This window comes from Gobius niger (genome assembly GCF_951799975.1).
Source record: "Gobius niger genome assembly, chromosome: 13".
NCBI lineage: Eukaryota > Metazoa > Chordata > Actinopteri > Gobiiformes > Gobiidae > Gobius > Gobius niger.
In genome coordinates this window covers 6,022,368-6,253,212 of record NC_136864.1, presented here as the reverse complement: position 1 = coordinate 6,253,212, position 230,845 = coordinate 6,022,368, and the positions used below count along the sequence as shown (strand labels likewise).

Genomic DNA, 230,845 nt, shown 5'->3' with positions numbered 1-230,845 from the left:
AATTTTCTACATGGTTTTATATTGCTTTTTACAAAGCCAAAAGTAGCCAAAAAGCATTGCCTTTATATTGTATAACTTGGGTCAAACGTTTTGGATTTCCTTCCACAAGCTTCTCACAATAGTTGGCAGAAATTCTAGTCCATTCCTCCATGGAGAACTGGTGTAATAGAGACACATTTGTTGGCCACCTTAGTGCACATGCCTTTTCAGCTCTGCCCATTCATTTTCAACTGGATTCACATCAGGACTTTGCGACGGCCACTTCAAAGCATCGACTTTGTTTTCCTTCAGCCACTTTGTAACCAGTACTGACCATATGCTTTGGGTCATTGTCCATTTGGAAGACCCATCCCCGCCCAAGCTTTAACTTCCTGGCTGATGTCTTAAGTTGTTGCTCCTATATTTCCACATTGTCTTCTTTCTTCATGATCTCATCTATTTTGTGAAGTTCACCAGTCCCTCCCGCAGCAAAACAACCCCACAGCATGATGCTGCCACCCCGTAGTTCATTAAGATGGTGTTCTCAGGCTGCCAGATTCCCTTTTTTCCTCCAAACGTGACCATGGTCATTATGGCCAAACAATTCATTTTTTTTCCATCAGGCCACAGGATGTGTCTCAAAAAAAGTATTTATCCCTGTGTGCATTTACAAACGTCAAACTGTCTTTTTGAAGTAAAGACTTCTTCCTGGCATAGTACAGTCTTAATTTTGACAACATATTTTAATTTAGTTTTAGTTTTAGTCTTTTGACGAAAATGGAATTCGATTTTAGTCTAGTTTTAGTAAAAAAAAATCTTAAATTTTAGTCTAGTTTTAGTCGACTAAAATTGCAAGTAAATTTAGTCGACTTTGCATTAATAATATTCATTATAATCATATTTAATCTTGTTCCTCTGCTTCATGGAGCTGCTCCTCATGAACAAAGCTCAGAGCTGATCCTTTGGCAGTGAATTTACATGATCTGAGGCTCTTTCAGACGGTCAATAGAAGTTTTTATTTAGTCTTATTTTAGTCGACTAAAATATCTGGACATTTTAGTCATAGTTTTAGTCTCATGAAAAACGTTTAATTTAGTTTTAGTCCAATTTTAGTCATCAAAAATATCACTTTGACTAAAATTAAGACTAAATATTTTAGTCGACGAAATTAACACTGCATAGTACAGTCTCAGCCTATGTCGGTACAGGACTTGTTTCACTGTGGATAATGACAAACTCTAACCAGTTTCAGCATCTTCACCGGGTCTTTTGCATTGTTTCTCTTGATATTCACATTTCAGACACAGCTCGTTCATCTCTGGGACACAGAACCCGCCTTCTTTCTGATCTCTATGATGACTGGATATTTCCGTCTTTTTTTGAACCAATGAACCTGGAACCTTCAGGCATCTTGAAATTACACCCAAGGATGAGCCAGATATGCTTCCAAGAACATGACATCGTCACCTGGGCTTTCCCAAATTGTTTAAATGTATAGTAATGTTAGCGTATGTAAACTTCTGACTTTGTAGAAAGTAACAAAAAAATCTCTCATTCTTCTGGCATTTCACAAATATAAAAAAATGTCCTACAAAAAGTTAATTCTGGTTTCATGACACATGCATATGTGTCTTTTTATATAGTGTATGTAAACATCTGGTTCCCACAGTAGAAGGTGGTGTTTTCAGTGCATTTTGACACAAACAGTTGATATTTACACCACAGTTATATTACACCCGGCATTTTTAGTGAAAGCTTGAAAAACGGAAAGAATTACTAGTACCTGTGTGTGTTTTGCATGTATGGTGTTTGTAAGTAAATATAACTGATCAAACAACTAAAGATTCATTTTCTGTTAATTAAGGATAATGGTAACAAAGTCCAAGGATGTGCTACAGCCACATCTAAAAGTTGCCTAGTTTACGTCGTCTCGGCTGTAGCTTTATTTCAGGTTGTTTATCACAGTTCTCTTTATTATCAAGAATATGATATTGTCTCTTTGGTTCATAAAGATTGCAGACTTACTAACTGCGATGATGCACAGAGACAACACGAAGCTCTGCAGTAATTTGAAACTGAAATCCAAGGTGAAAACGATCGTGTAGTGAACAGAGAGGACGTTGCTGTGACCTGGTAATGCCGATATTTAATCAGCACATCTCTAATACTCCTGTGAGGATTACATCGGCTAATGTTCTTTTAATTACATTATGATAGCACATCTAAAAGGACAGGGACATGAAGATAATTTATTAGATGATTTTAGCTTGATTGGGTGTTTCAAAGGCAAAGGGATGAGTTGTCATTCATTGGATAGGGAGACTGTTAGGGAAATACTAAAGAAGTCTGGGGAGATGGTGGAGAGATGGGGCACAGTCTGGATGTCTTAAGTGGAAGAGGTTTAGTTACTGTTAATACAGGCCTGGAGACATTTGAACAGTCCATACAGTATATGTGAAGGCCGAATTAACAGTGAACTCTCCATCAAATAGTAGTGACAGTGGTCATGTGATGCGGTTTGCATTAGTCATGGATTTACGGCATAAATTCCTTTATGGATTCAGAAAACTGGCAAACACTGGTGGGTAATTCATCATTCTCTATAACTTTATCGAAGAAGTGACACGTTATCTAAGTAGGGCGAGGGTCAAAGGTCTAAATGGCTGTGCAGTGTGTGACCAAAAGAGGGACAGGTGGTATTCCTACTCTTAGATACTGACCACTGCAGACCGGGAACACGCCGCAAGAGCTTTCTCAAAAAAACTCAACACAAAACTGTAGGCCTAAAGCCAGGAATAAGGTCAGGTTAGTCTCTCAGTCAGGGGTTCTTAAGTATTGCAGAACCTGTGCTTCATTTGAGTAGTTATTACTTTTACTCCACTATAATTGAAAGACAAATGCAATACTTTCTATTCCACTACATGCCTTTAAAGACAGATGTAATGCGAATGCAATTGACAAGGAACAAGGTTTGTCCCATTGTGTTGCCGTACAGGTAGTGAAATCAAGCCGCAGAGTTATTCCTCATTTCACTTTCACAAACAGATTTCTACTTGCTGCTTTAAACTGCTTGACCAAAGAAAAAGTCGCCTCAAAAAAGGCCAAAGAAACATTAGAGCGGCTTAAGCGTGGATTTTCAGCTGTGACATTGTTTCAATAAGCTTCTGCAATGTCAAAAGATCCAGTGTTGCATTCAGTTTTCACCAAAATCTTGTTTTGATGATGGGAGAGTGTGACCACTGCTTACACCATTCTCCTGCACATCCCAAAGAGTCTGAATGGGGTTCAGATCTGGACTCTGTGGCATCTCAAGTCATGAAATTGACCACTGCTGCTCTCAGTCAGCCAGGTATCGCTGACTGAAGTTTTTTTTTTATTAAGTTCAGGACGTTTCACTTCCATCTTCAGCTCCTCTTGCTCATGTTGTCAAAATGTGAGGTCTGTTTGAACCATAGACTGTAAAAAATAATGGACGTCTTCTGCTCACTCCTCCCCGTTTACCATAATGACCACGGTCGAGGAGGAATTCATGGAGGATTCACAGACTCCCCTTCCCCAGCTCTGACGAAGCATGTTCCTAAAAAGGGCATAAGGGCGGGATCTTCACCATAGACTCGGCCCTTGCGTGACGTGTAGCTCGCGCTGCTCCAATGCTAACAGTCCGAGCCTCGTTAAGTACGAGATTTCAAAAATTCTTCTTATGAAAACCAGCCTGGTTTCTTAAATTGTGACTAACCCAGCGTTATTTCAGGAGGAATATCTGGCCTAGTCTAGCGTTTAAAAAATTGAAACTTGAAAGAAAATTGAAAGTTGTTTTTAAAGTGTCTAAACTCCAATGCTTTTCAATGGGGCACTAGCGGCGATATGGAGGTACTACAGCAATGGCGGCCCCCAGTGTCGTGGTCATAAAGCAGGGCAGCCAGCGCCCATTGGTTTGAACTCTGGTTGCTCCTGAGGGGTGGGACCAGGGCTCCTATGTCTGCCCCTATTGTCCCTCTTGTTTACAGTTTCACTAAGAACAATAGTCGCAAGGTTCCATTTGCAAGACGATGGGACAAAATCATTTTGTTCTAAAACACTCTCCAAGAGAAAAAACAAATATTCCTCCACTTTAACAAATGCTGAATTATGAATGTATTTTTCTCTTATATAACAATCCAAAGACATGGAGAGAAGCAAAGTGATTCAACAGCACTAAATACTTAAAAAACGGACAATACTAATCAGGAAGCTAACATTAGCTTCATGCTGCATATGCCAATGTTAGCAACAAGTGCGTTTTTTTTTTTTGCTTCTACTGAACAATTTGCTGTGAAAAAACATCCATATGGACCCGATTTGGGCTTGACATTATTAGTGTGTGATAAATATCTTCATAGTCCACCATAAGACGGCTAAAAAGAGGGAAAAATCTTGATTCCCATGAGAGGTTTTCTGTTTGACGCGTTGCCGCCTCTGTCGATCACCTCGGTTGCTGGTGAACGTTGCCTTTTCAGCTTATTCCCAAAGTTTGAGTGGGAGCCACCATTATATTTGCCCACCCCTTCACCCGTGTTAGTTTACATAGGACTGCAGACTTGTTGGTGCAAATTAAAGGAATAGTTCACCGTTTTTTCCATACTGAGATATGTTCTTACCTGAGCTTAGACGAGTTGATGCGTACCTGTCTCGTCTTTGTGGGTTAACGTGGAAGAGCGTGGGCAGCTTTCAACTTCACCCCGTTTGGAGCTATAGGAATATACTGGGAGAGGCATCTTTGGTCGTTTTGCATGACTGAGGGCACACACAAAGACCAGACAGGTACGCATCAACTCGTCTAAGCTCAGGTAAGAACATATCTCAGTATGGAAAAAACGGTGAACTATTCCTTTAACATTGGACATTTTACACAAATCAGTCCATCATATTTTAGCGACAAACATTTTCCCTCATTCTTCGCTCAGTGAACGCTCTAGAGGAAGTGTCAAAAAAAGTGGGTGGGGCGAAATCAGGTGAATACCTTCAAAAGATATGTGTTATTGAAGACGTCATTGCACAGCCCCACCCCGAGTCTCCTTGGCACAAAACAGCTCTCATTCACCGCAACAAATTCCTGCTCTCTGCCATTTTTGTTATGTAAAAGTAGCTTGTGCAGCTAAAAAGTTTGGAAAGCCTACTTTGCCAACTGTGAAAGGTATCGAGCAATGTGAAAAGACTCCCATAAGAAGTAAAGCATCTCTGATATAAACCAAAAGCTGCACTGAACTAAAAATACACCAGGAATAAATCAGGTCACCTCTGATATTGATCAACCCAAATCCTCTGCATTTTCCCCGCTTCGAACATTTATTACAATTATTTATGGCACAGTGTGTTCCTGACTTCCAACAATGGACTGAATAGAAATTACTATGATGAAACGAGATTAAAAATATGCACCAAAACTGGGTCAAAACACTCTATTCTCTAAAAGCAGCCAGTTCAAATCCCCATTTCCTCAAATGTGTGTTTTTGTGTGTTAGTGTAGGGTGATCCGAGTGTCTTTGTGTCAATAGAAAGGAATCGTGTATAGTTTGATTTGAAACCACTGCATAATAAAGAAAAGGAGGTCTGAAAACTTTCTGCATCATTGTTAGTTGCGTGTTTACTGAAATGGAGGGAGTCTGCTACTCTATAATTGAGTTCACTTGCTCAAAGCCTTCTCCCAACATCTCCACTTCTCCGGTAAACAGGCTCTTCCATCCCGTGTGTGCGAAGCCAAGAGCCAAAGCAATCGCGGGGATATACTTTTGGAGAATTTAAATGTTTCCTGTAGGTGCAGCCTTGTTTTTTCAACGAAAGGAAAACAAAAAAGGGAAGCAGGTGGAAAACCAAATGTAAATCAGTCAAATGAAGGTTTATCCAACGTGGCCAAAGGGTTTATGGAAATGAAACGATCGTGCCGAGGTTCAGCAACTCTATGCGCCCAAAGAATGTGATCAGCTGACGACCTGAACTTCCTGAACGACCAGATTAATGGAGCTTTTCTTCCTTGATGACAAGAGCGTATGACAAGATGACAATGCCAGGATTCATCGGGCTCACATTGTGGTGCCGCCACCTTAACATGGTGGAGGGGTTTGAGCACCTGAATGATCCTGGGAGCTCTGCTGTCGGGGGCTTTGTGCCCCTGGTAGGGTCTCCCATGGCAAACAGGTCCTACGTGACGGGTCAGACAAAGAGCGGTTCAGAGGCCCCTTATGAGAGACCAACAGGCCCGGTTAATCGTGAGGCCGTCCTTCTGTGGGCCCACCACCTGCAGGAGGAGCCATAAGGGGCTGGTGCAATGTGATTTGGGCAACTCCAACAGCCACCACGACCCGGCAACGGACAAGTGGAAGTGGAAGTGGAAGTGGAAGTGGAAGTGGAAGAAGAAGAAGAAGAAGAAGAAGAAGAAGAAGAAGAAGAAGAAGAAGAAGAAGAAGAAGAAGAAGAAGAAGAAGAAGAAGAAGAAGTGGAAGAGGAAGAAGTGGAAGAGGAAGAAGTGGAAGAGGAAGAAGTGGAAGAGGAAGAAGTGGAAGAGGAAGAAGAAGAAGAAGATGGATGGATGGATGGATGGATGGATGGATGGATGGATGGATGGATGGATGGATGGATGGATGGATGGATGGATGGATGGATGGATGGATGGATGGATGGATGGATGGATGTATACAGTATACATATTCCTACATATTCCTACAGCCTTTTGCTGACACTAATCAGAATCCACGGTGCCATCACTTTTGACCAATGAGATGAGCTTTCCTGTAAACCGGCCTTTCAGGGCCAATCAGGAGGGGAGGGGGAGGAGCTTGATCGTTCAATTTTGAAAAAACTGTTCCTCTCTCCTAGGAGTGGCTTTCAGGTTTTTATTGCAAACTTTTCAAATCAATCTGTCTCTGTCATTCTGCAATCTTACAGATGATCACTTTAAAGGGAAACGTACCCCCCCTTCCAGAGCCTCAGCCTGAGAGCTTGAGATTTGCTCGTACAGTATTAATAAGGATTGTGAATCTTCTTTAAGGTTAAGGTTAGAATTGAAGTATTCATGGACAATTAGCATGGTAGTTGATAATAGTTTAATGAGCACCTTTTAATACAAAACCAACTCCTGACGACCAGCTCGACACAGATAATTATATATTTGCAGTGGATAAACAAAGACTGTATTCTATTCTTTGGTTGAAATGTTACACAGTGTGGCTTTAACATTTTACATGAAAGATTTAAAGCTCAGTGGCCCGTTTTTTGTCAACATTTCAGAAGCATGACCTATATGTGCCCTGATATGAGGTCAACGTGTTCAAATCAAATATTGGTTTTACTGATAATAATCATAATGTTGATTTACACATGACTACAATAAAAGCAACAGTGGTTTATGTTTTCAGTTGTGTTCCTTATTTATATCAATGACTTTTCTTACACTACTGTAGATTTTTCTGGTTTGAAAAGAATATTGTTAGCTCTCTGTTTCATCTGTCACAAACCCAGGAAAAAGAAAGCGCGTCTTCTACATCAGTGCAAAAATAAAAGCTGTGTGCACCTTTTATGCAGGTTAAGAATTGTGATGAGATAGAAATAAGTCGATGGGGTCGAACAGTTTAAACCCTATTACATATTATCTCATACTTTAATGTTTCCAACACAAGAGCCGCTTATTTTCTCAGACTCGGATTACTCTGATCATAGTGGATGAATAAGTACCACATAATGGCTCGGGTCTGGTCCAGTTCCCAGGTCTTGCCTCTTTTGAAGAGACCAGAATGAGAGACCGAACAATAGTGACCTCTGTGCTCTGAAACTATAGTGAGGACAGACGGTCAAAAGGAACGAGAGAGACACAGAGAGAGAGAGAAAGCCATCACACCGATTCAAGAGTGGCACTGTAACTCATACAACCTGTAAAGCATGCACAAAAAGCAGTTTAGGAAAGAAATATCCAAACAGAAAATCTCCTAATGCCACATTCATCTGACCATCATCAAGCACAGAATTTAGAATATTGTCTCCGCTTTTGGACGCCTTTTTGTGTCTATGAAAACATAGTTAGTTTTCACAGGTGAATCTCAGGTGAAGAATGGCGTCAGAGCCAGGGGAGAAGGAGGAGAGCAAAGATGAAGATGAGAAGGAGCGAGAGAGGAGGTGAAGGGAGCTGCGCAGGAGAAAGAGGAAGGAGCTCACCAGTGCAGGACACCACGCTCTGAAACGGGGACAAACCCAGGAGACGCTGCACCGTTTCAGAGGAGCACTGAAGGCAGCCAGCCAGGGCATCCGGTTTCCCTAAATACGGAACTTACTTATGTACTTACTTAATAGTCTTGAAATACAAGAATTTATTACTGCATAACCTCTTTGCTTGGTCTTCACCTATTTTGAGAGGCACCTGCCTGCAGGCCTCCACTGTGAGGTCACTTCCGGCGCAGGCTCCACTGTCAGGACGCGAAGTGCAGACTTCTTTTGGGTGGGGGGCGGGGGGGCGAAATGTTTTTTCCTAGGATGGGAACGGCCAGCTGCTCCCTGATTGGCCAGCTGCCGACATCGGCAGCCATGATGTCACCACAACAAAACAACGCTAGTTTAAACTAATCCAAACTAACCGTATACCTAATCCTAACCTTAAGGATGGTGGAGTTTACAAAAGATGTCTTTCAGGCGTTAGTACGAATCTGACCAATCAGGGAGTTGATAGTCCCGTGCATTTCCCGTCCTGACAGTGGAGGCTGAGGCGGTAGGGACCTCACAGTGGAGGCCTGCAGGCAGGACCTCTTGCCTATTTTTTAATTGAGGGATAGAAGTAAAATCTAAATTAGTGAAATGAAACGGGCATGTAAACAATTTGCTTGAACAATTTGGACATGCATGAGAGCTACAAACGAGTTTGGGTCAAATTTAAAAAATGGTGCAGTTTGTGCAGGAAAAATCAGGAACCCCAGCTTTAAAGGGACTATAAAATTTAAAAATTTAAAATTAAACATTTTCCTCCCCCTACATGTTCCAGCAATGTCCCAATGTGTAGAATGAGCCCAGACCTGTTAATATAGAACCTGCAGTTACATGTAAGACCTGAGGTGTCAGTAGTGAGCATAAAAATGCCCAACTTGCATCTAGTCTCTAAGTATGTTGTGACATCAAGTGAACTGATCAAAGCTAAAAGAACATACAGAGCATATTACAGAGAACATATTTGATTCTCTTTACTGGATGAAATGCATCCATCTTCAGCCATGATACAATCACAGCATGACTTAAGCTCAAAGCGCTTAATTGGACGGTGTGAGTTCAGGAGGTGCAAAAAGCTAAACAGCTGCAGCACAGACTCATCTACATATAAGATTTGCAGCAGTAACAGCATACCCGGTAAATACTTTCTGATTGGTCTTCCATCAGCCTCCCCTTGAGTGTGTCCCTCTGTGGCTTTGATGAAGCGTTTGTGAAGTGATGGAGGCCGGTCTCTGTTTGACAAACGCCTGTGGCTCGCTCTAATCCTCCGCGTTCTGTGCAAAGAGATAACGACAACAACAGCACTGCAGGCCTGAGAAGAAACAGCCAACTCCTGCAAACAACAGAGCAACGAGGCAAACGGGAAACGGCTCAGACTCGGAGAGGTGAGGGGAAAGTGAAGCGCTTCAAGACTCAGAGGCAGTTCACTTACTTCGAAACGCCTAAACGCGCTGCCAGTAAGTAGCCTATACTGGTTTATCTATATGAATGAAATGCTTGGAGAGACAACTTTGCTGCTCCACAGGTTGTGTTCCTTTGACATCATAAGAGTTGGACACTTGGGAACATTGCGGCATTGAAATTGTCCTCCAACTTCTGCAGCAAAAAAAAGGTTTTCCTGGCAGCACAAATGAACCAAGGAGAAAGCTAAATATCACAAAAAGAATCAAAAAGCGGTGGCATTTCAATCGCACAGACCTCACAAAGGACTTTGAGCCACAAGAATTAACATGGCAGGTACGTGGAGCCATGAACAAAAGCTAAAAGTTCAACATTTCTGGGTTTTCTATTTGGAAATTTCATTCCAGAACAATGAATCTCCCGTAGAGTTAAAAAGACTAATATGTAAATTTTCTCCTCCAGACTTAGGCAAAGAATCTCAGTTGGAGGATTGTAAGAGCTGCAGTTTCTTATAGTGTCTTTTGTAATAATTTCTAAAACTTCCAAAGCTTTTAAGCAATTGTTTATCATTCATAAATAGTAATGACCTTTAATGCTCAGACTTTGCTACTATTTGGGTGCTTATGAATGGCAAACTGTGGGGGGAGACTGGGGCTGGTTGTCACATTGCTTTTCATAACCACACTAGGGGCGCGCTGTGACTTGATAGTGTTACTGAACATCAAGTTTAGCATCCTGATTGCTCTAATATGTTTTTATTTACCCCAAAAAACACAGAAATGAGGAGAGGATTTGTCATTTTTGTGTTTGGCCAATTTTTCTACTGTCTGATGAAACCGAAAACTCTTACATTGAGAAAATGACTCTGGATCACAGCTTCTATTTTAGGCTGTTTATCAGATAGTCACATGGGGATGGTTGTCTTAAGTGGCTCAGGGGTTGGTTGGTCACATGGAGTTCAAATGGTGGAGAACATTTCAACCTGGATGGATTCAAACAGACAAAAGCAGCGATTAGGAAGATATACTGATATGTATATTAGTTTTGGCGATCAGACCCCGGCGGTAGACATTGATGCATGAAAGTCAGTATGGATGAACAGCTTGGAGTTAGGGTGTGAGTTAGGGATGTCTTCCCCCGGAGCCTGGACTACTTCAAGCCAAGGGTTTAAGCTTTAATTTAATGACAGTGTGGCTCTTGTGGGACGTTGGGGTGAGTTATGGACTCTACAAAAACAAAATTGTGACAACCAGCCCTGGTCCCCTCTACAGTATTCACCAATGCATGCTTAATGATGCAAAGTTACCAAATTTAGTTCAAAATGTAATGAGAGTTTATTACATAATGAGGTTTTATTGCGCAATTACGTGAACTTTTATTGTATTTTGAGGCGTTACTTCATAATGTGGCATTATTAAAGGGATATTTCAAGATTTTTGACATAGGGCCTCATTTCCTAGTTATCCAGAGTGTTAGATAGAGATTTTTTTTGTAATTTACGCAGTTCTTATGTTTGAAGAGTTTCGTGGCGCTAGGCTAGTGCAAGGCTAGCGCATTTCTACGGTATCAGCTAATAGTATCAGAAAATAGTCCCTCAAAATGTGATCATTCATGTGATGCAAGGTCAGTTATATTCCAAAAATTATTCTATCCACACAAACATATATATATTGTTAGTCTGGTGTTATAAGTGATTTGCCTCAGGTGCACTGTGGAGCGGGTCACACTGTTTTTAATGCAGGCTAGCTTATACCATAGAAATGCGGTAGCCTTGCACTAGCCTAGCACCACAGAACTCTTCAAACAGAAGAACTGCATGAATTACAAAAAAAATCTCCAGAAATCAGCAAAACTCTGGATAACAAGGAAATGAGGACCTATGCCAAAAATCCTGAAATATCCCTTTAACAAACACGGCTTCAGGATTTGTCTATGGAGCATGTTTATTTTTGTTCATGGAGCAAATTGGAGCCACTGGAGGAAATAGAACAGAAATATTGCACACAATCCTTTCTACTGCGAGTCGACTCTGCTTCTGTATCTGTAAAACAAACCACCGCATATTCAACCTTTAATCATGCGCGGTCGTTGTGGATCCGTAAACTTATTACTGCTCTATCTATTTATTGTGATAAAAGCCTCAGAGTAGATGTTACGTTGTCCCTTCGCTGTGGACATTAGTTTTGGCGGATATTAAACTCTGAAATGTCAGCCAGGAAAAGCGGTTTATTTCAAAGGTCAAGCACCCACTCACTTAAATAAATTAGACTCAGGGTAAGTTCTGGCAAATTACTTTTCTAAATTGAGGCTTTCTATTTTTATATATATGGAAAAAAGACACTGTCTTTCAGGGCTGAGTGGAATGATTCTGGTGCCATCTAGAGGCGGCTTTCAGTGCGGAGTTTACATGAGTGTCCTGTATTTGACCATTTCACAGGCACTTTAGAAAAGGTGGTGCAGAACAACCATAAAGCAGAATGTTTCTTTTTATTGAAACCAGTGATATTTTATTAAGCTTTTTTTTTTTCAGATTAATTATCTTTTCAATGTTTTCTCTTTATTAATATAAGCAGAGGTGGGTGGTACTCCGTTACATTTACACAAGTACATGAAACATTTCTACATTTAACCTAACCTTAACTACTGAAGTACCTTTCTGAAGTACCTGTACTTTTGTAAGTAGTTTGTAATAATCTGTACTCTTTACTTGGGTAAAATAATTAATTAATTTGTTACATTCCTTAGTTACTGAAAAAAGTAATACAGTTTTGTACCTCGTACACTTTTTTTAAAAAACATTACCCCAACACTGCTCATAATGTATGTCACTACTGAAACAATAAAGCAACATTTTTACTTTTACTCGAGTAATATTTTGGCTCCTCACCTCTGAATATGTTCTCGTGTGAAGCGCCTTGTGAACTGATCTTTTTGGAAAGCGCTGTGTTGTTGTCTGTTTGGAAGAGTGGGTGGTTGGGCGGGAACTGCTTTTGATCTGTAACCACCTTGTTGTATGAAAAGCGCTTTCTAAATAAAGTCTTGGTTGATTGATTGATTGATTGATTGATTGATTGAACAAACTATGGACTGAGTTCTAATCCTGACACCCAGATCAAAGCTGGGTCACATCCAGAGCAAAAATGTCCTTTTTGACAGTAATGTTTATATAGCCCCTCCTGGAACCGCCACCTTAACGTGGTGGAGGGGTTTGAGCACCCGAATGATCCTGGGAGCTCTGTTGTCTGGGGCTTCATGCCCCTGGTAGGGTCTCCCATGGCAACCAGGTCCTAGGTGACGGGTCAGACAAAGAGCGGTTCAGAAGCCCCTTATGAGAGACCAACAGGCCCAGTTAAAATAATGAGGCCGTCCTTCTGTGGACCCACCACCTGCAGGAGGAAGTGGAAGAAAATGGATGGATGTTTATATAGAGCTTAAAATGGCCCAAACCTGATTTCATTTTCATTACAAACAATGAAAGAGGAAAAGACTTAATTAAAATGTTCGTTGTGTCCAAACTCATTCCTTACTTGTCTAATTTATAGCATCACAATTCCTCACAGAGACCAGTTTAAAGGGATGTTTCACAACTTCAAGGGTCACTTTGCAAGACATGTTAGAAAACTCGCCTGCAAGTTTATAAAATTGATAAAATTACAAATGCTGCTTTATAATGTGATGAACAGTGTTTTCCCACAAATGTCCAAATTTACAATATACTAAATGAGGACATTATAGGGGGGGGGGGAAATCAGGGATAGTGCCTTTAAAGGCTTATGTAGGGAGTGTGTACATTTTAAATTGTCAGCTGTGGTATGAACTCAAAGCAAATTTTACATTCAAATTCTTCACGTTCTTCATGAGTTTATAGGTGTGTTTTTAACTTTCAGGGATCAAAACTGTCACAAATGTGTAAAAAAAAAAACATTTCTGCCTTTTATAGTGAAGGTATTTGTTTTCACTACAAGAAAAAAAGCAAAAATCTGGTCTTTCATCTCTATATAGCAATAGTTTTTTTCTGTCTTTTTCCCCTTTTTAGACATCACCGGTTAAAGAATACACAGCATTTACCTCATTAGACTTTATTTGTATGTACATTTATTGTAAACTACAATGCATTGATGTGGGAACAGTTTACAACCAGCAGGATTCAGACGCTTTATAGTGTTTGTAATGTTTCCTTCACGTTGAAAGGCTTCATCTCTCTGCAGTAACAACGACCTCACAGCTAAACGAACGTAACTGTAATAAATTATGTGAACGGTTCAGAAAGATTATGATCTTTAATGAGGCCTCAGAGTGGACATAATTGTGGCTTATAAACCTGTTTTTATATTTTACAACTTAAAAAAACAAAACAAAATGAAAAGGACACTTAAGCAACCCAGACTGTGTTAGTTTGCATCGAGATGTTCCAATGAAGCGCCCTCTGCAGGTAGGCGTGGGAATTGTCTGCCTTAAATAGAAACACAAGCAGCATTACAGAACATAATCTGGGAAATACTAGGACTGGGCAATTAATCAAATTTTAATCTAATCGCAATTTTAATAAATGTCGATCTCGATAATCACGTGATGCATTTTAATCGACAGAAGAATTGCCATTGTCACATTCTGGAAAAAAAATCTGGGCACCGTGATGCTGCAGCGCCTTCAGGTCAGGCCCAGGGAATACTCTTGCTCACAAACAGGAAGTCGCCATAGACTCTAAAGCCACACACGACAGTGCGGCAGCGAGGATCTGACGAATTTAAATCTGTAAGATCAGCTACAAACTGAGCGCCAACTCGTCTTATGGGAAAAACAGAAACACACGAGAAGCCGTCAGAGCGCGAGGATGAAAAGTTTAGCTTCGAAGAGGAAAACTATCGATCACTGCATTTGGACCATGTGGATTATTTTTTGAGCAGCAGCCGTGGATTAGCTGGACTTTATGCTTACAAATGCACTGTTTACTAGTATTAAGTATTATGTACAAATGAAGTTGTTAGTGCTAAACTCATGGCTTCGTGATGCTCTGCATAAACACAAACCAGGCCATAACTCTCGCCGTCGGCTTCTGACACTTTTTTTGCGTCTCCTTTGCAGATGTTTGTGTGTTACATGGTGTGTGGACAGGTCAAGTAACATGCGGATGTTTCACTGTGAGGCTATAACTGTGGATCTTGTTTTTGCTGCTGAGTTAGCAGCAGTTTTCAGTTTGGCTGCAGTATCTGTTTACTTGCTAGTCCAGGAAAGAATATATATTAAAAAAACGAATGGAAAATCGAGATTGAACATATGGGGAAACAATCGTAGTTATTTTAGGAAAAATAGATTAGAACACATCAGCAAAGTAACAGGAACACTCGGAGTGAACGGGATTATTCAAAACTATGTGAATCAAGCAAATTATTGAAGGTTTTTGATGAAGGAACATTATAACTAGGGCTGGGTACTTGGTACCGACCAAAAGCTCCAGTAGGGGCGGTATTGAAAAACCTTTTTTTCCTGTGCTAATTTTCAGTACTTTTTCTCTCCAAACGTCAATAAATGATCCACAGAGAGTCTAAAAAGCCTGAACTCATGAGCAGCTTCAGCACAAATGCAGATGTTTTCTTAAAGCGAAGCAAAGCTATAACTTACTAGCACTTCAGTCATTATTAGAAATGGCAGAGCCGCGGTCTGAGCCAGGACTAAACCAGGACATAGACTAAACTGGTTGAAAACCAGGATTAAACCAGGACTGAATAAGAAACTAGAGTTCTTAGACAAAGAGAAAAGCAGTGACAACAAGAAACACATGGGCTTCACCTTTAGCTTTAGCCTCGCAGAGCCTGAAGTTACTGCTGTTGTTGCTAAAGTCCAGCTGCTCCGGAGCCATTTGGGATCAAAGATTGTTTGTGGAAAAAGTGAGCGCTCACTCTGACATAGCCATTTCTGGAACAGTTTTGGTAAATTATAAGTGACAGAGCGAGCGCTCTCACTATATAACAGATCTCTGACGGGTGGAGAGCTTTCACTTTGTCGAACAGCGCAGTTTAGAAAAGTTTAGCTGATGTGGATCTGGTCTGTTCCTTCAGCTCAGAAGGCAATAATGTCCTGTCTTTCTTTTTATTACTGCTTAAAGGGGCTAGATGAAAGTTTGCCATGTTATACTCACACATGCGTGTAACTGCAGCTTCTGTATTAAACTCCTGCATGACAGCAACAACTTTTTGAGTGACAGTGCAGGACTTTAGAGGCAGTTGTGGTGAACAGGTCTGGGCTCATTCTACACATTAGGACATTGTTGAAACATGAAGGGGGAGGAAAACACTTAATTTGAACATATTTAAACTCTGTATAGTCCCTTTAAGAGGGAATTCTGCTCAAAAAATGAAGTTACAGGTGACGCTGCTGCGGCCTGTTTTCTTTCTCTTGTGCCATTTTTGGACTTTCTCCTGAACTTTTTATACACATAATTTCAGTTCAGTTAAAACAACATAAGTATCGAAAAAAGTACCGGTACCCAGCCCTAATTATAACAAGGTAATAGCTCAAGGCAATTTGGAGCATTATGTTTCTATTTATCTTTAAAATCATTTATGTTGGCCTCATTATAATTGCTAGAAATAGATAATTGTCTACTATGAGCCGTGTTTACAAGTACATTGTGGTCGACCAATAAATGCAACAGTTTTTGAAAGAAGTGGCGACAGTGAAATGCAGTTTGCAGCACTTTCCACCTTTAGTTCCTCCGTGACGATCCCTGCGCCCGTGTCCCGCCGCGGTGGTGATCCTGGAACAGCTTCAGTCCACGTGTTTAAAGAGTTCACTGAGTTCAGAGGTCGTGGCGTTAGCTGAGCAGGTCCGGCTGCAGCCCCCTCCTCTGCAGCACGTCCTCGGGCATACACAGCACCGGGTTCACCGCCTTCACCTGCTCATCGCCCAAGAGAGACAGCCCCGCCACGCCGAACAGGGTGTGGAACGGGTCCACCTGCAGGACACAGGGGGAGGTGCAAACGTATGTACATAACACTCTGGAAGACATTTGACACAGCAGCACTTAAGCTTTAGCAGCACGGTGGATTTTAGCAACATGACACTCAAGGATATTTAATCAGAAGGCAAACACTGAAGGCGTAGAGTATGAGGTTATGAGCTTTAAAACATGCAGGAAACTTGAAGATGTAGAGCTTGGAAATCCTTACAAGATTTCTGCTCAGTAAAAGACCCCTCAGTCCACATCAGCAGTCAAACTTGCATCACATGGCAAATAGATTATTTAAAGGGCTAGATGCAAGTTTGTCATTTTATACTCACTACTGCCACCTCAGATTTTATGTGTAACTGCAGGTTCTATATTAAGCTCGTGCATGACGGCACTTCTGACCCAAATTAACACCCTTTTGAGTGACAGTGCAGGATTTTAGAGGCAGTTGTGGTGAACAGGTCTGAGCTCTTTCTACACATTAGGACATGGCTGGAACATGTAGGGGGAGGAAATACTTCATTTTAACATTTTAAACTCTGTATAGTCCCTTTAACATAGCTAAGTCAATCAGTCTGTCAACCTCTTAACCTCCACCTGAACTGAACACATTTTCTCTAGTTTGACTTCTAAAATCTAAAAGCTTCTTCAAAAAAGGTGTCAACAAAATCAGACGGAAACAAGGATAAAAATGTCACAAAAAAGTGACAAGAAAGCATTGAAAATGGAACAACAACAAAAAGCCATGAAAGAGCAAAAGAAAAGCAAAAGAAAAGCAATGAAAATGTGATGGAAAAAGTGGTGAAAAAGTGACAAATATGTCTGACGAAAACACAACAAAAATGTGGCAGAAAATGTGTCAAAACCCCAACAAAAAAGCAATGAAACAGAATGTCAAAAAAGTGACGACAACGCAGCAACAATGCGAGGAAAAAGATCCTTCTAGATCCGTTTTTAGGTCTTTCAAATGAGCCATTACACAGGCCTATAGGCTGTAACCTTTTAGATTTGGGTAAAGCTGAACTGGAGAAATTGAACTTGGTTAAGGCGGGGGTTAAGAGGTGAAAAACAAACTAAAAAACTAAGAATTATCTTGGTCAGAAGTACAAGCAGGATTAGGATATTGTACCTGTTTTAAACATACTGCAAACAAAATTGGTTTGAGGCATGAGGTGGATGCACGGAGAAGAGGTCGACCGATCTATGGGGATTTTACTACCATAAACGGGCGATATCTCCAGGACCGAAAGTGAAGAGACTTGAAAAGAGCTCAGTCAGAGCCTTAAAAAGAGCCCTGCCACAACAGCCTAGGCCTCAGGGGAGCTGAGAATCATCGTAGTGACAAGTTTGTACACCTTGGATTGTATTTCATATACTTTATGTTGCAGACATGGAAGTCCTGAATAAATCAGCCCTATGCCTCTAATAAAGCGCTCCCTCCTGTCACAGATCAACACTGACACATTTTAGAGTCTACACTAGACAAAACATATCTGCATCCTCACAAATTAGCATCGGCCTTAAAAAAACCCATATCAGTCGACATCTAGCATGAAATATAATAATAATACTACTAATAATAATCACCAATTTAGTGTAAAACTAAAGCGTTTTCTGACATTTAGTGCAGAATGTGTTTCATTGTGACCTTTTAAGACTGAGGTAATGCTTATTAGAGGAACATGTGGTGCTGAAGCTGCTGCTCACCATGTCCCCGGGTCGATCAGCGAACCCTCCCGTCTCCTCGTCCTGACAGGCCAAAATAAAGGCTCTCAGTTTGGTCTTATCGATCCAGTGGATTTTACCGATGATTTTCAGAGACGCCAAAACCCACCACGAGTAGCAGACGTCTGGGAGCTGCACAGAGGGTTATAGGAGGTGATAACTCCACATTATTGCACACCAACAAACATAATTTACATGCCATTAAACAAGAACATAAGCAGAAATAAAAATCGCAGCTAACGTACCTTCTCTGGGCGCCCGTTGAGACCCCCTGAGGGCAGCTGTCTCTCACAGAGCCACCAGCCGAGCAGGTCTGCGTTCACCTGGTGCAGCTGCCCAGTGAGGGACAGGAACCCGGTGCAGCAGTAGATCTGCAAACAAACAGCAGACAGCTTTATAAAGAGCATTATCATCTCATTGCTTTTGTGTGGGAAAGGAATGGGTTAATTGGAGTGGAGCTCATCGATCAGGCCTCTGGGAAAGCCTGTCAGGAGCCGGGGAGACTCAACTTTACATCTTGATGCAGGATTTTGGTCAGAAGTAGCAGGATTAGCCTAGAGTAGTAATTTAGCAAGTTTTTATAGGTTCAAGTTTTGAGTTATTATAGAGACATGCTTATACAATGAAGACAATATAAGACCAGTGGAACAGTTACCAGTATTACATAGTAGTTACTTACTACATTAGACTCACCTGACCAGCGTGAGACTCTGAACCGGGTCGACATCCAAAACCCCCATCAAAGTTCATACAGGACAGAACAAACTCTATGGCTTTGTCTATGTTTATGGCATCCATCTTCCCCTGGAAAATGTTACAAAACACATTGTTACTTGTTAGTTTATATATAATCTGTAATTCGAACTAACTGATATATTACATTACCAGTAATGCCAGAGTAGCCACAGCACAGAAGGAAAACCGTGTGTCAATTTCTCCTAGAAATTACAAAAACAGTCATATATCATGTATAAATCTTGCACGAGGAAGTGTTACATAAATGTATTTTTCAGCTAGTTTTGTTTTTAGATGTGTCAAACAAACATAGGACGATCTTGTCATAATAGTTCAATGCTCACTACAAAAAGTAAATATCAATATATTTAAATTAGTTAAATTGAAAATATTAATCTTGTTTTGAGCAGTTTTGACTAATTTCTGATTAGCTGATCGAACCAACTTTAATTTGCTTGTTTCATGACTTTTCAGACAGGCTTTAAGGTCTCGCTTGAAATCAAAAGTATAAGTAAAACTGCCAATGGGACAAGTGCAATTTTCTTGCCCCATTGGCAATTAATTAACCTGAAATAAAGACAAAATGTATTGGAATGAGTCAGAAACATCTCATAACAAGTGAAATAATCTCAGTCAATCCCCAAACTATATCTTAACCAGTCAAAACAACTTACATTTTGGACCGTGCATTAGTATTATCCATTATTCAGTCAATTATTAACACAAAGCTGTAAATACACAATACCAGTACACAGTGGAAAAACTGTTTGATTTGTAAATGTCTCACCCCACTTGTCTCCAGCGAAAGAGCCGTCCTCCTGCTGCAGCCCCCTGACGTACTCCACCACTCGGTCCACATCGATGCAGTCCATGCTGTCGTACAAACACAGGATCTGAGGAGCACAAGCACACGACAGAATCCACCATCACGTGTTACTAACATGTTGTACATACAATCACTGTTTGCCTACACTGGTTGTCCATACAGATATAGTTGGCTCTATAGTATGACACTTATGTGACACTTATGACCTCTCACCTGTACAGCGCTGAGCGTGTAGAGCAGGTGCGGGTCGTGGCCGATGCTGGCGCTGAGGCCTCCGCTCTCGTGTTGACAGGACTTTATAAAGTCTAGGATCTCGGCGCGGCTCATTCTGTGCAGCTGCCCCATCAGGTCCATCACCGTCAGGCCCCAGTAGATCCCGCTCATCCGCAGGTACTCGGACAACGTGTACTCCTGCGTCACAGGGGCAGGGGACGAGTATTACAACAGGAAATTCAACGTAACCCATGTCAAAGTGCAGTAGGAAGTTTAAAGGAGAAAGAGATTATAACACTCCACAGTTACCATGGAGATCCGCCATCTTTGCAGCTGTTAGCAAACATTTCCATTGACTAACATTACCTAAAAACAGTATAAACCGCTGCTAAGTCACTGCTGATAAATACATCTAGCACACTGTGGTGTCCAAGTGTTTTAATGTGAACAATAACTCCAGTATTTTAACTTTTAAAATCTCTATTAGTTTTCAATCGCTGCTAATCCCATAATGCTTAGCGATATGACATTACATTCATAAATCTGGACCAACACAAGACTACAAGGCTAAAGTTGAACTCATACTGAACTTTTCCCACATTTTTTAAGTTGCCATGCACTTTTGTTTCAGACTTGAAGTAAAATGTTCAAGAGCATCACGAGTTTCAATGACCCACACCCAGCAGCAACAGCAAAACAGTGTAAACTGTAGCTCATCACTTACATAGTCATCTTTTTTAGAGCCATAGGTCGCGATGTAATCCGCGTGTTTGTCCAGCAGCAGGGTCGCCGGGGCATCCGGTTTAATAATGACATCTTTTATTTGTGTCCCCTGAAATCACACGGCAAAATGTTCAGGTAAAGTGACAGGCAAAGAGCTAAAGCTACACATTGGCAAACACATAGCGCTGATGCTAGCTGCAATTTCAACACGTTTTTACAGATTTATAGGCAATTTAAATTTAAATTAATGTAATTAATAGACCATACACGCACACGACTTTGTTTTATAATGGTTATTCAGAATATCTTTCAAAAACAAGCGTTAATTGTTAATATAAGGCTCATATTACCATTGTGTGGATCCTTTAGCATGACCAGCTAGCACGCTTCTTCTTCTACGGTCCAAATGTGTCACAATAGAATGGCCTTAGGTTAGCGCCACCTTACTGTAGTGTTATGAAGTTCTTAAATATTTTCCATTTGATTTTAAAGGCATAAAAAAAATGAAAAGCTTGACAGAAATCATGAAGTAGGCAGAAGCAATTCCATTATAATGCCCAAATGCTACATTTTAATGCCACAAATGTAAAAAAAAAAAAAAAAATGAATAAAACGGAAATGGAGCATGTATGATCATTTTGGAACTTGTAGAGCAATGTAATAATTTTCTAATAAATTTAGATTTAATGCCAATTTAATGCTTTTTAATGGCATGTAAGACCTCGATGCATTTGCCTCTTAATACTTTTTATAGCTCAGCGGTAACCCTGTACAGGCAACATAATGGGATCAGATGATAGATGATACTCCTAATTAAATGGCAATGTGTCTTTTCCACACGACATTCTATAATGCAAGTTTATTTTAAACAATTAATCTCCAGCATTATTATAACAAAAGTTATGTAAATTCCAAAATAAAATGATGCTACACAAGTTTACAATGTTTATTTCTCTCACATGCTAATAAGTACATGGATACATCCAACTATGTTACTTTACAGTCTCGTTCCATTGAATTTCATTCTTTTTACATTAATCCATTACTCAAGATACGCCAGGCTTTTCCTTTCATAGCTGAACGTTAGTGGTACGTTTTATTATTAGCATGTCTCCATCAAACTTTAAAATCCTCCCTATCCTTTAGCTGTTGTACAAATAAACATACAAAACAAACTCTCTACATCCATGTACTGTACAACACCGTTTTTTAAAAGTCATTGGCGTTTGCAAGCAGTAAATCTAGGAGTGTGGTTTTATTCCCCTACAGCTCCAGTATACGATTTAAACATTACAAAAGGTCTGTTAAGGCAATCGTCTTGTTCTTGCATTGTGATTTCACACACGGTATAACAATGTACATATAAATGAGGCAACCATTTCTATTTGTTAGAATCGTGGGAAGTTATTTCTTGTATCTCCCGAGATGTTCACGGGCCACGATGAGTCTTTGGATCTGAGCGGTGCCTTCATAAATCTGCAACAGAAACAGAAACAAAGTGTCAATGTGCCATCAAAGCACAGGTTTCTGAAAGGTGTTCTATTTATCTGAGCAAAGACTTAATTCTAAACAGTTTTTTCCCATTTGTCTGAAAATGTCATTGTTGTACCAGTGCTGCTCTAAAAACATACTGACCTTTGAAATTTGAACTTTTAGGGTTAGATATTGCACTTTTAACTCATAAGTTTGTGAAATGTCATCAGTTGAGACTTTTAAGCATTAATAGATGAAACACTCCGGACTACCCCCGACTTTGAAATTGTAATGTAAATAGGGCTGTCAAAGTTAAAGCTTTAACTCACAATTAATCCAAAAAATTAGTGCATTTATTGCATCAAATGTTTTAATCAAAGCTGAGCACACACACGATCGGAAAGACAAAGCTCTTGTATTAACTACATATTGTAAGCCAACCTTTCTCTATGATAAGGTACTTTTTATGGAACAAAAGCGACAGAGCGACTGATCAAAGAGGCTTGTCTGATTGTGCTTTTAACAAAAATGCAGTTTCTGTTAAAATTGTTCAGCACCAGAGAAAATGTGACTTGTGTGTACACATGTGGAAAGCCTTGGGCAAGAATTATGAAACTGAATATTGGCTTAATCAAATGTGAGCAAATGCTTTAAAATTTTAGAGTTTTGTGTCAAACATATGTGAATGCAAATTTTCAAATGTATTTATAGACTATACCTTACACCAGTAAAAATGAACACAATTTCAGAAGACATTTCTGTAAAATGTCCCCAATGCAAAACGGAGGATGGAACATTTTTGCATAATTGGGAATGTGTCAATTCATTCCTGGAAGGATGAATCTCCTCCAAATTTCAAAACAGTTTTGTCTCAGTTATCAGAATTTTTACCAATGGAAAAGCTGACTTGAAAAATATAACCAGGCCCAAACCTTTCATGAACTATGGGACCCATTACTTTCAAGCAGGGACGATTTCTTTAGAAAAGTGACAATCGCCTAAGACCCTTATCCTTTGTAATTTGAGTGTTTTCTGTCGGCCAAGTGTTGATAATGATTATAATTAGAGAAAAATGAACCACGATTAATCGAATGACAAGTGTGATTAATCCGATTGAAAAGGTAAAATCGATTGACATCCCTAAATGTAAATAATTGTTACCTGGTAGATCTTGGCGTCCCGCATGAGTTTCTCCACGGGATAGTCGCTGTTGAAGCCGTTTCCGCCAAAGACCTGCACGGCGTCGGAGGCCACCTGGTTGGCGATGTCTCCCGCGAAGGCTTTAGCGATGGAGGCGTAGTAGGTGTTCCTTCTGCCCTGGTCCACCTCCCAGGCCGAGCGCTGGTACGCCATGCGAGCCAGCTCCACCTTCATGGCCATCTCTGCCAGCATGAAGGACACGGCCTGGTGCTGTGGGGGAGAGGGGGAAGGCTTGTTTTTAGGTCCAAAGTTGGAAAGTTGAGAATACTAGTAGTACTTTTAAAATAAACACAAAGAGAACAGACCTCAGCGATGACTTTCCCAAAGGTCTTTCTCTCCAGAGCGTAGTTCGTGGCCTCCTCCAGAGCTCTCTGCGCCAAACCAGTCGCTCCTGCTGCCACCTGAAATGTATTCACAGAAATAAACATCTCATCTGCGAGGAAAGAAAACAGCCTGATGTGACATGAAGTCCGACAGCATCTCTTCTAAAGTGAACCGCTGTTAAATTGTGGTGGTTTTATGACTTACTGGAGGTCTGGTCTTGTCGAAAGCTCCCATAGCGATCTTGAATCCGGCTCCTTCTGTCAGCAGGACGTTCTCTTTGGGAATCCTCACGTCCTCGAACACGATGCCTCTGGTGTCGGAGCAGCGCTGGCCCATGTTCATCTCCTACAAACAACATACTACATAATACAAAAGCCATCACAGGATCTCAAACGCTCAAGTAACAGTGACTCCACCTTTCTGCCGACTTGGACTCCGGGAGTGTCGGCGTCCACGATGAAGCCGGTGAAGGCTTTGCCGGTGGGACATTTGGGGTCTGGGTTAGTGCGGGCCAAAAGGAAATACCTGAAAGAAGAAATACAAGCCCAGGTTACATTGAATTGCCCAATATGCAGCTCAAACAGTAAACAGACAGATATTTAACACCAAACCTCACCAGTTGGCTTTGCCTCCGTTGGTGATCCACATCTTCTGTCCGTTAACCACGTACTCGTCTCCCATTTTCACCGCTTTGGTCTTGAGCCCGGCCACATCAGAGCCGGCCCCGGGCTCGGTCACGCAGTAGGCCTGAACACAACAGCACAGTTACGTAAGAGCTTTAAAAAAAAACACCCTTTTAGGCATTTTAGAGAGCTGCAAGTGTAACCACAACCAAACTTCAAATTGCAGAAGTTGCCATCCTGTATAAAACCTGACAACTCTTGTGCACTGTGAACCAAATCTTGAATCTAAATGAAATATTTTCCACTCAAATAATTTGCATAAGATGGAATAGACTCGGAGAGATGCTTAAAAAGGAACAGGCCACCATTTTCCCACACTGAGATATGTTCTTATCTGAGCTTAGACGAGTTGATGCGTACCTGTCTGGTCTTTGTGCGTGCCCTCAGTCACGCAAAAAGACCAAAGATGTTGTTAGCATTTGGCCTCTCCCAATGTATTCTTTTAGCTCCAAACGGGGTGAAGTTAGAAGCGACTGCGCTCTTCCACGGGCACAAAGACCAGACAGGTACGTATCAACTCGTCTAAGCTCAGGTAAGAATATATCTCAGTATGTAAAAACGGCGGCCTGTTCCTTTAAGAAGCAGATAGCATTTCCATCCAGTGAGGAGGAAAAGAAAACTTGTTGTAAAGGTTACTTACACACATTAAAGGCTCGTCAACCATTCTGCCCAGGTATTTCCTCTTCTGCTCATCATTTCCAGCGATAATCACTGGCATTTGCTGCAAAAGAGAAAGGCGGCTACAGTAAATATTAAGTAACATAAAACATGGCCTAGTATCAGGACTTAAAGATTAAAGTTGTGGTAATCAAATTATTTTCTTAGAGTAGAGAGGAAACTTAATTTGGCATCATAGATCTACATTGTGCGCTGTCGTATGTCAAAATATTGCACATTATCCTGTGCAGGGAGAGTACAGATGTCAGACTAAAATTAGCTCAGTGTTAGCACTGGCGGTCTGCCCTGTTCAACTCTGTCGGGATGTGTGAAGGGGTCTGTCACAGCTGATTCCTGAGGTAAATATCTGGATCAAAAGGATCAAAAACAGAGACTTTCCCATTTTATTCATGGCTGACCGTTAAAGCAAAAAGCAAACTTCAATTATTGTGCTTATTGGTGATTTTGTCTCAATGAACAGTGGAAGTTCTTACCCCCAGAGAGTTTGCTTCGATGGCCGTCTGGATCCCTGTGCAGCCGTAAGCCAGTTCTTCTGTGATGAGGCACGTGTCGAAGATGGACAAACCCATGCCGCCTAAAATCAATAAGGAAATATAATACCACATCAAGCAGAAGTCGGTAAAGAGAGGACTTGTGCGGCTAAACAGGAAAACGTACCATACTCTTCTGGAATGTGACCGTTGACCAGACCAATCTCCCAGGCTTTCTTAATAACGGGGAAAGGATACTGGAAAACAAAGGGAATTTACTTACTTTCTGTACATTAATAAACTGTAGAAATAAAAGAACAAGCACCCACCTCTCCGGTTTTGTCGTACATCGGGGCAGTTGGGACGATCTCTTCTCTGGCAAATTTCCGGGCCAACATTTGGAACTCTTTCTGCTGCTCAGACAGTTCTGAGGAGACACAATAAAGAACATTCAGTGGCTAAACCTATTTTTGTACAATATATCAGAACAATACATGAAGTTGCCTGGTCCCCAAAAGAGGTCAGAGGGATTTTATTGGACCTCCTTTATCTTTGATTTGACACACATTCGCTGTTTCAATAAGCTTCTGATACAAAGTTAAAGTCTGGACTCTGTGGCAGCCGATCTGTGTGAAAATGATGCGCCCTGAACAATTTTTCCACAATTTAAGCCAAATTAATCCTGCCATTGCCATGTTGGAGTATAATCTAACAGTAGTATTTGCTGCCATCTAGTAGTTAGGGCCATTCAGTATATTCAGGCAGTGAGCTGACCACATGTTGCTGAACCTAAACCGGACCAACTGCAGTAACCCCAGATCCAGGTCCAACTTTATGAGCCAGGTAGTGCACATGGCATGTTTAGCTTTACATGAATAATCTAAAAAGTATTCAATCACACTGATACTTTACATTTTCTTTAAAGGAATAGGCCACCGTTTTTACATACTAAGATATGTTCTTACCTCACTTTAGCCGAGTTAATATATCCCCGTCTGGTCTTTGTCCGTGCGCTCTGTCACGCAAACGGAGCACATACGCAGCCTCTCCCACATGTCACATAGCTCCAAAAAAGCTCATGATAGAAGCAACCAAGCTCTTGCACGTGTTCCCGTTTTCATGCGAAGAATATTTACACAGAAATGTAACATGTCGATTTTATAAGCAGATAAAAAGGGGACTATATTGTGAGGCGTAATTATACGAGGAGCAAAACGTCCGCGCAGTAACTCCTAAAGACTTCCCCCGCTCACTTCCGTCAATAGAAGCTGCGTGACTTGTAGAGAGCTGGCAGAGAACAGTTGAAGCGTCGATAACTTGTGAACAATGCCTTTAACGTGCATCGTGCCGGGCTGTGATAACAAGCAGAAAGTATATAGGACCTCGACCATGAGGTAGGAATGCGAGAGCACTTTCCGAAAATACATTTTCTGCTTGTTGTAAAAGGCTCTGTACAAGTCACGCAGTAACTCCTAAAGGTTATTGACGGAAGTGAGCGGGGGAAGTCTTTAGGAGTTACTGCGCGGACGTTGTGCTCCTGTATCATTACGCCTCACAATATAGTACCCCTTTTTATTTGCTTATAAAATCGACATGCTACATTTCTGTGTAAATATACTTCGCATGAAAACACTTCACGTAACTTTTATTTAAATAGGGAACACGTGGAAGAGCTTGGTAGCTTCTATCATGAGCTTTTTTGGAGCTATATGACATGTGGGAGAGGCTGCGTATGTGCTCCGTGTGCGTGACAGAGCGCACGGACAAAGACCAGACGAGTATATATTAACACGACTAAGGTTAGGTAAGAACATATCTCAGTATCTAAAAACGGTGGACTATTCCTTTAAACCTCATAGTCGGCCTAATTAATAAGGTATTTTCTACTCACCAAAGGAGAATCCGCCGGCAGAGGCAGGGGAGGAGGCAGGGAAGGAGGCATTAGCGGCCGCTGCGCTGGTGCCCTGCAGGCGCACGCCCGAGCGCAACGAGGCTCTGATCACCTGAGGTCAAACAAGAAAACATGAGCAACAACCAGGCTTGGACACAGTGGAGAGAAGAGAATAAAGAACCAATGGAGCAAGTTCAAGCTCCACTTACAGTAGTATCACTTTTTAAGCTTTGAGAAGTAGCACATACTTAAAACGCAAGAACATGTCAACTCATAAATTTAAAACAAAATATTAACAATAAACATATTTCACTTTTCAGTGGATTAAGTTGAAAAATAGGTTTGTTGCACATTCAAATTCTCAAAGCAAATCATACCTGTAAAAAAAAAAAAAAAAAAAAAAAAAAACATACTGGCCAAAATTAATGAGTAATGCCATAACTTTGATAGATTTTTTATTCCAGAAACGATGACTCTTCAAACCAGGTTCCAAATGTGAAACAAAGTAAAATTCATATTCAAAACAATAAAACTTTGTGCCAGAGATACAGATCACAGCCCAATCTTGTTTTGAAAGAAGGACTTTGAGAAAATTGTTGCATAATACAAATTGTCACCGACATCAACTTTGCACTACTTAATAGGTGAACATTTAAGTAGTACATGTACACGCTGAAGTTGCTTATTTAACCAATTTGCTGTCAAGTACTTCAAGAGATATTATATACAATACAAAACGGCCTGATTATAAACAGGACGATCATAATAATGGAGAGCGTTTTAAGGTGAAACGAGGTCAAATGGTGCAGGTTGGATTCTGGTGTTGTCGTTTTTCCACGATATGAGGCTAAACGACTTTATAAAATCATGTCCAGGCGATATGTAAACGTTGAACAAACGTTAAGAGAGGAAAGCGTTATGTAAAAGAATGGTTAGCTTCTTGGCGAGGAATGTTAGCAAGAAACCAGTGTTGACAACAGCAACGCAGCGAAATATGGGCACAATTCGATCATCATCAAGTGTTTAACATAGAATGAAATTAATGAAGTTGTATTAGACTTACCTTGTTCAACAGCATGGTTTTAACGTGGACAAACAGCGAAAATGACCCGATAGTACTGACAACCGCCACCTTTGTCCCAGTTATGTAGTCTGCTCTCAACCAATCAAAGGCAGGCATTCAGTCACGTGCTACATATACTAGGAAGTGACGGCCACAGTGTTTGGTAACATTTTCCTTTTTTTTAAACATGTTTTTAATTTACTTGGACACTTGCTTTGATACTTAATATTTATGAACATTATATGGAATCCTTTAAAAAAACAAAAAACATTGGAATTTGGATAAAAGGATTAAATTTTGTCCAATTGACTTTTATTTGTTCATTCTGAACATTTGCTCAGCTCGCAGACCTTTTGGTCTTTATCTAGGCTGCGAGCTTAACAGAACTTCAGTTTTCGCTGACGAAGCCTTTTGGATGAGAGGCGAAACGTTCAAGACTCCAACCACTGAGTACAGAAGATGACTTGAATACTAATGTTACTGTTTATTGCGTTGGGCTCTCCGGACGAGCTGCCCAGCTACGCAGAAGCCTCAGGACCAGCACCACCAAACTTAAAATAATGACCATCTATTAACGACCAAACACTAACGAAAATCAGATCCAGTCGTTTCAAAGGAGTTCACCCCTCCCACCTGATAACGGAGCACCTTTAAAACAACTTGGTCCAAAGAGGAGTAGCTCTATTAAAACAACAATACACAACGCAGATAAAAAAAAAAGTTTATAAAGTTTATTTACTACAATAATAAAAAGGTTTAACAATGTAGTCCCAGGCCTAGGTTAAAATGATCTAAGAAGCATCTAAAAAGGGGCATTTGTTGGTGCGCCAGTCCATCCGGGGGGAAGCGCTCTGCTGGCGTGGAGTGCGCTGTCCACGTCTGCGCGTAACGGGGGCTGGAGGTAGGACACAGGCCGTCAGGACAGTTGTTAAACTTTCACCGAAAAGTGCTAAACAGGGCGTCTGTCACTTAATGCCCAAAAACGCGCAAGAAGGCCACTTAGCTGGGAGGAGGGGGGTTGCCGTACTCTCCCCCTCCACAGTTCCCACGACGCGTCCTGTCACCGGCCGCTCTTGTTGTCCCGTTGTGCCGCCGGCGTGTGCACTGAGTCCCGGCTGGTCCCCTCGCCCTCGTCTGACTGCTCCGCAAATCCGCGTCAGAGTCCGGTGCCGTGCGCTCCCCGACTGCTCCTGTTCGGCGTCTGAAAAGCTGTCGCCCCCTCCCCAAACACGCACACCTGTGCCCAATTATTCCCTGATGTCGTGGGCTGGGTCGCCGTTGTGCACGCACTCCCACTCGCTCTGGTCACGCCCAGCTCTCATACTCAGTCCCCAGTCACCCCGTGACATTATATTAGTGACATTTCCTCCTCTCTATTTTCAGGCCTAGTTATGTGAGTGAAAAAGTGCTGAATTTCTTTCCATTTCTTCTCAAGAAATTCCTTAATTTCTTCTGCTGTTGTCAGTTTAAAGATGCGTGAGTTGCAGTCATCTAGTCCACTGGCTCGGACCATGGCATCTATCATCTTAAACAGCTGCTTGATTTGGTGACTGGCTCTGCTTTTGTTGTTGAAGACCACGTAGCGCTGGTCACACTTTGCCACAAGTGCGCTCATGGTGGGGTTCTCTTTAATCAGGTTGTCAATCTGTGCGTCAAGCTGTCTCCGTGAGTGAACAGGACCACGGTGAACTTAGATGCAACTTGGTCGAACAGTCTGGGTATGAGCTCCAGGAGTTTGGCCTCTTTCCTCATTGCGACTCGGCCCACACGCACCACAATGATGAAAGCGTGAGGGCCAGGCGTCAGCTGGAGCACAGACCTCATGATACATTTGAAAAGCTTCTTTGGCTTCTGGCCCTCATCGCTAAAGCCTGGAGTGTCCACCACAGTGACCTGCCGACCCAGAACATCAGCGCTCTTACACTCTGCGTCAATGCTCACAGCGTTGAACCCACAACTGGTCTTGAATGGAGGATCTGAGCCCAGGATGGAGTTCCCAGAGGAGCTCTTTCCAGCACCAGTCAGCCCAAGCAGCACCAGGCGCATCTCCTGTAGATAAGGAGGAGGCGCAAGAGCCAAAGGCTCACGTGCTGTAGGAGACAGGAATGAAGAGTCAGACACACCTCAACCTTTTATAATCACGACCCACCAGTATAACTAAAGGTGTTTGTTACCCCACAGGGCACACTATCCATTCAAATTACACTGGTCATCAGCATTTGTGGTTGTGTTATGTTGTGACAGTTTTATTTAGTTAGTATCACCAAAACTAGTCGCAGCAAATACACAGACAAGCCTGTCGTCTGGGCCACGGTCTGCTGGAGAGCGCGAGCATCCTGCCTCCCTGACTTTTCACACTTAAGACAAAAGGCCAAAGACCTGTCCTGAAACAAAAGCCTTCTTTTCTTCGTCTAAAACCATGCCCTGATTGTATTGGCATCGCAGATGTCTGCTACTCATCTGCATAAACACACCAAACTGCCATGGTCTTTCCTGCTGTGCTGTTGTGACCTATGCTATATAGCTGGATCAGAGAGTTTGCTCCTCAGAACTCTGATGCACTGCTTTTGTGCGTTCTCCGTATATATGTATTAAACCTCACCTTTTGACTAAGACAACATATCTCTAAGCTTTAATAAGTAAGAAAACCCACAACAGTTATCCCAAATTATCATCAACACAAAACATCAGAGATGTTTGATGTTAGATGGTGAAAGGACACACTTGTAGAAGACGGCAGGAGTTGGTCAATCTTTTGGAGCAGCAACCGGACCTGCTTCTGTCCCCAGGCCATGTTGTCAAACACATGGTGTCTCTGTCCAAACATGCTGTAGATTTCAGGCAGTGGACTCTCATCATCTTCAGAGATGAAATCCTCCTAAGCCTGCCCCTGTAATAACTCCATATCATCAACACAATTGTTTGAAGCTTTGACGGCTTTTCTTTTCTTTTTCTTTTTGTTACTCAGTGGCCATAGTGGTGAGGCCTTTTTTCAAACATTTCCTGCCAATTTGTGTTTTGCTCTTCACAATTGAATTTTGTTTGCTTATTTGACTATCATTGACAAAAGTCGGCTGCAGCTTATGTTATATAGTTATATAGGAAACATTTATGTCATATCTGGGGTTGTCTAAAAGTACCTCTAGTGCGGCTCCATAGGTGAAGAGCAGCAGACTGCGGTTCATGCCATCGTCTCCCAGCACCTCCATGATCTTCTCCAGGCCTCTCATCTGAACAGAGACTCTGTCCACCTTCAACACCACCAGGAACACAGTGGGCCGACGGCTGTGGAGTAAATGCTCACAGTGCTGTTTGATTTTCTGCAGGGCATCCGGGTTAATCAGAATCCCCGGGGTGTCAAACACAGACAGCTGTCGCCCGTGGACTGTCTCAGTGGCCTCACAGATATTAGTGGTCACTGGTTTGAAGACAGATCGCCCCAAGATGGTGTTCCCTGAGGAGCTCTTCCCCACTGCTCAGTTCCCCAGAAGAACCACCGACAGGCTAGACATGTTGAAGCTAAAGACACACAGTTAGTGTTAGAGGTGAACAATATGACTGTTTAAAAATAAATATATTAAACAAACACGAGACTCAGCTTGTTCGGCTTGTCTAGATCACCAACTTTGATAACTGAACTCCGGGAACACAAGGCTTACACAACATGTGATGCACGAGACACGTCATCCACAACTTTGATAAATGTCATGATAAATGGTTTCCAATTGGAAATCCATGTCCTGAGAGGTGACCCAATATGTTGTGTTCATGTTACAGAATTCTATCTCATTTGGAGCAGGTGCCAATACAACTCTATGGGCACAGGGCAGAAACAATTTTTCACAGAATTTCTAAAAAGAAAATGTCCAAATGTTTTCCCTGATAATTATTTGATAGATTGGACTCACAAACCTGCCTCATTATTCTCATGGCTGACAGTTCTTTCTACTGATCAACATCACAACATTTGTCATGAACTTATACAGTAAAAAATGTTAATGCTAAACCCTGATACACATTCAAACACCAGGTACTATAATGAACTTTTGAAATGGTTTAAATAACAGTTAAACAATAGCGTTTCCTTGAAGCATTTTTCAACATTATTAAAGTCAAATCAGTCAGAAAAATCTGTTTTAATGTATGTTGTATGTATGTGTATTCCTTGCCTCCATCCACAAAGATGTATGTAACCTGGTAGAGCTGTATCTCCCCACCACCTCCTCTTTTTGTTTATGTTTGTGTGCGCTGTGGGCATGTCTTGGTGTGGCAGCACAGGTGTTGGGAATCAGCTCAGGGAACACTCTATTTAAGCAGCAGGCACACACCACTCTGTCTCTCTGGTTACACCTGTGCAGGTAACTCACAGCAGCCCTACCGTTCAAAACAACATACCTTAACCACTTGACAAATACCTACCGTAAAATGAGTGTATATGTGACTAAGCCTCTCTCTGTGCCTCTGGTTACACCTGTGCAGGTGTGCGGAAGGGGAAGCTACGGGCGTGGCCCTCTGGAGAAACAGCCCAGCAAAGCTTCGCATCACAGCTGCCCGGTTTTGCCAGTCGGACCACCAAGACCGACCCAACTCCTCCATTGGCTTTCCCCTTCCTGCCTGTTACGCACACCGCACTTTTGGACTAATCCCCCTTTTTTATCCGACCTTTTAAGCATTTTAACTTTTTGGAATAATAAAACTTTCTTTTAAAAACCAATACCTGGCTCTGCGAATTTCGTCCACCCACTGGTTGTCAGACAGAACTCTTGGCGTTACATGTATGTGAATGCAAACTGTAGGACAGCTAAAATGAGTGAATCAGGCCTTACCTTGGAATACAGGGTGCAAGGTCAGTATTGTCTCTTCAATTCAGAGCTGCTTGATCTTCACGTTCTAGATGATCGTCTCTCCCCTTTGTTGCTCGTGTTGTGTTTCTCACAGTAAAAGAAGTTGCTTTAGAATAACATTGACAAGATGCCCGTGTGACAAAGGCACAACTCGGCTTGATAGCCTTTGGTGCACTGTTGGCGCGTAGAAGAATTTTATTGAATTGGAAGGATGCACATCCACCTGTATATGGACACTGGGTTAGGGATGTCATGTTCTATATACAACTAGAAAAGATTAGATACACAACAAAGGGTTCTGTCCAAAAATTTTATGACATCTGGAGACCTTTCCTTGCTCGGTTTGGGGATTTGGATGCAGGGGATATCACTGTGTAATGTGCATGATCTATTACTGCATTGTTTATTATTGCACATTTTGTATTGGGTCTGGCTGGCTGTGGGTGGGGGGTAGGGTGTAAACATAAAACCTCAATAAACACACCTTGATCAAAAAAAAAAAGAATAACATTGACAAAACAGAAACAAAAAGGGTGGGATGGGCCTGGGTCATATGACACAGCTAGCCATAACAAAAGTACCAAATGGAATGTCAACAAGTTTGACATCAACCTGAAAAACATATCATTTGTATGATGATTTGAACATTTGTCAACACAAGTTGATAAACTTCAGGCCTTAGGTATTTGACAGGCTTTTTAGAATCCCTGATCACCCTCCAATGGTTCTTAAAGTTTTTTTTTTAGTCAAGACCCCATTATAAGAGCCACTTCGCTTCCTTCATCAGATTTCCATTCATACTACACAGAAAATATGCCTACCATATGACCTGGACCCTAAAATTATCTTGTGTGACCCCAAGTGAAGAACCACTGCTGTAGATTGCTTTAGTCGAAAAAAACATCTGATGCCCTGGCACAAACTAAGCGCAGCCAGTTAAGTAACCTACAATAGCATAAAACGAGACACTGCAGCTGAATTACTGTGTTCATATAAAGATATTTTAATTTTATACATGATTCAATCCTTCATTAAAATGGCCAAAATTGCCTATAATTTCAGTAACAATAATTTATGGCTAAACCTAGTTCAAATGTATTTGGCCCATGGCCATGTGTGTTAACTGTGAACCTCTGTCCACAGCACATCTGTGGGTGAATTATAAAAAGTCCAGCTTCCAGAGACTAGCTCGAAAACCTTCGACAGACCGGCGCAAGTGAATTTCATATCTGCTTCATGTAAACACTTGCTGCTGCTACGTGCTGTTTTGAGAACCCCGTTCATGGATTTAGCGCTAACCCACATCTTACCAAGATTTTTTCACAGGGGAATTTGGATATCTGGTTTTGTTTTCAAATGCTATTTAAAATGAAAGTGTAAAAATCTAAATCAAATTTTGCCTTGTTTTTGATTGATGGGAGAAACCCGACATCGGAAGCAGAGGTGTGGAGAAGCCCAAATATTTACTCAAGTCACATTAAGATAATTTTACTCAAGGAAAAAAAGACCAAAAAAAGGACCGAAAGATTGATTCATGTGAGAGACAAAATGTGAATTGTATTTACCAAGAAAATCAGATTAAAACAATCAAATACACTTTTTGGCATCAAAATTCAGATTGGTCACTTAAGATTCTCAGTGGCAAATATATTTTACCCAAGAGATACTTTAAAAGGTGTATCTTTAATGTGGCTTCCTGGTTTTTGATCCATGTCCTAAAAGCCATTAGGATGGTAGGTAATGGTGCTACGCTGCACACCCAAGCATCCGCTGGGTCACTTAAGGTGAAATATATAAACTTTAAGTTGCATAGTGCACCTTCAATAATACTCAGGTAGACAAAGTACTGTCTGAAGTAAAACTATTTGCAAAATTACTTACTCAAGTACATGTATTTGAGTAAATTATTGAGTACAACCTGCCTCTGATGGGGAGAGACGCGCAAACTTCATAGAATGGCCTGCTCAGTACGTCTTGCTAGTTCAATCTGCTAACTTTGTACAATACGCGTTATTGGAAATCATTTAACATTATAAATATTTGATAAATGACAGTGAGACAGTCGTGGGACGTTTGGATTTTATTAGCGTATCAAACTGCTGTACATTTATTTGCCTTTCTTGGCCTTGATCTTCCTCAGGTAGAACTCCAGCTCTTTGCCCTCGAGGACGTAGCCGTCAGCTCTGCCGCACTGGCCCGGTCTGGAGGCGATGCAAGCTGCAGAAGGAGGATATTAAAGTCAGTCGAGAAATTGTTACATGTAGAATAAAGCTCAATACTAAAGCCATCTTGAAAATCATTACTTTATTTCTTGCAGTAAACAGGAAATGTCTCGTCAAAGTAAGTCAAATAGTACAAAGTAAAATATTCAGCGTTTTATCTTTCTCAGAGTCTTATCTATCACCACTTGCATTCAGTAGCAGAACTGGACAAGTTATCCTCATTGAAAGACAGTACATTAATTACTGACAATGTTTTAAGTGAAGTCTTACCGAGAAGTTTTCCCTGCTGGAACTGCTCCTCCAAGAGTGTGCTGATCTTGGCCGTCTTTTTACGCTCGTCGTATTTCTTTTGGGTTTTCTTCGACCTTTTCTTGTTCAGAACCTCTTCCTCCTCAGGAGTCTGTAGTAAACAAGAAATGTCTCGTTAATGTGAAATTCAAACTATGCAAGCAAAATATTCAGCTTTAAGTTTAATCTTTCTCAGAGTCGTAGCTATCACCACTTGCATTCAGTAGCAGAACTGGACAAGTTATCCTCATTGAAAGACACATTCATTTTGAAGACTAGTATTAAGTGAGCTGAATCCCATCTACAATACTGTCACAACTTGGGTCAAGTGGGAAGCAGCCATTTTGCAGTCGACTTCTCCTAATTAAACTCTTCACTTGTGTGAGGTACAGCCACAAGCAAAAATATCTCTGAATTTGATTAGCCTTTTATTATTTATTATGGTAAAAGTAGAAGGGAAATTTGTAGTAGCTGCAGGTTTTTAAACAGTTTTATCAGAGTGCTCATTTACAAAAAAAAAAAAAAAGGACTGCCCTGGGAGTATCTCAATCACATGTTTTTGATCTCCTAGTGAATATTTATAAACCAATGCAAATACACTATTCATTCCCAATATAATGTAGGGCAGAAAGTTTCAAATGGAGTAAATGTTATCCTAAAAACCATAGCAGAAAACTAGACAGACAAGTTTTAAGTTATTCTATTTAGTTAAGCGTCTGTAAAACGAAGCACGCACCAGTTTGGCTCCCTTCTTGCGTCCCAGAGGAGTGGCGTAGTGGGCCTCGTACCACTGTCTGTAGGGCAGAGAGTCCACCAGGACGATGCAGTTCTTCACCAGAGTCTTGGTTCGGACCAGCTCGTTGTTGGAGGCGTTGTAGACCACATCAATGATCCTGGTTTTACGTGTGCAGCCTGAGAGGGAAGACGAGATGTCGGTAAGGCTTTCTTTCAACTTCAGGACAGTGAAAAGTCTGGAGTTATAGCATGGCTGGGCAACAATTTATTTAAAGGATTTAAGATTGCTTGATTTGCAATGCTTGAAAACAGCAATTGAGCATTCATTTGAAGATAAAATTTCCTCCTCTGTCATACATTACCTTTTTGAATCAGTGGATTGAGACAAACTAAATTTCACTGCAATGACATGAAGTAGAATTGTCAACAATCTACTGAATCAAGCAGAGATGTATGGCTTCATTGGCTTTAGTTTTTTTTCTTTTATGCTTTCAAAATGTAAGGAACATGCCTACACAATTTTGCATGAAAGTAGTGTAGCCCAGGCCATTGCCGATATGGTATTTCTCAGGGTCAAACTGTCGTCACTTGTACTCCGTAGCAGAACTGACAAGATTATCCTCATTGAAATGCACCCACAATAATACAGTAGACTTCTTTAGCTACTTACACTCAGAACCCCATGAAAAGTTTCCGACATCCAGCCTCAGAGCTCTGTACTTCTTGTTGCCGCCTCGTACCCTCACTGTGTGGATACGACGGGCTCCAATCTGAAATTACAGAGCTTATATCAGAACAGATCTTACCATTTTACAAACATCAGAAATCTCTCGCTTGATTGCGTGTCAGTGTAACTATGACGATCCAAACATCGGTAAAGCCTAGAGCTTTGAACCAAAACGGCTCAAAAAGACCAACCTAAGGCATTGTTTTCATCACTCACGCAGCAAGGCATTTGATCATGACACACGGCAGGTAAAGAGAAATAAAGGTGTTAACTGTAGATCACTGACTAGCATGCATTGTATGTTAGTCAATGTATTTAACATTTTCACATGGACATAGCAGATAAAGCCATTTGTCTGGAAAAAGAAACCTATAGGGAGAACTTTGCAGAATGAGATTAACCTGCTTTTACAATTGCCCAAATGCAACTATTAAGAAGCATTTGTTTCAACATTCATTGGATTTATATTACAGCTTATTGGGTCGATAGGACCATTCATTTGAATCCAGATAAACGTTTTAAATCTCAATTGAGGAAAAAACATTTGCCTGCCGTGTCTCATCTCCATCACTAAACTACTCAGTTCTTTACCTTTGTATTTGCAGGGGGCCGCCCGAGCTCATACTTTCTTTTCTTGTGGTAGGGCTTACGTTTGCCACCGGTCTTGCGGCGTTTATGCCAGTTATCCCTTGAGATACCTAGGATTAAAGACAAAACAGTCTCAGTATATCATACATTTCAACAGGATAAATACAAATGCCGTATTTGAGATGCTTGAGCGATCAGTTCTCCAAGGTAGGTTGTCCGCATTGGAAATCGGTTTCCGCAAAGTAAATTTCATCATTTCACTCAAGCAAAACAAAACCACGCAAGCATAATCGTGATATGGATAAGACAGCGTTTTTGTTTACTAAAAGGGGGCAATTTGGCCAGAGAAAACAAATACCATGCAGAATAACGAGGACAGCATGACAGCCTCACGTCGAGCTAACATGCTATGCTAAGGCTAGCATCACTTCAGTAAAGGCAGCTTTAATTAGCAAAAACAGCCTCGCAAATGTAGGCAGTAAAAAGAAAGCAAAATGGGAACAATGACCAAATAATAAGTCAAAATACACAACGCAAATTCGTAACATTCTCGAGCACGCTTATCCTTACTCGGCAGCTAACAACCTGGCTAACTAGCGCAGCCATCTTGGAACAGACAGGCATCACTGGGATATTTGCACATAAAAATACAAATCTACCATAATTCACACATTAAGAATGAGGTTGTATTATCTGAATAGTGTTTATCTATATAGTGGCAAACCATGATTAGCGTATTCCTTGGTTAAATCGTCAGATGGACATAGATTCTCCGCGGGATCCGAGCATGAAAACACGTACCCATTCTCAGGCGCCGGCTAGAAAGAGGAACCGTAGAGGCTCATGGGGAGGTTTGAAGGCGCACGATCCCGCGATATTTCCCCACAGCGAGACTTGGATTACAAACAAAATAATTTTTTTTTTTCTTATTTAGCACATTATGGACAACTATGATTACAATCTTCACAATATTGACGAAATATTTTTTTTTAAATATTTTAAAAATCGTATTAAATTATATTAACCTCTTAACCCCAGCCTGAAAAAGAGCACATTTTCTCATTTTTGGCTTTACCCAAATCTAAAAGTTCTTGAAAAACGAGTGTCTAAATAAAGTAAAGTAAGTAAGTGCTTTATATGTAGAAATAAATAGTGACAAAAACAAGACAATTGCAGCCAAAAAAAATTGACAAAATGCAACAAAAAATTGATGAAAATGCGCCTAAAAACAGACAGAAATGCAATTAAAAAGTGGCAAAAATGTGACCAAAATGCACCAAAAATACGACAAAAAAGTGGCAAAAAAGCAATGCTTTTAATTAGTGGTACAAAAATGTATCTAAAATAGCCCTAAATTGGGCTAAATCATGTGTAAACTGTGTTGTCTGGAAAACTATCATTTCTTTTCTATGTTGATGTTTTATGGATTTATTTTGTCAACCACTCCTTTGAGAACAGAGGTTAAAATCGTATCTAAAGAAAAACGTTGGTTTGAAAGAGGAGTCAAAGAAGCAATTTTTGTGAAGGAGAATTCAGGGAATGGCAGACTTCAATTTCACCTTTTCTCCACTGTACAACAATCTTTTCATGGAATTTATATAATTTCTGTGGTTTCTTTATCAGATGATAAGATGATGTTTAGAGGCCACTGGATGTGTATCTGACCCACACAAAGCAGAAACTTAACTGAATTTGAGTTAGCATTTAGCTCAGAGGACACTTTTATGTGCTAATTTGCATCCAAAGTAAAATCTCAAAAGGTCTGTACATTCATTTCTAACTAGGTTTGAGCTAAATCATAGTAGTAGTAGATGGGTCGATGGGTTGACAACAGCTGAAAATATCTGGATTGTTCATAAAATGTGATGTTTGATGGCTAATGCTAACGGCTATAGGAAAAATACAATGATCAGGCTAACAGACTCTGAAAAGTCTCCTGGACAAGCCGACTTATTGTCTGTCTGCATATGTTAGGATCAAACGCCGCTTCTCCTTTGTATTTCTATAGTCATAAAAGGCACTGTGATGGAAAGTAAAAGTGCCGCTGGGTCACTGAGAGGTCAAATACGCAGCAATATCAATAAAAAGTTGTAAAAGTAGAAATTGTATGCAGCGGTAGTGATGTCTCTTTGAATAATCACCTTGGTTTACAGTGTATCATGTGTTTCTCAGTCTGTTGAAGGAGTGAGAGGTGAATTGAGCGGAAACGTGACCAAATGCGTCTTTAAGCTCGGCGTGTCAGTCCTCAGCACCAGGAGCGGCTCAGACCTCGTGTTCCAGGTGATTCTGGGAACTGGAACCGTCAACGGAAGTAAGTCCCTCTCTGCTCCGGCGGGACGGGGGGAGAGCAGAGGGTTGTGGGTTAGATTCCAACACTGATCAATACAAATGTTACTTCTTTCTCCACAGCTGATCTCGGTTCCCTGAAGGAGGATTTGAAAACCAGCCCTTTGGATTTGTCAAACCCTAAGGCGCCCCCGACGGTCCCGGGACGAGCAGCGTGCCCCCACGGATGACTACTCACTGTCTCCCTCACAAAGACTGTAATCAAATTTACTAACTTTAAGTAAAAAATGAACAGAATAAAATCTAAATTCTCAAAAAGTCACTCTATTTCAGTCGTCTTTAATGGACAAATTAATTATAACATATGTATATATATAGGACCCTGAAACGTGTGCTGATTATGAAGGGCAATTATCATATCTTTTGTAATAAAACTTCAACTACTGTTTTGTGTGTGTTGAAGTTTGTTGTGTGTGTAACTTATGTGGGTGTGGTTAGTTAAACTTTCTTGAAAGTCAGCAAGGCCAGAGAGGCCTGGATGCTGGAGACGGACATGAGTCTGGGCGCTCACAGGGCCGGGTGGTTCCGCTGTTTGGGTCAGAGCGAGATTCAGCGGTCGCAATAATAATAATAATTTAATATTTATTTAGATTCCCATGGGACAAGGCCTCGTGGAAGACCCAGGACACGGTGGTGGGACTATGTCTCCGAGCTGGCCTGGTGTCGCCTCGGGGTCCCCCCAGAACAGCTGGAGGAGGTGTGTGTGGATCGGGAAGTTTGGGCATCTCTGCTGAGACTGCTGCCCCCGCGACCCGGCCCCGGATAAAGCGGAAGAAAATGGATGGATGGATGGATAGATTCCCATTAGCTACTCAATTAAGCAGCTATTATTCCTGGGGTTTCCATCTGCTCTTTAAACAATAATTTGAACCCTGAACATACTCGAAAACTCACAGAAACTGTTTCGCTCTTGAGACGAAACAGTATCTGTTTAAATGTTCTCCTAAACTTTAGAAACGCTAAAGTTGCAAACTGAAGCGCTTCGAACAAACATGAGCAACACAAGGAAGTACTTACAGACCATGTTTATTGATTTTTAATAACCTTAATAACACCTTCAAGACACGGCAGAGTCGTTTGTATTTGTATTTTGTATTTATTTATTTTAAAGGGACAATGCATTTACACAAATGTAGCGGACAGTCGGGGGCTCCCTCCCAATCATTGGGTGAGGCCTCTTTAAATCTCCCCCGCGCCTGGCACTCATTCTCGACTGCTGCTGGCTGGTGACAGGTGTGTTTTTAACTTCTCCCTCGGTTTTAGGATTTTAATGTTCATTTATCCTTCTGAAATATTTTGTTTACATTCATTGTATTTCGGTTTTAACGTTTGTTTCTGTTTTTAATTGCAGATTTTAGCCTGCTACTGTTTTGTTTAGAGTTCGTTTTAGGGTTTATTTTGGTTGAATTTGAGTTTATTTTTGCATCTCGTAGCTTTTTAAACCCTTTTAGCTCTGCACTAGTTTTGTATAGCAGTCCCTGGGTCTTTTAGTCTTTAGATTTCAGTTCCCTTGGATGTGCTTGGGTGGGGGATTCGGCCCGTTTTATGTTTTGCACTTGGGATTTTTGTTATTTAGTGAGTGTGTGCTTGTGAGTAGCACTTTCCGTTTTGTTTGGGGTGGGGCTCCCCCCTCTCAAACCATTCATGTTTGGTTATTTTCTAACGTTTATCTGTGTTTCAGATTTCCTTTGGTTCTGGCCCAGGGGCTGCAAGGTTTTATTTGTGATTGCACTTTTAATTTTGGCCATTTTAATATAAATTTTAATCATAGAAATAAATCCTTTTTTAATATTGAATTCCTGGTCCTAAAATAAACTTTTAACTACATATTTTAAAAGCACTGTCTGTGTCTCCATCTTTACAAATCCGTATCTGCGTGTCCTTTGGTTTTATCCTGATTTATGTTTTGGATTAATTATTTTTAAGTACCTCAGGTCACACAAAGTACAGTATACTTAAAATGGAGGCTACACACCACACGCCACTCACTCTGCAAAGCATCAGTCCTCACCATCTACTCTGCACATTCACCCATGCACTCACTCACACAGTCCTAAACCTTCTAAAACCCACACTTTCCACCCAATAAAGTTGTTGACGTTATGTTGTTTGCATTAAATCGTCCAGATTTTTATTGTTTATGCTCTGCCGGGCACCGCCTTTTTCTGTGAAAAAAGGCATTGCCTGTTCATACATAATGTCTTAGTTTGGTGAATCCTGTCTGTGTAGGCGCTCAGTCGTACAGGAGTTGTCCATTTGTCCAATCCTAAAGGCATGATGATCCATTCTTGGAATCATGACTTTATGATTCCAGATCATAAAGGCATGAGCTTGACAAACCATTGGTGCTTTTAAACGTCTAAATTGTCCTCAATGTAACAATATTCACCTTAGAACGTTCTTGAGTCATCTACTGTTCTCTGTAGGTGAGGTGTAGAACGTTTCACCTCTCATCCAAAGGGCTTCGTCAGCGAACTGAAGTTTCAGCTCAGCTCGTAGACCAGATATAGACCACTACATATAGGGACTGAGCCAAGCTAGACTCCTCCCAGTGATCTATATCTTGTCTACAGGCTGAGCTGAAACTTTAGTTTGCTGACGAAGCCTTTTGGATGAGAGGCAAAACACTCTACACTTCAACTACAGAGAACAGAAGATGACTCAAGAACCTCTTGAGTGAATATTGTTACAGTGAGGACAATTCAGATGTTTTAAAAGCACAAATTTGTTTTGTCCAGATCATGCCTTTATGATCTGGAGGTCATATGAAAGCATTAGTTTAAACGGGACGGCTCTTTGGACCTGGGGTTTTTGTCCTTGATCTTGAGCTGATCCATTTCGCTCTCCATTCCGATAGCTTTCTCCAAGCACAGTTCCGGCTCTTGTTTGTCACAGAGCTGCTTGAGTTCGCCCTGAACGGCCTCCTTTGCCTTACGAAGACCATCTCTCCTGTCTTCCAACTCGAGACAGTTCTGTTTCACGATGGCCTGCTGTTCCAGTTTGGCTTTACCTTGTTTAATTTCCTCCTCCAAAGCTTCTGTCTCCATTTTCAGACCTGCCATCTCGATATGAAGTTCTGACGCGTAGTCGACACTCCACTGTGGTTCAATTTTACTGTTAATCTCCTCCAGTACATCTTTTAGTGCCTTGTTTTTGCAGCAAATGCCATGTTTTTCTGCCTTGAGCTGGAAAGCCTCTTGTTGCCTTTTCCGTCTCGATTTGGCAAGTTCAAGCTTGTGCTCCAAAGCCTCTGTCTCGCTTTTCAATGCAGCAATCTCCATGTCGATGTCGCTAGCTTTTTCCAAACGCATCTCGTTGGAAGGCTCTATTTCCTCACAGAGCGGCGTGAATTTGTCCTGAACGGCCTCCTTTGCCTCACAAAGACCATTTCTCACATCATCCATCTCGCGAACCTGCAGTTTCATGATGGCTTCCTGTTCCACTCTGGATTTAGCTTGTGTTGTTTCCTCCTGCAACGCCTTGATCTCCTTCTCAATGTCCTTAGTTTTTTCCAAACACATCTCTTTGGAAGTCTCTGGCTCTTGTTTGTCACAGAGCTGCGTGAGTTCGCCCTGAACGGCCTCCTTTGCCTTACGAAGACCATCTCTCCTGTCTTCCAACTCGAGACAGTTCTGTTTCACGATGGCTTGCTGTTCCAGTTTGGCTTTACCTTGTTTAATTTCCTCCTCCAAAGCTTCTGTCTCCATTTTCAGACCTGCCATCTCGATATGAAGTTCTGCCGCGTAGTCGACACTCCACCGTTGTTCAATTTTACTGTTAATCTCCTCCAGCACATCTTTTAGCTCCTTGTTTTTGCAGCAAATGACGAGCTTTTCTGCTTCGAACTGGGCGCTGCGGACGATCAAAGCCTCTTGCCTTTCCAGTTTCGTTTTGGCAAGTTCAAGCTTGTCCTCCAAAGCTTCTGTCTCGCTTTTCAACGCAGCAATCTCCTTCTGGATGTCGCTAGCTTTTTCCAAACGTATCTCGTTGGAAGTCTCTATTTTGTCACAGAGCTGCTTGAGTTCGTCCTGAACTGCCTCCTTTGCTTTACGAAGACCATCTCTCATGTCTTCCAACTCGAGACAGTTCTGTTTCACGATGGCCTGCTGTTCCAGTTTGGCTTTACCTTGTTTAATTTCCTCCTCCAAAGCTTCTGTCTCCATTTTCAGACCTGCCATCTCGATATGAAGTTCTGAAGCGTAGTCGACACTCCACCGTGGTTCAATTTTATTGTTAATCTCCTCCAGTACATCTTTTAGCTCCTTTTTTTTGCAGCAAATGCCATGCTTTTCTGCCTTCAACTGGAAAGCCTCTTGTTGCCTTTTCCGTCTCGATTTGGCAAGTTCAAGCTTGTGCTCCAAAGCCTCTGTCTCGCTTTTCAATGCAGCAATCTCCATGTCGATGTCGCTAGCTTTTTCCAAACGCATCTCGTTGGAAGGCTCTATTTCCTCACAGAGCGGCGTGAATTTGTCCTGAACGGACTCCTTTGCCTCACAAAGACCATTTCTCACATCATCCATCTCGCGAACCTGCAGTTTCATGATGGCTTCCTGTTCCACTCTGGATTTAGCTTGTGTTGTTTCCTCCTGCAACGTCGCGATCTCCTTCTCAATGTCCTTAGTTTTTTCCGAACACATCTCTTTGGAAGTCTCTGGCTCTTGTTTGTCACAGAGCTGCTTGAGTTCGCCCTGAACGGCCTCCTTTGCCTTACGAAGACCATCTCTCATGTCTTCCAACTCGAGACAGTTCTGTTTCACGATGGCCTGCTGTTCCAGTTTGGCTTTACCTTGTTTAATTTCCTCCTCCAAAGCTTCTGTCTCCATTTTCAGACCTGCCATCTCGATATGAAGTTCTGACGCGTAGTCGACACTCCACCGTTGTTCAATTTTACTGTTAATCTCCTCCAGTACATCTTTTAGCTCCTTGTTTTTGCAGCAAATGACAAGCTTTTCTGCCTCGAACTGGGCGCTGCGGACCATCAAAGCCTCTTGCCTTTCCAGTTTCGTTTTGGCAAGTTCAAGCTTGTCCTCCAAAGCTTCTGTCTCGCTTTTCAACGCAGCAATCTCCTTCTGGATGTCGCTAGCTTTTTCCAAAAGCATCTCGTTGGAAGTCTCTATTTTGTCACAGAGCTGCTTGAGTTCGTCCTGAACGGCCTCCTTTGCCTCACAAAGACCATTTCTCACATCTTCCATCTCGCGAACCTGCAGTTTCATGTTGGCTTCCTGTTCCACTCTGGATTTAGCTTGTGTTGTTTCCTCCTGCAACATCGCGATCTCCTTCTCAATGTCCTTAGTTTTTTCCAAACACATCTCTTTGAAAGTCTCTGGCTCTTGTTTGTCACAGAGCTGCGTGAGTTCGTCCTGAATGGCCTCGTTTTCCTTACGAAGACCATTTCTTACACCCTCCAACGTGTGAAGCTGCTGTTTCAGGGCGGCCTGCTTTTCCAGTTTGGACTTGACGTGTTCAATTTTTTCCTGCATTGCGCATTTGTGATGTTTCAACTTTGCGATCTCACATTCGAGCGCTGCATATTGCTTCTTTGAGGTATCTTGCTTCGCTCTCTGGCAAAGCTCTGCATATTCCTTATCCTTATCCTTGTTCTCTTCAAGTAACTGACTCTTTTCATATTCTAAAGCAACACGGTGCTCTTCTGAAGCTGTTTGACACTTCATTGCCTTGGCCTTTTCCTGGTCCTTTTCTTCCCAAAGCCTGATGAAGGTCTGTTCAAACCCGGAAAAAGATGTTTGCTCGAGTTTGGATTGTTCCGTCTCCCTTTCTATGAAAATCGTCATGTTTTTGTCTTGGACGGAGTCTTTTTCTCCATTTGTCGACCTGGCAGACTGCCGCTCTCTTTCCCCATCATCTTTGGGCAGGTTTTCCAAAGTCTCGGGTGCAGGGACTTGGCAAATGTCGCCCAGGGCTGTATGTGGTCCGTTTCTTGTGACAAGCTGCATTTCTTGCGTCTTGCTCGTCATTTCCTCGTTCAGGGGCGGGATTTCATCGTGCAGGAGGCGGTTTTCCTCCTGAGGCTCACCCAGGCCATGTGTGAAGTTCTCAGGGTCCACCATTGCTCCCCAACACTCGATGATGGTGTTTCCAAGCCGGGAAGAAGGTGTTTGGTCCTGTTTGGATTGGTACTGCTCCGTTTCTAGCTCGTTCATCATATTTTGGTCTTGGACGGACTGTGTTTCTTCCAAACTGCCTTGTTCTCCATTTTGCGACCCAACAGACTGCTGCTCAGCCCTTTCCTCATCTTTGGGCAGGTTTTCCAAAGTCTCAGAGGCAGGGACTTCGCAAACGTCGCCCGGGGCTGTGCTTGGTCCGTTTCTCGTGAACCGCCGCAGGACACGCTGCGTTTCTTGCATCGCTGGTTCAAAGATGGCTCTTAGCTTGGCGATTCTGTCCTTTGAGCTTTCTTCCACCTCAACACTTTCCATTTCAGAGTCAGACATGTCTGACTTCCCACTGTCAGACCGAGACTCATCCAGGCCGTGTGTGAAGTTCTCAGGTTCCACCTTTTCCCCATTTTTGACAGACTGCTGCACCCTTTCTTCATCCTCTTTGGGCAGGACCTCCAAAGTTCCCTCGGGAGCAGGGCCTTGGCAAACCTCGTCCGGGGCTGCGTTTGGTACGTTTCTCGTGAACCGCCGCAGGACACACTGCGATTCTTGCATCGCTGGCTCAAAGATGGCTCTTAGCTTGGCGATTCTGTCCTTTGAACTTTCTCCCACCTCAACACTTTCCATTTCAGAGTCAGACATGTCTGAATTCCCACTGTCAGACATGGCGTCACTAAATTTATCCCAAATTAATCTAAAAACACACAGATACTCACAGTAATCTCTTCTCGCGCTGCAGAGAAAGTGTCGTACTGAACTGGATACAGCGCTGGGAGTGACTGTTCTGTGACTTCGACCAATCAGATGCAGCGGAATGCTTGGTCTGGTTACTAGGCGACAGGCGCGTGCACGTGATGTCATGGCGTTCTGAGCTGTTTGATCGTATGGAATGATGATGTAACCGCCCATATTTGGTCATGTTCGAAAGAGAAAAGACTGATTTTTCTCCCATTTCTTCCCCATTATTTCAACAAATGCTGAAACATGAAAGTCGCAGCGCCACCTACAAAAAGGAAAATACATTGTGCCTATGGGGGCGGGGCCAACGTCAACTTTGTCGTAGAGCGACGCTATTTGTTAGACATTTCTCATGAGACGAAACACTAAAATTCTTATCGTTGCCATGGTGACGGCCAGAGCATAACATGTTATTCTAATGGGACGGACACATAAATCTCCCTTTATACAAAATTACAGCGCATCCAATGCTGTTTGTGAAATAAAAAAAGGTTGGAGCTACTATTGTTTACATGGAGAGGCTTAAATGTTGTTTTGATGTTTACCGACAAAGATTAACGGCACATTAAAGAAATAAGATAGGAACACAACGTTGTGTAGGGTAACAGAGGAGCAGGTGCACGAGGGCCGTTTAATGCCGCTTGCGGTTTTAATTTATATTGTAGTTAATTTCTCTACTGGGTCACAAAGTTTGATCTTTTATTTATGTTTAGTAATGCACTTGCAGTAATTTGTACTGTGTGCTGTTGAATGAATGCCGGTTTGCTGCTCTGAGGCAGCTGTTCTATTATCTGTGTTTGTTCGGCAGAAACCGTCCTCATTGTGCTTTTATCTGCAACAACCCGTGTGTGCTCTGGATCAGCCACGAATCTCTAAACAGTACAATCCTTAGTCTTTCATGAAATATCGAAGGTTTTCATACCTAGTCCAAGGCATTCAACTATTCCATGCTTTTCATCAGCAGAGAGATCCTTTCTCTTTCCCATATGTCTTGAAAATGGACGTCTGCTTAATAATGTTTAACGCCCTTTTTCAGTAGTTTCTCAATTAACTGGGCTTACCTGACAAACTAATTATGTCAGGTGTCTGAGATTGATTTCACTGATTCAAAGAGCCCCATACCATCCATGAGTTTCATTGAAAAACGTTTTTTTTTTTACCTTTATGACACTGAAATGTCATTTACATACAGTAATAATTTGCAACACAATTTAACAAACATGTTTAGTAAGTGAGCAAACATCTTCACTCTACTGCACCATGTTTTCTAAAAAAAAAATCAACACAGAACGGCACATTCTCGTTTCCAGTATTATTTTATTATACACAGCTATGGTCGTCTGTCATTTGTGTGGATTTGAAGTTGTCGTCGTTCCAGTCGAACAGCGTTTAGTGCAGGTTAATAAAGATCATATAATAATTGGACGTAGAAGCAGGAAGCAGCTCACTCCTCCCACGGGCTCATGTCTGTGTCTATGGCCACACAGTTATACGCCGCGTAGCGAAGTTTCTCCTCGCAGACTTTAGCGCTGGACAAAGAGAAGATCAAAGAAATATTAGCGCAGGAGTCGCCAGTCTAGAAACATGCATAATGAAGAGTGTTTACTTTGGATAATTGGGTAAATAAAAAATGCTAGAACAGGTGGAGGACTGAGGGAGGGCATCTGATGTTTCTGACCTGCAAGAAAAACAGTAAAAATATATTACAATCAATGCATTTAGTTTATTTGTATTTCTATTTAAATAGGGGGTATTATGCTTTTTTCAATCACATAGCACCAGTCTATAGCACAATACAACGATGACAAAACCTTCTGTTGGTCTGTAACTGCAGTAAATTAGAATAACTGCCTTGTATAAAATTGCTCTCTCAAAATGGCTGTAGTGAATGTCTTGAAATAGGCCTCTGTCTCTTTAAGAACCTCTGAGCCTTTCCGACACGCCCCCTCCACACGCTGTCTGTGGGGAGGGGGTTCTGCTGAGGAGCAGTGGTTGGTTACTCGGCTGGTGACGAAAGCTCGGAGGCGTCTCCAGGAGGTGGAGGCGTTCCTAGGAGGACTCAGGCAAACCTATCCCTAAAATGGCTGCCATCAGAGTTTTTACAGATTACTCAAAAATACGTGAATGTGCCAAGGCAACACTTCAGGCATGTTTTTAATGAGGGAATGACATAATAACATGATGTAAAGCTTGAAAAAGTTGATTTTGCATAATACCCCCCCCTTTAAAGTGCGTATGACAGGTTAGACGCCCATGTCAACAGAGCAGTTATATTCATTGCTTATAATAAACCAAGGAAAGATGCAGCAGGTGATAGGGGAGAATCGAATTCAGTGGAATCAAATCGAAACTTGCGGTCATTTGTCTTGTTTTCATATAGAAAATAAGGCATTTTACGCCTTCAGGGAGGTGACTGCGGAATCCATGGGCCAGTTCCAGTCGACTGAAAAACAGCTTCATACACAAGGCCATCGCAGGCCCGGATCTCCAGGGGTGCAAGAGGATGCATTGCAACCTCATTTTGAAATGTTTGCATGGTGAGAAACTCAATTTGCACCCTTTTGAACCTCGTATGCACCCTCAATCAGATTGCTCTGGAGCCGGCGGGAAGCTGAACTCCCTGCCCTCCCTTCCACCCCTCTTCCCTCACCCCCCCGCTCCACAATCAAGGATGAGAGAAAGATAATTTCAAATCATTCACATGGTTTGACAAATAAAACATTTGAATTTGAAATTTGAATAAAATGGTCATAATTGTCGATATTTTCAGCAACAAAATCTAAATAATGGAGCCAGGTTTAAATGTATGGTTTCATTTTCTTTCTTTGTTGCAGAAATATTTTCAGATTGGATTTAAGTTTTTGAATAAGCGTTTTCTTATCAAAACTCAGGATTTGACTAAAAATTATGAAAACTGTCAAAAATGTAAAATAAAGGAATAAAAAAGGACTTGTGCATAATCAAATGGGGGGAAAAAATGTCAAAAAAATTAATTGCACCTTGCTTTTTGCAGAACAAAGCTCAATTAATCAGGCTAAGAATTAGACATTTGTTTCTTTGTTTGGGACAGTGCATGTTAATGAACAAGCCATCCCGGATTGTAGCCTTGGCCTAATTTCTATCCATTGTCCCCCCCCCCAAGGAAACCTACACTGACACGGGGAGAGAACATGCAAACTCCTCACTGAAAGCCCCCGTCCAGGTGGGAATCGAACCCGGACCATCGAGCTGTGAAGCACGAGCGCCAACTCTTGCAATCTCTAAGTATCTAGTATTAGTATATAGATATAATAAATACTTAGAGACTGCGAGTACAATGCAACAAACTTACACTAAAACAGACTAGATGCAAGTTGGTCATTTTATGCTCACTACTGCCACCTCAGGTCTAATGCGTAACTGCAGTCTCTATATTAAGCTCGTGCATGACGGCACTTGGGACCCGAAGCAACATCTTTTTGAGTGACAGTGCAGGATGTGGTGAACAGGTCTGGGCTCATTCTACACATTAGGACATTTTTAAACTCCGTATAGTCCCTTTAACTTAAAAAAACAACCTTTCCAAATACTGTTAAGTTCAAGACTGGACAGTTCGGAGTCTGTAGGAGTAAGAAAAGTGGAGATGATGTTGCAAGAGTGGAATGAAATGCACACGTTTATATTTCTCAAGTCTTTAGCCACTGCTGTCTCCCAAAGAAAAGTAATATTTGGAGCACAGATAGTACTAAATGTGTCAATACTTGTGAATTAATAAGCATTGGCGGAAAGTTGTTATTACTTCCTGGATATCTCTGGCTCCCTAGCAACAAAACATCGAAAAATACGCTTCTTAAAGGGCAGGTTTCGTCTTTTTTTTTAACTCTGACATTAAAAGTAAGATGTGAAGGGAGAAAACGAGGTAAAATCATCTGACCCTTGTTTGTCCGGATAAACGTAGATGGGCGCAGGAAGTCGGCTCCTCCCTGTGACGAACCGTAGAAACCTGCTACGATCCTCTGGAGAAATAAAAAAAGTAAAACATGACTTTATTTTTGCAATAGTTTGAACGTAATGTATGAACTGAAAATGAACTGACCGTTGGTGAAGTTTGATAGAGCCTCCCACAGATATTGCACTCGGAGATCACTCTGTCCCAGGTCTTCAAATCGGGCTGTGGAGACGAAAACATATTCAATAGATAATACATGGTTCCTAAAGTAGCAAATGTATTTATGTATTTATTTGATTGGGATAAGTGTGTACAATTTACAGCCAAGGCTTATCTGTAATGTTCTTCTTTGCTGTAATCCAATATTTTTAATGTAACAAAAGATTTATGTCGAGTTCATCTGTATAGATTTGTAACGAAACAGAGCAATGTGGGGAAATTTGGATGTTAAAAAGTCAAATATTTGAAATGAACTGAAAGAAAATTTACAGAAAACGTTTGTTAACCTCTTAACCTCTACCATAACCAAGCACACTTTCAGCTTTACCCAAATCTAAAAGCTTCTTGAGTGGAGCTCACAGCCTATACGTTTGTTAAAGGGGGGGTATTATGCAAAATCTACTTTTTCAAGCTTTACATCATGTTATTATGTCATTCCCTCATTAAAAACATGCCTGAAGTGTTGCCTTGGCACATTCACGTATTTTTGAGTAATCTGTAAAAACTCTGATGGCGGCCATTTTAGGGATAGGTTTGCCTGAGTCCTCCTAGGAACGCCCCCACCTCCCGGAGACGCCTCCGAGCTTTCAAGACATTCACTACAGCCATTTTGAAAGAGCAATTTTATACAAGGCAGTTATTCTAATTTACTGCATTAGAATAACTGCCAACAGAAGGTTTCGTCATCTTTGTAGTGTGCTATAGACTGGTGCCATGTGATTGAAAAAAGCAGAATACCCCCTCTTTAAGTGTGACGTCACGACTTCTGCTTCCGGGTACTAGCAGAACGGCAAATATGCGAGAAAAATACATAAAAAACTCTTAAAAACAACCATCAATATTTCTGAAACTCAGCAGAGTTACTGAACCTACTTATGTCTCAGTCTCATTAGCCAAAAATGCTGCACCTGCTGAAAAAAAAGTAATATTTACTAAAGTCACTACTTCCGGGGTTAGCGTAGCTGCTGCGCCGTTAGCATTTCTCTCCACTAACCCGGATGTAGCAATTTTGGTAAATATTACTCTTATAGCAGTTGGTTCAGCATTTTTGGCTAATGGGTCTGATACATAAGTATGTTCAGTAACTCTCTGTTGAGTTTCAGAAATATTGATTGTTGTATTAAAGAGTTTTTTGTAGTTTCTTACATCTATGAAGTAGAGCTGTGACGTCACCACTTAAGAAACGTATAGGCCAGTGTAGCTCCTCATTTGAAAGCTAAGACCTACAAAACTGGTCTAAGACTTTTACTCTCGTTGCTGCATTGTCGCTTTTGGTTGTATTTTTGTTTTGATACTTTTTATTTTTTATACACGTTTTTATTCTTTTTTGTCACTTTTTAGACCTTGTTTAATATCATTTCATTGTTTCTTTGACGTTTTTTGTTATCTTTGTGTCCCTTTTTTCATGTTTTTGTCGCTGTTTTGTGTTTTTAATTTAATTAAGTTAATTTTTTTGGTTGCGTTTTCCTCCTTGTTTTCGTCGCTATTTTTACGCTTTTTTCAAAAGCTTTTAGGTTTGGGTAAAGCCGAACTGGAGAAAATGTGCTCGGTTCAGGTGGGGGTTAAGAGGTTAACTTGCAGTGGATTTTGTTTTGAACCATATTTATTGTCATCTTGTAAAAGTTTAAGCTAATCAATGGGACTTGGTCATCTGCAATTTTAGACTTCATACATTTTATTTAGCTTTTAAAATTCTTAAAACCTTAAAAAAAATAAATGAAAAGTTAATTTTAGTTTCATGTCTTTTTATAAAGTGTATGTAAACATATGGTTCCCACTGTATATAAAAGGATCCCAAAAAAAAAGTACATTTGTTTTACTAATTTTTAAAGCCTTATAATGCACACTATATGAACAGTAGGTGGCGCCACAGACTAACAATAAGGAAGAAGTTTTATCCATGAGGGGGAATTCTGGCTCAATTTTTATGTTTTTGAAGCTGCAAACTTCTCTGATTACTTTGAGTACTCTACAGCAAATATAACGATACTTTATACTAAATTTTGACTGAGCAACGTTTACTTAAAGAGTTATGTTAAACCAGAGTTTATAAAGTACTGTGATCACCTGAAGAGGTATTTGGAAGGTTAGATACAGTGTTTCCTGAGGTGGTACTTGGTGGAAAAAGAGCAACTGTTTTAGAGTCTTCTGCCGTGGGACAATGCCGCTAATTTAAATTAAAAATGCCTGTAGTCCTGTAGATGCGTTTTGAATCATTCATTTCTTAAAACTCACTGAGTCGCTTGAGCGCCTCCACAGAGATCTCGGGGTCTCCGCACACTTTCTTCTCCACCTCCTGCCAGGTCAGAAGGTCCAGCACGGCCTGAGGGACCACCTTCAGCAGCCCTGCCTGCATGGCTGCCACCTGTCAGAGCAGACACACACACATTTAGGCATTTATATTAGGCATTATAAAGACTAAACAACTTTAAATGTAATTACATTCAGAGCTCATGCATCAAGTTTCAAAGGTCAAATTAAAAATCTTTGCAACTGCTGAAAAAAGTAATAAATAAACAAACTGTATGGAAATGAATGTAAGTCAAACAGCGATGAGCAAAATCTGAGAGATCCAGAGCTTGTATCTCTCTTCTTGAAGCAGATTGCGCATTTGTGACTAAAGCATCAAATGAAAAGTGCTTCAGTTTGTGGCCTTGGAGAGCTTTGAGCTGCGAGATGCTAAACTACAGAGGTTTTTTGGTCCATACCCTAAATCAGTGGTTCCAAACCTTATTTTCCTTAGCCTTGAAGTGTCACAAGGCTTCGCTGGCCCATCACTAAAGTCAAATATAACATCCTGTCTGAGCCGCATTTGGAAATGAAGGTGCATACACTTCTTCTAATATTGTAAAGTGTGTAAAAGTTGTCACTGTAGCTAAACTAAAGCAGTGCTGACCTGTTGTTTGCTCTCCTCAAGTCGTGTTTTCTGCACCAGTCGGATGAACTCACAGCGGTCCTCGTACCTGCGTGACAGGAGGAATCCTTTATAGCAGTTTATATAATAACAATGATGGCTTACACTTCTATTGCGCGTGTAAGCAAGTTTCTCAAAGCGCCATTATTCATTCACACCGTAAGCTACTGTCGTGGCCACAGCTAGCCACACGTGCTGATTGTTGTCACGTTTAACCTCTTACCACCCGCCTAAACCAAATGCATTCTGTCCTCTTTGGCCATTATATCGGTCTGTGTAGCATCTCATTTGAAAGCTAAGACCCACAAAACTGATCTTTCTCCTCGTGTTGTTGCTGTGTTGAGTCACCTTTTTTATGTTTTTTTAATTTTATTTTGGTCACTTTTTGTTGAGTTTTTGTAATTTTTTTGTTGAGTTTTTGTCAAATTTTTGCTGAATTTTTGTAATTTTTTAGTTGAGTTTTTTGTCACATCTTTGTTGAATTTTTGTCACATTTTTGCTGAATTTTTGTAATTTTTTAGTTGAGTTCTTGTCACATTTTTGTTGAATTTTTGTCACATCTTTGTTGAATTTTTGTCACATTTTTGTTGAATTTTTGTCACATTTTTGCTGAATTTTTGTAATTTTTTAGTTGCGTTCTTGTCACATTTTTGTTGAATTTTTGTCACATCTTTGTTGAATTTTTGTCACATTTTTGTTGAATTTTTGTCACATTTTTGTTGAATTTTTGTCACATTTTTGTTGAATTTTTGTAATTTTTTAGTTGAGTTTTTTGTCACATCTTTGTTGAATTTTTGTCACATTTTTGCTGAATTTTTGTAATTTTTTAGTTGAGTTCTTGTCACATTTTTGTTGAATTTTTGTCACATTTTTGTTGAATTTTTGTCACATCTTTGTTGAATTTTTGTCACATTTTTGTTGAATTTTTGTAATTTTTTAGTTGAGTTCTTGTCACATTTTTGTTGAATTTTTGTCACATTTTTGTTGAATTTTTGTCACATCTTTGTTGAATTTTTGTCACATTTTTGTTGAATTTTTGTCACATCTTTGTTGAATTTTTGTCACATTTTTGCTGAGTTTTTGTCACGTCTTTGTTGAGTTTTTGTCACTTTTTTGTTGTGTTTACATCCTTGTTTTCTTCTAATTTTTTGTGGCTGTTTTGGTGCTTTTTCCCCAAGAAGCTTTTTGATTAGGTTAAAGCAAAACTGGAGAAAATGGAATCCGTTCAGGTGGGAGTTAAGAGGTTAAGCAGTATGGCCGGGGCCAGGCACCTTTGACAGCGGTGCTACACAGAGAACGTCCCTATTCACCGACAGCGTTTCAATTACAGCAGATAAATAAGCAGTTTGGTTCCTGTTTGTGCGTAAAGTAGGCTTTTGTAAATGCAGCGCAATGTTTCTGAAAGATGAGGAGGAGAGAGAGACAGCAGGAGGGGACTGACAGCCTGCACCACTCACTCATTACATTCACCCCGGGCTTCCTGGTGTTTCCAAACAGTCTCCCATCCAAGTACCGACCAGGCCCTTTCCTGCTTAGCTTCCGAGCTCTGACGGGATCAGACGTGCTATGCGAGTGTTGAGATGTGACGCAGTGAAGGTGCTTCCGTACCTCACAGCCACGTTACTGCCGCCGGGGATCAGCTCCACCATCTGTCCATCGCTGAGCAGAGTGGTGTAAACCAGCTCCTCCCCAAACCTGAACTCAAACGTCTCCTGATCCATGTTCTCGATGCCCTCCAACAGGTTCACCTGAGCCACAGCAAAACAAGAGCTCAAACAAAAGGCCACGAAACTGGACTTTAAATCTGTGTCGAAACAGATTTATATAGAATTATGCCTCAGACGTTGTCAAAGTCGGTATTAGAGATACTGTGTAGTTTCTTCTTGTCGAATGTTGGGTTTTGTCCTGGGTCAGTCCATTTTTTTTTATACCTTAGTAAAGAGTTTGAGATCTTGACAGTTTTTGAAAAAGACAAATATTTTTCAGCATCTGTCGATTTATGAACAATAGAAAAGGAGTGTTGCACAGTGTTTCCCAACTTTATGTTTTTCATTTTTACTCCAAGAACCCCCTATCTCGAGGCAACTGATAATTGACATCTGATAATTATCTGAAAGTCTGTGATTAAATTTCATTGGAAAAAAAAAAAAAATCTTGACCGTAACTTTCCTTTGAAAATGATATTGAAATACTGCAGTTTGAACTTCTATTTTTAATCTGAAATAATTCCAAGTGGCCCCTGGTAAGTGCTCATATGGTCCCGGATACCCCTGTTTGGACACTGGCCAAACTGGCTGAGCAAAGTCATCTGAGTCCAGTCCAGTAATATGAGTCGAGTGTAGATTTGCATGTCTCACCAGAACAGAGTCCACAGCAGGAAAGTCCTTCGTCCAGCTGACCGTCTCTCCTGTGAGCTGTTTCCACACCAGACCAGGCAACGCCAGCACCTGGAGGAAGCAATAAGATATCAAATCCGATTTAATAAACTTTGTCCTGTAGTGAGTGATCGTTGTCTCCGTGTTTTAGAGACCAAACCGAACGCAGCGACTCACCAGGAAGTCCTTCCCTCTGAGAGCGGCGCCCATGAGCTGCCCGATCCACTCGTACTTCTGAAACTCTTTACACGACGGGTTTGGGACGTAATAATCTCTGGCTTCTAGATTTCCCTGTCGAAGCATGAACGGGTTTTAAATCATCTTTACATTTGATTCAACATAAACAAGAATACAGCCGACAGAAGTCATACAAGAAGTCATACACCCATTTTGAGTAAATCTTTGTGTAGTAAACTAGAGATTCCTTTTCATCTTGTGTCAGTTTATTTGTTCATGGTAGTTACGGACCTCATTGGACGTCCTGGTGAAGAAGGGCAGGGGCAGGGGGCACTCTGCGGAGCTGGGGCACAGCTCCTCGGACATATCGGCCAAACTGTCCCTGAAGCCCCCGCCCTGGTCGATGATGCCCTCAGCGATGAACTTACACTCCCACCACTGGTCGTACCGCGCCGGCCACCTGAGGGACCAACGGCAGGTTATTATACACGTGCATTCAGCTGACACATCTGGCCAGGGCTGGACTGGACTGGCAGAAAAAAATCAGCCCGGGACTTTTGGGTTAAGACCGGCCCTCTAAAAAAAAAAAAAAAAAAAAAGCAGTCATATTCAATAGTCGAGGTGATGAGCAAAACAATTAGCCCTTGGCTTGAACTAAAACAGTATAAGCTACGAATCAAGGACAATAGCTGCTGTTGTTTCTGCCGAATTCAAGCTAACACCTCAGAGCACTCAACTCTTTAATCTTGTCATTTACAATATGATGGAACTTTTGTAAAATTACTTAACAATCTTAAAATGTGTGTTCCGTTAATGAAGTTCCTCTCGCGACTGCAACACAAATAAACTTCTCAAAACCAACCAAATGATCCCACTGTAGATTGAAGATGAAATGGTAAAACTCACCACGGAGTTAGAGAAGTGTGGAGTGAGAATAGAAGTCCCAAAAAGGCCAAACCAAAAAGCTTTTGTCAACAGGTGGGGGTGAACAGATTAAAGAGCGGGTATTATAGCTTTCTGCATGTATTTGGTAATGATCTCAAACACATCCTTATCCCGCTTTATTCGCCGTATTGATCTAAAACCACTCTCTGCAGATGTTTGAACAAAAAGGGAAAAATTAAAGTGTCTCGTGCGGCTGTAGGGAAGCGATGGCGACTGTTGTCACCTCGCGATGAAAGGATTAAGTTCAGCAGAGAGATAATTTCCTGAATACGTAGAAACTTAACAGCTTTTTTGGGAGCTGGAGATCCAAAGATTACTCAAAGATGTGCTAGTAGTTGCTCGAAACACAACTCCAGGTGTGTTTTTTGGATAGAAAATTTTGTAATGTGATAAAAAGACACCCTCTCAATGAACCGTTTCAAAGGCAAGAATGGCACAGTTCAGACATTCATGGAATCAGTGTTAATTTCGTCGACTAAAATATTTAGTCTTAATTTTAGTCAAAGTGTTATTTTTGATGACTAAAATTGGACTAAAATGTCCAGATATTTTAGTCGACTAAAATGAGACTAAATAAAAATGAAAAGGAGAGACTAAAATCATCCAAACTTCTATTGACCGTCTGAAAGAGCCTCATATCATGTAAATTCTCTGCCAAAGGATCAGCTCTGAGCTTTGTTCATGTGGAGCAGTGCCATGAAGCAGAGGAGCAAGATTAAATATGATTATAATGAATATTATCAATGCAAAGTCGACTAAATTTACTTACAATTTTAGTCGACTAAAACTAGACTAAAATTTAATTACATTTTCGTCAAAAGACTGAGACTAAAACTAAATTAAAATATGTTGTCAAAATTAACACTGCATGAAATCTGTTCCAACATAATTTCTGCTGTTTCGGTTTGATAAACTTACCGATAATCCAAAGTCTTCTCAAATTTGTCTGACGGCTTTAAACCATCGAACACCTGAAAGAAAAGGATGAATCACAGATGATTCACAAAACCAGACAGGGACTCGGGATCAGATTAACATTTTCCTATAACTATACACTATGTCTCTAACTTGCTCTTTTCCCGCTCGCCTGTACCTGGTTGAAGACGGCGTTCTTGCAGCTGGGGTCGAGGGACGGGTTGTCGCGGTGCTCCATGGCGAGGCGTCGGTTGATGTAGAGACGGGGCATGAAGTTGGGTTTGCTCGTCTCCGAGTCTTTCAGACACTGAGTGATGAGAGGAGCGCGACGCTTCGACAGCAACAAGAACTGCTTTATGCTCTGCAGGAGACGCACAAGCAGAGTCTTAAACACGCACATTATTGTCCCGAGAAAGTGAGATATGAAGGAAAACTGAGCACACGAACATTTGAAGTAAAACATTCAGAAACAAACAGTACATTTTATCAAGTTATTTGCACCTTTTAGCACTGGAAATCCAACATTAAAGGGACACTGCGTAACATTTTGGACTATACTGTTGCCATCAGTGATAAACATGCTCCTAATGACCAGCTCAACACAGAAAAATGCAGTTACAGCAGTTAATAATCAAAGAATGGTTTTGGATGAGAATCTAACCTATTTTAGTCTCCAATTGTACTTATTTTAGTCACATCTCCATGGAGACGAGCTCCCGGTAAAGTTACAGTCATGTCTTGGGTGAGCTGATTTATGAGGTATTTTTCCAATGGTGAAATGATCTATCAAAAAATAAATGCTAGTATTTAAATTTTATTTATAAGTGAAAATCCTACATGGTGTGGCTTTAAGAGACAGGACTTGGAGTTGACAACTATTTTAGTGATTGATTCATCGCTTTCTAATAAACACAGACACAAATAGAGCAAAAATGATATGAACATTTCACATCAGAAGCAGAATTAGCACTAATTAATACTAATTACCACTTACAAACATTCACAGTAAGTTTACTCCATCAACATGTCTCAAGTGGTGCCACTTCAGCAAAGCAATTAATCAATTAATCGTAAAAATAATCGGTAGATTAATCGATTACCAAAGTAATGTTGCAGCCCTAATTCGGGGTCATGACCTTCACGAGGGTTGGCAGATCATAAGGGAGAGATATTTGATATCATGTAGTTTGAATGGAAAACGTGTTTTGTGGGGACTGCGATCATTCAACAGCAGTTTTTATATCAGAGATCGCAACAATAAGTTTGAAACGGACGGGGAGTTGTGGAGTTTGCATGTTCTCCCTGTGTCTGCGTAGGTTTCCTCCGGGTGCTCCGGTTTCCCCTACTACTAAAACATGTACAATAGGTTAGTATGAATGAGAGTGTGTTTGAGAGCGCACATGGGGGACGACGGATGCAATTAGCCTAAGGCTACAATGCGGCGTGGCGTGTTTACATGCATGAGTCCCATGTATGTTCATTAACATGCACTGTCCCGATCAAATAAACAAACAAAAGAATAAATAAAAATATATTATTTTAAATATTCTGATGTACAATTTTGGATGTTGGACAGTTTAAAGTGTGTGCATAAAGTTTCATTCAAACAGAAATGTTTGGAAAATGTAATATTCAAAAGCAAATCTTAATACAATGGGAAACTTTGGAGCAAAAATGTGTGTTCTTTCAGCCTGGACTGCAGCTGAATGTGACGTTTTTTTTGTCTTTTCGACAAAGTGGAGCAGCCATTTTTTCTAATTGAGACATGATGCCAGTTGTAATGTTTCTAATGTAATGTTTTTTTATCGATATTTAAGGCCTTCATTTTGACTTACTGCTTTTTAATTCCCTGCGGAAACCCTGAACATCGTCCAAACCTTTGTAATTCATTCAAAAGAATAAAAAGCTGCACAAACCTTTATGTGGTTGAAAGTTCCAAGGCTGTAATCCCAGGCTGGCACTAAATGCGGCAGCACATTGTCCAGCAGCACCATGAACCTGTGGAGGACAGCAGGCAGATGTAGCTTTATGCCCGAACACTAAAGCCGGCGTCATTCGTGCGTTCACCTCTGGATGACGAGCGCCCGCCTGTAGAGCACGTCGGACGCTGTGCCCTGCAGGCGCGGGTATCGGACCAGGTTATTGGACTGAAACACGTCTGCGCTCAGACCCAGGTCCCTTTCACAAGACGACTTTATCTTCAGCCCACGGATCCGGACGTCAATCCCTTCGTCTGGAGAGAAGAAAAGAGAAAAACTGAATTCGATCAGGATGAGTGTTTTCTGTCAGCCGCTGCCAGCTGCTTATGAGTCTCAGTCACTTCTGAATCTGATGCACTTCTCTGCACCGTTTCCACCTCAGCAGCAATACAATCAGCCTCCTCAGCCTTTTCAACTCCTGTTAACTAGAACGTCAAGAACCTATAAATATATTCCCCTACAAATTAACCATACAGTTAGTTATAGCTAGGGATGTCACAGTTACCGGTGTAGCGGTAAACCCCGGTAAAAATGTTGACAATAATAATTACCGTCTTGTTTTTGAAAAAATATTTTACCGCGGTGGATTACCGCGCCCGCGGTTTAGGCAAAGTGAGCCTTATGAGCCGCCGTCTCATCTGCTATAGTTGCCGCCCAGGCGCACTCTGTAGCTACAACCAAAACAAAACTTTCTCGAAGCTGGAATCATGTTCGAGACGACAGCGCGCAGGATCTATCAGCCTTCAGAGACCAAGCCTGAATTCTGGACATATTTTGGGTATTTTAAGAAAGCCGAAGGACAGTTGATGGAAGACAGTTTTCCTGTTTGCCGAACGTGCAGGAAAAAGTGTCTGCTAAAGGCATGGATCTATTAGGCTAAAGGCAGCAATACTTCGAACCTCTTGTCTCACCTGCGTGACCGTCTACCACAACTCTATAGCAAGTAAGTTAACGTTAGCGTTTTAGCTGAAATGCTGATGTGGGACTTTGGCCAGCAAAAGCCGTGTCTGATATAGACGGTTTATCTTATTCAAAAATATTCTTCTTCGTTTCTGGTGCTATAAATAGTACATGTAACACCCTCGAAACGATCAACAACACATCGTTATAGTTCCTTTACTTTGATGTGAAAAGTTGCACTTTTGATAAGGCTTTGTCTGTATTTTTTTTAAATGCAATAAAGACTGTTAAACTTTTTTGAAACTATTTCAGTTTGTTTAGGACTATCAATGACTTCTGAACATATTAACACACATTAAATAAAATACTGCGGTAATACCGAAAACCGTGATAATTTTGGTCACAATAACCGTGAGGTAAAATTTTCATACCGTGACAGCCCTAGCTGTAGCAAAAGATATACGTAGCTTCAGCAATATTCTAGTTTTCCCTACAATGACCTGTTTTGTGATTCTGGGCCCGATTCCAGTACATGTACAACTAATTAACTTTACAGGCATTATCTTATCAAACCTTTACAGCAGGGGTAGGCAAGTTGTCTTGACGGAGGGACGATTTTCTTTATTGTAAACAGACCGAGTGCCACTGATTATCAGCCCAAAGTAAACACAACACTGGAAAAAAGACCATCTTAAATGAGATAAATGACATAAAATTGCTTGAATTAAAGTTCTTCTATGCTGAATTTGAGTCGGTTTTAACTAATCCAAGATACAAATGCTAGCGTCAACGGAACAAGACCCACTTGAAATCGGACATAATTGATTTTCACATGAAATGACACAAAATTATCTGAATTAAGAGAATAACTACTACTAGAGGTTTTATCTCATCTAAGACCAGACCAAATCTACTCAAACCTTAGATTTAATCTGTTAACCCCTTAACTCCTGAACCGAGCACATTTTCTCCAGTTTGGCTTTACCCCAGTCCAAAAGCTTCTGGAAAAAAGCTGTGAAAATAGCAACAAAACTGAGACGAAAACAATGATGGAAATGTGACAAAAAAAAAGTGAGAAAACATTGACAAAAAAGTGACGAAAAATTGATGAAAAAGTGGCAAAAATGTCACAAAAATGTCACAAGAAATTGACAAAAAAATAACAAAAATTTGACAAAAAAATGACAAAAATGTAACAAAAAATGACCAAAACGTAAAAAAAAAAAGACAAAAATCTGATTTAAAAAAATGATTTTTTTTAAAAAATGTGACAAAAAATGACAAAAAAAATGTCAAAAATGTGACAAAATGTGACAAAAAAATTACAAAAATGTGATAAAAATGTGACAAAAGAATTACAAAAAATGGACAGAAAATTTGCCAAAATAATGACCAAAAATGTGACAAAAATGTGATAAAAATGTGACAAAAAATGACCAAAAAAAATGACAAAAGTTGATAAAATGAGTTGGAAAAAAATCTGATGACGTGAGGAAAAAGATCCTCTTGGTTCAGGTGGGAGCAAAGAGGTTAATTCAATAAAACGATTATTATTTTTCCAGTGCACTTCTTTCAAATTCCAGTGTGTATAACATATGACCTCATTGGATGTATTTCTACCTTTTTTTCTCTCCCATTTAACTAATAGTGTTAAAAGTCCTCTCTGATTTGTGTAACAATGTTTCTCAAAATCATCTTGAGGGCCGGATTTGGCCTGACGTTGCCTACCCCTGCTTTACAGTAATACTTTTGAAAAACATGATAACTTCCGTCTCTTAACTGAAATTCATCCACCAATAAGTAAATGAAATATTTTGTGATATGTAAATTGAAGGCTCCCAAAAAAAGCTGAAACCTTTACCTCTACATTCTTCAATCCTGACTTCGATGATGGAGTAGTGCGAGACCATATCCTCCAGAACGCACACCTCTCCTATTAAGTTACTGAAGTAAAGACAAACAGCATTTATTAAGACGGTTTCAATTCGATCCTCAGTCTAGAATTCTACACTGAAGCCTCGCTCACTCGTCTATTGTGACGTCGCTGAGTTTTTTGAGGTTGTCTCCTTCTCCTCCGTAAACAGTCACTCGTTTGGGCATGTAGTTGTCATCGGTGGCATCGACCGTCAATATCAACTTACTGCAACGAGAAAAGGAATGAAATGGTTAATTTACAAGCAACTGGAAGTCTGCGTTTCAGATTAGCGGAGCAATTTTGTCATGTAGTCCATTCATGCACATTTGAAAAAGGTTCAGTAAGGGAAGGGTGTTGTTCAAACAGGGAAATTCACCTGCAGCGTCAATTTTGTCAACTACAATATTTCGTCATAATTTTAGATTTTCTTTGTTACTAAAATTATGAGACAACAATTATGACTAAAGACAAATGTAAAGAAGAGACTAAAATCATCAACGTCCAATGTCAGTTTGAAAAGAGTCATATTCCTGCCAAAGGAACAGCTCTGAGCTTTGTTCATGTGGAAGAAGCTCCTTAAAGCAGAGGACCTTAATTAAATATAATTATATCAAATATTATAAATGCAAAGTTGACTAAATCAATCTTAGATTTAGTCGACTAGAATTGCATGTAAATTTAGTCAACTAAATCTAAGATTAAGTTAAAATTAAATCACATTTGTCAAAAGTCTAAGACCAAAACTAAAATAAATGGATAATACGGCTTACATTTAAAGGGACTATATGAAGTTTAAAAATGCTACAATTACATATTTTCCTCCCCCTACATGTTCCAGCCATGTCCTAATGTGTAGAATGAGCCTCTAAAATCCTGCACTGTCACACAAAAAGATGTTAATTCGGGTCGAAAGTGTCATGCATGAGCTTAATATATAGAAGCTGCAGTTACACGTAAGACCTGAGGTGGCAGTAGAGAGTATAAAATGGCCAACTTGCATCTAATGCATTTTAAGAAGCCTAGAAGCAGTCACTATCTATTCACTACACACTTCACTCCAAGTGTGGTAGCCACAGGCGCCTTGGGGCAGATTACCATGTGGCTATAATATGTTGTTTATATCTTGATCTCTTATTATATCAGTGTCCTCTGCTGGGCATGAATTTCCTTGTTTTAATTTAAGCTGCCCCCAGTGGCTGGAATGAGCATTCTGGCTATTTCTTTCATAACTTCTTTCAAAATTCATAACTCCGCATAGGAATGGGCTAGAGAGACTTACTTTTCCTTTAACATACACGTGAATTTGAGCTCCACAAGTCGTGGGCCGTATTGAATCATCTCCGCTGTTGGAGAACCCTGAACTCGGGTATTAGCCTACTATTTTAGGCAGAAGGAAGAATTTGAATCAGAAGCACTTGAATTTACTAATTCCCAAAGGACATGTTGTTTTCGTTGCAGTCAACACATTCCTGACTGAACTGAAAATTAACAATTTAGGAAAAATACTTTACCAGGAATCATTTCCAAATATCCAAAAGACGCTTATGGTCAAACAACAAATATGAAATTGTACCATTGCACCCTGTTGCCGTCCAGATACTGAACCTAGTTTCCCTAAGCGTAACAGATGTAAAGGTCTCGTCTTACTTGACCACGCTGCCTCGTCTCATGTGCAGGCGGATCCAGTGCTGTCCCTGTAAACCGTCGCTCTCCCAAAACGTCTCAGTCTCTCCATCTGTCAAACAGTTCATCCCACTGGGTTCCTCCTTACACAGAGGAATCTCATTAGTTCAACCCTAAACATGAGGAAACTAAAGACTTTATTTAAGGCTTTTCTTTCTTGGTATTGAACTGTGTGTGTGCAGGCCTGTCACGATGATCACTTCATGGTTTAGGAAATGAAAGAAACAATATATTTATCGTCAGTATATTTATTAGCAGCACTTTAAGTAAATTGAGTAAAAGACTTGTTTCTACTTTTGTGTTAGTTAAGTTTCATTGTTACAGTTTTGACGGCATAAAATGGTCCTCAATAATATCAATTATTGAGATATTTTAAATGTTGTCATGGTGACAGGCCTGTTTGTAGGTGGGACTTACTGAGCAGGAGGAGACCTCGATGCTGGTCACGCACTGCTTGACGCTGCCTAGGTTTTCGTCCTCTTTCCCGATATGTTCGTAGAAATAATGAATCAGGTCCTCGTCGCATTCGTACGTCCAGGTGGGAGGAGCAAACCTACAACATAAACATAATATACTTTTCATTTATGGAGGATTCACAGGGTTTACACGGACAGAAGCAAGTCCAGTTTAATGCTTTTTAATGCAATGTTTTAAAGTGGACATGTCATGCATATGCAGCCTAAAAACACACTTACTTTGAAAATATGTCTCTGTAAGAATTAACTAGTAACAATGAAATGCAGGCAAAAGAGCTGATGAAAATCTGCTTCAGCTAAAGGAATAATTTCCTTAAACGTCCAGGTTGGATAAGGTTTGCAGCCCCAGCAGAGCGAGATAAACCACTTCAAGCACAGAACAGCTCAGAATCAATCAATTATAGGATTTAAAAATGTGCAGGACAGTTTTTGGGTTTGAACAATGAGTCAATGGGGAAGTTCAGAACGAGGCGCTGACGCCATAGAAGAAGAAACAGCGAAATAAATTTAACAGCTTTGTCCGAGGACTAGCTCAAAACTGCGTGAATGTTGTGAAATACTACTCCAGGTCTGTCTTTGACGAAGGATCAATGTTAAAACATGGTTTAAAGTCGATTTTGCATACGTTTATTTCTTAGAATATGCAAACATTTCATCAGAGGAAAAATAATTGAACGCAACTTTGGCCAAAGAAGTGGTCAGCTTCAACCAAAACTGCAGCTGGATATGTTTCAAACCATCATTTTGATATTTTCAATTAACTTATACAGCAGGGGTGCCCAAACTTTTTGTCTCCAAGGGCCAAAATGAAAGAGTGCCAGTGTGTCGCAGGCCAAATATGGAGATTTCAAGCGTGAAACAAATATAACTGCAAATTATAATAGCTACTTCTTCTTTTTTTTTGGTATATATTTGCATTGGAGTCCATCTACGCACAAAACATGCTACATTAAAGCAAATGTTAACTATGGCAAAATCCTAGTTCAACAATTGTAGCCATATAGTGCAAAATGTTAACAATATAGTTTTAAATCTAAATCTGATACTGTATTAATCTCTGTAGAGAAATCTCTGTAGAGAAATTAGTTCTCTGCATTTGACCCATCCTCAGTATCGCATGGGGCGACCTGTAGGAGCAGTGAGCTGCCAGCAGTGGCCGGCACTCGGGGACCCATCTCGATGATGTGCAGCCAGGCTGGTGGTCAGAAACACCTGGCTGGAGGATTTAACCTATTGCACATGTTTTTTTTTTTATATAACCTACCACTAACCTACGCAGACACGGGAAGAACATGCAAACTCCACACAGAAAGGCCCCGTCCAGGTACAGTAGGTACAGTAGGAATACAGTAGCCTACGTACAGTGATTTCACCTCATTCATTTGTTAACTCAAAGAAAATGCTACATTTGATCATTTTGAAAGTGTCAGTTCTGCATAAATTCTTTTACATGTCAATTTTTACCTTTGTACCTTTGTTGATGTCAACCTATACAATAAAAGTTCGAAAACTGTGAAAGTTGATGCTACAACACTCTGTTATTGATAAACACCCAGATGCCACAGCAGTGTTTCCTTAACTTTGCTAAAAGAGTGAAACAGCGCCCCCAATTTGACGCTGGTGGCCAAAAAGTGTACTGCATCCATATTTACAATTGAGAATGAATGGGAGAGCGTTGGTATTAACCAGATGTGGCACGAAATAGGTCACTCTCTTGTGGGCCAACGACATTGTTCCGGCGGGTCAAAAATTGTTGAGCGATGTCATGAATTTCCAATAAATTTAGATTTCATCAAATTTAATGCTTTTGAATGATATTTAAGGCCTTGATTTTTGGCTAAATTCATTTAATGACTTTTAATGCTTTTAAATACCACAGAAACCCTGATTCATACAAGGCCTATGATGTTTATTCATCAAGGGTAAAACAAATATAAAAGGCTTGGCTCAATATTGTGCCAAAAGCTTTCAAAGCAACTGGCAACGTCATGAACACACTTTGAGCTTAAAACTACTCAGACTAGGACCTGGTAAAAAGGTATGAACTTTGAAAATGTGGAGGACGGTTTCGGTTTTCAATTATTTGGCAATACAATGCAACAAGTTCACATCAACATACTTTGAGCTGTGTAATAAGAAATGTGGGGAAATACTATTCCAGGGGACAATTTTGTAAAAGCTCATAAAAGCGTGTATAATTCAACTGACCTGAGTCTCTGCACGGCCACCTCGTCACATTCAGCCAGTTTGGGTTTGTTTCCGAGGAAGAGCGCGTTCTCCACGTCCACGGCCTGCTCCCAGCGGTGGCAGGGTTTGAAGTCCGAGCCGAAGAGCTGCTGCTGTCGGCTCAGCGTGTCCGCCGACTCCACGGGCACCAGCCGGTCTCCCCCCTCCGTGTGTTTACAGACCAGGATCCAGCCCTCCTCCAGCTCCTGCCCCGGCTTCTGCTCATCCAACTGCTCCTGAAGGGGACAATGCAGGCAATTCTGAGGCCAAGGCTGATTAGCATAGCACATAAAGCAGCAATAAGCAAAAAGTAATGTTTATCTCAAGGGTCTCCAAGCTCTTCTTGCTGAAACACAGTAAACACGACTATATTTAAGATTTTGCTTAAGCTTGTACCCATCTTTACTTAGTTTGGCCATTTTTGTGCTGTTTATAGTTTCACTTCCTTATTGGACAACGACAGGAAGTGACGTAGATGAAGGCAAACCATTTTAAACACTAGGAAATGAGTCAAACTGCAGTGAAACTTTACCTTTATCTATGTCACTTCCTGTCAGCAGCTTAAAAAATCAAATAAAAATCACTTTTCTGCCCATTTCTTCATTAAAATTACTGCTTCACTGAAAGAAAATGATAATTATGCAACAGATGTTATCCTTCTAAATAAGGCATATTTTCTTAAGCATTAAAGCCTGTCATATGCTCTTTAAGTGATATTTTACTTGTTGATGGGAACAACACTAACAACTTAACACATTTCTGACATAAGCAATTGAAAAAATAAATTTAGGCAACATAAATTTAGCTAGGCTAGGCTAACACAATTTCATTATTTTGAGTTCTATACTGAGCATTGTACTGCAGCCGCCAATCAGACACTTGTTTACCGTGTATGGCCAGACACGCCTTCTTTCGCGCAGAAAGAAGTGGCTGTGGTTTATCAGGCTACTCATGGGGGGCCCCTGGTTGCCTCGGGGGCCCCTGAGCAGTTGCTTAGTCTGTTTATAGACTGGGCCAGTCCTTCTTAGAACATAACTATTTACCACAATGTTTTGCAGATTGGGTTCACATGTGAATATGACCCAGCACAAATAAGTTTTCAAACAGAAAACAATAGAGCTCGATCACTTTAACTGGAGCTGCTGCAGATCCAGGACCACAGATTCACTTCCTTCATGCTATCGCTAAGCTAGAATACAGATTTAATTTATTTGATTTGATTTATTCTTATAATTGTGTCTTGCACCTAAGTCAGTGCACAATTCAAGACACAATGCAAAACAGAAATCAGATGCTGCCAAAATAAAATCACAGAAACTGTACAATCAATCATAACAGAACAACATCCACATCACACTGGAGGATATAAATTATTAATTATGCCGCTAACACCTGCTTCTGAAAAACTTACTAATTTAAAATTCAAAGCTAAAGCCAAAACCTCTTGCATGTTTATTAAAATAAACCCAACTAGCGAAACTACTGTAATATCCATAAGCTATAATATATAATGATATATATTATATAAAAATATAATAATACAAAAAGACTGTATCGGATCGGCATCGGCCAGATGAAGTGTCAAAATATCAGATCGGGAGCTCAAAAAAGCGGATCGGTGCATCCCTACTTAGAAGTGGTTCAAAGTTATTCACAACTTTCAAAACGTCTGTCTATAACCGCATTACAGAGCTTTCAGGAAGCTTTCAGGCTAATTGCTTTTAGCATCTTCCTCATTCGCTCATAATATACTGCAGACTCTAAAGCGGTCTTTTTTTCTTTAAAATGTCTGCAGACACAAGACACTATAAGAAAATACTATAAGAAAATTAAACAGATTTCACGCTACTACAGGGAAACAATTGAGACTGCTCCTTGAATGACTCATTCATTTTGTGCACCAGCCAAATGCTTCTACAAATGTGACCTGACACGCAGGAGCAGTTTGGCCAGTCGTCCAGCCTGACTCATCAGCCTCATGAGGAACTGAAGTGCAGTCGGTACCTTGTTCATTTTGACCCATAGTCCCTGGCTGTTGCAGTACTCCTCCCCCGTCGTCCGGATGCATGTCCCTTTCTTGGGTTCGATGTGGTACTTGGACAGTTTCTTGCTCTGGGGCGTTTGGTGCGGGCTGTCGAACACGGACACGATGGTTTTGCCCACACTGGAGGGTCCTGTGGACGGTCCGGACGAGGCGGAGGCGCTGGAGGAGTCCTTACAGATCTTATAGCACACCTCTTTGGGCACATAGCACAGGCACTCCGGGACGGGCTCGCTGTGGCGGAAACACTCAATGCTCCTGTGGAACCAGGAGGATTATATTACAAACTGCTTTCTGAATGGATGCAATTCCCAAATCAAAAATCAAGTGTTTAACTCGCCTTTGCAGAGAGTATAATGTTGTGTGTAAAACTTGTGCTCCTCGTGTTGGTTTAACTCACACTTACTGAAAAAACAGTGACTATATTTGGACAGTGTTTTGCACTTGCACTTCACTAGTTTTTTTTATTGCTGTTGTTCCCATTTATTTAAACAGAGGGCCGTGTTGTCATATAAGGTGTACATAAAGCGTAGTTGTTATATTATTTTTGTATGTAGGGGTAATGGCTTAAAAAGAATGAATCCCCATTTTTTTATTATTATTTTTGAATGACTTTTATTGTAAAAAAGAAAAAATAGGGCTTTTTTGAATAACTCCTATTAATGAATTACATAAGGCTTAGTGTGATGAAAAATAATCTGAATTAATCACATTTTACTTTAGCGGCACAGACACTTTGTCAGTTTCCTTTTCCTGCAGACATTGCTTAGGGTACGAATACACAGTTAAAGGGGCTAGATGCAAGTTGGCCCTTTTATGCTCACTACTGCCATCTCACGTCGTATGCGTAACTGCAGCTGCCATATTAAGCTTGTGCATGACGGCACATGACAGGAAGTCACTTCTTGGACGGCGTTGTTATGATTTGAAGTTATGCACAGAGTCAATTACAGGGCTGTCACGATAATCACGATATCGACTTAATCAATGACAGACGAATAATACATTTTTGGTTTAATATTTATCGTCAGTACTGTTGTGGCGTATGACTCCAAACTTATCCAAAACGCCACGGTAGGCTAAGGCAAGGGGGTTGGAACACTGATGACGCGCAGTCAGAACAATTGCACAGCTTACGAGGGTTTATTCGTGATCAAAGCAGTAAAACAGGCACTTACTTTGACGATGTTGAATTGAAATGCCAAACCTCAATAAGACAGTGCAAATCTTTCTTTTGATGTGAAAATACTACAATGCGATGCGATGCGATGCGGTCAACAGAAAGTTTCTCCCCAAGCTCACCCCACCGCCATGATGCAGGCCCAGCACAAACACACAGCCCAGGTGAGCGCGCGCACTATATAAACCACTCCCACGGTGCCACCAATCACCGTGGTGCAGAAGCACGTGACAAAGCGCGTGCACGTACTCACTCACGCGCCATTCATTCATAGGGAAACCACCAAAACCTCTGTATGGCTCCTACATTCCGGCCCCTAATTATTGTATGGTAATAATTACCCACCACCATTAACAGGAGTAGGAGTCAGAACCATAACCAAGGGCAAAAAGTGAAACATAACTGAGTCCTTCAGAGTCTATGTGTAGAAGTCATAGTCCATAGTCCATAGTTCAGCTATGTCCAAGTTCGTTCATGTAATCCATATCGAAAAAGTTCAGAGTTATAATCCACACGATCTTCACTGCTCATCCGCTTCCTGCAGAAGGCAGACTTTGGTAATCGGACGGTCCAAAGTGCTCAATTTCGTTTTAATCCTCACTGTACGCACTAGTCCATTTTTGTCCGAAACGGTATCCAAAACTCTTGCTGTAATCCATGAATTGCGCGGTGACATTTCATCCACGAGCATGACGACATCTCCAGGCACGAAGTTCCTTTGAGCACGATTCCATTTTTGGCGCTCTTGCAATCCTGGAAGATATTCCTTCAACCAACGCTTCCAAAACAGGTTGGACATGTACTGCACTTGCTTCCAGCGACGACGAGCATGAACAATCAGCCTTCTCGAATAATCCAGGTGGCTGTGATTTCATGTAGGTCCCCTGGTATGTGGTCCCACCATCAAAGACCACACGCAGTTTTTTCTTTGTAGGGGGATACACACCGTGATGGGGTATATACCACACTCTCCCATCACATTGAGTCAACTGCTCAGGTGGAACTCTCTCTGCGTAGCCTTTCTCCAGCATCTCTGCCATGAACTTGACATAATCAGAGCGAAAGGTCGGATCTTTAGATAAGCGCCTTTTGAGACTGAACGCTCGTTGAACTGCAACTGTCTTATTGTTTGGCAATTTGAGGTATCTTTGTTTTACTGGCAATCCAATGCTATAGTGTCCATTGATCAGCTTTACTGAATGCGAGACTGACTCCATGAAGCGTTCATCTTCCTTTGATAATCCATGTTGTTCATCTTGTTGAGTTTCCGGGAAATCAACTTTCAGCTGCTTCTCCCACAGCTCATCCAATCTTGCTACTGAGATAAGATTGACTGTGACGTCAGGCGGCTCATACTGCTTGTCCACTTGGCAATCTCCTCTGAGCGGACCATTCACCGTCCAACCCAGGATGGTCTTGATGGCATAAGGGCCCCCGTCCACTGCACGTACCACCTCCCAGGGCTCCAGCGCCTGAGGTACGTTAGTGCCAATAAGGAGATCCACATCTGCTTCAACCTCTGGTATTTTTATGTGCCTCAGATGCGGCCAACGTTGGAGGTCCTTTCTTTGTGGAATATTTCCTCGGTGGACAGGCATGCTCCTTTGCGTGAAGATCTCCGGCAAGTCGCAAAAGTTGTTTGAGTCCAGACCAGCCACTTCCAAATCTGTCAACATGTAGCTGTCCACAACTTTCTCTTGTCCCATCGTTCTGAGGAGGATCCCGAGCTTCCTTCCTGTGAGGTTGAGTCGATTCATCAGACGTTCGGTGCAAAATGAGGCCGTGCTCCCTGGATCCAAGAACGCATAAGTGATCAGAGTCTCTTGTCCCCTTTTGGACTTCACCTTCACGGGCAGTATTGACAGCGTACAGTCTTGCTTGCCGGCCCCAGTTACTCCACTGGACTGAACAGACACCACGGCACCTTCTCTGGCACTTTCTGAACCACCATTAGCCTGTGTAGAACTTATTTGCCTTGTTTTGGAGTGGATATGCAACAACGTAGGATGCTTCAGGTTGCATACTCTGCACGTGAGACGCCTTTTGCAATCTCTGCTTCTGTGCCCAATGCACAAACAACCGAAACACATCTTGTTTTCCTTCAAAAAAGACATTTTTTCATCTTGAGTCCTTTTATCCAACAGAAGGCAAACATCCAAAGAATGACCAGCTCCACAGAACAAGCACGACCTTTCAGGTAAGTTCTCTTCTCTTTTGTCTACAGGCTCCATTTTCATCTCAGCAGGTGCTACATTGGTGGCAAAACTACTGCCTCGAGGTTTTGTACTTGTCCGGAAAGATCCAGGTGTTGACTCTTTTCTTCCAGTTCCAGGTGAGTCTTGTATATCTCCAAAGATAGGGTCACTTGCAATCTTAACTTGCCTCTCGATAAACTCCACAATGTCGTTGAATGTTGCTCTGCGATTAAACCTTTCTTGCAGATCGCAGGCCACACATCTCCACCGATCACGCAGCTTGTAAGGAAGCTTTTTTACGATAGTTTGCATGTTGGTGGGCACGTTCAGGTCACCCGCAGAGTCTCCCATACAGTTGCAGCACTCACGCAGCAGTAGACTGTAGGCCTGCAAAACCTTAAGGTCTTCTCCCTTTATCAAAGGCCACAACAGTACCTTGTCCATATAGGCGGAGGCTACTTTGAATGGATCTCCAAAATGCTCTTGTAGCAAAGCCTTCGCCTTAATGTACCCATGAGCAGCTGGCAGGTGTTGACAGCTTCGGACTAAATCCTGAGACTGGCCTCTAGTATACTGCTCGAGGTAGTACAAACAGTCTTTGTGGCTGTGAGTTCGGTCTTCAATGTTGTGTTCAAAAGCTCTTATGAAGGCTCGATACAGAAGAGGATCACCGTCAAATACTTGCAGGTCTCGTTTGGGTAACAGGTAAAGCGACTGTTGTTCAACTAGTAGAGATGTAATGTCATTCTGCTTCTCCAGCACTGTAATCAAACGCTGATCGGAAGTGTGCTTGGTTGTAGGTGAGGTTTGGTCAAGCTGGATTGGAGGAATGGATTGATGGAGTGCAACTGATGTTAATGCTGGCAGGCCGGCCCCAGTCAGAGTAGAACGAAACTCAGTTTGGTAACTTGCTTTGGGCTTCACTGATACATTGCCCGCTGGAATCATGTTCTTCGTGACCTCTGTTTGCGATGGCTGTGTGCTGTATGCAGGCACAAATGTAGGAGCATCCACGTTTAAGTGTGTATTTTTACTCTTTTGTAAATAAGAGTTCATCCCATCAGATTTAGCTGACACACGAGAACCTTCAGAAGCCTTTAGCACATTCACTTTAGCCAAAGAAGCCGCGAGTTCCATGTCCAAGTCCATCGCCTCCATGTTTCTCCGTAGCTGTTCTTGCTGTTCCTCCATTTTCCTCCTTAATTGCTCCTGTTGCTCTTGCATAGCATGTTTTTCTTTCAACAGTTTTTGACGTGCCATAAGAGCAGCGGTTTCTGCTTCTGCTCTTATTCGGGCTGAAGAGGTACTTGAAACAGACTTGCTCACGACAGTACTGCGCTTGCTTGTTTTTCCATTAGATGCATTAGAAATACTGTCGATTGGTCCGATATCCACTGCAGTACTTTTCAGATCCATTACAGTTTTCAAAATGCTTGTTGTATCGTCATTGGAAACAGGATCTGCATGTGGGAGGCATTCTTGGTCGACAGCGCCCTCTGGTGGAATCTGTTGTGCATCAGTGACTGTAGGCAGTTCCAAGAGCCATTTATTTGCCTCTTCCACACACGTAGATTTATGCTCTTCAACGTGGTCAAACCATGCATTCTGTTTTTCTTGTTCATCAGATGGCACCATAGGAATGACCAAATCATGAAGTTGACTTGCTTCATTAAACAGACTGGACATATTTTCAATACATGAGCGGACTTGTTCAGCATTCTCAGCACTTTTCATCAGCTCTGTTATTTCTTTCATTGCTATTTTTATCTGTTTTACTTTTGCTTTCCTTTCACTTTGAAGCCTTTCCAGTTTCTGTTCAAAAGCTTTAAACGTAAGCTTTCTTTGTCTCTTCTGAATGGTTTCATTTTCATTTGACTCGTCTTGATCTGACATATTTCTTTCACAAAAAATCCAGAAATCACAAAAATCTGCAGTACACACAGAACACAGCGCTTTATTTCCTTTTCCTTATTTTTCTTCTTATTTATTTCTGCTTTATCAAGGTACAACGAGTTATTCTTCACCCCAACCATTCACGAGGCTTAAGCTCCACCCTCGTTTACTTTGCGTAGCGGTGGATGCTAAAGTCCCAATAACAAACAGCACTTCACCTTTTGTAAAAGCACCGCAGCGTTCAAAGGGGGAATAGCACATTGACAAACAATCCAAAATGTTTACGAAAACATAGCGCGGCTTTTAGCCGAAGCGACTGTGGCAAACAGCGTGTGCAGCGTAGCAGCAGATTTGTGAATGAATGGGCACTGCATAGGATCCATGCGCGTTCACGTCTATCGTTCACAACTTTGATAGCGATAGTAAACATCCAGAGTGGTCCGACACTACGTTGATACTGCGCTTCAACAATTGAGATTTCTGTTGACAAAATGTTGTGGCGTATGACTCCAAACTTATCCAAAACGCCACGGTAGGCTAAGGCAAGGGGGTTGGAACACTGATGACGCGCAGTCAGAACAATTGCACAGCTTACGAGGGTTTATTCGTGATCAAAGCAGTAAAACAGGCACTTACTTTGACGATGTTGAATTGAAATGCCAAACCTCAATAAGACAGTGCAAATCTTTCTTTTGATGTGAAAATACTACAATGCGATGCGATGCGATGCGGTCAACAGAAAGTTTCTCCCCAAGCTCACCCCACCGCCATGATGCAGGCCCAGCACAAACACACAGCCCAGGTGAGCGCGCGCACTATATAAACCACTCCCACGGTGCCACCAATCACCGTGGTGCAGAAGCACGTGACAAAGCGCGTGCACGTACTCACTCACGCGCCATTCATTCATAGGGAAACCACCAAAACCTCTGTATGGCTCCTACAAGTACATTTTATTTGCCATTTTTCTAACTTAATACTCAAGTTTTTACCCTAAATAGATGGTGTTTCATTGTATTTCATTTAAGTCTTATTTGAACAAAGCATTACTCTTTTAACCTCTTGCCACCCGCCTTAACCGAGTGCATTTCCTCCATTTCGGCTTTACCCAAATATGAAAGCTTACAGCCTTTAGGCCAGTCTAGCCTCATTTGAAAGCTAAGACCTAATAAACTGGTCTACATGGATCTTTTTCCTTTGCCACTTTTTTGTCACTCTTTTGTCATTTTTTCATTGCATTTTTGCCATTTTTTTGTTGTGTTTTTGTCACTTTATCGCATTTTTGTCACCTTTTCCATTGCTTTTTTGTCACTTTTTTGGTTGCTTTTTCATCCACAGTTTCCTTTTGTTTTTGTTGCCTTTTTGACGCTTTTTTAAAAGAAGCTTTAAGATTTGGGTGATACCAAACTGGAGAAAATGTGCTCGGTTCAGGTGGGGGTTAAGAGGTTAAGCTTTAGAGTCAGTTTCTGTGGCATTAATGCTATGTCTTCATGCAATATTTTCCTGCCTCAATATATCGATTTTAAATGGGGAATCCACAAACATATTCAGTGCTCTTTTTTTAATTCCCAGATTTGCCAAACCACACCTGAAGAAACGCAACAACAGACGTATTTCCTGTCTCCACTTCATTTTTCAGCCTCTTTCAGCTCCTACCTGTTGATGAAGCGGATCCTCCCGAGCAGCAGGTGAGGGCTCTCCCCCGAAGACATGACGCTGAAGGCGGACAGAGGCCAGAGTCAGCCCCCGCTCACATCACCACAAGCTCTGGTTCTGCCCGGGCTCCTGTCTAAACAATCCAGAAACAAAACAGAACATTCACGAGAGCGCGAGAGGGGGTTTCTTTGTCTTTGACAGTTTAGATCGGTCCAATATCGTCGTAAACCTGTTAGTAAGTGACAACTTTATGACAATCTGCGCTACGATAACAAGTCTAAAGTTCAGGAATGTTCTTATCACCTGTAAAGTGCAAACGAAACACTCCTGTCAATGTTAACGCGGAGCTAACCAACATTAGCATGCTAACAGTGGAATAAATGTCCCCTTTGGCTACGCCTAAAACTCAAACAAGCGCCACGACTTGAAAATGAGAAGAATAATGTATGAAATTACAAAATCTGAGACAAGAAACCACTCTCCACACACCGTGAGAGGCTGTAAAGTACAGGCTTTGGTCAGATTTGTCCAGCGCTGATGATCTGACTTTTGACAACGCGGAAATGATTACGACACTTTTGGTCCACCGCAACTTTCCGTCCACGGCGTTTCACAATAATACGTTTAAGATACGATTTTTTGTTTTTTTAAATGCTCGGTTTATATCACGAAGTATGATTTATTCCCATAATTACAGAGCTACAATAATAATTATATAAAAAAAGATGATAGTCTGTACATTTTAATTTTATTGTTTAGGAACGCAACGGTTAGCGTCGCTTACATTTTAACGTCTTACCCCCGCGTGAACCGGGGGAATTTTCTCGAGTTTGGCTTTACCCAAAACTAAAAGCTTGACCAAAAAAAAAAGCATCAAAATAGCGACGAAAATGAGGATGAAAATGCAACAAAAAAACGCGAAAACGTAGCGAAAACACGTCAAAAAGCGATGAAAAAGACCGATAAAAAAAAGCAGCAAAAAGCGACAAAAACATGACAACAGGTGACAAAAACGTTGAGAAAACATGAATAAAAAGCCACAAAAATATGACGAAAACACCAAAAGCCACAAAAAGTGACAAAATCATGGCGAAAACATGACAAAAAAGCCACAAAAATTATGAAAACATTACAAAAATGTAACAAAAAAGCAATGAATAAGCAACAAAAAAGCTTAAAAAAAACATGACAAAAACGTGGCAACAACGAGACAAAAAAGTTTCGATCAGTTTTGTGGGATCAGCTTTTAGATTTGGGTAAAGCCAAACTGGAGAAAATGTCCTTAGTTAAGGCTAAGAGATTAACAAGTCAGATAAAAGATGAAGTCAAATAACAAGATAATAATGATCAAGTGAGCAAATATTTTTATTTGAATGTGTTTTCGTATGTGACAGGCTGCTGTACTTGATCAAATGAGCTCTCATAGGAAATCTGGCCACGCGCACACACACACACATTCTACTGAGAACATACAAAGACAGTATTTTTAAACTTCTATAGGCTACTTTAATAGATTTACAAGTTTGATTGTTTTACTTTTTTATTACAGTTTTGTAATACAAACAATTAAAGGTCCATCTGACAGAGGCTGAGCAACCAAAATGTTCCAATGGGCAGGGTGGAAGATTAGAATTATTCTTAGCTTTCAAATGAGGCGCTAAGGGCTAGTAAGCTCCAGTTAAGAAGCTTTTAGATTTGAGTAAAACTGAACTGGAGAAAATGCGCTCGGTTAAGGTGGAGGGTAAGAGGTTGAATCATGAAAGTAAAAAATGTAGGGGGCCCAAAATCTTTCATTTCCATGGGCCCAGAATTTCTGGCAGCACCCCTGGGAGTAACTGTTTGAGCGAAAATGCCATAAGAACATACACAAAGAAATAGTTTTTAATAATAATGTACATTGAACACAAAATATGTCGACTGAACATGAATTGAATTGATTTTTTTTATTTTATTTGTTCAAGGACAATGTAATTATAATAAAGTGTGCCAGCTCATCACAAAAATGCTAATTTCCACCCAAAGTCCCTGGACAGGCTGATGTTATACTAAAATATCACATGAAAGAAGTAAAATGGACTGTACTGTAAAGAAGTAGAAGTAGTAAAGTACAATTATTTTAAAACTTACTCAAGTACATTTACTTGAGGCATGTTTTAATATGCTTTGATGTTTAAATGCTCTTGTTTAAAGGGACTAGATGCAAGTTGGCCATTGTATATTCACTTCTGCCACCTCAGGTCAAACGTGTAACTGCACCTTCTATATTAAGCTCGTGCATGACGGCACTTCAGACCCGAATGAACACAACTTTGAGTGACAGTGCAGGATTTTAGAGGCAGTTGTGGTGAACAGGTCTGAGCTCATTCTACACATTAGGACATGGCTGGAAAATACTTAGTTTAAACCTTTTTAAACTCTGTACAGTCCCTTTAAGTTGCCAAAGAAAAGTCACTCTTCCAGCTGTGAGTAATGATGCTCAGTATGTTCACCATCTTCTTTGTTACCTTTATCTGGGCCACAACATTTTCTTTTGTTATTTTGAAGTAATGAGTTTGTCTTAATGTTTCGGCTCCTCTGCCTCTCACATTACATTGCACTGACTCCCTTCAATCGCTGTGTGTTATTTCAATCGTAACCAGTTCCTCCTCTCTGTGATTGCTGATCAGACGACTATCCGTTTCTTCGTCTTCCTCTTCGTTCGGCAGAGTCTGAGCGTCCAGCAGCGACGGCAGACTGGCCCCGCGCAGAATCCCTTTGCTCTTCTGCAAAATATGGTTCAGTCCGTCTCCCAAAGAGCCTCTCGGGGCGAGGTAGTGCGTCCTGCCATCGGCATCCACGGGGTAAAGCTCCAGATCCTCAGCGCTCATCCTGGAAAACATGGAGCAAAGATTTATAACACAGGGCACCGATAACTACCTACAGGACGGTAGACTTATGGCTTGTTTTGTTTCTTTTATTCATCTTATTGTTTTAGTTGTGCCTATTTATATATTTCAACTGTTTTACCCATTCATAGCTTGTTATTCTATTCTACTCTGATTGGGTTTTATTGTTTCATTATCATGGATGTTTGTTATTTTAACTGGTCCTGCACTATACAAAGATTAGTTTGATCACTTTGGATCTGTCCTAAAGGAACTATACAGAGTTTTAAAATGTTAAAATTATGTATTTTCCTCCCCCTACATGTTCCAACAATGTCCTAATATGTAGAATGAGCCCAGACATATTTACCACAAGTCACTCAAAAAGGTGTTAATTCGGGTCCCTTTAAATTTAAAAATAGTGCTACAAAAATAAGGTGAGATGATAAACAGTAGGGCTGACCAATACACTCTGCACATGCTAGGCTAGTGGATTTCTATGGTATCAGCTAGCCTGCATTAAAAACAGTCTGACCCGCTCCACAGAGCACCTGAGGCAAATCACTTATAACGCCAGACTAACCATATAAATGTCTGTGTCGATAATTTTTGGAATATAACTGACCTTGCATCACATGAATGATCGCATTTTGAGGGACTATTTTCTAGCAGATCACTCCGCCGCCGTGTAATGCAAAATGGTTAAAATTATTCTACGGGTCGGACTGTTTTTAATGCAGGCTAGCTGATACCATAGAAATGTGCTAGCATTGCATTAGCCTAGCGCCACGAAATTCTTCAAACACAAGAACTGCATGAATTACAAAAAAAAAAACTCCAGGTACCAGCAACACTCTGGATAACTAGGAAATGAGGCCCTATGTCAAAAATCCTGAAATATCCCTTTAAAGGAATAGGCCACCGTTTTTACATACTGAGATATGTTCTTACCTTAGCTTTGACGAGTTCTTTAGGACCTGTCTGGTCTTCACCCGTGCCTTCAGTCACGTAAACACAGCGCAGACGGCGTTAGCATTTAGCCTCTCCTCCTCTCCTCTATAGCTCCAAAACAGGTCAAGATAGAAGCTACCAAGCTCTTCCACGTTTTCCCTATTTAAATATGGTTACGTGAAGTGTTACACTACAAAGTATAATTACACAAAATTAAACAATGTGGATTTTCTAAGCGGATAAAAGGGGGAACTATATTGTAAGGCGTAATAATACCAGGAGTAGTTCGAAATCCGCGCAGTAATCTTCACTTCACTGCGCAGTAATCTTCACTTTACTGTGCGGATGCCAAATTACTCCTGGTATTATTACGCCTTACAATATAGTTCCCCCTTTTATCCGCTTAGAAAATCCACATTGTTTAATTTTGTGTAATTATACTTTGTAGTGGAACACTTCACGTAACCATATTTAAATAGGGAAAACGTGGAAGAGCTTGGTAGCTTCTATCTTGACCTGTTTTGGAGCTATAGAGGAGAGAGGGAGATGCTAAATGCTAACGCCGTCTGTGCTGTTTAAGTGACTGAAGGCACGGGTGAAGATCAGACAGGTCCTAAAGAACTCGTCAAAGCTAAGGTAAGAACATATCTCAGTATGTAAAAACGGTGGCCTATTCCTTTAATGACATTAGTATGGATACTGTATTTTGATATTTGTCCTAATTTCACTATACATACATAAAATATCAAATTCAATGTCCGAAATGTGAAAATTTTTGTCTCAAAATCATCTCGCAACCCCTACTTCACTGTCCTGCACTATGGGAACCACTTAGACTTCAGTGCTGATCTTCTTGTAATCGAAGTTTTAATTTCTCAAGTCGTTCCCTCTATCTGATAAATGGTTGCAACTTATATAGCGCTTCTCTACCTTCATCAGGTCCAGAGCACTTTACCGCAAGGATCCAGTCACCCATTCACACTCTCATTCATACACCAGTGTACGCAGACACTTGAGGCAGAGGGGGGTGAAGTGTCTTGCCCAAGGACAGAACCACAGTGTATCCGTTGTGAGGTCGTATTTCTGACCTCATGTCGTAGGTGGATCCTTTGAAAGCCGGTCTGAGCATCTCCGCGGCCGTGGACAGAGTGTAGGGGACAGAGAAGTGTCTCTGAGCCCAGTGTTTGTCCTTCTCTATCGGAGCCAAGTTCTGATACATGTCGTCCACCGCCAGCATGGACACCTGCAGCACAGCGACAGCTCAGATCAGCTCGGTGAAGGGCCGGTTTTCTTCATCGTCAAAAGACCAAACAACGTAAAGCATCACTTTGTACATATGCCAGTGTTGTGCATCATATATACTAGGAAAATGTCCGTCGTAAATTAGATAAATGGCTTAAAATTGCTTGAATAAAGTTTTTTTTTATGTTAAATGTGTAAATTTAAGATCAGATAAAAACACTATTGACAATCAAACAAATAGAAATCCCACTGGAAATCCGACAGATTAACTTTTCCTGTAAAAAACATTTCTTTTTCACTTGAAATTATACAAAATAATCTGACTTAAGAAAAAACTTGGAAAAAAACATGCTCTTTCCATTGGCCAGAATAGGTTTTATCTTCTCTAAGGCCAGACCAAATCTACTCAAAATTTAGATTTAATCTCTTAATTCAAGTAGATTTAAGTAGTTTCTTCCTTTAGATGATTATTCTTTTAGGATTATGGCCTTAAAGCAGTACTAAGTAACTTATTTACCTTAATAAATCCTTTCCATTGTCCCTGTGGGAGTAATACAAGTGTTTATGGGATGATTGGAGGGTCTTTCCTCTCCCCCTGGTGTCTCTGGCCAGAAAACCATGTTTGCAACTTGACTGCCACCGGTGCGGAGAAAGCAATACACACTAATGGAATCACGAAGAAGAAGCTAACATGCTAACGGGCAAAGCTAACTGCGGGCTAACGTCACTTTAAACAGTATTTACAGCCAAGTTTGAGTGAAAAAAAAAAAGTGTCAGCGTAGTATTTACTCTCCAAGACAATTAATAAATTAAAAAATCGTAACTTGCTACTACACCTGCAGTTGCGCTTATGGCCTCTAGGGGGAAGAGTTACATAGTACTGCTTTAAAGGAATAGGCCACCGTTTTTACATACTAAAATATGTTCTTACCTCACTTTAGACGTGTTAATATATCCCCGTCTGGTCTTTGTCCGTGCGCTCTGTCACGCAAACGGAGCACATACGCAGCCTCTCCCACATGTCACATAGCTCCGAAAAAGCTCACGATAGAAGCTACCAAGCTCTTCCACGTGTTCCCTATTTAAATAAAGTTACGTGAAGTGTTTTCATGCGAAGTATATTTACACAGAAATGTAACATGTCGATTTTATAAGCAAATAAACAGGGGGACTATATTGTGAGGCGTAATGATACGAGGAGCACAGCGTCCGCGTAGTAACTCCTAAAGACTTCCCCCGCTCACTTCCGGCAATAACCTTTAGGAGTTACTGCGCGGACGTTTTACTCCTCGTATCATTACGCCTCACAATATAGTCCCCCTTTTTATCTGCTTATAAAATCGACATGCTACATTTCTGTGTAAATATACTTCGCATGAAAACACTTCACGTAACTTTATTTAAATAGGGAACACGTGGAAGAGCTTGGTAGCTTCTATCGTGAGCTTTTTCGGAGCTATGTGACATGTGGGAGAGGCTGCGTATGTGCTCCGTTTGCGTGACAGAGCGCACGGACAAAGACCAGACGGGGATATATTAACACGTCTAAAGTGAGGTAAGAACATATCTTAGTATGTAAAAACGGTGGCCTATTCCTTTAAAGGGTGCTCTGCTAAGACATTTTAAGGAATTTACAGTCTTTTTCACATTTGTAGAGTATTTTAACAGGCATTTAATCTCTGATTTGGGTCATAATATTTTTCAGAATCATCTCGAGGGCCAGAGTTTGATGATGGAGGGCCGGTTTAGGCCCCCGGGCCTGACGTTGCCTACCCCTGGTTTAGATCGTGGTTTACAGAAGATGATTCTCACCTGAATGTTGCGGTCGATGAGCTGGTTAGTTTCAAAATCATCATCATCTTCACCAAAGGGATTAATGATGAGCTCTCCAACCTGCACAGTCATGAAACAGTTACTGCACAAACCGAAGCTCCGTCTGTGTCACTGTGAGCGCAGGTTTATGAGTTGGACCTTGAGCCAGCCCGTGTAGAAGAAGAACTGCAGCAGAGTGAACACGGGGACGTACATGTCCACCTTGTGCTCCTTGTAGCCTTTGGCCGGGTTCAGGAACTGCCGTCCGACCACGCAGAAGGCGAAGAAGGAGTACACGGCGATGGTCACCACCTGCGGACGAGAAGACGAAAGAGGTTTGAGGCGGTTCACCATGAGAGGAAGTTTAAAGTGGTCTTTGTTTTACCTGCGTGTAAACCAGAGGGATGCTGATCCAGTCGTAGTGAAACAAGAGGCTGCATTTGGCTCTGTAGTTATTCAGCTCCTACAGACGCAGCAGATTAGAAATACAACAATTCAGGGATAGATTCAGAGAAAACAAGCAACACTCATTTGAACACAGTTAAAAGTAATCTAGAAATAAGTTAAACTTTCTTCAAATGAGTATATTTACCCTTGATTTGAGTAGGTAACTAAGGTTTGGCAGTGGAACAAGGATTTTTGCACTCCCGTTATAGAACTTTAAATGCAAAAGACAAACTCGGTATTTGCACGTAATGACTGTATGAGTGGTTAGCACGGCGCCTTTACTTTCCATCAGTGGCCTCTGCAATGCTCCAGGACCAATTGTTTTGTAGGTTTTCTAGTGGGAGGGTCCGTCAGCAGAGAAAACTTACCAGAAACTCTAAAAACTATTGATCCTGGATCATCACAGAGGCCACTGTGATGGAAAGTAAAGGCGCCGTGCTGACCTAATATGTAGATGTCCTAATATGTAGAATGAGCCCAGACCTGTTCACCACGACTGCCTCTATAATCCTGCACTGTCACTCAAAAACGTGTTAATTTGGGTCCAAAGTGCCGTCATGCACGAGCTTAATATAGAACCTGCAGTTACGCTTAAGACCTGAGGTGGTACTGATTGTGGCAGTAGTGAGCAAAAAATTACTAACTTGCATCTAGCCCCTTTAATTCTTCCTTAAGGATTCCTTAATCAATCTCAGTTTATGCAAAATAGAGTTTTTAGGAAGATTGAATAGGAAGATAGTTTCTACTTGTCAGGTCATAATTGCATTAAAATGGTTCATTATTTGAGTAATGATGAATGATGATGCAGTAATCTCAGTTCTCTAGTACTCATACTTAATAGTTAATTCAGATGACTGTAAAGCAGTGATAATCTACTGGTGGGTTGTGAGCCTTTCCTAGAAAAAAAAAAATTCAATATCTTCAGTAGTAGAACACAATACTTTTCATAATTTCAGCTTTTTAGGCTTTAATGCATATAATTTGTGGATGAATACTGTATTTTACCAAATATATAACAAACAAATTAGATGCTCATGTGGGTCAGGGATTGTCCTCCGAGCCTGAGAGCCACTGGTGTAAAGCTCTGCACATGTTTCTGAGTAATAATGCTTAATGATTGTCTCACATCCATGAGCAGCCTGAGCGCGATGTCGTCCCTCACGCGCCCCTCCTCTCTCGCCCTCGAGGCCAGGTTTGAGAACCAGGTCAGAGGCATCCAGTATTTGTTATAGTCCGAGTGCAGGGAGTCGAACAGCTTCAGCTCCGCGTCCGTCATGAAGCCTGCAACAAGGAGTCACGTTTCAAAGGTAACGTACCAATGTTTCTCAAACTGTGGTGGTACATGGGCTGTGTCAGGTGGTGTCAGGAGGAAGAGGAAAGAGCTGATCAGTGCAGGACACCACGCTCTAAAACAGGGACGGCTGCATTCTTCACATAACGGGAAATACAGATCATGTGCAAGATTTGAACTGCAAACTACTCGATTATTGGACCATCTGAATCACCCTTAACAAGATCTAAAATATTGATTGGCAGCCCTCACTTTTACTTTTCTCCTGTCAAGTCAGTGTTTCTCAACCAGTGGTACAGAGACCCCTTGAGGTCATGGGATGTAATGAAAGTCAGTGGTAACCAAGGCCGTGGGAACCCAGGGTGCTGAGGGCGCCGCAGCACCCCCTGGTGGATAGTTTGTGAACTGCAGGCAATATTAACCCCTTAAAGTGATAGTCTGGAGTTTGTCAGGAAAAAAGAGAGAGAGCTCTCTTTTTTGAAAAAAACGGCTCCAGCTCCCGCCCCCTCCCCTCCTGATTTGTCTGGGAAGCCACGCCTGTTTTCCCGTGCACGCGCGAGGTTCAATGGGCCAAGAAGTGACGAGGAGAGACATTACTGTGACAGTGTCAACAATGGAGTTTTCCAAGGTAACAATGCATTTTATGTTAGAAAATCGTTGTGTTTTTTGACGGGGATAACACGTTTATGCAGCTAACTTTGTACTGAAATGTCAAATAAACTGGTGTATCCAGTTAACATGTAGTTTTGACATCGTTTGGCATGGTTTATAGCACGCGACATTGTGTTTACTTCTTTGATATGCTAACAGCTAGCGTACGATTGATTGTCCTGTCATGTTTTTGGTGTGTGTTAGACCACTTCAGATTTAGGCCATATTGCTTTTGTTTTTCTAATTATTTTATCTTTCATCTTCTGCAAAGCTCTGTAATGGGAGGATCCTCCGATGATGAATAAACCCCACCTGCAGCATCAAGCAGACCATCTCCAAAAGCATCTGTGGCCAGGGTCGTGGAAGCATGTTGGAGACCCAGTTTTAGACCTTAGTGAAGAGGATTTAGCCCCTGGTCATAATCAGAGGCTACACTTCGAACGTGTAAGTCCCTTCAGAAGTCTGTGTAACCATTTACAACAATTGTAATAAAAAGTGTTAGTATAACAAAACTACTCTTTCTTTTGGTATGCACATACAGAATATGACTCTGGAGGTCAGGACGGTGGACAAAGACCCTGATGTCATCATCTCTCACTCTGCACCTCCTGGACACACCCCAGTGCAGAAATGCCCACGGATATTGAAAAAAACATGCTGCTGCAGCCTCCAGTGAACTGCATATCTAAAGTGTCACAGAGACTAAATCAGACACACTGATCCTAGTAGGCCCTACATTGGATTTATGCCACATGTCGAGTGTAATTAACATTTCAGTTGAAGTCAGTTTGCTTTGTTTTCATGAGAATAAAGAATGCAATGTAATACAGTTTGTAATTTCTAAGCACACACAGCTAACACATTACCTAAAAAAGAACATGCACAGAAATACCATCTCATAAGTAGTCAGGGAAACATTTGGTTACACATAGAATCAAACAATGGTCATATTTTTCAACAACAACTATTTATTTATATATATATATAAAAAAAACATGACGTTATTTCTGTGGCAATTGTTGACCTGTAAAAAACAAGGATAATGTTATGGATACATAGACGTATGCAATTTCTCTAGTCAATATTGTGAGAAGAATAAATTAGTCCATACCATCTCCTTATGTGCTGGTGTTGGAGTAACTCCCGGGTTGTTGGGTCAGAGACATTTTACAGCAAACCCAGTTGTCTGAGGATCTCACTTTTGCACGGCGTGCAGCAACAATCATTGTCTGGAGCTCTAGAATATATGAATTGTCCTTCTCAACCTTCACTGTATACATCCTGCAGCACCTGGACTTTTTATTGAATACTTTCCGGTATCTGAAATAGGGACAAAATAATGCTAAAAAAGTAAATCTCAGAAAAGCAATGAAGATACATAGTTTACAAAATGTGTACATACTGAATGCAATTATACATCCATCAGTATTCCTCTTTGCAGATCTGTGTACATGGTGAGGGCTGAGAGTGGCATTCTTGTATCCATGATGGGTAGGTCATAAGTCAATCTTTTGCGGGCGTACATAAGATGACTGTGCAATGTCTCCAGGCGTGCTGTTGATCTACAAAAATAATGCATACTTTGAAGCTTCTATAATTTACATTTAAAAAGAAATTGCAAATACAATACCTAAACTTCACATACTTTGGTACTTCTTTGAACCAACGTTCTTTCAGAATGACCTCACGCTTTTGAACCTTTCACTGTCCACTCGTTCACTTTCCAGTGCGTTACGTTTGTTCCACTGTAGTACTGTGAAACATCCCTTTTGCTGGCCTGCCTACACAGAACAGAGACAAAAATCAAATACATGTACAGTATAATGCACAATAAGCATCTTTTACAAAGCTCACCATTTTACTTACTGCATGGAACTTTTTGCCAAAGTTCTTAGTCCCAGCCGCATCATGTGTGCTCCACACCACTGTCTTTGTATATGCCATTTCCTGTGTCAGGATTATAAATTTAAAATAAAAATTATAATTGCTTTAGATGTGTCCAATTATAAGTTTTATAACCAAAAAACGATGACACTGAAAAGAGCAGAAATGTGTGAGTGTGCATCAGTACTCACTTCTGTAATGTTGACCTCTGCCTCCTGCTCACGTATGTGCTGAAGGTCATTCAGGTCTGTTTTCCTTCTCAGAGAGGCCTCTGAACACAGTGTGAAAAGTGTGTATTATGTACAAAGTTTTCCATGTTCTGTTGCATGTCTATATCTGCATGTATTTATGTGGAACAGGACTGGATTGGTTTAAACACAAGCTCAAATCCTCACAGTGTGGCTGTTCTCCTCCTCAGGAATACCAAGTGATCGTAAACTAAACAAAAAACAAAAACATTATTTCATTTCAGTGACAACTTTACAGACACCAAACATGTTTTACTTACTCTCCGGTTCTTGAAGTAGAAGCTTCCTCTCGCTCCAAGATGTTCACTCCCTCTTCAAAATCATTATCTCTACAAATACAGGATAATGGCAGTTTATGAATTATTTCCTAAACTGACACTCAACCCATGATGGTTGTTTTGTGGTGTTTGGTTTCTGTTTTTCCATAGCATCAGCAAGGCTTACCTATCTTTAGTAAGTAATGCACACCATTTGATTAGACTATTATCCTCAACCCACTACAGTTAACACGTCTATACTTTGTTTCTGTGGTGATTTTTTTTATTTCAATGCACATTTTTGTCTGCCCTTTACACACTGTCGTGTTGTGTGATAATCTCATTCACCCCAAAAAATTCTTACCTCTCAGAGAAGTCCCCGTGGACACTTGATAGTGCTGACACAGCAATATGAGCAGGATAGTGGTTGTTTTTTTATATTTTGGGAGTAGATATTGGAACTCCTGATCCGGTTTGGTAACTGGAAACATAAAGTTATGTATATTTACACAAAATGTAGCAACGACATTGTGCAAGTCTAATACAATTCTTACAGAGTAAGCTATAGTTTTAATCACATTTTCTTCAATAACGCACGTAGCCCACTGGCCCTCATTTATTTATCGTACAATAAAGTTCAGATGCTAGCACTATATTTAGGTTTTGACATTACATATACTGCGTGTCTGCACGTCTGCAAATCTCAATGCTACATTTGATGTAACGCCAGTTTGCACAGAAATATACATAGTCAGTTCACGTGCATGTAAAGCAGTGAAAACATCCGCGGTGACCAGTGTCAGTGTTTACAGTAGGCTAACCTATAGCTTTATAACGCCATGCAAACAGGTCATAGTTAGCTAGTGTATTAGCGCTTAGCATATGCAAAAACCCTAACCATGACGGACTAAATTCAACTAATTATCGTCATGAAAACTTCAAAATGTCATGCATTTACCTGTAGAAACTGCCATCTCTCTTCCTCCGTGCTGAAGTTGGGCTCACGTAGCTCCGTCCATCTGTTGAACAACTCTCCGATATAAATTCCACATCTGTCTTGCCCTCGTTTTCCTGCTAGTTTAGAAGATGGACTTTTGAACTGTTTACATGTCTAAAGAGAAGGAGCAGGCAGTCGTAGCTTCTGGCTGTTGTTGTCCAGAGCGGCGCTCGGGCGTAATGGCGGATCCAGGTACGAGAAACACTCTCTGCGCGTGCTCAGTTCTCGGGCGCGAGCCTGCAGCGCGCATGAAGTGTCAATCATCGTCTTGCTCGCATTTTATTGGTCTACGCGATCGGCGAGCGGGCTCTTGAGTAGTTGCTGAGATCAGGGAAGGAGGGACTTAAAAAATATATAATAATATATATTTGTACTCACTATATATCAAAGTTTAAGGCCAGGAGGTCAATTTTGTGCATTTCTTAAAAAATGTAAAACATTTAGACTTCCAGACTATCACTTTAACTCCCACCTGAACCGAGCACATTTTCTCCAGCTTTACCCCAATCCAAAAGCTTCTGGAAAAAAGGTGTGAAAATAGCAACAAAACTGCGACGAAAACAAGGATGAAAATGTGAAAAAAGTGAGAAAACATTGACGAAAAAGTGACAAAAATTTTACAAAAATTGACAAAAATGGACAAAAAAGTGAGAAAAAATTGAAGAAAAAATGGACGAAAAAGTGATAAGAATTTGACAAAAAAATTCGAATAATTTGACGAAAAAGTGACAAAAAAGTCAAAAAAAAATTCAAAAATTTGACAAAAATGAGATGACTGCCCAACAAAAAAAGTGATGAAAAAAAATCTGATGTGAGGAAAAAGATCCATTTAGTTTTGTAGGTCTTTCAAATGAGGCCAAATGAGGCCAAATCCTGGCCTACAGGATTTGGGTAAAGCTGAACTGGAGAAAATGCTCTCGGTTCAGGCGGGAGTTAAGGTTAATAAATAGGATTTATGCACAGAAAAAGTATTTAGGGGGTAAATTTTGCCCCTCACCCCCTAACTAAAATATCTTCCCACGGCTCTGGTGGTAACTAAAGAAAACTGAACGTCTTTTCCACGCAGAACATCTTGAACATCTTGAACCCTCCTCACCCGCCTCGACGACGTGGTCCAGCGTGGGGAACCTCCTGTGGACGCGGGTGCTGATGGAGCGCAGGATGAGCACGGAGGACAGGTTGGCGTATCTCATCAGAGTCCGTCTGAGCAGGCGCCCCCTGGTGTCGGCTCCGTGCACGTTCCCGGACACCGACATCATGAGGTTGTCGGGCAGAGGGAAACTGGTGTACTGCCCCCACCAGCGGTTAAACGCCAGGGTCACGTAGAAACCTGTGAGCCGCAAGATTATGAGATGTTTGATTTGAGAGGAGACACTGCAGACAAAGTGGTCAAAATGAGTCTCCTCAAAGTGAAAGAGGGTGAGGAGCCAAGGCACCCTGGAGGAGCTCAAAGTAGAGTCACTGCTCCTTCACGTCAAGGACACGCTGGAGGAGCATTCTGAGCTGACCTGGAAACGCCTTTATATTTTGTGTGGTCTATTTTTAAAGTGCATTTTAACCTTTTAAACCCATCTGAACTGACTACCAGTTTGGTTTTACCCAAATCTAAAAACGTCTTGAACAAAAAGAAGTGGGAAAAAGTGCAGAGTGTGGTAAATACTATGTAAGAGAGGCCAGAAGCAAATGTATACACTATAAAGTATTGCACAGGTATTATTTTACTCCATCAAGATTATATAGAATGAAACTACTGGGGAACGACCTATGTATCTATGGAAATGTAGAAGTGAAAAAGGAACTTTTATTCACTGTATTTGGGACTGTGCATTAGTCAGACCTATCTGGGTCTTAAGCATTTTAAGTTGGTTTGGCTCAAACACACCATCATGTCCGGAGCTGTGTTTGTTCGGAGACAAAAGTTGCCTGCCAAATGTTTCTAGAGAATATTTCTCTGTGATCTCTCTGGGTTTAATAACAACCTGTCGAATTATTTTAAGACATTGGAAGGAACCAAAGGCCCCAAGCACACAGGAATGGGCTAGCGTGTCATATGAATGTATGCTAAGAAGATTGGACGACTCTTTGAAGGAGGGGGACAATGTGTCGCCATGGGACAGATTTTGGGATCATATAAAAGTAAATGGACACCCTAGCTAAAATAAATCAATAAAATAATCAACCTGTTTTAGACCAGACCATGTATTTACATTTTTCTTCTATTTTCTTTATTGTAAAGACTGTTTTTGGCAACATGTACCATGTTTATGAAAACACAATAAATATTTGAATTATTAAGAAGTGGGAAAAAAAACAGGACCAAAATGAGGATGAAATTTCAACAATAACGTGACAAAAAGCCACTAAAGACAAACAATAAATGACCAAAAAAAGCCAATAAAGTGCGACAACCACGTGCCAAAAAAGCAATGAAAAACGGACAAAAAATGTGATGAAGCTCGAGTTGAGAAGCTTTTAGATTTGGGTGAAGCCAAACTTGAGAAAATGTGCTAGGTTCAGCTGGGGGTTAAGAGGTTAATATGAGGTTTCAATGGGGTTTGTGGCTGCAAACGATTGAGACCCAGTGACTTACCTAGAACGAAGAGCACAGGGATGTAGCTGGTGTTGGTGAACTGGTCGCAGTACAGGGCAATTCGCTCAAACAGGTCCTGCTGCCTCGACGTTAGCAGGAATCTGAGCGGAAATAAGTGAGATCGACCTTCATTTACTGGTGGAGATATTTGTTCTGGTTTGGTTATGACAAAAACAGCTCTGTAGAAAAGTGCAAATGACAAGAAAATCCTGTATGTGGGAGTAAGTATTTATATTGCAATGGCCATTTCAACGCATTACATGTCAAAACAAGCCTAAAGGAATGGAATATTATTGGATTTTATTGTCTAGTAGGATAGAAAGTTATCTTTGGCTCACTAAAAATGACAAAAAATTAAGAAAAATCTTGACTTTTGCACGTTTTCGGTCACCATTTGTTTCTGTTTTACGCTGTGTTTGCAAAAAATGTGCAAATCTCAGTCAGATCAATGGCATATCGTGGTTTCTCGCGATGCAAAATATTGCGATAACAATAATTTGCCGATATATCACGGCATCACAACCACAGTAAAAGCCCTCCAGCCTTTCGCACCTGTAGAAGAGGCTGAAGAAGAGGTAGACTCCGCAGAAGACCGCGAGCTCCTTGTAGACCAGTTTGTAGATGCTGCCCTTCCACCTGAACAGGAGCCTGGAGAAGCCCCAGAACCGAGCGTCCGCCACCTCCAGGGAGTACGACACGGTCATGACGACGAGCTGCGACCAAAGAGTCAGAGTAATGTGTTTGCCAAGTTAAAAACGAACAAAAAGACAAGTTAAAAGAGAAGAAGGGACTGAGAATGTCTAAGCTTCCATTGACACAGCCTGAAAGAAACTCGTATCGACTAAATATGTTGTAGAAATGAACACAGCTAGAAATCTAAAGGTTTTTTTTAAATGTGAAAGAGCTCGTACCTGTGAGGGGAAACGTCCCGCAGGTGGAGATGTCCTGGGAAGAAAGGCTGTTCCTCTTTTTCTCTGGCTTTAAACCTCTGTGTCTGGTCATAATTCATCGCCGAACTGCATGGGAACTGATGCAATCTTAATCAGCCGGTCAAATATTGAAGATACAGGTCTGGAAACAAAAGGGATTGAACCTGCATCAACCTCTATATCTGACACAAACAATGTCAAAACAAAACTGGTTCTAGATGATTTTAGTCTATAGGTATTCAGGCATCAGTCTCGAAAACCAACTTTAGGTACCGGAAAAATATGTAATGGTGTCCAGCCCTATAGTCCCATAAACCACTTTTGAGTCCCTAGTTGACCCACCAGTTGAGAAACACTTTCTTTTAACCTTAACTCCCACCTGAACTGAGCACATTTTCTCCAGTTTGGCTTTACCCCAGTCCAAAAGCTTCTGGAAAAAAGCTGTGGAAAATAGCAACAAAAGCAATGATGGAAATGTGACAAAAAAGTCACAAAAATGTCACAAGACATTGACAAAAAATGGTTGAAAAAATGTCAAAAAATGACCAAAAAAATGACAAAAAAATGACAAAATGTGACAAAAAAATTACCCAAAAAATGACAAAAATGTGACAAAATGTGACAAAAAATGATCAAAAATTGACCAAAAATTGACAAAAAAATGACAAAAAAAACAGACAAAATGTGACAAAAAAATTACAAAAAAGTGATAAAAATGTGACAAAAATGTGACAAAAATGTGACAAAAAAGTTACAAAAATGAGTTGAATACCCAACAAAAAAAATGATGGAAAAAAAATCTGATGACGTGAGGAAAAAGATCCTCTCGGTTCAGGCGGGAGTTAAGAGGTTGAAGGAACAGGCAACCATTTTTCCATACTGTGATATGTTCTTACCTGAGCTTCCCAGTGTAACACCTCATTTGAAAACTAAATTGATCTTTTTCATCACATTATCAGATTTTTTTTCATCCCTTTTTTTGTTGGGCAGGCATCTCATTTTTGTCAAATTTTCGTGACTTTTTTTTGCCATTTTTTCATCAAATTTTTTAGATTTTTTTGTCCTTTTTTTCCCTCAATTTTTCGTCAAATTTTTCTCAGTTTTTTGTCAATTTTTTGTCACTTTTTCCTCCCTTTTTTCACATTTTCATCCTTGTTTTCGTCTCAGTTTTGTTGCTATTTTCACACCTTTTTTCCAGAAGCTTTTAGATTGGGATAAAGCTGGAGAAAAAGTGCCCGGTTCAGGTGGGAGTTAAGGGGTTAAAACAACTATTTGGCCTTGATTTGAGCAACTAATTAAGAAAAACTGTCACACTGCGTCTTATTTCTTGTTTCAATTCCAAACCAATTTAGTTATTCCAAGAGAGTGATTTATACTTGATTTACAATGGTTAGTAACAAACTGCAAAATGCAAAGAAAGCTCATGGCAAAGAGCAGTTTTACTAGCAGCACATATGCCATACATTTGTGGGCCTATACCTCTCTCCTCCCTCTCCCCTGTTTGTTTTTCTCAGGCTCTTGTCTCTCCCTGTCACTCTCTCATTACCTCCACGTTACACTCACTCATTCTTAAACATGGCTCTGTTTGCTCTGAACTGAGGGGAGTTTATTAGTCCATCAATCCACGCGCCGTCAGGAGTCTGGACACTTCCCTGTTCTCCCTCTGGGACTGGCAGACGCTGTTGTCCACGCACATAAATAATGTTTTATGACAGGCCGTAGTGAGCTGATTTAGCCACAAGGGGGCGCTTTTGTCATTGGAAACCCTGCAACTAAATTCGACCAAACTTGTGAACGTGCCATAACCTCTTAACCTCTTAACTCCCACCTGAACCCGAGCACATTTTCTCCAGCTTTACCCCAGTCCAAAAGCTTCTGGAAAAAAGGTGTGAAAATAGCAACAAAACTGAGACTAAAACAATGATGAAAATGTGAAAAAAGTGACAAAAAAGTGACAAAAAATTGACAAAAAATTGACAAAAAATTGACAAAAAAAATGGCAAAATTTGACAAAAAAGGGAGAAAAATTTGACGAAAAATTGAGGAAAAAATGGACGAATAAGTGACAAAAAAGTGATTAAAAAAAATCGAAAAATTTGACCAAAAAGTGACAAAAATGAGACGACTGCCCAACAAAAAAAGTGATGAAAAAAAATCTAAGGATGTGAGGAAAAAGATCAATTTAGTTTTGTAGGTCTTGGCTTTCAAATGAGGTGTTACACTGGCCTACAGGATTTGGGTAAAGCTGAACTGGAGAAAACGCTCTCGGTTCAGGCGGGAGTTAAGAGGTTAAACCCCACCTGAACCGAGCACATTTTCTCCAGTTTGGCTTTACCCCAATCCAAAAGCTTCTGGAAAAAAGGTGTGAAAATAGCAACAAAACTGAGACGAAAACAAGGATGAAATGTGAAAAAATTGAGAAAAATTTGTCGAAAAAGTGACAAAAAATGTACAAAAAAATGGCAAAATTTGACAAAAAAGTGATAAGAATTTGACAAAAAATGCGAATAATTTGACAAATAAGTGACAAAAAAGTGATAAAAAAAATTGACAAAAAAAAAAAATCGAAAAATTTGATCAAAAAGTGACAAAAAAGAGATGAAAATATGAAATAAAAAAAAACTTCAATAATGTGACAAAAAAGTTCTGTTCACTTTTTTGGGTCTTAGCTTTCAAATGAGGCATCACACTGTTGCTCTGCAGTTGAGAAGCTTTTCAGGTTGGGTAAAGGTTCAGGCGGGTGGTAAGAGGTCAACCTGTCATTAAACAAAGGAGTGACTCTCAGCCTATGGACACACAGGTGTTTTTTGTGGGTGCAGGTGAGACCCCTGAGAGCCGCTCTCTGCCCCCGAATGAAACCCGACGCTGTAATTACATCTTCCCACGGCTCGGTCTGCAGAGAAAACCAGCACAAACCCGGCATTCCTCACATCTCAGCAGCACTGGGGCAAAAAACACACAAAAACATGTCTGGAAACACAGGACACGGGGATCAAAATGTGAAAATGTTGATTCATTTATACTTTAGTGATGCATGTAGGTTAGGTTTATTTCTGGTTATGACCCAATTTAGACGTATACTTTATTCCAAGGGTGTCAAACTCTGCATATAACGCATACATACATACATACACATAATGTAAACAAGAATATTCTACTGAGAGAACAATTTTCCAATAGATGAATTATATGAGCTGTGATTTTAACATTGTACTGATTTGGTCTAAAGTCCGGGACTGTAATAATAATGGTTCACACTTGTATTGCACTTTACAAGCCTTCTCAAATTTCTCATAGCACTGTCGTCATTGTGCATTCACTCCACACTCGGTAGTGCCACAGCCGCCCTGGGGCAGACTGACCATTTACCCTTTGGCTCTAATGTGTTGTTTATATCCTGATCTCTTATTATGTCAGTGCCCTCTACTAGACACGTGTGGAATTATTTCCTTTTTTTAATTTAAGCTCTGGAATAAGCATTCTGGTTATTTCCTTCAAAATTCATAACTTCCCACTTACTTTTTTTTTTTTACATACTCAGGAATTAATGCTCTACAAGTCGGGGGTCGGATTAAATCATCTCACGGGCCGGATTTAGCCCATGGGCCGTCAGCTTGAGTGGTCTGCTTTAGTCAATTTTAGGAATTTTTAGACTTGATTTAGTCTTAGAAGGTCAAACTTCCTGTGAAAAGTTTGAAAACCACTTCTTATGGGTTTACTTTCACAATATGGTTCAACGCTTTTAAAATGGACATGGACTCCATATTTAAATTTTCGGATTTGACCCCAGACTGAAATCGAAAACAATTTATTTTTGACTTTTTTTTTTTTGTAGAGGAAGTGGTATTTTTCATCAGTTTGTATATATTCCAATTTTGTAATCACTATCTTGTTAAACAACTAACAAAAATTCAGTACTGGTCAAAAGTTTGGAAACACGACAGTTTCCCTATGTCGCAATGGGAAACTGTGTCTCGGACCAAATAGCATTGACCTGTGGGGTTCCCCAGGGGTCGATTCTGGGGCCCCTCTTGTTCAATCGGTACATGCCATTCCATTAGGGCAATTAATATCAGATACGTTTCACTGACAGCAGGTGAACATGGGTGTGTAAATACACTCTCACCAATGTACGCCTATATAAGTTGAGTCCATTTACCATTTACCATTGTATCAAACAGATGAGTGTGTGGATTTAAAACAACTTCCTCCAGCTGAATACACAGACAAAACTTGTCTTTGGCCCGCAAAAACATCATGATCACTGATTATGATTTTTCAAGGTTCAAGGTTCAACTTTATTAATGTCCCGAAGGAAATTATTATGCAGCAGGAGTCCACACATAATAAAGCAAAAACAAACAAATAAAACACAGTGAGACAACAATTGTGCTTGGGACAAAGATCCTACAGTCACAGCATCATCAGTCCGGCTCCGAAGCTGAGAGACAATCAGCAGAAGATCAAATAAAGCCTAATTTGCAGCAGCTTCACTGAGCAACATATGATCATTTACCTTCACAACAGCCTCTGGAATAAAAGAGGCCCTGGCCCGATGAGTTCGAGTACAGGGCATTCTTAGCCTGCGTCCGGAGGGGAGTAGGTTAAACTCCTTAAAAAGCGGATGGTCCGGCACTCCATTATATGTTGGGCTTTACGTACAACCCTTTGGCTGTAAAGGTCATGCAGCTGAGTCTGCTGTGCACCAAAGATTTTACCTGCTACTTTGACCAGCTTTGTCAGACAATTTTTGTTGGTCACAGAAAGAGCCCCAAACCAAGATACAAAACAAAATGTTAAAACTGACTCAATAAAAGACTGGTAAAAGATAGTCATGAGGATATTACAAACTCTAAATGAATTCATTTTTCTTATCTTATCTTGGGACATGACATTGTTGAGCGACTATTTCTGCTTGTACTTTCTATTGTTGGGCTGTAACGTTAGAGATTTATGATGGAAATTCAACCTGGACACGTGGAACAATTGTGCAGCAGCATGACGTCAGGGGAAGTGTCTCATTTTCCTCTCACATTTGAACTCATTTACACATTTGTATCCTTTACTGTTACAAGCAAGTGAGTTTAATTATCATTCACTTAAATATATTGACTTTTGCGTGCAAGAATGAGCTTGTTTTGTAGCGTGAAATAAAAGTAGGGCTCCTTTTGAAAGTGTGACTGCGTTCCTCCACTCCCACAGGAACAGCCCTGAATCAGAACATTTCCTCTTCCCTTTGTCGGACTGAAGCCTCTTGTGTCACTCGCACAGACGCCACAGAGCTGGAGGAGGAAAAGAAAGTCTAACGCCAGCTTCATGTCCACATTTAATCAACATGTTAGCTCTTTTAAATTCATAATGAGTATAAGACAAGCTTTCCGTCCCCATTGGGAAATGTATTCTCTGCATTTGTGGTTTACATGATTATTAATTAATAATAACATGATTGTACATTCCCCATCAGGCCACCATGGGCCTAAAAGATGCCAGTATGGTGTAAACAAAATGGTGTGGGTTCTAAGACAGCACTAAAAAAAGATACTTGGTATTCAAAGCCCATATTAAAGAGACTATACAGAGTTTAAAAAAATAAGTATTTTCCTCCTCCTACATGTTCCAACAATATCCTAATGTGTATAATGAGCTCAGACCTGTTCAGCACAACTGCCTCTAAAATCCTGCACTGTCACTCAAAACAGTGTTACTTCGGGTCTGAATTGCCGTCACGCACGAGCTTAATATAGAAGGTGCAGTTACATGTATGACCTGAGGTGGCAGTAGTGAGTATAAAATGGCTAACTGGTATCTAGCCCCTTTAAAGGCGCATTATGCAACCTTTTATGCGGGAACAAGTTTATATTAGTGTGTATTTGACCTCTTAGTGACCCAGCGGCTATGTGTGGTTAGCATGGTGTCTTTGTTTTCCCTCCCAGTGGGCTCTAGGACCCTCCAGGACACATTTTAGTTCAGGTTTTTTAGGGTAGGTTTTCAAGATGGAATGTATGTAAACAATGTAATCATGAACACAAATCCATCTTGCCTGGAAAAACACAGACGTACCGCTGTACCAGTGATGGAGTCTGGTTGGTATTGTGACGGCCTGTGCCGCTGGGGTAGAGGTGGGGACCCTGTGTCTGCAAGTGCTCCAGGTGTGCAATGTAGCTCCGGATTGGCCAGCCGTCGGGCCTGGCCCTTTCAGGACTAACCGGCTGCACCTGTGGTTGCTGCTTGGCTCTCCAGCAGCCTGTACCCTCGCGGCAGCGCCTCTGTTGGACTCTGTACATTGATCATACCGTGTACCTATATCCTAGCAATAATGGATCGCTCATAAGTTTCTTGTCATTTCATCAAGGTGTTGATCCCATAGATTGTATATATAAATGGACAGCTGCTCCTCACTCCTCCCCGTTTACCATAATGACCACGGTCGAGGGGGAAATCAAGATGGATTTACAGACTCCCCCTCCCCAGCTCTGACGAAGCATGTTCCTAAAAAGGGCATAAGGGCGGGATCTTCACCGTAGACTCCGCCCTTGCGTGACGTGTAGCTCGCGCAGCTCCAATGCTAACAGTCCGACCCTCATTAAGTACGAGATTTCTACGAAATTCTTACGAAAACCAGCCTGATTTCTTTAATTGTGACTAACCCAGCGTTATCTCAGGAGGAATATCTAGCCTAGTCTAGTGTTGAAAAAATAGAAACCAGGCGTTAAAGTTGTTTTTAACATGTCTAAACTCCAATGCTTTTCAATGGGGCACTAGTGGCGATATGGCAGTACTACAGCAATGGCGGCCTCTAGTGTCGTGGGCATAAAGCAGAGCAGCCAGTGGCCATTAGTTGAGCCAGTCTTGACAGTTTGTTCCACAGCGGAACATACGCAAGCAAACAGGAAGCGGAGGAAACCAACCAGCGAAGGGCAATCAGTGATGTCATTAGCGGTTCTGCGTTAATATTCAAACAGGATTATGAATCACAAAACTCAGCTGCTGTTGATGCGTTTTTGGTCATTTACCGCCGATTGGAAAAAAAGCTCTGCCTCCCGTGCACTTCAGCTTCCCAAGACTGATGCTGCTCACGAACATCACGTGACCACAAATAAACTAATCTGATTGCACTGATCCGTTTGAGTTTGGCAGCAGCGGCAAACAAGGACATCATTCTGGATGCCAAGATCCATCAGCAGTGAAACCCGACCAGAAACCCCAAAAAACGATTTATCCTGGATTCCTGGAGGCCACAAGGACGGAAACCAAAGACGCCAAGCTAACCACCCATACAGCTGCTGGGTCACTGAAAGGTCAAATACACACACATATTAACTTATCTTTTTTTTCACATAAAAAGTTGCATAATATGCCTTTAATGTTAAGCATATTTAGCTTTTTATTGAATACATATATTTTAAGAAATGTATGAACATCATCTTTCTGTTTTATGGTTATTAACAAAGAATAATTTAGAATAGGTACAGAAAAGGTTTGGAAACCAAGGCAGCCTTAAAAGTTCAGGTATTGTAAAACATTATCCAGCTTTAGTATTCTGTGAGGAGCTGTGCAGAATAACAAATACATCATAAAAAGCCGTGGACACTCGAGTGTTGCCTGGTTTACACGTACAGATTAAAAATAGCCATAAATCAACATCGCCTTTGCCATTATCTGCTGCTCGGAGCAGAAAAGCCTTAAGCAAAGAGACGATTTCCCCTTTTCACAGTCAATCATTTGGAGATAAAAGCCGCCATAAAATCCATACATTTTAGTCATAAAACCCGGTTTATCTCATGACATGTGGTGCAGTCGTGTTTCGCTTCAGTCACACATGTTTTTCTGAAGTCATCTTGTCCTGAACCGTCGTTACAATTCAATAAGATGCTTAAATGGCTGTGACTATGAAGCGTTGATCTGCTCTGTCCACGTGGAGGTGATGAAATATGAAGACCGCAGAAATGAAGACTCTTCTGAACGGAAAAACATCGGTAACATGAAAACGTTCTGTGACTGAAACTGAGTCTGATAAATGAAATTCGAGTGGAAATGTCTTTCACTGTCTATTCACTTTCTGGGCCTGATCTTTCACCGGGCGCAACAACGGCTTTAGAGCAGAAGAAAGTGACATCTTCAAGCTCTCACAGGATGAACCACAAACTTTATTCACTGTGAATTAAAGTGCATACGACACATTAGACACCATTTTTGTTAGTTAACACAATTATATTTAAGATTTTGCTAAAGATTGTACCCAGTTTTCTTTAGTTTGTCCATTTTTGTGACGTCTATAGTTTCACTTCCTTATTGGACGCTGACAGGAAGTGACATAGACAGACTGTTGCTCACGTTATGTCCATGGGAAATGAGTGAGTCAAACACTATACCTTTATCTCTGCCACTTCCTGCCAGCTGCTTAAAAATGTTAATAAAAATAGCTTTTCTTACCAACATTTCTTCATTAAAATTGGCTGCTCCACTGAAAGAAAATGATAATTATTACTTACAACAGATGTTTTCCGTGTAAACAAGTCACAAAGCATGAAAACCTGTCATATGCACTTTAAACCCTGGCCGTGTCCCGACAGAAAGGGAGCATAGGGGCTCTGGTATTGAAGAGCGCGGGGGGCTCCACAGCTGCAGAAACGTGATCAAAACACCAGCACGTGTCCAGCCCCCGCTCAGCCCACTCTCTGCGATTAGTCTGGAGCTGAAGATGTCTCAGTGCGCCGCCCGTCAGCGTGAAACTCTCGTCTAAAGCCTGCGTTTAGAAACACAACGATCAGGCCCTCAAACTTTTGGGAGATAAGATTTGGTGTGCACAAGGCAGGGCTGGACTTGTCATCGGGAGCATTGGGAGCTTTTCCGGTGGGCCGACGTACTTTTGGGCCGGTCAAACCAGACGAGAGATCAGCCCTGTGATACACTAATTTACACCGGCCTATTAACCCCGTAACTCCCACCTGAACCGAGCACATTTTCTCCAGTTTGGCTTTACCCCAGTCCAAAAGCTTCAGGGAAAAAGCTGTGAAAATAGCAACAAAACTGAGACGAAAACAATGATGGAAATGTGACAAAAGAGTGAGAAAACATTGACAAAAAAGTGATGAAAAATTGATGAAAAGGTGGCAAAAATGTCACAAGAAATTGACAAGAAATTGACAAAAAATTGACGAAAAATGACAAAAATGTGACCAAAAAAAAAGACAAATGTGACAAAAAAATTACCAAAAATTGATAAAAAAAAGACCAAAAAAATGACAAAAATGTGACAAAAATGTGACAAAAAAATGACAAAAATGAGTTGACTACCCAACAAAAAAATGATGGGAAAAAAATCTGATGACGTGAGGAAAAAGATCCTCTCTCAGGTGGGAGTTAAGAGGTTAAGATCTATTGTCGTCCCTCTCATTATAGACAATATATACACAATTTCTCCACCAGAGGGATGTGACACGGCGCATTTTATACCCTTTCTTGAGTTATGGTTCCCAGATAATCTCGTAGCCTATGTGAGCAATGGGCCTCTCGGACATAACACTCATGCCCCTCACATCATATTTGCCAATATAAGTGGAAAGACTTTATTGTCACACCCTGTAGGACCCAAAGAACCTCAGGCCTCTTTTTTTTATACATTTTAGACAAATGTATGAAAGAAGTGCATGTTGGGAGTTGTCCCTCCTGCCCCTCACCATCAGTGTGCGCATTTTGGAAAAGCTTATGGTTTCCATTGAAAGGAGAAGTTTTGGCCTTTTTGGGACTTCTATTTTCACTCCATACATCCCTAACTCCACTGCGTGAACATTGAGTTGGTTCTGTGAAGTTTATTTGTGTAGCAGTCGTGAGAAGAACCTCATTAACGGAACACACATTTTAAGATTGTTAAAGGAACAGGCCACCGTTTTACATACTGAGATATGTTCTTGCCTGAGTTTAGACGAGTTAATACGTAGCTGTCTGGTCTTGGTGCGTGCCAGTGAAAGAGCCTGGTAGCTTCCAACTTCACCTCGTTTGGAGCTATAGGAATACATTGGGAGAGGCCAAATGCTAACAACATCTTTGATCGTTTTGCGTGACTGAGGGCATGCACAAAGACCAGACAAGTACGCATCAACTCGTCTAAGCTCAGGCAAGAACATATCTCAGTATGTAAAAATTGTAGCCTGTTCCTTTAAGTAATTTAGCAAAAAAATCCAGCAAGTTGTAAATGACAAGATGAAAGAGTGCTGGGTGGTGTTACAGGCAGAAACAACACACAGCTATTGTCCTCGATTCGTAGCTTATACTGTTTTAGTTCAAGCTAAGGGCTTTGTGTATTGCTAATGGCCTCGTCTGACAGATTGTTTTTGAGGGCCGGTCTTGACCCAAAAGTCCAAGGCCGATTTTTTCTGCCAGTCCAGCCCTGGCACAAGGTCCCAGACAATTTGGTGGTTAGCATTGCGTTGCTAATGACTGAGCTCCTCTTTCTTTAGCCATTTGGAATCACTAAAAACTGTTCAAAGTGACAGAGTGAGTAAAGCTGCTGCACCAGGACACGTTTACCATATCTGCACATTATTTTAAGTTAAAAAGGTGAAATGTGTTGAAGAGTATTGACAAAAGACATGATATAAATCTAGAGTTTTATCGAAAAGTCCTCTCCGTCTTTTGCTCAAGTCAAATCCACATTGTCAAACTCCCCGTGCTCCCAGTCGTCCAGCTGGAGCCCGGGCACCAGGCTGTAGTACTGCGTGGTCTGGGTCAGGTAGGCCTTCTCGCGGTCCGCGGAGTCCCTCAGCACCTCCGACAGGTTCACCGACTCCTCCAGCTCCACCTCGACCACCGCCGCGTCCAGGGTCCCGGCGCCCGCGAGGCTGGAGCAGGGCGAGGCGTCCCTGGGTAAGGAGTCCACGGAGCCCGCCAGCCTCCCCTCCACCTCGCCCTGGTAGATGTCCCGGGTGCTGCTGAGGAGGGCGGACGAGGGGCGCAGGAGCAGCTGGTTCTGAAGGATACAGTCCGGTCTGGGGTCGTCGCGGGACGGGTCAGGCGAGGGAGGGGGTTTGGAGCAGGGTTTGAGGCCGTTACTGGAGAAGGAAAAACATTGTTACGGACGTGAGTCATACATGTTTTGTTATGATTAAGTAATACGCCCGAAACAAGTGAGCAGCATTAACTACTAAGGGCCAAATCTTGTGCCTGGAGCAAGGACAGCGTCACTTATTAAAAGGGAGAGGATTTAAGGCGTGGTTTATTACAAGCAGCACTGAGAGCGGTCTCTGATGACAACCTCACATTCATTTCCTGGTTTACATCATGCTGCCTTGTGTTCTTCCTTAAAGTGACTAGATGCAAGTTTGCCATTACATACTCACTACTGCCACCTCATGGAATTCATAGCGGATTTACAGACTCCCCCTCCCCGGCTCTGACGAAGCATGTTCCTAAAAAGGGCATAAGGGCGGGATCTTCACCGTAGACTCCGCCCTTGCGTGACGTGTAGCTGCTCCAATGCTAACAATTCGACACTCATTAAGTACCAGATTTCTAAAATTCTTCCCACGAAAACCAGCCTGGTTTCTTAAATTGTGACTAACCCAGCATTATCTCAGGAGGAACATCAAGCCTAGTCTAGTGTTGAAAAAATTGAAACCAGGCGTTTAAAGTTGTTTTTAAGGTGTCTAAACTCCAATGCTTTTCAATGGGGCACTAGCGGCGATATGGAGGTATTACAGCGATGGCGGCCCCCAGTGTTGTGGTCATAAAGCAGAGCAGCCAGCGGGCATTGGTCTGAGCTCATTCTACACATTAGGACATTGTTGGAACATGTAAGGGGAGGAAAATACATACATTTAACATTTTTAACCTCTTACCACCCGCCAAAACCAAATCCATTCTCTCCTCTATGGCATTGTCGTCACTTTTTATTGCCCTTATGTGTTTTTGTCACTTTTTTATTACTTTTTTGCTGCTCTTCTGTCACTTTTTTGCTGGATTGTTGTCATTTTCTCTGCTGGATTTTTGTCATTTTTTTTAATGGATTTTTGTCACTTTTTTTTGCTGGATTTTTGTCATTTTTTAAAATTGATTTTTGACATTTTTTTAATGGATTTTTGTCACTTTTTTTAATGGATTTTTGTCATTTTTTCTGCTGGATTGTTGTCATTTTCTCTGCTGGATTTTTGGCACTTTTTTGCTGGATTTTTGTCATTTCTTCTGCTGGATTTTTGTCATTTTTTTAAATGGATTTTTGTCATTTTTTTAATGGATTTTTGTCACTTTTTTTGCTGGATTTTTGTCTTTTTTTTTAATGGATTTTTGTCACTTTTTTGTTGAGTTTTTGAAATTTTTGTCGCTTTTTTTTGGTCACTTTTTAGCTTTTTTTGTTTTTTTGCCTCTGTTTTGAAGAAGCTTTTAGATTTAGAGAATTTGGAGAAAACATGTTCAGGTGGGAGCTAAGAGGTTAAACTCCGTATAGTCCCTTTAAATGTGCTAAGTCTGGGAGCTGTAAGATCTCAAAGTGCAAAATGTTCCGCTATAGTAGATGGCAAATGCTCACATTTATACCCGCTCTACTCTCAGCCCCATAGTCTGCGCTTAGAAACACAAGATCGGGCCCAATATGTTTTGTTGTGTGCAAAGAATAACGCCTTAGTATAGCCTTAGTATTAGCAGCTTTCTTAGTAATTTGAGAGCAGCTAATTGCAAGAAATCACCTTGCAATTTCAGTTCAGTTGCGAATGTGCAGAAAGAAGAATATCTATGGCTTAAAGTGCAGTCTGTCCTTCTGCCACTGAGCAACACACTTCACAAATACAATATTGCCTTCTCCTGTCACTGTAAGACGCTGGAGGCTCTACACTGAAAACTTAAATGATGGAGAGACTTTTCGTTCGCTCAAATCACTTGCGCCGCGCCCGCTGATGTCACGGGTGATGCTTCATTCTTCCCCGAACTCACAGTGTCTCCCTGACTGAGATAATGATGGGGTTAGTGTTTGCAATTAAATAAACGTACCGTTTCCTGGACAAGTGCTCCTCTGGAATGCAGCGCCAAAGCTGCTCTTCTACATAAACAACATACCAGCGCCTTCTATTCACCACAAATTAACCTGACACAAAGGTTTGGTTTTGGCCACTCCCAGGCAACAACAACAAACAGTTTACTAACATTTTACGAGCTAACTCCTACAACCGTCACGGATCGTCTCGAGGCTTTTATCAACCTCAGTTTTTGACGGCATAATTTCTATATCGACTTCAATAAATAACAGATGAACAATGCCATTTTGGGCTCAATATTTATCGTCTGTATGATTATGCACATTTAGAACATAGGTTTACTGTCATTTTTATGCTTTAGAGCTGAAAGTATCTTGTATGTTTAGAATCAATTGTCATTTATCGCGATATTTTCCCGTCTCAATATATCTAGCTTCAAAATTTGCCATTGCGACAGGCCTATTGTAAGAAAAAACACTGGGGAAGCCTCAAAGATTACTCAAAGGTGCGCATGAAGCTTGAAGCACAAGCTCCAGGTCTGTTCTTGATGACTGAACAACATTGGAACATGGTGAAAAGCATTAATAAGTTGATCTTGCACAAAACCACGCCTTTAATACTTACTTTACCTCTTAACCCCCGCCTTAACCGAACCCATTTTCTCCGGTTCGGCTTTACCTGAATCTAAAAGCTTCATGACCAGAGAACTTACAGCCAATAGGCCAGTGTGACGCCTCATTTGAAAGCTAAGCCACGAAGCAACTTTTTTGTTGCCGCATTTATGTCACATTTTGGAAGCGTTTTTGATGCTCTTTTATTGCTTTTTCATCGCTCTTTAGCCATGTTTTTGTTGTGTTTTTTGCCACATTTTTGTCGCTTCTTTGTTGCATTTTATTTTGCGTTATTGCTAGTTTTGTGGCTTTTGTGTTGATTTTTCATCACTTTGTAAACACATCTTTGTTTTTGCATTTTCACCCACGTCTCTATTTTGACAATTTTTTCCCCCCAACAAGCTTTTATGCACTTTAAAGGAATAGGCCACCGTTTTTACATACTGAGATATGTTCTTACCTCACTTTAGACGTGTTAATATATCCCCGTCTGGTCTTTGTCCGTGCGCTCTGCCAGGCAAACGGAGCACATACGCAGCCTCTCCCACATGTCACATAGCTCCAAAAAAGCTCACGATAGAAGCTACCAAGCTCTTCCACGTGTTCCCTATTTAAATAAAGTTACGTGAAGTGTTTTCATGCGAAGTATATTTACACAGAAATGTAGCATGTCGATTTTATAAGCAGATAAAAAGGGGGACTATATTGTGAGGCGTAATGATACGAGGAGCAAAACGTCCGCGCAGTAACTCCTAAAGACTTCCCCCGCTCACTTCCGTCAATAACCTTTAGGAGTTACTGCGAGGACGTTTTACTCCTCGTATCATTACGCCTCACAATATAGTCCCCCTTTTTATCTGCTTATAAAATCGGCATGCTACATTTCTGTGTAAATATACTTCGCATGAAAACACTTCACGTAACTTTATTTAAATAGGGAACACGTGGAAGAGCTTGGTAGCTTCTATCGTGAGCTTTTTTGGAGCTATGTGACATGTGGGAGAGGCTGCGTATGTGCTCCGTTTGCCTGGCAGAGCGCACGGACAAAGACCAGACGGGGATATATTAACACGTCTAAAGTGAGGTAAGAACATATCTCAGTATGTAAAAACGGTGGCCTATTCCTTTAAAGGGACAAGTTGGTCATTTTATACTCACTACTGCCACCTCAGGTCTTACGCGTAACTGCAGTCTCTATGTAAACAGTCTTTTTTATTCCTGTATCGGTGGCTCTTCTTAACCTCTTAACTCCCGCCTGAACCGAGAGGATCTTTTTCCTCACGTCATCAGATTTTTTTTTTCCATCATTTTTTTTGGGGGGTATTCAACTCATTTTTGCAACTTTTTTGTCATTTTTTGTGGTCATTTTTTGTCACATTTTTGTAGATTTTTGGTCATTTTTTTGGTTATTTTTTGTCATTTTTTTGTCATATTTTCGCCATTTTTTTAATACATTTTTTGTCACATTTTTTTGTCACATTTTTTTGTCATTTTTTTGTCAATTTCCATAATTTTTTTCATCTCAGTTTTGTTGCTATTTTCACACCTTTTTTCCAGAAGCTTTTGGACTGGGGTAAAGCCAAACTGGAGAAAATGTGCTCGGTTCAGGTGGGGGTTAAGGGGTTAAAAGGCCCCATGTCCATATTTGAGATCCACCCACTTCGCCCCCTCACCTGTGACTCCCGCTGGGCCCCTTCTTCTTGGGGCTGAAGGCCGGCACCTCCTTCTTGGTCTTGTTTCGGCCGCAGCACCAGCAGAGCACCAGCGCCGAGAGGAAGAGGAGCGGGAGGGCGATGAAGAGCGGCGTGAGCGCGGCCGGGCGGCACACCTCAGCCACGCCCAGCCCCAGCACCGCCCGCCCCGCCAGAGCCGGGGGGGAGGCGCAGGTGAGGTTGGCGAGCGCTCCCTGGGGAAATGAGCTGCGGGACAAGAAGGGATTATGATTTTTAATAGTGTTTGATCACGATGAGTTTATGATTGGTTACAGTTACTCACAGAACTCAAGTAACATTTTCTAAGTACTTTTTTTACATTTACTTACTGGTACTTACTAGTAATTGTTTGGGTCACTATTTGTACTACCCCACCTTAACCGAGTGCATTTTCTCGAGTTCAGCTTTGCCCAAATTTAAAAGGTTACAGCCTGTATGCCAGAGAGAGTAACACTGCATTCGAAAGCTAAGACCAACAAAAAACATCTAAATGGAGATTTTTCCTTGTGTTGTTGCTGCATTGTGCCAAAAAAAGAGAAAAATCCATTGTTTCTTTGTTGGATTTTTGTCACATTCTCAGCGCTTTTTGTCACTTTTTTTGTGGTTGCATTTTCGTCACACATTTTTGTCACTTTTTCATCACTTTTTGTCGCTCTTTTCTTGCTACTTTGACACAATTTTTCTCTAACCAGAAAACCACAATTGCAACTTCGCTGCCACCAGGTAGGTGTCACTAATACACACTAATGTAATCACGAAGAAGAAGCTAGCAGGCCAACGGGCAAAGCTAACTGCGGGCTAGCACCACTTAAACAGTATTTACAGCCAAGTTTGAGTGGAAAAAATGATCTCCTTTTCTGTCAGCGTAGTATTTATTTACTCACACGGACAGTTAATGAGTAAAAAAACATAACCTGCAGTGGAGCTCATGGCCTCTAGGTTCATAAGTTACTTATTACTGCTTTAAAAAGACTCTGACCCAGACCTGTTCACCACAACTGCCTCTAAAATCCTGCACTGTCACTCAAAAAGGTGTTAATTCGGGTTCGAAGTGCCGTCATGCACGAGCTTAATATAGAAGCTGCAGTTACACGTATGACCTGAGGTGGCAGTAGTGAGTATAAAATGGCCAACTTGTATAGATACAGACGGCATCTCGTCATAGAAGGGGGCGTGGCTTCGCCGAGGGGGAAAATAGAATCTTTAGAGAAACGCAATTTTCCCTCTTTTTAGCCATTTTCTGGTGGAAAATGAACTTATTTATCACACACAAATAAAGTCAAGTGTAAATCGGGCCCATATGGATATTTTCTCACAACAGATTGTTCAGTAGAAGTGAAAAAACGGCAGTTGTAGCTAGCGCTAGCTAACCGTTAGCATTAGCCTGATGCTAACATGTAGCATCAAGTTAGCATTCTCCGTTATTCATGTATTTATGGGCTGTTGAACCACTTTGTTCCTCCCCATGTCTTTGTATCTTTATTTAGTAGAAACTATGTTCATATTTCAGCTTTTGTTACAGTCGTTTTTGAGCAATTAGAGAAAATATACATTTTTTCAAAATTGTTTTCCCCCTTAACTGTTTTTAAAAATGACCATATATGGGCGATTCCAGAGATGCCGTCTGTATCTATCTTGCCCCTTTAAGAAAAAGTGACAAAAAAGCGACGGCGACACGGCAAGAACGCAAGGAAAAATAGCCTTAAAGCCTGTGAAGGGAAACTGTGCTCAGTCAAGGCATGAGGTTAATGCTTTTTACACTTTTTTTTTTTTACAATTTTCCCCCATTTTCCAATTTTTTTTAAATATTTTTCCCCATACTTTTTCTATTTTTACCCATTTTCCACCTTTTATAATTTTTTCTTCTACATTTTTTTCCATTTTCCCCCCACAACTTGTTCTTGTACTTAATATTGTACATCTCTTCCGAACAGCAATATGCATATTATCTTGCAGACGATGTAACGCCCTGTAACACATATCTGAGTCATAACAACTCTGTATCTCGTGTATCTTGTCCCTCACCAGTTCGCTTCAGTCACAGACTCGATCTCCTCCACGAGTTGGCAGGAGCAGTGCCAGGGATTGTCCTCGAGCCCCAGCCTGGTCAGACTGGGCTTCTTTAACGCAGACGCCGGGAGGAAGTGGAGTCTGTTTCGGCGCAGGCTGAGCTTTCGGATCCGGTTCTGGTCCTGGAGGAAGTCCTGGGGCAGGTCTGTGATTTGGTTCCCCTCCAGGCTCACCTCGGTCAGGTTAAACATCCCGGACAGGAGGCCGCGGGGCAGGGAGGACAGACGGTTGTGGTTCAGGAAGAGTTTGGTGAGAGCGGACGGTCCTGGGATGAAAATAAGGAAATACAGAAGAGCCAGAGATGTATTATACAAAATAACAAGATGAGAAAAGGTCAACTTGAATATATTACATTTCAGAGTGTATGTAAACAATAACTTTACATTAATAATTGAAGGCTGTGAACAAGGCTTTGAATATTAACAAGATGTCCCTGCCCTCCATCGCTTCAGTTTCACTTCTTCATCTGGGCCGCCATTGTTGTACATGTCATGCCTGGACTTAGTTCTACTATTTGTAACTTTACACCTTTACTTGTGCTTGTCCTGCAGAAAGGCTGGGCACTGTTAAAGGATAAAACTTCTTCTTTCTGCACATCTGGAGGCTGGTACCAACAGTAAATCGGGACCATTCATTTTTCTCTGTCAAACGATACTTGGTTTTCTCCACCGAAACCTGAACAATACTGTTTCTGATGTTAAAATATTTGTCTTATAGAATCAGAATATCATTTGTGCAATGAGTATCATTTACTGAAAACTACTGGAAAAGTAGTTGACTATAAACAACTGCTGCATCCAACAGGTAATTTTGAGTAACTGTATCCCGGTACAGTTACTCTTTAGTCAGAGGGTACTTAGATTACAGTTACTTTGCTAATACCAAGGGATTACATACGTTGTTAAAATGTCATCATCCAATCATACGGCACGACATTAATAAGAGAAAATGTTGAATTAGTCTAAATAAAGTTCAGCCCAGAGGAGGAAGGGAGAACCCACAACGTAGTGGCACTAAATTTACACCAGTTACCAATTATTATATTAGCAACTTTCTTCACCCTTTACTTTTAGGATCTGGACCTTTATTTTGAAATGTCTGCACAAATATGACAATTTATGGATAATCTTCAATACCTTCTACATTTTTTACTATAGTGGCACCAAATTTACACTAGTTACCAATTGTCATAGTAGCAACTTACTACAACCTTTACTTTTAGGATCTGGACATTCATTGTGAAATCAAAATATGACGATTTATGGATAATACTATTTAATAGCTTCTACTACTTTCACTGTAGTGACACTAAATTGGCACCAGTTATAAATGATTAAATTAGCAACTTACTACAACATTTATCTTTTTGGATCTGGACCTTTATTTTGAAAAATATGCACAAATTTGACAATTTATGGATAATCTTCAATACCTTCTACATTTTTTACTGTCGTGTTTACACAACAAAAGTATACGGTGTATTTAAAAAGTATTTTCAAGTATTCAGAATACAGTATTCTGATTGGCATGTATGGAATTTTTTTTTTTTTTTTAAGAATTCTCTCCAGTTCAGTGAAGCAGCAATTTTAATAGAAAAACAGAAGAAAAACTTTTTTTTTTAAGCTGCTGACAGGAAGTGACATAGATAAAGGTAAAGCTCTAGAGTCATTTGACTTAACATGGTTGGCACGGCAACAGTTTAAAATAGTTTGCCTTCATCTATGTCACTTCCTGTCAGTGTCCAATAAACTGGGTACAATCTTTAGCAAAGTCTTAAATATACAGCAATTGATTTAACTATGTTTTAGCACAAATTGACTCAGGAGTTTGTTCCAACGTTTGGTTCCAGAAAAGTATTGACGCAGTAGAGAAATAGAAAAGGTATTTAGTTAAGTTTTTTCTACCCACCTGTATCTGCCACGCCCATCTGTATGTGAGTGATGTTACAGTGGGACAGGTCCAGTATCTCCAGACCAGAGCTGTTCCTGAACCAGGACCAGTTCAAGACCCGCAGATCAGAGCCGGAGACATTCAGACAGCAGCCCCCGGCCAGCGCTGAGGGGGGGGGCGGGGACAGGACAGAGGCTTTGGGACAAACACAGGCTCTCACTGCTTCTGTCCCGAGCAGCAGCCACACCAGGAACATCCACGGACGCTCCATCTCTGAAACACAAAAGACGGAGGACAGACTGAATATGCAGGATCACTGTAACATGGATGAATTAAACACAAGTACAGTTTGCACAGAGGTGAGAATGAATGAGTTGTATGAAAAAGAAGGCAACAGGAAGCCAGTGGAGAGACTTCAGAAAATGAGTAATTTCATTTTTTTTTTTTCATTTATTAATTAATTTGAATGGGACAGTGCATATTAATGAACAGACAACTAGTGCTGTAAATATGCCGGATTTAGCTCAAGGCTAATTTCCATCCGCAGTCCCATAAAAAACAAGACAAGAACATACAAAATACAAAACATATAAGCCACAACACACAAGCACTACATTACAGACAAAACAGGCAAGGACAACAACTACACAATACCACAATACATAAAGTGCATCTCTTTCGTAATATAGGCTCTCCTGTTGATGCGGGTCAGGAGCCTCGCTGCAGAGTTTTGAACTTACTGTAGGCGGGTCAGCTCCTCCTTATTAAAGGAATAGGCCACTGTTTTGACATACTGAGATATGTTCTTACCTAACCTTAGACGAGTTAATATATACCCGTCTGGTCTTTGTCCTGCTTATAAAATCGACACGTTACATTTCTGTGTAAATATACTTTGCATAAAAACACTTCACGTGACTTTATTTAAATAGGGAACACGTGGAAGAGCATGGTAGCTTCTATCATGAGCTTTTTTGGAGCTATATGACATGTGGGAGAGTATGTGCTCCGTTTGCCTGACAGAGCGCACGGACAAAGACCAGACGGGGATATATTAACTCGTCTAAGGTTAGGTAAGAACATATCTCAGTATGTAAAAACGGTGGCCTATTCCTTTAAGGCGGGTGAACAGGCTGTTGCAATACTCTCCAATAGATCCATTTTTTTTTCAGTAGTTATCAGTAAATGATGCTCATTGCACAAACTGAACAGTTCCATTTTATGCTCACTACTGCCACCTGAGGTCATACATGTAACTGCAGCTTCTATATTGAGCTCGTGCATGACGGCACTTCGGACCCGAATTAACACCTTTTTGAGTGACAGCAGGATTTTAGAGGCAGTTGTGGTGAACAGGTCTGAGCTTATTCACACATTCGGACATTGGTGGAACATGTAGGGGGATGAAAATACATTTTTAAACTCCTTATAGTCCCTTTAACACCAGCAAAGGTACTGGTCAAGGTAGAGGTTCTTCTTCTTCTCTAAAGAGCCTCAAAATCACAGATTAAGATTAACCTTTTACCCCCCGACTCAACCGAGTGCATTTTCTCCAGTTCGGCTTTAGCCAAATCTCAAAGCTTCTCGGCTGGAGCGCCACAGTTTTACGCCTTATTTGAAAGCTAAGGCCTACAACACTGGTCCTAACTTTTTTGTTGCGTTGTTGCTGCTTTTATCAGATTTTTTGTCGTGTTTTAACGTGTTTTCATAGTTTTTTTGTTTGCTTAGTTCAGGTGGGGGTTAAGAGGTTAAAGATTTATTTATTGCCAACTCATCCACAAAGAGTCCAGGGTCTTTCAGAGGCCACAGTTTGTGACGGAAGGTGAGAGTTCAGCCTCCTCGATGCCTGGTGGATGAAGCCGTTCTTCGTCATTACGTTTTATCTGTGCTCATTATAATTCATAGTTATAATGAGCTTCGGGATTCTCTCCATCTGTGACAAAGACGAACCACCTGCAACTCCACCTTTCCTCAACACCAGCCTCAACAACTTGCACTACAACGTGTTTTACTACAAATGAAATCAAAACCCGGGGCCGTAACACATCACAACATGACTAAAAACAACGTGAAAAACAGTTGGTTGAGCGAAGTAAAGGCCGGACTAGTGTGAAATCTGCAGATGAAGTTAAAACGCATCTTACCTGCCCGTGCGCTCAGGTGCCGCGGAGTAAACCTGCTGTAAAAACCCTCAGCCTCGTCTCGCGGGGGGAGCAGCGGTCGCCGTGGGAGACGCAGAGGTCGCCATGACGACGCGGGTCAGGAGGGAGCTGCGCCGGGGTCGTCTGCAGCGGCGGAAAAAAAGGCAGAGACTGGTGGATAAGGCTGTGTTTGAAAACTGCAGGATTGTTGTGATGCTTTGCTCGATTACACAACAGAAATCATGAGTAATTTCGTTTGTTATACTAGGGTCAAACTTACAAAAATCATGACTTAAAGAGGGGGTATTATGCTTTTTTCAATCACATAGCACCAGTCTATATCACACTACAATGATGACGACCAGACCACCTTCTGTTGGTCTGTAAATGCAGTAAATTAGAGTAACTGCCTTGTATAAAATTGCTCTCTCAAAATGGCTGTAGCGAATGTCTTGAAATAGGCCTCTGTCTCTTTAACCTCTTTCCACCGGCCTGAACCAAATGCATTCTGTCCTCTTTGGCCATTATGTAGGCCTGTGTAACACCTCATTTGAAAGCTAAGACCCACAAAACTGATCTTTTTCCTCGCGTTGTTGCTGTGTTGTGTCACCTTTTTTATGTTTTTTTTTTTTTTGTCACATTTTTGTTGAATTTTTGTAATTTTTTTGTTGAGTTTTTGTCACATTTTTTTGTTGAATTTTTTTCACATTTTGTTGAATTTTTGTCACATTTTTGTTCAATGTTTGTCATTTTTTTGTTGAGTTTTTGTCACATTTTTGTTCAATGTTTGTCATTTTTTTGTTGAGTTTTTGTCACATTTTTGTTCAATGTTTGTCATTTTTTTGTTGAGTTTTTGTCACATTTTTGTTCAATGTTTGTCATTTTTTTGTTGAGTTTTAGTCACATTTTTTTGTTGAGTTTTTGTCACATTTTTGTTCAATGTTTGTCATTTTTTTGTTGAGTTTTTGTCACATTTTTGTTCAATGTTTGTCATTTTTTTGTTGAGTTTTTGTCACATTTTTGTTCAATGTTTGTCATTTTTTTGTTGAGTTTTTGTCACATTTTTGTTCAATGTTTGTCATTTTTTTGTTGAGTTTTTGTCACATTTTTGTTGAGTTTTTGTCATTTTTTTGTTGAGTTTTTGTCACATTATTGTTAAATTTTTGTCACTTTTTGGTTGACTTTTTGTCGATTTTGCATAATACCCCCCATCCCAGTGAGCATCATAAGAGCCACCAGAATGGAAAGTAAAGGCACTAAGTTAACCACCCATACAGCCTCTGGGTCACAGAAAGGTGAAATACACATTAATATAAACTTTTTTTTTTTACATAAAAAGTTTCATAGTGCACCTTTAAGTTAACCACAAAGATTGTCCTTTGTCTCGTCCAAACTCCAAAACTAGCAGCTGTTTCTGCCAAAGAAAACGGCTGTAAACCTGTCCCATGACGATCATTGACTTTACTTTAAATAATTTCGATTTGATTGAGATTCGATAAATTGGCCAGCCTTACATTAGATTAGTTTATATGAAAGAGGACAGTTCTTGACGACATCTTTCTTTCTTTTCTTCCTTCTTTCTTTCTTTCTTTCTTTCTTTCTTTCTTTCTTTCTTTCCTTCCTTCTTTCCTTCTTTCTTTCCTTCTTTCTTTTTTTCTTTCTTTCTTTTTTTCTTTCTTTCTTTCTTTCTTTCATTCATTCTTTCTTTCTTTCTTCTTTCTTTCTTTTTTCATTTTTTCTTTCTTTCTTTCCTTCCTTCCTTCATTCTTTCTTTCCTTCTTTCCATCTTTCTTTCTTTCTTTCTCTTTCTTTCTTTCTTCCTTTCTTTCTTTCTTTCTTTCTTCTTTCTTTTTTCTTTCTTTCCTTCTTTCTTCTTTCTTTCTTCCTTTTTTCTTTCTTTCTTTCTTTCTTTCTCTCTTTCTGCAGCAGTCTTCCTATCTTCTTCTCTGTGAGCCGAGCTTCCTCAGATGAAGAGGAGAAGTCTGACTCTTGCCGCCGCTGTAACTGTATCTCTGTGTTTTGTGGAGAGCAGAGGAAACGTGACGTCAGCCAATCCCTTTCTCTCTTTGTCCGCCGCTTCCTGCTTCACGTCCGAGGCGCTGCTGGACTTGTTTACTCATCCACATGTTTTTTTTAAATCCAACTCTGTCATTAAGAGGCTATAGGACATTTTACTCCAGTTTGTTTGGATGCGTCTGTCTGTGGCTCTAATGCCATGTCTCTTTATGAAACGAGGGATTTAAGGTCACAATTAAAATGCTGCTGCCTAAGATTAGACTCAGGGCAGACAGGGATAATGAACTTGTTTGTCAAAATACGCCTATTTTCCTGTTTTTGCCATTTTAGCTTTGTCACGATGTTTATAAACTTAAAGGGGGGGTAGGTATTATGCAAAATCGACTTTTTCAAGCTTTACATCATGTTATTATGTCATTCCCTCATTAAAAACATGCCTGAAGTGTTGCCTTGGCACATTCACGTATTTTTGAGTAATCTGTAAAAACTCTGACGGCGGCCATTTTAGGGATAGGTTTCCCTGAGTCCTCCTAGGAACGCCCCCACCTCCTGGAGACGCCTCCGAGCTTTCGTCACCAGCCGAGTAACCAACCACTGCTCCTCAGCAGAACCCCCTCCCCACTGATGCCACAGACAGCGTGTGGAGGGGGCGTGTCGGAAAGAGTCAGAGGTTCTTAAAGAGACAGAGGCCTATTTCAAGACATTCACTACAGCCATTTTGAGAGAGCAATTTTATACAAGGCAGTTATTTTAATTTACTGCATTTACAGACCAACAGAAGGCTTGGTCATCATTGTAGGGTGCTATAGACTGGTGCTATACTTTAATACTTTAATACTCATGCAGTTTTCTTATACACCATAAATTTGTGGCCCTATTACTGTTATACAGGGGTTCCCAAACTTTTTTGTCTGGGACCCCAAAATTGACACATAAACAACTCGGGACCCCCATTACATAAAGTTATTGCCTCTTACGCTACTTTATGGAAGAAAACATCTTATAATCCAGTTTAATATGTATCTTAAAGAGGGGGTATTATGCTTTTTGCGGCCTTTCGTGAAACGTGAACGGGAGACTTCGAAAACAGATCGCGTTGCATCGGCGAGAATCACAAAAGCTTTTGTTTTTTTACTGTTGGTAATAATTTGGAGCTGTCGAACTCCACTCATTCACAGCAGGAGACAAAGTTCGTTTTCATAGATTTGCACATTAAGCTTTGGATCTTGATGCCCCACTTTACAGAGATAGACCTCTGTCCAGTAGATAACTTTAATCTAACAGGCTCCTCTTACAATACAATCTGTCTGCGGCTTATAGGTTTTGACGTGGACTATAGATTTTCCTCTGGAGGTTTACTGTTTATTTGCACAAACATATAGACTTGTTGTTTTGCAAAGGCTGATCATCACTGCCCTAAATACTGTAAAAACGATTGACAAAAACTAATATCTCAATATATTTGGGGACTTTCTTGATAACAATAACAAAGTTATATAGTAAGAAATATGAATGAAATTTAATTTACAAAAAAACACTTTCCACATTCCCCCCACCCCCATTTGTCTTTTCAATTTTTTTTTCTATTTTTCCCCCAAAAATGTTCCCCCCATGTTATTGATATTTCCCTCCCATTTATTGCGGATTTTTCCCAATTTTTTGTTATTCCCCCCCCTATTTTTTCACATTAACCTCTTACCACCCGCCTAAACCGAATGCATGCTGTCCTCTTTGGCTATAGGCCTGTGTAACATAATCATTTGAAAGCTAAGACCCGCAAAACTGATCTTTTTCCTTGTTTTGTTGTGTCACCTTTTTATGTATTTTATTTTATTTTTTCACATTTTTTCACATTTTTGTCACATTTTTGTTAAGTTTTTGTCACTTTTTGGTTGAGTTTTTCCCACATTTAAAAAAAAAAAATTGTCACATCTTTGTTGAATTTTTGTCACTTTTTGGTTGAGTTTTTGTCACATTTTTGTTGAATTTTTGAAACTTTGCGGCTGTTTTGGTGCTTTTTTCCCAAGAAGCTTTTTGATTAGGGTAAAGCAAAACTGGAGAAAATGGGATCCGTTCAGGTGGGAGTTAAGAGGTTAAAAAAGAAAAAATCCCAACATTTTTTTCCCTATTTACTTCCATTTTCCGCTCTATCTTTACCTGTTTCCCACACTTTTTTTTTTTTACCACTTTTGTACCAATCTTTATGGCGTTTCTTGTCATAGGAAAAACTACTCTATATTGTAAATTTGCATATCTTCCAAACAGCAATTTCGATATTATCTTGTAGACGATATATTGCCCACCTCTCATAAAAAAACACAAACATTTGTTCAGAGATATGGATTTTGTGGAGGGAGTAGCTGTACCAGGCAGTGTCTGGATGTAAATGATGGATCTCCTTTTTTTGGGGGGGTGCGGAGTCCAAATAGAGACAGTGTTAAAGGATGACTTCACTCCACAGAAATGCAAAAGGCCGATGGGAGATATTAATGGACCTGTTTTCTGCCATAGTTTTCCTGAACAAAAAAGAGAGTTAATCTCATCACTCCCTTGGCCACTGTACCTAAATCTAAAAGATTCTTGAAAAAAGTGCAGAATTACATAAAAGGGACAAAAACATGACAAAAACACACTAAAAAAGTGACAAAAACATGACAAAACAAGCACAAAAAACTATGGAAAAAGTGCAAAAAACTACGAAAAAAGCAATGAAAAACACAACAAAAACGCTTCAACACAAAAAGACAATGCGACAAAAAAGTTGCTATCAGTTTTGTAGGTCTTAGCTTTCAAATGAGGCGTGACACTGGCCTATAAAACTTTCAGATTGGGGTAAAGCCGAATTGAAGAAGATTTGCTTGGTTAAGGTGGGGGGTAAGAGGTTAAAGGCGTCTTGCTCTCGATTCAGTTACTTGGTCGTGTATCTGTTCTGGGATAGGAGGTGAGTAACGAATTTGGAAGCTAAGAATGTGATAGGAAAGTTATAAATGAGGATGGACACGACTAACAATTCAATTTACTCACTCCCTCATTCATTGTAAAAAAAATAAAAAAAATAAAAAAAAAAGTCGGGTACAGAGCCTTTAACACATTCATCAAACCAAGGCATTTATTTTTCAACCCTCAAACCCTGGATCGTGGGATTTTGTGTTGATAATGTTGACAAAGCTGCTAAAATAATAATTTCTGGTATAAATATTTTCTTTATAAAGATGCCTACCTTTACATCGCTCCACGTGCACAGCCCCCGGGCGCTTCTCCAGAACTTCCGTCCGGACAGGTCGCGTCCTCTGCGGTCACCGTCAGCCGCCTCCGTCCGTGCATCCCCTGAGCGGACACTCTCCTCTTCTCCTCCCGCTCCTGCACGTTTTAACCCCGGGAATTCACTATCGCATTATATAGTGGACTTTTAACCACGATGGCCAAGTCATATCTGCTTGTTTTGTCCTCCCAAACCGCTCCCAAAGTGTTGTAATAAAGTGGGAAAGAGGCGCAGATCGCACGAGCCAAACCCTCTGACCAATCACAGCGCGGCTGCTGTTGCTTCGAAACGTCCTCATCAAAATAAAAATAAAATAAATAGTAAAAAGCATGAATATATAGGATTAAAAATAGATATTTCTGTTTAATAGACCGTGTAAACACTGAACCTTTATGTTAGCTACTAGCTTAAAAAAAAAATATTATTATGTTTTAATAATATAGTAGATCCATAGTTTGACTGAGATATCGTTAGCTGAATTTCCTGCTAAAATATTTACCAAAAAAATCATGCTATACGAAAAAAATAAAATAAATGTACAACTTGTTATGATGATGCGGCGCCATCTACCGGAAAACTAACGTCAGTGATCGCTTTAGCCAGACGTATCCCCTGCATGCAGCAGGGTTAGCGCTAGATCGTCTGCTCCGGAGGGACGGTCTGTTTGTATAGATCTATGAGTTGGTTTGTCTAAAAATACAAATAATCCTAATCCGAACCCTAATCTGTAAGGTTGACCCCTTAACTCCCACCTGAACCGAGCACATTTTCTCCAGTTTGGCTTTACCCCAGTCCAAAAGCTTCTGGAGGAAAGCTGTGAAAATAGCAACAAAACAATGATGGAAATGTGACAAAAAGTGAGAAAACATTGACAAAAAAGTGACGAAAAATTTATGAAAAAGTGGCAAAAATGTGACAAAAATGTCACAAAAAATGGATAAAAAATGGACCAAAAAATGTAAGAAATGTGACAAAAAAATGATGAAAAATAGACGAAAAAATGTCAAAAATGTGACAATTTGTGACAAAAAAAGTGACAAAAAATTGATTAAAAATGGACGAAAAAATGACAAAAATGTGACAAAAAATGTATCAAAAATTGACGAAAAAATGACAAAAATGTGACAAAAAAATCCAAAAAAACTATAAAAAAAATGTAAAAAATGTGACAAAAAAATGATTAAAAATTGACGAAAAATGGACATAAATGTGACAAAAAATGTATCAAAAATTGACGAAAAAATGACAAAAATGTGATAAAAAATTACAAAAAAGTGACAAAAATGTGACAAAAAATTACAAAAAATCGATAAAAAAAAAATGTCAAAAATGTGACAAAAAATGTATTAAAAATTGACGAAAAAATGACAAAAATGTGATAAAAAATTACAAAAAAGTTACCAAAATGAGTTGAACACCCAACAAAAAAATGTTGGAAAAAAAATCTGATGACGTGAGGAAAAAGATCCTCTCGGTTCAGGCGGGAGTTAAGAGGTGAACCATTTCCCTGGCCCTAACCTTAATTTGTGTCATGATATCTCACGTTTTCACAGCAGACTGTCCCTCCGGAGCAGACGATCTAGCACTAACCATGCAGCAGGATGGGGATAAATAGATCCATGGGATAAACACACAGTGTATTAGTGGAGACATTGAGTTATGACAGTTCCAAAGTCTTTGGAGGTCAAAGACCTTGGAGCTGCAATTCCACTATGTCTCCACTCATGCATTGTGGCGCTGTTTATCCTTATCCTGTTGCTGCTTTAGTGAGTCATGGTTCCCTATAATGTTAACCTATAATGAGCAGCGGACAGACTTTTTTCTCATGGCTCCACCGACTATATTTCTAATAGTGAAACTAGTTTATTGTGACACTCATTATGACCTAAAGAACGTCAGCTTTCTGTTCTGAGGGAAACTTATGGAGAGAACTGCATTATGGGAGTTGTCATGTGACCAACTCCTGCCCACGAGACGTCCTCTCTCCCAGTGCGCAGTACACAGATGTCAAGCTACGCCTCTGACTGTAATACAATCAAATAGAAACAATGAATATAAACAAATGATCATTTATTGAGTTATATATAAAAAAAAAACAGGTACGTTTTTAAACATTCTTTGCATTGGTACAAAATCAGTGTAAACATTTTTTGGTTGGTCATTTTTTTCACTAACGGAGTGCAGTAATCATGTAAACAACGCACACTTCTCTCTCATTCAAAACTACATAAAGCATTTGCTGAAGCCATAAAACAAATCGAGCTTGGAAAAGTTATACAAGAGCTATACAAAAAATACAGAATAACTAAAGGAGTATCAAGCCTTTATATGAAACATTGCAGAAATTACAAAATATTTCTATAATACCATCATCCAAATAAAACACTTTATCATTAGAGATTTCATTACAATGCTAGCTTGCCTTTTTCTTTAAACACTGTACCAATATTTCCCATAAGTGCTACTCATTTTTCAGACAGTGGGGGGCGACACATCCTCTTGGTATATTTGTACAGACTTTTTAAGGCCATGTACTTGATTTTATTTTAACTAGTAGTGAAATCTAATTAGTTTCATCCTCCTCCTGTACACTGAGGCTAGTTGCAGGCTAGTTTTTGTTAGCATCGCTGTGCTCATCCACATCCAAATGGACGCTGTTCAAAGTTTCGCTCCTTCTTCCATTGCTGTAAACAAAACAGGTACAGGGCCTTTATTGGCTGGAATCTATCCCTCGACTCTGGAGCATGAAGAAGGTGCAATCATAGCATAAAGGTTGATTTATACAAAACATTACAGAGTTGAAAGTGCAGCGTATTGTCAAGGCAGGGGCTGAGTCGGCTGAGTTGCCCGCTACTTTTTTTCTGCTCTGTCCGTGTGTCATTTGGCAAGACACTTTACATAACCTTTTTTGAATGAATGCCTGATCGGCGGTGAAAGCTGTGTCCGTCTCTGAGTGTGTTCTCTGATGTATAAAATGCACTTAAGCTTTAAAATCTATGGTTTTTAACCCCTTTTACTCCCGCCTGAATCGAGCACATTTTCTCCAGTTTGGCTTTACCCCAATCCAAAAGCTTCTGGGAAAAAGGTGAGAAAATAGCGACAGAACTGAGACGAAAACAATGATGAAGATGTGACAAAAAAGTGAGAAAACTTAGACAAAAAACGGACAAAAAATGTACAAAAAAATTGACAAAAAAAGGACAAAAAAATGACTGAAAGTGACAAAAAAATTACGAAAAATGTACAAAAAATTGACGAAAAAATGACAAAAAAATGACTGAAAGTGACAAAAAAATTACGAAAAATGTACAAAAAATTGACGAAAAAATAACAAAAATGTGACAAAAATGTGATAAAACTTTGATAAAAATCTGATTAAAATTTGACAAAAAATTAGCCAAAAAAAAGGACAAATGTGACAAAAAATGTACAAACAATTTGACAAAAAATGTACAAAAAAGTTACTAAAATGAGTTGGCCTACAGGATTTGGGTAAAGCTGAACTGGGGAAAATGCTCTCGGTTCAGGTGGGAGTTAAGAGGTTAAAGGTGTTGCGTGTCCCGTCTCCATGGCAACCCTCCGATGACGATCTCATCCGTCGCGCTCTTCCCGTCGTTACGAGTCGAGATAGACGGAGTAGAGGTGGCTGAGGCAGCGCTCTGAAATGCTCTGGAACAGGAAGTGCTCGTCGGGACTGAAGCCTCCCCCGGCCTGACCCTGCAGATCCAACAGGTCCAGACCTAATGACAGAAACAAAACGATTTCACAGTTGTTTTTTGTCTCCATGTGTATATCTATGTAGTCTTTGTATTGGTCTTATAAATACTGTAGCTTTGTGGTCTCGACAGCACAACCTCCTGCCACTAGAGGGCAGTCTTAGGACGTTGTATTTCCTCTGCTCTATCTGGAACTCACCGGTGGAGTGAGGAGCTGAGGAGGGTTTTGTGAAGTAACAATTTGGTTCAAATCTTCCATCTTCTGCCGACTGGAGCATCTTCCCTTCGGCAAACAGGCAGTCTGCAAAAACACAGAAGAAGACGCTCTATTATTGCATATTATTACAATGGACCTATTTGAATGTGTATGTTACAAAAATCTCAATGATAAATGTTTTTCTGTCTTTTTCAAGGAATATATATTTTGCTTATTGTCAATTTATATCTATCATATTTAAAGCAAGGCATGTTTATTTGTATGGCACATTTCATACATGTACAACCTATTGGCCTATGTCCTACACCTACATCATGACATCATCACAAAAGACAAACACACAAGCATGAACCCAGCCCATTTTGACCAGATGTTGACTGCAGAAACCCCGGCTCAGCTGTTTTGAATTTACTTTATTACTTTTTTTTAAATGTTATTTGTATTTTTTTATTCTTTTGTTGCTGTTCCTTTCTCCCTTTATGTATGATCTCATGTCGTTGCCCTGAACCCCCTGGCTATTTTAGTTGCCGCTCATTCCTTGTATACCTTAAAGAAATGATAAAAAAAAAAAAAAAAAAAAAAAAAATATCAAACATGTACAACTCAATGTGCCTCACAGCAACACCAGACACCCAAACACAATAAAAAAATGCAATAAAATGACATTAAAAAAAATGTATATCTAAATATATCAAAATTCGTTCAAATACAATCAATTGCCATAGGCCTGTCTGACGTCCTCACTGAGGCTGTTCCAGATTTTAGCTGCGTGAAACTGAAACGCAGCCTCACTGTGTTTAGTCCTGACTCTGGGAACCACCAGGAGACCCCTCCCTGAGAGCTCGATATGGTTCATGTGGCTCTAACATGTCAGAGATGTTCTTTGGTGTCTGACCATGAAGAGACTTATACACAAGCAGAGCTGTTATAAAGTAATTTAAGTCATATTTTGCTTATCTTTTGAAAATGAAAGATCCTATTTTATTTGGATCCTTAGCCTTCATATATTTTGTTCTATAACTTAAAATAATGCCTTTTAAAAATGCCCCTACTTATACAAAATGTAGTTATATGCAGTTACAGCAAAGGCCAGCAGTGGGCGCACTTGTCCTGCTTATGCACCAGTGAAAAGAGCAGAAAAACAAAAATTAATATTTAATACCAGGATTCAGGCAAATTTGTGCAAGAAAGTGAGTTTTATACAGAAAAGGATCAGGTGAAGATGTCCGGTCCAGTGTTTCTAATCATGAGCATATGTAATGTACTTTGAATGTACTTCGAAATAATCAGAAATCAGTCGAGGTTTTGTTTGAACATAGTATTCCAATATACAGTGGGAGAAAAATGTATGCGAACGCTTCATGGTCAGGAGGTGCATTGTTGCCTCAGGGCCTGAAGAACCTGCTGTCATCAAAGGAAAGTGAATTCACAAGTTTATCAAAAACCTGAGACATTCACAACAGCGTGGAATAAGTAAGTGAACCCCTGTGTTAAAGGAACAGGCCACCGTTTTTCCATACTGAGATATGTTCTTACCTGAGCTTAGACGAGTTGATACGTAAATGTCTGGTCTTTGTGCGTGTCCTCCGTCACGCAAAACGACCAAAGATGTTGTTAGCATTTGACCTCTCCCAGTATATTCCTATAGCTCCAAACGAGGTGACAGGTACATATGAACTCGTCTAAGCTCAGGTAAGAACAGTATGGAAAACCGGTGGCCTGTCCCTTTAAATAACTGGCTGATCCTTCTTTTGCCGCAATAACTGCTTTGTTGCAGATTAGACTTTCACAACGATCAGGATGAATCTTGGACCATTCCTCTTTACAAAACTGTTGCAGTTCAGCGAGATTCCTGGGTTCACTTACTTTTTCCTCCCTGTCCTGTGAATGTTTACATGTTATGGCCAATAAAAATATTATAACGTGCTATTGTTTGGGTGGTATTAGTTTAAGCAGACACTGTTTACTCATTCTTTTGATTTTGAAGAAGCTCAGACCACATTTTATGACTAATTTAGGCAGAAATGTGAGAAAGTCCAAAGTGTTCACATACATTTTCCTCCCACCTCCTTTTGTCCATCTTCTTCCCTGGTTGAGAAACTCTTGTCTGGACTGTAAAACTCTGAGGAATGTCACGGAAATCCCTGTTTGATGTACAGCGGAGCACGGGCTGTCGTTTTGAGTGCAGAAGAAGAAGGTCTGTTTGTTTAAAGGGGCTAGATGCAAGCTCGCCATTCTATACTCACTACTGCCACCTCAGGTCATACGTGTAACTGCACCTTCTATAATAAGCTCGTGCATGACGGCACTTCGGACCCGAATTAACAACTTTTTGAGTGACAGGATTTTAGAGGCAGTTGTGGTGAACAGGTCTGAGCTCTTTCTACACATTAGGACATGGCCGGAACATGTAGGGGGAGGAAAATACGTCATTTTCACATTTTTAAACTCTGTATAGTCCCTTTAAGAGGGTTTAGTGCCATTAAACCTTAAATAAATGATTCACCGCAGTGGTTCGGACACTTACTTAGCTGCTGATGCTGCTGCTGTGAGAACACTTGTTGATGGCTGTACGGTTTCTGATAAGTTTGAAGTCGTGGGTCGGGCGTTTCTGAAGAGCTGACTTGACTGACTTCTGTGATGAAAAGTGCTCTGCTCCTGTAAAGAAGGATGAAACACATCAAGTCAAATATATGTAATAAAATTAAATGGAGACTTAATCACTCAAAATGAAGAACCAGGATGTCAGGAAGCTGGACTCTCTCCCTGAACTTCCACCTGCGATCAAGGAGGTAACAGCAAAACTAATACAACTTCTTTTCTACATTACAAGTACAACATGGCTTAATAAACACTTGATACAATAGGGCGAGTTCATGAGGTTTAAAGAGTCGCCTTTTTCACAGGTTGAATAGAAAGCGCTGGTGAAGTTGTGGAGACCGTCGTTGCTTGGAAACTTTTAAACTTCTTTTTTTTTGTTTTTTTTGCAGAATTACTCGGTGCCCAGTTCTCTGCAGCAGCTGTGTTGTCAGTATCCACTTAGACAAACAAAACGAGTTTATGAACCGCACTGTTTTCTTGGAATTGGACCATTCATTGGGGGGGCTCTTTTGGGGGCAGTAAACTGTCAGGGAAAAAAGCATTATAGTAATTTAAAAATGACTTGAACTCAGAATGTGTTGATTTGTGATAAGATTAAGATGACCGTTACAAGTCCCACACTGGGAGAACGGCACTGATGCAACAGCGAAGCACAAAAACAACCACATTACGTAACATTTTACCCAATAAACTGAATCGAATATGAAAACATCTTTAAAATGCGAGCTTTGCCGGGAGCGGGACATCGCCAGCTGGTCTCCATGGAGATGTTCCTATACTTAAGTTAGATGTTTTCGCGGCAGCCATCTTGTGATTGGCCGGTGAAGCTAATGCTAATCGCAAGGAATGCTACACTTACAGGAAAGACAAAGGGACAGAGGGATATTGTTCATCCAGTTACACAATGGAAATATTTTTTTCACTCAAACTTGGCTGTAAATATTGCTTAAGTGGCGCTAGCCGTCAGTTAGCTTTGCCCGTTAGCCTGTTAGCTTCTTCTTCGTGATTCTATTTGTGTGTATTGGTGGCTCCGGTCCGGCGGCAGGGAAGTTGTCAGAAGTCCCATTAACACTTGCATTAACCCCCAGAGGGACTACGGAAAGGATTTATTAAGGTAAACAAGGTACTTAGTTCTGCTTTAACGATACCTGGTTTTCAATACCTATACTAAAATATTTGTCATATAGAAACACAAATTTACAATATTGGGTTCATCTCAAATGTCAAGAAATGTGTGAAAAATTAGGATTAATTTGGGGGAAAATGGGGGAGAAATAGTAAGACTTTTTTTTTAAATATAAATTGGGGTAAAACTGGGGGAAAAATGGAAAAAATGGGGGGAAATAGGGAAAAAATTAGTAATAAAAAATGAGCAAAAATTAGGGGGAAAATTTGGGAAAAAAAAGAAAAAAATTGGGGCAAAAATAAGAAATAAAGAAAAATGGGGCAAACATTGGGCAGTTTTTTTTTTAATAGGGGAAAATCTGCAAAAATTTGAATTAAAAAAGGGTGAAAATATATATTTTTTAAGCTGAAACAACCAAGTCGCTTCATAATTCTGTCCCTGGACCAACAGCACCAAAACTTGGATCTAAAAATAGACGATTTTTTTTTTTCAGTACCTGCTTTCCATACTTTTTCTATACCAGTAGAACCTAAACGATACACACAGCCCTACTAAGAGCAAGTCATATATAAATGGGAATGTTTTTTTGTAAAACATTCCCATTTTTGTAAAAAAAACACATCAGAATTTGTGATAAAGTATTGTTTTTGATTGTAGAAGTCTTAGCCTGCTTTCCCTCGTACTCATTTCGTACAGAGGGTCTGGATCTTCACAATTGAGCTCCGTTTTCAGGTGGGACGGATGGCTAAGGCCAGGCTATGAAAGTCTAGGTCTCTCAGGTAAAAATGTATTTACTCTTCTTAGCACTATTTTACACCGTTCATTCCACAATAGGGGGTCATTTATCAAGACAGGTGCTGAATAGCGAGTGCAAGCTGGAAAATTGCATATATCTATTTAATTTATCATAACTTATCATTGGTAAATGCGTGCATGACTGTATTCGAGCCCCAAATCTAATATCAAAATGAGAGAATACTGCATGAGGAAATAATGAGCAAATGACTCTCCTGCTGATTCACTTTTGCATGTGCTTCTTGTTTTGCTCATGAGTAAACCCTTGGTAACTCACCCCCTCAGTGTATTCACGATTGTTTTTTAAAGCGTACACAAATTAGCGATGTTTCCTATTGTTTTACATCGCACTGAGTTCGAAAGGACAATCACAATATGGCCGCCAGAGCTTGCTGTTCGTTCCAATCTCCGCTTTGACCATTGGACACTGCTACAGACTTTTACAAAAGCCTAAGGAAACTGTTGTTGCTTCCTTGGGCAACACACTTGACAATCAACAGCCTCCATATAGCAAATGTGGAGAAAAAACACAGTTCAATTAGTGAATATACTGTCGACTAGCTCCCCTTAAAAGGAGCGAGTCAAAGTGAATGGCAGTGCGTTGACGGTCCTTAAAGGGGCTGTATAGGGGGGTGCGATGGGGGGCAGGCTCCATCTCCTCCGCTCAGGAATGTGCTGACTGTGCACTAAAGTCTGACTCAACATGGAAACACAGAGGAGGGGGAGAGAGAGATAGAAATATAGCTGCTTGAATGAGCCTCTGAGGAGATCTGCAGCTGCGCTTTCCCTTGTTTATCTGCGGGGATAATACGCAGCTAAAGCCACAGATGTGTGTTGCTACGTCAAAAGAACAAAAAAACTATTAAGAAACATGTCATAGTGATCAGCCAGGTACTGACAATGTTATCTTTTAGGACAGAGTTTGTTCTCACAGTGTGGAAGTTCACTTGTTACAGTAGCTCCTATAAAAAGTGCAATACATCAAAGTGAGAAAAACAAGGAATACAAGGAATAGGATTCGAATCAAGTTGAGCTAAATATAAATATACTGTATCTAAATTAGCATTGAGCAAGAAAAAAGCGCAGAAAGACAAAGTGGTAACGCTGAGTGTCGCTAATTTACGACATACTTCCTGCTTCCTGCTAGAATTTAGCATCAGCTTGAAAGCAAAAACACATCCAATCTGTGAGTGAGAGGCGGGACATGGCCCCACTGCAGACCCTCCAGAATATCCTGACGAACAGTTCTTCTCCTCTACACACCTTCATGACTCAGACCCCCTACATTAGATTCCAGCTCAGGCACTGAAGACCAGATACAGCTAAGAAGTTTTCCTTGTGGTTGAAACTTGTTTTGAAATCCATAAAATCCATATTAAAGGAACAGGCCACCGTTTTTCCATACTGAGATATGTTCTTTCCTGAGCTTAGACAAGTTGATACGTACCTGTCTGGTCTTTGTGCCCGTGGAAGAGCGTGGTCGCTTCCAACTTCACACCTGTTTGGAGCTATAGATATACATCGGGAGAGGCCAAAGGTACGTATGTCTCAGTATGGAAAAATGATGGCCTGTTCCTTTAATAATAAAGAGACTTGTTTCCTTTATGTTGTTTTATGTTGTTTTATAGTCATGCAATCGTAACTAAATCATATATAATTTCTATAAATGACCTCTGAATGTATCTAGAAGTACTACTACTGAAAGTATTTTATCTGCACTCTCGCCTTTTACTGTAATTGATTAATTTTATGTTGATGTTTTTATTGATTCTATTTGTTTTCAACTGTGAAGCACTTTGAATTGCCTTGTGTATGAATTGTGCTCTACAAATAAACTTGCCTTGCCTTGCCTTACTTTACTACCTAGGAAATGCTGGTGTAGTATCCTTGAATTACCACAATAAGTACCATCGATGTACCATATAATTACTAGTTATAGTATAACTATAGTTATACCAATGTAAGTACCATGGATTTACCGGGCTGTATTCTAAAGTGTTGAGTAAAGTTAATTGAAAGAAACGTTACACTACCGCACACACACACTGAACATCCAGGGGGAGGACATTGAGGAGGTGGACAGTTTCAAGTACCTGGGTGTTCACCTCAACAATAAACTGGACTGGTCCCACAACACCAACGCCCTGTACAAGAAGGGCCAAAGTCGCCTCCACCTTCTGAGGAGACTGAGGTCCTTCAGAGTGAGCAGGCCTGACTCTGTGGTAGCCTCTGTTCTCCACTACGCTGCCGTGTGCTGGGTCCCGGGCAGCACAGTGCGGAACAAGACCAGACTGAACAAGCTGGTCAGGAGGGCCAGCTCCGTCCTGGGCTGCCCCCTGGACTCTGTGGAGGAGGTGAGTGACAGGAGGGTGTTAGCCAAGCTCACCTCCATCATGGACAACACCTCCCACCCATTGTGAGATCAATAAAGGCTGTCCTGTCCAGTCCTCTCTTGTCCTCGCTCGTCTTCTCTCGTCTCGTCTCGTCTCGTCTCGTCTCGTCTTGTCTCGTCTTCTCTCGTCTTCTCTCGTCTTCTCTCGTCTTGTCTCGTCTTGTCTCCTCTTGTCTCCTCTTGTCTCCTCTTGTCTCCTCTTGTCTTCTCTTGTCTTGACTTCTCTCGTCTTCTCTCGTCTCCTCTCGTCTCCTCTCGTCTCCTCTCGTCTCCTCTCGTCTCCTCTCGTCTCCTCTCGTCTCCTCTCGTCTCCTCTCGTCTCCTCTCGTCTCCTCTCGTCTCCTCTCGTCTCCTCTCGTCTCGTCTCGTCTTCTCTCGTCTCCTCTCGTCTCCTCTCGTCTTCTCTCGTCTTCTCTCGTCTTGTCTCGTCTTGTCTTGTCTCCTCTTGTCTTCTCTTGTCTTCTCTTGTCTTCTCTTGTCTTCTCTTGTCTTCTCTTGTCTTCTCTTGTCTTCTCTTCTCTTGTCTTCTCTTGTCTTCTCTTGTCTCCTCTCGTCTCCTCTCGTCTTCTCTCGTCTTCTCTCGTCTTCTCTCGTCTTCTCTCGTCTTCTCTTCTCTTGTCTTCTCTTGTCTTCTCTTGTCTTGTCTTGTCTTCTCTCGTCTTCTCTCGTCTTCTCTCGTCTTGTCTCCTCTCGTCTTCTCTCGTCTTCTCTCGTCTTCTCTCGTCTTCTCTCGTCTTCTCTCGTCTTGTCTCGTCTTGTCTTCTCTTCTCTTGTCTTCTCTTATCTTGTCTTATCTTGTCTTAATATTTTGGCTACTCTACCCACCTCTGCTAAAATCCCAGCTTCTGTCCCCAATGAATTCTGGAGAATCCTGGAGGGTCTGAGCTGTCCCGTGAGGTATATCCACGTCGACTGAGATTAAGAAAAAGGCATCTCCGGCTAAACTGTGATTGCACTGCCTTTTCTAAACCAGTCAGAGCTCATGCTACAAACTGCGCCTGACCTTGAATGTTACTGATCTGCTGTGACCTGCTGCTCAACACTGCCCCCTAGAGACCACATCGACCCTGGTTCGAGCACATAATTTCCAGACGACCTCGCGAAAGACGCCAAACTCTGTCACTGATGCTGACGTGTGCTGGCCCTTTCCATCTGAACTCGCCTCCAAACGTCTTTAAAAAGTGAAACATTGGGAGATTTCCTAACATACATCTATCATTTATCATCTATCGTCCGAATCATGGCGACTTTCCCACGTCAAATCCTATTACCCTTGAATTAACGGCCTCAAGCTTTCACTGCAGGGATGAAAAGTAAGCCAGATTTCATCGAACGGACTTGTAAAAATTGATATGAGTCGCAGATGTGTCCCGAGCTTTCCCGCGGTAATGGGGACCAGATTTGTGTAGCATTATGTAAACACGGCTCGCCTTGATATACCACCGTTGGAATGAGGTTTCTTAGCTCTGCTTCGCTCCGATGACTCCAAACCTCAAAAATTCAACACTTTTCCCCCCAAAAAATTCCCAATAATTTACAACACGTCTGGTCGGAGGCTTGTATTCGAGAAAACATAGCTGTCAGGGCTGTCGTTAAGTGGCTAATGTGGGGGAAGAGAATGATTGAACAAACGTGTAAAGAGCTTTTGCAGAGGGAGAGGGATGTCAGTGCTTTTCTATTAGCTTTTCCAATTAGGTTGAAACTCAGTCGTCACGTCTTGCGGAGTAACTAAAAACATATGCCGATGCTCTGGAATGGGAGGAATCCGCGCTTTGCAAAGGGTTCTTCAACTATTGAGAAATGTTCTAAAAATAACCGGTTATGTAAGACTCGAAGAATGCCAGATACAACAGATATTATTTATAGAAGTGCTTCAAAAACTGAGAAGGTCCTTCATCCTCCGACATTCCTCAACAAAAATGTTATTATGGTGACGGGCTTTTATAATAATAATACATTTGTGTGTTTTTTTCATACTCCTCACACCTAATAAAACAAAGTGTATAAAATGATAGCTGCACTGCGTGACATTGATTTCACCCTAAACAGAGTAAAATATAAGAATTCAGAGAATAACAGGTGTTTTTGTTGAAAAGTCCCTCACACTTTTACCATGAAAGTGCATGATGGGTTTCCATGGTTTTCAAACTTTTATGAGATTATTTCTGAGGTAATGATTAGTTTTACACAAGTGAAGTGGAAATTTACTGAAGAAAAGTGTTTTTACATTTTACATTACTGACAAAAAACTTGAATTTGCTCTGGACTTTGGTATTTGGTGAAATACGTATAGTCTATAGATACAAACGGCATCGCGTCATAGAAGGGGGCGTGGCTTCACCGAGGGGGAAAATAGAATCTTTAGAGAAACACAATTTTTCACTCTTTTTAGCCATTTTCTGGTGGAAAATGAACTTATTTATCACACATAAATAAAGTCAAGTGTAAATCGGGTCCATATGGATATTTTCTCACAGCAGATTGTTCAGTAGAAGCGAAGAAACGGCCGTTGTAGCTCGCGCTAGCAAGCCGTTAGCGCTAGCCCGATGCTCACTTGTAGCATCAGGTTAGCATTCTCAGGTTTTTATGTATTTATGGGCTGATGAACCACTTTGCTGGTCTCCATGTCTTTGTATCTTTATTTAGTAGAAAACTATATTCATAATTCAGCATTTGTCGTTTTTGAATAATTAGAGAAAGTTTAGATTTTTCTCCAAATTGTTTTCCCCCATAAGTGTTTTCAAGCATGACCATTTATGGGCGATTCCAGAGATGCCGTCTGTATCTATAGTTTCACGCTCATGGTGCGTTCATGTGGTCCTCGGAAACTCGGGCGAAACGAGGTTCTTGACAGCGGAAATCAGCTGATTTGTTCTTTTATTGTCTAATGTGAGCGTTTTAGTTAAACACTGCTACTTTTTTGAGTTTAGTGTGAGCTGTCGTCCTCCTCGTAGTAACAAAATTGCGAGTGAAATGCCTGACATCAATGTTAGCAAATGTGAATTTACGTGTTATTTTTTATAACTAATGTTTAGCTTTTGAGACGCTAACACATTTAAATGATTTGTTCAGCTAAGCGCTAATCCGTTTTTATTTGATGACATCAAAATCCGCCCTTTCCCGAATAAAAACAAAACACATGAACACAAACCAACCGGGGACAATGACGTCACATCTCGGGAAAACGAGCTCCCCAGTCCACATGAACGCACCATTAGTGTTTCGTCTGGGAAAAGGCATGAAACTAGTATCTACTAAGATATGTTATGTCGATTCATGATTATGCTGTTTGTATTACACAGGTCACATGACAGAGACACCACCCAACGCCATATTGGATAATATTTCTAATGTAGCCTAATGGTGCGTTCCAGGCAACTGGTATTTTTCCCACTTGAAAATTACGACTTACGACCTCAGAGCGTTCCAGGTGAACAAAGTCGTGTGTAACAAAACAGCTAATGCTACAACAGTTAGCTCAGAAGATGCTAACGTTTTATGAAGGTTTCTCCAAACCAGATATAATTAAAAACATGCGACATAACGTTATGTTGAAAACTGTGACCAAAAGTGTTTTTACAGTTTCATCATTAGCTGCTCCTGCACTGGGGCCGCCATTACTGTCTTCATCTCGTAATCGAACTCATAACTGTCTTGAGGTTTCCGAGTTTACAAGCTGTAATTACCAGTTCGAGCGGCGTTCCAAGGCATTTTTCCAAATGGGAAGTGGGAAATTTACCAGTTGCCTGGAATGCACCAAAACATTAGTTAAAAACAGTATAAAAAGTGAAGAAAAATGCCATGGAAAGACTCCGTTAGCTGCGGAGTTACTGCTGGTAAACCCATCTCACTCACCGTGGTGTCCAAGTGTTTTGATGTGAACAATAACTCCAGCATTTTAACTTGATGATGATTAGTGATGTGACATCACATCCCCGAACTCCATACATTTGTTAAGAGTGTTAATAGTGTTGAGAGTTCCACAGATAAACACAGAAAAAGCGCAACTTTATCTAAATCTCCTGCTGAAATAACAGATAAAAGGTAAAAACACATACACATAATTAGAGTAATACATCTCACCATTTCTCCAGGCAAAATGAAGATATATTTTTGAAAAAGAAAAGCATCACGAGAGACAATCCAGAGTAAATGTAACATTTCTTAGAGATCAGATGTTTAAAAAAAAGCCTTGTAGTTCTACAGCAGGTTAAAATCATCTAAATCCAATTAAAGCTGCATTATGCAACTTTTTATATGGAAAAAAAATGTTAATATTTGTGTACATTTGACCTGATAAGGGCCCAGCGGCTGTATGAGTGGTCCACATGGCGCCATTACTTTCCATCACAGTGGTCTAGAGCAGTGGTTCCCAACCTCTTTTGTCTTGTGGACCCCCTGGACCTTTCAGTGGTAGTCCGTGTGCCCCCTACCTCAATGGTGTTGCAGTTTACTTTGAAAGCAATAACTTAAAAGCGCTATTTATATGTAATAAGGTTCAAAAGAAACCTAAAATTCCCCCAAAACTACACATTTGACTGCACAATATAGCTTTTCTTATCAAAATAATGTTCAGCTTCTCCTTTTTTTTAAATCTGAAATTGTTCCAAGTACCCCCTGCTGTATTCTCGAGTACCCCCAGGGGTCCCCGTACCCCTGGTTGGGAAACACTGGTCTTCAGGACGCTCCAGGATCAATTGTTTGGAAGGTTTTCACTGCGGACGGACCCTCTCACCAGAAAAGCCGCTGTATGAGCATGAAAAGTTGCGTAATGCACCTTTAAAGTGAAAAGGACTAAAGCTTCACTGGACCCGGAAGTGGAGCGATGACATAATGCTTTATTTGTCATTGTACAAAGAAATTGTGTTCGGGTGTTAGCCCTATGGCCGTCACTGTTACCAGGGGGACCAGCTGTGTCACATCAGCTCTAATAAACCGACTGTTGTTTTATTTTTTATTTGTTGACAAAGCTTTGACTAGAACATGATCAAATTTACTGAAAGTGTGCAGCCGATAGCCAAGTGGTTAAGGCTAATTTACATAATGCTGGAACCCCGTTGACTGTTTTGTCCTCAAGTTTCGGCTTCAACAATGTGCCAAATGTCTCTCCCTGCTCTTCACCTCCTCTCACCCTGTCCTGTCCTTTCCAATAAAGCCAAAAAAAAAAATCCTAGTGACGTAACCCGTCACACGCAACCCTTTTGTTACAACTCCACATAGCTACAACTCACCGCTAATTTTCTTCCCGAGACCAGCCTTGACACAGATGGTTAAAACCCCCAGAGGATCTACTAATTATTAAAAAAAAGAAAGAAAAAAAGCGTCTCACCGCGGCCAAAGTAAACACGCGCCGCTGCGGATGAGGTCAGAGAACGAGAAAGTTTCACAAGTCGAGCGTCTTAAGAGAGGCTTTTGAGAGTGAAGAAAACAACAGCGTCTGAGCTATTGGCTTTGGCTCGGAGCCCCGGGCCCGAACCCTGGGCACGACGGAGCAACTGCGAAGATTCTTGCTAAGAGAGATCAACTTTTGCTTTTGCGGTGAAGACACGGTGCATTTAGGGCGCACTGGTGGACTCTGGATACACAAACAAACCGGCCATGTGTTGGATTGTGCAGTTGTGAGCCCGAGATGGCAGAAGTAGAGCAAGGGGTGTCCAAACAATGCCGAATGTGGCCCTCGACCACGATATATACGCCACGTAAAAGTACTTTTTTTAATGTCTGGAAAAATGACATGGCATTATAACCTAATAGATTGAAATAAGGCTCTGGTTGAGAGAATTTGAGGAGGATGACAGATGCAACCAAGTTTGAAAATGCAGCTAAAGCAATCAATATATATAGGTTTTTGAAAATGTTATTTGCAAATCTGTACCTCGTGTTTTGTCGTTGTTGCCGGTGATATGCCGCCACGTGATTGGTCCAAAACAGAAGTGGTTTTGGGTGCGGACGTATCGAGTGGATTTTTCTCGAGGTTAAATTAATGGCACTATACCCGCAATAATAAACAATTGGATGTGACAGACTTAAAGGGACTATACAGAGTTTAAACATGTTAAAATGAAGTGTTTTCCTCCCCCTACATGTTCCAGCCATGTCCTAATGTGTAGAATGAGCCCAGACCTTTTCACCACAACTGCCTCTAAAATCCTGTACGGTCTTTCAAAAATGTGTCACTTCGGCCCGAATTGCCGTCATGCACGAGCTTAATATAGAAGGTGCAGTTACACATATGGCCTGAGGTGGCAGTAGTGAGTATAAAATGGCGAACTTGCTTCCAGCCCCTTTAAGCTTCCAAGTCTAAATAAAGTAGTGGGACACACTTAAGACCGCTCTTAACTGCTTGACTGACCCAAGCCCATTTCCTCCAGTTTGGCTTTACCCAAATCTAAAAGCTTAAAAACTAAAAACTATAGTGACAAAAACACAACAAAAAGTGAACAAAAACGGTGCAAAAACACAACAAAAAAGCACTGAAAAAGCACCTAAACCCGACAAAAACATGCCCAAAAAGGAGACGAAAACACAACAAAAATGTGACAGAAGGGCGGTGATGACTTTTGTAGGTCTTAGCTTTCAAATGAAGCGTTATACTGTCAAGAAGCTTTTAGATTTGGGTAAAGCTGAACCGGAGGAAAATACACTCGGTTCAGGCGGGGGGAAGAGGTTAAAGCGGTACTAACTAACTATTGCCCCCAGAGGCCATAAGCGTAACTGCAGGTGTCGTAGCAAGTTGGGATTCTTTAACTTATTAATTGTCTTGAAGAGTAAATACTACGCTGACAGAAAAGGCGAAGGGACAGAGGGATATTGTACATCCAATTATACAATGGAAATAATTTCTTTCACTCAAACTTGGCTTTAAATACTGTTTAAAGTGATGCTAGCCCGCAGTTAGCTTTGCCCGTTAGCCTGCTAGATTCGTCTTTGTGATTCCATTAGTGTGTAATGCTTGGTCCGGTCCGGTGGCAGTCAAGTTGCAAACATGGTTTTCTGGCCAGAGACACCAGGGGGAGATGAAAGACCCTCCAATCATCCCATAAACACTTGTATTACCCCCACAGGGACAATGGAAAGGATTTATTAAGGTAAACACGTTACTTAGTACGGCTTTAAATAAATCCAGTTCAATGTTTCTCTGCATTGACCACCAGCTTGTGGCCCTCAACGTTGTATGAATTAAACATGCGTCCCTGTAAAAAGACACCACTGCTTTAAATTAACTAGAACACAGAGAACAGCCCAAAAGAAAAAAAATAATACAAAGAAAGACTATTATTTGATGACTCACTGCAAAAATGGCACTGGCTGTGTGTACATGAGCATCTGGACCATGTTTGTTTAGAGCCGTGGCTCCCAAAATGGGATCCGGGGCACCCTGGGGGGCCTTAGGAGCACCACAGGGGGGCCCCCAAAGCCTTGCCACGGAACAAGTACAAGTAAACATATTTTGAAAGGAAGTGTGCTTGTATTTGTTAGAATGTACTACTGGTTCCTTGAATCAACATCTAGCCCACACAGACAGAGTCAAGTATTATTATTAAGGGGGGATTTTCGGTTTGATATTTTAGGCCTATGTCTTACCCAAAATGTGAATATTCAAAAGTGTTGTCAATAAAAACACATGGATAACCGCCTTAATAATAGCCTTTTTGTTAACTTCAAGGCTGGTTGTGGAGGTCTAATTCTCATACAACCCAGAAGTGTTTGTACTCTTTCCATTTGTTATAATATTTTGAATAGAAAAATCAAATCAGTTTTCCTTTTTTTCCTATATGAAAAATGTGTGTATTTTTAAAAAGAATCCATATTTGTATTCAGGACTGAATACATACATAAAATAAATATAGGCCATTGCACATCACTTCATCAACATCTCTTTCTCTTCAGTTGTATATATATATGATGTCTTTGTCTTCCCACGCTTCATGCCTTCAAAAACACTCCCAGAGCCTCCAGTGCCATGGTTTAAGAGCTACAGCCATTCAAAAACAAAGGTGCCATTTTGCACAGAAATGGATCACATGTGCCGAATTGTCCTTTTTCGCATAAAAGGGCCCCAGAATCCAAACGATTATTCCCATAGCTATAAAATTTCACACAGTTGGTGTTGCAATACAATTAGTAACTACAGTAAGTTTCAAATGAAAACTATGAAGTGTGTCTTAGGAATCTTTTTGTAAAGTAGCAACAACGTTTCGAGACAAAAAAACATAATTTTTTTGGCAAATATAAACAAGTGTAATATAAGTTGTGTTTCACTAACACCGATTTTTAGAAACTAGAAGGTCTTAGCTTTCAAATGAGGTATCACACTGGCATGCAGACTCTAAGCTCTTCAGTCAATTACCTTAGAGATTTGGATTTGCAAATTGGAGAAAATCCGCCTGGCGGCAGCCATTTTAAATACCGAAATAGAATTATGTAGCACTACAACATCTAACAATATCTCTACTCAGGATGAAAATGAAAGACAACTGACTGACAGTGGCATTTTTATGTACTCGTAATCATTGCTCAAGAAGAAAACAGTAAAAACACACGTTTATGTGAAATAAGCAGCAAATGAGGCACAGACGTAGCAGCTCTGTCTGTCGAACTACAGCAGGATTTTCTAAAGATCTGCTTCACTCTGAAGACTAAACATCAAGGAGAAACAGAAAATCTTTATCTGTGATTTTTACAGTTTGTCATGTCGATAGAGTCTCAGTCTGAGTCAGTGTTTAAGCTGCTGAAGACGTTAGCATGCTACCGGTTAGCAACTGTCAATCAACTGTCAATGGTTTCAACACGATAAACACATGTGTGGCTCACATTTATGACACTGAGGAAATACTTACAGTAACAGCTCCGCTCTGACCTCTGTCACATGTTGTATCCAAGGCCAGCTGTTTGTGGTTCAGGGCTTTCTCTTGGAGAGGTCAGAGCTGAGCTAACCAGTAGCATGCTAACGTCTTGAGCATCTTAAACACTGACTCACTGGTTCCTTCACATAAACGTGGGTCTCTGTTTTTACAGTTATCTTCTTGAGTATTGATTATGAGTACATAAAAATGCCACTGTCAATCAGTTCAATCAGAGTAGAAATATTGCTACATTTGAGTACTGCGCAGTTCTACTTTGGTATTCAAAATGGCCACCAGATCACAACAACAGATGATACAACTGGTTAAAAGTTCTGCTGTCATATCATATTTACTTCCAGGACAACATACTGCATGGCATAAAGCTCGAGAACAAAGAAGCTACTACAGACTAACCACAAATTGGAAGTAGAAATCTAGCACCAATTGATAACAGTAAGCCAGAAGTCAATAGTGCACGAACCACAAAATCAATATAAAAATAGCCTTAGAAACACTGGCCACGCTCCTGATAAAACAAGGCTTTCAATATCTGTAATTTCATCCTTTCCCAGTCCCATATCAGCTCTCTTGTACGGCCTGTTCTATCATTATTTCCCTCTTTTTGTCCATTAAACTTTACAACATGATCCACAGACTTCAGCGTCGTGTCCAAGGCTGTTTCCCCCGGGGGCTCTGGGCCTGTATCATTTTCCTCTTACTTTTCATTTTGAACCGCTTTACGCGCAGTTTTACAGTCCAGCGAAGATTTGAGGTCGTTTCGCTAAAATCTGTGCGACCGCGAGACCCGAGCTCAATCTGTGGTGATAATGGGAATGGTCTGTGCGAGGAGACACTGGATACACGTGTTCTGGGGCTGAAAGATTAAAGAAACAGTGACGGTAAAATGTTTAGAGTCACTGAGAGACTAGACGAGGTCAGTCATGGGAAATCACAGGGGTTTGTCATCGGGAGGTGCACTCTGTATGCAATCAAAAAGGAATTATGACTGTGATTTTTTAAGCCACATTGCAGGTTATTTGTTGCTTCGTCACAAGAGAAACTAACAAGCAAAAGTGCTTCTAAAGCTCAGCTGGACACAGACAATTATTGTTGGGTGGTTATCAAAATAAAGCATTGTGAGACAGAGGGACAATGGCTTCAGTCCGGCCTGGTTTATTACAGGGAGAGGCCAGGCCTGAGTTGAAACAGCTGAACAGCAAAGGGGTGCAAGAGGAGTGGGATGGGAGGGGCTTACGGGAAAATTGTGTGAAAATCAGGACGTGTAACCGATATACGTATATCGGCTGGGCCAATATATTTGTATTTCACCATATCGCCGAATAAAGGCTGATATCTCCAGAACTTTTTGTTTATTTTTGAAGCTCAGTGCAGCCTTAAAGTGCATATTACAGATTTTAGAAGTCCTATATCATGCAAAATCGACTTTTTGGAGGTTTTGGCCATGTTGTTTTGCTATATCCTTATCAAAAACACCCCCAGAGTGGTTTTTGGCTTCATTCACGCAGCTCTCTGCAATCCTCCTGGATCCTGCTCTCGGAGCAGGATTCTTACGGCCTGATTTGAATTTATATAACAGCAATTTCTGATTTAAAAATTGCATTCATTTAATATATTAATTTAAAAAAAGAAGTGCACGAGGCGGGGAAAACAAACGCACCCCCTGAGTGTCTGAACAGATGTCATGTTTGCACTGAAACTTGTGAAGAAGGAGCCCCGTCTAACCTACTCTGGACACCTTACCTAACGATAATGTCATGAAAAGCACGGCTACGAGAGGTACAGGACTTTATTCAACCTTTCTAAAGAAGAGGCCATTCGCCAGAAGTTGGAATTTATCTCCGGGATTCGGCGACTATCAGCCAAAATAATGTTTTTCTGTGACTGTCTCTTGATGGATGTTTGGTGAACCTTGGCCAGAATCAAAGTGGATTAACTTATAAAACCAACGCGAGTCCCATATTGTAAACACCTGATGGAGCGGCCAGGACAGAGCGGTGAGTCAATTAAAACGCGTTAGCTTGTGTGTGTGTTAGCTTGTGTGTTTCCATTCATGAAGCTGTGTTGCAGATGTCAACTCCTTATAACTGCATTGTGAAGTAACTTCCCTAATTACTGTGATATTTCTATTTCTTTTACTGCTAATAATGCATGTGCGGATTATCTCGGAGAGAGGGGGCGGATTTAACTGAATCATACTTACTAAACATGAAAGTCCTGAATAAATCTGCCTCTAGTAAAGCTGCTGCCGCCACAGTTCAACACTCACCCGTCAGTGACAGTAGCTGGACTGATGATGGACGCTCTGCGCTCGTACTCCTCGTCTAGTCCTTCAAAACTCGAATGGCCACTTCCAGTCGGAGACACAAAAGTTGGACCTTCTCCTGTTGGTGCACCACCCCCTCCACTGTTGTTGTTGTTGGAGTAGACATCTGCAAAAGCACAATGAAATCTGAAAACATATCCAAAATGTTTCAGAACAATGTTTTTCATCAATTTCCCTGCCTCCCTCCCCTACTATTGTATTTTTTTTTACTTTATTCTCGCAGCTTGACATACTAAAGAGGCAAAACACTAATAATTAAATCAAATTTTCACTGTATAATGCCATATTTTACAGTACTAGATGACACTGTATCCATCTTTTGGTTCTGATTTTTTATTTTGTAAGTCATTTTTGCCGCACACTGACTGCACACAACCTTCCTGTGAATTATTTCTGAATATTCTCTCAATGGGAACCGCTTTAGTCCGTGAGATTTCAACATGTGGCTTTAAAGCAAAACATGATTTTATTCTACAACTCCTGGATTTCTTTCTCTGTAAAATAAAATACCTTGAGGGGATTTGATGAGTTTTGAAAAGCACGTGGTCCTCCTGAGACATTTTCTATTTGAAGCATCGATGCGCTGCTTTTCCCCCTGAAGGCATCGCGAGCCTCAGAGCATTCTGGGTAAATTTGCAGTAATAGTCCTGGACAGTAAGGCTAAATCTCGAGCCAAAAGGGCCTTCTATACCTGACAACATGACAACTTCTTGATCCTCGTTCAACCATTGACAAAAACAAGGTTATACGTGAAAATGAATGACAGGAGCAGCAGAGCCAACTCAGCCACGATTCAGACGGAGGAACTGGACAAAATAAACACAATCTCATGGACTTTTGGAGCTGGCAGAGAGAGGAAAGAGGCTAAATCAGGCCATGAGATGGGGTAATCAAATATGTTGACATGTCAGAGTTCAAGGAAAGGGGCTCAACTCCTTATGAGTTATGATCTTCAGTCAAAACTTATCAGAACACGTATTCATTTCAGGAAAGCTCCTGGATCCACATAGGCCTGTCACAATAACAAAATCTAAGTTCTGATGTATTGAGGCAGGAAAGTATCGCGATAAACAATATTGTTGACCTTTTAATGCCTCAGAAGCTAAAGCTTAGAAATGACAGGTTCTAAGTACTTAAAGGGACTATACAGAGTTTAAAAATGTTAAAATTAAGTATTTTCCTCCCCCTACATGTTCCAACAATGTCCTAATGTGTAGAATGAGCTCAGACCTGTTCACCACAACTGCCTCTAAAATCCTGCACTGTCACTCAAAAAGGTGTTAGTTCGGATCTGAAGTGCCATCATGCACAAGCTTAATATAGAAGCTGCAGTTACACGTATGACCTGAGGTGGCAGTAGTGAGTATAAAATGGCTAACTTGCATCTAGCCGCTTTAAGCCAAAAACATAAAAAGCCGACACTCTAATACACCTTATGTGTGATTTTGGTAGCTCTGTGATGAACAGAAGTGAAATAAATTAACATCAAAAACTTGTGAACAGTCACGATCTGAACACGGCTGAGAAACATCCTGTTAAAGTCTTCAATCCGAGGACCAGGCTGTTTAAATGTACACGAGTAGTGATTCATAACACACATAACGTGTCAACAATGTTGTCATTGAAAATTGATTTGAAACAAATATATTTAGGTATTTGCCTCTTCCCATAACGTTAGTGCCAGTAGAGGAGAGAGGAGTTAATCAGAAAGACGTAAATTCTCAGTTTCTAGAAAAAATTCTGTGATTTTGATCAAAACTAGCCTCTGTTTAGATTAGGATTTCTCAGGAACCGAGGCACGTAGAATGAAACTGTTTTCACCCACGAGCTTAGAGTCTCCCCTTTCAAACGAGCCATAGCATGTGTCCAACCTAGAATACGCTGGTGCTACAAACATCATGAAAAATGGTCTGGATTGTTGTCACTCTACAGCTAAATCCCCAAAAACAGTGTGGCACTCAATGTGTTAAAATATCCCACAATGAACATAAAATACAATGAGACATAATTTACTTTGGGTAAAAAATAAAGTATCACATTAGAAAATTGGGGGAAAAGATGCAAATAAATAAAATAAATGCACTGACGCTAAATGTATCGTTTATGTGTTATTTGTCGAACGATAAGTCAATATAGCAATAATCATGACAGCACTTCATCCATGCCACTAATTTAGGTATTTTTAGCTTTATAGTGCATCTCTGTTCTGCATTTCGTGTATGTATGTCGTGTTTTTGTAGCTTTTACGGCTCGTTTTTGTCATATTTTTGTTACACTTGCGTAGAATTATTATTATTTTTTTTGTGTGTGTTTTTGTTGCGTATTCATCTTTTTTGAGGGGGGGCGGGGGGTTTGTCGCATTTTATTTGTCACTTTTTCATTGTGTTTTTGTTTACAGCCTTCGGGCCAGTGCAATGCCTCATTTGAAAGCTAAGACCTTGTAGATGTAAGATCTGTGTGAGTAAAACACAGGCATGTAAAATGGTTAAATCTGTATCTTTGTATTTCTTCTGAACTTGGTACTGGTGTTGTTTAACGGGCCCCAGCCCTACATTAGACCGATATTATAAGAGAAACTCTGGAGTGCAGTATTTACCGTTGAAGTGCTCCAAACCCGGCAAAGGGGAGCCGCTGTTTGGATGGGACACGTGCAGATGCTGCCGGGACAAACAGTCGCTCAACAAGTCCGACTCCAGCGACGACGGCACAAGGACCTGGGTAAATAAACACAATACAGACATTAACCTCCACTTCATTTACCATAATCTTAAGCCTAACTCAGCTTTGGGGAAACTGAGATTTTTCTTTCAACTTCCCCTCCCTTCGGAAAGGCCCACTGCGTAACATGTTGGATTATCCTGTTGCCAGCAATACAAAGCAAAAGTAATCGAAGAATGGATTTGGATGTGGACCTAACCACCAGATCCAAATCTCATATCTGGCTGCTTGTAGTCGACATCTCTATGGAGACGTCCCGCTCCCAGTGAAGTAATGTCAGGTCTGAGGAGAGATGAGCCGCTCACCGCAAAGACACATGTTTGCTCTTTTTTGGGGGGGATTTTTCAATGATAGAATATCTCTAATAAAATAAATGCTTCTATTTTATTCTATTTATTGGGTGAAATGTAATGCACTGTGGCTTTAATTAATCACTAACTTAAAGGGGCTAGATGCAAGTTCGACATTTTATACTCACTACTGCCACCTCAGGTCATACGTGTAACTACACCTTCTATATTAAAGGGATATTTCAGGATTTTTGACATAGGGCCTCATTTCCTAGTTATCCAGAGTGTTGCTGGTACCTGGAGATATTTTCTTTGTAATTCATGCATTTCTTATGTTTGAAGAGTTTCGTGGCGCTAGGCTAGTGCAAGGCTAGCGCATGTCTATGGTATCAGCTAGCCTGCATTAAAAACAGTCTGACCCGCTCCACAGAGCACCTGAGGCAAATCACTTATAACACCAAACTAACCATATAAATGTCTGTGTCGATAGAGTCGTTTTTGGAATATAACTGACCTTGCATCACATGAATGATTGCATTTTGAGGGACTATTTTCTAGCAGATCACTCCGCCGCTGCGTAGCTTATACAACCACGAAGCTGATGCTGCTCAAATATAAGTTATTTTAAATGCAAAATGCCTCAGGTGCACTGTGGAGCGGGTCAGACTGTTTTTAATGCAGGCTAGCTGATACCATAGAAATGCGCTAGCCTAGCACTAGCGCCACGAAACTCTTCAAACATATGAAATGCATGAATTACAAAAAAAATATCTCCAGGTACCAGCAACACTCTGGATAACTAGGAAATGAGGCCCTATGTCAAAAATCCTGAAATATCCCTTTAAGCTCGTGCATGACGGCAGTTTGGACCCGAGTTAACACCTTTTTGAGTGACAGTGCAGGATTTTAGAGGCAGTTGTGGTGAACAGGTCTGAGCTCATTCTACACATTAGGACATTGTTGGAACATGTAGGGGGAGGAAAATACATAATTTTAACATTTTTAAACTCTGTATAGTCCCTTTAATTGTTTTATTAAGGTAAGGTGTGATTTATTGTCCCCGTAGGGAATTGTGTCCTCTGCATTTGACCCATCCTTCAATGCCGCTGGGGTGACCCGCTACGAGCAGTGGGCCGCGGCAGTAGGCAGACACGGTGCTGATGGTCAAAATCAACTGGCTGGAGGATTAACCTGTGTAACTATGTTTATAGTTGTAGGGGAAACCAAGTTCAAACACAGGACCGTCTAACTGTGAAACATAAGTGCTAACCACTGCCACGGGGAGGGCAGCTAAAAAAATCTGGCCTCTCAATTTTCTCCTAAACCTCTTACCCCCCGGATTAACCGAGCTTTACCCAAATGTAAAAGCCTAACAGAAAAGCATACAAATTGTGACAAAAACGAGGATGAAAACGGAACAAAAATGTGCCGTAAAAGCCACAAAAAGTAACAAAACACGACAACAAAGCAATGAAAAAAAGCCACAAAAAAACCCAGCAACATATAGACAAACACAACAACAAAGCAATGAAAAAAAGCAATGAAAAGCGACAAAAGGTTACTATCACATTGGTCTTGGCTTTCAAATGAGGTGTTATGCTGTTGCTCTCCAGTCCAGTTTTTAGATTTGGGTAAAGCTGAACTGGAGAAACTGCGCACGCTAAAGGCGGGGGGTAAGAGGTTAAAACATGTCTTTGTGGAAGTGCTGCATACACTCATTTGGGCCAAACTGGTCAGATTCTTCTTCTGCTTTACTGCTACTTTCTCAGTGATTCCTGGACCAATTCACATGAAACAAAAATCTGTCACGAAGTTCAAAGTCCTCTCTTTCAGATCATATTAACTATGCTCTGATTATTCCCTCAAAAAGGTCCAGAAGTGGTGACAATATTAAAAAACCTGAGTGTGATGTTGGCCAGCAGAAAGGACTTTTATTTAGGTTTATGAATCCAATAACTATCGAATAATGATCAGGGGAAACATTTGGACATTTTCTCATTGAAAAAAACATAATAAAAACAAAGAACAAAACGAGTGAGACTGTGTGTGGGAGCTTTTCTTTGTTTTTCGAGTTGGGTATCCTCCTCTCTTGTGCACCTGTTGCCTTTTCGAGTTCCTACTTATCAAGACATTTTCTCTTTTCAAAACAGTTTCTCTAGGCTGCATTTCAGGTTTATGCAGCAAAAGTCTGGAACAGCCTCAATGAGGATCTGAGACAGGCCTCAACCCTGAGCATTTTTAAGTCCAGGCTGAAAGGGCACCTTTTTACTGCAGCCTATGGAGATTGAAACTTTTTTTTTAAATGAAATTGTAACTAATGATTTGTTTTCTTGATTTTCATTGTGTTTTTAATGCGTTTATTGTGTTTTTTAATGCTTTTTATTCTATTTTTACTATTACTGTGAGGCACATTCAGTTGTCATGTACATGAAATGTGCCATACAAATAAACTTGCCTTGCCTCTACCATAGAGTTGTATTGGCACCTGCTCCGACTGTATAAAACAGAGTTCTATAACATGAACTCGACCTATTACTTACATTCTTCCTTCTTCTCGCAAACTCTGCTTATTATTGATGCTTTGTATGATTGATCATTAATTTGCCTGGAAGTTCATGCTGAGATCCACAGCCTCATTTCCAGGGGAGTCCAGGACACAGGGGGGAACCTATTGCGCATGTTTGTATTGGTAGTCTTCGGAAACCTACATAGAAACAAGGAGAACAGACAAACTGCACAAGAATGGAACTAGAGAACTTCTTCCTTTTCAATATTTCATGTTCCGGGAAATGGCAGAAAACTCAAAACACGAACTAAACCGAGCTATCGAAAAGAAATCGAACCTCCCAATGCGATGTGCTGGAAGCAGTAGCAAGAGATTTATTGATTTCGGCCAATTTTTGACAGAAAAATGCAGATCCTGAACCAAAAACAGGCCTTTTTTAAGTCGTGTTTTGCTTTCTAATGTTGTGTAACTCTGTCTTGGATTACGGCGGGAGTCCCTCATGACTAACGCTCTGTGTCCATTGGAAACACATCTCTCGTTGGGGATTTTCTGCCACTTCATTTTTCATTAAATTGATTCGGGTCCAACACAACATGGTTCTGTTTTGATCTCGCAATGCACCGCCTCGAGCTGCACCGAAATCTAATTTATTTAACATTGTTCGATCAGAATGAGACACGACAATGCGCTGTACTGTCCAATTTAACGGAGGACGAAGACAATCGTTTAGGTAAAGCAAGTTTCAAAAGACAGAGATGAAGAAATGTGTTAGTTTTATTTATTAAGGGTAAAGTTTTATGCAGCATTTTTTAAATTTAAGCTATTTGATTCATCTGTCACTTATTATCAGAAAAAAAAAACACCCAACCCAGTGGAGATATGAACATTTCTTGTGTATTTTGCTTCTCTTACGACGCAGGACATCTCTATTCTCCCTCTCTCTCAAAAAGAAGCTCTGATTGCCTTCGATTTGAGATTTTTGTCATTCGAACGAGCGATTTTTTTTAATCAAAAAGTAAGGTAAAGATGGCCTCTTTTACAGGGGCGGACTAGCCATATGTTCATTCTGGAAAGGGACAGAAGGGCCAATGGCTGTCGGGCAGCCGGTCTGGCCTCTTAATTTTCTCCTTAAAGGGACAATACAGAGTTTAAAAATGTTAAAATTATGTATTTTCCTCCCCCTACATGTTCCAACAATGTCCTAATGTGTAGACTGAGCTCAGACCTGTTCAACACAACTGCCTCTAAAATCCTGCACTGTCACTAAAAAAGGTGTTAATCCGGGTCCGAAGTGCCGTCATGCACGAGCTTATCATAGAAGCTGCAGTTGCATGTATTGACCTGAGGTGGCAGTAGTGAGTATAAAATGGCGAACTTGCATCTAGCCCCTTTAACACATTGAGTGCCAAAAACGAAAAAAGTCGTTTTTGCCATTCTTTTGTTTTTATTTTGAAACTAGACACTCTAATACACTTTATGTGTGGTTTTGGGAGCTCTGTGATGAACAGAACTGAAGTAAATGACAATCAACAACGTCACGATCTGGACATTTCATCTGGGCATTTAATCACAACGCGGCGGAAATGCCCCTCATTAGTTCATCGTGTGTTTTCAATGCCCCGCCCATGGGTCCTGCAGCAGCAGTGCCGTGTCAGAGAGAGGAGGGAGTGAGAGCAGAAGGATCTCCTGCACAGAACAACGATCTCCACACCTTGTGCTTCAGATCGATCTTTATTTTTTATCAGTCGGCCTCATAATCACAGTTTATGATCTAAAAATAAAACTTGTGTCACAATATTTCAGCTCTATGTTCTCTTAAAACAACATGAAACTCTGAAGCCCCTGTTTTCAGTCACAGCCCAGTGAAGAGAGTGAAATGAGGGACAGTTGTGTTTCATAAAACATACGATATCTATTTTTCTAGAAAAACAAAACAAAACAGTGATTTTGATCAAAACTAGCCTCTGTTTAGCTTAGATTTCTCAGGAACCGAGGCACGTAGAATTAAACTGCTTTCACCTACGGAGAGCTTAGAGTCTCCCCTTTAGCATGTTATAGCAGCTACAACATAGCTACAAAAATCATGAAAAATGGTCCGGATTGTTGGCACTCAGTCCCAGTCCGCCCCTGCTATTTTCTACAGAAAGCTGTAGCGTCACTCAAATCACAAGCAAGAATCGGATATGTTTTTGTTTGTTGCAATTTGAGTTTTTTGAGGCTTGACAAATAGTCATAACGCAGTCTCACTGACACATGAGGAGCGTCATGACTGATTTTCACATGCAAGAAACTCTTTTGTCGGTCTGGACTCGCTGAGCTCGGAGAAAGCCAAATCAGGCTTAACGGAACTCAACAGTCTGGAAGTAAAAATCCCATTCATATTTCCCTTTCCCAACTTTAAAAGGAACAGGCCACCATTATTTCCATATTGAGATATGTTCTTACCTTTTTCTGTATTTCTGTACTTTTTAACACTATATGGCTGATATTTAATGAACATGGGGCAGTGATACAATGAATGCTAACCACTGAACCCTGGGAATGAATGGAGATGCTAATACGGCTAAATGACACGACTAAAAAACAAGACATTTCAAATAAATTACATCCTGAGATACCTTGACGTAGAAGTAATAAACCAATACCAAACAATGAGAGCATCTCACATTCTGCTGCTGAATCAATGACAATGTTGGTCATGGTTTTGCATTGGTGGCACAGGGGTTAGCCTCACAAGATGGCCGCCATGTTTGCCACGTCAATGAGTGTCATAGCCGTTCTAGAGTCTTATTAAATATCTTTTCTTAACCTCTTAACCCCCATCTGAACTAAGCACATTCTCTCCAGTTCAACTTTACCCAAATCTTGAAAAAATCTTGAAAAACGTATCAAAATAGTGAGAAAAATGAGTGTGAAAAAGCTGCAAAAAAGGTAAAAAACACAAGAAAAAAGTGACGACAACATGGCAACAACACAAGGAAAAATCTTGGATCACTTTTGTAGGCCTTAGCTTTCAAATGTGGCGTTACACAGGCCTATAGGCTGTAAACTCCAGTCCAGAAGCTTTTAGATACAAGATGAACTGGCAAACATGCTGAAGGCGGGAGTTAAGTGGTTAAAATCCTCTAGTGTGTCCCCAAAACTGAGGCTACTGTAGACCTGGCAACCCCTTTGCAAACTAGCTCACTCTGATACACCAAGACTTTATTGAACAGGAGTTGTTGGGGGTTTTCAGGCCAAATGTGTGCAATTTGATTCGACGAAAATATGAAATCTGGCTACTACTTTAACCAGATATTTTGAAGTACATGTGAGAGCAAATATTCAGTGGGCTACTTCTTCCAATCTATCTACAAGAGGACGATGACTAATCCTTCAAAAACTGTTTATTTATTCGCGCACAACAGCCAAAAGTCCCGCAGCGTGTGAAACAATAGCGGCTCTGTGCGTAGCTCGTTTAGCGTCTCAGAAAAGACGTGTTTAGCCTTTTGGGGGTTAGCGTTTAGCTGAGGGCGTGTTAGCATGTCACAACACACGAGCGCCATGTGTTCCCGCTTACACAGAGAGGCCGTGTCATTTTTGGGCCGTAGAAAACAAATAGAGTCCAGATATGACAGAACAATGGACTTTCTATGCTCTGTCCAGGAGCGAGAGCGATGTTTTGTTTAGCGTTGATCCTCCTCAATCGTAAACATGTTTTGCTAATGCTAACCAAGCTGACTACGCGAGGCAGATGGCGGTGATGCCGATGAGAGAGGATGCGTGACGTTTACTGATGCAATGCTCAATAACACTGCTGCTTTGTGTTTAATGTTTGGATGTAACGCAGAGAGGGGAACAGTAGGCATCATTTTGAGAGTCACAGGGTTGTGTATAAATGGCTTAATCAGAGCCGGCCCAGGCCAATCTGGCGCCCGAGGCAAGACTGAACTTCGGCGTGGGCTTAATGAACTAATTTTGGATTAGCTCATCTGGGGTTGTCTTAGTTTAGCCCTTGATTTGACCTTTAGACCCGGTTTAAATCTTGGTTGGACGCAGGTTCAGACTCTGGTTTTGTCCAAGGCTAGAAGACCTATAGCTTAGACTTTGTTTGAGCCTGGTTTAGACCTTGTAAAGTCCTAGTTTTAACCACGTCTTTTGTGATATATACATTATTGCTTTATTTCCCCAATCTGTCAAATGAAACCTTGTGATTATTGTGAATCACCATTGCGGATGCTCGTCCCATAACGCCGATCTTAGCCTGTCAATACATATGTTTGATACATTTTCAACCAATTAGAACGACTTGGAGAGGCCTTTAAAGGAATAGTTTACCGTTTTTACATATGAGTCTGGTCTTTGTGCGTGCCCTCAGTCACGACCAAAGACCAAAGATGTTGTTAGCATTTGGCCTCCCCCAGTATATTCCTATAGCTCCAAACATGAGTGAAGTTGGAAGCGACCACGCATAAAGACCAGACAGGTATGTATCAATTCATCTAAGCTCAGGTAAGAACATGTCACAGTATGGAAGAACTGTGTGCCCTCAGTCACGCAAAAAGACCAAAGATGTTGTTAGCATTAGCCTCTCCCAGTATACTCCTATAGCTCCAAAAGGGGTTAAGTTAGAAGCTATACCACGCTCCTCCACGGGCACGTACAAAGTGTAGACACCTACGCATCAACTCGTCTAAGCTTAGGTAAGAACATATCTCAGATGTAAAAACGGTGAACTATTCCTTTAACTTTGACTGGAAACGACTAGACGTTTTTTTACATTTTTTTACAACCTGGGGGCCCCGAGCTTTGCCTGGTCAGAGGGTCAGGTCACCATAAGTGATAATATTTTCTCAAATTATAAATTAAAGTCCTCAAATATGACTGAGAAAAGACTACAGGAGCATTAAACTCAAATTTCAGTTTATTTTTTGTTGAAATAAATACTCATAAAATCCTGATCGGGACATCCCTACTCAAAAGCAATGTTGTTAATGCTTTGATACATTTGGGGGGACACAGTTTTGGACTGGGAGTGTGGCCTGACTACAGCACAAGGAAAAGAGGTTGGGAAACACTGCTTGACAAAGACGTAAAATCTGGGACTCAGTGTTACCTCTACAAGGCTACAACGTTTTATACCAAAGGCACATGAATGAATGCAAAGTTCATCATGAATGTTATTAGGCGTCATGAGTAAATATTTATGAATCAAGGCAATGAAGTCATTAATGATCATGATGAATCTGTAAACGTACACAAATTAACTCATCATTACTTTATTATGGATTTGCCACGTAAAACCATGTTTTAAGAGAGCCACTAAATTAATGCAAGTTTAACCAGTTTAACACTTAGTTGTGCCAAATCTAAAGTGGTACAAACACAAAGAGCAAAAGCAGAATTACAAGGACATAATAAATATGACGCTTTAAGGTGGATAACTTACTTATTTTACTGAACATTTTACAAATAATGTATGTGAGAATACTTCTTTAAATGAATAATACTTTGGCCTTTCTAAGACTTTATCCACACGAAGACAAAACGCTTATGTTTTCAACTTTCTTTGTAATCACAAAGCAGCTCAGTAAATGTGTGCATCCACATGGGTCGACTCAGGTCTGTGAAAACGGCGCAATTCATCTTCCAAGCCTGTGTGAGGCGCTGTGACGCTTACACAGATGATAGAACAAAATGTAGAGGCCGCATGTGGAATGTAAACGGTGAAAATGAAACTGATTCAAGGATTTACGATCTACAGAAAAGACGAGGAGGCGAGTTTATTCTTCAGACGTAACGGGACTAAAGCAGAAAAACACAGACTGACTGGGCCGTGTTTTTCTACTTGTCACCTGTGGCTTGTGGACTGCAGTGGCGTAAAGGGGAGCGGAGTAAAATCATCATAGATCCATGAGTAAAACTCATTATAAGGTCAGTAGATTATGGATAACAGACACCACTGGAGCTGTGATGTCATCGTCTCAGTAAAAGTTGCGGAGACGTCGTAACAACGGTGCCACGTAAACGGCGTTTTGAGATCTTTCCACTCTGGAAAGAACTTCTTTGAACACCTTAGTCGTGGTATATAGTAAGGCCGTACAAATTAAATATAAAGAAAACATCTAGGACCAAGTTGAGTGTAGTCAGACAAAACACCAGTAAAGGATTTTTTTCAAAAGGTCCGGCTTAGGCCTTGATTGACCTTTTTGTTTTTGACTGGAGATGTTTACATTCCAATGTCAGTAACGTAGCTGTAGCCCATAATAGCCCTTTTAAAAACATTGATTAATTGAAGTTGCTCTTAGAGTTTTGTTTTTCCCTGAACGGCTTGTCGACACCAGTATCGGTTTTTTATTTATAGTGAGCTGCTCTGGTTACCTTGCTGTCCCGGTGCAGGCCCCTGTTGGAGTGGGCTTTGGCGTGTTTCCGCAGGGAGCTGGGGTCGGTGTAGCGCTTGGAGCAGCCCGGGCTCTGACAGGCGTACGGCTTCTGAAAAATTATACAGAACAGGAGTCAAACGGAGAACATGGTAATGAAAAGCTACGAGTTTGTGGTGAATAATGTGTGGAGTAAAAGAAATATCAAATCTCACCGTTCGTCTGCAGCTTTGGAAACAAGAAACAAGATTAGGTTTTCAGAAAATATTAAAGCTTGATCATTACACAGTCATCCAAGTTGTTATTTTAGTCTTGTAAATGTAAAACCATGCAACTAGACTCTTTAAGCTTTTATTATGTTTGTCAGAAAGTGTGTGAATGAGTGAACAGACATAATTCAGTAGATCTATTTTTGACCTTAAATTGACTGTGGGTCACTCTTAATACTGGCACTGGAGCGGGACCATTGACATGTTCGGGACATGGACAGTGTTTAACTCACAGTGGGGGAAAGTTTGTAGTTTGTCCTGCGAGCGCTTAATAAGATTTGCGAGGCTGCACGTGCTGTTAATGTTAAGAATGCGAGAGCGAAGAGGAAGCAAGTTTTCGTTGAAGTCAGTGCTGCTTATAGCACACGTCTCCACTGACCCCTTTTTTTTCTAAGCGACCCCCTCAGGTGACCGACGAAAACACTGGGGCACCGTTGTTGCAACTTTGTCTTGAGCAATGCTGTTGTGGCACCAGGCGAAAGATGAATGAATGTAGAACTTTATTATCATTATACAATTGTACAACGGAATTACGGAACATATTATGATTTGTTGATGTTGCCCCCTATGTCTCCTCCTGCAAGTGGTGGGTCCACAGAAGGACAGCCTCAAGATTCTAACCGGGCCTGTTGGTCTCTCATAAGGGGCTTCTGAACCGCTCTTTGTCTGACCCGTCACGTAGGACGGGTACAGGGTACAGGGTACAGGGTAGGGAGAGCCTACAGGGACAAGAAGCCCCGACAACAGAGCTCCCAGGTTCATTCGGGTGCTCCACCACATTAAAGGGACTATACAGAGTTTAAAAATGTTAAAATAAATTTTTCCTCCCCCTAAATGTTTCAACAATGTCCTAATGTGTAGAATGAGCTCAGACCTGTTCACTAAAATCCTGCACTGTCACTCAAAAAGTTGTTACTTTGGGTCCGACTTGCCGTCATGCATGAGCTTAATATAGAAGCTTCAGTTACATGTATGACCTGAGGTGGCAGTAGTGAGTATAAAATGGCTAACTTGCATCGTGCCCCTTTAAGGTGACGGTTCCAGGAGGGGTGTAAGATCAACCCAAAAAGCCAATATGTGACGAAAAGGGGTTTACGTGACGGTAACAATACCCATTTCGTCACATGACCAGGTTGTTCCATCAATGGTACAATATAGATATAGACGGCATCTCGTCATAGAAGGGGGCGTGGCTTTGCAAAGGGGGAAAAATCTTTTGGGAAACACATTTTTTCACTCTTTTTAGCCATTTTCTGGTGGAATATGAACTTATTTATCACACATAAAGAAAGTCAAGTGTAAATCGGGCCCATATGGATATTTTCTCACAGCAGATTCAGCAGAAGTGAAAAAACGGCAGTTGTAGCTAGTGCTAGCTAACCGTTAGCAGTAGCCCAATGCTAACATGAAGCATTCTGTTAGCATTATCTGTTATTTTTGTATTTATGGGCTGTTGAACCACTTTGCTCCTCTCCATGTCTTTGTATCTTTATTTAGTAGAAAACTATATTCAAAATTCAGCATTTGTTAAAGAAATTTTTGAATAATTTAGGGGGAAAACAATTTTGAAAAAATGTTAACTTTTTCTTTTTCTTTTTCTATTTTCAAACATGACCATATATGGGCGACTCCAGAGATGCCGTCTGTATCTATTGCAGGGTGAGATGGATTATCCATCACAGAGTCAGGATCTTAACCCTATTGAGAATCTTTGGGATGTGCTGGAGAAGGCTTTGCGCAGCTCACACTCTCCCATCGTCAATACAAGATCTTGGTGTAAAGTGAACACAACACTGGATCTTCTGACATTGCCTTGTTTTGGTCAGAGTGTGTTTCATGAGGTGATATTGGGAAAAAGTTGCCCCAAAGTAAAACAAAAACAGATCATGTGTGGAGTTGCATTTGTGAGGGCCGTTTGCTGATCATTATTATCATTAAATGCTCTATAAATTCTGACTGACTGATTTATGAAGCAAAATATTTCACCAATACAAGGAAAACATAGCGTGCGATAATATACAGTATCATTTCTGGGTCAAGAGAATTTGTATTTTCAACACAAAGGTCCCGCTGCCAGACCCATCACCTCATTAATATTTCACAGAAACGACAAACACACGTAGTTAAACATGTCGCAACATCTTTCTGCTTCTCTTTGCAACAGTTTGATTAGATTTATTTTCTGTGGGACTTCTCAAAGCGGCTCCGTGCTGACGTTAAACAGATGAAATCACGGACTGTTGTTGCTTTTATGTGCGGCGCTTTGGTGACGTAAGTTCAATTATGTCATTCGAGCCGAGTATCCCGTAATGGCTGCTCTTTGACCCGTCTTTAACAAACTCCGTTCATGTGAGCTCGGGGGGAGATGTGGTCACTTCGGAAACTAGTGTGAAATAAAAGCGGGGCACAGAATTCATGCTTGGGAAAATTCAAACGCAATTTATGAAATCTATGCCATCTCTGTAAATGTCAAAAATATCTCTATATAAGAGTTTTCCTGGGCTTGGATCACTGTTTTGTGTTTTATTATGATTCAAATGCAGATCATGTTTTAGAAGAAACTAAAGCCATTTGTTTCTTCTGAAAGTCTGTCACTCATGCAGCAAGAGCGGGGAGTGGGTGAAATGACTGGATTATAGAGTAGATTAGCATCGGCTTTAAAGGGCGGGTGTTCTGACCGATAACGTAATGAATTTGGCCAGTTTCAAAACCTAATTATCCAATTACTGCCCAATAATGAAATAATTATTAAATTTTTGGAATAAAGTCAGCCAATAATGTCATACACCAGAATCAGAATTGTTTTTATTGCCATGGTTACGAACAGGTTCACAACAAGGATTTTTTTTTTTTGTCGATCGTGCAACATGAAACATAAAACACATAACTTAGATCAGTGGACCCCAACCTTTTTTCCTTGAAGACCCCCCTGCACGTGCTGTAGTCGGGCCGTGCCCCCCCAGCCCGAACCTGTGGCCCCCACAAGTGTATCAAAACTTAAAAATAATTGCTAATAAGTATTTCTTTCAAACAAATAAACTGAAATTTGAGTGTTTATTGCACCTGTAGTCCAAACTCAGTCATTTTTCTAGGATTTCAGATCATTTATTTTGCTCAAATAATATAATTTGTGACTTGACCCTCTGACCAGGCAAAACTCTGGGCCCCCCCTGCATCCCGGGTTGGGAACCACTGACTTAGATAAATAATAAACAATAAAACTTTAAACTATAAGACTATACGGGCGTCAGATGATTAATAAGAAGTGTTTTGGCTAATGGACGTTCACTGGAGAATAAAACAGCTCTTCCCAGAAAATGGTGAAAGACTATTGTGGAGCGGAGGGAGCTGCACAGGAGGAAGGAGGAGGAGCTGACCAGTGCAGGACACCACGCTCTGAAACAGGGACAAACCCAGGAGGCGGTGCACTGTTTCAGAGGATCAGAGGAGACTGAAGGCTGCCGGGTTTCCTCCGGGAGCTACGCTTTCTCTGACCTCCAAAAACATGCGTGTCAGGTTGACCCACTGTGGTGGTGTGGCTCAGTCGCAGTGGCTCAGGACTAACACCTGAACATAAATAAAGCACTTACTTACTTCAAACCGTCTCAAATTCAACACAAAGAACCTATAGTATTAAAGCCGTTTTAAGTCATTTATCTCATTTAAAGAGACTAGATGCAAGTTGGTCATTTTACACTCACTGCTGCCACCTCAGGTCATACTCGTAACTGCACCTTCTATATTAAGCCTGTGCGTGACGGCACTTCAGACCCGAATTAACACCTTTTTGGGTGCAGGATTTTAGAGGCAGTTGTTGTGAATCGGTCTGGGCTCATTCTACATATCAGGACATGACTAGAACATACTTAATTTTATCATTTTTTAACTCCGTATAGTCTCTTTAAGATGATTATTTTTCTGCGCTTTCTTTGCTCATTGGTCGAAACACAGCTCCAGATCTAAAACATTATAACAAGCTCCAAATAGAAAATAATAATAAGATATCATAGCATAATAAGAATCACCGACAATATCACCAAAAGTCCGATTGTCACAGGGATCAGATTGAAATTCATTTTTTTTCGTCATATCACCCAGTCCTAGTACAACTACTACACATGCTAATAATGATTAATATTATAAGGACATTTTCACATTTGCTTTGTTTTTGCTTTTGGACTTTTAATTTGGTTTGAGGAACTTCGATGCTTCCAGACTCTGAAAAGTCGCTGACTCCGATTCCAAACACAAATCCTAATCTGCCTGATGTTCCTCGTTTCCTAACCCTAACTCCTTACCCTATCCACTCAATAAATCAAATTAAAATAAAAGTGCTATCCCAATTTTTATACAAAAACAATCTATTTTTTCACCATTGTATTAAACAACAGTGTGTTCTGCCAATTCAAACCCACGTACTCACAACAAACAGAGGATAAACTTAGTGTAACCAGCATAAGGCCAGAAACAGCTCTCTCTCATCAAATATATTTGCAAATTAATTCCCTGTTGAAACAATGACCTGGTTATAAACGTGAAATCTGAATGAAAACAGATTGTGTGCTCTCGGTTACATCTCCGAGCCGCCACAGTCTAAAAATACGACAGTAAATCAATACGTCCATGTGCAATTATCATAAATATTTTGGCTCCAAACAGAGGCTGTGGGTCATTTGAGAAGTCACATTATACACTGCGGGTTATTGCTTGTTGTTTCTCGCAAAAATGGAGATAAAGCAATTCAGGAACTGGATTTCAATTAAAACTGGAGCGGAATATTTAGCCTCTTAACTCCCGCCTGAACCGAAAGGATCTTTTTCCTCACGTCAACAGATTTTTTTTCCATCATTTTTTTTTTGTTGGGTATTCAACTCATTTTTGTAACTTTTTTGTCATTTTTTGTCACATTTTTGTCATTTTTTCTTCCATTTTTTCTTCAATTTTTTTTTAATCAATTTTTTGTAATTTTTTTGTCAAATTTGTATTATTTTTTTGTAATTTTTTTGTCACATTTTGTCCATTTCTTGTGACATTTTTTGGCAAAATTTTATCAAATTTTTGTCATATTTTTGTATTTTTTTGTCACATTTTGTCAATTTTTTGTCATTTTTTCGTCAATTTTTTATCAATTTCTTGTGACCTTTTTGTGACATTTTTGCCACTTTTTCATAAATCTTTCGTCACTTTTTTGTCAATGTTTTCTCACTCTTTTGTCACATTTCCATCATTGTTTTCGTCTCAGTTTTGTTGCTATTTTCACAGCTTCTTTCCAGAAGCTTTTGGAGCCGGGGTAAAGCCAAACTGGAGAAAATGTGCTCGGTTCAGGTGGGAGTTAAGGGGTTAAGAAAAAAGTAAAAAAATCTGCATAAAACCAACACATTTCCCCTCAGTGTCTGTGTCATCGAGCGTTATTGCCTTGGCGACATTTCCGTCTGATTCAGAGCCGCTACTCGCCAGAAACCAACCGCAAAGTGGAGAAAATAAGTCGTAATGGTTATGAAGCGCCGCCGCGTTCTCCCAGTTCATGATCCGCGTAATCAGAGAGTTGATTTGGAGGATTAGGCCCGAATCCTGCGGCAGACGACAAAAATAACTGCGGTTTATCCGGCATAAAACACTTTAATGCACTCAATTTTACAGTCAATCATGTTTGTAGGATATCACACGAATTTACGAGAAAACAAGGAGTCGAGGAAGACAAAATAAATACATATACATAATGCTGGTATGTATATTTGCAATGCAGGGCAGGTAAATTGGGATGGAGTGTCTCTAACAGCAGGGGCGGACTGGCCATATGTCCATTCTGGAAGAGCACAGAAGGGCCACTGGTTCTCGGGCCACCAGTCCCACCTCAACCGAGCTTTACCCAAATCTAAAAGCTAATCTATAAGCTAAATAGCGAGAAAAAGGGGATGAAAAGTCAACAAAAACATGAGAAGAACATGGACAAAAAAAACCTACAAAAACGTGAGAAAAACAAAACAAAAAATGATAGAAAAAATGATTTAAAAAACAACAAAAATATGACAAAAATGTGGCGACGTGGCGAAAAGTTTCCATCACTTTTGTAGGTCTTAGCTTTCAAATGAGGCGTTACATTGTTGATCCCCAGTCGAGAAGCTTTTAGATTTGGGTAAAGCCCAGTAAAAAACATGACATCTAAAAGGAATTCCGTGGAGTATAGTGTACCACAAGGTTCAATTTTGGGACCATTATTATTTATTATTTATATTAATGATTTTGCTTCTGTTTCCACCTTTCCCGCTCTTTTTGCTGATGATACCAATAAAAAAAAAATAATAATAAAAAGCCGAACTGGGGAAAATGCACTCGTTAATGTTAAGCCGGGTGGCAAGAGGTTAAAATATGTATTTGTGGAAGTGCACGCTACTTTGGGCCAGGCTAGTCAGAGTCCAGAGCTGTTTTTCAGTCCCAGTCCAGTATGAATAGGTTCAACTTTAAAGTGGTATTTCTGCTCGTTCCTTTGGCATTAGCATTTTTATCTGATCTTGGATTAGTTCAAACCAACTCAAATTCCATTCATAAGGAACCGTTGTTCAAGCATCCAATCGCCTTAGAAATCTGCTTTTTTTCTTTTTTTTCCTGGGCATCTATGTGGGGGAAAGTAGAGAAAAGAGCAGCAAAACAACTCCATTAGTAGGCACATTGAGCCGCTGTTTGGTTTGAAAGGAGCCCAATAAATAAAGCTGAGCCGAGAGTCCAAATACCTTTACGTGAACCCGACCGATGTGGATTTTTGGGGTCTGATACGAAGGGGGTTGACATGGCCAATATACAGGCCGATATTCAAGTTATTTAATTAATTTTTGTCTCTCAAATAGCCTATAGTTAACCTCATAACCCCCGCCTCAATTTTGGCTTTACCCAAATCTAAAAGCTTCTTGACTGGCCAGAGTAACACCTCATTTGAAAGCTAAGACCTGCCAAACTTTTTGTCATGTTTTTTTTTCACTCTTTTGTGGCTTTTATGTTTTTTCATCACGCTTTGTTTTTTTTTTTGTTATTGTTGCTTTTCCGTCGCTCTTTTGCCACTTATTTTCCACTTTTTCCTCGTTTCCTTGTCCCTTTTTTGACGCTTTTTTCAAGAAGCTTTAAAATTTGGGTAAAGCCAAACTGGATTATCATAGAAAATAGAAATATATCTAATAAACGTGTCAGTGTTGAACAGTGACAGCAGGGGGCGCTGCATGAGTGACAGAAGGCTGATTGATTCAAGTAATGTTGAATAAATAATGTTTAGTCGGGACTTCAGAGGGAGCTTGTTTGAAAGGCAAAGATCAGTAGATTCCAAAACAAAAAAGGTAAGTCTCTATCTCTTATGGTTCAGAAATTATACGCAAAAGTCTGCAAAAAAATAAATAAACAAAATGAAATAGGCGTACAAACTTGTGATCGATTTTCACTGCGATGTTTTTTAGCTATCCTGAGGCCTAGGAAGCTGAGGGAGGGCTTTTTTTAAAGCAGTAACTCGTGTCCCGAGAGGCCATAAGCGCCACTGCAGGTGTCGTAGCATGTTGCGTTTTTTTATTCATTAATTGTCCGTGAGAGTAAATACTACACTGACAGAAAAGACAAAGGGAGAGAGGGATATTGTACATCCAATTACACAATAACTTTTTCACTCAAACTTGGCTGTAAATACTGTTTAAGATGTGCTAGCCCACAATTAGCTTTGCCCGTTAGCCTGTTAGCTTCTTCTTCATGAGTATTTTCTGGTGTAGGCAAAGTTGCAAGTGTGGTTTTCTGGCTAGAGACACCAGGAGGAGATGAAAGACCCTAAAATCATCCCATTAACACTTGTTTACCTTAATAAATCCTTTTCGTAGTCCTTACTTTGTACTGCTTTAAAGCTCCAACTGAACTTTTTCTAATCCCCAAGTATCGGCCTGATATATCGGCACAACCCTAAGCTCCAGTGCACATTTAGTGACAGGGGAAGCCAGAGCAAACTCCCCACCTGCTCCTGGACTTGAACCCGTGACCCCGCCGTAGTGTCTGAAGGGTGTTTTAAACTCACGGTGTCCAGGTGCGTCCTCTGGTGCTTGGCCCGGTCGCTGGAGTTGCTGAAGGCTTTGGCGCAGCCGCGGTGCTGACAGACGTACGGCTTCTCCCCCGTGTGACTGCGCAGGTGGATCTTCAGGTTCTCCAGGCGAGAGAACGCTTTGGAGCAGCCCTCGAACTGACGACACACAACAAGCGAAGAGCAGGGTTACAGACGTTTGTATCAGTGCGTCCTCTTCACAAACGATTTACACAGGAGCCCGTCCAGAATGTCAGTATGGTGCAGTATTTTGCAAGGTTAGTAGGGCATTTTTGGATACCAGTACTTTAAAAGGGACTCGATGGAATTTGTCATTGTTATGCTCACTACTGCCACCTCAGGTCGTATGTGTAACTGCAGCTTCTACATTAGAACAAGGCTGGAACATGAGGAAAATACATTATTTTAACATTTTTAAACTCCTTCTAGTCTCTTCAATGACACTTGTTTTTTGGTGGAAGATCTGCAAATTACAATACAAATTTACATCTCAAAGTCAGACAAAAATAAGGAAGAAGAAATTGGGGAAAAGAGGGGAAAATATTGGGTAAAAAAATAGATCAGGCAATAGATCAGAAATAGGCAAAATATCAGTAATTAAAAAATGAGAGGAAAAATATTGGAAAAAAGAGAAATAATTGGGGCCAAAAAAAAAAAGGGGAAATGGTGCAAACATATAGCAAAAAACATTTTAAAAAGATATGGTACCTGCTTTCGATACTTTCAAATTTTCCATACCGGTAGTACAACTTTTTCCTGATACCATACTGGTATATTACAGTACCCAGCTGACCTTAAAATGTAAAATGTAAGGGAAAAGAAAGGCTACTCTTCCTTTATGGAAATGCCTTGTTTTTTCTAACATTAATTGATGAACTTCCTGCACTTTGATGTTTGATTTCTTGTAAGATATAAGGATTTTGTTGTTTAATAAAAGCAGCTTTTCTGAATTTGCAAATGTACAATGTGACTATCTGGGTTTCTACAGGTAGCTAGTCAAATTTAAAGCCATTTTGTTGCACAAATACTATATTCTTAATGTCACAGATGTCAAAAATATGTGGACATTTCATTTCTTAAGATCCCATTTAAAAAGCACTGAGCATTTTGGTCACAACAGACAAATTTTTTGCAAGAGATTGTGGTGTCTGCCAAAACAGTAGCATTTAAAGTGATAGTCTGTACGATTGCAAAGTGAGGAGAGAGTGAGAGTGAAATGCAAAAGTAAACAATCAAGTTCTTTCTCTCCCGATTGGACCCGACAGGCCGGTTCAGGACAGCTCGTCTCATTGGTCAAAGCGACAGCCTGTGATGATTAGAGTCTGAAATCAGCAAAGGCAGAGACTTAATAAAACTATTATTTAAATTGACTCTCGTTACATCAAATTTCAGACCCAGGTGGTCAATTCTACGCAATCTATTGAATTTGTAAAACATTTAAACTTACAGACTATCACTTTAAGGCCTTAATGTCGACACAATTCATTTTCATAATTGTTATGCTTTTAAACGCTGGGCGGAAACCTTAGATTTTGATTCTTACTGACATCAGGGGTGCAGCCAGTATTTCAGAATACCCCAAAGTAAAATCTACAAACCTGATCATTACAAACGAGCTCAATTTTCCTGTTAGTCATGGGTATTAGTCATCATGTGGACGCCATTTTGATGGACTATTGACCATTTTAAGTACAGATACACATCCAATGGCCACTGAACATCATCTCATAAGATGTTAAAGGGACTATACAGTTTAAAAATGTAAAAACTAAGTATTTCCTCCTCCTACATGTTCCAGCCATGTCCTAATGTGTAGAATGATCTCAGACCTGTTCACCACAACTGCCTCTGTGTGAGTGAATGTATGGTGGTGGTCAGAGGGTCCGTTGGCGCAGACGTGTGTAGTCGCGAAAGCACCTCTGACAGTCTCCCCCAGGGGAAACTGAAGCTACAAACGTAGTTTACCACCACCAAGTATGGAGTGAATGTACAATTGTCTCATGTAAAGCACTTTGTGACCATGTCTGTGAAAGGCGCTATATAAATAAAGATCTTCTTCTTCTTCTGCCCTCTGCTGGACACATGTGGAATTCTTTCCTTTTTAAAATTGAAGCTGCCCCCTAGTGGCTGGAGTGAGCAAACTGGCTATTTCTTTAAAAATCCATAACTCCGCACAGGAACAGGCTGGAGACTTACTTTTTTTTTTGACATGCTCAGAAATTGATGCTTTACAAGCGGCCGGATTAAATCATCGGGCCTTGTGTTTTGCCTTTGGTTTTGAACAAAAATACTTAGCTCTGTCTCACACTAAAATGTTACTTTTTGCGTTTATTATTATTCTAGAATGGTTAATTAATCGATCCCAGTTCTACTTTACCCAAATGTAAAAGCTTCTCGACTGGAGCTTACAGCCTACAGGCCATAGTAACACCTCATTTGAAAACCTTGGCTTTTTTGTTGCTTTCTACATCGCTTTGTCCCTTGTTTTTTAACCCTTTTTCCGTCGTGTTTTCATCACGTTTTGTCTCTTTTTAGTCATGCTTTTGCTGCTTTTTTACAGCTTTTTTGTTTTTTCATCACTTTTTAATCCTGTTTTTGTCACTTTTCCGTTTTAGATTCGGGAAAAGCAAAACCGGAGAAAATGTGCTCGGTTCAGGTGGGGGTTAAGAGGTTCAACTCGCAGTAAAAAAAAAGCACCCTCTAACGATGTGTGCGAATTCAACAAGAAACCTCAGTCCCGCCAAAAAATTGTTCTTCGGGGATGCATTTGACCCCGGGCACCCCTGCCTTCTGCCTTCTGTGGCCATTCTCCAAGTCATTCCTATAATTCTACAGCTACGCCCCACTCCAGCTGCTTCATTTGTGCGTCGCATGTCCATTTCGGTCACATTTTGGACTGTGCGCAGTGTTTATAAATCACGGAATAAGCGTAATCTAATAATTAATCATTTCTTCTTCCTCGTTCGTTTTGTTGACGGAGAAATAAATGATCCAGAAAAGCATACTCAAATCAACTGTTTGTCCTGTTTACGGTTCAGTCCTCTGCAAAAGAAACACTGCTCTATTCACGAGCCATATTTACATTTGGGCAATGTGACAAAGTGAGTTCAACACTTTTCTGGCCCGAAACTCTCCGGACTCTGTCATAATCCAGCTCATATGCGTTTTATATTCATTTGAATTAGCAGTACGGACTCGCTGGAATATATTAGCGCAGTAGACGGACAGTGTCAAGTTAATGGAGTAATTCATTCAGTGTGGAGTTTTGAACTAATGTTGGCTCATTTATGCAAGACATGCCAAAAACAAAGAGAGAGAACAGATTATCCTCCAGAATTGACACACGTTGGGCCTCGTTATTAACATTTTGGACGGGCATTCTTGTTCTGAAAGTCATTGGCAAACCAGAAATCACGGCAACGGGAGGGAAGAGCGTGGAGTCTGTTGGTCACTCTTAAAACTTCTAAAGCTTAATCCTATTGTGTCCAATTCAGATTCACAAAGGTCACGTCTCTGTGCGTTAGTCCAGAGATTGATCATTCAGGGTGTTCCCCAAACCCAAAGGCAACTCGGTGTTTCTCCAGATATGAAGATTTAAAAGAAGATTGAGTAATGGAAAGTAAATAAAAGGGGGAAGAAAAAAGCAATCTGGTTGGAATTGAAGCTAATAGAAAGACAGCCATGTTTAAACAATCTCCATTTAACATCGGTGAATGTCCTGATGTGACTCTCGATAATGACTCATCGTCTGAAAGCACCATTGTTTTCATTCATGTTTGCTTAAGACACAGCTTTATCATATTAATAAAGCGTATTAATAATGGGTCCATCTGCTTCTAATGCGGGAAATACAAAGGAAAGGCAAGCTTCTGGAAAATCACACGCTGAGAACACACAAGCGAGTATATTTTTACTCCTTTCCTAGAACCAGAATATTCAGTGATTCTCAAAGCGGCTCCACTGTTCGCAGCAGCAGTTTGACTGTGCACAATGCTTTGGAAGGGTTAAAAGAAAATCAGAATATTCACTGTGAAGTTTCATGTTTGAGATGCCCAGTTTGGGATCATTGTGAAAGGACTCTTTGTTTTAGTAAAGCTCATCCGGTCTGTCTTCTGTCTCCAATATTTAAACCAGTGTTTCCCAACAGGGGTACGGGGGATTTCAGATTAAAGAAGCAAAGAGAAACTGTGTAGAATTTCAATATTGATTTCAAAGGGAAGTTCGTTTGAATCATGTTTTAATGTATTTAGGCTTAATTTTTAACACAACACAGTATAAATAAACTGAATCATTTTAGTCTAGCTGGTCACTTTGTAATACTGGAGGTGGGAGCTACTCGGAGTATAACTCAAGGTGTACCGGGACAAAAAAAGGTTGGGAACCATTTAAACCACTGATTAGAGATGTTAAAGGGACTATACAGTGTTTCAAAATGTTTAAATAATGTATTTTCCTCCCCCTACATGTTCCAACAATGTCCTAAGGTGTAGAATGAGCCCAGACCCGTTCACCACAACTGCCTCTAAAATCCTGCACTACTACTTTGGGTCCAAAGTGCCGTCATGCACGTGCTTAATATAGAAGGTGCAGTTACACGTATGACCTGAGGTGGCAGTAGTGAGTAGAAAATGGCTAACTTGCAAAGAGCCGCTGTGTTTTCTAACTCAAGTTTTAACCCCTTTTCAGATGCTGTTGTCACACACTGGGCCCCCCAAACTAGTAGGGAGGCACTTAGGGCTTTAGTTGGGTCGACCAAAAGGGACTTTCGGCCCGAGAGCAGCGCTTTAGGGTTTGTGTGAATTACTGCTCTGACGAGGCAAAATTGATCAACTTTAAATAATCAAGGTACGCCTCTCCTGTCTTTCCCGTCTAGCTGCAGTGAAACTTTCCTCTTCATGAGCCGATTAAAGTGCATTTCTCCTCGCTAAGCGCATCAGCCTCTCTGTATTTAACCTCGAGGGAGAGGAGTGACCACCGCGCAACATTAGAGACGTGTGCATGTATGTGTCGGTGCTTTGACAGGTTGATGCCGTTGTCATGGTAATAAGTTAGTTGAACAGCTGGTCGTGGCTGATGTTGCGATGTTTAGTGCGGGCGAGTGTGAACACGGACTGAAGAAACTTTGAAGAAAATGCAGTTGGAACTAGAGCGGATTCGGAGCGACCTACAAGGCGCTCCCACTCGTGTGAAAACGGCCCAAGACACCCCTTGACATTCACACACAGCAACTCCAGCATCTGAATTTGTAAAATCAAAACATTCAAAATTTCAAACTCGTCTTTTGCCACTTTGCAGAGAAACCAAAGCAACTGGTTGTTCAAACTCAGGGACAAAAATTAAACTTAGGGAGTCGGGGCTTGTTTCCCAAATTCGCCTAAGTTGAGTAAAAAAGCGGATCTCTGGCAACACCAAGGTAAGGTAAGGTAAGATACTTTATTAATCCCCGTAGGGAAATTCATTCTCTGCATTTGACCCATCCTCAATTCTGCCAGCGTGGGCCGGCGCTCGGGGACCCATCTCTATGATGTGCAGCCAGGCTGGTTTTCAGAAACACCTGGCTGGAGGATTCACCTATTGTACATGTTTTTATAACCTACCACTCACCTACGCAGACACGGGGAGAAATTCAAACTCCACAGAAAGGCCCCGTCCCTGGAGGGAATCGAACCCGGACCTTCTAACTGTGAAGCACGAGCGCTAACCACCATGAGACTAAAGCAGCAACAGTCGACAACAATGTTCAGAAAACACACAGAGCGGCCAATTTAGCAACAGCCGACCAGGAAACATCTCGTGTTGTCGCCCCCTGTTGCCCGTCCGCCTCAGGTTGTCCCCTCTTGTACTGGAGGAAATGTCTCTGATCAGTTCACAGGATTCGGGGCCTGTTAGTCCCATCCTGAAATTACGTTCAATGGAAACAATACTAGACAGACTTGCACTGCACAGAAGCAAGTCAGGCTGCCACTTTTCTTAAAACTCAAAAACTCAAACTGAACTCACCATGCACTTGTTGGGCTTCTCCCCGGAGTGCACCCTCATGTGGATCAGGAGCTTGTAGCGGGCGTTGAACGGCTTGTGTCGTCGAACGCAGCCCGCCCAGAAGCACGTGAACTCCTCGCCCTTCCGCTGGTCGATGTGCACCTTCTCCAGGTGCCTCACCAGCTCCTCCTGGCTGCTGTAGGTGGCGCTGCAGTCCTGCCAGTGGCACAGATGCTCCAACGCGCCGTCCAAAGACCCGCTCATCACGGGGGAGTGCACGGAGTCTGGGCTCGGAGAGTTACCGCAAAACGCGTAAGGATTCACCGGGAACGGCTCGGACTTGCATGTAAACATACCCTCCATCGGTTCTCGCTTTATCGTAGGCTTGCTTGAAATCGGCATTGTAAAATTCGGAGTACACGAGTTGACGTTTGGGATTGCGCCGTCTACACCGTGAGTATTACCTTCACCGAGGTTTAGCGAGTTTGCGAAGCCCGTTTTGGTCTTTTCGGAGTAGCCAGTCTTAAAACTAAGCAGAGAGTTGAGTTCCCGCTCCAGATACAGTGAAGTCTTTTGGAATCTGCACATGTCCAAGGCTCCAGAGGGTTGGTAGAGGTCCGCGGAAGACATTGGGGGATCCTCGAAAACTGTCCCAAAGGCGGGCAGGGTCAGCTGGGCGTCCGGAGGCCCGAGGTCTGGGGGCCACATGGTTCTTTGGGATGGCTTCAAGAATCCAAAGTGTTACGACACCTTCAGTTTGCAGGATCCGGTGAAGCACACAGCACCATTGCTCAATCGAGACTGCTACTGCTGCTCAGCCGTGTCTCCTGCTCTGTGGACACACAAAACACGCTTTGATTAGAACCATGAGTAAAATGTTTGGATTGCAAATGTCCTAAAGCTGTTTGTGAGAAATCAGTGCGTAATCTAGGAAACTTCCCCCTGGATATTTTTAGTTGGACGAAAAGAATCGGTTTGCGGTTAAAGACTTGACAGCTTTCCCACATGTTCAAATTTGCCAGACAAAGGAAACATTTGGACTTCTAAATGATCTCCAAATGCATAATGATTTTTTATTTTATTTATTTTTAATGTTTTCGATAGCCTACATTTGCATTTGTTTCTATCCAGGCAAATAACATGCTATATTAAAACAAATGGTAACTATGGCAAAAGCCTAGTTTTAGTAAAACAAAATCAACCATTGTAACAATTTAGTGCAAAAAGAAAAAAAAAACACCTGTATCTACAGCACCTATAGTGACTTTACCTTATTCGCTCACTCAAAGAAAATGCCACATTAGAGTATTTTGAAAGTGTCAGTTCAGTTTCAGTTCAATTCTTTTATAAGTCAGTTTTTAATGTCAACAACCTTTGCAATAAAATGGGCGTAGGTTTGCGTGGGGACCGTGGGGACGTGTCCACACCAATATTTCAGGATCTTTCACAAAAACTCAGATGTGGCACTTTAGGCTTGGGAGAGGACTTAGACTTTGGGAATGTGATGTCATATCGCTAAGCATTATGGGATTAGCAGCAATTGTAAACTAATGGAGATTTTAAAAGTTAAAATACTGGAGTTATTGCTCACATTAAAACACTTGGACACCACAGTGTGTTAGATGTGTTTACCAGCAGTAACTCAACAGCTAGCGGAGTTGTTCCACGGCTTTTTCTCCACTTTTTATACTGTTTTTAGCTAATGTTAGTCAATGGAAATGTATGCGAACAGCTGCAAAGATGGCGGATCTCCATGGTAACTGTGGAATTTCGGTGAAATTTTGGTGAAAGACTGTTGTGGAGCGGAGGATGAAGAGGAAGGAAGAGGTGGAGGAGCTGACCAGTGCAGGACACCACGCTCTGAAACGGGGACAGACCCAGGAGCAGTGCACCGTTTCATAGGATCAGAGGAGACTGAAGGCAGCCATGTTTCCTCCAGGAGCTACAGTTTCCCAGACCTCCAAAAACATGCTGGTCGTTACATGGTTGTACAATGTCAAATAAAACACTTACTTGACAACTATATCTGGAGATTTTCGTAATAATTTTAGCCTTTTAGTTCAGTTTTAGTTTAATTTCCATCTACAAAAATATTACTTTAACACAGATGACTGAAACAAGCACAACACAAAACTTTTTTTTTTCTTTTTTTTTTTAATGAGGAACCCACATTATAACACGGTGCAAAACTCCCAAAGTAGATTTCCCCTTATTTAGATCTGACTAAGCCTCTAAGATTAGATTATCCACTGAGGAATCTGCTAGATTCAAGGTGACGTCAGTCCACAGAGCGTAACGATTGCTTTAGCCACGTTTTCTCCCAGTCCCCGGGGTTTTACACATCAACTCTCCGCTGTAGTTCATTACTCTTCGCCTGCTCTGTCGTTAGCTGCAGCGTTTGCGCCGCTGTCACCGGATTAAACGAACACAAACATTAATTTAACCCAGTGTCCCGGCGCTGACTGAATGTTTATACGACTTTCGCCGCAGCCAAAACCTTCCCTCACACGCTCCTCACTGGGTCCAATAGGTTTTATAATGAGCAAGTGTTGAGTCGCCAACGACAGGAGTAATTACAAGATTAATTCCTAGCCCGTGATGTATGAAACTGCCACGAATAAAAGTAATAACCCCACTAAGCTTATATCAACTCTTTTGTTTTATGTTTGATATTTATTTCTTGTTTACATATCCTATAAAAACATCCTCTTAATGTACTCATGCCATATGTCTGGAAGGCCACATCATTTGTTTCTTTGTAGAAATGCAAAAAGAAAGTAAGGAATGGGTGACTCCAAACCACAACTACTTAAAATTTGCGCTCTCCCTTTTTTGTTGTAAAACCAAACACAAAGTGACCGTAGCAACAATTTATGGTAACTTTCTGTATGGTTGGCGTTGTGTCCAAACCACAAAATCCATCCATTTTCTATATCCAGGGCCGGGTCGTGGAGGCAGCAGTCTCAGCAGAGATGCCGAGACGGTCCGCGCACACCTCCTCCAGCTGTTCTGGGGGGACTTCGAAGCGACACCAGGCCAGCTCAGAGACATAGTTGGGACTTCCATAAGGCCTCATCTCAATACGACACGCCTGGAACATCCGAAACAGATGCCCGAGCCACCTCAGATGCTCCTTTTGAGGTGAAGGAGCAGCAACTCTACTCGGAACTCCCCCCGGGGAACTGAGCTCCTCACCCCATCTCTCGAAGGGTCGTCTGTAGGAATGTAACTATTCACTCAAGCCCTGATTCCATTCGATTTACGAGTTTAGTTTCCCACTTATTTTTTCTTCACCTTTTCACCTTTCTTTTATTAAGAAAATGATGACTCATTCATATCAATGTTTGTTTTGTTTTAACATCTGCATTTTGTCCTTGTAACAAACTGTAACTGTCTCACTACAAAATAATTACAAGACATGAAAATGAACTATAATCATTTTGACATGTGTGCTTGTACATGGTTTTTTCAGCATAAATAAGATAAGTAGCAAAGCAAACATTTTGAGACTTTATTTATATTTATTTGTGGGACAAATGGTAATAGATTGGTAATAGATGCCCATGATTATAAAACACCACCCATTTATTTTTGTTATTAACACTAAATTCATATTTTATTTAACATACAAGAAGCGGAATGTAAAATGTAATTTTAATCAGGAGATACTTTGGGAACGCACACGCACGGGGGGATGGCAGCTCAGGGGGGCCTTGCGGGTCCTTATTAGATTTTGCCTCATTGAGAATGGCGTGGTCATAGCGTGTTTCTTCTGTGTTTACAGATTACAATAAACGGCGAGAAAATACCCTCTAAGTGTCTTTATCCGACCACTAACGCTACATATTTGACCAAACTTTTTTTTTATTTTTTGCAGTTTGAACATAATTCTACCATTTAGAAGTTTTCCCCCACAAACCTCGAACGTCTCCCGGTGCAGCCTTTCTGATCATAAGGAGAAAAAAAACATGTCAGCTCCCTGTAGATACTGGATTATTTGAGTTCAGCTGCATCAGAGCTGAGCAGGTCAGTCAGATTTGTTAAACTTCTGTCACAATGCTAAACTTTGCGTTAGCCGCTAACGCTAATCTCTGACTGTGTAGCCACTAACTTTAGCTGCATCTGCTGCTTCAATGCCTTCACGTCTATGTGTTTACATGGTGTGTTGGGGGTGAGGCGGGAAAAATGGAGTAGCTGAGGGTGGCTTTAAAGGGGCTGGATGCAAGTTGGCCATTTTATACTCACCACTGCTACCTCAGGTCATACGTGTAACTGCACCTTCTATATTAGGCTCGTGCATGACGGCAATTCGGACCCAAAGTAACAACTTTTTGAGTGACAGTGCAGGATTTTAGTGAACAGGTCTGACCTCATTCTACACATTAGGACATTGCTGGAACATGTAGGGGGAAGAATATACATAATTGTAACATTTTTAAACTCTGTACAGTCCCTTTAAACATCGATTCTTTTGTTTTTTACATCGATTCACATTTTACACAGATTTTCGATGAATCGTTACATCCCTTGTCGCCTGTATCCACGATCTTGTCCTTTCGGTCATTTCCCAGATCTCATGACCATAGGTGAGGGTGGGAACGTAGATCGATCGGTAAATCGAGAACTGTGCAGGTTAAAAGGTACAATACCTGATTTTTGCTTCCTTTATTGGAATAATATTTGCTTTGTCCTCCTTTAGTACAGTATTGTAACTTTACACACTTGTAGGAAAAACACTGTGCATCTAATTAAAGCTTCTGTATCAATGTTATGAAATAATTGCAGCCGAGTTTTCTCAAGAGCGCCTGAATGCAGCCGATGGAGGGGCTGTGGAGCACAACTTCTCCACAGGAAATGACATCACCTCCACAGGACAATGCTATCTTAAACTAATCCAAGCAAACCCTAATCCTAACATTAAGGATAGTAAAGTTTACTCAAGACTTTAGCGGACCTAAAGTTTCCAGCTCAGATTGTTTGTGAACTCTTGAGAAGCAGACTGACTGAATGGACAACATTACTCAAGCCTGAATGAATGAAACAAACCACAGCGATTTTATGAGGGAACAACATCAATAAAGATCTCAAAACGATGATTTAGCGTGTAAAGAACAACGCAAAAGACTTCCAAATATCGGCCCCTTTTATAGACTAAACATTGGCCCACAGAACAGCATTTCTATCAGACATTTTTGTGGCATCTTCAGCATTTCAAACCCGCTGATTCACATCACATCTGGAGCTCTGTTCTGTCAACGCACATTTTTCTCCTAAAGCTGATGCAATTCACCACAAAAACCACAAAATTAATCACCGGGACACACTCGATACGATCTTTTATGAGGCCGGGAGCGGTGATTTGAGAAACGATGACTCAGGTTTCTTGTACACGTGCATTAGAGCGGTAATGAAAGGGTTAAGTGTAGGTTTACCCTCCGTGTTTCCTGGTATAGTCTGGTTTATAGTTTTATGATTGTTCCCGTAAATCTCAGAGATTTTTCCGGCCCAAAGGCTCATGGGAAATGTGGTTCAGGCTAATTAAAGACTGTTTAGTGATGAGACGTGCGGATTACCAATATGTGGAGGGAGGGGTTCACGTGTGAGCACAAGTGAAAAGATTATTACTCAATTAAAAGAGTGAGTCAACAAAAGTTAGGGGGAAAAGTGCCTGCTAGGACAATATTAGAAGTGTGATGGCAGAATGTTTAGTGAGACGGTCTCTTTGATCAGTCCCACACAAAATATGAAAGTCACAATAAGGATATGTATTTATATTTACCCCTCTTATTCAACTTGTACATGCTTCCATTGGGTCAGCTAATAAGCAGTGTCGTACCACAACTATGCAGATGACACTCAAATCTACGTGTGTTTTGGCCCACAGACACAAAGACAAAGTGTTATCTGTCGCCTTGAGTCTCTCTCTCTCTAAAACCAGAAAAATCAGGTTAGAAATCTAGGAGTAATCATGGACTCAGGCCTGAACTTAAACAGCCACATCAAAGCAATGACATCAGCAGCTTTTTACCATCTGAAAAACATCAGAGGAATAGTGTCAAAACCAGACTTAGAGAGACTTATCCATGTGTTTGTCTCCAGCAGGTTAGAAATACGACCATATTAGTCCAGTGCTCCGGTCTCTGCACTGGCTTCCTGTCGCTCAGAGAATAGACTTTAAAACAGCTCTGCTTGTGTACAAGTATTTTCATGGTTTAGCACCAAAGTCCATCTCTGACATGTTGCAGCCGTATGAACCATCTCGGGCCCTGAGAACCTCAGGGAGGGGTCTCCTGGTGGTTCCCAGAGTCAGGACTAGACAAGGCTGCGTTTCAGTTTCATGCAGCTAAAATCTGGAACAGTCTTCACGAGGATGTGAGACAGGCCTCAACTCTGACAATGTTCAAATCCAGGCTGAAAACAGTACTTTTTAGCCCGTGCATATGACTGAAAGTATCTTATCTGCAATCTTGCCTTTTACTGTTGATGTTTTATTGATTTGATCTGTTTTCCTGTAATTTTATGCGACTGTGAAGCACTTTGAATTGCCTTGTGTATGAATTGTGCTCTACAAATAAACTTGCCTTGCCTTTATTTCACAATTTGACATCTGGAACTGTGTCACTGTCACAACAACATGGTTTAATTGATTTCTATTAAAGTTCGTATTGACTTAAGAATCACAATGCCCTCCTGCTCTGTTACATAATGACAAATGCAAAATAATATTCTAATTTGTGAGGAATAGGTCTCCGTTTTGTACCATTCGGCTTCTGTAACGGCTTCATTTGGGTCGAGGAGCGTCCAGTGTCATGACGGACATACTGCGTCCCACCTCAGCAGCGATGCCGTGTCTAAACAAGACATTTTTTTTTGCCTTTGCATCAGAACGTAGCTGACAGAAAATGACACAGAATCCACATTTTTGCACAGATTTGGCCGTTTAAAGTCATGTGGTCCAATACTTTTGATCAGTTGCAAAACAAATGAATGAGGGACTTCTATAAAAGCCTCTATTTAATTGTTGTTCAAATGTTTTTTTGTCTCACTCCACTTTCTTCTTCTGAAGTTCTGCTTGGAACGTTGTTAAAGGAACAGGCCACCGTTGTTACATACTGAGATATGTTCTTACCTGAGCTTAGACGAGTTCATACGTACCTGTCTGGTCTTTGTGCCCGTGGAAGAGCGTGGTAGCTTCTAACTTCACCCCAGTTTGGAGCTATAGGAATATACTGGGAGAGGCCAAATGCTAACAACAGCTATGGTCATTTTGCGTGACTGAGGGCCCACACAAAGACCAGACAGGTACGCATCAACTCGTCTAAGCTCAGGTAAGAACATATCTCAGTATGTACGGTGGCCTGTTCCTTTAAGAGCCAACCATGCTAAATGTGAATTTTTATCATTTTTAAAGCAGTACAAAGTAGCTCTTGCCCCTAGAGGCCATAAGCGCAACTGCAGGTGTTGTGGCAAGTTGCGATTTTTTTAATTTATTAATTGTCTTGGAGAGTAAATACTACGCTGATAGAAAAGGCGAAAGGAGAGAGGGATATTGTACATCCAATTATACAAGGAGAATAATTTTTTTCACTCAAACTTGGTTGTAAATACTGTTCAAAATGACGCTAGCCCGCAGTTAGCTTTGCCCGTCATCGTGATTCTATTAGTGCAGGAATGTCCAAAGTGCGGCCCGGGGGCCAAATGCGGCCCTCAGACCAATTTTTGGTGGCCCTCTGCCTTTTTGCTGAATCGGGACACATCATCAGAGATAGTCCTTTTTATTTGAAATGTAATAATTCTACACAATTCTAACCTTGCAACTAACCTTTTACTGTGAGACAGAGCTGGCATGAAGGTTTTGAGCATAAATAAAGGTGTGGGGCGCAATTTAAACCGCTGCTAATCAAAGGTTTTGCGGCACTAACCACCGATCTATGGCCCTTCACCCTGTGTACACTTCAGTATGCGGCCCCACAGGAAAAAAGTTTGGACACCCCTGTATTAGTGTGTATTGGGGCTCTGGTCCAGTGGCAGCGAAGTTGCAAACATGGTTTTCTGGCCAGAGACACCAGGGGAGATAAAAGACCCTCCAATCATCCCATAAACACTTGTATTACCCCCACAGGGACTGCGGAAAGGATTTATTAAGGTAAACACGCTACTTAGTACTGCTTTAAACTTTTATGCGGGACTGTACCTTGCCAGATGTTAGTATTGCTCCCTATTGCTTCATTTGTATGGGGAAAGAACGTTCAACCTGAATGTGTGCATTTGTAGAAACAGGCTCAGATAGATAAAGGCATTTCTATAATTACTATGGTAAAGACCATCCATAACCTCAGGATGACAGGCCAACAAATTACTTTGTCACAAATAATGTAAATGACTGTATCACAGACTATTATAAGCGAATGCACTGGGGGGAAAAAAACTCTAAACCTTGAATTACGATCAAAACAACTTGGCACCGGTCATTTTAACAAGTCAAGCAGTGTTTTTGGGGCCGTTTCAGTTGATAGAGAAAGGCTTGCTCTGCACTTTCAGGTCCCGATCCGCCCGTTCAGAATCACTGTCCTAAACCCCAAAACCATCGTGAAATCAAATAATCACAAGTTGTACAAGCGTTTCCCGGTAAAGTTTTAAAGAGGGACCGAAACGTGCAGGATTTCTCATGAAAAGCTGCATCTTGTCCTATTTTAAGACCGAGATGTTAATGTCAAAGTTATCTTCATTTCAGAGAGTCAACAACACATTTAACCCAGATTATTTTAGCTCCTGGTCCGTGTCCAGGGAGAGGATTCAGGCAACGCAATTCAGAAAAGTGCCCCACAAATCCCACTGTGAAGCAGGAAAAGCTCGTGAAATAGCAGCGTGCGTCTCATGTTTTGGGTGTCTGAGGTTAGCTAAACACAGCTGTGGCCTTTCAGCGCGGACCGTCTCTGCAATAAGCTCCAGACTGCTGTGAACGATCGGCGATTTCGACTCTGTGGGTTTTGCTGCAACGTTAGAAGGCAAGAGGGATTCCTATAAAACCAGTGGGAACCGAGCAGGTTGTTTTCGAATTAGTGTCAAATTATTGCCAGAGAGAAAGAACTTAGTCACCGATAACTAGAGTAAAAGTGCGGCCTCTTTCTTCCATAGCGGGTAAGCCTTGAAATGTTAACCCATAGGCCAGTGGTTCTCAACATGTGGGCCAGGACACGAGGAGCACGTTCAGACGGTTGAAACTGTAGATAAATTATTTGATAGCCTATATCGGGGGTAAGCAACGTCAGGCCCGGGGGGTAAAATAGGTCATATTTGTAGAAAGGAAAAATACTAATAATTTTAAGGAAGAAATGACAGAAACCTACTTGAATTAAGAGATTAAATCTAAATTTTGAGTAGATTTGGTCTGGTTTTAGATCAGATAAAACATCCAATGGAACAAGTCCTTATTCTGTTAATTCAGATTATATTGTTTTCAGTTTTCATGCAGCTAAACTCTTCACGAGGATGTGAGGATGTGAGACAGGCCTCAACTCTGACAATGTTCAAATCCAGGCTGAAAACAGTTCTTTTTGCTCGTGCAAACGACTGAATGCATTTTATCTGCACTCTTGCCTTTTACTGTAATTAATTAATTTTATGTTGATGTCCGGAGGAGAAGGAGCGACAAAACAGAGGTTAGGTAACTTTGTGTGAACGAGCAAGAAAAAATAGTGCTGAAGACAAGAGCGAAATAGTGTCAAGACAGAGCGAGTCAAAACAAGACTTAAAAATGCATATAACTGAAAGTATTTTATCTACACTCTTGCCTCTTACTGTAATTGATTAATTCTATGTTGATGTTTTTATTGATTGTATTCGTTTTCTTATATTTATGCAACTGTGAAGCACTTTGAATTGCCTTGTGTATGAATTGTGCTCTACAAATAAACTTGCCTTGCCTTTAATTTCAAGTTAAAAACAAATCTAAGTAATGTAGTTCATTTGTCTGATTTCAAAGTGGGTTTTATGCTTGTTGCATTGGCATTAGCATTTCTATCCTTATCCTAGATTATATCAAATAGACTTAAATCCAACATAAAGAACCTTTATTTAAGCAATTTTAAGTCATTTATCTAATTTTAGATGGTAATTTTTCCAGTGTAAAATTGGGGGCTTCAGCCCTCGGTCTTTTTACAATGAAAAAAATTGTCCCTATGTTTATAATGACTGAAGAAAATAAACTACTACTACTACTACTACTACTACTACTACTACTACTACTACTACTACTACTACTACTACTACTACTACTACTACTACTACTACTACTACTACTACTACATAAGGGAAGAGGATTTTCATTCACAGACACTTTTCAAGTCTCCGCGCTCTCAAGCCATTGTGGTGACGTCGGTCGAGGACACTACTTGTTGAGAGGCTTTTGAGACATTTCTTTGACGTCCCTGCGATGTCTCTGAGAGCTGTTGGATACAAGGAGATCTTAAACAGATGTAACAGTTACGCCGCAGAGAAGTCACGGAGACATCTCCGCAACAGTGGCTATAACACTAGACATGCATCAGAAGGACGGTTTTTATTTCCCAAAGCAACATCCAAATTTTCTCAAAAGCACTTTTGTCTATAGAGCTATGAAGGGATGGAACATCTTGCCACTAAACCTGGTTCAAATAGACCACAAATCTGTTTTTAAAGAACAATTGAAGAACTATATTGGTTTGAGGATGCAGAACGATGTCAAGTTTACATTGCACTTACATTGTATTTCCTCTTTATAATGTATTTTATGTCTGTTGTCTGTCATATTGACAATATTTTTGTATATGGATGCTTTTAACAAGGACCCCAGGAAGACTAGCTGGCTGTAAAGCACAGCTAATGGATCCTAATAATAAACTAAACTAAACTCAAAGGCGTCACCGTGACTTAGCGCTGTCTGGAGATGTCTCCAAGATTTTGCGGTGACGTCTTCGAAACGTCGCGGTGGCGTAACTACATCTCCTTCGGTGCGATAGACCCTTAATGTACCACCCGACCACCTCCCTTCAATCACACAAACATCATCCTGGCTGATTGTACATGTTTTAGTGGAAGTGGAAACTGCACAGTCACGGGGAGCAGATGCAAACTCCACTCAAAAGGCCCCGTCAGGCCCAACCCCGTAACTGTGAAGTGCAGCATCCCAACCTGCGACTGAACATAAGTACAGACATGTTTTTATGTCCCGTGTCCACGTCTTAATCTTCTGACACTTGGACGTCGGCTTTTGTTAATCCCGGAAATCTCTCTGACTTTTTCACTAATCCTTTTCTCACTTTTGAAACATCTGCTAAAGTTTATTGTTTCTTGTAAATCACCAAAGAAAGAGTTTAAGGATTTATTTTGCCATTGTCCAAAAGGCGCACAGCTTTGTCAAATAAAACGGCGGATTATTGCACATCTCGCTACGACGGCGTTGCCTCATCTCGCTGCAAGAGCTTCTTTTAGGGGACTTTTGGGTACAGACTTTATGGATTTGACACAAGGCAAAGTCAAGCTGTTTCACACTCGTCAGAAGATCATAAAACTAAACACATCTTTGTCAGAGCAGTTCGGTTTTAATGGCTGCTTGAACCTGGGCCAAACTTTGTAAAACATGATGTATCTGGATACGCCCAAAGGTTCAGAACATGAAGGAACAGAAGATCATCCATACTCTTTACTTTACATGAGGAAATCTGGCAACAACTCAGCCTTACATTGCAAAAATACTTGCACGTTTTTAACTGAAGGCAAGTTAAGTTTTTGCAGATTTTGGGCCAGTTTGTTCTTTCACCTGGAAACAAATAATTGTCCAATTAACATAATAAGGTGTTTAATTATGGCACTGACTCACGGTTTCTCCATAGATTTACACGGAAAACTTTGAGGTCACTTTTCTCACAATAGTTTCTACCGACTCCAAATGTCCAGACACAAATAAGATTTTGAGGGGTTTTATTTTTCCCGATGGATTTTTTAAATATCTCAATCCTAGTCTGATTTATTAATCTCTTACCTGCCGCCTTAACAGAGTGTATTTTCTCCTGTTCAGCTTTACCCAAATCTAAAAGTTTACAGCCTATATAAAAGCAAAGACCTAAGAGTCACTTTTCATTCTTTTTCAACATTTTTTGTCAATTTTCTATTGAGTTTTTGTCTCTTTTTTGTTTATTTTTTGTCATTTTTCTGTTGAGTTTTTGTCACTTTTTTGTTTAGTTTGTCTCTTTTTTATCTCTTTTTTGTCATTTTTTGTTGAGTTTTTGTCATTTTTCTGTTGAGTTTTTGTCTCTTTTTTGTTTATTTTTTGTTATTTTTCTGTTGATTTTTTGTCTCTTTTTTGTTTATTTTTTGTTATTTTTCTGTTGAGTTTTTGTCACTTTTTGTTTATTTTTTGTCAATTTTTAGTTTTATTTTTGTCTCTTTTTTGTTTATTTTTTGTCATTTTTTTTGTTGAGTTTTTGTCACTTTTTGTTTATTTTTTCTGTTTTTTGTTTATTTTTGTCACTTTTTTGTTTATTTTTTGTCAATTTTTAGTTTTATTTTTCACTTTTTTGTTGAGTTTTTGTCATTTTTCTGTTGAGTTTTTGTCTCTTTTTTTTAATTTATTTTTATTTTTCTGTTGATTTTTTGTCTCTTTTTTGTTTATTTTTTGTCAATTTTTAGTTTTATTTTTGTCTCTTTTTAGTTTATTTTTTGTCTTCTTTTTTTGAGTTTTTGTCACTTTCTGTTTATTTTTTCTGTTTTTTGTTTATTTTTGTCACTTTTTTGTTTATTTTTTGTCAATTTTTAGTTTTATTTTTCACTTTTTTGTTGAGTTTTTGTCATTTTTCTGTTGAGTTTTTGTCACTTTTTCGTTGATTTTATGTCATTTTTCTGTTGACTTTCATCACTTTCTTGTAAGATTTTTGTTGCTTTTTGTGGCTTTTTTTGTTGCATTTTCTTCCCGTGCCATTTTCATGCTTTATTTCGACCGGCTCCGCTCTGTAACCTGTAACCCAAAAACCAAAGGCCAATTTACTTTTTCACAGATTTTGTCAGTGAAATCCAACTTGGGCCTCAAATCACCGATAGTTTCTCCCTGAGGCCACAGGTAGTTTTGAGACGACTCTGACTGAGCTCTTTCCAATGCCAAAAAGAGAGAGATTTTCACTGGCCGATACTGGACGATAGCCGATCTTGTAAATAAAAAAAACAAACATATCAATATGGCCCTAATATTGACATCATTTTGGGACGCCCAGGCCAGCTTGGGAACCACTTTCCCCCAATCTAATTCAACATCAATCTAAAACCTGCCACAGGCCAAAATCCCACTCCAGATCTGAACACGAGTCAAGTCCAGAGAACTACAAATATTGCCTGGAGGAAGTAAATAACATTATCATGGGGAAAATAAGGTACAATTCTCTGCTGGGACTCCATTAGGCTTTGGGGGAGGAGAGGAAAGTTTAAAACGTCCCTCATAAGAGATGGATTTGCATTTCTCCACAACATTACCAAAGCAGAGATGTCGTCATCGTAAAGAAGCCGTGACTGTACATAGTTTTACGGCTCGTGCCGAAGCAACAAGCTCATGTCTGAATCCGACTCCCTCCAGGTGAAGTTTAAACTGGATTAATGATAAAAACAACATGAAAGTGAAGAGTGGTTTAAAACTGAACCAGGCTCCAGCTGTGCATGACTTTGGCGTTGAGAATGCAGCGAGGCGGTGATGTAATAGGTCAAACATATAAGATACGAGGGTGGAAAAGCGGGAAAGCACAATTATATTAAGGAAAATAGACTTGAGTTACATCTATATATCGAAAAGGTGGCACAATCGTAAAGGAGCGTTTTCACCGCTTTTCCAACACTCTATTGCTTTTGTGGGTTTTTCCGCGTCACGGCGCTGGTATTTGGGCAAATGTTTAGTCAGTGACACTATGGGAGAAATGTATGCGGCCTGTATCAGCACCAGCGCCCAGTGAAGTCATGGGAGAACTAACTTTACGCAACGCAAGAAAAACAATACACGTTTCACACAGGTATTTAAGGAATCAGGACTTTAAAAAGCTGAGGGAGAAAAAGCCAGAAGGCAGAGTAAACTGAGGAGGCGGCATTTATTAAGTCAAAAGGAGGCATTTTTGTTCATTATATTAGAAACAGACCAGAGATCCCCTGGTCTGTTTCTAGTATAATTTACAACACAATAACTGGACATTTCCTTAAGCACTGCAGACTTTATTCTTTATTAGGACCAAACTGGCAAACGGGCCAGTCTATGCTCTTTAGATCATGGGTCTATTTGAAGCATTGCAGGTTTTACCACATATTGTATAAAGAGTGAATAAATCTATAGTAGATTTTATTCGCATATAACATGGGGCTCTATGTTTATGCACGCTCTGGCTCTTTTAGGTGCTTAAAGATGGGGTATTATGCTTTTTTCAATCACATAGCACCAGTCTATATCACACTACAATGATGACCAAACCTTATGTTGGTCTGTAAATGCAGTAAATTAGAATAACTGCCTTGTATAAAATGTCTCTCTCAAAATGGCTGTAGTGAATGTCTTGAAATAGGCCTCTGTCTCTTTAAGAACCTCTGTCTCTTTCCGACACGCCCCCTCCACAAGCTGTCTGTGGCATCAGTGGGGAGGGGGTTCTGCTGAGGAGCAGTGGTTGGTTACTCGGCTGGTGACGAAAGCTCGGAGGCGTCTCCAGGAGGTGGGGGCGTTCCTAGGAGGACTCAGGCAAACCTATCCCTAAAATGGCCGCCATCAGAGTTTTTACAGATTACTCAAAAATACGTGAATGTGCCAAGGCAACACTTCAGGCATGTTTTTAATGAGGGAATGACATAATAACTTGATGTAAAGCTTGAAAAAGTCGATTTTGCATAATACCCCCCTTTAATTTAAATTATTATAGCCGTCATGTGAACGTCTTTAAATAGCCTAACTCTTTAATAATAATAGTATGAATGGCTTACACTCGTCTTGCACTTTTTAAAAAGCCTGGTAAACCACACTCACTTCTTTTCTGCGCGAAAAAAGGTGGGTCTGGACACACACGGTAAAAAAGTGACTGAATCACGACTGTCACAGAGAATACGAGCGATCGCGATGTCGTCACATCCGGGGGCCGTGGTCGGTATTGTACTTTTTAGTCAAATGATAAAAATCCTATGATCGGCAAAAACAATGTTCATGAACAGGGCGTTGCTTCTCTCGCGCTGTAACAGATCGATCGTTTTATAAAACCGTGTTAGACACCTGGATGCATCAGCTGTTGCCGACCATTCTCCAAAACATCAGGCCAAAAATTGCGGAAGTAAATGATAAAAGCGATCGCTCGTATTGACAAGGCGACGTCACTCTCTATGTTGTAGTTCAATCAACAGTGACACGAGCAGAAGTGATTTGCCAAAACTAATCATGGATGAAGGAGTCGAGGATTCTGCCTCCGCGTTCTTGTCAGTTTATATTCAGTCCATATTTTGTGAATTGGACTCCAGCTGTCGTCACGTCCGCTAATCGCTGATTGGTTAATTTCACTGACTGTTCAAACTGCTCCGATTCCTCCGGTACCAAACTAACTTCCCTGTGTGGAATGGACATGGAATAGCCTGTGTTATCAAGGTTCTCAAAGTGCTGGAGTCATTATTCATTCATGCCATACTCGGCAAACTACTAATATAGCCACAGCCGCCCACTGGGATAGACCAGTGGTTCTCAACTGGTGGGTCGGGACCCAAAAGTGGCCTATAGATACAGACGGCATCTCGTCATAGAAGGAGGTGTGGCTTCGCCGAGGGGGAAAATAGAGAAACACAACTTTCCACTCTTTTTAACAATTATCTGGTGGAATATGGACTTATTTATCACATATATATAAAGTCAAGTGTAAATCGGGCCCATATAGATATTTTCACAGCAGATTGTTCAGTAGAAGTGGTAGCGAGTGTTAGCATTAGCATGATGCTAACATTTAGCATCAAGCTAGCATTCTCCGTTATTTATGTATTCATGGGCTGCTGAACCACTTTGCTCCTCCCCATGTCTTTGTATCTTTATTTAGTAGAAAACTCTATTCATATTTCAGCGTTTGTTAAAGTAGTTTTTGAATAATTAGAGAAAGTTTAGAGTTTAGTTTTTTTTCTCCAAATTGTTTTCCCCCTGAACTGTTTTTAAACATGACCATATATGGGCGATTCCAGAGATGCCATGTGGACATTTTTTTCGATACTTCTCTTCAATAAAAGTATAAAAACATCTGAAAATGAATGATTATTCATCATAATTTGGGTCATGGCTTGACATCCTCGGATTATGTGGGTCCTGACGGCATCCCTGCTGAGAGCCACTGGGGTAGACTGACGTAAGCGAGGCTGCCAATCTGCGCCATCGGCCCCTCTGACCACCAACCACTCAATCCAATCCAACAAACAACAAAACGTCTCAAAGTGCAGCACATAAGATCATAAAAAAAATAAACACATGCCCACACATTACTCACTCAAACACACTCTCATTCTTTCTGGCCTATTGTACATGTTTTAGTGGTAGGGGAAACCGGTGTACCCTGAGGAAACCTACACAGACACGGGGAGAACATGCAAACTCCACACAGAAAGGCCCCATTCAGGTGGGAATCGGACCTGGGAACTTCTAGCTGTGATGCACGAGTGTAAACCAGAAATGCACATCAACTCAAGGCCTCGACACGACTCCCATCGCCCAAAAGAAACACATCACAGCCCGGATGAGGGACGTCCGAGCTTTTTTTCCATTGAGATCCGCACATTGACATGTCGTGTTTAAGGTCCCAGATCGGCGATCAATCAGGAAGTCTGAAGTGTGTAGAATTATTACATTTTCTAAAGTGTAATGTCAGTTCATCCAGGAGCCTGAGGGCCTCCACAAATTGGCCCGAGAGCCGCATTGGGCCCACAGGCTGCACTTTGGACACCGCGTTACAGTGCCGTGAGTGTTGCGTTTTAAGAAAAGAGTCATAAAGCCTGTAAAGCGTGTCATCAGTGTGGGCCATTGTTACTCGTATTAAAGAACAGCATGCATTATCTCGTCAAGTCCAATAAATTCTACATTTTAAGAGATTTCTGTCATGATATGCGTCACTAATCACCAGCTATAAGCCAGACTTTGCATGAGAGTTCGCGGGGAGTTGCTTGATAATAATGACCTCAAACCAGATTGAGCAAATAAAACAAACTCTTGTCCATTGTTTGGTTGGAGCTTCTCAATAATCCACTAAAACACTGGACAGGAAAAGGCTCTGTGATTTCCCAATAAACCCGATTGAAAAGGACAACTCCTGCCTTACGTTAATACACACCAGATACAATGTTGAAACAGATCTATTCTTCACAAATTGCGCGCAGTGGGTCCTATTACCAGGCTGTGTCACCCGTGGCGTGTTGCAAAAGAGGAGCGCGGGTCCAGAAAAAATATATTTCAAAACCTACTCAGTCAATCGCAGCTAATAATGAGCATAAAGGCTCTATAGAGAGAGAGGAAAAACACGTTATTTCATAGAAGAGGCTCCTGTCAAAAACATAAACGTCGTGTTGATTAAAAATTACATGTGACAGGCACAAGTTGGACGGAGTAAATATTTACATAAGAGAAAGTGCATTAGTGTTTTGGCGTGAAGTCTTGAACGCAGTGACTTTATTAGCGGTGATTAGCGTTAGCTCATCTTGGAATACGCAGGGAGAAGCCAAAATATGTACTTAAGTAAGAGTGACTTTAACCTTTAACCCCCACATGAAGCAAGCACATTTTCTCATGTTTGCCATTGGTCAGATCTGAAAGCTTCTTGAAAAAGCGTCAAAATAGTGATGAAAACGAGGATGAAAACGCAACAAATAAAACTGGCAAAAGAGCGACAAAAAACGTGATGGAGAAGCAATAATAACACAATAAAAAAGGAACAAAAACACAACCAAAGAGTGATGAAAAAGCAGCATAAAAGCCACGAAAGAGCGACAACAACCACGATGAAAACGGGACAAAAAAAGTGACCAATATGCGACGAAGAACTGATCGAAACACGACAAAACAGCGACAGAAAAGAGACAAAAACATGACAAAATGTTCACGTCTCGGGTTAGGTCTTGGCTGAAACAGGAATGTACCCGTGTGTGTATGTGAATGTTTTTGACTGTGTATAGGTACGTTTTTAGGATGAAATTGAACATATTAATGACGCAGGTACAGGACTCTGGGGTGGGAGAGGGCACGCTTTAGAAAAAGCTTTGTCCCCTCCGCCATAGCTGCATTAAACGGCCAGAAATGTTCAAAAGTTACCATAAATCCATAGTTACCATGGAGATCCGCCATCTTTGCAGCTGTGAGCATACATTTTACATAGACTAACATTAGCTAAAAACAGTATAAAAATTGGAGAAAAAGCAGTGGAACAACTCCGTTAGGTGCTGAGTTACTGCTGGTAAATACATCTAACACACTGTGGTGTCCAAGTGTTTTCATGTGAACAATAACTCCCGTATTTTAACTTTTAAAATCTCCATTAGTTTATAATTGCTTCTATTTTTTTCATTTATTTTTATTTTTTTATTGAAAAGTAAATGAATATACAGAGTATGCCAGGGGGTAACAGAATTGTACAATACAATTATTCAGTTACAAATATATTGTATTTTGAGCAAATACTGATAGTTTTTAGAGCCTTTTTGTTATCAGAACCTTCCAAAATCTTGATATATGAGAGAGCAGGGGTCACCAACCTTATTTCAGCTGAGGGCTACTTTAAGAGCATTAAGTTGTTCGAGGGCTACCAGTTAAAAACAAATCCTAAAGACTAAACGTACACTGTTCACTTATAGTATATTGACCCCATATTATATTAAAATAGCTTTATTTTAAACTCATACCGAGTCACAGGAACCGAAATAACTGTAATTTTAAGAATTAGATTCAAGAAAATGAAGTGTTTTACACTTTAGAAAAAGTCCCAAGGGCTACTGGACATGCCCCAAAGGGCCCCTGGGTGCCCGCGGGCACCACGTTGGTGACCCCTGTGAGAGAGTATCACTAAAAAAATTTGCTTCTAACCCCATAATGCATAGCAATATGACGTCACATTCTCGGACTGCGTAATGTGTTGAAATGTGTTGCTACTGTTCTTTGTTTATGTGTGTACTGTACCTGTGGAAACAAATTCCCGCCTGTGGGACAATAAAGGTCTATCTATCTAGAAACACTACAAAAAACTGGAGTTGAAAATTAGCAACTCGTTTTGCATACAAGCGATCGCTGTTATTGTTTACTTCCGCAATTTTCGCCGGATGTTTTGGTGAATGGTAGGCAACAGCTGCTGCATACAGGCCTCTAACTCGGTTTTATAAAATGATAGATCTGTTACAGAGCAAGAGAAGCAATGCCCTGTTTATGGACATTGTTTTTGCGGATTATAGGATTTTAATCAAATGTTTATCAAATATGAAAATGTAAAATGCCTACCACGGCCAACGGATGTGACGACATCGCGATCGCTCGTATAGCATCAGCTACTAGCTTGTTTTGTACTACCTATTTTCCGGCCTATAAATCGCTCCGGAGTATAAAACGCACCAGCCAAAATATGCATAATAAAGAAAAAAACAACAGGCTGAATAGACGTAGGCTATGCTAACGTAACACATTAAACAACGAACTAAATAGGTGTCTGGTATGTCAACGTCACATAAACAGTTCAGGAAACTAAAGCATAAAGAACATACCACTGCACCGTTGACAAAACTCTCCCAACAGTTTTTCAAACTAGCTCTCATTTGCGAACCTGTTCCTCTAGGTGTGGCCTTTTAGCCCGTGATTAGCTTTGTTTTGTTTACTTGAGTAACCTCCGCTTCTCGCTCACTCCTGCTGCTCGATGAGCCTGCAGTGCCCTCTAGCGGCATGCGCAATTATATATTTGAATAAAAAAACAATTTTAAAATCACATATCAGTCTCTCCGGAGTATAATAAACTAGTTATGTAATTTCAAACGTTTAGAGATAGATATGGATCCGTTTCTGGCTACTTTAAGAGAGCTGTCTTTATGGCGCTGACTGTCCGGCGTTACCATGGAGACCAGCTGTGATACATCGAAACACAGTCAATCTGAAAATTCTAACATTTCCAAAGAATATGCCATAAAAAAAAGGTTTAAAAAGAATACTGTGACCTAAATATGAGGTAAAGTAAAAAAGTGCATAGTGAACTATAGTGCAAATGTACTGTTACTGAAGTGCATGTAACAGAGTACTACCTGACACTGTATAATGAATATATTAAGCCATATTGACTATATTCACTAAAAGAAGTGTGTTAGGACATCTTAGTTTGTTTGTTTGTGTTTTACTTTATAAAACAGACAACAATGAATAAATGGGGAAAATGAAAAAGTAATCCAGCCCTAATTTCTGACCAAATAAACTCTTGGACTCATCATCTCCAGGCACAAAAGAAAGTGAAGAGATTCAACCTCTTGAACCACTATAACCGCTTCAAAATAGTGACAAAAATGAGGCGTAAATGAGGATGAAAACGGAGGGAAAAAAGCATTAAAAGAAGCAACAAAAATGTAACAGATACGCAGAAAAAATGCAACAAAACAGGCGACAAAAAGTGATGAAAAAGCAGCAACAAAAAAGTGACAAACGTGACAAAAATGCAACGAAAAAGTGGTTTTGTAGGTCTTAGCTTTCAAATGAGGCGTTACTCTGGCCAATAGGCTGGAAACTCTAGTTGATAAGCTTTTAGATTTGGGTAAAGCTGAACTGGAGAAAATGCGCTTGGTTAAGGCAAATCCCAATAGCTTCTACCCAGCCAACATGTTTCATTAATAAAACACATACATACACAGTGTTCTGTGTCTGGGTATAGGATTCCAGGTGCTCCAGTTTCTACCTTCAACCCAAAACATGCCCAATAGGACATAACCCCAACATAGGCCCTCCAGACCAAACCATATACTGAAACATCTCGAGATGAGTCACCACTAATCCCACAGTGACACTGAAAGATGAGTTCAATCCAGGCATAATTTACAAGGATTCTTTTCCAAAAGCTTTCATTCCCAGACGTGTCTTGCCTCGGAGGAGCTGTCACAGCGCGGCCAGGTCTGACTGAACTCCACATCATCACAGTCCCAGCTTTGATTTATAGGACCATACAGTGTTTCCCAACAGACTACGGGTGTGCTCAATCCATATATCATATCAGCAATACGGTTACGGTCCAGGATATGTATCGTATTGAGGCACCTGTGATATGCAAATATGTTTGTCTAAGCACAGTCTTCATGCTCTAACTGCTCCAATGAAAGGCTTTGTTTATTCAGCATAAAAAAACTCAACTTTGTGCACATATAAGATCCCTTTTTCTTAAAATTCGGAATGTATTTTGTACAGTCCTGATCGAAAGTTTTGCGTGGTTGGATCTTACCAAGGTTTCAAGTAGAACTTCAATATGTACAAGAAGGAATGGGATTGAGACAAAAAGTGTTTTTGCCGTTGCCGTCAGGACGTGATGAATGTGTGAACACCTGACAGAAAATGACAGTGAATGCACATGTTTGCACCGATTTGGCGTTTTAAAGGAACAGGCCACCGTCTTTCCACACTGAGATATGTTCTTACCTGAGCTTAGACGAGTTGAGGTAGAGCGTGGTCGCTTCCAACTTCACCCCCGTTTGGAGCTACAGAAAAATGCTGGGAGAGGCCAAATGCTAACAACATCTAAGGTCGTTTTGCTTGACTGAGCGCACACACAAAGACCAGACAGGTACGCATCAACTCGTCTAAGCTCAGGTAAGAACATATCTCAGTATGGAAAATGGTGGCCTGTTCCTTTAAAGTCTTGTGGTCTTAAACTTTTGATCAGCTGCAGCCTATTGCAGCTTATTTGTTGTTTTCAATAACATTTTTTTTGTCTCACTCACTTTTCTTCTAGTTCCATATTAAAGCTCTACTTGGAGCCTTGCAAAAATCAACCATGCAAAATGTGAATTTTTGCTATTCACCTTATTCCGCCCCGCCCACTTTTGCCACTTTTTGCGTTGTCTCTGCACTTCCGTTGTACAGACACTTCCGGTCGAGCGCGAAGCCCATTCATTTAAACGCTCAAATCTGATGTTTAGCACCAACAAGTCAACACTGGACCGTTTCTCTGGGCGGCCTGAAAACGGCTTTGTTTTCGTGTAGTAACTGATTTTATGTGGACTTCTCCAGTCCCATGTTAACACATAGGAGAAAAGGGTCGGGCACAATTCATGGCAGCGCCCGCGCGAGCCTCCGGAATAAGGTGAATATTTCAACTGGTTTTAAACTTTTGATAGGGACTCTCTCATAGACACTCGTGGTACTTGAATCATGATATATGCATCGTATCCTGAAGTTGTTGGCAATACCAAGCCCTAGTGGAAACCGCTTATTTTGTCCCCAAATGAAATGCAGAATATATTTGCTTGACAAATTGTACTTTTGGTTCTTAAATAATCATAATAAACATGCAAAATCATATAAAACGGAAATGATTAAAGATTAAAAACAGACAATATGTTTAATTTATACTTCTAAAAGAGTGTAAATATTGAAAGAATCCCCTGAACAGCCGTAGTCTCTGTGGGAAACACTGACCCACGTCAACATCAGGTCCTTTGTGCAAATGTTATCAAAATAAATGCTTTTTACTGTTTACAAAAGGGTGCAATGACAAAGTTTGTCCACAAGACGTCAGTGTTCAAGCAGACTCAGCAGTATTGAAGCTTTGACACTTCTTTCGCAACATTTGAAAGGAAAGCGTTGATGTTGCTATGTCTCGACTTCACTCACTCATCAGCGCAATGAAGCACAACTTAAACTCATCCTTTTGAAGTGAAGGCAATTTGTGTGCTGAAATGATACAAATCTCAAATGTTCCTCCTCTTCTAAAAGCCCACAGGAAGAACCGAAAGACACTTCCAACGGCACTCATTGCTCCAGTATCCAATCCAAATGCCCGATCCAGAAATAGCACAAATCAAAGCTCCACTCCGTCCAAACCTCGGCTTTTTTTTTGCATCTTTCATTAAATCCCGGTGAAAAGTCATCCAAACATTGGCCGCGGTTCAGAGGGTCGCGTTTCTCAAAAATGCAGTGAAATTTTGGGGCATGTTTGTGTACGTTCAGCGCAGAAAAATAATCCGCGGACGCTGAGGCGCTTTTGATGGTGCCTCCTTTGGTGTCGGAGTGAAGAGAGCGGCCAAACCAAACACACGGAGTAAAGTCAGCGCTCCTCACAGTGGCACTTTAATCACAGGGACTTCAGACAGGGCATTTTGTGCAAGAGCTTTATTACTTTGCTCGAAATAACTACATTTATATCTCACTTTTGTTGTTTTATAGCAGTAGGTATTTAAATGTGTGACTATGACTTATGTCCAGGTTCATTCACATTTAAGAGAGGACTAATATATGAGCTGCTAGCATGTTTGCAGAGGTTCAAACAACAAGGTTAGTAGAATTTATACATATTATGAATGGGATTTTAGGTGTTAGGAAAACGATACCATGTTAAACAAGATGAATTACTTAAAATTGTTGGAATAAAGAGGATTTAAGTTGAGTTTGAGAAGGGCCAATACTTCACAGAAATAGTAAATTGTTATACTGTATGTGAAGAACAGCAACAACAAATTTCAATGTTTAGTCTTGGTTTACTGTTGGTTGAATAACACCGAAAAAATGCCATCTTAACATTGATAAATGGCTTGAAATGTGCTCGAAATAAGACATTTAAGATACAGAACAGAGTTTAAAAATATTAAAACTAAGTATTTTCTAAATGTTCCAGCCATGTCCTAATGTGTAGAATGACCTGTTCACCACAACTGCCTGTAAAATCCTGCACTGTCACTCAAAAAGTTGCACGAGCTTAATATAGAAGCTGCAGCTATGCATAAGACCAGAGGTGGCGGTAGTGAGCATAAAATGACCAACTTGCATCTAGTGACTTTAAAATAAGCCAAAAACCCTTGAAATGACAAGAAAAGTCATTCTTGTTCCATTGGCAAGCAGTACTAAGTGACTTGTTTACCTTAATGAATCCTTTCCGTAGTCCTTCTGGGGGTTATATATGGGGGTCTTTCATCTCCCCCTGGTGTCTCTGGCCAGAAAACCACATTTGCAGCTTTCCTGTCACCAATACACACTAATAGAATCACGAAGAAGAAGCTAACATGCTAACGGGCAAAGCTAACTTCCATTTAAACAGTATACAGCCAAGATTGAGTGAAACACATTATCTCCATTGTGTAATTGGATGCACAATATCCCTCTCTCCCTTTCTCTTTTCTGTCAGTGTAGTATTTACTCTCACAGACAATTAATGACTAAAAAAACGCAACATGCTACGACACCTGCAGTGGCGCTTATGGCCTCTATGGGCATGAGTTACTTAGTTCTGCTTTAAGTCATTTTAGAGCAAGGTTTAAATGTACTACCGTAACAAAGTTTGGGTTCAACAAATCCAGTTCAGTTTCCAACAGTTTTCAGCAGTGCTAGCATGATTACACGAGGGTTTCATAATCATCAATTTGCTTCTAACGCGATAAGCTAACACAATACACCATTAGACACTGGAGCGATGGTTGCTAGAAATGCGCCCCTGCACATCTATGTCAGTATATTATTAAAAATCACCCATTTCCAGCTATAAAAGGCGTTCACAACATTAACAATGTGTATTATCTGTATTTCTGATTAATTTAATGTTATCCTCATTACAAATAAAAACAGAGCGGTAGTCAAAATATTACTTACAAAGACTTTTTTTTAATGAGGACTTTGGATATATCTTGTTACTCCTGAAACAAATCTGTAAAACTTAGAAATCTGCCTTGTTTTAGTGGGTTAGCGGCTCAATAGATCGGGAATTAGCTTTGGAAAAACCTTCTTAAACATCAAAATCTTGTAACAAAAGTGGTACAGTTTGTGTTTCTAGGTGCTACTTTGAATTTTGAGAAAATGGGCTTTTGTTACAACATAACTGTTTGTCAGTGCAATAAATAAACTTATTTATGTTGAAAATTAGGCAAATCTGTGTTTTTAAGTGAAGGTTTAAGGGAGTGAAATGTGAGTTTTTCCTGCAGCGTCTCCTCTTAAACAGTGTTTCCCAACCAGAGGTAAGTGGACCCCTGGGAGCTTTTAGCAGGGAGTACTTGGAACTATTTCAAAGTAAAAAAATAAGATGAAAGCACACTCACTTTCAATAACAATCCCTCCTTGTAGTGAATTTCAAAGTTTCAAGTAGGTTTTATGGGGATGATTTTCAACATTAAACAGTCACTACAATATTGAATAGATTTAAGATGCCCACTTTCTAAAACATCAGCAATAGTGGAGGTAAGGAGTGCTCAAAGTGTGACAAATCAGTATTCGCTAAAAGAGAAAATGGTACTCACAGCTCGCTCTGTTCTCTGGCAGATCCCCCTTTAGTTTTTCCAGCTACGTTCCCCATCTCCAGGACAATGCTGCCATGAGCCTGTAATGACTAAAACAATCCTGCTCGTATTTTTGGCTTCGGGACGTCCCACTTCCACCCCCTGCGCTGCTCCCCTCGCTCCGACCACGTTACATAAATCTGAGCTGAAAAGAGAGAAAAAAGAGAGTGGAAAAATGAGTCGCACGGGGTAGAGTAGAGACAACTGTATTTGAGTTAGTTAGGGGAGGTTTTTAGGGGGTTTAGACACGGTTTGCATCTGGTTTAAACATAATTTGTTTCATTAAAGTCAACTTCACAGCCTTTTTAGACCTGGTTTAGTCCTGATTTGGTCTTGATGGTGCTTGGAAGGATAAATGTTTAATGAAGTGGAGTGAAAAGTCTGAGAACCACCACTTTATGTCATATAAATGGCAGGAAAAGTGGGTAATTTCAAACTACTAACTTCGAAAAGATATGAAAAGTACCTGGTGTTATAATGTGGTTTCCCTTTGAAAATTATATTACTTGAAGCAAAGGTAAGAGATAAGCTTTTGTCACCAACAGACTTAAATATTTATAACATCACTCAACACTCAGAACACTTTACATCAAGAAACCATTTGATACATGTTCATTTCACTTCATTTTTATGTCCTAATTTCATTCAAAAGTGACTTAAAGACAAATAACAAAAGTGTTAAATCAATGAAGCTTGAATGAGATGGAGAGAAGAGCCGTCCCCTTTTACGTAACACTGCCCGACAGTCGCCACAAAGAAAAGGTCACACGCTTTAATATTTGATTGTAGCGCCTTTAGCTTTGATTACAGCATTTGCTCTGGCGTAGTTTCAATAACCTTCTGCAAATTTCTGCAATGAAATTTTGAAAATTCTCCAGAAATTAGCAACACTCTGGATAACTAGGAAATGAGGCCCTATGTCAAAAATCCTGAAATATCCCTTTAAGATCCAGTGTTCATTTTTCACCAAGACCTTGTATTAATGATGGGAGAGTGTGGCCACTGTGCGAAGCCTTCTCCAGCCCATGCCATTCTGGACTCTGTGGCGGCCGATCCATCTCATGCTCCTTGAACCATTCTTTCACAATATGAGCTTCACGAATCTTGGTTTTGTCATCTTGGAATTATGCCTGTGCCATCAGGGAAGAAGAAATCAATTGATGGAATAACCTGGTCATTCAGGAACTCTTTGGGCTCATAGTTTTGCTGAACCTAGACCTGAATAACTGCATCAGCCCCGTTTGCTGATATGCAAAAAGAGTGTGATAGATACAGACGGCATCGCGTCATAGAAGGAGGCGTGGCCTCGCCGAGAGGGAAAATAGAATCTTTTGGGAAGCACAATATTTCACTCTTTTTAGCCATTTTCTGATGGAATATGAACTTATTTATCACATACTAATAAAATCAAGTGTAAATCGGGTCCATATGGATTTTGTCTCACAACAGATAGTCATAGCAAGCACTAGCTAGCGTTAGCATTAGCACGATGTTAACATGTAGCATCATATTAGCATTCTCTGTTTTTTTATGTATTTATAGGCTGTTGAACCGCTTTGCTCCTCTCCTTGTCTTTGTATCTTTATTTAGTAGAAAACTATATTCAGCATTTGTTAAAGTCGTTTTTGAGAGTTTACAGTAAGTCTAGATTTTTCTCAAAACTGTTTTCCCCCTTAACTGTTTCAAACATGACCATATGTGGGCGATTCCAGAGATGCCAGTATGTATACCGGCATTCAGTTTTCTACTAAATAAAGACACAAAGACATGGAGAGGAGCAAAGTGGTTCAACAGCCCATAAATACATGAATAACGGAGAATGCTAACCTGATGCTACATGCTGGTATCAGGCTAATGCTAAAGGTTAGCTAGCGCTAGCTACAACTGCTGTTTTTTCACTTGTACTGAACAATCTGTTGTGAATAAATATCCATAAGGGCCCGATTTAGACTTGACTTTTTTACGTGTGGTAAAAAAGTTCATATTCCACCAGAAAATGAAAAAAGTTTCTCTAAAGCTTGTATTTTCCCCTTTGGCGAAGCCACGCCCCCTTCTATGACGAGATGCCGTCTGTTTTGGCAGCTCATTTTCAAGTTTTCTTTCAAGCTTATTCCTGACTTTGTGTTGTTGTAGAGTCAATTTATTTTTGTCACCTCAGAGTATGTTGTAAACACTGCAAAACACGCTCCTTGTTCCATTGTCTTCACCTAAATGTTTAGAAGTCGAATCTAAAGTAGTGCAGTTTATTTTGGGGGTGATCCCGTCTGCTTCACTTTGCCACCACTCAAAGCTGAAAGATGCATATATATAACTAGCTGCAGCTCTAATTTTACATGCAATTTCCTCAAACGTTGCCCAATAACACTGACAAAATGTACATTATTACTCTCCACTTCTGTAAATTAAAGAAGAAACATGAACAATGACAGGAAACCCTCTTTGGAAAACATTCTATACAACTGACCGAGCATTAAAACTTGCACAATCCGTGAGTAATCCCTGATATCAAAACGCCAAAAGTAATAAGTCATTTTTGAAAAGCAAGAAATTTAACTCCGATGTTTTCTATACGCATCATCCGTCCGGGGGAGTCGGGGCTCATTTGTCTTAAACTTTTGACAGTTTCGCGGTCGCAGAGAATTACTGCACAATCCGACGGCACCGAGACGTCTGCCAATGAAAGCAGAAACGCAATATCTGACTAAAAGCGTGATTTCAATGTCCAGTTGTTCAAAGAGGCTGCGGGTCTCGGGGGAGTGAGGCGTCACACGTTAATTAGCTCCACACGTACGTTTTTTGTTCAAAGCAACTTATCTCACAAACTGGCCGTAAGATAACGTCACTTCATCATTTCAGAGTTATGTCCTGGCCAGTCATATAGCTATGCAGTGTTGTGGGGGTGACCATTAAACCTGTCTCCAAAACTGCAGGGGCGTGTCCAGTCCTTTTCACTGTGTGATGGTGGAACGAGGACCAATTCAAGTCCTGCACTTCAAAAATAACAAAGTAAACCAAAGTGCTGAACACAACAGAGAAAGCCAAACAGTTAAAGTGCATATGACAGTTTTAATGCTTTTTAAAATGACTTGTTTAGATGGACAACATCTATTATAAGTAATAGTTATAATTTTATTCCTGTAAAGCAACAACATACATTCATTTCATTTTTAAAAGGGACTATAAGGAGTGTAAAAATGTTAAAACGAAGTGTTTTCCTCCCCCTACATGTTCCAGCCATGTCCTCACATGTAGAATGAGCTCTGACCTGTTTACCACAACTGCCTCTAAAATCCTGCACTGTCACTCAGAAAGGTGTCATTCCCTCATTAAAAACATGCCTGAAGTGTTGCCATGGCACATTCACGTATCTTTGAGTAATCTGTAAAAACTCTGATGGCGGCCATTTTAGGGATAGGTTTGCCTGAGTCCTCCTAGGAACGCCCCCACCTCCTGGAGACGCCTCCGAGCTTTCGTCACCAGCCGAGTAACCAACCACTGCTCCTCAGCAGAACCCCCTCCCCACTGATGCCACAGACAGCGTGTGGAGGGGGCGTGTCGGAAAGGGTCAGAGGTTCTTAAAGAGACAGAGGCCTATTTCAAGACATTCACTACAGCCATTTTGAGAGAGCAATTTTATACAAGGCAGTTATTCTGATTTACTTCTTTAATGTAAATGTAAAAGTAATGTACAACTGTAGCATCATGAATTGCAAATGTAATGTACATGAACAAGGGGTCGGCACTTATAAGCTTTCGCTTCAGTCTACTCCCTTTGAGCTTCCATTAACTGTATGATTGTGAACCTCTGGAGAAAGAGAAAATGTTAATTGCTCAAGTATCCCGTTTCAATGGGGTATAATTTAAATATTATAAAATCTGCATGTTGTGAAGTGGTTTCCTTTAGCTGCAGTTTCCTCTCAGATGTGAAAGCTCCTGGACGTGTATTAAAGGCAAATTGTGAACTGAACCTTGAGTTTAAAACAGAAATCAACATTCAACTTGTCAATATTTGGCCAAAAAAACAATCCCATTTAGATATTTTCCCCCCAGAATGCGCATCCATCATTACAAGTGAAGATTATCTGGCCCCTGCTTTGTTGCATTGGGAAACTGTGGATGTTGTTTTAACGCTTTCCAACGAGAGCGCCAAATATGTAGCTTTTCCTGAAAGTCACAAAACACTGACTTTTCACCTAACGACGCGCCTAATGCTTTTCGCAGAAGCTCCGTCGACAAAACCACATTACTGTAATCCTTTTCGCTTTTTTCATTATGTCAGAGTTTGTCGACTGAATAATAAGTCATAAGCGTCCTGCACACTTTGTGTTTGTGTTTCCATCGATAACCCTGTAATTTGGTGCAATAGTGTTTTTGTGGAGGCTTCTGTTCGGCTTTTACCGACCGGACTGCGGCTTCTGAAATGTGCGCAGCCATATCTGTGCATTTGTACTGAGTTTCACTAATAACAGTTTGGTTGCTACGATATAATTATTTGCTAGTATTTTGTGGGAGCCAAAGGGGCTACCGCATCTTGAAATTTAATTATGTGAAGCCTTAAATGTGAAAGTGATGGAGTTACAGTTATCGTTTTCTTCTTGCTTATCATTGTCCCTTTTCTCCTACATCAGGGGTGTCCAAAGTGCGGCCCGGGGGCCAAATGCGGCCCTCAGACCAATTTTTGGTGGCCCTCTGTCTTCTTGCTGAATCGGGACACATCATCAGAGATAGTCCTTTTTATTTGAAATGTAATAATTCTACACAATTCTTACCAAACAACTAACCTTGTACTGTGAGACAGAGCTGGCATGAAGGTTTTGAGCAGAAATAAAGGTGTGGGGCGTAATTTAAACCTCTGCTAGTTAAAGGTTTTGCGGCACTAACCACCGATCTATGGCCCTTCACCCTGTGTACGCTTCAGTATGCGGCCTCCCATGAAAAAAGTTTGGTCACCCCTGTCCTACATGCTCCGACATACTGGCTGTTGCAACGATGATATTTCACCAAATTCACATCTTCCCGACTCAATTCCATGACGAGCCGGTTCACTCTTTCAGTCAGGCCACCCTCAGTTGGTCATGAAAAGTGGGGTTATTTGAATTAATAAGTAAATGCTTTATTTGTCATTGTACAATTGTATTGAAATTGCATTCAGGTGTTGGGTTAGTCGGCAGTTAATCGAAATTTAGTCCAAATCACTACAAATGTTAATGAATGGAATTACAGACTCTCATTTACTCAGAGGGATAAGTTGAGAGGAAAACTACATTTTGAAGTAGTGATGGTGCAAAGTAGGAGGAAAGGTTTTTGTGTTTCTGAAGTGAAACTGTTTAGCTTAAGGATTTTTGACATAGGGCCTCATTTCCTAGTTATCCAGAGTGTTGCTGATTTCTGGAGATATTTTTTTTTGTAATTCATGCAGTTCTTATGTTTGAAGCGCATGTCTATGGTATCAGCTAGCCTGCATTAAAAACAGTCTGACCTGCTCCATAGTGCACCTGAGGCAAATCACTTATAACACCAGACTAACCATATAAATGTCTGTGTTGATAGAGTAATTTTAACCATTTTTCATTCAAAAGAACTTATATTTGAGCAGCATCAGCTTCGTGCTTGTATAAGCTACGCAGCGGCGGAGTGATCTGCTAGAAAAAAGTCCCTCAAAATGCGATCATTCATGTGATGCAAGGTTATATTCCAAAAATTACTCTATCGACACAGACATTTATATGGTTAGTCTGGTGTTATAAGTGATTTGCCTCAGGTGCACTGTGGAGCGGGTTTTTAATGCAGGCTAGCTGATACCATAGAAATGCGCTAGCCTAGCACAAGGCTAGCGCCACAGAACTCTTCAAACATAAGAACTGCATGAGTTCCAAAAAAAAAATCTCCAGAAATCAGCAACACTCTGGATAACTAGGAAATGAGGCCCTATGTCAAAAATCCTGAAATATCCCTTTAAATGAGAAGGTCACAGAATGTCCAAATATAAAACAATTTAAGGAAAGATTTGAAGAGATGATTGACGTTATAAAAATGAAGAAAATTAGTTGGTTTAGCCAGAAATTATGGGAAATTAGGGGGGAAAGAGTCATGTGGTTCTATAAGAAAGTGGATAAAACCAAGAGAAGGTAATGTATTAGGACTTTGAAAAACGGGGGTGGGAGTTAATAAGTGTTAAAGTTCATCCCACTTCTTTCCGAGCAGCGGTGATTTCTCTGTGTTCTTTGGATCATTGTTTTATGCTGACACATTGTCCTTTTCTCTTCCATCTAAAGAAAGAGAAAATACAAAAGTATTACACTTGTCAAATACATGAACTCTGAGAACTAGTTTGATCAAGACTTTATCAACTAACAAAGTCACAAAGTTAACAAAAACATGTGCTGTAAGACGTTTATTCATTCAAACCTTTATTTATCATTGAGATCAAAAATACAAGAGTTAAAAAAAAAGGGAAGGCAATATAAGCATTAGCTTCAGCCTATACCTTTTCGGTCAGTTTGTATAAGTTATGTTGAAGAAGTATACTTGAATGTACGGTAAATAATGTGTGCATACTTTTGACTGAATAAACTAACATATTATTGTTCATCCTTTCATTGTGTGCTCGAAAGAAATAAACACAAATAATAATAAATAAACAAAACTATTCTTACCCAATAAATGCAGGGTTTTGTCAGGGTCTGGGTGGGTTTCCTCTGGTTCTTCTTCCCCATCAAAACAATATTTCTTCCAGTAAGTTACTTCTCCTGACCTGGACCAGGGCACAGATCTGGAGAAAGGCATTGAAAGATGGTATTTCACCACAGGGACAAAGGAACGATCACTCACAACACTGCCTTGTGTACTTTGTTAACCTCTTAACCCCCGCCTGAACCGAGCTCGGCTTTACCCAAATCTAAAAGCTTCTCGACTGGAGAGCAACGCTGAAATGCCTCATTTGAAAGCTAATATTTACACAACTGATCGTAACTTTGTGGTCACATTGTTGCCGCGTTTTGTGAGACAGGCCTCAAGTCTTACTATGTTTAAGTCCAGGCTGAAAACAAGGCTATTTACTGCTGCCTATGGCTTTGATGGTATTTTAACTATTTTAATACACCCTTATTTGTAATTTTGTATTTTTATGAGTGTATTGGTTGATTTGTTTGTTGTGTTTTTATTGTGTTTTTCGTGTTGCTTGTGATTGAGTTGCCTTGTGCATGAAATGTGCTGTATTTTAAAAGTTAAAATACTGGAGTTATTGTTCACATTAAAACACTTGGACACCACAGTGAGTTAGATGTATTTACCAGTAGTAACTCAGCTGCTAACGGAGCTGTTCCGTGGCTTTTTTCTCCACTTTTTATACTGTTTTTATCCAATGTTAGTCTTTGGAAAATGTTTGCTAACAGCTGCAAAGATGGCGGATCTCCATGGCAACTGTGGATTTTCCCGAACTCACATTTTTGTCACTTTTTATGGCTTTTTTTTTGTCACGTTTTTGCTGCGTTTTCATCCTCGTTTTCATCGCTTTTTTATGCTTTTTTTTAAGCTTGAAGATTTTGGGTAAAGCCAAACTGGAGAAAATGTGCTCAGTTCAAGTGAATTTACAACAGACAACACTGCCCTCGACTGGCTGCTTGGCAACATGCAACTTACCTCGTCGTATTTTACAGTCAACAGGCGTTTATTACGTTTGTTTCAGGGAATACCAATGCAGCTTATAAGTCTGTCTTATAACCATAGATGACCGATCAAAATAGTATTATATTTCCGTAAAAAAAAAACACGATGGTCTTTTAACAAATAGGACGAATGGAGATTTGGAAGAGGACGCATGTTTTAGTGTTCAGCGTACACCGTTCAATGCTGTGTGCGGTTGTTTCCTCCGTCCCCGCCCGTCTGCGCCGCACCGTGCCTCCCACCGAAGCCCCCGCCCCTCACTGCGCCATCACAGTGTTGAAGAACGCAGCTCTGTTTGCGCTCAAAGGACGACCTAGCATTTATTTGAACCATTTTACCGAAACGAGACATTTTGCTCTTAAAGGTCGTGGTGAGTATTTTGTCCGCAGACATTTTTACATTTTTCCTTCCTTTTTCTTTTCTTTTTGGATTTTTTTCAGCGATATTTTTTCTATTTTGGACAGGATTGTGCTGGCTAGCGGGGGAGCTAGCGCACTGCGCACTCTCAAAACATGAACTATCTTTGTTGTTTTTAGAGCCTTGCAAGCTGGATTCATTTTAGCACCGATTTCCCGCATTTTTCCCAAGTCGATATTGCTTTGTTTTTATAGGATTTATTGTGAAGACTTTTCTTTAAGAGACTGCTAATGTTTTGGCACGCTTTTCAGCCCTTCGCGTTAGCATTGGCTAACCGCGTTGTGCTAGTGGCAGATCCGCCATGACGGGGTTCTGTTGTCGACTGAGAAACGCAAATTTGCTGGTTTTGGTTTTTGCAAGCAGAGGAACTGGTCAGAGTGCTGGGTTTTTTGTGATTTTCATTGTGTGTTGGCTAACATTAGCCATGCTAGCCAGAGGCCATGGGCCCCGTTTCACACTGCGACCTGAAGTGGGCGCTGTTGTGGATGGTTTAGGTAATTTCCCTTCATTTTGTCATTTTGAATCCTGCTCCATGTTAGGTGTCTTTTTGTGGAGTAGCTTTTTGTGTTTTTGATCAAGGAAATGCCTTTTTAGATTTTGGAGTTTCGGAGAAGTTTTGTTTTTTTAGAGCTGCACATGTAAAAACATCACATGCTCCAATAAAACAAAGACTCAGGCACTTTCCCCACAGTTGGGCTTCTCCTCCTCAACAGTAAAACATAATCACTTCCCAGTCAGTTTCACAAACGCCCCAGTTGCACACAATATCATACAGATGTAACAAAGAAATTCGCTGCTGATTGTTTCACAAGTGTTTTTGCCCATATTTCCCCAAAGTATCAACATGACGATCCACCCTCTCCCTTTACCCTCCTCCCCCACAGCAGTGTCCACCTCATGTGTTAATATGTCAAGGAAATACAGCTTTCTGAACCAAACCATGCATTAATTTGAATAAACCTGTTGTTTTCCCTCAGAAACCACCCAACTATTCCTCTAACCTCTTACCCCGTCTTACCAAGCACGTATATCCAGGTTTACCCAAATCTAATACCTTTTCAACTGGAGTTTACAGCCTATAGGCCAGAGTGATGCCTCATTTGAAAGCTAAGACCTACAAAACTGATTGGATTTCTTTTGTCGCATTTTCGCTCCGTTGATGTCACATTTTTAAAGCTTTTTTCTCTTTTGTCACTTATTTGATGCGTTTTTGTCAGTTTTTGTTGTATTTTTAATCATCCTCGTTTTTGTCTCTTTTCAAGCTTTTAGATTTGGGTAAAGCCAAACTGGAGAATATGTGCCCGGTGCAGGCGGGGGCTAAGAGGTTAACAACTGTACTTTTAGGAAACCACTCCACAACTGATGAAATAAGATTCTCAGCAAAACAAAAGGCAGTTATATAACTTGAGAGCAGCAATAATTTAAATGAAATGAAGAAAAAACATGGCACCCTGCACTAAATTTCTTTCTTTTCACTTTCTCTAAAAAAAAAAAAAAAAAAAAGTCCTTTATTTTGTCTTAACTCATTTAAAAAGTCAACGCGGGCAGATTGTTCTTTCATAATTTGTCTCACTCGGTTTTGCTCCATGAACAGAAAGCACATTCATCACAGAGCGATTGTTGAAAAAAACTTGACTTTTTGGACCATTATTTAATCTCTTTCCCCCCCCACTTTAACCAAGCGACTTTCTCCCAAATCAGAAAGCTTCTCTTTGCCTGTAGAGTTCGGGAAATTCCACAGTTACCATGGAGATCGGCCATCTTTGCATTTGCTAGCATACATTTCCATAGACTAATATTGTTCAATTTTTGTCACTCTTTCATGGCTTTCTTTCGTGTTTTTGTGTGCGCTTCCGTCCCCGTTTTCATCCCCCATTTTGACGCATTTTTCTTGAAGCTTTTTGATTTGGGTGAAGCCGAACTGGAGAAAATGTGCTCGGTTCAGGTGGGGGTTAAGAGGTTAAAGTAATCTCCTCTAATACGGTTCAAGAGTAAAACAATATGATATTAATGAAAAATTATGACTGATCGTCTTGTAGAGCTCTTCTCTACATCCTTAGTGTCGTCGTCTGGGGAATAGATGTGAATATTAGACTATGTTAGGGGGATTAATAGGGTCACAGTGGCTCAATAGCACAGTGTTAATCCCATTATAGCGAGAACTTAAATTTCCCTCGTAGTCGTCCCGTAGTGGGTAGCATTTCGGGGCGACCTGTGTGATATTTTAAATAGATCTGTCTGCAGGGCCTGACGGAGGTGTTGTTTTTTTTGTCGCCTCAGTAAAAAAGAGGCCTCAACTGTCTGACGTCCCAACACACAAGAGTCCAATCTGACGAGACGACCCCTGCGCACACATGGAGTGAGTGCACCGCTCTCCCCCGTCCTCCGGGGAGCGCTGTTTTCATGTTTCAAGCTCTATGCACTGAGGCTCTGGGCTTTTACTGTGGGGCTGCTGTTCAAATGGGATGTGTGTGTGTGTCAGCGGCGTTGGGGATTTAGAGCCAACCCGCTGCACGTAAAACTGTCACAATCTGTTCTTGCCGTAACAATGCCATCAGCTAAATGAATAGGCTTTAGAGGTGGAGAACTTCCAAGTCACATGAGCACTCAGTGATGTGTTTTTAAGCTAATCTAACCAGTGTGTGGCATTTACAGTATGCACTAATGTTTTGTGATGTGAAAAATTGATCCCGAACTAACCCTTTCCTTTCCCAGGACAACAGGTGATGTGCACTTTGGAGAGTTTCCGTTCAATGGATCTTTTTGTCTTGATTTTTCTTTTCTTTTTTTTTCCTTTTTCTTTTTTAACCCTATGGAGTTTGTAGCTGATACAGAAGTTACCTTTTCAAGTAGTTCCCAACAACTTCTCTACATAAGCCTGATGATGAGTTACCCTAAAGATGTGTTTCCATTTTGTTCTGAACATTGATTGTTGCAGATGAAATGTTGATTAGTTTGCACACATTAAAGCTGCACTGCGTAACATTTCCCCCTAATACATAGAATAAAATACAAGCATTTATTTTACTGATACTTTACAGAGACTATACAGAGTTTAAAAATGTTAAAATTTATGTTTATTCCTCCCCCTACATGTTCCAGCCATGTCCTATTGTGTAGAATGAGCCCAGACATGTTCACGACTGCCTCAAAAATCCTGCACTGTCACTTAAAAAGGTGGTACTTGGGGTCCGAAGTGCCGTCATGCAGTTGCACGTATGACCTGAGGTGGCAGTAGTGAGTATAAAATAGCCTCTGTAATAGTTGGAAAATACCTAAAAAAAAATGGAACAAACGACATGTGACTTGGCTGTGAGCGGCTCTCTCGGACCTGACTGTAGCTTTACTGGCAATGGGAGTCTCCCGCTCGTCTCGATGGAGATGTCAACTAAAGGTAGTCAAATGTGAGATTTCAATAGGTTTAGTCTTTTTCCAAATCCAACCTGTGATTACGCACTGCAAAAATGGCATTTTCTGTGTCAAACTGTCTTTGCAACAGTCGAATCAAAATGTTACACAGTGTGCCTTTAAGGTGAATTTTGCGAACTATAAATAGGAAACCGAAATCATGCTTGTTTCTGTTGAAATATCATCTTGGTGACTAGTTCTCCTGGTTAAAGGGACTATACCTAATTTTGAACCTTGTGAGTGAAAATGTGACTAAATGGGTGTTTTTACTGTCATGGCCGTCCTTCAGAGTCACTGTGATGAGAAAAGTGAACCCCTTTTGTCACATATTGACTATTTAGGTTGACCATACACGAACGAATCATAATATGGCACAAACTTCACACGTCAGGCTGATTGTTTTATTTTTATTTTTTTTCACAAATGACTTTTACAACATACTTTTATGGGACAAAAATAATTTAACCGTACAAAAAGAAAAAAATGTCAGGTATAGCTCCTTTAATTTATTCAAGTTTGTTTGAACAGGACACGCATGTTACATAAGTTTATATTCTTATGATTATTATATAAACTTATGTTAGCCAAAGTGCAATGCCCATCCTTCGTTGGACCTTTACACCAAAATGTAATCTTACATAGTAAAATCACACATCACAATAACTGAGGGGCTTCACTGTCCATTTTAAAACTACCTGAGGCCCATAGTTGCCCAACTCTCTTTGAAGCATGAGTAACACTCTGCCATTTTTATTTTATAAAAGTAGCTTATAAAATAAAAAGGGTTGGAGGCCCCCCAATCTGCTGTAATTGTTTTATGCAGGTTCTGTTCTTGGCTCACATGTTTTTGTTTTTTGGCAACTTTTGTGCTCCTCTTCAAGCTAGGCCTGCAGGAAAAGCATCAAATTCATTGTTGTTGTGAGTGACATGGTCATTCTTTAATTCCTGAGGCATTTCGTGCACATTTTTTAACTCTCACAGGACAATTCGATGGTTGATATTGGGATCACCTGTTTTTTGTCCCTTTGAGCAAAGACGTCTTTTTTCGCATCAAGCCTGTGGCCTCCTCCGGGACACTTGACGCAGGCTGATCTAACCGTTTTCTTCCAGGTCCCCTCAGTTTTACAGCGTTGGTGATTGTGCCTCTCATTAAATCCTCTTTTATCTGTTATTTTTCTCTTCATTGCGGCGTTGCTCTGCTCAGTCGCTCGCCCTCCTCCACGTCCAGCCTCATGGCCAGCAGCAATGTCACCAACAAAACGGACCCGCGCTCGCTCAACTCCCGCGTCTTCATCGGGAACCTCAACACGCTGCTCGTCACCAAGGCCGACGTCGAGGCCATTTTCGCCAAGTACGGCAAGATCGTGGGCTGCTCCATTCACAAGGGCTACGCCTTCGTACAATTCGCCAACGAAAGGAACGCCAGAACGGCCGTGAGCGGAGAGGACGGCCGGATGATCGTGGGACAAGTGCTTGGTAAAAAATGACTTTTTTTTTTTTTTTTTTTTCTTGTCCAGTTTCGGGGGGTGGGAGGGTTGAGCCAATACTGATCTTTAACTCCCCGACCAGCCAATCCATAAGCCACAATCAGCTGTTCTCTTTGAGTGTTTTCCATCAGTAGGAGGCTCCACTCACCTGACTTTCCCTTCACTGCCGTCCACACACTGCCCTCATGATTAGAGGTTGACCAATATATTGGCCAAAATCTGGGGATTTTACTATCGGCCAATTGAATGCCGACAAAATCCGAGAGACTCACCGTGTTTTCACATTTGAAAGAACCCAGTCAGAGCTTTTAACCAAGCCCTCGCACAATTTGCATCAGGGCAGCTGAGAAGTTTGTACACCTCGCATTTTATATAGTTTATGTTGCAAATTTTGGTTATAATTTCGGAACCATAAGAGACAGAGACTTCCCGGTCTTTTAAAGGGACCTAATGGAGTTTAAAAATGTCAAAATTATGTATTTTCCTCCCCCTACATGTTCCAGCAATGTCCTAATGTGTAGAATGAGCCCAGACCTGTTCACCACAACTGCCTCTAAAATCCTGCACTGTCACTCAAAAAGTTGTTACTTACTTACTGGGTCCGAAGTGCTGTCATGCACGAGCTTCATATAAAAGCTGCAGTTACGCATAAGACCTGAGGTGGCAGTAGCGAGTATAAAATGGCTAACTTGCATCTAGCCCCTTTAAAGGAGCTCCCTCTGCAGTACCTACTAAACATGAATGTCCTGAATAAATCAGCCCTATGCCCCTAATAAAGCGCCCTCTGCTGCAAACTAAGGATCAATCCCAATATGCATTGCCTAAAATGGGTGAAAACCACTCAGGGACATAAAGAAAGACTGTAATGGTTTAAAATAGGGCTAAAAGATATTGAAGTACCTTCCGATATACAATACATCTATGCAATATCGTGATATTGAGATATTTCACTAAATCATTTCAAGACGATGTGTTGCATTCTAATTGAACACACATTGTAAGCAACTAGATCTGGACAAAGGCTGAAAGATATGTTGTTATAGTATTGATATCGAGATATGAACATTTAAATCACTAAAATCGAAATCGAATCGAAAGCAAGACGCAAACGATATAGATTTTCATCAATAAAACTGCACTCTTATTATGTTTTTGTTTTTCTGAAAAATGCTTGGTTTTCACCTAACTCATAGTAATATCGTTCAGCCCTAATTAGGACCAACAAGACTAATATTGAGCTAAGTTTGTAAATGTTTAACTAAAACTGAACTTCCACACAGTTCAATTGTTTCTTTGTTTTTGACTGAGTTTGTAAAAAAGACTTAAATGATGTTGCGATATATTGGGGCTTCTTGTGACACGGATGTTGTATTACCTAATATCACGATACGATATTTTGTATTATTTATTATTTTTAAAACAAACTGATTCTTAACTCGACCGGCCCCCGTAGAAAGTCCAAAACCCCAATGTGGCCCTTGCATCAAAATGTTACCTTGTTTAGAAGCTTCATACACAGGATTATGGCATCTGCCTCAGAAAAACCCATATCAATCGACTTCTGCTGATGACTCATTCAAAGAGAAAAGGAAATCTAATTTATCAACCGAATCAATAAGATATGTAGCAAAGTAAACAATATGATGCTTGTAGTTATTTGCTTCTATGCAAGTCTGTTTTGCCTCATAGCCTCAAAAACCTCCCCCTTGTCTTTTAGATATAAATTTGGCTGGAGAACCCAAACCACGGTCAAAAACCACCAAACGCTCGGCAGGAGATATGTACAGGTGAGAGAGCCGTTTATTTCATTTGACTTCACTCTGATGACGACTTTGAGATTGTGGACTCATTGTGTTTTCATGTTTTACAGCACGTCCACGTTTGACCTCGACTACGACTTTCAGCGAGATTATTACGACAGGTGAGTTACGCTGGGAATTGAAACACAAATATGCTTTTAATGTTTTATGCAGTGTTTTGGGTGCTGGTTATGGAAATGATCAATTTGAGAATGTGAAATTTGAATGCTTAAAGGTAGAGTATACACATGACTTATTTCATACAGCTGTCCCACATTATTAGGTCGTTATTAGTAATACTATCTCTGAATCCTAGGCTCGTGCATACACACTGCGTTCAAAATTCTTAAATCCATTAAACTTGTGAGTTTTTGGAGAGTTTCTGCTTGGATTTGTTTGCGAGATGTCCCAGAGCTGCTGTTTGGATGAAAACTGCCTCCCACCCTCATAGATGTTTTGCCTGATGCTCCAAAGGTTCTCAATAGGGCTGAGGTCAGGGGAGGAGGGGGTCCACATCATGAGTCTCTCTCCTTTTATGCCCATAGCAGCCAGTGATGCAGAGGTTTTCTTTACAGCAGGACATGGTGCGTCACGCATGAAGAGGATTTTGTTAGGGAAAGGACGGCTCTTCTTTTTGTCCCATAGAAGACCGTGGTTAGTCAGAAACGCCACATATTTTTCAAAGGTCATTTTCACACCTTCAGGGATCCTACAGGGACTGACCAGTTCTCTCCCCATGATTCTGGCCCAAAACATGACTCCGCCCCCCTCCTGACTGACGTCACAGCCTTGTTGGGACATTGTGGCCATTCACCAACCATCCACTACTCCATTGATTTGACCATCCAGGGTCACACGGCCTCATCAGTGAACAAGACTGTTTAAAAATTGAGTCTGTATTTCTGGTCCACTTTAGCCGTTTCTGTTCATCATCTTCAATTAACAGTTTAGGGGAGGCCGGATAGAAGGTTTATGCACAACTGCAGCCTCTGGAGGGTCCTACACCCTGATGTTTGGGAGCAGGGCCGTAGCCAGGATTTAAAAAACAGTGAGGTCCGGATAATTCTTTAAACCGGGGGGTCTGGGGGTCCTCCCCCAGGAATTTTTTAAAGATTCAGATGTAATTTCCTGTATTTTAAGTGATCAAAAACACTTTTGTCTCATCCTTGAGCCATTTTCAAAAATTGCTTTTTGTTGCACCGTTTGGGACCAGGAGCCTGAGTGAATGTGTGAGTGAGTGGATGGAGGTCGGACATGCAGATGGTGCAGACTGACCTCACTTCCATCAGTCTGCCCCAGGGCAGTAAGTGCAGCCGTGCACCCCCTGAAGTTTTAGGTGACGAGTCACGTACCCCCTACTTTGACATGATGAATATCACAAAACAAAATATCTATTTAACATCTATTTCATCCATTATTACTGTCAAGCAGGTTTTCCAAACAGTTTTACTCGCCTGAGTGAGAGGCAATAAGAAGGTCTTGTCCTAAATAAATACTGAAATATTAAATGAAAATTGTTTTGAAAACGAGGCTGTGGGTGTGAATGTGTAAAGCTGAGGGTTTTGCTTTGGCTCATTCTGAACATCAGACTCTGGTTTGGACTCTGCGCTCTGGCCCCGCCCCCTCTGCGTCGCCCTCACTGTCAAACCACTGGGAGCTACAAAGGTGAATGCGCTGGTTTAAGCTCTCACTAAAGCGAAGATCATTTATATGCAGGACAATCTTTGCATGAGACAGAAACAAAGTGAGCAGCAGAGGAGGAGCAATGATGAGGCACAGACGCTTCTCCTCTCGCTCCTCAGATCAGAATGAGGAAAACTCCTGTTGTAAATCGAGGTCACCGTGACGGCGCGCGCACTGACTCCTCTCTCTTTATGACAGAGAGTAAAGAAATTGCATCTGGATCAAACTTTGGCGCGGTTCATGCGCTGCTGTTGTAGTGAGGCTGACGCACAGCCGCGCCCCCGCCTCCGCGGAGTTTTACGCACTCGGGTCCAAAGCGGCTCATGAGGTCCGGTTTTAGAGTGGACACATTTAGGTTCAGAACAAGCTCATCCACGTCTGAATTAGAGGCTCTTCCGCCTGTAGAAGCGCGTGTTTACAACATTCATTTGCGCAGGATTCAATGTGTAAAAAAATAAAAATAAAAAAAAAGCTAAAATTTTACCGAGGTCCGGACCTCGGTGACCTCAATGGTAGATACGGCCATGTTTGGGAGACTCCAGATTTTGTTGCTTTGTAGCAGCTGTTCTCTTAATCTGATATATTTGTCTGGCAGAAACTGTCCTCATTGTGCCTTTATCTGCACAAACCCGTGTGTGTCTGAATCAGCCACAAATCTCTTCACAGTGCGATGATTAAGCTTAATCTTTCATGGAATATCGAGGGTTTTCATACCTAGACCAAGGTATTCAACTATTTCACGCTTTTCATCAGCAGAGAGATCCTTTTTCTTTCCCTTATTGCATGAAAATGATGATCTGCTTAATAATGTGGAACGTCCTTTTTCAGTAGTTTTTCCTTAACTGGGCTTAAGCTGAAAACTAATCATCACAGGCGTCTGAGATTTACGTCAGTGATTCAAAGAGACACAATACCATCCATGAGTTTCATTGAAAATCTTTTTTATTTAACTTTTTGACACTGAAATACAATTTGCATAATAATTTGGAGCGCAGTGTATATTGCGTATATTGGTAATTTGAGTGTGTGTTTTTGTTTTTTTTCAGGATGTACTCGTACCCCTCTCGTGTGCCTGCGCCCCCTCCGCCTCTGTCCCGCGCCGTGATCCCCTCGAAGCGTCCCAGAGTCAGCCTGACCGGAGGCAGCAGCAGAAGAACCAAGAGCTTCTCCTCGGCCTCCAAGAGCGGCCAGCGCACCTCCTCCAGAACAAGTAAACGCAAAACAGCTTATAATAAATGGAGCACAAAACCTTCTGTCTTACACATTAAATAATTAAACCATGGAGTAATTTCAAGGGTTTTGGCTCATCTGCTGTTGTTTCTCCTCAGTGAAAGTGGACGAGCTGCAGACCATCAAACGGGAGCTGAGCCAAATCAAGAGCAAAGTGGACGACCTCCTGGAGAATCTGGAGCAGATGGAGAAGGACCACAACAAGAAGTCAGGTCAGAGAGTCGGTGTTTTTTCTTGTACATGTGTGTATATAATTACATTCAGCCATAAAGTTACGCTCATTACTGCCTCTGGTGGTGACGCGACAGACTGATGATTGTACGTTTGCTCCTCAGATGGTAAAAGTTCGAAGGCGGAGCCCGGGGAAGTGACGTCTCCTTCTCACTCCAGTAAAAAGGACGACACAAAGAGGGAGAGGGACGAGTCTGAGGAGGAGGAAGAGGAGGAGGAAGAAGAGGAAGAGGAGGGAGACCTGCTCGAGGACGATGAGGTAAGAGTCCACACATGCACGACTTGAATATAGTTTATTTATTAGCAGTGAGTGAGTTTGAGGGAAGTACAATCTTAACACCCAGCTTTGTTAATCTCCCGTGAACTGTTGACCGCTGGGAGGTGGTGGTAAATTAAAAACTGGCTATTTTGTCTTCAGCTGTTTTAGATCAACTAACCAACAAAGTGCATCCACGCAAAAAGCTTAATACCCGCTTCGAGATGCACTTTTCTTTTCATGCAGACAAATCAATTATATCTATTGATAAACTAATGTAAAACCAGGCAGGCTTTAGGTTGCATTAAAGGGGGGGTATTCTGCAAAATCGACTTTTTCAAGCTGTACATCATGTTATTATGTCATTCCCTCATTAAAAACATGCCTGAAGTGTTGCCTTGGCACATTCACGTATTTTTGAGTAATCTGTAAAAACTCTGATGGCAGCCATTTTAGGGACAGGTTTGCCTGAGTCCTCCTAGGAACGCCCCCACCTCCTGGAGACGCCTCCGAGCTTTCGTCACCAGCCGAGTAACCAACCACTGCTCCTCAGCAGAACCCCCTCCCCACTGATGCCACAGACAGCGTGTGGAGGGGGCGTGTCGGAAAGGCTCAGAGGTTCTTAAAGAGACAGAGGCCTATTTCAAGACATTCACTACAGCCATTTTGAGAGAGTAATTCTATACAAGGCAGTTATTCTAATTTACTGCATTTACAGACCAACAGAAGGTTTGGTCATCATTGTAGTGTGATATAGACTGGTACTATGTGATTGAAAAAAAGCATAATACCCCCTCTTTAATATTAACAACTCACATAAAAGCGATCATTGCAACTTGTGCGTTACAAATAAATGATATCAGTTATTTTTAAACAGCTTTTCATAAACTGAAATACAAACACGTGCACGCTCAAGCAGTGGCTATTTTATTAAATTAGGTTTCCGCAAACGCTTTTGCGAGGTTAAAACGTGATAATAAAAAAGTGATTTTATTCATCATGTCCATATTAATTTAGATTTGGTTGGCAGTATACCTGAAAAGTTTTGAGAGCCTTAAACGGGTATCGTTTCAGTATTGGATATTTGGAATCAATACCTGATCTTATTGTTGATATAAACAGTAAAAAAAGTGGAGAAGAAGCCGTGGAACAACTCGCAACAAGTCACAACTGGTAAATACATCTAACACACTGTCCAAGTGTTTTGATGTGAACAAAACTCCATTATTCTAGCTTTAAAATCTCCATTAGTTTATTAAAGAGGGGGTATTATGCTTTTCTCAATCACATAGCACCAGTCTATATCACACTACAATGATGACCAAACCTTCTGTTGGTCTGTAAATGCAGTAAATTAGAATAACTGCCTTATATAAAACTGCTCTCTCAAAATGGCTGTAGTGAATGTCTTGAAATAGGCCTCTGTCTCTTTAAGAACCTCTGACCCTTTCCGACACGAGGTGGGGGCGTTCCTAGGAGGACTCAGGCAAACCTATCCCTAAAATGGCCGCCATCAGAGTTTTTACAGATTACTCAAAAATACGTGAATGAGCCAAGGCAACACTTCAGGCATGTTTTTAATGAGGGAATGACATAATAACATGATGTAAAGCTTGAAAAAGTCGATTATAACATTAGGGAACCATGACTCACTAAAGCCGCAGCAGGATGGGGATGAACAGCTCCAGGGAGCTTTGGTGGAGAGATGATGTAACTGCATCGCCAAAATCATTAGGAAGACTGTGTATCAAGCGTTTACTGCAGGCTTCTGAATAACGGGTCGGTACATGGGGGGGGCCCTTGACTGTTGGGGGGCCCCGCGCAGCTGCCTTAGCGATATGACATCACAGTCCTGAACTCTCTACCCGCTCTTTGAAGAGAATGCAGTGTCGTCCAATGGTTTTGAGTGTTGTTTGTTGCTGGTGCAGATGAAGAGTCAGGAGCGCGAGGAGGAGGAAGAAGAGGAGGAGGGAGAGCACGTGGAGGGAGACGACGACGGCGAAGGCGACAGCATCAACGGAGACGACTCTTAAACACCGGACGACACGCCCACTGAGCATGCTCCAACTCACCGCCGCTACGCAGTTGTAACATACACGGGGTTGTGCGGGGGAAGCGACGCCTCTTCCCCTTCGCCCCCAAAACCTTCACCATATCCCTGTTTTTTTCCTTGCCGTAATCGCGAGGCGCACCGTAGATCCCATAGCGACCTTCCTGTAAAAAGAAAAAGAAAACTGAGCATGCTCGAACCACGTGGCGCTGAAAAGAACAACGCCTTCACGAGTCCGCGTCGGGTTTTACACTCGTTTCGGTCTGATTGCAAACGGCGGAAGATTGGCAGAGCAAAACCTTTTAGAAAACAGCTCAAAATATCCCAAAAAGTCACAAAAATCCTAGTTAGTAGCGACACAAACTTCAAGTCATTTTGGCTCATTTGAATTCTTTTGGCAGAACACTCGTTGTACATAGAGGTGCACAGACGCATGTGGATCAGTCGTTCGATGTCCTCCCAATCACACACACCCCCCCCCCCTTTTCCCTTCTCTCTCTTTTGGGCCTAAACAGCGGAAAAGAACACATTTTTACACAAGTTAAAAGGAATGTGGAGTGTTAATCTTCATTCGAGAAGTTGTGACGCATATTTGTCCAATTACCAAAGTGTCCTGTCCCTTTCTTCTGTTCTTTTTACAAATCGATAAAGTTAAACATCATGAAGTTGGTAAACGTCTTTCTTTCAATACTTTTTTACTTTGATGAGGGTCATATAGAAGAGCTTTGTCCATTTAAACAATAGAATAGCGATGTATATGTATTGTATGGCTTATTTTATGGCAACCGTTCCAATTTTATACCCAAGAGGATTATCTTTCAATGTATTTATCGCTTGTTTTGGTGTTTTCTTTCTGAGCAAAACCATCTCCTTATGGCGGATCTTTCTTCTAAATCGTTCCCAGGGCAAAAAGCTTCTCCAATGAAGTTTAATATTCTGGAATAATCTCCCGTTTTAACCGCTAGGATCATTCTTGTTTGCAGTGCGACCGCGTTTGTCACAGAGATTTAGCTGTAGTTGCGTCACGGACTTTACTGTAAATATTCTCAGAGGCGAAAGCTCGAAGATTCAAAAGAGTGTTTTAGAATCAAAAATGTCCAAAATGATGTGAACGTTTCCCCTCGTCGTCATCTGTCTGTTCTGAGTCGCGTGTCTCCCGTCTGTCCGTTTTTATACTGTTGGGTTATAGTTTGTCTGTAAAGGAATAAATTGCAATAAAATGTTAAAATTACACTTGATGTTTGATGTCATTAGTTCGTCGAAAATACCCACATTATGGCCTCAAACATAAACCATTACAGCTGTGGTTGAATTTGCCCACATTTGTTTTGCTCATAATTTGCCCATTTTGACCAATTTGCTTTCCTCTATTGGATGAAATGTTTGCAAATATTCCAAAATGAAATATTTACCAATTATTTCTGCATTTGTGCACTTAATTATAGTATTTCGGCATTAAAATGGCATTAAAAAGCATTACTCTTTGGCCCCTTCCGATGACCAGTAAGTTGGTAAGAATCTACCAGATGTGCGTCAGCGTCCGCCATGACAAGAAGCTTCCGAATCGGTCTGTGAGTGAGGAAGGAGTTAGGAAAAGGAGCCTCAATGCTAACTATCATAGCCACTTTAGCATCGGGACCTCTGGTGCTAACTAACCGGTGATTAGGAGCGCTGGCTGCGTCTGAAACCATCAAATTGTAGCCTCTAAGCTCTAACATTAGCAACTAATCCTTAACCTTTCATGGGGTCGACTGTTAGACCTCTGTGCCAGGGGTGGCCAACACGTGGCTCTTGGCCAATCAGAGTGTGGCTCTTTGCATGATTGGATATGTTTAATACAGGGGTGTCCAAAATGCGGCCCTCAGACGAATTTTTGGTGGCCCTCTTCTTGCTGAATCGGGACACATCATCAGAGATAGTCCTTTTTATTTGAAATGTAATAATTCTACACAATTCTAACCAAACAACTAATCTTTTACTGTGAGACAGAGCTGGCATGAGGGTTTTGAGCATAAATAAAGGCGTGGGGCGCAATTTAAACCTCTGCTAGTCAAAGGTTTTGCGGCACTAACCACCGATCTATGGCCCTTCACCCTGTGTACACTTCAGTATGCGGCCCCCCATGAAAAAAGTTTGGACACCCCTGGTTTAATACAATGCGGCTCTTTGCAAAATAATTGGTAAATATTTCCCATAAACTGTAACAGTCTTTGACCAAAAATTCAACCATCGTCCTACAGACCCTGTTTCCATCTCTACATGAATGAGAGTCTGTGTATCTCTCCTTTTCGAGGCAGCGTGTAAACGGTGCCCGCGCAGCCTCACTCAAAGCGGGATGTAGGTTAAACAACAGTCAGGCAGATCGTGGCACTAGGATTAGCTTCTGTGCTCTTCAGGTTTCTGATCAGCTACTCTTTATTTGATGTAAATTGGCTTCATATTCACAGAAAAAGATCAAAATTAGGAAATGGAAAAAAGCGGAGCTCTTATGAAGAATATGAGGCGAAGCGCGACATCGTAACGCGGAAATACGCAAAGTCATGACTTTTCTTTCACACGTGACAGTAACTGTAACAGATGCAACTTAAAACAGACTCTCAGACGTCCAGAGGCTCCTGGTTAAAGTTTATGAACTATGTGGAGCCTAGAGTGCGTTCTCTGCACAGTCCAGTCAGGACGAAGCTGCGCTGAGCGCACAGGCCAGGGGCGGATCAAAGAAGGGGGCTCAGTGGGCAGAGCCCCACATACAAACACACCCCAGCATTAAATAAATAAAATTTAAAAAAATCTAATTCTGTCTCAGTCAGAGCAGAACAGCACAAAATTTCAGTTAATATACATGTATTTCAATCTTGGTGAGGAGTAAAACCATTCAATCTAACACAATTATTAAAAAAAAAAAAAAAAAAAAAAGGCCAGGCATAAAGTTATAGTTTATTGTGATTAAATAAAACGGTCACATTCTATTTAATCACAATAAAGTACCGCCCCGGGATCTCGCTAATGGTCGGTGCCTTTGTGGCTCTTCACGGGATCAAGGTTCAAAATTTCGGCTCTTGGTCTCTGACTAGTTGGCCACCCCTGCTCTATGCAGTTAGTGAACTAGAGCTTCAGCAGCATTTTGAACAATCCGTCCGTCCTTAAACAGGGGAAAGGGAAGTGACATCACCAACAGCTGTTTTTCTTCTTCTTTAAAGTTATTGGTGGAGTGCAGGCCAAACAAAAGCGCATGTCGCCCCCTGCTGTATAGTATAACAACAACAACATAGTGTCCAAACAAAGACATTTAAGGAGAAAAATAAATCCAAATGATCCGTACGTTTCCCTTTAGTGTTATTTTTATTTCAGCAGCTGTTTCATAAAGCTACATCAGCAAATGATCCATGTGGCTTAAGTTTCTACTAAATGAAAACAAAAGCATTTAATCTGTTTACTGAGTTTACTCTTTAACACTGACATGTGACTGAGCTGTGGGGACGACAACATGGATTTATCACTTTTATAAAGTTTGACTTGTGCAGAATTTTTATTATTAAATGTGCTCCTGTCAATCAGCAGTGGTTGCGCATGAATCACTCGAGGGTGGGGGCGAGTTGGCGCAGTGGCTTGTGGGATGGCACATAGCTCCTAATCACTGGTTAGTTAGCACCAGAGGTCCCTATGCTAAAGTGGCTATGATAGTTATCATCGAGGCTCCTTTTCCTAACTACTTCCTAACTGACAGCCCAATTCGGAAGCATCTTGTCATGGCGGACGCTGACGCACATCCGGTTTGGCGTAAGAGCTCTTACCAATCTGCTCGTTTCAGACGCAGCAACACCAGACACCCAAACACAATCAAATACCATTTAAAAATTCCATAAAAAATACGCACAACCACTGTTGATTGGCAGGCGCACATTTACTAATAAAAATAAGATTCTGCACAAGCCAAACTTTATAAAACTGACAAAATACACGTCATCACAGCTCAGTCACATGTCAGTAAACGGCTTAAATGAAGGCAGTTTGTGCTTTTGTTTTCATTTAGTAGAAACTTAAGCCACATAACCTGGGACCTTCTAGCTGTGAAGCGGAGGCGCTACCATGCTGGTGTTGCTGTGGTGGCAACACCTCTGATGATTTGATCTGATTTAAAAACAGTTAAGGCGGAAATGTTTTTGAAAAAAAAATCTAAACTTTCTTTAAAGGGACTATACAGAGTTTAAAAATGTCAAAATTATGTATTTTCCTCCCCCTACATGTTCCAGCCATGTCCTAATGTGTAGAATGGGCTCAGACCTGTTCACCACAACTGGCTCTAAAATCCTGTCACTCAAAAAGGTGTTAATTCGGGTCAGAAGTGCCGTCATGCACGAGCTTAATATAGAACCTGCAGTTACACGTGTGACCTGAGGTGGCAGTAGTGAGTATAAAATGGCTAACTTGCATCTAGCCCCTTTAATTATTCAAAAAATACTCTTAACAAATGCTGATTTATGAATATAGTTTTAAACTAAATAAAAATACAAAGACATGGAGAGGAGCAAAGTGGTTCAACAGCCCATAAAAAGCCTACACACAAAAAACGGAGAATGCTAACATGATGCTACATGTTAGCATTGTGTATATGCTAACACTAGCTAGTGCTAGCTACGACTGCTGTTTTTTTTTTATTTGCTGCTGCGAATAAACATCCATATGGACCTGATTTAGACTTGACTTTATTTGTATGCAATAAATATGTTTATTTTTTGCCAGAAAACGGCTAAAAAAAAGAGTGAAAAATTGTATTTCCCAAAAGATTCTATTTCCCCCCTCGGTGAGGCCACGCCCCCTTCTATGACGAGATGCCGTCTGTATCAACGTGCTCACATGACCAAATATGGACGGTTTTCTGACTTTATTCCATATAAGGGAAAACAGCTCTTAGCACCGCTCACAACGCTGTGACATCACCTGCAAGTGCCCGTTGCCTAGTAACCAGACCAAATTCCACTGCATCTGATTGGACGATATTCTGTTCATATGACATCATCATATACATCTCACATCAGAACGGTCACTTGTCCGACGTTGCCTGTTATCTCAGCCATTTCTCTGCAGCGCGAGGAGAGATTACTGTGAGTATCTGTGTGTTATAGATTAATTTGGGGTAAATTTAGTGACGCCATGTCTGACAGTGGGAGGTCAGACGTGTCCAACGCTGAAATGGAAAGTGTTGAGGTGGAAGAAAGTTCAAAGGACAGAATCGCCAAGCTAAGAGCCATCTTTGAGCCAGCGATGCAAGAATCGCAGCGTGTCCAGCGACGGTTCACAAGAAACGAACTAAACGCAGCTCCGGACGAGGTTTGCCAAGGCCCTGCTCCCGAGGGAACTTTGGAGGTCCTGCCCAAAGAGGATGAAGAAAGGGAGCAGCAGTCTGTCGAAAATGGGGAAAAGGTGGAGCCTGAGAACTTCACACACGGCCTGGATGAGTCTCGGTCTGACAGTGGGAAGTCAGACATGTCTGACTCTGAAATGGAAAGTGTTGAGGTGGAAGAAAGTTCAAAGGACAGAATCGCCAAGCTAAGAGCCATCTTTGAGCCAGCGATGCAAGAAACGCAGCGTGTCCTGCGGCGGTTCACGAGAAACGGACCAAACACAGCCCCGGGCGACGTTTGCGAAGTCCCTGCCCCTGAGACTTTGGAAAACCTGCCCAAAGATGAGGAAAGGGCTGAGCAGCAGTCTGTTGGGTCGCAAAATGGAGAACAAGGCAGTTTGGAAGAAACACAGTCCGTCCAAGACCAAAATATGATGAAAGGGCTAAAAACGGAGCAGCACCAATCCAAACAGGACCAAACACCTTCTTCCCGGCTTGGAAACACCATCATCGAGTGTTGGGAAGCAATGGTGGACCCTGAGAACTTCACACATGGCCTGGGTGAGCCTCAGGAGGAAAACCGCCTCCTGCACGATGAAATCCCGCCCCTGAACGAGGAAATGACGAGCAAGACGCAAGAAATGCAGCTTGTCACAAGAAACGGACCACATACAGCCCTGGGCGACATTTGCCAAGTCCCTGCACCCGAGACTTTGGAAAACCTGCCCAAAGATGATGGGGAAAGAGAGCGGCAGTCTGCCAGGTCGACAAATGGAGAAAAAGACTCCGTCCAAGACAAAAACATGACGATTTTCATAGAAAGGGAGACGGAACAATCCAAACTCGAGCAAACATCTTTTTCCGGGTTTGAACAGACCTTCATCAGGCTTTGGGAAGAAAAGGACCAGGAAAAGGCCAAGGCAATGAAGTGTCAAACCGCTTCAGAAGAGCACCGTGTTGCTTTAGAATATGAAAAGAGTCAGTTACTTGAAGAGAACAAGGCTAATGATAAGGAATATGCAGAGCTTTGCCAGAGAGCGAAGCAAGATACCTCAAAGAAGCAATATGCGGCGCTCGAATGTGAGATCGCAAAGTTGAAACATCACAAATGCGCAATGCAGGAAAAAATTGAACACGTCAAGTCCAAACTGGAACAGCAGGCCGCCCTGAAACAGCAGCTTCACACGTTGGAGGGTGTAAGAAATGGTCTTCGTAAGGAAAACGAGGCCATTCAGGACGAACTCACGCAGCTCTGTGACAAACAAGAGCCAGAGACTTTCAAAGAGATGTGTTTGGAAAAAACTAAGGACATTGAGAAAGAGATCGCGATGTTGCAGGAGGAAACAACACAAGCTAAATCCAGAGTGGAACAGGAAGCCAACATGAAACTGCAGGTTCGCGAGATGGAAGACATGAGAAATGGTCTTTGTGAGGCAAAGGAGGCCGTTCAGGACGAACTCAAGCAGCTCTGTGACAAAATAGAGACTTCCAAAGGGATGTGTTTGGAAAAAGCTAGCGACATCCAGAAGGAGATTGCTGCGTTGAAAAGCGAGACAGAAGCTTTGGAAGACAAGCTTGAACTTGCCAAAACGAAACTGGAAAGGCAAGAGGCTTTGATGGTCCGCAGCGCCCAGTTCGAGGCAGAAAAGCTCGTCATTTGCTGCAAAAAAAAGGAGCTAAAAGATGTACTGGAGGAGATTAACAGTAAAATTGAACAACGGTGGAGTGTCGACTACGCGGCAGAACTTCATATCGAGATGGCAGGTCTGAAAATGGAGACAGAAGCTTTGGAGGAGGAAATTAAACAAGGTAAAGCCAAACTGGAACAGCAGGCCGTCGTGAAACAGAACTGTCTCGAGTTGGAAGACAGGAGAGATGGTCTTCGTAAGGCAAAGGAGGCCGTTCAGGACGAACTCAAGCAGCTCTGTGACAAACAAGAGCCAGAGACTTCCAAAGAGATGTGTTTGGAAAAAACTAAGGACATTGAGGAGATCACGGCGTTGCAGGAGGAAACAACACAAGCTAAATCCAGAGTGGAACAGGAAGCCATCATGAAACTGCAGGTTCGCGAGATGGATGATGTGAGAAATGGTCTTTGTGAGGCAAAGGAGGCCGTTCAGGACAAATTCACGCCGCTCTGTGAGGAAATAGAGCCTTCCAACGAGATGCGTTTGGAAAAAGCTAGCGACATCGACATGGAGATTGCTGCATTGAAAAGCGAGACAGAAGCTTTGGAGGACAAGCTTGAACTTGCCAAATCGAGACGGAAAAGGCAACAAGAGGCTTTCCAGATGAAGGCAGAAAAGCATGGCATTTGCTGCAAAAACAAGGCGTTAAAAGATGTACTGGAGGAGATTAACAGTAAAATTGAACCACAGTGGAGTGTCGACTACGCGTCAGAACTTCATATCGAGATGGCGGGTCTGAAAATGGAGACAGAAGCTTTGGAGGAGGAAATTAAACAAGGTAAAGCCAAACTGGAGCAGCAGGCCGTCGTGAAACAGAACTGTCTCGAGTTGGAAGACATGAGAGATGGTCTTCGTAAAGCAAAGGAGACCGTTCAGGGCGAACTCAAGCAGCTCTGTGACAAAATAGAGACTTCCAACGAGATGCGTTTGGAAAAAGCTAGCGACATCCAGAAGGAGATTGCTGCGTTGAAAAGCAAGACAGAAGCTTTGGAGGACAAGCTTGAACTTGCCAAAACGAAACTGGAAAGGCAAGAGGCTTTGATCGTCCGCAGCGCCCAGTTCGAGGCAGAAAAGCTCGTCATTTGCTGCAAAAACAAGGAGCTAAAAGATGTGCTGGAGGAGATTAACAGTAAAATTGAACCACGGTGGAGTGTCGACTACGCGTCAGAACTTCATATCGAGATGGCAGGTCTGAAAATGGAGACAGAAGCTTTGGAGGAGGAAATTAAACAAGGTAAAGCCAAACTGGAACAGCAGGCCGTCGTGAAACAGAACTGTCTCGAGTTGGAAGACAGGAGAGATGGTCTTCGTAAGGCAAAGGAGGCCGTTCAGGGCGAACTCAAGCAGCTCTGTGACAAACAAGAGCCAGAGACTTCCAAAGAGATGTGTTTGGAAAAAACTAAGGACATTGAGAAGGAGATCATGGCGTCGCAGGAGGAAACAACACAAGCTAAATCCAGAGTGGAACAGGAAGCCAACATGAAACTGCAGGTTCGCGAGATGGATGATGTGAGAAATGGTCTTTGTGAGGCAAAGGAGGCCGTTCTGGACAAATTCACGCCGCTCTGTGAGGAAATAGAGCCTTCCAACGAGATGTGTTTGGAAAAAGCTAGCGACATCGACATGGAGATTGCTGCATTGAAAAGCGAGACAGAAGCTTTGGAGGACAAGCTTGAACTTGCCAAATCGAGACGGAAAAGGCAACAAGAGGCTTTCCAGTTGAAGGCAGAAAAGCATGGCATTTGCTGCAAAAACAAGGCGTTAAAAGATGTACTGGAGGAGATTAACAGTAAAATTGAACCACAGTGGAGTGTCGACTACGCGTCAGAACTTCATATCGAGATGGCAGGTCTGAAAATGGAGACAGAAGCTTTGGAGGAGGAAATTAAACAAGGTAAAGCCAAACTGGAACAGCAGGCCGTCGTGAAACAGAACTGTCTTGAGTTGGAAGACAGGAGAGATGGTCTTCGTAAGGAAAAGGAGGCCGTTCAGGGCGAACTCAAGCAGCTCTGTGACAAACAAGAGCCGGAACTGTGTTTGGAGAAAGCTATCGGAATGGAGAGCGAAATGGATCAGCTCAAGATCAAGGACAAAAACCCCAGGTCCAAAGAGCCGTCCCGTTTAAACTAATGCTTTCATATGACCTCCAGATCATAAATGCATGATCTGGACAAAACAAATTGGTGCTTGTAAAATGTCTAAATTGTCCTCACTGTAACAATATTCACCAAAGAGGTTCTTGAGTCATCTTCTGTTCTCTGTAGTTGAAGTGTAGAGTGTTTTGTCTCTCATCCAAAAGGCTTCATCAGCAAAGTAAAGTTTCAGCTCAGCCTGTAGACAAGATATAGATCACTGGGAGGAGTCTAGCTTGGCTCAGTCCCTATATGTAGTGGTCTATGTCTGGTCTACGAGCTGAGCTGAAACTTCAGTTCGCTGACGAAGACTTTTGGATGAGAGGTGAAACGTTCTACACCTCACCTACAGAGAACAGAAGATGACTCAAGAACATTCTAAGGTGAATTTTGTTACATTGAGGACAATTCAGACGTTTAAAAGCACCAATGGTTTGTCAAGCTCATGCCTTTATGATCTGGAATCATAAAGTCATGATTCCAAGAATGGATCATCATGCCTTTACGATTGGACAAATGGACAACTCCTGTACGACTGAGCGCCTACACAGACAGTATTCACCAAACTAAGACATTATGTATGAACAGGCAATGCCTTTTTTCACAGAAAAAGGCGGTGCCCGGCAGAGCATAAACAATAAAAATCTGGACGATTTACTGCAAACAACATAACGTCAACAACTTTATTGGGTGGAAAGTGTGGGTTTTAGAAGGTTTAGGACTGTGTGAGTGAGTGCATGGGTGAATGTGCAGAGTAGATGGTGAGGACTGATGCTTTGCAGAGTGAGTGGCGTGTGGTGTGTAGCCTGCATTTTAAGTATACTGTACTTTGTGTGACCTGAGGTACTTAAAAATAATTAATCCAAAACATAAAGCCAGGATAAAACCAAAGGACACGCAGATACAGATTTGTAAAGATGGAGACACAGACAGTGCTTTTAAAATATGTAGTTAAAAGTTTATTTAAAAGGACCAGGAATTCAATATCAAAAAAGGATTTATTTCTATGATTGAAATTTATTTTAAAATGGCCAAAATTAAAAGTGCAATCACAAATAAAACCTTGCAGCCCCTGGGCCAGAACCAAAGGAAATCTGAAACACAGATAAACGTTAGAAAATAACCAAACATGAATGGCTTGAGAGGGGGGAGCCCCACCCCAAACAAAACGGAAGGTGCTACTCACAAACACACACTCACTAAATAACAAAAATCCCAAGTGCAAAACATAAAACGGGCCGAATCCCCCACCCAAGCACATCCAAGGGCACTGAAATCTAAAGACTAAAAGACCCAGGGACAGCTATACAAAACTAGTGCAGAGCTAAAAGGGTTTAAAAAGCTACGAGATGCAAAAATAAACTCAAATTCAACCAAAATAAACCCTAAAACGAACTCTAAACAAAACAGTAGCAGGCTAAAATCTGCAAATAAAAACAGAAACAAACGTTAAAACCGAAATACAATGAATGTAAACAAAATATAATAATAATAATATAAGGATAAATGAACATTAAAATCCTAAAACCGAGGGAGAAGTTAAAAACACACCTGTCACCAGCCAGCAGCAGTCGAGAATGAGTGCCAGGCGCGGGGGAGATTTAAAGAGGCCTCACCCAATGATTGGGAGGGAGCCCCCGACTGTCCGCTACATTTGTGTAAATGCATTGTCCCTTTTAAATAAATAAATACAAAATACAAATACAAACGAGTCTGCCGTGTCTTGAAGGTGTTATTAAGGTTATTAAAAATCAATAAACATGGTCTGTAAGTACTTCCTTGTGTTGCTCATCTTTGTTCGAAGCGCTTCAGTTTGCAACTTTAGCGTTTCTAAAGTTTAGGAAAACATTTAAACAGATGCTGTTTCGTCTCAAGAGCGAAACAGTTTCTGTGAGTTTGAGTATGTTCAGGGTTCAAATTACTGTTTAAAGAGCAGATGGAAACCCCAGGAATAATAGCTGCTTAATGAGTAGCTAATGGGAATCTAAATAAATATTAAATTATTATTATTATTGCGACCGCTGAATCTCGCTCTGACCCAAACAGCGGAACCACCCGGCCCTGTGAGCGCCCAGACTCATGTCCGTCTCCAGCATCACATTTCACTCTGGCCTTTCAAGAAAGTTTAACTAACCACACGCACATAAGTTACACACACACACAAAACAGTAGTTGAAGTTTTATTACAAAATATATTAATAATTCATTAAAATAAATCCAGTTGTTGCCCTTCATAACCAGCACAAGGTTCAGGGTTCAATAGAAATTACAATAGTATATATACTATTGTAAAAGTGTAGAGACTTGTACATAGGTGAGACCAAGCAGCTTCTACACAAGCGCATGTATCAACATCGACGCCCGAGCTCCTCCGGACAGGACTCTGCAGTGTTTTTACATCAACAGAAACATCAGCACAGCTTTCACCTCTCCTCCCTGTTCAGATACTGGACAGGGAGGAGAGGTGGTTTGAGAGGGCGTAAAGGAGGCCATTTATGTTAAAGTGGAGAAGCCCTCTCTGAACAGGGGGGTGGGCTAAGGCACAATGTGTCTACTATATATATATATCCCTATTCCTGCAGGAATAATAAGCTGGCCAAAGGATGAGATACAGACCACAGATGTTAAAACACGAAAGCTCCTAACCATGCACGGAACGTTCCACCCCAAATCCAGCACTCTGAGACTGTACGCTAGCTGTAAGGAAGGAGGCCGAGGACTAGTGAGTGTGAGAGCCACTATCCATAAGTACATCAAGGACAAGGCTCCAACAGATGACGTGCTCAGTGAATGTCTCAGACAATAGGGGAACAGAAGATGAGGTGCTGGAGGTCCCGTCATGGGAGGACAAGCCCCTACACGGCATGTACCACCGAAACATAACTGAAGTGGCGGATATACAGAAATCCTATCAATGGCTAGACAGAGCCGGACTAAAGGACAGCACAGAGGCTCATCATGACTGCACAGGAGCCTTGAGCACCAGAGCAATAGAGGCCCAGATCTACCACACCAGACAAGACCCCAGGTGTAGACTGTGCAAAGAGGCCAATGAGACAATACAGCTTTACATAACTGCAGGGTGTAAGATGCTGCAGGGAAAGCTTACATGGAGCGCCATAACCAAGTGGCTGGTATAGTGTACAGGAACATCTGTGCAGAATATGGGCTGGAAACCCCAAGGTCAAAGTGGGAAACACCTCCAAAGGTGGTCGAGAACGACCGAGCCAAGATCCTGTGGGACGTCCAGATACAGACGGACAGAATGGTAATGGCGAACCAACCGGACATTGTGGTGGTGGACAAAGAGCAGAGGAAAGCCGTTGTGGTCGACGTAGCAATACCAACATCAACATCAGGGAAAAGGAACACGAGAAACTAGAGAAATACCAGGGGCTCAGAGAAGAGCTGGAGAAAACCTGGAGGGTGAAGGCATCAGTGGTGCCCGTGGTCGTTGGGGCACTCGGGGCAGTGACCCCCAAACTGGAGGAGTGGCTGGCTGCGCAGAACCCTCAAGCTCCCAGGCCTCTGGTAGAGGACCCGAGCAGGAGGAAAAAGAAACCGCCGGGTGAGGAAGAGTTTTTACAGTGTTTTTGCCTTTTTTGCAATAGAACCGGAATTTATTCAGTCTAGTTATCTTTTTTTGTGTCTTGAAAACATCTTGGGTTTTTTATTTGGCCGTTAAAGACGTCTGTAATTGAGTGAATTTCTGAAAAATTTGATTTGATTTTGTTCATGTTTTACTTAAAGGTAATAAATATGATTACTGTCTTTCCCCTGCCGGTTCATATTTCTGCTTTAGTTTATGAGGGAGACGGTGAGTAGTAACGGCAGCATCAGCGCCGCGAGCAGAGCCGTGGGGCACGCTGCTCGTCCCGGGACCGTCGGGGGCGCCTTAGGGTTTGATAAATCCAAAGGGCTGGTTTTCAAATCCTCCTTCAGGGAACCGAGATCAGCTGTGGAGAAAGAAGTAACATTTGTATTGATCAGTGTTGGAATCTAACCCACAACCCTCTGCTCTCCCCCCGTCCCGCCGGAGCAGAGAGGGACTTACTTCCGTTGACGGTTCCAGTTCCCAGAATCACCTGGAACACGAGGTCTGAGCCGCTCCTGGGGCTGAGGACTGACACGCCGAGCTTAAAGACGCATTTGGTCACGTTTCCGCTCAATTCACCTCTCACTCCTTCAACAGACTGAGAAACACATGATACACTGTAAACCAAGGTGATTATTCAAAGAGACATCACTACCACTGCATACAATTTCTACTATTACAACTTTTTATTGATATTGGTGCGTATTTGACCTCTCAGTGACCCAGCGGCACTTTTACTTTCCATCACAGTGGCTTTTATGACCATAGAAATAGAAAGGAGAAGCGGCGTTTGATCCAAAGTATGTACAGTCAGCATGTCGACAAGTCTGGGGCCGAAAACCAGTGAGTTGGTAAGAGGTCTTGCGCCAAACCAGATGTGCATCAGCGTCCGTCATGATAAGAAGCCTCCGAATTGGGCTGTCAGTTTGGGAGTAGTTAGGAAAAGAAGCCTCTATGCTAACTATCATAGCTACTTTAGCATAGGGACCCTCTGATGCTAACTAACCGGTGATTAGGAGCTATGTGCCATAAGCCACTGCTCCAATCCCCCCCACCCACCTCGGCCCCACCCTCGAGTGATTGACAGGAGCACATTTGGTAAATGTAAATGGTAAATGGTCTCAACTTATATAGCGCTTTTCCACCTACATTAGGCACTCAAAGCGCTTTACAGCAAGGATCCACTCACCCATTCATACTCTCATTCATACACCAATGTGCACAGACACTGGGGGCAATGTGGGTGAAGTGTCTTGCCCAAGGACACAACGACAATGTGCACTTTCAGGAGGTGGGATTCGAACCCCCGACCTTCCGATCATGAGACGACCCTCTCTACCATCTGCGCCACTATCGCCCCCTTTTTTAATAAATAAAAAAGATACGATTCTGCACAAGCCAAACTTTATAAAAGTGACAAAATACATGTCGTCAGTTTGTGCTTTTGTTTTCATTTAGTAGAAACTAAACATGGCTAGTTTGCAACTGTAGCTTTATGAAACAGCTGTTGAAACAACACAAAAGGGAAATGTGTGGTTCATTTGGATTTTTTTTTTTTTTTTCATCTTAAATATCTTTGTTTGGACACTATGTTATCATCATCACCACTACTACCACTAACCCTATACTATTATCATCGCTACTACTAACCCTATACTATTATCATCATACCTCAGCACAAGATTGACAAAATAAATAAGATAAGATATGATACTTTATTGATCTCACAGATGGAGAAATTGCATTCGATGAGAGAGCATCCGGCAGCAGCACCCATTCAGTGCCCACCACTCTTTTTCCACTCTTTTTTTTCTTTGGTGAAAGATGGTTGTGTCGCGGCCGCCATCTTCACTGTTTTGGTCACAGGAGGAGCACTGGTTGATGGGAAATCCGTAAACGATGACCACGGCGGTGGAGCTCTTGCGCTTGGCCACGATGTTCTTGGCCACACAGGTGTAGTTGGCCGTGTGGGACTGACGCGCCTGCTTGATGATCAGGTTGTGTCCACGGTGATGTAGAAGTTCCTGTCCTCGGCCGGGTCGATGATCTCGTTGTCCTTCAGCCACTCCACCCGCATGACCTTGGAGGATGGAGAAACTGTAGCTGCCCTCTGTCTCCTCTGATCATCTGAAACGGTGCACCGCCTCCTGGGCTTGTCCCCGTCTCAGAGCGTGGTGTCCTGCACTGGTCAGCTCCACCTCGTCCTTCCTCTTCCTCCTGCACAGCTCCCTCCACAGTCTATCACCATCTCCTCGTTGGTCCCTTTTGTTGTTTCCTGTAGCTCCTCTTGTGACGCCTCCTCCGTGCTGCAGGTGTGGGGGCTCTTGGTGCCTCTTCACTGTTCAGTGTCTCAGAAGATGTTTGTAGATCTCAAATGGGTTTAGCTGATAAGCTAGCAGTTTGTTTACCTTCAAAAAGCTGCTTTCTTCAGGACCATTTTGGACTCTCAAAGTAAACAAATCCCCCAAACCTCCACAAAAACACGGTAAAGACGTACAAAAGTATCCAGAAAAACAACGTGGTTTGCTGAAAAAGGCAAACAATTCAGCTGCACCAGGAGAGAGGGAGGTCACTTCCTGTTTTTACGTCGCCATGACATGCCACTTCCGTCCACAAATACTATAACATTTCCAATAGAATTCCAAACAACACAACTTTTCACACCAAGTGTGAAATCGACCTTCCAAGTGCCAACAGGTCTAGATCAAGATCAAATCAGGACTAAACCAGGTCTGAAAAATCTAAAATTGATCAAAGTTGTACTAAATGATATCTAGGCCAAACTAGAAAACTCCTCACTTAAAAGGCATTACAAAAGCAAAGGATAAATTATCTATAATAATAAAATCAACCTGTTGCAGTGGCCCACAACACATTATCTTTATTTGATCTGGAATTCTCGCTTGATGTTTTGCTACTTTCATCTAATTACAACCTCTACTTCTAAATGACCTCACCATGTTTGTTTTCGTGAGAGCCGCATTCTGTAAGCTGTTGTTTCTTTCAGCCGTTTCGAAGAAGAAGGAGCCATCTCTTTTTCCGCAAACAAAAAACCTGGAAAAGTCCTGGAGGGAAGAGCAAACATAGTCACATAATCAGTCACGAGGAGGTAAACAGATGATCGGTTTACGCATGTTTTCTGTTTGAATATGTGAGTCGTTTCATTTGTGCTGACGTTAAAGACATTGAACTTTACGTCACTTTTTATTTCAGGTGAATAGCTCCGGTAATTACAGAGATATTAACCCTAAACTACATCACGACATCTGCATTTTCACAGGGTCTTTGAGAACACATGGGACCTTTACCAAGAAACCTAAAACCTCCCTCCATCTTGTCTTTTACCTCTGAGCTGTTGACCAGTCCCAGGGCGATGTACCCGGCAGAGTCGCCCCGGAGGCTGATGCTGAGCTCTGATTGGTTGACTGCAGCAGAGACAAACAGACAGGGGCTGGTGCCGTTGGGTTCACAGGCCGCTGGGGTCTCCACGCAGAGCTTAGACTCTCCACAGCCGGCACGAGAGATGGACAACTGTGGGGGGAACCGGACAGAAATTCATATTAAAGGAGCTATCCTTGATTTTTTTAATTTTCTGTATACGTCTGTTAAGTGGTGACGTCACAGCTCTACTTCCTAGATGTGTGAGAAACTACAAAAAACTCTATATTTCTGAAACTCAACAGGGAGTCACTGAACATACTCATTTCTCAGACTCATTAGCCAAAAAGGCCGCACTTAATTCAGTTAAATGCTAACGCCGGAGCAGCAACGCTAACCCCGGAAGTACCGACTTTAGTAAATAATTTTTTACTTTACTTTTACTTTTTTAGCAGTAGGTGCGGCATTTTTGGCTTATGAGTCTGAGAAATGAGTAGGTTCAGGTACTCTCCGTTGAGTTTCAGAAATATTTATTGTGGTATTAAAGAGTTTTTAATGGGGGGTTTTCTCGCATATTAGCCGGTATGCTAGGACCCGGAAGCGGAAGTCGTGACGTCACACTTAATAAACGTATTCACCTTATTCTGGAGGTTCGCGTGGGCGCCACCATTAATTGTGCCCGCCCCTTTTCTCCTATCTGTTAACATGGGGCTGGAGAAGTCCAGATTAAATCAGTCACTACATGAAAACAAAGCCGTTTATCGACCGTTTATTAAGTGTGACGTCACGACTTCCGCTTCCGGGTCCTAGCATACCGGCTAATATGCGAGAGAAAAAAAAACATTAAAAAAGTCTTTAAAACCGCAATGAATATTTATGAAACTCAACGGAGAGTACCTGAACCGATTTATTTCTCAGACTCATTAGCCAAAAATGCCGCACCTACCACTAAAAAAGTATTATTTACTAAAGTCACTACTTCCGGGGTTAGCGTTGCTGCTCCGCCGTTAGCATTTATCTCCGCTAAACCGGAAGTACCAATTTTAGTAAATAATGCTTTTTTGGCAGTAGTTGCGTTTTTTTGGCTAATGAGTCTGAGAAATAAGTATGTTCAGTAACTCTCCGTTGAGTTTCAGAAATATTTATTGTGGTATTAAA

At 41.0% G+C, this 230,845-nt stretch overlaps 8 protein-coding genes and 1 long non-coding RNA gene across 10 annotated transcripts; 1 reads left to right on the top strand and 8 right to left on the bottom strand.

Annotated features, from left to right (window-relative positions):
• Positions 1 to 16,154: 16,154 nt before the first annotated feature.
• On the bottom strand, positions 16,155 to 21,215 carry rabggtb (Rab geranylgeranyltransferase subunit beta). Its single transcript, XM_079568970.1, has 9 exons — positions 21,125 to 21,215; positions 20,776 to 20,883; positions 20,052 to 20,249; positions 19,800 to 19,905; positions 19,163 to 19,215; positions 18,971 to 19,081; positions 18,523 to 18,648; positions 18,260 to 18,409; positions 16,155 to 16,558 (listed from the first exon to the last, which is right to left on the bottom strand). The coding sequence occupies exons 1-9, from the start codon at positions 21,125 to 21,127 to the stop codon at positions 16,418 to 16,420; spliced, it is 996 nt and encodes a 331-aa protein (XP_079425096.1). The 5' UTR covers positions 21,128 to 21,215; the 3' UTR covers positions 16,155 to 16,417.
• A 524-nt stretch (positions 21,216 to 21,739) lies between these two features.
• Positions 21,740 to 28,656, bottom strand: acadm (acyl-CoA dehydrogenase medium chain). The gene is made up of 12 exons (XM_079569944.1): positions 28,557 to 28,656; positions 27,494 to 27,605; positions 25,932 to 26,029; positions 25,790 to 25,859; positions 25,606 to 25,706; positions 25,095 to 25,175; positions 24,388 to 24,518; positions 24,188 to 24,296; positions 23,976 to 24,116; positions 23,753 to 23,848; positions 23,409 to 23,657; positions 21,740 to 22,250 (listed from the first exon to the last, which is right to left on the bottom strand). Exons 1-12 carry the CDS (start codon positions 28,569 to 28,571, stop codon positions 22,179 to 22,181), a joined length of 1,275 nt encoding a protein of 424 aa, XP_079426070.1. The 5' UTR covers positions 28,572 to 28,656; the 3' UTR covers positions 21,740 to 22,178.
• Positions 28,657 to 35,465: 6,809 nt separating this feature from the next.
• Positions 35,466 to 38,825, bottom strand: rps8a (ribosomal protein S8a). The gene is made up of 6 exons (XM_079569249.1): positions 38,762 to 38,825; positions 37,964 to 38,070; positions 37,316 to 37,415; positions 36,647 to 36,822; positions 35,893 to 36,022; positions 35,466 to 35,617 (listed from the first exon to the last, which is right to left on the bottom strand). Exons 1-6 carry the CDS (start codon positions 38,763 to 38,765, stop codon positions 35,508 to 35,510), a joined length of 627 nt encoding a protein of 208 aa, XP_079425375.1. The 5' UTR covers positions 38,766 to 38,825; the 3' UTR covers positions 35,466 to 35,507.
• Positions 38,826 to 48,466: 9,641 nt separating this feature from the next.
• On the bottom strand, positions 48,467 to 77,350 carry hectd3 (HECT domain containing 3). Of its 2 annotated transcripts, XM_079569713.1 has the most exons (22): positions 77,270 to 77,350; positions 76,781 to 76,913; positions 69,820 to 70,114; positions 67,798 to 68,051; positions 65,531 to 65,666; positions 65,078 to 65,196; positions 63,542 to 63,655; positions 63,377 to 63,459; positions 60,704 to 60,869; positions 60,553 to 60,634; positions 58,815 to 58,997; positions 58,640 to 58,692; positions 57,068 to 57,236; positions 56,777 to 56,890; positions 56,582 to 56,671; positions 55,833 to 55,972; positions 54,207 to 54,273; positions 53,546 to 53,675; positions 51,239 to 51,313; positions 51,077 to 51,158; positions 48,770 to 48,841; positions 48,467 to 48,692 (listed from the first exon to the last, which is right to left on the bottom strand). In XM_079569713.1, exons 2-22 carry the CDS (start codon positions 76,834 to 76,836, stop codon positions 48,608 to 48,610), a joined length of 2,565 nt encoding a protein of 854 aa, XP_079425839.1. In that variant the 5' UTR covers positions 76,837 to 76,913; positions 77,270 to 77,350; the 3' UTR covers positions 48,467 to 48,607. The 2 variants fall into 2 exon arrangements, with proteins under 2 accessions (XP_079425839.1, XP_079425838.1); XM_079569712.1 differs by lacking the exons at positions 48,467 to 48,692; positions 48,770 to 48,841 and having other exon boundaries at positions 51,005 to 51,158; positions 65,078 to 65,193.
• Positions 77,351 to 79,380: 2,030 nt separating this feature from the next.
• Positions 79,381 to 94,472, bottom strand: best4 (bestrophin 4). The gene is made up of 11 exons (XM_079569815.1): positions 94,423 to 94,472; positions 92,926 to 93,085; positions 92,567 to 92,727; positions 92,015 to 92,115; positions 90,521 to 90,754; positions 85,223 to 85,377; positions 84,035 to 84,112; positions 83,809 to 83,961; positions 83,650 to 83,730; positions 81,684 to 81,838; positions 79,381 to 79,648 (listed from the first exon to the last, which is right to left on the bottom strand). The coding sequence occupies exons 3-11, from the start codon at positions 92,716 to 92,718 to the stop codon at positions 79,387 to 79,389; spliced, it is 1,371 nt and encodes a 456-aa protein (XP_079425941.1). The 5' UTR covers positions 92,719 to 92,727; positions 92,926 to 93,085; positions 94,423 to 94,472; the 3' UTR covers positions 79,381 to 79,386.
• An 8,847-nt stretch (positions 94,473 to 103,319) lies between these two features.
• Positions 103,320 to 119,877, bottom strand: LOC306973029 (uncharacterized protein). The gene is made up of 6 exons (XM_079569828.1): positions 119,569 to 119,877; positions 114,336 to 114,476; positions 112,210 to 112,464; positions 110,257 to 110,566; positions 108,193 to 108,438; positions 103,320 to 103,994 (listed from the first exon to the last, which is right to left on the bottom strand). The coding sequence occupies exons 3-6, from the start codon at positions 112,460 to 112,462 to the stop codon at positions 103,583 to 103,585; spliced, it is 1,221 nt and encodes a 406-aa protein (XP_079425954.1). The 5' UTR covers positions 112,463 to 112,464; positions 114,336 to 114,476; positions 119,569 to 119,877; the 3' UTR covers positions 103,320 to 103,582.
• Positions 119,878 to 123,225: 3,348 nt separating this feature from the next.
• On the bottom strand, positions 123,226 to 193,409 carry glis1a (GLIS family zinc finger 1a; the record flags this gene model as incomplete). Its single annotated transcript, XM_079569482.1, has 9 exons — positions 193,289 to 193,409; positions 167,855 to 168,665; positions 161,831 to 161,992; positions 153,522 to 153,632; positions 144,244 to 144,361; positions 141,591 to 141,753; positions 126,071 to 126,201; positions 123,526 to 123,627; positions 123,226 to 123,350 (listed from the first exon to the last, which is right to left on the bottom strand). The coding sequence occupies exons 2-9, from the start codon at positions 168,539 to 168,541 to the stop codon at positions 123,226 to 123,228; spliced, it is 1,599 nt and encodes a 532-aa protein (XP_079425608.1). The 5' UTR covers positions 168,542 to 168,665; positions 193,289 to 193,409.
• A 7,832-nt stretch (positions 193,410 to 201,241) lies between these two features.
• LOC306973047 (heterogeneous nuclear ribonucleoprotein C-like) lies at positions 201,242 to 213,721 on the top strand. The gene is given in 10 exon segments (XM_079569855.1): positions 201,242 to 201,362; positions 203,690 to 203,768; positions 206,022 to 206,293; positions 208,022 to 208,091; positions 208,175 to 208,225; positions 210,833 to 211,055; positions 211,058 to 211,105; positions 211,108 to 211,228; positions 211,352 to 211,506; positions 213,432 to 213,721. Coding segments are annotated over 9 exon segments (1,050 nt in total). The 5' UTR covers positions 201,242 to 201,362; positions 203,690 to 203,763; the 3' UTR covers positions 213,537 to 213,721.
• A 12,830-nt stretch (positions 213,722 to 226,551) lies between these two features.
• On the bottom strand, positions 226,552 to 229,376 carry LOC306972927. The gene is made up of 3 exons (XR_013793539.1): positions 229,267 to 229,376; positions 226,769 to 226,907; positions 226,552 to 226,670 (listed from the first exon to the last, which is right to left on the bottom strand). It is a non-coding gene; the product is annotated as an uncharacterized lncRNA (long non-coding RNA).
• Between the last annotated feature and the right edge of the window lie 1,469 nt (positions 229,377 to 230,845).

What these genes read in the sequence shown, in the direction of transcription:
- rabggtb (XM_079568970.1), bottom strand. An exon ending in ACACGCTCAGCGCTGTACAG is followed by an intron (nt 19,906 to 20,051) that starts GTGAGAGGTCAT and finishes TGTGCTCCTCAG; the next exon opens with ATCCTGTGTTTGTACGACAG. An exon ending in CTGATCGACCCGGGGACATG is followed by an intron (nt 16,559 to 18,259) that starts GTGAGCAGCAGC and finishes TGTGTCCTGCAG; the next exon opens with GTGGACCCGTTCCACACCCT.
- acadm (XM_079569944.1), bottom strand. An exon ending in TGCCGGCGGATTCTCCTTTG is followed by an intron (nt 26,030 to 27,493) that starts GTGAGTAGAAAA and finishes GTGTCTCCTCAG; the next exon opens with AACTGTCTGAGCAGCAGAAA. An exon ending in TCGAAGCAAACTCTCTGGGG is followed by an intron (nt 25,176 to 25,605) that starts GTAAGAACTTCC and finishes TCTCTTTTGCAG; the next exon opens with CAAATGCCAGTGATTATCGC.
- rps8a (XM_079569249.1), bottom strand. An exon ending in GGCCCCCTGCAAATACAAAG is followed by an intron (nt 37,416 to 37,963) that starts GTAAAGAACTGA and finishes CTGTAATTTCAG; the next exon opens with ATTGGAGCCCGTCGTATCCA. An exon ending in CCAGCAGGGAAAACTTCTCG is followed by an intron (nt 35,618 to 35,892) that starts GTAAGACTTCAC and finishes CTCCTTCTGCAG; the next exon opens with CTTGCATCGCCTCCAGACCG.
- hectd3 (XM_079569713.1), bottom strand. Translation starts at nt 76,836, where the DNA reads ATGTCTTCGGGGGAGAGCCCTCACCTGCTGCTCGGGAGGATCCGCTTC. An exon ending in GGAGGCGCTCAAGCGACTCA is followed by an intron (nt 51,314 to 53,545) that starts GTGAGTTTTAAG and finishes TCGTCTCCACAG; the next exon opens with CCCGATTTGAAGACCTGGGA. An exon ending in TATTTACCCAATTATCCAAA is followed by an intron (nt 48,693 to 48,769) that starts GTAAACACTCTT and finishes CTCTTTGTCCAG; the next exon opens with CGCTAAAGTCTGCGAGGAGA.
- best4 (XM_079569815.1), bottom strand. Translation starts at nt 92,718, where the DNA reads ATGACCGTGTCGTACTCCCTGGAGGTGGCGGACGCTCGGTTCTGGGGC. An exon ending in CCCTGTGCTCTTCGTTCTAG is followed by an intron (nt 90,755 to 92,014) that starts GTAAGTCACTGG and finishes TGCGGCTCACAG; the next exon opens with GTTTCTACGTGACCCTGGCG. An exon ending in TCATCGACCGCAACATTCAG is followed by an intron (nt 81,839 to 83,649) that starts GTGAGAATCATC and finishes GCTGTGCTGCAG; the next exon opens with GTGTCCATGCTGGCGGTGGA.
- LOC306973029 (XM_079569828.1), bottom strand. Translation starts at nt 112,462, where the DNA reads ATGGAGCGTCCGTGGATGTTCCTGGTGTGGCTGCTGCTCGGGACAGAA. An exon ending in GATGGGCGTGGCAGATACAG is followed by an intron (nt 110,567 to 112,209) that starts GTGGGTAGAAAA and finishes TTTTCATCCCAG; the next exon opens with GACCGTCCGCTCTCACCAAA. An exon ending in TCTGTGACTGAAGCGAACTG is followed by an intron (nt 108,439 to 110,256) that starts GTGAGGGACAAG and finishes CTTGTCCCGCAG; the next exon opens with CTCATTTCCCCAGGGAGCGC.